This window comes from Nomia melanderi, chromosome 1 (genome assembly GCF_051020985.1).
Source record: "Nomia melanderi isolate GNS246 chromosome 1, iyNomMela1, whole genome shotgun sequence".
NCBI lineage: Eukaryota > Metazoa > Arthropoda > Insecta > Hymenoptera > Halictidae > Nomia > Nomia melanderi.
Genome location: NC_134999.1, coordinates 197,643 through 425,988, shown reverse-complemented (window position 1 = coordinate 425,988; position 228,346 = coordinate 197,643). Strand labels below are relative to the sequence as shown.

Below are 228,346 nucleotides of genomic sequence, written 5' to 3'. Positions count from 1 at the left end.
AACTCCATGAAAAGCGTTCTGCACTCGTCAATAGCAAAAACGTCATTCTTTTATACGACAATGTGCGACCACGTACAGCAAGGGTGACTCAAGAAAAAATTCTTCAGCTTGGATGATCTGTTTTACCACACCCACCTTACTCCTCGGACCTTGCCCTAACAGACTACCACCTTTTCTGTTCCTTACAAAACTTTTTGAATGGAAAAACCTTCAATTCTGAAGAGCAAGTCAGTCAAGCTGTCGAAAATTTCTTCCAATCAAAACCAACCACACTTTACAATAAAGGAATTGCTAAACTGCCAGGAAAATGGGGAAAGGTCATACATAACAAATTAATATAATTTTGTTATTTAATGAAAACAAAATAAATTTCTGATAAAAAAAAAACGGAAATTACTTATAACTCGACTTAATATAAAAATAAATCTTCACAAATCATGTATAAGACCCATTATATTATTAGATACGGGCATCAAACCTGGCCAGCCGTCACCAAGGTTCACCTCAACAAAATTCAAACCATACAAAATAAGTTCCTCGGGATCATCCTACAGAAAACAGAAGCAAAACAAAAATCCTTCACTAACAAGCAAACATCCCAATCATCAAGGAATATGTACATAACACAGTTCCTCTAAGGATACTATAACCATTAACATGACAACCACTTGTACATAACACCGGAAACTATACAATATATAGGACATATCACTCAAATAAAATATTAAGCTTTCAACGCACGCTTCAACTAACAATTAAGAAAAAACAGTAACGAACAACTCACTCAACTCATCAAAACATAGGAAATCACATCGGGAACAGGTTTTCTGAAAATTTTCCTGTAATGCACAACGGACCCTAAACATTAATCTTCAATCTATGAAACATCCTAATCTAAGAATATGTATATATGCAGGTTAAAAGGCCAACCCAGCCTCAGGTACTGCAAAAAAACACACACTGTATGCGCTAACAGCTCCGGTTCACAGAACCAGAAATTGCTACGCTACGATCGACGGGTCGACGCTTGTTCGCGAATTTACGTAGACCGTACGCGTGATGCCCGCCAAATTAATCTTGGGCACCTGGATCCGTCGGTGGAGCAGTGGTCGCGTCTTCGCGTTACGTTTTGTTGGAATCGAGATTTTCGTACGAGTCTTTCGTTTGATAGACTCGAAGGTAATACGTGAATTGAGTTTTTCGAATGTTGTACGTGAACTCTACTTGTCGAATGCGTGTCGTGAACTATTCGAATGCGTGTGTAATCGAGAACTATGTTTGTCGAATGCGTGTCGAGAACTGTTTGAATGCGTGTAGTTGACTATTCGAATGCGTGTCGAGAACTATGTTTGTCGAATGCGTGAATAGAACTCGGAAGTGAACAGTTCTTGTCGAATGCATGTGAAAAACTTTACTTCGTCGGAACTCTTGCACCCACAAGTAAACTTTCTTACCCCTCCTTCGGGTGTATGGAAGGGGATGCTGACGTAGTGGGAACAAGAGATCGACGAAGTTTCGAGTAAAAAATACATTTGGCAACAGCGAGAAAATACCGCTACCTTGACGAACGTGCAAGGGTGTACCCCGATGCGAGTACGCACCCTTGTCCGCAGGTAGTCCTCGCTGTTGCGCGTACATTCGGTGAGTCAACGAAGGAAAACCCGTTACGTGGGCCCATGTGTACGTGCCTACCTAAGTACGGGCACGTACCCATGGCCGCGGGTAATCCTCGTCGCTGCGCGAGAATTCGTCTGGTTTATGACAGGGGCGATTTTTGTACGGGACAGAAAATGCGAGGCTGACTTGCACAATGGCCGAAGCCGGGCGCCGGATCAACTGTCCCGGACGCTCGATCGTGTTTGCGCCTGTGTCATAAACCAGAACCGTGTATCGACGTGCCGCGGTCCTCGGTATCCTTAAGGGTCCCTTGTTCCGTGGTCCGCGACGGAACACACACAAAGGAACAAATAATAAAAAACAGGCTCGCGCACATTTTTATAATCACATTCGTACGAATGCAAAAATATACGTATGTATTGTAAATACTATTCAGTGGTGTCTCCTTAGCACACTATAGTATTTCTTACGTAATTCTCTTTCAGGAACTAAGGCCGTACGACGGTGACACGTACACTCTGCGACAAAATGATAGGGTATTATAAAAATCTTATAAGTTAATCTATAACTAATAATGTGTCCGCTTTCCCTTCTTTTCAATGACTTCTAACATACGTTTAAGTAAAAATCTCTATAAAGATTTTATAAATGTTTATGATATTATTTGCCATTCTTGTTCTGTCACTGTTTTTAACTCAATTATCGAATTAAATTGTCTCCCATGTCTAAATACATTTAGCAATAATTCTCCCGAAACATTTTCTATTATATTTAAATCCAGACATCTTGACGGTCATTGTAAAACATTTATGACAGCTGCATTTTCCTGTGGAAAAATGAATTTTTCGCCGGTAATACGGACAGCGGGCGTTTCAATTTCTTCATGTATAAGTTTTATATAAGCGGCACTATTGATCTTTTTATCAATCAACCTTATTATTGGTATTACCACGATATCCAATTCCTGACTATAACATAATGTCTCCTCCACCTAGATGTCGCCTTACTTAAACAACTTCAAGTTTTCTTAAATCGTGAAAGTAATAAGACCGAAAGTAATCCGGCCCATCGACAGTAAATCTCTTGTCATCAGTGAAGATGACATTTCGCCATCGCTCTCTCCATTTGATGTGTTCACGAGCGAAGTTCATTTTATCTTCTATACGCTGTGGTGTTAACGGCAGCTGTCTTCTGAAATTTTTTCTTTGAATGCGTTTTGATTTATTAAGTATTCGTTGTACATTTCTTACAGTATTTGTCGGTAAAGGTTGTTTTTCTGAAACACCGCTAATCGCAGAAGATTATTATCTCAGTTGGTATCAAACTCAAACACATAGTATGTACAAAGTCACAATATTTAATAGGTTCGCGGCCGCGGTTATATTCGAAATACCATCGCTGTGAACCGTCCTTTTTCTGCAATAATTTGAAATGAGCATGTTGACCGTCCATATTCCTTTATTCCCTACACTTAATTCAATACATCTTGAATTGTTTCAAATCGTTGTTTGTCACCAGCACGTGTTAGAATTGAAGCGAACACGAACGAACGTAACGTATTCGTGGTTAATCTGAAATACGTTATTCGGAATTTCACACTTAAAATGGCAGGCTACGATTGGAAATTCAAATCTGTTGATTACATTGTGGAACAAATTTTGACCTATGTTAGTTTTTGCAATAGCCACTATGTAATTCTTATGGAGTTCCTTACCCTAAATACGAATCCGAAAACCAAATTGCTGGATCAGGTCCAGTTTTCGAAAAAACTGGGATTATGTAAAAACGGTCGAATTTTTCAGAAAACCAAGTGTTACATGAAAACTAAAAACGGTAGGCAGTTAACATTTATCGCAAAAAATAAAGGAGACTTGCCCGATCATGTAGCTATAAAAATTTTGAATTTTGCATATCATTAAATGTTTGTAAATGATTATCAAAGTTTAAAAAAGGGTAGATGCGCGTACTTTGTATACACTTCTGTTACATTTCTACGAAAAGTGGGTTGGCTAGCATGAATTTGCTATGTGCCATTGGATTCTGCAGACATTTCTGAAGAGGAACACCCCGCGGGAAGCGTGAGATTGGTTTTTCTTTGGGACAGGATAAGGAAATGTCCGCGAGGAGCGTGTGACGCAGGCCTAGTCTAAACAACACCTACCGATAAGTACATTCCGCCGGGCTACCTGAAACTATAACACAGGCTTATCAAACGATAGCCACATCCTGCCAGACCACACAAGACACGAACGACGCATCAAGGGTCGCGTAGGCCCCTCTCCCGAGGTGTATAAAAGACCATCAGAACCTTAATAAAGTGCTCAGTCAATTAACGAACGTCACGGTTTGTCATTCTCCTCCTCAATAGATCATTCCACGGTCTGATCTTATTAGGGAAATAATATATTCGCAAGTGAAATACCTCCTGTTAAACATATACTGATTTATTTTATTAAACGCGATATCTCCCCCGTGACAAGCGCGTGGACGGAACTTTCGCGCCACACGGCCATCAAACAAACATTTTTACAAAAAAATCGAATTTCTGTTTAGATTGCCGAATAATCAGTGAAAAACTAATGGTTGAAACTTAGAATGAAAATGTTTTTTATAAATTTCTTATTAATAGATATTCAGCTTCAATACTAGTAAAAATGAAGTGTTTAAAAACCTAAAAATCTTCGTTTTATAAGCAAAAAAGTGGAAAATGAGAAATATCCGATTCATCCTGGAATTTGAAGGAGGGGGGGGGGGGGGGGGGGGAGAGCAATTGAATGTTTCTCACTTTTCATTTGTTGTTTATAAAACGAAGATTTTTAAGTTTGTCAACAATTTTTTTTGGTAATACTGAAGCTGAATATCTATTAATAGAGAAATTTATGAAGAAATATGTTGATTCCAAGTTCGGACTATTAGTTTTTCGCTGATAAATCTGAACCGATTCGATTCGCCTCGGTTTAATCTATATATATATATATTTACTTTTATGTAACGCTAGGATAGAGATAGAGCGCTAATGGAGCCTACCATGCGACACTCACATGAGTTGCTCAGAAGCCAATGCAGTTAAGTCTATGTTTTGATATCTTCCGATTTTTGTAAATTTCAATGGAATAAATAATATTATGTTTAACTGTTAAAGGATTTACTCGTTTCTTCGTTTTTTCTAGATATTAATTTTTGTCAATTTTTGTTTTCTGGACTTAACCATTGGTTAATTGGTCTCTGAGCGACTCATATATGACACATCAATTTGGAAAAAGTCAAGGAAATCCGTTAATAACAAACAAATACACAAAGTTTTTGAAAGAATTTATTCATTTTTTGTGTTACTTTTTAAAGCAAGTGTGTACACATACACCTACCGAACTTCCGTCGTGAGTTTCACAAATTTCACAAGAATACCACGTGGCAGTGCGTCGGTTTTGAATAGGACATACACGACGTTTACAATATTTGTACGTTTCGACGATTTGAAAAATTATGAAATTGTACCACACATTAGTAAACTAAGGAGAAGATTAACTGCTATTAAAAGTCAAATAACAAAAGCTCAAACCAAACCAAGCATGTCTTCTGCTTCTTCATTCTTTGACAAAGTAACAGGTGAAGATCGAAACGAATTTCAAATATCAATATTGCCATAACAACAAATAACCGGCAATGTCACACATATGTGACGCGTAGCCACTAACGTGTTAAATTAAAATTTACTGAACTAATGGTTTCTAATACAAACATGAATTAATACATTTTCTATAGAAAATGACCCAGTAAACCAATTAATGCATTGAAAATGATACAGTTCTGTTTAAAACAGAGAAAATTTGCTTTGAAATCTTTTCCACTATTTGGCCTGTAGAAAATGATTGACGCTAGATTATGTCCTCCTTTGGAGTAAATAACTTGTATTAAAACATTTCTGTGATGACTTTTGTACGGTATTCTATTGTTTTCACTTCAGCGAAATACAATACATCTGCAGAAATTTGAATACTTACAAATGTATCATGAAAGTATTTTTTGAAGATTCAATTAATCCTTACGTTAATAATCGGATACCCGGCTACCCATATTCACATTGACGTAAAAAATTTATTATATTCTAGTTAGAATATTTAAAAAGTTTTTTAAACCCTTTTAACGAAAACTTCTTGCAAGAAATGAAAAGTAAGAAGCTTTAAACAAATTACATCTATGCTCTGTAGAGGTATGTCAAATGTTGATAAATAAACAAATTATTCATTTGCCAATTTAGATATTATTCATATACTTGATTTACTATAAATGAACTATTTATTATATAAATCACTGTTCTGGCACGGTCTATTTAGGTGCGACACAGCCATCGGTGCGAGTAGATTTATGGTATGGACAACTATGCTCGCTCATTTCTAATACAATATATAATAATTAAATTTTAGAAGCGTTTTATTGAAAGCTGCATTTTACCATCTGGTGTCATAACTGACCAGCAGTTGACATACCATAAAAAAACGGCAGCTCAACCACTTAAACCTCGAGCGCGCAGCCACCGGTACCCTTGCAGGTCAGAAGGGAAAACGTACCCCCTACCTTCAACACAAGTAATGTAGGCGTAGGCAAAAACACTGTCATCGGCAACACCCCGATTTGATACTAAGGACACTGCCCTACACCAATATTTTTATACATATAGAGTTACAAACTCACGATAAGAGCAGACAGGCATGTAGTCAACATAAGTTAATTACAAATCACGCTGCACTCACTGGACAAACACACACATCGACTTTGTACACACATACACGCTCCTTTCACACATTATCAATCAACAAATACAGTCCACTTTCAACCGAGAAAAGGAGGAGGCCTTTTTTCATCCCAAATATTTCACATAAAGTTAATTCGGCGTGAGAAAGTGTTACGCAACGTCCACTAACATTGCCTGCACAGCGTGCACGAATATCACATTTATTTATTATATTTATATCTGTTTATCTAAACAAAGTTCTCTAAATATTAAGCCTTAAATAAAAATTGTTTAAAAATGTCTTTAGAAATAAGCATCGATTGTTAGATCTCTGTTTATACTAATTATATTTGCCGTTTATATGGTGTAGGAAGTAAGGTAAGAAGTAAACATCCAATGTACCATAAAAAATGGTCACTGACCAACTATCGGTTCTTCTATGAGTTGTATATCTCCTTAACATCCAATTAATTGAATCGTTGTAAAATTCAATTATCTCGGCCTTTTTTCTTGAATTAGAAATAGCATTACCGTCGCGCATTGTTAATAACAACGTAATGGCTTTGTATTTCTTCGATACGTAGACATATATTATAATATTATTATACAAGACAAATAAAATTGAAAATTATTTTCGAAATGTTTCGAGTGCTATTCCTTATAGGATGTAAGATTTACTTTCTTTTTTAAATACCTTTTCTTAACAATTTCAGCGACAGAAATTCTTTAACTAAGAATGGTAACGTGAAAAAGTTACCGATTTTTTTATTTTTCAACTCTTTTAATAGCAATAGCGTTGTGAAATTGAAATCCGTGACTCCACAGGTACAACTCGTACCGACTTTCATCGATATCGAAAGATATCGGTAGACAAAAGTGAAATTATGCGAATGTATCTTTTTCTGTATAAGTCGATTTTTATATGGAAAATAATGTATGAATATACGCAACAAAATTCAATGATCGACTTCTACATTAAAATATTTTCTAGTTAGAAATCATGTTTTTTATATTCAAATTTACAAAATACTGCATAAAATCTGCTTAAGTCAAACGCTTAGAGTACTCGAATATATACCCAGTTATGAAATAACCTGATTACTTTGATTATTAACATACAGGTGGACATAAAGGTTAATTTGAATTGTAATCAAATAGTAATAAGCAAATCGTAAGAACTCATGAGAAAGTTGCAAGTAGTTGGAAACAATTAGGTTCAGCGCATTAAGAAAAGATTATTTATCTAACCAGAAAAATTAAACTACTCTCAGGCTTTTGGACAGTAATGTATCTGTTCCACCTTCTAAACTTACACTGCACGTACAAACTGTATGTCAAATCAATATTCCCCTCCGTTCTCTTCCCTTTTATGAACGCAGCGTCAGATAGTTGCGTGCACGCAGGGTGGCCCATATAAGGGTTTATAAATCATATCGTGAATCTTGTCTTATTGCAATTAGAACAAAGCTTTAGAGGAACAATAATGAATTATTTAGAAAATGCTCTATTCATAAAATGATACGTTTTTGTAATTGCAAGTATACCTGTACATTAAACGATTCCACTGTTGTTTTGGGAATACAATAAACTTTTCACATAGAACCCTAATCATTTTGTGCAAGAAGTTATTGTATTTAGTTAAAGAGGTTGAAAAATAATGAATCTATAAGATACTTTATAAAACGGAGTGCTCGAACACTCCCACATTGTATTTTAAACATTCCAGAAAAAAAGCAGCCCTTCGATATTTTTCATAGCGAATGAAAGTGATTTCTGAATGTGTTGCTCCACAAATGTTAAGTTTTAATAATATTTCATAAAAGGAATTAATGTCCTTAATGTCGTGTAACGTGATTAGACTTTGTCTCACCCGCAGTTTTCACAATAAACTAGAAAATATTCAAAATATCTAACGTGTAATTAACCCGTGCGAAACAGGTTAGACATAAGATAGTTTAAATGTTTATAATGTGATATGGGAGAATCTATATAATTAATTTCTGTGGCATTAATCGCTAGAGTGTAATAATTTGTCTACATCGAGGATTCGATGTTCTATATTCTCCAGCTCTAATAAAATATTTTATCGGATTTCCAGGAATCGCAACCCAGTAACTCGCTAAAAACGAAGGCATAAAGTTAAAGGTCCATACGAACGATTTGAAAATGAAAACAGATATTAAAATTCATCCCCTTCAAGTGCTCGCGAACATTCTAAAAGTTGCAGCAGGCTCAAAGGATGGAAAAGGGTCTTCCACGAAAGAAGCACGAGAGTTTTCAAAGGCAGAAGGGTAGTTTGTCAGGATACAAGACTGGCACCCTTCAAAGAAAGAAGGGAAACTCAACGATTGCTCGGTCCAATTAAGGTGGCGCCTAACGCTCGGCGATGAGTCGAGTAGTGCGTAGAAATAAAGCCACCAGCAGGAAACGAGACCGGCTAAAGGAAGGGGAATTGCAGGAGGGAAAGTGTGCAAGAGGTAAGATCAGCTCTCATTTCGCTCTTTTTTTTATATCTTTCTTTTTCGTCCTCTGGTCGAATAGCCCGCGTTGCCAGGCGACAGGAGCACAAGCATACTCTCGAAGATGTTATAGGGAGGGCATGCAAAGAGGACGAACTTTTGACCTTTTAAGAGTGTCTCCTTGAACCGCAGTTCTATGGCCTCTACACGATGATGATCCTACGGATCACTATCCCCGTCGGGTATATACATATATCCTTCGGGTTAATGTACCTTCGCGTAGCACAACATTTTCAAGACCTAAGTGGGATACCTAAAGTTTACATATTATTAACGGGCTACTTACAATATCACTCGCAACCAGTGTAAACAAGTGCAACAGAGACATCTTATCGACTAATTATCACAAAGATCCTCTTACCGGTCAATAGATATTCTTCAGTTATTTTCGTGGTTCCCTGTTCCAAGCATCCATTGATCTTTACACGTATTGATAAGGATGATCCGACGATGAACGAATCTAACTATAATTTTCTCTAATAACTTAAGTCGCGATCTCTCACAATCCTTATAATACCTGTAAAAAACGTTTCAATATTTTGGTAATTATGTACAAATAGTACTTATATGTATACTTGCACTCAACGATGTCAAAGATATTATTCCAAAGAAGTTTAATGTGCACATACTATCACTCAGCTTCTCTGTGAGAAATATATATAAAAATCTATTCAATATTACCCAAGTACTAGACACACTCTGTAAGCCGTGCTTAGTTTAGGTGGTAATTAGTGCAGTGAACAGAGTCGCTGGAAAGCGTATGGTAACTTATTATTAACAAATTGAATAAAGTTGTCAGGAAAAGTTACTTACAATCGTATCCTTCACAACATATACGTATACGTTAAAGTCAAAGTCAAACATAAATTAGTTAAAGACTTTACAATAAGATAACAGGAAGGAAGGAAGGAAGGAAAATCATGTAGCGCTTAACGGGTTAATATTATTAATATTTTTCACATTAATTTCATGATATTTATGATTCGACTTCAGTAACTCATTTATGTAATAGTGCGTTAAAACATTAGACGTAGATACATACTTATGTAGGTTATCATCTCAGGTGAGTGGAATTAAAAAATTAACATAAATTGAATTTTTCGTGTGCAAACAGCAGTCACAAATTACGATGCGATGCATTGATTGCAATTTTCAAAAACTATTTGGGAAAATTAAAGTTTTTTTAATTGTCAAAGAATTCTAATTCTTATGCAGGTACCCACAAGTAAAATTATGGTAATGAAATTCGATATATACTTTAAAAATATTCCCCAATGAATTATAGCTTTATAAAGGGGAAAATAATAAATGTTACATCAAAGGTTTCCGTTGAGATTAACTTTTGTATGCATACTTGAGATTTAACTAATTGAAAAAAACCTGTTTCCAAGTATTTTATCGGACAAAAGATTATCCGAGATTGTCGTCCACATTACGGGTAATTTTAAAGAAATTGAAAGGAAATATTAATGACAAATGATAAATATAGTCAAGCCTAGATAAGTTGACTTACAAGGAAAGGCAAAAAATCTTCGATTTTTAACATTTGAATTTTGAATGATCTTTCTATAAATCTAACACAGCTGATTAATTATAAATATACATTATTTTGCTTATGAAGGCTTGAATTTTCCTTATAACTGACTGTTTCGAAATTGGTGATACTGAAAACAAAAAGTATAACCGGCCTAATGATCTTAAAGTTTTAACACTTTTTTTACAAACTATTAACCATCGTCAGTGTCATTATTACATTTCTATTTTAATTCAATTTTATCGATTAGCAATCAGTAAAGACTTATTTTATTCTTCTGCTTCAGAAGAATGTATAAGTTGAAATCATTATCGACAGCTTTTCGTAAGTTCTTCTTCTAAGAATTAGTTTGTAAAAACATATACATTTGTAACTATTTCAATTAGAAATATTTTTCTCTATAAATAAAGAAAGTAATTCAATAAGAATTTTTGAAAAATATTGAAAAATTATTTATTGTTTTCACCGAAAGAGTATTTTAAATATTTGCTTTTACGATTGTGTTCTACGGATGATGACCTAGGATAAAGTAAAATATAATATAAACGATAATAAATTAACATATGAATATATATATGAAAAATTCTTACACCTAATCTTGAATTTTCAAATTCAGAGTAAAATTTTTGTATTGCATCCGATTTTAATCATCACTTCAGACAAGTTTTACACTTATTTTATTTAAATGGTTTCATTTTCATAGACAAATAGCCATTCTGTACTTTTGATATAATATTAGTTAATACCTCTATTAGAGAAATACTAATGCAGTCCACTAATGATGATACTCACACAATTAATATATAAATTAATAATAAAAAGGAGTTGCATGAATCGTGGGAGCCATACGGGCATAGGGAGCAGAAAATAAATATATATTATAATATTCAGCAAATGCTACGTGCTATTAATGAAGCAGTAAGAAATTATACTCTCGCACGCGAAATATACAGCAATTCAATGAAAAATAACGGTACACGATTATGTTCGGAAGAAATTCCCGATGGATGCGACCTTGAACCATTGGATAAACAATTTAGTGAAGAAAATTCATATTGCTGCATCCCAATACACATCGCGAAGAAATGCGACCCCCATGCACTGGAACAAAGAAAACCAATTATCGTTCATTTCACTAATGAGTTTGTGCACTTTGTATCGATTAATAGAAACCAGTCATGAGACAGTGCAGTGAATAATTCGCAGAGGGCGCCTCCGACCTTCAAAAAGTCGAGCTATACTGCAGAAATATATATTATGCACAGTGTACCATTTTAATCTATAAATATAATTATCTCCGGAAATATTCCTTATTTAAAAAAATGTCTCAAATGCCATCTTTTCGTTTTGAGAGAGCAGTAATTTCGGTGCACTTTCTTTGTTTCTAGGTAGATGCCAACCTCTAGACTAAAACTCATCAAACCAAAAAGAATTGCACTTGAGATATTTTTTAAATAACTGTTAGTTCCGGAAACAATTATATTTATAAATTAAAATGGTACACCTTGTATATTTGAGATTTCTGTCTATGTTTACCAAGGTTTCTAACTCAGTAAAGTGTGCTCCATTCAACATATAAATGTTGCAACTGTCAATGTATTTAAACATTAGGGTAGTCCTTATGTACATTTGGCGAAAATGAAATTAAATTTTCTTTTAGACGCTCCTTAATATTGTAGCACTAAGTGAAAAATACTCTACAATGCTACCAAAGCAGAATTTAAAATCATTTTAAAATATCAATCGTGACGTTCTCTGAAAAATTCGACCGTTTTTACAAAAACCCAGTTTTTTTCGAAAACTGGACGTGACCCAGCAATTTGGTTTTCAGGTTTGTATTTAGGGTAAGGAACTCTATAAGAATCACCTAGTGATTATTGCAAAACACAAAAAAAATTCAAATTTGTTCCACAGTGTATTTAAGAAACTTTTTTTTCTTTGACATTAATGCATCTTATAAAACAGTAGAACTGTCATCTAAGAAATTTTTGCGTCTGTTAACAAATAATAAAGGTATTCAAATTTCTTTCTTTACAGAGAAAGAGGGTTTTATTTAACAAAAAGGGCACTTTTAAAACTAAAAAAAGAAATATTTAAAAAAGTAAGAAATCGAGTATATTCGCGGACTTAAACTACATTTTTTTATTCATTAAAATGATTTATATCTTTTGTCTAATGATTGTTTTGTAATATTTGCATACTTTTTTCTATGTTCAAATATAATTTGTAAAATAAGCCGTTTTTTTTCCTAATTCCTGGACAGTAATTGATTGTAGTTAATATGAGTTTAACACCACACTGGGCATTGTCATTGATACCGTTTAATGATTGAGTGAACCTCGACCTGTATCGAAAATCGCACTCAATTTATAAGATTCATCTATACTTTCATTATTAATTGCATCAACCACTCGGAGTGTTGTGACTTTTCTTTTTTCTTTAACAAAGAACGTCGATGCTGCTGCTTTAGTAGATAAATGCTATGGATGATTACAAAATGTTTTTATAGTTTCACAATTTATTTTTTCGTTTATATGTTCCGATACTCGCACTGTTGATTAAAAATTGTAAATCTTGGCATGAAGATTTCACAATTAATACTGCTCAAATCCACGGTTTTAAGAAACTACTTGAAAAGAATATTTCAAATGCCGTTTTCTTAGATAATGGCATAGATAATATCTATATAAACTGATTTTTTAATATATTTTCATGCACTATATTGAAATTTTTGGTGGAAAACCACCCATAAATATCATTATTAACTATAAAATTTTTCTGTAACCTGCTCTTGGTTGTTGGCCTTTTTGTAACGTGAAAATTGAATAATGTCGTTTGCTGTGGTTTGCAACATTTCTTCCAGAAGATTGACAGTTTTTCTACAAACACAACAGGCAAAATATAAAAAACTTCTCCTCCTAATTTTTGTACAAGGAGAACAGAAACTCCATGATAACGTCCGGTATTTGTAGAAGTATCGTGGTATCACGGCAAAACGCTTGTACCTACTTTTTCAGATTGCCTATTCTTATCCTCATTCTTCCAATAAATCGCAAACCGAAAAAGCTTAGTCGCTTCCGCTCTTGAACGAAATTTTAGTAACTAGCCATCATTTTTCCACACTTTTGCAACTAATTAATACCTGTGATTTTTCCACTTTTTCTGTCCCCTTAAAATATTATCTCTCCCAATGTACTATAACTGCATCGAACTCGTGGTCATTAAGCGTTCCATAATTATTTTGCATGTTCATGGCCAATTTCTATTCGATGACGGCGAACGGGTGTTCCATCTATTACTAAATCGTTTAAATTGTTACCGATGCGAACATTATCATGATCACTTATTACGCTTTATACACACTTGTCAAGTATGGCAATTAGTTTCGGTCTTGAAAATTATTTCCGAGTTGCCTTAAATTATCGCCTTTGCTTCGGGTTACTTGGTCCAGATAAATTCACAGGATCATCAATTGCAATATTTCAAACATCACTAAATTACTTTTTATCCTCAGCAGAGGACGATGATACTTGGAATTCTGTTTCATCACCCTTAAAAAATATATGAAAATATTAACAGAAATAGTGAGAAAATAATAAAAGTAATACAAAAATAATATAATAACCAGTACGTTCTATGTACTTAATAAAAATTAAGTGCAGGTATAGAAAATATATTAGCTCATAGTAATAACCAGTGTTGCTGATTTGGTACTGCATTCGTTTGGATTCTTCTTATTTTTTTTTCAAATTGTTTACCTCTGTCCTTCATAAGTCAGGGACTCGAATTTTTACTACACTGTATCTTCTTTGTAGGAATTCATGGCTTTATCCAAACAATATCAGCTTCCTTCACAAATAAAAAAGCACTCGCGTGAACATTTAATTTTATTTTATTTAATGAAACATCTGCATTGTAAAATAAAACATTGAATTATTGGCGCCAAGTTACCATTTAACGATAAAGCATTAACGATAAAACGGTAATCACAAGAAAAAAATAATTTTTGCTCGATCATGCAGAAAGTCGAATTATTGGCGCCAAGTTACCATTTAACGATAAAGCATTAGACTTTCTGCATGATCGAGCAAAAATTATTTTTTTCTTGTGATTACCGTTTCTGATTAAAATTCTCACTTTACGAACTACAATGCTATTTCGCTGAATGTTTAGGATCTAGTAAGAAATTCGTGGAAATGGAAATTATCTGGGCTGAAACTACTTAACAAAAGTGATATTCGCCAAGATAAGAATTTTTCCAAGGTAGGGTAGGACCCAGGCGAATCGGATCAAAATAGGAACATTGATCATGATGATCTTGATAACAACAAGATTACAAAATCGTTAAAATCATTTACCTATTTGTCGGTAAAGGTTGTTTTCCTGAAATCAAACTCAAACACATAGTATGTACAAAGTCACAATATTTAATAGGTTCGTGGCCGCGGTTATATTGGAAATACCATCGCTGTGAACCGTCCTTTTTCTGTAATTATTTTACAGAATACGATACTCATACAACCTGTACTCATACGAAGCATAATAAATACACCAAATGAAACATTTTCAATAAGTATTAGGGTAGACCGAGGCAAATAAGATCGTGGCGCGAATCGAATGAAAATAAGAATATTGTCCATATTTGTTACGTTCTTATAGAAATGAGCATGCTAATCGTCCATATTTCTTCGTACATCTTCCCTACAGTTAAAGCAATACATCTTCAAATGTTTTGAAACGTTGTTTACCACGCAAAGCGAACGCGAACGAACGTAATGAATTCGTAGCTACTTTAAAATACGTTATTCAGAATTTCCCATTTAAAATGAAAAGCTTAGCTTGAAAATTCAAATGACAACAAAGAATGACAAAGAAGATTCACCATTTGTCGAATGATGAAAATCCCGGGATTTGGGGCGAATCGAATATTTCTCACTTCCAGTTTTTTGTTTATAAAACGCAGACTTTTAGGTTTTTAAATATTTCTTTTACTGATATTGAAGTTGAATGTCTATTAATAACAAATTTATGAAAAAAGATGTTGATTCTAAGTTTTAACTATTAGTTTTTTGCTGCTAAATCTGAACTGATCCGATTCGTCTCGATCTACCATACCATACTGGGAATAGCCTTAAATGAGACACGTGGGAAATTCCTCGTATCTTGAGCTTCATTAGCAGATAGTTAACTATATGAAGCATTTTGAATCGAACGGAACATACTGGGAACAAAGCAGTCAAAACAGAGAACTGCAAATCCTAGATAGTGGTCGAGTAAATATGAAATTTTAAATAAAAGGAAACATATTAAATAGTTTTATAAAGTTGTTCTTGCCAAACTAGTCAGAATTTCTTTGACATGTATTTAATACGTGCAAGGTACAAAAATGTAAAAGTTGGAAATTCTGACTTAGTTTATGACATAAAAAGAGCTCGAATACCGATAATATCTACAAACAGGCTTCCCAAAGTAAATTGTTGTATATCATAATATTACACATAAGGGGTAGGTATTAATTGTAAAAATTGATATTTATAAATGAATGAAAAAATTTGTTGTATAAAAGTTGTACCGTTTTATAAGATAAATATAATTTAAAAGGGGAACTATTTGTTTAAAGGTCAGTATTTCAGTAAAAAAACAAGTTTAACGATATATAACTTAACTTAATTATGCTTATGATATGCTTCAATAGGGGACAAACGAAACACATAAATAAGAAATTAATACTTAAAAACTCAGATAAAAGCTGAGAACTATTAAAACCAACAGTAATTAACAATATGTCTATGTCTCTAATTGAGCAGCAAAGCGAATTTCTCGATGTTTTTCAAGAAAACGTAAATAAATAAACGTCAAATATCTTCAAGATCGTAAAGTACTTCAAGGTATTTAATGGGTCTATTAGATTAACAACCAAATGAAGTTAATTTAAACAGTGATATAGGAAAGAAATTTTCATAGAAAATAGCAATGAATTCAAATTGTTTATCGTATGATATTATGGCCTTGCAGGAAAGCTGAACACGCAAACATTATTATTATCCGCTGCGTCAAAATGATAGCACATCCTCAAACTTTGCCTATTTCAGTTGGTACAAAGTCGTAAAACTGTTCGCACCAGCAACTATATAATACTCTGCGTATTTCAAAAGCGATATCTTGTAAAATTCTATAGTTCGTTATGCAATGGGTCGCGAAAAAGGATTGAATGCTTGTGAAATAGCAACAATTCAGAATTTTCGTAAAGAACATTCTTTTATTAGTAAAATTGCGAAAACGTTAAATCGTTATCGGTATGTTATTTACAATTTTTTTAAGAAATATGGAGAATTATGGACAAGAGTAAAGTACAGTTAGTCCAAAAGCAACCAATGGCCTGCAAGTTTAAGAACTGCATCAAATTCAGCATCGACTGCAAGAGAGATTGCAACAAAAGCTGGTGTGAATACTACTATACGTAATATAGAGCGTATTATAACAAATTATCAATACATAAAACGCCGGAAACTTATGCTTAAACCACCATCAACGAAGTTGCACAAATAAGATCGGACAACTCAACAACTCATTTTGAGATGAGCTGGAAATTTCCTGCATCTCAGTTCGAATTACCCTCACCGCATCTGACTTTTTAATATCATCATCCAATAATATTGTCTCAACACACTATTTAATTCTGGAAGTCGCCGCGAACCTACCCTTACGACATCTTCCCTCTGGGCGGACAGTTAGTCACCAGTCGCCATTCGATAGTCGTCATTCAGTCGCCAGCAAGTCGCTACTCAGTCGACAGTCACCAGTCGATAAGATTAGTATATGCTAAGAAATTAAAAAACTGAAAATGGACATATTAAGCAACAGAGTTGTTAAAAAGTTATTTAAATCTGTTCCAAGACATTTACTCTGTCAGTTATACAAACAAAAGGGAAAGCTATAAAATATTGAAATAATATTTTCTTTTACATATTAAGTAGTTTAAGAATAATGTACTATCTTTTTGACGCATTAATTTTTCGCTTCCCAGTACATATAGTAAAATAAATGTTTTTCTTTTTGTAATTAAACTGTTTAAATACATTAAAATAATTTGTTATTCTTATTAAAGAGTATAAATATCAGTATAGATAGTAATTCAATATATAGTTTTAAAAATTAAAAACATCCTATTTATATAGTGTGCTATCTTTTTGTCGCTGAGTGTAATAGCATTGCATACTTAGTTTCCACGTGTAAACCGTATCCTTAGAAACAATTTCCCGACGTTTCGCTAGCATTCCAACTGGCATCATCAGGCATCCAAGTCCTCACTGATGCTGGTTGGCCTTTAATTTTGGCCACTCAGATCGGGCAAATATCCCATGGCTGATGCTTAAAAGTGCACAGGGGCAAAGGGAGACGTCCACTCACGGTACTCGGTCTGATAGTTATGGTGTTTTGGTGAAAATGATGTTTTGAACAATTTTTCCTTATACGTACAAGTATCGCTAAAAACTCCTAGTAGCGTGGGTAATGGATTGAACGTCACAGCGATCCCAGAAGAAAACGCAAGTAAACAAACTCAGGCTCGATTCTTACCTTATGTCACTGCTTATTTCTTTCTACGCGTGTTCAAGAAAGAACTCAAATTATATAACTTGCTGATAATTATATAATCTAGATTAGTATGAGTGTGCCAGTGGATCATTTAATGTTAAATTAAAAAAAAAAATAACTTACTAAAATGTCGAACTCTCTTAGTGTTTATTAAAAACCATCGAATTCAAAGTGGAAGGATTTTTAGCATTTATAAAGTAAAAAGGTGGGTGGAAGAGAGGTTTCGCATCGTCTCTTTCTCTCTTCCTTTCTCCCTTCTTTTACAGGTTTCAGTATTCAGTGCTTACTTTATGTTCACGACGATAAGATTTTATTATTTCTGATTATATGAAATAACGCTATAAATTATTTTCTAAAATAAAGTCTAGATTGGCGACTTATAACTAGTAACGGTTGGATACATGAAATGGTTTTCCTTACATAAAAATCTGTTTCAAGCTGTTTAAATGTGTAAAACCCGATTTTGTGTAATTTTCATCTATACACTTAAGTACCGAAAATGTATTCATATGTGTATTAAGGGTGGACCTTAAGCAAAGAATCAATATACGTTGATTTGGAGATAAAAGGCGTTAATTCAGAATCGGCCAAAATTACCCAAGACCGATTTTCCTGAAACTTTGCATATTGGTAGCTCTTTGGGTCTAACATTGATTCCGCGCAAAAATTTTCTCCCTGGGCTTTAAGGTCGCGGGAGAAGAGGGTCAAAGTACGTATTTTGTGAAATCTATTATGTGTTGTAACTTTTAATAAAAACAGGATATCGACCCGAGACTGATACCAAAAAATCATTAAAAACTCAAGCTTTCCGACGGTGTATAGGTATATGTAATTTATTTATTGCTTACATAATTTTTTCACGTTTTCCGTGTTTGTCAAGGTGGAAAAAATTCAGAGAAATTGCAACTTCCAAAAAAAGTATCGCCTGAATTTAATAAAAAACGCTACATTAAAAGTACGTTTCATGCTGTTTCGAACGGTGTTTGTCAAAGCTTGAAGAAAGTATTCAGTTTTCAGTTATAAAGTAAAATGTGAGTAGAAGTTGAGGCGCGCGGTCAACTACTTGACCTAAATATTCGTTTCAAATGTGGAAAAAACGCTTCCTGTGATTATATGTACACTGTATGTAACACAGCTATGTTATTGTTATCAGTTTTTCAGTTTTGAAACAGTGAAACACATTGGTTATATTTTACAATAATTATATCAGCTTGCAGATATTGCTTATTTTATTTTATGCCTCATTATACACGTAACAGTTTTAATACTTCGATTTACATTCACGAAAATATTTAATCAATTGAAACGAAACATACACTATTTTAAGATTTTCCGAGACGTAACTATTGACCCCCCCCCCCCCCCCCCATTGATACGCAAAGTCGAAGGACTAAAAGAAACATTTTCTTGGGTCGAAGTCGCCTAGAACTTCGAGGGAGAATTTAAGTATTGACGAGATGTGTGATATTTTTATACAAGACCGGGTATTTTCCTGCCCAAGTCGTGAAATCATCGTGATAATGTTCCGATAATGGTTCAAAGTTTTTAATTTTTTTAACGAGACCTTTTGTTTGAACTGTTTCCCGTATTATATTGGGACGGTTTTAAGTTATTTAATATTGTGCAAGTTATTTCTGTATCATCGTTGTCGCTGTAAATACGTCTGTAATATACGTTATATAATATGCGTTACAAACGTAAATATTATTTAGGTTTTAGTACAGATGTGTTTTGTAAATGTTATGCTGATAACTAACAGTATCATCGGACTCTTCTGCGCTCAAACGGTTAATATTCATACTTAGGATTGTTGTGCAAAACCTGTTTTACTTAACTCGACTCCCATTAGGTGCAAAAATCCTCCAGCATCTTGTCATTATGAGCATAGACATGACTTCTTTATTTGGCGTCCAGACTAACAATAAGCCTATGTGGAATCCACCCATCTGGTTTTTAAATCAGTTTTACATTCAATATTATCTGCTTGGTCAAATGTCTAGCACTTTTATAATATTATAGTAATCCTACAATAAAGGACTTGAAAAATCTAAACTGACAGAAAAATATTCAAATTTAAAGTACAGTTCTGATTGATTCAATATTAATGCGCCAAATAATCTTCTGCACTTGCATAGTACGTTGTCGCTCGATAATTTGAAGTAATTCTCATCTTTCCCCTAACAACGAATCATCCCAAAATTATTGATTCTGTTGAAATTTTACACATAGATAGAACGCCAGTAAATAATTAATAGGTATTCTGAAACTTCATGCTAGAAAATTTATTCGATCTATAATCTTGAAAACTATTCGACTGAAAACTTAAATCGCAAAGTATATGTTTGTGGTTAATGAGTGCACTTACCAATAGTTTGGAAAATTCAGGAATGCTTTTTTCAAAAATATTTTTGAAAATGATATTGAAAGGAATTCAAAATACGTAATTAATCCGATATGTGACATCGATATTTATATATTAAAGCATTTAATATATATTGTAAGTGAATCTTTTCGTAGAACATAGAATACAATCAAGAGCATTTGTTTAGAAATATATAGACTGGAGGTTATATAATCACAAAAAATTATCGCTATTTCTTTTTGTAGAAATGATTCGAAAAGATTTATCTAATGTTTTCGATAAATCCCCTCTTTTTTAGTATTTTTTTCTTTTTGCTGAAAAGAATAAAATTTTCAATATTTCAATTCGTTGCGCGTTAACACGACAAAATCTACAGCAATATATGCTGCAAAGAAGAATTCTACAGATTCTCTAAAATAAAATTTTCTAAGGTGATATTACATTATAAGAGGTACATACTTAAACGTGTACAAAGACACATTTTTCGTCGCATGTTCTCAGTTAATTTTGAAAAATAAAGTTTGAGAGAAAATCTAACTACACCACACAATGGCGGATAATCGTCTTGTACAAAAGCCATCAAAGGGAAGTATAGCATAGAATTCGTCCAACGTTCCTCTGACAATGATTACACCGTTATCACATCCTGCATATACTCACATAATTGTATTAGCCTGCTTTAGTACTATATTCGTTTACAAATTATTCTATTTCACTTAAAAATGTTAATAGCCCAATTTTATTTGCACCGTAGTGTTGTTTATTTTTTACACACAATTTTCTTGTATCGTACGGTTTTACAACCTACAAGTAAACATTTAAAGTATCTATTCGAGTAAAAATGCATGCAAAAACACATTATTCTCTGATACACATTTGTAGTATCTAGAATTTTTAGCGTAGGTTAAGGTATTTTTAGGAAGAGTGAATGTAAGAATGAGTGTGAGTGAAGGACAGGCTGTAAAACGGTCGAGGGAAAGTGGCCTGCACAACGTCGCGGACCCAAGACGGCAGGGCCAGCTTTCCAGGGGTGCATCCGAGTGTTTATGATGAGTGCAAGTGAGAAAAATGCTTGTGGGGGAGAGAATGTCTATAAGAGAGTTGCGGAAGCAAGAGTCGTGTGTTGGCCTCCGTGGCATTGAGTTGTATTTTTTACGTGTTGTCCGTGTTGTTTCCATATTTTATTAAATACATATATTTATTCCTAGTTCTCGATTACTCAAGATTCACTCTTTCACTGTCTATAATATAGTAACCACTATACATTGAGTATGCTAATACTTTCCTGAGTTACTGTATAATCATTAAAAGTTTCGATATATTGTTATAACTATTGCATGTAGTTGTAAAGCCAAAATAATAGAACAAGCATTAATGGGACACGCCACCAATAGAATAATTTATACTCGAAAGAATATGATAGAGTAATGAAAAAGTATAAAATCTTAAATATTTTAATATTACATTTGTGATATTTTTATAACTTAAAAGGATGAACCACTGAGTCGTCTAAAAATAGATAAACTTTCAACATTTTTTCGTTGATAACTATTAACCAAAAAATTCTTATCTTCCTTAAATGTGTAAACGTGATCTTCAGCTTTATATTTATATTTTTTTTAACAAAAGTGTGAAAAGATAGCGAAGCTATTTGCTAGCTTCGGAATCTTTCTCGTAGAATATCAATTACTTGCGGACACCATTGTAAACAAATGAACCATCCGAAATGAACAATTTGTATGGATTTATAAATAGAAATGTATTACATACAATGTAGCGAACAGATTTTTAAAAATTTAATTATTATTTTAATTTATTTTCAATTAACTTCAAGTGTTTGTGAAAAATTAAATAATCGAGATATCGAAAGATTCTACAAAAAGGAATTTCTTCCGTATTTGGACGTGTAGCTTTGGAAATCCTCTGTTCGCAAGTATGAAAAGCGAAAATTTGTTGAAGTTGTACTTTCAGTCGACTATTCCAAGTCGGTTTACTAATTCTTCCAACTCGAAAAAATGATATGTAATAATTTTGTATTTTTCGCCAGTAAGTAGTTTCCGTGCTTTTTTCGATTGTCATTCACTTTTCCTACAATCGTCGTTCGTCTATATACGTTACTATAGCTTCACCGAGTGTTTACAGTTTGAAAAATCTCTTTGTCTAATGTTCTACATATTTAATAGTGTAAGAATAATTTTTAAAAAATTTGTTTTCTTAATTCATCCCGATGGTCTACTCCCATAAACTACTAAAGGTAACTGATTCCAATTAAACAAGATTTCGCCCGAGTATTGCGCTTTATATAGAATATTTATTCGATCTCCTCGAATGAACAGGTTTTTCACCGTAAATTTTTCACGGTATAAATGTTGAAGAACGCTTAAACCTCTGATATGTATACTAATTTGTTTTTTAATGAAATCTATGAAAACCATAATCCTGGCGTACTGTGTGAATTTCGTTCTGAATTTTACTTGAAAAGTTTTGCTTCTGTTTTATCATTTCTCCGATGATCACAGATCAGCTTTCCCAATGAAGCCTAGGGTTCTTTTGCGTGAAATGGCCTTTAACTTCTACCGTCTCGAGCATAAAACCCGAATATCCTTACTCGCAATACATTCTAATACCACCACCATTCTACCTGGGAAACTTTATACGGTTCACAGACGCACCGATACGTACACTTCAACGAAAGAACAGCTAGGTGCACCTACCGTGCGTTTGTATTCGTATTGGATGCCATTCTACCAACTGCAAGCTTTTACGACTTACGTGCTACGCTCCTCACTTTACGTGTACGCTCTATACGTAACGTTATGCCCTCGTAACTTCGTCCAAGCGTGTTGATTGCACCGTCGAAATATCCAGGTTTGAGATATCGACGATCTACAGGAAAAGCAGCTCACAACAACACACGAGAGAGAAGTAAAGGCGACCGAGGAGAATGGTTAAAGACAAAATGGCGTGTACACGGAAACTGATGGAAAGATTGCAATCACATTAAAGAAAACTACCAAAAACCAATATTTTCTAACCAAGATTACGCAGATGAAATTCGATCGATATTCGACATGATATCTTATTTCGCTAATTGAAAATTCACTTTTCAATAACTTCTGTAAGTAATAACGATACGATTTCTAACATGAAAAATTCTTTTAATATTACTAATTCAAAAGTTATAAAATCGTCTCCTGACCGTCCAACTGGGATGACAGCCCTTGTTTACGCAGGACATTTCAAAACAATTCTGAACAATTTTTATGAAAATTATTGAATAATCTACTCAATCCAGCTAACGTACTGAATCCATCGCTAAAGTTATGTTCGCATGTTTCGAAACAACCTGTATAGCAGAAAGAAAATATCGCAAAATCGAACGATATTAAATGTCTAAACGTTTTTAAAAATTCAATAATTTACTGCATTTATGTCGTGCTTTAACGTACTGTAAATCGTAAGTATGAGATTTTTGTAAATTCTTCTTATTCAAACCACGATTAAAGGTTGTTTCGCTTATTCCTTCAGATATGGAACAGTTAAGTTGCATTCTGTTAAGTCACATTTGTTACTCCTACGTACTTTGCGTTTGTCTTGTCTTTAGATTATGAATATGGAATCATCAATTTCGCAGATTCTTATCCTCATATTTTACACCACTAAACGAGGAGAAAAGTCCTTCCTATCTCTTTTTTACATTCTTCCGTTGATCTTTCCACTTGTTGGACTTTCTTCCTAAGGATCGTATTTTTTTTTTTCATTTATTGTAGTGCTGATTTATATTCTGGCTTCCCAATTATTGTTCTTTTTATAAGCATATATTAAAATGTATTTTTATTCTTCTAACCCATTATTGCAAAATATATCAAGAGTAAGGGAAGGGTCGAAATCCAAATAAGAAACTTCGATAGCAAGAATTACTATTTCAAAGGTCTCTACAAAAGACGTTCTAAATTGATTTTCATAGATAACCTAAACGTATTCCCAGCAACAGGAATCTCTTGAAACGAATACCGACTTCTCATGGAATGGTCAAACCAAGAAACAAGGTACATGTACAACAAAATTTAAGTACACGTACCTGTTGGCTAAATGACAAATCGTAGTACGGAATTGAGACACAGTGTAACGAATCTGCGACAAAAACAAAGAAGATTTAGTTTTTGTGTTCAGACTCGAAATGGTAACAGAATAATTCTATTTGTATAAAGATCTTTACTGCATATGCTTTTAGTTTATGTTTAACAGTAGTAAACCTTCGCTATTCCTCTATTATATTGTAATATTATATTGTGGGAATAGATGTATATGATAAACAAATGTGCAATAAATAAACAGCGTAACTGTACGTGTACTTACGTGTATTTTGCATAAATGTTCAAGGCATTGGAATATTCTGAACCAAATTCATTTTCTGTATTATTGATTTGCATATGTTAATGACGTTCGTGTTAAATGAATCGTACGTACGTGCGATTTGATTTCGATTCATTGTTTTATTGCAAGTCGTATAATAAAGCTATTGTTTCCACAAATACAATATTCTCTTTCTCCTACAATATAAGAGTTCATGAGCTCAAACGAGATAGTAATTTCCACATAATTGAAAGTATTATCATTGTTGCGATAGACTTCGCGACCATTCACAAAATTACTGTAACTTGCAGATCGCACTGATGTGCACCGAACAATTAAGTTATTTCACTTTGTTGAAAAAATCCAAAGTTTCGAAAATGTGTCCGATGACGCGACTTTATCTGAAAGTCGAGTAGAGTTGCCCGAGTCCGAATCCATCCTACCCGATCTGCTCGTTCTATTTTCGTGACGCTCTTACACCCTCTTAAAAACCCTAGGTTCGTCCCCCTCCAATATGTCTTTAGGTGGAAGTTATTCAAGATGTCATAGGGTGGAAGAAACCAATGAATTTATTGTAAGTTTTAATGTAAAATATTTCGAAAAATAATGGATTTTTAATAATAGTACCTTAACTTTTCTTACACAGAACAGCGCAAAAAAAAACTTTTTCTGAAAAAGAGACAAGAGTACAAAGTTTAAAAAAAGCGTTTCATTTAAAACATATATACCTGTCAAATAGTACAAAGATTCCTTGTACGAATATTTTCGTAACAACTTTGATCTGAAATATTTTTTCGCATCTTCAATAACTACGGAGATACTCGAGTGTACGCGAATAAAACAGACATATGTACTTTCGTAAATAATGATAGCATGTGTCTGCTATCTTTATTTTCTTAAGGATACTGCAAAAACTGTGAACCGTAAGAAATAGTACGTAGGTAATCATGACGCCTCTGCAAGAAGAAATTCGCTATCAGAATGAGATTTCCTCATTTACTTCCGTAGTACATAATGTAAACATGATTGTATCGAAGCCAAAATGACGCTACACCCAAGATTTATTATTATTTATTCAATTTATTTTGGAAACTGTTTAACAGCACGTGAAACCCCAAACTAATAACTGATGTGAATAACAAAATTTGACAAATTTCCAAAACTAATCTACGAAAAAGAAAACAAAAATTTGACGCCAGATGAGTGGTAGTGGTTTGTTAATACGGATTAAAGTGCAGGCTACAATGGTAAGACAGAAATACAATTTATTGAAAGAAAAATTAACAGATTGGGATGAAGGGTTAAAAATTAGGAAATTTTTCAACATGATAATGTTCGAGTTTATATGGCATACCATTTTTCAAAGATATTTTGTTGCAGAAAATATATTCGCTTTGTGATGGCCTGTACTTGCGTTCCCCAGACTTAAATATTATTGAAAATTGAATACGGGCATCTGACTGTCAGTTAAGTGAAACAATTTGTCACAAAAAAAAATAAAAAAGTTATTCAAACCGTTACTGAAACGTATGTATGTATGTATGTATGTACGTATATACATTATATACGTGTGTACATATATAATTATTTTTACTGTCCGTAGTATCCTTTTGTACAGTAATGTAGACATTATTTCTTGTTCTTTATAACAATGTTTGTTTGCACAAAAGCATCCTATAACACTGTTCAACAAATTTAAACTTTCTTTGTGTTTTTTAGTAGTCACTAGGTGATCCTTATAGAGCTCGTTACCTTAAATGCAAATCCGAAAACCAAATTGTTGTAAGTAAATTTAGTTTGTCTCTATCTTCGTCAATATTCAAGTTGATCAAAACTGTAAAAAGTTTCAACGAATAATTAGGCTTCCAATAAACTATTTGGTAAAATATCACTGCATATGCAACTACAATCCATAATTGCCCTTAAAGTCCCTTTTTCTAAATCTGATTCCGCGTTAAAAACAATAAGAGTGGTTTTTCTAGACTCTAGCCTGAAGACTTTAGACTCTAGACGAATGCCTGAACAAGAAGGGCTGATATTCTCAACCGTAATGGAATTCAAGAGAGAATATTTTCGAAATATTTGATAGTCGAATACAATCATATTAAAATGAAGAAAATGATCTTTTGTTTGCCGAATTATAGTCATTCGATTTTTTCGTTTATTCTTTTAGGGGATCCTTCTTCGGATTATTTTTGTCTACGTCTCACATTTCTCTATTTCTCGTATGGTAGTCGATGTACCAACAATGGATAACATTTTACCGACATGAATGACTTACACTTATTATGAAAATTTATAACACTTTCTTGTTCTTCTGGTGTCGTATTTTCACTCTTTTCGATCCATGGTAACTTCAAACGACAAATTACAACATTTATTTTCAACACAACAACCTCAAAGGATACCTTCGAGACAACTGATGCCTCGAATGTTTACATTTGATGTTCTCCATTGTAAATAAAGTACACAACAAATTATAACGTACTGGACATTGCACAAGAGTTCGTCTTTGGAAGAAATGTGAATGAATCTTTCTAAAGAAAGATCTAATTGGTCAGTTTTGATCTGTCCTGATCTCATTTTCAATTCTAATTTGTACGTATCCAGTCAAAATTGTAAATAAAACACAACGACAGATTCCTATTGTCCCACTGCTGTCTCAAAGATCATCTCGTGTACAACGAAAAGAAAAGTATTAACTGCACGAATTTGTATTGCTCATATATTTTCGCCATTTTACGAATATTAATTAATGTTTCAACCAAGGATACAGATATCGCGTTAATGTCTTTGTAATTATTCCAGGGACTTTTTATAATATTTATATATATTATATATATTTTCGTTTGTAAAAATTTGATTGATAAATCATGTTCTACAACAGCTTCGTTGAACTTATTTACAATACAAATACTTTTTATACTAATTTCGTATGGTAAAATACAACAGATAGTCTGTAAAATTACATTTTTAATTTTTCGGTTTAAGTCTTAATTTATTTAGACTGTAAACCTCGTAATAATAAGCTAGGAAAAATTGAAAAATCGCTAATATATGTACCTCAAAATGAATATATACACACTTCCATATTTCAAATAATTGAGAAGTCAAATTAAATGTGCCCTATATACCGAATACCTCATCAAAGTGCATACTAAACTTGCTTGCTCAAACGTAGTAATAGGTGCCTTATTATTATTTACACATAGATTTTTTGTTAAAAATTTCAATAGTAGTTATCAGTATGCCACTTTTCAAAGTAAAGTAATATAAAAAAAAAAAACTATATGTAATAATACTTTTATAATATGACAGCATTAAGGAACACTGTTAGGCTATCCATGGGTAAAAGAAATCCCTTCTAGACCTGAAGGTTCTGTCATCTCCATACTCCGTCTTTTACAAAAATTATTAAACATAAGACGTTCTTATTAATTTTCAGCAACTTAGAAATTTCAATACCTTGAATCCTTTGCAAAGTGATATACTGTACTGGGAAACATTCAAGGTTTCTTCAGTAATAATTCTACTAAAGTTCTACTTTCTATGGTCTATGCCGGCAAGCTACCCTTCAATCTGGCATCCACCCTCTATTCAGTTCCACAACCGCTACTACTACCGTCAGCCTTTGTGGTTTATTGAAGCCTGCGCTCTGCCATTCGATTCTCCTGGGATACCTTCAGCATGTGCTCCTGATATGTTACCGCCTATTCCTTTTCTTCACTCAATGATATCCTCAAAGGAATATATCCCATCTCTTTAAACCACGCACCGTGATGCGGGAGAATATAGTTGGTTGAGTATCCGTGATCGATATACATAGAAAGCGATTCGTCTGGCGATGAGTCGAAAAGGTCATTGGTAAATACGCGATGAATACGCACGTCTCATTCAACTCCATGGCTTTCAAAGTTGTAATTCAAGCGAAAAGCTACCATAAAAGTTTCAATCTGACAGAAATAATTTATCAATTAAGCAATATTTCAAATGTTTCAGTTCCATTTGCAAGTAATATTCTTTAGTAAATGAAATTACCCGAATTTACTTCAACTCTGAAGTAATGCCTCATCTCTAAGAATTGCATTTAAGTCTTGATCGTTATCATTCGTTTGATTTAGCAAAATGTTTAGACAATGTTATATTAAAACTTCGCCAACGCAGATCGAATGCTCTTAGTAACTTATTGTATTATAGAATATTGTGTTAGAAAAACTAAAGAGTTCAATAAAAATGCTTTGTGGATTACTGTTAAGCAAAATCCCTAAGTAATTGTTAAATTTTTAACCCCAAAAGTGAATTCAAATCATTACGTATTATTTCCTTTAATAAAACCTATATAAAATAATTTACGGATACGGTAGCATCCTTAAAATGATTGGTACTGCATTACCTAAGTGATCTACCACAATAGCTCCCGATGAAATATTCTGTTAGATTCATCATTGCTTTATATTGTATATTTAACTTACAATTAGTTAAGGTAATTAATTATTATATTTTGTCAAAAGAAAATTGATGTATTATAAATCTTTCTGTCATACGGTAATAGCCACGTTTTAACTAATGGATTAATATTTTACATTTACGTTAATATGTATTAAATAGTTAATGGACTGAAATCAATTTTTTTCGATCGAATGATTTTCTTTAGATACTTTACAAGCTATCTGTAGCCTCTACAGAATACTTCACCCATTGCAAAGGTAGAAAATAAAGTTCATTTCGGCAACAGGCTTTCCATCGTGTAAAACCTCCATCAAGCTTACTATCCTGTGAAATGGGCGCGTATTTCAGTATTACTCGCCTCGCCAGGAGTCTTCCACAAACACAGAGGATCCTAAAGCAATCAGAAGGATTTCGGTCCGTTCGTTGTGAGAGCACTTCAAATCTATTTCTGACCGCCTGATACCGCAGTCCCGGATTTTCGAACAGATTGACAGTTTTTCTTAGCGGACACATTCTTTCTTGGCTACTCAACCTAGAACGTGTTTCGACCATCAAATTATCTAACATTTGCAAATCACTAAATCGATAGAGTCTGTATGTGTCCCATAATGCGGTCACGTTTAGTAAATACCCATATAACATGGTAATCACATATATGTAATATAGTATTTATTCATTTGAAATTTCAAAAATCATTGCTTTCGCGGTCATCAATCTTAGATGTTCTCGTTTTTCTCCTTGTCGATTGAACTCAATTGTTATGTCAAAACTACTTTCATCGTTCTTCGTACGCCTACACATAAGCAGGAGTGCATACTAGGAGTAGAGTATACATTCGTATCTATGCCCTCCATGGGGAATAAGTTAACACCGACTAAAAATACACTTTTTCCGGCGCGTATAAACTATAGTTGAGAAAATGGCAAGAAATATTATTTTAAAGGTACTCTCACGATATAACGAAACACTAGATTACAAAGTTTTATCGAAATAGATTTATATTTAGTACTTGACAATTAATGTAACCAAATTATTGTAAGTACTTGTTTATACAAGAAAATTTGTTTCTCGTTTGTCTCTCTCACATACTTTGTATCCTCTATTATTAATATTGTATTGTATCATCCAGATTTTGATGTGAACAGTTAAATAAGGATAAATAATGGAATAAATAAATAGTGAAATACTATGTATAACTAGTTGACCCAGACCGATTTAGTAAGCCCAAGAAGCATTTGTTCGAATAGACATTTGTATCTAGTTTTTACTATGACCAGTTCACTAATTTAATCGTTATTGTATAGGTACATAATGCGCGAGTTTCCGTCATTGTGTCAGCTAGTTAGTATTTACTTATTTATTTATTTCATTATTTATCCATTATTTATCTATTCGTATGCATAAATTTGTGTTACTTGTGTCTACGATGTCTTTTAACCATATTATATGTTTCAACTGTTATTGTTACATGTATACTTTTACCATTTCTACGTATTGTAATTTACCTTATCCTACTTTACTGTATCTCCTTACCTGTCTTCTTTATTGTTTTATTAAAGCTTGATAAGAACTCAACAGTCCCAGTACCTATCTCAGAAACAAACATATTTTCAGAGAAACGTTAAATATAAAAATTTCATTATTTCGAGGGGAAAAATGACTGTCGTATCTACTTGGTTTTCATTCATTAAGCGCCTTCAAAGTTATTCGAGGGTTAACTACCTTCATTCAATTAGAAATGTATATTTTTCTTTACAGATTCTAATTTTACAGGGAATTTTCTATTGTAAAATTGATCAAAGTTAATTGATATAAACGAAACTCTTTTATTTTTTTTTTACTTCTCAAAATAATAATATAAAAACAAAGACAATTACATTTTTTATATAATTAATAACAGTGTTATTGCAGAATCGCTATAAGATTCAAATAACCAATATTAAAAGCTTTAAGCAGAGAACAATAAAAAGGTGAAAATTATTATAAATAATACTCTTAGAGAGTATGGATTTTGAAAACAGGTTGCACCATTTCCTGGTACATCGTCGAGAATATTTTGAAAATTATTATACAGCGTGTTTGTTTTATTTGTGTACACTCGAATATTTCCGTAATTATTGAAAATACGAAAATATATTTCAGATAAGAGTTGTTCGGTATAATGAAGGATATTTATTAAGTTGCTTCGATTGTTTTTTATATTGTTATTTAAGGAGATTTAAAGTCAGAGATTTAAAATCAAAACAAGTCAGATTTATTTCTGTACTGTCAAAGAGAATACGATCCGATTCGCCGGTCAGTCTACCCTCTATATTATAAAGATACTTCATAATATCTACGCAAGTAAAAAGCAGATAATAATTCTAATTACAGTAGCGAAAAAATTGTAGTAGATTTGAGAATTAGAGAGATTAGAAAATTAGAGCGCCAGTTTATTGAGAATAAAATCAGATGAAATCGGACAAGTTTCACTTCTGTTTCGTTAAGTAAATTCGGACGGATAAAATACCTTCGGAACTTAATCTAATTCTACTTCAGATGGTCGATCTGGATAATAATGCTGAAGGATTTGAATTTTTAACACATCCAATCAAGCCTAAACAGAAGGTTGACTGTACGCATCTATGTATGTAATAGCGAAGTGCGCAACTTGCTTCTCTGAAATAGAGTACTGGATCTCTAACAATTCGTTACGATGTTTCTTTTAATAACAATATTTATATCTATAACAGAAATATTTAAAACTATCCTGATATATTCGTTCAATTACAAAATACATAATCTTCAAGGAAAATTTTGTACAACAACTTCATTCAATTCAACATTAGAAAATAAGTTTTTACATTTAAAGTGATTGTTGAAGTTTTACATAATAAGTGATAACTTCTGCAAGCAAAATATAACACATCAACGCAATGCAATAAATATGTAGTTTCTGAAATAATAATTTTAAAGAGTTGCCTATCATTATGAAACTAGGTAAAAATTTCAAAATGTTTTCAGAATAAATTCAAAATGTACAAAATGTGTATTTAATCTTTAATTTCTCGTGCCGTTCTAATTTCAGATACATTACATCATATTTTATTTTGAGCAAGATCTTTAATATAAAAAAAAGTGATAGAATTGACGTGAAATAACCCTTCAGTATTATTCAGAATTCAATAAACAATATCTCAATTGCTTAAGTATATGCTCCGTGCGCATTTGTTGCCATCAAGTTACATTAAACACTAGTAGTAGAATGAAGTACAATAGAAAAAACTCTATTTCTACTAAGACGAATCGTGTATTATCGATAAGGTCGAGCACGACACTGAAAAGTAGGTGCACAGGGTTTACGAAGTAAGTAATAAGCATATCTCGTCTGCATCTGTAGTAAGTGTGTCGGTATTTCAGAACCACGAACGAAAAATTACATTGCATAGGACATCTCTACACACTTCAAGTCTATGGTTCATGAACTGTTATCAGTCGCATAAGTTTCTTCTAGATACCGACAGATGACACTACGAATTCAGTGTGAGGTTGGAAATCTTTTGACACGCCATTTTGAAGTGCACTGTCATCATTGCACGGTACAACGTAAATTAACTGTCTATCGAGGTTTAGTATATTTATCAAAACAGAACGCGTATACTTAAAAAATTGAACATGTCCGGTGGAGCGCTGTTTGGAAATAATGCATCTCGCGGTAATTCTAAAAATTTAGTCGAATTTAAAGCTGGAAAAATGACTATGAAAGGAAAAATGGTTTATCCAGATGCTCGGAAAGGTCTACTTTACGTTTATCAATCTGACGATTCATTAATGCATTTTTGTTGGAAGGATCGTACAACAGGTTTTGTTGAAGATGTAAGCACATTTTATCGTCATCAATTTTTATTAGAATATGGAAATTATTTAAAATTCTATTATTCGTTAAACTTACATATATTTTCCACATTTATAATTCTTATATATATTTATTCTTCCTATATAGGACCTAATTCTTTTTCCTGACGATTGTGAATTTAAACATGTTCCTCAATGCAAAACTGGAAGAGTATACCTTCTACGATTTAAGTCTAACAAGAAATTTTTCTTTTGGCTACAGGTAAGATGAATTTTATTATTTTATTAGCTACTAACATCATTTAAAGTAATAATAAAGGTTCAATAATTTGCAATAATTATGGAAGCAATGTTAACTTCACATTATTAAAATGTATTTTTTATCTTCTTTGATTTTTAAAATGTTAATATTGTACAATAATACTTTTGTATTATATAAAATAAATATTTTTTATTAATATTTTATTAATATACTTTATTAATATCTTTTCATGTTTATCTATGAAAAAAAATTAATAATAACACATACATGTAATAGATGTGCTTGGTTTTTGCGAGTAACATTTGATATTACTATTTATTTTTAATATTTCAAAGAATATCTATGATTAGGACAAGTGCCTTTAAATTTTAAACATAACTCTAAGCATTAAACATATTGTTACTTACTTTTATTAAAATGTGAAGAAATTCTGAATTTTTAATAACCAAGATGAATTTGTCAAGGAACATCAACATAATGATCAGGTTAAAATTTTTATGGAAATATATATTTATTGTGTGAAATTTTATTCTTCTTCTTATCTTATCCAATGAGTCAGTATATATTAAAAGAAGAAAAAGAGTTTATATAAATTATTTCATTTTGCTTTTATCCTACCTATTTTTATATAATATCAGTCATTCACCCACATACACAGTATTTCTTGAAATAGCTATCTTAGATTTAAATTCAAACTTCTAGATAAAAATTACCAAGTTTTACCCAATTTTCAATAGAATGGTGCTAGATCAATTAAAATGTAATATGTCACAGAACTATACTAGGTAATTCTATATGTATTAATGGTTGAAATTAATGGCTAAACTGATTTGGAAACATTATAAGACAGTGTTTATAAATAAACAGCAGATCTTTATGCAAAATAAAAATTTCCCAAAATAATACAAAAACATAAAGGTTATATAGAAACTAATTTCTTTTCTTCAAAGTCTTAACAAGTTAAAAATAAAGTAATATCTTTCTTAAATCTGCAGAACATTTGTCTACTTTGTATTCTATGTATTTTTATTTATCATAAATACATATCTGTTTATAAATGATTAAATGATGTGGTTAATTAATCAGAAGAATTATTGAAAGACAACAGTAGTTCTAACTTCGTAACAAGATTAGATAGGACAAATGTTTATTTGAATTTTTTTAAATGATATTAATGCTAAATCCTTTTTATGTTTACTCAGTGTATCGTACAAGCAGTATTAAGAGACAGAGTGCTTGTATTTAGAAACCAATATCGTTAAATTTGTAAATTTATTTATTAAGAAATGTAGATAATAGAATGCTTTCTCCTATGATGTATTTGTTTGTAAACATATTCATTGACTTTACTAAACTCGGAATATATGTAAATACATAATAATATAATTTCATAGTTACATAACAATAATGAGTATGATAAAATATTTTATTAATAAAAATATTATGATAATTTACTTACAATATGTACTTCCTTTACTTCAAGTTAGGTGAAATGTTTAAATTTGTAATAATTTAACAAAACTAATCATTGTAATTTTAATTAATAATTTTTGTAATTATGTTCTTTTCGTAATATTGCATTCCTTTTCAGAGTCTTAAAACAGACAAAGATGAAGAATATTGTAGAAAAATTAACGAAGTTCTTAATAATCCACCAACTCCTGGATCACAAAGAAGTGGCAATACAAACCTAGAAGGAGAACTCCAAAATTTATTAAATAACATGTCACAACAACAATTAATGCAGGTCTTTAGTGGTGTAAGTCACATTAGTGGTATAGGTAATTTATTGGGTACAATGAATATACCACAGGGTGTGCAGAGTACTAGAGCTTCAACTACAACTGCATCAACACAAGTTACAACAAATACTCCAAGACCTGCGACTCAAATATCTTCGCCATCATCGACTAATGAAACACCTAAACCTAATGGTGAGTAAATTTGCCATATGAATGAGATATGTTGTTACATAGAAATTTTGATCTAGGTGACAATAAACAATCAACAAAAACACCTGCCTCCTCGACACCAGGGACAACTACAAGTTCTAACAACAAAATACAACTTAGTGATCTACAAAACTTTCTATCGGATATTCCACCACCTGTGGGTGCAGAAATTGTTGTTCAGGTAATATCTTATATTCTACAAATATTTGTGTTTAGTATTCGTTATTCCTGGATTTTCAGCCAAACGATAACTTTATTAGTACATTACTCACAAATTATTACCTTTATTTTTGTATAATTAATTATTTTAGAAAAAATATCTCATACATTTTTTATTTATGCTTGACTTATTAGCTGAAATTTTAAACAAAAATAACAAAACGAATAGATCGAATAAGTTGTCAGTAATGACTTGTTAGTAATAGAGTTAGTTATATATTTTTCACTAAGTTTATGTAAACAATACACAAAAGTTTGTAATCTCATATGAATCTTGGTCTGTATTATCTAATGATTGTGGTTCTCACAGAATTTCTTGTTTCATATACAAATCCAGAAACAGAAATGTTTTATCGCTCTCAGATTTTGAAAAACATAAATTGTTTGTAAAAACACTATTTAGCGAAAATGAAGCATTACCTGAATACAAAAGGTGTTAGAAATTTCTGTGCAATCTGAAAGAATTGAGAAGAATTTGGAAAATGTATCAGTATATGTAGATATTATATTTTATGATTCTGAATTCTTGTAAATGGACATCAAAATTTAAAAAAGAAATTAATGTGAGTACTTTCTAAGCATTAGTTTTACATTTTTGTTGAACCTACATGATATTGACACGTATAGTAACATTTAATAATTACTTCATAAAATATAATATTTCATACGGAATTGAATCTATCAAAACAATGTTTTCTTAAATATCGTTTGATATCAGGGGGCACATTATGCAGTACAAACTATTTTTTTACAAATCGAGTAGTGGGCGGAATTCCAAAATAAAAGTCATTTATTTTTTACTAAAATCATGTATATTTTTATTTTAATATGATGGTAATTGTTCAGATGAATTCAACGATCTGCTATGTGCAATCATTTATTATTGTAAAATAGTAGAAAAATGTTAACATATAAGTATTTATTTAAAAAAATGTGTTTAAGTAGATTTATATCGCTTTTAAAAATTATAAAATAAGTGCCAAATGTTACCATATCTTAAAAAGTTGAACAGCTTATAAAATCGTAATAACAATAAAAAATCTTTATAAACAATTATGAATGGTTTTCAACAGGTATATGTTAATAAGTCATATGTATTCATTCAGTCAATGTTGAAATTATTTAAAAATGAGAGTAACCGTAGAAGCTTCTTAACAATTCCTTGATAATGATAAAATATATGTGAAACATATAAAATATTATTAAAACGAATATTTATTAGACGTTTACTATTGACGTTGAATTTACGTAGTTACGACATTAATAAATCGATATTTTTTAAGAAAATCATGTTAAGTGAAAAAAATTCTGTTGAAAATGCAGAAATGATGTGTAGAAAATACGCACATCAACTTTCTTAGAATTGATAATGATTTACAATTATTTAGAACCACAAAATTTATAACTATATTCTGATATATTTTTCATACACTTCACTCTTTTTTAAAATTAAATAAAACCTTCTAACATTTTAAGTTTTCACATAATATATCCTATTTGTTTAAAAGGCTTTAGAAAAATAATATGTATTTACTTTACATATAAAGTATAAAATTCTACAAGAATCGTTTAGTGGATATACTAGATCAATAAAATGATCTTAATTTATTAAATAGTGTTATAAATTATTTTCTTAATATTCTTAATAAATTCATGCACAAACTTATTTAAATCATATGTAATTAAAACATATTTATATAAGGCTGCATCTGGTTTTAATCTTCTTAGTGAATAACTCAGTTTTCATATTTGCTTTGTTATTGTTAATTACTCATGATCAGTCACTAATAAAGAAATGCTTTTTGCTTTACTTCTGTTTTACACAATTTGATATAATTCCATATAATTTTCTAATCAATGATAAACCAATGGACAAATGCAAATATATTATACATTATTGTGATATATTATAATGCATATATGATACATACTATTGATCTAAGACTATTGTGTTCAAAATTAAAATACAAATCTATTTCATATTATACACGTTTTAATATTATATGAAGAATGTTATTTATTATTTTTATGTCTACGTATTTGCATTATTTCTTTAATTTAATGCTATGTCTGAATTAGTGAGAAAAATTAGTTTTTAAATATCATTTTAGAGATCGCACAAAGAATTATAGTATTTAATAAGATTTTTTGTTTTTGACACTGCTAATAATGATATAGTATACCTAGTTTACATTCAGTTAATATCAGATTAGTTACCAAACTATATTTTATTCTTTTATATTTATATAAATATGCATGTATATTAACTGCATAAAAATTCTAATGTAGCACTTATTCGAATACACCTACTTGTTTTTAAATGACATTTAGTATATAATTTTACACATACACATAATACAGTTGAAAACATTAATGTCTGCCATTATTTTTTATTAAAAGATAAATTTTTATTTATCTCATTAAGAGAGAGGAGGAAAGCTACTAAAGTAGTTGCTGAATGGTATATCCATATAACACATGTGTTGTATTGCAACAGCCAAATATACTGACAAAAATTTTATTTATGCTCTTGATTGTCATTAACTGCATGAAGCTTACAAAATTTAATGCCAGAACATAAAAACCAACTCCTAATCAATCATACGTATACTTAACAAGTTTTCAAAATTACTTTTCTTGCGAACAGGGACTAAAACAAATAAACTTTATAACTTTTTTCTTATTTTACATAAATAGTTATTTCCTTTTTGGTTATAGTATGTCTGATACATACATGTATCTATACCTTCTGTACTTAACACTATATATATTCTAAAATTTACTGTAACAGCTATAAGTCTTAATGAAATACATTACTTTTTTATAGTCATTATCATTACCTGAATATAGTTTGTATTTTTGGGATAACAGTTACACTTATTCAGTACTGTGGTAACACCTATAAAAAAGTGTACAGAAAATCCTATTTTATAGATATTATTCTTCTTTCTGTTTGATAAGTGTAACAGAGGAAAGCATAATATAGATGAAGTTATCTTATATTATATGTTCATTATAATAATTATTACAAATTTCAACATTTAATATTTATAAATATTTCATTTGTTTTATCTATTAATCACTTTTCTGTAATAATCAATTAAAATTCTAATTAAAAACTTCTATTTATAGAAATACAAAATTATTTTTTAACAAAAATCATACAATTGTCTACATCAGTTTGTTACAGTAAATAATATATGTTATCATTATCTACATTACAAAATTTGTATTAAATTTATATTTGTTTAATTACAGTTTATACAATTTTCTAATTTAGTTCATTATTTTTCATTTTATATATTAATAGTTTTAAAAATATTAAATTTTAAAGTATAATCTTGTAATATTTTGTAAATTTGTTTTATGTCCCTAAATCTATATGGTATTATCTTTAGATATATAATAATATACATTATTGAAGTAATATTACAAAACCCATGGACAAAGGCTTGAATTTTATCGTTATTTAATACATTTTTCCACATTAACTTCTTCTGGCTGTCCGAGACTCTAGTTCTGCTGAGCAGTTGGGGAAGTTCCTCTGGGATTATTTGTTGTTTTCGGCCACCTACAGCACAGCTTATTGTCCGGCAGAGGGGCGTAGCAACCGAGTTGACCAATGCCATCCGAACGGCGATCTCTGCTTCGGAAAGCCTGGAGCGTGAAATGAGCCCGCACTTACCACCAGGGGATCAACTGTGTACCACGCTATTGTCTCCCCAGTTCTCCCAGGCGCTATCAATGTTCTGGTCTGCTTTGCAGTCAGGCCAGGCGGGACCTGTCATCCAACAATTTGGCTTGGGACCGGATGCCGTCAATGCTGCAGCCAGTGGAAATATCGAAGAATTCGTCACTGCTCTTGAGTCTGAAGCTAAGACTGGCCAAGAACAAACACAACAAGGACAAGAGGATACTAATACAAAACAAGCTTCACCAACAGCTAGTCCTGATAAGAAAAATGATGATGATGGAATGCCGTTAGATTAAGAACAAAATTTAATGAGTCTGATTTCATCTATACTTTTATTTGGAAGGTATACAGCATGTATTACATTATAATCACTTATGTGTAATAAATACTTCTTTCAAAAATAGTATATTTTATTAATATTTACAAAATACTTAAAATTATCCTTTAAACTGTAAATAAATATGTTTTGAAAATACCTAAGTATAAAATAAAATAAGTAAATATAAAATACCCAATCTGTATGATAAAAAAGATTGTACCTTTAATTGTTGTATGCTATAACAGTACAGTACAGTTGTTACTGATAGTTATTAAAATGAGAAACTTCAATAAAGAATAAAATTAAAATTACAATAGTAACTTACACTTCTTATGTATAACACCTTTCAAACAAGTGTACTATTAAACGTGATAAAACATAACATTTTAAACATTAAATGTACTTACATACTTAATACACATTATTTATAGTAAACATGTATAATAGATATATAAGAAATAATATAATAACAATAAAAATGAAAATCTTAATGAAAACAATAATTTAATGATATAAATCATATAAGATTTAAATTATCAATATTTTTATATTATATACTACGATATAAAATAAAAAGAATAAAAGATACAGGGAAACATATTTTTCTTTAATCAGTTTTCATTAAAACTTGACAAATATCAATTCTTTGAATTGCATATTTATGTCAGTATATAAGAAAAGTTCTTTCTATATTAATTCAAAATTTTTTATTCTGAATTTAGTACTGTATATCTATAAGTCTTAAAGTGTTACAGCATTATTTTAATAATTAACCATGTACAGGGAGTTTATGCGCTGCAATAACTCGCCATATTTTTCTTGAAAATGGTAGATACGAGAAAAAATGAAAGAAAAATAGATTGTATGGGAGTTATATTACTTATACTATTTATGGTAGCATTTATTTATTTAGTTTTTTACATTTGCTATATTTTTCAAGATATAAAAGTGACTGTTGATGTTTTAAATAAAAAATTACGTATTTTTTATGTTACACGAAAACTTGTATTAGGACGAATTCACCCATGTAGTAAATGAAGGTGCTGTGAGTTATATGAAATCAGAAATAAAGGAAATATCTAGAATACTGCACAGTAATGTGTTTAGAAGCATTTCTTATAGACGCAACTTATAATGTTAAGTGTGACTTTCTTTTTCTTATTATATACAACTAAAGTGTTTATTTCTCATTCTGTTATTTTAATACCATTTTAGTATTGGTTTAGCAATTACTCGGTAAAGTATGGAAATATAACGTTACTTGTTATAAAGAAGACAGATATGGTACCCATGTATTATCAATGCAATGGAAATAAAAGGTATAGTAAATTAAAATATTGAGAAAAATATTTGAATAGAGTACACCAAATGAAAATTAATCTATTCTGTCTGCACTTGAAGGAAGCAGGCTGTCTTGAAAATTACACTTGTCCTTGAATATCTCTTCTTTCATAACAAAAAATTAGAAGTTCTGCATTTCATAGAAAATCTAACTTCCGTACCAAAAGCTTCTATGTGTGATATTTCAGTGGGATCAATTAAAAGTCTCAAAACTTATTTTATACTGTATCTACATATATATTTTCAGATTACAATACTATTTTCTGTAAATTTAGTGATGTAATAGATATATAACTTTTTAACTGTTTATTTTTCCTGTTTTGTAACCATATTGTGTGTTTGAATCTAAATTTATATAGTTTTAGTTTGTTAGATTAAATATAATTTATTCACATTTCTTTAATTTCTATAATTTCTTATAATTCTTGTTTTGAAAGTTGATCCAACTTTTCAAACCAATTTATTTAAAATTTCATTTCTGTTCTCTAGTGTATTGTTTTGTAAATGTTATTATTTTAAAGACTTAAGTATATTAAAAGCTTGTAGTTTAATTATTAGAATTTAAAGTAAAAAAATATTAAGTACATGACACTGAAACATATTTCAAACTTTATCATTGAATGTACAAAAAAATTACAGTGTAGTTATATATATATATATTTTTTATAAACATTAATATTATAATTTAAAATGAGAAAAGTGTTTCGTATTTAGTTTCTGAAAACGTATATAGAGTAATAAATTTAGTTCATTGTGTTAGTAATTTATAAACTTTTATATCATATTTGATTAATTTCAGCATGAGAAGATACAACCTTCAGCATAAAGAAGTTTAATGATGTTTACAAATTTAATCATAATTATTTTCTTGTGTTTTACTTATATATATGTGTGTGTGTGTGTGTATTATATATGTATATAAAATATATTTTAATGTATTAATATAAATATTTTAATAACTTTATTAAGGGTTAGTTTCTAAGGGTATCATGATATGTGCATACAAATTTTTAATATAAAATATATATATGACCTTCATGTAATTACAATATGTTCAACTTACAAATTTCTATGCACATATTATGATTATTTTAATTTTTTGCAAGTTCATTACATTGAACAAAATCTTACTGTAAAAGATTACTATTTTGCAAAGGATAAAATAGCCCCATTTTATATGTAACTTTGTTAAGGAATCTGTTAAACGAATCAATACAATTTTCCTGGATTTTAATATAGGATTCATTGCAAGTTATAATTTGTATAAATATTAAATACTAAAAAAATGGTAATCTTTATACATTACTAATGCCTCCATTTACACAATATAAATAAGAAAAAATACTTTAAATTATTAGAAAGTAAGTAAAATATGATGAAAAAATGGATAAACTGTTTCAAAATTTAAGTGATGTTTCAGATATGCAAAGTTTTATTTTCATTATTTACTTATATTATAGGACAAACTTCTATATATTAATATTAAGGTGTTTCTGATATTGTCTATCATTTTTGACAGTAGATTACATTAAAATTTAAAGAAATTTTGTTGCTTCATTATGCATATATTTAAATAAAGTTATAAATATAATGACATACATGAATTTCCTCATTATTTATTAATATTTATTATATGATATCAAAAGCAGTTTCATCTATTGCGTATAATTTTCGAAATATTTGTATTAATATTGTACAATGAAAGACCCTGTATAAATATACATTTTCCAAATTATTAAACTAATATCTTAAAATGAGACAATTAAAAAAAAACAGTTTATATAGATAAATAAACCATTCACATCATTATTGAAAGAATACATATTTATTAAAACATATCGTTTTTGCATTAATCAAAATAAAAGTGTATTCTTATAATGATTTAAAAACTAGAGTTAGATCTTTTTATATACATATGTATGTAAATACATACTTTTGTTTGTAAACAAGTACCTTATCATATTTACTAGCTACAATCCTGGTCTGACGAGCATGCGCAGTCACTAACGAATCGAACAAGTAGGGGTAAGGGGGGACCTTTTTGCGGATGCCGATCACTGGTTTAGTGAATGTTAAAGATTGCCCGGTGAATTTTGTGGAAGAGTTATTGTATTCTCTATACATTAGATGTGAAAGTGTTTTGAAAAAATTAATAGCGAAACTTATTATATATAAGAATCAGTGTCATCATAAAATAAGCGCGGGTATCAAGATAATATTGTTGTGATAGCTATTAACAAGGGGTTTGTGTCATCAATTTGTCTTAATTTCCACGTAGATTGTATATATCATATACAAACATATACTATCACTCATATTTTCGCGATAAAAGTGTTTAGAACGTTGTATTTTTTACATGTACAACATTTATTTACGTACAACACGAAACCAAAAGAGTGACGCAGTGAAAGCGAATCTAAATATTCAGAATATTCGAGTTTAACTTCATGTAGTATATTCTCTTAGTTATTATTCAACTTTTACTACATCGGTAATATAATTTGTTACATTATGTTTAAGTATTAAAGAATTAGAAACAAATATAGAAATAAATATTTATAGGTGTACACTTATTCGCATTTTAAGCGAAATGTTAAATACAATATTTTCCCATCATTATTTATGAATCTAAATTAATACTTTTCTTATTCATCAGTCAAAAGCTACTAGAAGCATTGTTCCTATTTTAAATAAATTCAGATTACTTTGTTCAAAATATTTCTAGTAAAATCTTCACCTGTTTTCTTATGAGTAAATACGTTTGTTATTTGTATCCATATGGTTTGGGAGAAAAACAATTCGGACATGCAATTATACGGTAATAATATGTTTAAAAAACAATATACAAATTATAGAATTCAAAATTCAATTGGTTTCAACATAATTAAATGGTCATGGAGATAGATAAAAGTGTAAACAATGTAAATTAATTATATTTTCACCAGTTAAATAATGTTTACATCTTGTTTTTATTAAAATAGATAACTGGAATGTAAAATGTTATCGATAAATAACAATTCAACAATTTAATTAGTTATGTGAAGATACGTCGCATTAAAATATCTGACATAACCTACAAGGTAAAGTAACTGGTTTGGAATCCATTTTAAGTGTCATTTGAATAAATTACAAAACAAACACAACGTGTTTTTGTATACAATTCATATAAAATGCATATTTTAGAAAACAGCATATGCATTAATGTGCTTTTCTTAAGATACAGTCATAATATTTACGTGTGTCTAGTATAACGAAAACAATAATAAAGCCTTAATACATTTTCAGAAGAGGATTCTAGCGATATAATACTTTCAGTAAACGAACAAAAATATAATGCAATATAAATATTATTAATTTAAATCTTTTTAAATATTGTATAATACGTAAAAAATTTAGTAAATATTCTTGAAATATAAGAAATTATCACAGTAGTGTAAACGTAATTGACAATACTTGTATATTGTTTTTTTCTAATAGTTTAATAATTATTATTATTTCGTATTATGTTTAATACATATTAATAAAATATTTTTCTTTAAAAATAAATAATAAACTTTTTAAATGCGTTTAGTGAAAATTGCTGAATATGTATTCAATAAATGAACTGATGTACAATTAAAATTTACATAATTAATTTAATATGAAATACATGCGTCACTCTGTGGTTTTAATGCCGTTTATAAATAAATATTAAGCATATAATAAATTCAATAATAGAAATCCAATTTTCTTATATGATTGATATTAAAAAAGGTGGTTAAAACGTTTCATTACCAAAATTCTTCTGAGGGAAGATGCCGAGAAATTTAAAAATGGATTTAGGCACACTTATGTCTCCATCATAACTGCTTAGACATGTGAATGTAACGTCAATATTAACAATTTATGATCGCGTTTGCTAAATTAATCGTGATTTTAAGGTCTTGTCGGTGGTAAAAAGGTACAAAATATTTCGGGAAATTATCGAAAACGTCACGTTTGTTTTATGTAGTATTTTGTGGCTCATAATCACATACGTCATAAGTTTTGTTCATATTTGGAACTTTATTAATTAAGTTATATACATATATTCTCAACTGTAGAAAATACATAGTTATGGTTAAATAACAGCAAAAACCTCAGTAAGCACTAAAACAGTTATTTGTTGGATTATTATAGGAAGATTTGTGATAAAAAGGAAGTAAATTGTTATTATTTTTCTAAGTTCGACTTTCTTTAAAAAATCCTGAAGTTCAAAGTTAGCGACTTTTATTAATTTTTGGAAATACAGAACATAGAAATTAATCTCTGCCTTCGAAATTATGTCATACAGAGTTTAATTCCTTTCGACTTGTAATTTATTGATTGTTTTATCTAACTAAAATAAAATGTTAGTTTCCTAATTTAAATAGTTTGCAATACTTTGAATGTTAATATTTTGAAAAATTAAAGATATAAATGAACATATCAGTTTTCACTTTATTTAAAGTGAAATACTCTTTCTTTTTCAGTTTTTCACAACTGAAAATTATTTTTAATATTTTCAATTAGATTTATGAGTGTTAGTTTGTTGTAATATCTTTCTTCGTAGATTCTATTATAAAATAAGTTAGAAAAAATAGGCGGAATAAGGGAGCACACGAAAAAAAAGGAACCACATTCCCGAGGTGTTTATACTACAGTACACTACCCGAAGTCGCCTGCGTAACTACGGCCGCTGTACGGCAATGATGCGTTGGTCGTCTTTGTGTTCAGCCTTCGTAATTATTTTTCCGCCATTTTAACTCAGTTTGTATTAATTGCGAGCTAGGAATGAAAATAAGGAAATTTTATCTAATTATCTTCATTCAGCGTATAAGAAGTGTACTTCGGTAAATGCAAAAAATCTTATACTTTTTCATTTGAAAGGAAAGAACGTTGCATTGATACTACTTAAATTTAATGTACAAGTTAAATACAAAATAATTTTTGTTAAAGTAACTTATTTAAACATTTTGAATGTCAGTATACTTTATATGTATCACGTCTAATAATAAACATATTAGTATTTGATTTAGAAGGAAACGTACGGAAGGTATTAATCTTTTTTTTTAATTTAAGGTAAATAATAGAAGTTGATCATAAACTTATGAAAGTATGTTTTTAAAATAAAATTCAATCATTGTGTATGACTGGAAAATGATTCAAACATTTTTCATTGTTTGTATCATTCGAGACATTGAAATCAATTATGAAATATCATTTTTTTAAATGCTATTTTTAAAAAATCAATCGCAATAAATAAGTTAAGAGTTAAGTGGTTGATTGTAAGATATACCGTACTTACAAAATTATATAGATTTAAAAAAGAACTAATAAAAATAGTAAAATAATAAGAAATACGAAAAATATGTTCAATTTATGTGCCTTTAAAAGTTTTTGAACAGCTATGAAACAAAATTCTCGTATTACGGCTACTAACATTCGTTTGACTGTCAAGTTATAACATGTAGAGGAAGTGCAGTATATTTAAGATACCAGTCTGTTAAAGATAAATAAAAAATTGTAGGAATGGATGTAAAATAAATAACACTGCATCTTATTATAGAAAAACCAATAACCTTGTATATTTCGAATTGTGAATAGCAATGAAAAACAAGAAATTAGTGAAACCTTGCATTAGTTCAAAAGTGACAAATAAAGTAACAATTTCGTTACGGTGTAGGTAATTCGGAATATTGGTATTCCAACTTATTTTTGCCCTATAAAATTGAAAAATAAATGAAACAAAATAAAATATACAAAAATAAGATTGTGTTTTATAATTTAATGGAAAAAATTTTAGAAATTATTTAAAATCAAAAATACAAAAGTCCTATTTACTTAAAATTGTACATTTTTAATTATTTTATCAAAATGATTGCACATTGAACTCGAGCAAGAATCATAAGCTTCTGGATCGATACTAAACAATTACATCAACTTACAAAGATGCGAACATTAAGCCGTCCAAAAAAAGGTTACATTGCTAGAAACTACTCCAAATTACGTTCATCTTCGGTATTCCACATTAGTAACAGAATATTATAATTCGAAATTTCACGTTACATTTTATATATTTGAAATGACCATAACCGTAATACGAAACTATCGAATTAATATACAAATAAGTATATAATAAGTAGTTAGACAATTTACTCCTAAGTTCTGACAAATTTTAAACTATAATTGCAAGGATTTAATACGCAGTGAAGAAATTTAGGAACTTGGAAATTGTTACTCATTTGTAAATTAAGTCGAAAACATAAAAATTGAAATTTATAGATTATTCCACGGTGCTAAAGTGAGTCAGAGAGATAGTTTATTGACTGCTGATAGATATTCATTTATTAGCCTTTTGAAAGAACGTTATTCCACGTAGATATAGTGTATCATATTTGGTCATTTCCTTCTAATTCTTTTGTAATCTATATTATTAATTTCTAAAACTATATAGTTATTTTGAAAAAATGTACTTGTATATTAATCACAGAATACGTATTTTTTGATAACGTTGCCTTAACAGTGCTAGGGAGAATTTGATAAATACACTTTCCGCTATAGTATTATGAAAATAAAAACATTCACATACCTTTGGGTAGAATTTTTCCCTATAAAGTTATTGAAATAAGTAACAATACTCGAAATAAATGGGAAAAAGATTAATACGTTTACTATTTTTGCCAGCTGAGTCTCAAGAATATGATTCGATTATTTGAAATAGGACGTACCTGACGGTTAAAAAGATAAAAATTAATTTGTGTATTTTACTTTTTTAAAATTGACATAAAAACTGCAAACTTTAATGTCTGGCAGTGCCTGATACATACACGCGCGCGTGAGCACAGACATTATTTGTTGAATGGACACAAAAACGCAAAACTACTAAGAAACGAAATTAAACTTGAATGACGACTTAACTCGTCATTCTCAGCAAAAAGAATAGTATATATTCTAGTATAATCTAATATACATTATATTCAGGGATTGAAAAAGTTCCCAAAATAACTGTTTGAAACTGAGATATATATGAAAAAATCATAACTAACTATAAAATCATAACTGTTATTTGGTATATCGGTTTCGATTCCAATTCTACATTTCTTTCTTTCAGGACGAAAGTGCAAAGTGTGATCAATTAGATATATTATGACCTATAAATAATATACGATCTACGCTCCGCGACAAAATTATAAGACACTTGGGATTTTATCTAATATTTTATTAATACTAATTTTTTCATAAATGTTTTCGTTATTAATCCAAAGATTCAACTAAAGTACATATATTTCCATAGCGGCAATGTTGTTGAATTAGATTGAAAAAAGTTTCATTAAAATTTCAATTTTTTAATAAAACAAGGTGCGAAAAAACTATAAGACAATGTGTATTTTAGGTAAGAAAAAATGGGTGGAAATTAATGAAAAAAATTTGTTTTGCTTTATTAGTAATGTGTTGTGCCACCTTTATTTTTTATAGTTTCAATTAATCGCCATGGTATCGATTTATATGAATTTTTTATTTCATCTTGACTTAATTTGGCCCACTGTTCTTCAATACGAGCTTTCAACTCTTCCACCGACTCTTTCCCATTTCCATGTACAGCACGTGTTAAAATTTCACAGATGTTTTCTATTACATTTAAATCTGGAGACCTTGCAGGCCATGGTAAAATTTGTATATTACGGTCTTCAAAATATTTTTTTACACGTTTAGCTGTATGCGCAGCGGCATTATTATGTTGTAAAATATAATTTTCACATGCAATAGTGCTGGCATGTCGCGTTAATTGTTGTTCTAATATTTCTATATATTTAATTGCATTCATGCTGGTGTTAATACATTTTGTATTGGTTCTCCCGTGGTACCCTATTGCGGCCTATACCATGATACCGCCTCCAACCATTTGCCTCCTTGACAAATGCAATTCTTCCTTCCGCAAATCATGAAAATAATATGAAATACCATCCGGTCCATCTAGATTGAAACGTGTTTTATCTGAAAAAATAACTTTTCTTCACTTTTTTTTTCCACTGGAGATGTCTTTCCGCAAAATCTTCCCCGGCTGCTTTGTGTCGATTCGTAAATGGCGGTTTTTTCTCCAAGTTTCGTCTTTTTAAATGCTTGGCTCGTTTAATTATCCGTTGCACATTACGAGTATTGGTGTGAACGTCAGCTTCCGCTGCAATTTGCCATGCTGTCAAACTAGAATTCGACGCTACCCTCAGAATGGCTCGTCTTTGTCTCTCGGCCGTCGCTTTTGGACGCCCACCAGGATGTTTTCTTTCCATAATTCTCTCTACATTTTAAATAATTGGGCACGGCACATTGATTTCGTCCAATCGCTCTTGAAATTTCTGAAATAGAACTTTTCTTTTCTTTTAAATTTACGATCACTCTTATTTCACTGTCTGTCAGTTTTTTTCCACACGGCATTGTCTGATCATTGATTATGTAAAAACAAAATTCCAAATGTTTAATTTGAAGTACACAATTACTTCTAACACTGTGACTACAATTACAGCATAAGATCGACTGGCGAAAAGCTACTGTCTTATAGTTTTGTCGCGAAGAGAATGCATGTTTACATACATTTCCCAAGTTCTTGGAATTGTAGCCTTCGATATTCCGTAGAACTGTAGAATATACTTGTATATAATGCAAATAATAACACTATAAATGAAGGAAGATAAAACTCAAGACTTACATAGAATTTTCATCGAATATCGCACATGTCTTATAGTTTTATCGCAGAGTGTACATAAAATTTAGAATAATGAATAATCAGTCTCTTACGACAAACGATAATTGAAATAGTAAAAAATTTAGGCAATGCATGGTATGGTCCTTTACAAACTATGAAACATTTATTTAATAACAATCTTCATAAAGTACTGCTGCTTTCTTGATACTTACCTAAACACATGCAATAATTTTATTTATTTTCATTATACTTACATAAATTATCATAGAATTTAGAAAAACGTTGATATATGAAAGACTCGTAAGAATCTCGAAATCTATTAATTAAAAATTGAAATTAATAACGGCTAAATAACTGAATATACGTAATAAAATTTTTTCCTTATTTATGCATTCATTCTTCTATATTCAATTACCGTATCAGTACTTATTGGTATTTTTTATAGACATAAACCCCTATAGACCTTTGAAAAAATCAGCTATAATAAATAATGAGAGAGATGAAGTTCATGAACTTCAAAGCTGATATCAATAGACATAATTACTACTAATACGCGTAAAACATGCACCATAGAAGATGTATTACATTTCCATTTAAAGTGTTAAATATAAAATAACTGTTACGTGAAAAAGTACAAGCACTGCAGTGAAGTTTTTGTGCTAAGCTAAACGAAAAACGATGTTTATGTGAAAATAAGTACAGTGCAGTTGTCAATTTCTCATACTCTAACTTAGCAGCTCCAAAAAGCAGGTGAGTCGCTTTAATAATTACTATTTTATGTTTAATCCTTTTGACAGGTGAAGCCATTGTAATGACCGTTTATGAATATATCTGTAATCATGAAAATATTACATTATTTTGAACCAGAGATTCTCGAAATTGTTCTTGATCAATCCAACTTGCTTAAAATAAGACGGTACATTATGATGGCCACAAATAATAACGTTCACTAACAAAGTTATGTTTGAAAATCAATTATCACGACTGTGTGTTCTTATACTCAATACAATGTCAGGATTCATTTACTGTTGGCATTGTGATGTGTCATTATATAGCTTTAACCTTTTACATTTCATACCTTACTTTTTTCTTTCCATGGCTGAACAAACAACTTTGGCGTATTCCAAAGTTATTTTCCATAGAGAAGTTTTTGGGAAACAAAGCTTTTTATTTGAAAGATAAAGAAAAATGAAATTTGAAGTTCGCAATTTGAAATTTTTTCACAGCACAACACCCGTAGAAATAATCTCCCATGTATATTCCTGACTTATTCGGATAAATGTGCCAATCGTTTGCATAAGTCTGTCTATAACATTATTCTTTTTTCACTCTTTCTCGCTGCTTGAAGTGCATTTCTTTTCCGTTTTACCTTTTTTTTTAACAGGGGGTAGGGAAGCTTCTGCTCTCTCATGGCAAAATATTTCCTATCGATTGATCGACCAAAAGTTTCATGTATTTGACATGTTTCTATTACTGGCAGTCTCCTTGCTATCATGTTTCAGGATTTTGTAGAAAAGTTATGAATTTCTATCTCCTGAAAAGGTAATTCCCAATGCCATTCACAGCTTTCTTTCAGTTCAGATCTATGTCAGATTTTCATTTATCATCACCTCTGCACCTCCTTGCACAATTCGATAATTATTTACCTTAAGTGACACCATTATCAGTGATCATCACCTTCATATACAGTGTCCTATGTAATTTTCATAACGATTTTTAATTTGTCCATATTTCTTAAAAGATCGCACATAAACAATTTTGAACCATAAAATGATGTAATTTTGATTCAATTAATACAAAAAATTCAAGAGTTCAAAGTTGTTTCAAAATCACAGTTTAACAGGTCATTATATTCGTCTTGATATTGAATACAAGAATATACATTAAAAAATATACAATGCAATTTTAAAACAACCAAGTCACCTTGCTTTTCTAAAAACAAAAACTTTTTAGAAATTTTTTGTGTTTGTTATATTCCATTTAACATGGATCAACTTTTAGCCAAGACATTTTTTAATGATATTATTAAATGTAAATCTCTTGAAAATCGTGCTGACAATTACATAGGACACCCTACATGTTGCTCATCCCTTGCTTACAATATTGTGTCAGACTCGTACAAAAATTTCGAACATAATATAGCATATGTAAAGATCATTACATTTATTTCAGTTAAAATTAAATGTTATTTTTCTAATATTAGTTATTAACACTGAATGTACCCACACTTTGAAATCATAGAGTAAAGGATTACTGATATAATTTTGACTAACTTGCCCTAATATCTTAAGTGGTAACTTCTTACAATTTTTGAGATATTCATGAAGAACAGTTCCGTCAGTGATGCACTCTGAATGTAGTTATTTAATAATCTTAAAAATATAAATAATTAAAGTTTTGCCACTATGAGACAGTGTAAAATTTTATTGAGGTTACAATGTACATGTTGTTAGTCAATACTTGTCTTGCAAATAATAAAAAAAGGTACTGCAAATACTTAAAAAATACTTGTTTATTGTTGCGTCAGCACTGCATAATTTTCATATTATCTGATGAATAAACTTGATTTAAATTACAAAACATTTATTACAAATTTCATTTAAAGGCAGCACATTGTGCACGTTTGAGCATCCTTTAAAAAGTCAGTGCTTGTAATTGATAAGTGTGAACTATGTAGCTTAAATACAATGAAATCTATAATGTAAATGGTACTTATTTAGTAGAAACGGGGTTCCCTCGTCGATTTCAATGATTTTTGGAATTGTCGAGAACCTGATTTTAAGTAACTTTTTCCTAGTTTTTTTTTTATTTTCGAAATATTCACAAAAAACTGTTGGCACTACTGCATTGAATCGTGTTTATACGTATACACGATACATCCAAGGTGGCGTATGCGTCAACAAGAGGTAGCCTCTTATCTACTATTTTCTAAACACACCACGACGGACGAAATGCCATAGATATAATGGGTGAACCGTGTGAAACAAGAATTGCAGTATAATTTTCACAAAATTAATGTGTGTTGTAAAAATCGATGTTTTGAATAACTGTCTCCTTTGGTGAGGATTATGAAGATTACGGGCTGAAGGAGTATTACAGGCTGATTTTCTCAGTGAGAGTACAAAGGAGGAAGCCCCATGTTTACTTTATAATCGCCAAAAATATCATCATATTCAGACTAGAAGGATTTTTGACAATTATGATGTAGAAATGTGGGCGAAGTCACTTCCCCTGTACCCTCACCCCAAACAATCAGCTATACTAATATCAATCTCTATTATTTTTGTTACGAAAGAAAGTTGTTTAAAACATAGATTTTTATAATATATTAATTAATTTTATGAAAATCGGCGTTATCGCCCGAACATAGCAGTATTACCTTTTTTTAACATACACCCTATAAATAGTGTGGATTGTATCCTTAATGCGCCATCGACCAGTTAACAGTATAGTGGTATCGATTATTACAATGCAAAGAATTGTGTTCGCGTAGGTACATACATGTGTATATATTTGTATATGTAGAAACTTCTTGCGATTACCTCAGAAGTTAAGACTGAGTCGTGGTCACATATATAGGAAAAAGTTGCTTAAAATCAGATCCCCGACAACATTTCCAAAAAATCATCAAAACCTCTGAGTACAATCCTTTCCTAAATAATTATCATATTTTTAAATTTTTGGTACAATTATTGGACTTATTCAACAACCTATGAACTAAATTTTCTATTTCAAATTGTTAACGTTTAAAAGGAAATTTTAGGATGATATTAAGAAATACCATTTTTTTCATTTATTTATTTATTATTTGTGTTTCTATTGCAGAGAGGTATATGACAGTATTACTCTAAATTAAATAAAATGTAACCACAATGGAATAATAATATAAAAATATACTCGCGTGCAAAATACTACAATATTCTGATTGGGCTTATTTTAAAGCTTGACACTGTTACTTTCGTACTCCATTGTCCGTGTTTTCCCAAAATGTACGTCATGTACCGGGTGGGAAAGTAAACATACTTTTTAGTTTGAAACTTTCTCATATTCGGACATCACTATGAATGTTATAAATTTTTGTTCACAACGGAATCCACCATGAGTTTGACGATTTAACTTCCCCCTTTATAACAACACCTTAAAACTTGACGAACAATCTTATTCACCGTTATATTGATCTTCAAATAAAACCTGTGCTGCTGACATTGGAATACCGAAGGTACACCACAAAGAGGTTGCACGGTTGGACTTATTATCTCATGTGTGGTTTGTGCGGTTAGAGAGAGAGAAAGGGGGGGGGGGGGGGAGAGAGAGAGAGAGAGAGAGAGAGAGAGAGAGAGAGAGAGAGAGAGAGAGAGAGAGAGAGAGAGAGAGAGAGAGAGAGAGAGAGAGAGAGAGAGAGAGAGAGAGAGAGAGAGAGAGAGAGAGAGAGAGAGTGCGTACGCGCGCGCGTCTGTGTGTGTATATGCGTCTAATGCAGTGGTTCTCGAAGTTTTTTACTTATGGTGCAGTTTAGAAGAAGTAAAAATATTTTAGTTCTATGATTTAAATGCCAGGCCCATTTACTCTGTTGCAAATCTTTTCGTGAATTATGAATTCAAATGGAATCTCTATAACTAAAAGAACTCATTCCTTCATTCTTATTTTAGTAGTCTGTCACTTCTGTAGTTATTAGTTTATAGGTCGGTGTATATAAATATCGGATCCTTTTGCGACAGAAAGGAAACCTCATTTAATGATCTAAAAGACGTTTATTTAATTAAAATATGCTCTATTTGATTCGATACACTTTCTGCCAACAGATTTTTAATGAATGTATTCTTGTATGTATTAAAGACACCGTTATAAACTACTGTTTCGGGTTTAGCATATGACTCATTTTGCAAAGAAACATCATCGAAACGAAATTTTGCAAACCATTGCTGAATTTTTCTTTCATTCACAATTTTGCCCCTAAATACTTTGTTTATATTTTCAGCGGTTTTTAAAACATTATTTCCAAGTTTAAATCCATAAAATGAAATTACACGAACGTTACCGGTATCCATGCTTTCAAAAAATTATTCAAGAAATAGTTATTATGTACGATTCGGAAAAACTTTTTTATAAAAGGTTACTTTGATAGTAGATAATAAAACTGTTGAAGAGGTGGTTATAGGAAAAACAAATGAATAACACTAACAGGAGTACAAACATTTATGAGTAAGTAAAATCCGACATTTTATATGCACCAACCTAATAATATAATCTATATGAACTTCTTTACAAATTGCAGTTTGCGTTTTTCATATTTTTAAATCCCGCTTCACGGCATACCAGTGCGTCGCAGCGCATAGTTTCGGAACCACTGGTCTAACGAGCGAATTTATCGTGTGTAGTGCGCGTGTGTCATCCATGTATTTAGTTTATGCGTTTAATGCGTGTTTAGTGTATTCAGGGTTATTCCAATGTCGGCAGCACACTTTTCATTCAAATTACATCAATATTGTTCGAGTCATTCTAAAGGGGAGACTGCAGTTTTCCAATTCACGATGGATTCGTTGGAAATGAAAACATATGTTTACTTTCACACACGTTACATGATCTATAAACATGTGAAGACAAACTGAACAATGGATTGTAATAGTAGAAGATTCACATTTGGAAATGAGCCCAGCCAGAACACGTTGTATAATTTTGTTCACGATATTATAACAGTTTGAACATCGACAATTTTCAACTGCAGGTTTAGTGTTCCTTTAAATTTGCACGCAAATGTATTTCAGTGAGTGGTGTCTATTGGCAATAAAAAATGAACATTCGGATTACGAATGGTATTAACAACGCGACGCAACGTACGGCATTTCAGTCATTTTTACCCAATATAAACGTTTTATATTTGCACTCATTTTGCAAATTTCAATCTGAAACTTGTTGTTATTACATTTTTTGAAACACTAACTAGTGAACATGTGATATTATTATACAATCATTTTCTATATAAAATTATTTGTATATAATTATTTGATGAATATATAATAAAGAAATATAAGTAGTTTGTAATGAAGGTATGTACATAATAAACATACATCATTTATTATGCTTTATTAGAATTTTTACATATAACTGTCATATCTGTGTAATTTTTATAAATAAATCTTTTATACTTTATCTCATTCGTCTGACGTAACAATTTATACTATTTGTAATAGACTATTTGCACTATAAACATTCTCCGCTATTTTCACTACGGCGCGAGTCCGTTTACAGCAGGCGGGTCGAAATGACCCGGCAACCATAGTTCGAGGTTTAACCCTTTAAGTGCTGAATATTCCCAGCCGAAACGTGCCGTGTGGACGGAATACTTCTTCGCTTAGCTCACCGTCTGAAGATCGTTGGACTCTGTTCATTCATACAAAGCGTGATTATGTTGTAATTGTAATTGTAATTTCTCACTTTGACCAAGTTAAATAATGCTAACAAACACACATATTCGTCTCGTATATTTATAATTTGCGACCGTGGCATGTGTGAGATTAAAAAAATTGAAACCACATATGTGCGTGTATAATTCACAGACGGTGGTTTATGCCAGACATGCGTCCAGAGCACTCAAAGGGTTAAGAACGTTGTGTAAAAATGTAGCAAATGGATGGTGACAGTATGGCAGTGTGTTTCCAAGACTAAACAATCAATAAAATCTAATATAACAATTTTTGACAACTATATAAATACAGTATATCATACTGCTATTGGTTATTGTATAAGACTTGACTTTTTAACATTCATAGAAGTACGATAATACGAATGCAAGTGCTGATGTTTGTGCAACGTGTATTTGTTGCGTATCGCGACACCCTGCTGTCCTTGTCTTTGAAGCCCAGAGTATACAGTTAATTAGAATTTCATATGTAAAGATGTGCTCGCTTAATGTTCACATTTTACCCTTATATTTGTTAGAACTGGTATCGGGGAGTGTGACTTGGCGTTGCATAGCAAGATGCATACAGTTAGTCCACCACATCTGTGCTGACTACCAACATACTAAAAGTGCACAGGGGCAAAGGGACTGTTCCACTCGGGATGCTCGCGTTAGTAGTTGTAGAACAACAATGACGCTTGGGGTGTGACACAGTGTTGTTATTGACCGAGCCGCGTGATGAAGGAAGCAGGCGGAACCGAATGCAACGGAATGAGATGTAACAAACATTGACGATGAATTTCGTTTCTGTGCAGCGGTGACTTCTTATTTTTATTAATCCTTAGGGACACGGAAACTCGATTACTATGTTTTCAAGCAGGACAGAGGTGGAGCGTGCGGCTGAGTTCCCTTGCTCCCGTGCACTTTTAGCTTGTTGGATAGTCAGCATCAGTGAGGCCAGGAAAAGGCGAAACCACCTTTTTCCCCCACTCTGCCTAACCCTTTATATTATCCAATTCCTCCACTGTGGGCAGACTCCAACAACCCCCGTTAATACCGTAGACTGGCCGCGCGCGACTTGGGTGACGCTTGGCGGTGACTCAATTCGTGTTGCGTCCCCGTCGCGCACGTGTAACAAGTCATGTGACTAATCCCGTTATCAGGGGATGGGGCTGTATTTCCCTAAACTTCCCCGATCTGGCAACACTGGTGCCGGTCAGTGTGCGGGGAAGTTTAGGGGAACCCAGTTTACCCTCTCCCTGGCGTTACCGGTGGGTTCTGCGGTGGTTACGGAGGTTGTTAGAGGGTGCCCATTGATGAGAAATGAGGTAGTGGAAGGGTTAAAACGCAATGGGGCGAACACAATCATTTGGTCGCTTTCTGACTTCAGTGGCACATCGTCCAGCTTAGAGAATTACTATAGAGAATTTGTTTTGAAAGACTCCTCTTGTCCTTCTCGGAGGGGACAGATCTGGATTTCTTTCGTATTCTGCTCAGTACCTACATAATTTGAAAATAGACCTTGATCGATACTAGGAAGTTCACCTACTAATTTGTTGAATAATTGTTATTCTATATATCACTTGCACTCAGTGTTTTTGCTTTACCAGTCAATCCATTCAAAGTTGAGTTAGCTGGCGATGAATAATAATAAGTTAATAATTTCTAAAACTCTACCTCCTCGGATACTTGATACCTTTGCGATAAAATCTCAGACCAGGGAATACTAAGCGAGCACTACTGCTGTATGAATTAGGTTCCTCAACACATTCGCTACTAGCGTCACAGTTATAATGATTAAAGGTTATGTACTTTGTGCAAAAAGAAGTAAATTATTTTCTTGAGAGTTCTTATTTGGAATTGTAACGCATATAACATGCACTTAAGAAGTTGGCGAGATTTCCTTCTGAAATTTAAAACTAATCACAAATCTGAAATATATTGCTATTAATAAAATATTGTAACTATGTAGACTGCTGCTGAAACAAATGCTGGTAGTGATTGTGTTAAGCGGGTGTTCTGGTTTGTAGAAATTATTTTTCAACGGTTTTTGAATTGCGATTAAATTACGATGTAACGGTATGGACACATAGTTTACACACGCGCGCGCGCGCGCACGCACACACACTTTCTTGCATTGTTTGAAATAACAAAAATGTTTAAACGGGCAGAGTTCGTGAGACTCCCTCTCTCCCTCTCCTCTACCTTCCTCTCTCTCGGTTGGCTAGGTTTTGTTTGTATCTAGACGGAATACTACTAATACCGAACACTAGCGTTTACTAAAATACCAGACGCTTATTGGAAACACTCTGACTAAGAAAAGATTGAGGTATAGAATGAAAAATATTCTAACTTTGATATGTCCGAATATTGCAGAGTAACGAATTACATATAGCAATTCTCCCATTTTCCGTGTTACCACACTTTTCCAAATTTATAAAGGTGGTTTTGAACTGTAGATGACAATAGGCCAAACATTTCTGCAATCTCCTCAATTATCAAACTCGGATCTTTTTCAACTATAGGTCTCAATTCGTCGTCTTTAAGAAGAGACGGGGACTTACCGGTCTCTCATCGTTTTGCAGACTAAAGTCCCCGTTCCAGAATTTTATGACTCATTGTTGACATTTTCAGACACTTACGACTTTTGGATAAACACTATTAACATTGATTGTTGCAAGGTAGCATTGTTTTTTTTTTTGCGAAATTCATAAAACACACAATGTTGGATATGCTCACTTTATCTGAGAACTCATCCTTCTTAAACGATACTGAATGTGCCAGTGAAATTAAGCAGGTTATAAGGTCAGGATTTCACGTCAGATTCACACGAAGTTTGCAACATTGATTCAACCGAAAACGTTAGTCCGTACGACATTACTTATAAGTACCCCTAATATTATGAAACAAGATTAAGAAACAATTCGCCAATCTGACAATGAATGAGCTGCCTGTTTAGCTTTGTTCAGAAAGTAATGATAAAGATCGGATTCAATGTTCTAAATATCATAGATGAACTCATGAAGTTTGGGTAAATGTTCTCGAATATTTAGATAATTATATTTACAATCAATATCAACTATTTTAAATTGTCTGGTGATAGGGATCACTTTTTGTTTCCCGAAGATTATAGATATAAGTATTGAACGTTTCTGATAACACTGTGGAACAAATTTCGACCTGTGTTACTTTTTGCAATAACCACTATGTGATTCTTATAGAGTTCCTTACCCTAAATACGAATCCGAAAACCAAATTGCTGGGTCAGGTCCAGTTTTCGAAAAAACTGGGGTTTTGTAAAAACGGTCGAATTTTTCAGAAAACCAAGGGTTACGTGAAAAATAAAAACGATAGGCAGTTAAAATTTATCGCAAAAAATAAAGGAGACTTGCTCGAACACATAGCTATAAAAATTTTGAATTTTGCGTATCATTAAATGTTTGTAAACGATGATCAAAGTTTAAAAAAGGGTAGATGCGCGTACTTTGTATGCACTTCTGTTACATTTTTACGAAAAGTGGGTTGGCCAGCACGAATTTGCTGTGGACCAGTGGATTCTGCAGACATTTCTGAAGAGAAACCCCCCCGCGGGAAGTGTGAGAACGGCTTTTCTTTCGGACAGGTTAAGAAAATGTAAGTGAAGAGCACGAGCACGGAACTTTGGCGCCACACAACCATCGCTCGCCGGCCACAGCTATGCAGGGCCGTTACTACGCGCTGTATAGACCTAGACCCCGGTCACTTCTTATATATATATATATTAAACATCAAATTATTTAAAACAGAACGATCGTGAAAACTTTCTCATAACTCTTATGAAAATTTATAAAGCAATTAAACATTATACACACACACACACACACACACACACACACACACACACACACACACACACACACACACACACACACACACACACACACACACACACACACACACACACAATATAAGAAGTGACCGGGGTCTAGGTCTATACAGCGCGTAGTAACGGCCCTGCATAGCTGTGGCCGGCGAACGATGGTTGATATAACGTATAATTAAAGATATCGATAGAAAAGCTTAACTGTCCTAGGCTAGAGAGATTCATCATATATATTAATTAAATTGTTGAGATCGAAAGATTGTGCCGGTCATGTTGTATAATTGTCTAATATTTTAGTCAGGTAAAAATTATTGAACGACGCCTACAGTATACTCCATGCTGTTATCCTTTACAAATTAATCGTTGGTGTGTACCTTTTTGCATATGGTAGTAATGTAACTATTCACGATTCTCTATGTATAATGAATGTGACCCACACATTCATGGACATTGGACATTAGACCGCAAGCAAGCATCGATTCACTACCTAATCGTTAACTTTGTAGTATTTTCGGTATTCCTCTCCTATGCGACGTCTAACATAAATCTGTCCATTAGATCCGAATCTATTAAACTTAGTTTCGGCTGTGAAAAGTATTTTGAAATGTCCTTGTGCAAGAATAATTTTATTTTCATGATTTTCCTCCGAAATAAAGGGTTTCCTTCTTGCAATTCTTCCTTTCAATTCAAATTTATTTCATTGACAATTTGTTAAATTGTTCTCACTTCAATGTTTCTGTTAAGATTTGACAACATTTGTCTTTATGAATATTAACAGCTTTCTTAAATCTACTTGTTTCAAATTTTTCTAGGGTTTGCTTCCATGTTTTAATTTTCCATTATTTGCAATTCCATCATGCTTAATATATTACATTGTATCACAATACAGTAGTCTCTTATAAGTAGTCTTATATCTTCTATTTAGCTATCCCTTGAAATGCTATTTCAGCCTTACGAAGTAATTTCATTCGATGCTGTCAGTCTGATGTCACTTTCTTACCTTCACTTATCGTAATCACTCACAGTATATTTCTGTTACTACTACTACAATCTATGTGAATACTTGACTGTTTGTTCCAAAAACTGTTGTGCAATATAAAATATTTATAAGTTTGTTAAATTCTTAAAATAAATGAAAAATTTTCTAGCACACGAATAAAACAAGATTTATAAACATATAAATCACTGAAAAGAATGGAAAACAAATAATCGAAGTATTACAGTATGACTTTAGCGTAAGTAAATGTATGGCTGTCATTGTATTTGCTCAAAATTCTATGAGTAAATCGATAATTCGGCGTGTGCTAAAAAATAAAGACATGTTTTGTACCAGCATACCAAGTATATAATTGTAGGTAATACAAATAACAATGTCGACAGTGTAAACAAGTTCCAACACTGCATCGTTCATAAAAACAGTGATAAACAGATTCATTGATTTTCAAACGTAATTTTGTTATCATGGATTTTTGTTTCATTTTGAGCCATAGGATTTTATTTTCCCCAGTTGTACTAACGATAAGATTTACGGCCCACAGTGTACGAGATGTCCTATTTTAATCTCACCAGACAAATATCTTAAAAGATATAAAACACACAAAAAAAAAGTTCCGAACAAAACTTTCATAGTGTCAACGAGGATAGATTATGCTGTCATTTATTTCAGTTTGCAACCATTTTGGAAAAGCTTGCAGAGATCAATGGTGAATTTTTCAATTGAAACCTATACTTTTTACTATATGCTGTTACTGCTGACGTCGAGCTGTTTTCAAACCACCATACCTACGTGTACTTTTTGTGTTAGTCGTTCGTGAGATATAGGTACATTCTTAAAGTTGATATACCGTTAGTATTAAAGAGGTTATAAAGGGGTTACATAGGTACATCCAGGGGATATAACAGAAAAATCAACTATGATATTTTTTTGGAGGATGAAAATAACTTAACTTTAAAAAAGCATTTTATATATTTAAAAGTGTATACTTCTCACTATAAAATGTAAAATTTTCGAAGAAAAGTTCGAAGAAAGGAAGATTTTTGTAGACCGGTTTTACAAAAACAGCTTTTGCACTAATTAGAATATTTTGTTTCATTTCTATTTAAATCAAACGAAACAGAATTGTATTTAAAGGAAACAGCAATATCATAACTAGTACTTGTCATACTTAATTCCTTTCCTTTTTTAATTTTCCGCAAAATAGCAAACATTTGAACCTGACTATTGTATTTTTCACTAGAAATTTATTCCTTTTTAATTAAAAAAAAAAAATGAATCATAAGGTTGAACAAAATATTCTGTGAGAAAAACGCAATAACTATATCAAGTTTGCCTGTGATTGGAAATATGAAGCAGATAAGACCATTAGATTTTGAAATACAGTAGTTATCATTTGGAAATGCATTGAAAGCTTTGAATATCATATAGTAGATCGCCGACCGTCGGGTCCATATGCTATATTTTCATTATTTTCAGGAATTTTTCATTGATACCATCGGAGGGTATAAATAAAAGCTATCGAATGGACACGTTTCTGAAACATCGATGTTTTAATCCCACCAGAGTGTACTGATGTAGCTCTTTAATATAATAAATAAAACAGAAGTTGAATTTACACCATGTTCTTCAAACTTAACACCTCTTGATATTTTTTTTATATGGGATTATCTAAAAAGTGGTTCACTAAGTAGAGTCATCAATACCCCAGGACATGAAGCGTAAGATTGTTGAGTAGTGTCAAAATTTATCGACAACAACGTTATAAAAAATAAACGGTCGAAAATTTGAAAATTTATTCACTTAATACGTTCATCAATACTGTGATACACAAACAGCTGTTATCAGATATACAGTTTACGAATTTAGGCACAAAATATAGGTCATAAGAATGAGCTATGTGTACATAACATTTATGCAAATAGTATTTTGAAAACTAGTCGATGTCAACTATGATAATGTAGGTACAACGAAAAAGATGTATAAGTTTCAATTAAAAAATTCTTGTATCAGTATTGACATCATCAATACTGAAGTATTTCAGTTTTTGACAGACTTTTCCAAGATTATACTAAGGTCAAATAAATAGTAGCATGATTTGTCCCTATTAATATTATATAACTTTTATCCGAAATATTTTTTCATGTTTTGAATCTCCCGAGATACATTGCTTTGGTAGATTAATATGAATTTTTGTCATAATGGAAATGTTAAATCGTAGACTTATACCATTTTTATAATTATTCATATACTTTCCAACTTGAAAGCTTCATTTTTGTAAAGCAAAGCTACATTTTTTACTTGTAGTGTAAATGATCTGTTATTTTCGTAACAGGCTGACACGACTTTCAATTGTAAGGGTGTGTGAAAAATATATGTCACACCCCACAGCGTGATTTTACACCTTTCTTTTGATGAAAAAGAATGTAAGAAAATTCATACCGATTTTGAAGAAAAGAGTTCAAAGTTTTTATTGCTACATCGTGTTCGACTCATTGCGGAGATAAATAATCTGAAAGAAACCATAGGTCGGAAATGAATACTTTGCTTGTAAAGTGCTGTTGAACTCTCCTAAAAAAGAGTATACTTCGAGACATGTATTTTTCAGTCACCCTGCGCATACATATTTCTTTTTTGTACCTTCGATCTTTTTATTTCATCTTTAACTGTGCATACTTCTTTCTGCAGGTATTTCGCGTCTTTTTCTCTTTGCTTTTTCTTTCTTCTTCTTCTTCTTCTTCTTCTTCTTCTTCTTCTTCTTCTTTTTCATTTTCTTTTTCATTTATTCTTCATCCTTTATCTTTTCTCGCTCCTCTCTCTGAGTCCTTCTTTTCTCGTTCCATTTTTCCTCTTCTGTCCCGATTTCGTCTTTATCGAGTAATACTTTTCATTGTGAATATCTGTCTCTGGAACCTATCCTATGGCATTTCCCCTCGCTTTTATTCTTTCAGTCTTCCTCCTTTACTTCCTCTGCTACCTCTATCTCCTTACCGTATCATTACTTCGTATCCTATTACCTACTAATTGTTCATGTCAACAATTCTTTTTCTCTTTTATAACTCCCATGTCTATGTCTATGTCTATGTCTATGTCTATGTCTATGTCTATGTCTATGTCTATGTCTATGTCTATGTCTATGCTATGTCTATGTCTATGTCCATTTCCATTATTTATTTCGCTCTTCTGTTTTCTTTCCTTCATGTTACGCCCATTTTCTTTCCGTGTTCCATCCTTTGACCTTGAATTTGACTTATTTCGTATACAAGTCCGTCATTAATATTCTGAAGAGAAGCCAGCTTACTGGGGCGCCCCTCTCTCAACCCTCTCACCGGCCTCAACTTTTCACTGTTTTCTCCTATAATTCTCATTCTACTTTGTGTCTTTTTATATACTTCCCTTATTATTTTTGTAAGCTTTTACCATCCCTTTTTCCTGATTATCCCTTAGACCTCTTTCACCATCGACTCAAACACTGTATGCGCACTTCCAAAGAAAAAGATAGCACATGTGTGCTATCTTTAACTTCTTGTGTTATAATGGTATAGGAAAGGTGCAAATGATACATAAAGACTACCTCTTACTAATATCTAAACACTACCTATATTGGAATTTCTACAAGATATTTTCTTAGGAGGAATGTAAACAAAAGTAGACAGAGAGAAAATTATAGTACACTCAAGGTTCATTTTGATTTTCATCAATACGTCGCGAGGTTTAAGGAAGTTAAAGTGGTTAGTCAGTGTTCACTGTTTCTTGATATTGGTATCTGCTGCATTTCGTGATAGGTCGTGGTAAAAGATTGTCTGACAGTGAAATAAAGGCAATTCTTATTTTAAGAAAACGAAAAGTAACGATTACAGAAATTGGGAAAGAATTTAATCGAAGCAGGAAAGCTGTATACAACGTATTAAAAGATCTGGATAACTACGGTAAAAGAAAAAGCACTGGAAGGCCAGCAACCCTATCACACCGTGACACAACAGCAACACTTCGTGCTGCATCAAATTCTTATGCTACTGCAAGAGAAATTGCTTGCAAAGCTGGTGTACATACTAATATTCAAAATGTTCGACGTGTGCTGCAAATGAATAATATTACAAACCGATCAAAAATAAAAGCCATGCCACGAGTAACAAAGAACCATAAGGAAGCACGCCTTGAAGGAATGTAATCTTTACTGATAAAAAATTGTTTTGCCTGGATGGTCCAGATAGTAGTGCATACTATTATCATGACATTCGGAATGGACAATTAACAAAAATTAGACGACAAATAAAAGGAGGTGGAATAATGATTTAGGCCAGCATAGGTTACAAAGGGGAAACAGATATTAATTTTATACAAGGAAAATGAATAGTGCAAGTTGTTTGAGATTAATTAAAAACCAAATTGATAAGTATGCACAATGCATTGCAGGTACAAAATTTGTGTTCTAGCATGGTAATGCTGAATTGAATTGAATATTTTTCAAAGGAGAAAATTTCTGTTTTGGAATTGCCGGCGTGCTCCCCGGACTTCAATATAATTGAGAAATGTTGGGAATTATTATCAAAAGCTGTCTACGCAGAAGGTAGATAGTTTGAAAATTTCAATGATTTAAAAATCTGTGTTAAAGAGGAATGGAAAAATTTAGCACAATCTTCGATTAAAGTATTGTATAAATCCTTATCAAAAAGGATGATAGAAGTAATTGAGAACCACGAAGATCCCACATATTATTAAACACGGGTACTGTTATGTAACTTTCATATTTGTCGATTTTAAATTTATATAATATGGAATATTTTTCAGACGTGTTATCATTTTGTTTGTATTTATTTGGGGCATTTGTATTTTTATTAAGAGAATTCGTTAAAGAAAAGTCAATAAAAGTTATGTTTACATATTAGTAGCGGTAGTCTTTATGTATCCTTTGCAACTTCCCTATGCCATAATTATAACGCGAGAAATCAATTTTTCTCTGGGAGTGTGTATTCATAAAAAGTTCGCATCTCGATACCTTCATTACTCTCTACTTTACACATCTTCGCATTATGTATTTTATCGCATACAGCGACAGATATTGGCAGATATGTATTTTCTCGTTCTTATTTTTCTTCTGAGCCAGTATCGTCATACATATTTTGCCTGAGAAAACTGATCATTTCATTTCGTTTGTCTTCACAACTGGCACACAGTTAGTCTCCCTATTTTCATTCCCTTAATTATTCCTCTGTATTACCATGTTCTATTATCTACGCTATCAATTTCTCTTGTCTTGTTGTCCTTCATATACTTACAGGGCATCTCAGGTTTTTCCAGTTAAATATTGTCGATATACTTTCTTAGTCGTAATAAGAAAAAAATATTTATATGTATAAAATAATAATAGTTGACGCAAAATAACACACACAACACACTCTCACTAAATTAAATTTTAAAAGCAAATGGTACACACGTCCGTTATTGAGAAGTTTGATTATAATTACTCGTCGTCACGCTCGCACAACAACTCGACTTCAATATTTTAATACACGACTCGTCAAAATACACAATGCCCCAGAATTCAAGCCCCCCCCCCAATATACGATCACATACTAGTATCTCACTTGCACACCTCCCAGAACATTCTTCCGTTACCGTACATTAACTCTTCATGTATATTTCGAATATTCTACATTCATTAAAATGAATATCATTAGCGACGAGAAACCAATAATTTAAAAAATCAATATATTCTAGAATATTCTAAACACCATGAACATTCATGCGCACATAATCGCCGTTCATCTATTTCCACACATGCTCATCATCCATTCGTACATTCATTCCCACATATATAAACATATGTCATTAGAAAAATGTCGTTAAAAAGTTAAATAAATAATATAAATTATGATGACATGAATGGTAACGAATTTGCGCTCGTAACCTGTAAACTATATATAGACGAGTGATATTTACAAGTTCATTACTGTTCATTTTGTGTATAATTTGTTTTGTTATAACATACGTTTGTGTGACATCTTTTTCTTATTTTGACCTGTAGAATATGCTGACGGGATATGATTTACCGCCGAAAAAGTCTGAGGTATCCTGTGTATCCTGTGTATAGTAATATAATACACGAGACTATTGCCATTGATGATCACTGGCTATACGCCGTGTCTTCAAAAATGATTCTTTTTCTCAATTTCTGTTGCAGTTCTTTGTCTTCTTCGCTAATTTCCGCATGAACTGTGTTGGTGTCTGTTGCACCACGCGATGCGATGCGATTTATCTGCAATCATTTTTCTCTGTCCATATTTCCAACTTTCTATTTCTTCCCTATTTCCTTCCTTCCTTATTTCTTGCTAACTTTTTCCCTTGCCCCTTTCTTCCTCGAATTCCTGTTCTCCCTTTTCCTTTAAGCCAGTATTTAACCTCCTCGTCCTTTCTGCCCGCCCATTACTTTCCTTGCTCGCAGTTCATTCCGCGCTTTATCATTCACTCATTGTTTTCATCCACCGTTGTCTTCAAGGGAGAAGCCTCGTTCAATCCTCTCCTTTTCTTCGATCTTCCTTTTTTCTTTTTATCTTTTTTATCTTTTTTACTTCTGTGGCACCACCAATACCCTCCTGTTCTTTTCCATATGTTTACCTCTCCACCATCATTGTTACGTATATTTCAACTTTTATTCCTATTTCCTTTCATATATTCCTTCGCCGTCGATTCCTTTACTAACTCGTTTCTTCTTTCGTAATGACATTCTTCGTTTTAGTTTTTCTTTCTTCGTACTCCCATTTACATTCGAGATCTTCTCTTTCCGAGTACCTTATCGCCTTACCTCTTCTTTCAAATGGTCCTTCCTTCTTTAGAAATTTCTTCATTTTTTTCCTTTCTCTTCCTTTTCTGTTGTTCGTTTCCTTTCCATCTCTCGTATACTTGATTGCTTTTTCATTGTCTAGAGTAGCCTGTACAATTCTTATTCTCCCTCTCCGTAATATCGCCAAGCTCCCGTTTCCCCACTGTTTCCCTTCCTTCTTTTAACCTCTCTCAACACAAGAACTACAAGAACTAGCAGTCAAATGAACTTCTTGAAATTTTCCTAAGGAAACTCCAAGAGCGAATCCATTGAGACTTCAATTGATCTACAATCCAGTTTGCGGATTATTAAATCAAGTTCTTTAGTCATTTCTCAAAGAAGCATCTACTCATTTTTTAATAATTGCAAAAATAAGAAATCAGAAATGGATCATTTTGATCTAACTGGTGGTTCTAACGATAATTAAACCCGTACAAACCAATTTCAATCAAATTTATAGAATTGATCATATTTAAAAAAAATATTTTATATATAATATATATATATCTCAGGTATATAATAACAGGTAATTTCTACTTCACTTCATAATTCCATACACGAGTTTGCAAACAAAAATTATTAAAAACAAAATCTTGAAGTTTTAATTGTTATTTAAACGAGTGATTTTAAAAGAATTTTGAGAGAACCATTCTTTGAGAGAAGACAGTAGATTGAAAAGATGATTATTTTAGTGCATCAAATCCTTTTTTTAATTGAAATTTTTGTGAGAAAAACGCAGAAATTATTTTTATTATCTAAGAATTTCAAAAATATTCCGGAAAACATATTTCTGATTTTCGTAAAAAGTCTGTATTAAATATTATTTTATGAAATAATTGTTTGATTTGATAATCAGATAGTTATTATCGTCACCGCAGATTTAAAAAATCAGCCAATACTTGTACGTGTAAATATGCGAATGTTAACATTTGTATATGTACTACATGATGTGTATATAAGTACATCTGTAGGGTTTGGTATATTTCTTTGTTAGTTTCTACCCCCCCCCCCTTCCCCGCCCCCTCCCACTCTCTCTCTCTCCTGCTTCTATTTTGATTGCTTTTCTTTTTATTTTCTATGTATTTCCTCTACTTTCATAAGTACTTGCTTCTTCTACTGTTCACTCTGCACACGTTTACAGTGATGTTTTTTCTTCCACTAGAATGAAAAAACATTGATAAACGTTATTGGTTTCGTTGAAATAAGTTATCTTTCAGTTACCAAGTTGGAAAGTAATAAATGTTAGTCAGTAAATATGGGGTTTAAGAAAATTTACCCTACCAGTTACTTTGGTTTTGATATATTTTATTGTTTATTAAGGTATTATGTCGCTCCTTGTTTGTTTAAGTATTATGAGTTAATAAATTTAGGGTCTATAATTATCCTGTTCCATACGAGTTCGGATTGGGGTTGAGATTGTAGTTGATGTGAAAGTCACAAATTGAAAACTTTATTCAGTATTTATGTAATTATTCTAACGGCTTATACACGATATATTCAATATTTAATTATTCAAACTTATAACAGTTATGATCATGTTTTCAACTACTTTCTCAGAATTGTAGGGATGCTCGGTTCAATTTAAAAATGTCGGGGTCCAGCATTAAAATTCTCACGAGCAGGGCAATCTTTCACACCCTAAATTAACTCATGCACAGCCTGACAAAAACGGAGAATCAATATAGTGAGCTGAAAGACGATAGACATAGTTCATGAGCATCGAAGATCGAAACCCAGTATTTCAAAGCGATGCCGCACGTGTCAAACATAAACATGCAACGAAGAAAATTGCAATTGCAGTCACTTTAGCCTTACCTTTTCGTATGTAGTGCCGATGGACTGTTCACTTTTTTAAAATTAAAATAAGCCCAAACACGACGTAAATCGGACTAGTTTTAACGACCTAATGTGATTAACGAAATTAACGAAGTTAAAGGTTCATTTCCCCCAAATTGATAAAACTATACCGATTAACGTCGCGTTTAAATTTATTTTAATGAGAAGACTCTCAAAAACCCATCGGCACTACGTTTGAGAAGGTAAGATTAAGATGATTGCAAATGAAAGGGAATAGCAGGATAAGGGGGTCAAAAGTGCCCTTAAGCCGATTTTTCTCGAGAAAGTTTTCTTCGATAACGTACCCATAGAAAACATTGTACACCAATTTTCAGTTCTCTATCTCAACCAGGAGGGTAGTTACAAGGTAAATTCGACTGATCACTTTTTGTCCCATTTTTCCTATTTAATGGTGGTAAGTAAGCATTGTGAAAGACATTCGAGTAACAATTTTTGAATTTTTACAGTAGTAAACATATTGATATGATAGAAATTTTCAAATTTTTTCAGATTGTTTGGTCTGCTGTGCCATCGTTAGAACAATGAAAAACTAGCTATTAAGTGCATTTGAAATGACGAATATGAGTTATCTATCAAAATGTTATCCCTGGTTTTAACGATGTTTGACAAAGTGTTTAGGTTATCTGGCTGCGGAACAGCTGAAAGTTTTTCAGTCGTAGGTTCGCGCCTGGCATGGTACAGCTTGTGTTAATATAATAATATTTCTTTTTAGGATCACAATTTTCTACCACCCTTTTATTGTTTAAAACATTTTAGTACATTCTTAAGTAAATATCATTTAGTGTCATGTAATTAATACTTGAAAAAGAAAAAATTCTCTACATAATCTTTTTATTATTATTATTATCGTTTTCTTTTTTATTCTTTTAAAATATTCTAAAAATATTTTAGAATTTCTTATCGTTTATTAATTGAAAAAATGTATTATGAAAAAGTGGCCTTTTTGTATCTTGAGGGGCGCGAACTCGGGAGAGAAAAAACCTCTAGCGATTCCGCAGTCGGATAGCTTAAACGCTGTGCCAAACACATTGTTGAAGTAAAGTGATGCAATTTTGGTAAACAATGCATATTCATTTTCGATTAACTTCAATAATTTTATATTTTTTCATTTACGCGTTATTTTTAAAAATTCTAAAACACTAAAAGTCCCATAATATAAATGCTATACAAAGTACACTAGAAAAAGTAAGAGCATTAATTACGATTCCACCTGAAATGCGTCTAAATGTTGGTTTTTCACTTTTTTTAACGATGACGCAGCAGGCCAAAAAATCTTAAAAATATTAAGAATGTCTGTCATACCAATATGTCTACTACTGTAAAAAATAAAAAGTTGTCACTCGAATGCTTCATTGCGAATCTTATATTTTTTGGTTTTTGGAGGGAGTTTTCATTTTTCATGCCAAGTATTTTGAACGGAAAAATCCCAAAACATTCTCAGCCATGCACTGCTATGCCAAAAATGTCTTCGAATTTTTTCACAATTTTTATTTGCCATTAAGTAGGAAAAAAGTGACAAAAATTGATCATTCGAATTTACCCTATAACTACCCTCCTGGTTGAGATAGAGAACTGAAAATTGGTGTACAATGTTTTCTATGGGTACGTTATCGAAGAAAACTTTCTCGGGAAAAATCGGCTTAAGGGCACTTTTGACACCCTTATCCTGCTATATCCTTATTTTCATTGCATGTTTATACTTGACGCGTACGGCATTTCTTTGACCTCTGCCTGTCTCTCTTCCTCTCATTGTATTCATTTTCTGTTTCTGTCAACCGGGATCACGTTACACCGAGCTTGAGACAGTAAATAGTGGGAAAGAGTGAGAGTGGTTCGTTAAAATTTAACCGAACATCACTGTATGGAGTATGAGTGGGAGTGCAACGGAGAAGCGGAGCAACTCTTTCCCAGGAAATACTACCTTCCACTAATACATAACAATCTCGACTATCTAAATGAAACTCGTGTGTACATATTGTACAAAGCGACATTAATAAATGAAGGTGAAAGCGAAAGATTCGAAGGTGATGTGAAATTTGAATGTTTTATAACTTGTCAACCAATAGTCGCTATCGACAAATTTATAGTACTAGGTGCATAGTTTTTGTAAATAATTACAATAGTTTTTCGTATAAATTTATGCGAATGCTTGAGAACTAAACAGACCATTTGTTATATGTGTATCCATCTGTTAAAGGCTAGGAACAAATTATAAAGTACTAATTACTAACCTTCATTTAACCCTTTGCACTCCGAGCAATTTCTAATATGTCCTAGCAGTAACTCGGAGTCATTTCTACTATGGGCTAGCAGCTACTCCGGGAGTATTTAACAGTGGCGCGAGATCGTGTTTTATTATTAAAAAAACGTGTATAAATTTTAATTTTAAAACGTGATATATTTTATTAATACAACTAAAATACAGTCAAAATTGTTTCTAGATGCCGCCGTGCCGTACTAACTACGGGGAATGATTCGTAGAAAGTCTAATTCCTATCGGTACATATAAGTTTCTTTTAGGTGTAGGACTCGGGCAGTCTGTCCTCTCCGTTTTGGAAGGAACTAATGGATGAAATTTTCAACAGAATCTTTAATGGTACAAATTGCTAGCGGAGGGTCAATATAGACCACAATACAGTGTGTTTTTCGGTTTATCGATTTATCCATTTATCCGTTCGGTTTATACAGCAAAATATCTTGAAAGACATGAATCATTCCTGATAGTCTCTGTTTGACTCTGTAATAACTTTAACTTATTCACGCGGAATAATCATATTATATACAGTTCCGGACAAAATGATAGGATACCTATGCTATGTTTAATTTTTCGAAAACGAGTTGGAATCCTTCAAACGTTATAAAATGTACATTAATGTGACGTCACGCAAAAATGATATCTTTTCTTTCGTGAACGGCAACGTTATCATATTGGAATATGAAAGTTTTACATGAAAGGTTGACATATTTAATTAGATTCAAATGCTGTTCATTTTGCTATTCATTTTTCTGCTCATTTTATCTTGTATAAATCGTATATTAGTCTTGCCCTTACAGTCAATTCTACCCCAATTTATTATCTCACCACCATCCATTTGTCATTGCACGTTTAACAACTTTTTCTTTTTGAGGGTAGCGGTAATAATACACAAAATCATTATGACCGTCCATGTTAAACTTTTTTTCGTCCATAAACAACACTCGCTTCCACTTATTCTTCCAATTAAATCGATCCTTCACGAATAGTAATGATCGGGGATCCTTGTGCTGAGCAGTTAGGGTTGGTTTTTCTTCTATTTTCATTCCTTGAATGAATTCACATCTTTGAAAAACTCGAGGGACACTTTTAATATTTCCCCTAACATCTACCTTACGTGCAACATCGCGAGCTGTGGATGGCGTGTTTGAGGCGCAACCCATATAGGCACGCGTTATCTCGATCTGATAGAGAAGACGGTCTCCAGAACTTTCTTCTCGTAATGTACACAATTTCTAGTGGATTGTAAATAACTTTTCTGCTCAGATTAACCCTTTGCCGTATGATTTATTTCTCAATCATGCTCGATACAACTACTTTGCCATCAACAATTTATTTAGAAAAAAAAAGAATTATTCTAGGTGTATTCTGTGTCTACGTTTGCTTTGGAGTGTAATGGGAATAATTGATAAGAGAAGAATAATATTTAATTTGAATACAAAACAATTGAGTAATACTTATTTATGTTTGTTAAATTTTGTTTGAAATCTTCACCATCGTCGCAAGTCTGACATGTAATTATAAGGCAAAGGGTGAATAATTTTGTAAATTTTACTTCACTCGTCTTCTTTCCGCGACTCATATTGATATTTAATCAGTCCTACACAATTCTAGTCGTTGATCGTTTGCCAAATCGTGTAATGTATCGAATAAAGTGAATGAAAAGCATAAGGGGGTGTTATCGTTCTGCCCCTTCAGTATTTATTTAATTTCTCTGGGGGAGCATTCTACGAATATTAGTGATGCCGAGCTTATTTATTAGGTACCGGAAAAAGTTTGTGCGGATTCTCAAATCAAAATTTCAACGCAGAGAATGTTTTTGTAAAATAATTTAATTTTATTCGACACCGACGGTATAAACATAATTTGCTGCTAATACCAATTTCATTCATTAAACCAGTGAAATACTGATTGAAATCGGATCTCAATTCATTGCTAACAAGAAAACCGCATGAACTTTATCCGGTATTTAATACTGACAGGTTCCGTCCCTCTGAGGCGTTATATTCATGTACAGTTTACAACATCTGAAGGATTTCAACTCGTCTTCGAGAAATTCAATATAGCATATGTGTGTTATCATTTTGTTCGGGACTGTGGATCATACTCCTCGTTCCAAAGAATGTACGTTTCCAGGCACAGAAAGTGTACTGGCGAAGTTGTATATTTGGCAAAGTTGATAGCAATGCTTTATACATTGTAATGCGTCACGAGTCTAGCTCGTTACCAAACGACTGGGATAAAGTCGAGTGAAGGTTAGGTTAATATTTTTAAATGGAATCTCATATGTGTTATTACATATTCTTGTACCTGACATTCGAACTTGTTTAAAAGACTCAACGTGTGATGTATTCTCATAAACCGTATCGAGATATAAGCATCTAAAGGACCATATTCAAAAACCATATGTTTTCGTCCTACTTGAATTTCGTTAAAACTTTGCATATTCATAGACCTGTATGTGGTTTATCGATTCCTCACGTAATTTTCTTCAGCGCCCTGAGAGAGCGGAAGGAGAAGTGTTTATAACTTTTGACTGGAAATAGATATCGATTTGATTCTTGCGGTAAAGAATCACAAAAAATTCAACCTTTCAAACAGTGTACGATTTTTTATTTTTTATTTTTTATTTTTTATTTTTTATTTTTTATTTTTTATTTTTTATTTTTTATTTTTTAATTTTTAATTTTCTTAAAACTAATTTTTGCACATTTTTATGGTTACCGAGCTTATGAAAAATTTAATAAAATTACAATACCCAATAAGTGCTCTCTGATTTTAACAGAAAAACTTGTCAGTATAAGAAGTTCATTTTATGCCCCTTAAACGGTATAAGGGAAAACATCTTGAAGAAACTTTTCGTTTCAGCGCTATAACACAAAATTTAACTCAATATTGAATCCGTGGATGCAAAGATAGATGATTTAGTGGAACTTTCTAGAAGTTTCAAGTTCGGAAATTCATCGGGTTAGAAGTTATGCATATACAAAATTAATTAACAAATATGTATACACGATGACATAGGCAACGCCGATTTTTATGGTTATGATGATTTTAATGATTTTGAAATACAGATATGTTAGTAAGGTTATCATTTTGAACAACTCTTTGCTCCAAGAAAACCGGTTCATTCTTTTAGTTTTCGAAACAATAGAAGACCGTGATGATTCTACTATAAAAATCTATAAAGATTAATGTATGAAAAGTAGCGTAAAATTCACTTTGAACTTAAAAATGAAAGTAAACATTTTTGATTGTCACATTATATTATGTTAATTGTGAAAGTAAATAACCTGAAAGGAATCACAGATCAGAAATGATTCGTTCTCTTGGAAATCAATGTTAACAGAATGTTCGTAGACAGTGTCATTTTTATAGGATGCTGTTGTGAACACTTTTTAAAACTAAATTTCAACATTTTTTAGATGCGGACTAGAATCGGACTAGAACCTCGTTACTAATTTTACACTTAGGCGACAAGAGTGTATTCATATGAGGACAAAAAAGGATATTTCTTTCGTTGGCCCTGTTGCCTCATAGAATGCACTTCGATTATGAGACTCAACTATTGCAATTGTAGATAATGCTGCGTACGCAAAACAAGCCGAGAAGATTGCAAAACCAATAGTAAAAGCAAAGGTGATGATATGTCCAGTGTCCTTTTTTATTACACGTGTAGTATATATTTGTGTAGTCAGTATATTTTCAGAGCATTGAAATGTTTAAATTTGCTCGACACAATTTGTTCACGGATCTAAACGGACGACTCGATCAATAAACAATCTCATTGAATTTTTCCTAAAACAAGAAGTTCTGTTATGTGTCGAGTTCGTTAAAACTCGTCGTGTAACAGAAAAGGTCACTGCGCATCGTTTATTTTCGTCAATACATATACTGTAAAAGGAGCCATAGGTATGAAATGATTTCTTCTCTTGATGCTTAATGTTAAAGTCTTAATATAAAAGTAAAAACAGAATAAAAATAAAATGTAAAAGTAGAATAAATTTTGAGCTTCATTTTCAAGATGAAGGTGAGTTTTGCGACTACTTTCTTACGTTACTTTCTACCAATTCGTGTATTTAGAATCGTGTATTGATAAATTTTACCAACGATATTATATATAGTAGATTACTATTAGATATTGAAAATGTGGATCTTCAGTAAAAAGAGAATTAGGAAAACAATATATATTTAATAAGATAAAGAAACAATACGGACAACACGTAAAAATACAACACACGACTCTCTATCACGCACCAAAAATGTTCTCCTCCGCTGTCGCTCACCAAAATGTCCTCATGCACGCATTTCCACTCGCTTTTAACACACACCCCTATTCGCTCTGTCTTTCTCACCCTTGCACCCTTCTCACTCGCATCTTTCGTCCATAGTCAAAATTCACGCAGTCACGTACACGCTTTTCTCACGGTTCAGTCGCTCAGTTCCAGACACTCTTCCTCGCATTCTTTCAGCCACTCGAGATTGTCTAAACGCAGTCACACTATTTTCCAAACATCCCGCCGCCGGTCCGTCGCAATACGACCTGGTCGCCCTTACGCACGCACAACAAACCATTCATCCTACAATAAATATTCCGGATACTACAATATATAATACAATTTTGAAACGCTTTTTACTACTATCTATCGACGAATAGCACATTATTGCTGAAGGAACTATACTTTCATTTTGCACTAACTTAACTTTCATTTTGCTAATGAAAATAACATTTCTCTTTACTTTCTATATGGTTGTCATGTGACTGTTATCAAGGTCTCGTAAATAATTATGAAAATACGGTATAAACACATTTTTAAACGTAGTATGGGCACAACAAGTTGACTAGTGCTAGGAACAAGAGAGTTATCCTGTTCGGTCAGCTTGCCACCATCTTTGATACTTTTGTAGCCTTTCGTAGCGAGTCGTCGATTTGTAGATATAATCGTCTTGGCCAGTACCGAAAGTACCTCTGAAACAAGATAGGAGTCTCAAACACTTACAAGGGAACATACCGAAGTGTAAGTCACTGATTTTTACGAAATTTTAGTGTAACGTAATTTTTGTGAAAATATTTCGCCCGCATTTCTCTTTTTTACTGGCAATCGTTCACATTAAAACGGTGAAAATACCTCTCAAAGTTTGATTCGAAAATAACTATTATTGTATTATACGTACTTAGCAGTTGTGAAAACAACGTCTTTGGGTATTTTAGAAATTCGAAGATATGTTGACTAGAGTTAAGTTAAGTTTTATAGGTAATTCATCGATTACTGGGAAAGGAAATATTATATCGGGACAAATGCCGTTAGATATACTTCAAACAGACGCAATCACTCTATCCTACATCCCACTTTTTTTTACAATTGTCACCGACTTAATAGAAGTACTGCAAAAATAAATCATCTATTGGTTGTGCACCTCGCATTGTCCTGCATCGTTCGCCGAGCGTGGACCCATAAAAAATGTTCACTTTTTTTCTAATGCAACATTCAAAATTCCAGTTTCCCGTATTCTGTGTTCGAATGTAATAGTCTTCGTGAAAAAGTACGCAAGAGAAAATATTAACATTTAAGTAAAAAAAGATCGAAAATATGCTAATTTTCAAGATATTATTTAAACAAATGGTTTTATTGCAAAACTATTATAATATTGAATTTGTCACTAAAAAATATTTTAAGAATTTCGTCAATTTACACAATTACTTTATCTCTAATCCTTTCCGAGATATTTATCGAAATAAGTTTAGTAACAGTAACTTTGATGGCTGTTTTCACCCCTCTAACGTGGACAATTGCCGATAAAAAAATGTAGGTGAAATAGTTTTACGAAAACTACATTATAATGAAATTCCATGAAAATCGGTGATTTACACTTCGGTATGTTCCTCTATTATACAATTTCGACTCTTTTTCATAAATAATATCTTTGTTAACACGTGACTGCCACGGTGGTCATCGATGACTGGAGCTTCCAAATCACTTGCGAACAATTACAATAAGAAAATTAATGTTGAATAAAAATATTACAAATAAAAATTGTTAGATAACAGTGTAATATGGGTATTGTGATCCTAAATCATTAATAATTACTTCTGAAAACCATTTGTCTTCGTTATGAAAGTATGAGTATTATTACTACCCAAAACGCTCGAAATTCTCGTGGCAATCAACGTATTAAAATGAGAATAAAAAAGTAAGAAATATTCTGGATGAGTATGAATAATAAACTTTTCATATTCCGTACGGTAACGCTTTAAAACGGCAGATTTATGATGCAGATTGGCATTTTTGGTAAAATTTCGAATAAAATAGAAAGTTGTTAGTGCCGTTAATCTTAGGGGTCTCCTTGGCTCGGCCGGAAATTCGTGTCCCAGGTACATATATCGGGACCTCGGGCGAACTATCTCCTGTTCCGGGCAAAGTTGCACCGTTGTCTGATCAGCGCGGGAAAACCATCCTACCGACCACTCTAAGCGAAAACATGGCGGATAGACTAGAAGTGGAAGTAGAGCCCGTTGGTATTTAACGTCGCCGGTAAACGACAAGGGCTTTTTCTCCTTTTTCGGTGTTGACTTACTGACCCTTCGTTACGTTTTCTCATACTTTTTTCCGGGAAGCACACTTAGCCTCAATTCTTAAGGGTACACATAGCCTAATATTGTAAATGAATCAAGTATTATTGAACTTGTGGTCATTCATTTCGGGACTCGAGACATAAATTCCTGGATGTTCCTTCGACAGGTACATGGCAAGTGCAATACGCAGATTTGTTACTGATTACGAACCGCGTAATTGGTAGACTCGAGAAGTCTTCAGTTTCCCTAAGATTAACTACAATGTCATTTCACGCTAGGTTATAGTTCCTTTTTGAAGATTTTCGAAATTGCTAAAAGTGACACGCACAAATTAATTCACATCTTCTTTTCCTTTAGTTTCGTTACCAAAAAGATGAGTTTTTCAAACAATTATTTTGCTTTAACAGTTATTTTCAAAATATGAATGTAGCGTTCAAGTATTGTACTTTGAATATACGATTATGTATATGGAAACCACGAATATATGGTAATATTAAAGTAATATTTACAGGTTGTCTGAACAATGTCATTTTTTATTTCAAGTTTAATGGAGGTAAAGATCGATTTTAGATTTTCCGGTGTGTGACATTCTACCCATCTGCTTTGTTAGTAATAAGTATGTCGAATCTTAAATAAGGGAGGTTAAAAATTGTATGTAAAGTGTGAAATTACTTTACATTTGTATAATATTATGTTATACATTTATATATGTACGTATAAACATATAAATGTGACTAAGGAAGTATATGAATGAAATGTACTTAAATACATAATAAAGAGAAAGAATACTATAAACGTATCGCAATAACAATAACGTGTATATAGTGTATATATAGTGAAATCATAAATTAGCCATCGAATAATCGATCAAAGTGAATTCACTAATCCAAGTTAGATTTAAGTTGAAGCAGTTGCTACGAGAAGCTTTTACGAGCAGAAAAACCGAAATTTACAACTTTGCTATAGGTACTGCATCAAGTGTCAAGTGTCAGGTGTCTATGATTGTAGTGTCGAATATAAACTTACCCTACTCTAGCATTATTGATTATCTTACTTTGTATCCATTACTTACCTCGCTCTATTCTCATAGACACCACGCTATGAGTATGCGTCTGTTTATGTTACATACATATTATTCCCTGCGGAAAGTATACGATCCTGTTAGAATATTATTTATTTTAAGATTAACACGTATGTAATCAAATATTGCATTTTTTCAACCGTTTCGTACTTCATTTATTATTCTCTCTAATACATCATCTACGTTAGATAGAACTGGGTAGTTAAAACTTGTCTTCGGTTTGACGATCACAACTATATAATTGATCTGCACGTACTTTACATCAAACAAAAAATAAGTTTTAAATACTATCTTCTCGTAAAACATCTAGATAAAAATGTTCGCGTCATATTGTTTAACTTTCAATACACTTCTATACATTTAAGCTTGTGTTGTAATCATGTGTAAATGTATTTGTAAGTATCGAATGTTACAAGTGAGAGAATATTACAAAAGTATAACCAGGAAAGAGAGTTAAAAGTGCTCTTGAATTAAATTAAATTGGCAATACTCAACTCGATAAATTACCAAGAAGAAACATTTTCTGCCAGTATTTCAACACTTTACCCTGTTCAAGGGATTAAAAGGGATTAAATAAAGGAAAAATCAATTTATTGATTCCTTAATATATTTTTTCTATTTAGTATATTACTGCTGTCAAAATATAATACGTGTTAAGAAATCTTGCCTGTTTCTTATTGTTACTTGAAAATCGTACCAATAAACAATTAGAAGTATAATAAAGTTTAAGAACTTTTGTACACCTTTACGGTAATAATATAGTACGGGTACGTATTAATTCAAATTTTTTCGGATATTTCGACATTGTTTCTCTAAAAAATTCTTGTTCTTTCTTTATTCTGTGAGAGTATATGTGCATTTTGTGATACCAAAAATATTTCTATTCAAAAGTCCGATATTTCTTCATTATTATACATTGATCATATATTTTTACAGTTGCTAACAATATGACAAAAGACGGCATTTACGTAAATTTTTTGTATCATCTCCCCTGTTTTATAAGAGTTTGTGAGTCATTTGGGTTTTGATAAATGATCATCCACATTATTTTAACATTATCTTAACACTTAACGGACGGGTGGGTTTTTGTCTATTTTTCTCCAGTCCCGGGAATTTTCGAAGAAATCATATGAACCTCCAAGCATGTCTTTAAATTATTGCTGATTTATCAAATTAGTATCACTATTAATACAATTTTGAGAAATCACTTATTTGCATTTTTAGAACTTGTCACTAGTACGGTGTTTTACAAACCATTAAATTAACATGAAAATACGTAAATCTACGTGTCCCGTCCGTTAAGTATTAAATTGTATAAATAATCATTTATTTATCCATTTTCCTGTATACCTCCAATTGCTTTGAAGAAATGTAGTATACATTTACCGTTTTTCATCTTATCTGAATGCATTTTATTAGTATGTGCTGAATAGTTATCGTTGCACCAAAAAAATTCTTATTTTTCTGATTTTCTTCGATAATCCGACATTAGGTAAGCTTTGAATAGCCAATATGAATTGAAGTATGAGACAAAGAAACTTGTTCTTGTTTGTTAAGTGTTAAAAAAGTCGAGTTTTTTTTTCATTTTACGTTCATATTCAGTTTCACATTCAGTTTCACATTTAATCTCACTTCATGTTTAGGTACGTTTTCATTGCATAAAAACGTAACACGTTGAATGCTGTGAAGATCAGCAATGATCGATATTCGGCTTACTGAAGGCTCCATGAAAATTACCGGTGATTTCCAACCATAGTTGCCAGATGGGGTAAATGGAGGAGTATACAGTTACCCCCACTATCACTCCACTCTTCGCTGGCGGATTTCCCTATTGCTCACACTACTATCGTCAGATTAGTCACATGACTGATGGCGACGCCAGGATTCGTCATCGCGTCGCGTCACAACGTCACGTGAGACTAATCTCGAAGTGACAGTGGGGGTAACGGGGAATTCTTCGCAGGAGGGCAGAGTCGTAGTGGTGCACGAAGTCTTGATGTGGCATCACTGCTCCCAATCAAAATCAGTTATACTGATCTGCTGAATTAAAAGATGGATAACATTAGCAAACTATTCAGTTTAATAAATAATGTAATAAATAAACAGACAAGGTTGGCGAAGATAAATGTGAAAAATATAACAACACAACTCAATAAAATAATTTAGTATATTTCACCATTCGGAACGTATAGTTCCATGAATGAACATTTTAACGCCGTGGCACGTAGGTAAAGCATACAAAAGTTATCCAACATTTAACGTATTAATGGTAGCTCTTTTATTCTCATGGAATACATGGAAAGTTTATATTTTTATACTTTTATACGTGAGTTTTCGCCAGTAATCCCAATATATATATACTGTTATGTGAAAAATATACAGAGATTATTCTTTATTTTCTATATAATATTTACAGCAAAGTCGCACATTCCGATTTCGAGAATTCTTTAATATATTCTCAAGATTGTCACTCTGAATAGTATTGTGAGTGTTTTGGCAGCTATTATACATTGTTTTGTTAAAGCGAAAAATTAATGTACGACGTTAGAATACAATAATCTATTCTGCATTATACAGGGTGTCTGTTTCACCTGAATACAGTGAAATATCCTCCGAGAATGCAATATTATAGAAAAAAAAGTGTTGCGACGGAAATTGTTTGGTACAAAGGGCGACGTTATCTGTTGCAAATGCTTGTTTTGTACCTGATATCTGATAGACGCATTCATTTGAAAATTATATAACTGTGAAAAAAAAACAGAATTTTATCAACAGTGAAAGGTTGGTGAAACAGATCATTATCTACCACTACAAAGCAATTAATAAGTCCAAAAATCAAGATGGTAGTACTGATAAAATGTCATGAAAATAAAACAATATTTACGCACACAATGTAATTAATATTAATGGTAGCGCTAGAACAATACGTAACACGTCCCAAGAGGTAGGGATGCATGGCTACATGAAAATAAAAAAATCTTTACTAGCTAACGATAAGCCTCGTAAGAAGTTTAAACTGGAATTTTCCAGAACCTATAAAAATTTTACAGAAGTTGATTGAACCGAAGTACACCCAATTCTATTATATTTATAAACGATAGATACGATACGTGTAAAAAACTATATTCTAGGTATAGAAAAATAGAAATTGGTTTCAGACCTAAGGCAGTAGTGAAATAATAAAATAAATCATATGAACACGTACGTTAGAATTTGACTGGTTATGTTAAATCAACCCACATCGTGTAAAAAGAGAAAAGTAATTTGTATCAAATCAAAATCGTGTAAAAACAAAATTAGGTGTAATACGGTCTGATGGGGTCAAAATTGATTATTTTGGATCGAATGATCGAAAATGAACAGGGAAAAATACCGAACAACAACTGCAGCCATATCATGCTCGCCCAACTATAAAATTTCGAGGTGGTCACATAATAAATTGAAATTTTATGAGTAGCAAAGGTGTCTGGGTGCACAGATAAAGATTGGAGGAACGATAAGTTTTAAATCATTTGCAAAAATTGTAGTCTACCGCCCGGCTTAGAAGTGTTGTTGCAGCATCTAATGAAAACGAGAAGTCAGGACGGCAAAGGGACTCTTCCAGTCCTGATGCTCGAGCCGCCGCACAGTGGCCTATTTGGCCGTTTTAACGAAAACGAAAACTCTCAACTTTCAACAAAACACACGAGTTTATGAGTGAATGAATGAAGGAAAAACCAAATAGTACCTTATTTCTTACACATTCAATTATCTCAGGGAGCAAAAATTGCACGGCTTAGGGAAAATTTTTGAAATTGACTTTTGGCCGCCTAAAACGGCCAAATTGGTCACTATTCGCCATCATCTTTGGCGCATGTTCGGTGTTGCCGGGCGGCAACAACAAAAGACAGAAGCGAGACCGAGTGTGACGGAGTGAGACACGCTTGGTTAGTTTGTTTTCTATTGCTACACTCCCAGGGGGGCAAGGTATTAACCTTCTTCCTAGATTTGAAAGCTGCCTTTGATGAAGTTAATTGGGAACTCTTGTGGAAAATGATAAGCAAAAGGGGGGATATCAAAAGGACTAATAGAAAGAATTAAAGAAATTCATGAAGAAACCAATAATGTTGTAAGGATAAGAGACCAAGTAACAGAGGAGTTTTGGATGAGCGAGGGGGTACGACAGGAATGCCTGCTAAGCCCAACCTTATTTACCATATTCATTGCAGACATTTAATTAAGTAAATTCTGTGCACTAGTATATATGCAGACGATACCGTTGCAGCTGCTAACAAGGAAGAAGAAATGAAACAACTGATATAAAATGAAACTGACATTAAACGTAGAAAAATCTGAAATGATGACATTCAGAAATGGGAATAAATAGAATTAAGGAATTAAAGTAGTGAAGGAGTTTGTATATTTGGGAATGAGATTTCAAAGGAATGGTAAGTGAGGGAACCATGTAAGAGAAAACGGGAAAAAAGCACGAGCGGTAGTGCGACAGGTTTGGTGAATTAGCAAAAGTTTGTAAAAAATGTTTATGCTCGAGAAACTAATCACAGAAATGCTATTATATGGAGAAGAGGTATTTCGATAGTCAGAGTGACAAGACGTAGAGACTATATAAACGAAATACATAAAATGGTACCTACGATTGGAAAGAAATTCACCGAACTATTATATAGTACTAGAGGAAATAAAAAGGGGCAGATTAGCACTGAACCATAAACAGAGAGGACAAGAGATCCAAGGGCAAAAGCACTAGAACGGGATACTGAAACACCTGGTAGGAGAATGCAGGGAATTATCTAGATAGATGTAAATATAGATTAAAAGATATACAGGCAGGGGTAAAAGTAAGTGGGCAGATAATAAAAATGACTATTAATGATGTTTAATGAAAATAATTGTATTGTTATATATAACTAAATTTAATTGCCTACGTGTTTTCATTGTATATACACTGCCGCTCAAAAGTATCCGGACACTTGCGAAATATGTATTAACGTTGCATAAATTTTATGTAAGTGCCTAAAATAGTGACTAAAACCGATTTTTTATAAAATTTCTAATTTCTTATTAAATATCTAACGTTTTAAATTAAAAATTACGTCTGTGGAACTTACCAATACTACACTAAAATTAAATACGAGATTCATCGATGTATCCACCGCGGTTAGATATTACCGCTTGCACTAATCTTGGCAATCTTTCTACCAGTTTCTTCATTGTTTCTGTGGAAATCTCTTTCCACGTTTCTTGCAAACACTTCCATAAGTCCTTTTGCGATGTTGGGCACTTTTCACGCACTTTTCTGTCCAATTCATCCCATAATTTTTCAATGGGGTTGAGGTCCGGGGATTGTGGTGGCCATTGCATAATTTTTAGTAGTTTTTCTTTCTCTAATGTCTCTAAATAGTTTTTACACAATTTAGCTGTGTGTTTAGGATCATTGTCCTGCATAAATATAAAATTTGATCCTATTAACCTACTACCGGAGGGCACAGCGTGTTCAATTAAAATGTTTAAATATTGTTCCTTGCGTAATATGCCGTCTATTTTGACTATATCACCCGCCATATTTTTGCCAAAACAACCCCACACAATAATCGAACTACCCCCATGCTTCACCGTTGGCACTACACAATCGTCTAAGAGTTTTTCGTTGGGTTTTCTGCGAACGAACTGACGTCTTTTGCTGCCAAAAACTTCGAACTTGGACTCATCCGTCCATAACACGTTTTCCCAATTTGAGATTGTCCAATCTTTGTGTTCTTTTGCCCAATTGTATCGTTTTCTCTTAATTATTGGTCTTAAAAGTGGTTTTTTAACAGCCACACATCCACGGAGACCAACATTCACTAGCCGCCGTTTGACCGTCGCCACGCTGATGGGATCTTGCCTTGTCCTATTAACTTCCGCAGTGATTTCTGATGCAGTAAGACGTCTGTTACGTTTACTTATGGTTTCGATAAATCGGTCTTCGGATTTTGTAGTTTTTGCTGGTCGTCCTGTTCTTTTTTTTGACGAGCAATCTTTACTTGTTGCATACTTTTTAATAGTGTCATGTACTGTTGACTTCGCAATTTTCTGACGCAGTGCAATTTCTCTAACTGTATATCCTTCTTCTGCAAGTGTAAGGATACTGGCACGTTTCTGTATCGATAATTCTCGTTTCGAATTCATATCTTCATGGAAAAGAAGCTACAGACGAACTAAAGCGAAGCTGGCGAGTGCATAGCGTTACCTCCATTCTTACCTCTATCGAGAGAACATAAACATATCATCAACAGTTTACAGACACTTAATACGTATTGAAGAACTCTATGAACTCGTTCTGCGCCATAGAGATCAAAGAAAGTGGAACTTGAGTACCTTTTAAGCGTCGAGATCGTTCCATTAGATTTTGTATTTCTGTGCAGGAATTTTATTTCTGCATACTCATTATATAATTTGTACATAAAAATTAATTCTACTATGCTATGATACCTCAAAAAGGTTACAATAATAATTACAATTGATATAACCATTCTAAATACCTTTCGTACAAAGTTAAACTATGTTTTATAGAACAAAAGCAAGTGTCCGGATACTTTTGAGCGGTAGTGTACATTATTCAAGCAATAATGGATAGTAATATTTACAGTTCTGTATAAATAAATAACATTAATGAATAAGACAACCAAATGCGTGGAGACAAAAGTAAGTGGACACGTAATGCGGTAATAATAAACTACTACTCTCATCATAAATAATTAATAATTAATATTAAGTATTATTGCCCTTTGTTTTTACAATTGTCTCTAAACGGCGTGGCATACCATTTACTGAGTTTTCCATAGAATTTTTATTCATTTCTGCAAACGCGCTCTAGTGAAAGAGTCAGGAAACGTTTTTTTTATTATTACGACTATTTAATGGTACTTTAGAGTCTAGTACACTCCACAAATTTTCAATAGGATTCAAATCCGGGCTCCGTGCTGACCATTCGAGTAACTTAATGCCTGAATGTTGAAAAAATTGTTGAGCTTCTTCTGCGCTATGCCTTGGGTCGTTACCTTTCTGAAATATAAAATCTTCATCTAAGCCCGTTTTTACTACTGATATTCATTATACCATCTGATATGATGTCATTATACCATCAATGGGCACTAATGTTCCACTCCTATGATATGAAAAATACCCCCACACCATCAAAGATCCACCTCCAAATTTTACTGTTGGCATAATAAATTGTTTCTTATATGCTTTATTAGGTTTCCTCCACAGACGCTTCTGCCCTTTTAATTGCCGTAATTCAAATTTGCTTTCATCAGTCCAGATTACTTTTTTCCAAAAAGACATTGGCATATTAATGTATTTTTTTGCAAAAACGAAATGTTTCTTTCTGTTTCTTTCTTTCTTTCCGTTTCTTTCTTTATTTCCTTCTTTTTTTCCTTCTTTCTTTCTGTTTCTTTCTTTATTTCCTTCTTTTTTTCCTTCTTTCTTTCTGTTTCTTTCTTTATTTCCTTCTTTTTTTCCTTCTTTCTTTCTGTTTCTTTCTTTATTTTCTTCTTTCTTTCTGTTTCTTTCTTTATTTCCTTCTTTTTTTCCTTCTTTCTTTCTGTTTCTTTCTTTATTTCCTTCTTTCCTTCTTTCTTTCTTTCTTTCTTTCTTTCTTTCTTTCTTTCTTTCTTTCTGTTTCTTTCCTTCTTTCCTTCTTTTCTTTTTTCCTCCTTTCCTTCTTTCCTTCTTTCCTTCTTTCCTTCTTTCCTTCTTTCCTTCTTTCCTTCTTTCCTTCTTTCCTTCTTTCCTTCTTTCTTTCTTTCTTTCTTTGTGTTTCTTTCCTTCTTTCTTTCCTTCTTTCCTTCTTTCCTTCTTTCCTTCTTTCTTTCCTTCTTTCCTTCTTTCCTTCTTTCTTTCCTTCTTTCCTTCTTTCCTTCTTTCCTTCTTTCTTTCCTTCTTTCCTTCTTTCCTTCTTTCCTTTCTTACATCCAGCCCTACGATTCTGCAATCCACCTTCACGTAATCTTCATTTTATAGTTTTCGTCGATACATTAAATTTTAATGATTCCACTAGCTTTCAGGATGAAGTCATTGGATTTCGTCGACATTCGCGGACAATTCGTCGATCATCATGTACAGTAGTACATTCTTTCCGTTCACAACGTTTTAAATTACCTACAATACCGTGTATTAAAAATGTCTTGTTTATTTTGTGAACTGCACATTTCGACGCATGAAACTTCCCTGTTATCGTACTCACTCCTTTGCGGCAATCCAAAATAATCAAATTTCCAGTTTGCTACGGAAGTTTTCCGATTTTTGGCATTTTGATAATATTAGCAGACAATCCTATTGTCAGGAAGGCAAATTTTAAACTGCTAGATGTTTGTTTACAGTCTTTGTATCAGTCACAAGCACGCGACGTTAGTTTACATTTCTTGAATTCAAATAACACTGTAACATTTTACATGTCCACTTACTTTTGTCAAGAAAAGATAAACTATGATTTATGGTTTGCGTGGATGTCCTTATGTGTGTGTAGTTTAAGTAGCTAAATGTAAACCAAGTCCATTTCATGGCCGAGAAGGCTAAAATTAATAAAAATTAATAACTATTTGAAATCATTTTCATGAAAAAAATTCCAGTATTTTGAGCAGTATGTAATAAAAGAATGTAACAGTTGAAATTTTTGTTATTGCGTAACTGATCGCATGTTTATTATATATATTTTTTTTCTTTTACTCCATCACAGTTAACGGAGCATAATCGTTTTAAAAATTGTGCGAGTTGATTTTTTTACGTGTTTGATTAACATTTCAAAAGTATTATAAAGCAAGTCCGATATATTTTCTCGCTTGATCAAAACGTTAAATATATGTATTTCTCTGGAAACTATTTTCATTTAAAGAAAGACAGTGAAAGTGAAGCTTATTCTTTAAAAAGAGATACAGGTTGTTTCAATAAATTGCCATTTTTTCATTTGTATCTTTTTCAGTTTTTGATGTTGTCAAAGTTCAAGTATCAGATAACCATATTAGATCATTGATATAGTTAGATATTTTTCCACCTATTATGTAGCAAATCAAGTTTCAAAGAGCTTCATAAATACCATGTATTTCCTTAAATTCCAAGAATGTTTTAGGTCGAATCTTACTATTTAAACAGCTAATAATGATGTATTAGTGTAGTTTTAAGAAATTTGTATCAAGTCGTTGACTTCGTATCATTGCTGTTCATGCTATTCGTCTTTCGCGTTACGGCCGCCGGCCATAGGGTTAAAAGTGCACAGGGGCAAGGGAAGACGACTACTCGCGGTGCTCAGCCCGATAGTTATGGCGACTCAGTTTCGGCACATCTTTGTTATTGGTCGTCTGGTTTCTTCGTCCCTCGGCTTGACCAAGAACAAAGACGTGCCGAAACTGAGCAGCCATAAGTATCTTGCCCCTGTGTCCCATTAAGCCACAGGCTGGGGGCCGTAACGTCAGAGGCGAATAGTAAATAGAACTCCTTCCCCACTTCCGTACTAAATACTGTGTTTATTACCCACTTCGAAATCCTGTTGAAACGTGATTGCACATAACAAGCCGAAACATAAGGTTCCAATATAGTAATACGCTTACACACTATCGAAATAAAACAGTATGTTAAATTCCCCATACCTTTACTTCGTTGCATAGTGTATTTAATTCTTTTCTTAACTTTTCTTAACATAACAATGAAGAAAAAACCGTTAAGTTCCGATATAAAATAAATAGAAGTATCCCCTCTTTTTATATTACTCTAATTCTGCGCACGTCCCTAAAAATTACACTTTTTTTACAACAGAGTGTGTGTTCTTAACGTATGTAAAGAAATTATGCGCACAATCCGCATTTTTGTATTCGCAAGACACTTTGGTGTACCGTCGGGTGAGATCAACTGTACTAACGCCACACAACAGTGTAGAATGTCAAACAGAAGCGCTTTTACAAATTAAAGATCCGTAATTTAAGAATGATCAAGCGCTGATCTTTTTTAGATACGAATTTTTTGTTCAAAGTCCCTCAAAGAACTAAACAATAAAGAATAAAAACCATCAGCCCTTCCTGATCACTATGATCGATAGTGAGAGAGAGAGAGAGAGAGAGAGAGAGAGAGAGAGAGAGAGAGAGGGGGGGGGGGGGGGGCAACCATTCCAAGGCAACACTGCGAGCTTTCGAGAAGCTCTCTCTCTACTACAACCGAGCTAAGGGAGCACTTCTTATGGAAATCACTGGAGAGTGAATCCACCAATGAGAACGGATGAACATCGGCAGTGCAACTGGAGAGCACCAAGAAGAGATGCAGGAAATTGCTACTACAACGGCGAGGCGGGACATCTGAATCACGAAACTGCCCAGCAAAGGAGCGTAGCGTGTGACATTACCAATGTGAAAAACATGGATACATCCCATCAGGCTGTCCATAGCTATAAGCAACACGGGACGGCCGGAAACACGAATTCGGTAGCGTAGATTATAAGAATTAACAACTTCGATGAACAACCGGTTTACCAAAGAGCGCGACGGCTGGCACCGACGAGAAGGGCGCTAGTAAACAAAGAAATCGAGGAATGGGTGCAGAAGGGTATCGTACGGCCGCCACTGTCGGAATACCCAAATCCTATTGTTCTAGTAGATAAAAAAGACGATTCAAAACAACTGTGTGTAGACTATCGAAAAATAAATCAAAAAATCTTGAAAAGTAGATACTATCCGTTACCGATCGTAGAAGAGCAGCTCAATGCGTTGCAAGGCGTGAAAACATTTGGCACGCTCGACTTGAAAAACGGGTTTTTTCACGTGCCATTGAATAAAGGCAGCCGTAAATTCACATCGTTCGTCGTACCGGATGGCCAATACGAATTCTTGCGTGTACCGTCTGGTCTATGTAATTTGCTCGCCGTTTTCACGAGGTTTATCGATGCTGTATTTAGGAACTTAATTAACGAGAAAATTCTACTGACATATATAGGCGATTTAATTGCACCATCAATCGACCTTGAAATCGAGATACAAAAACTAGCACAAATACTTATAATGGCGAAAGAAATCGGTCTCGAGATAAATTGGAAGAAATGCGCGTTATTACAGAGCAGAGTAGGATTTTTGGGTCACATAATCGAAAATGGCACGATTCAACCTTCCGAGCAAAAAACACAGGTTGTGGTAAAATTTCCGAAATCGACGACGATTAAACAAGTACAAAATTTTTTGGAGTTAACTGGGTATTTCCGAAAATTTGTTTTCGGGTCCAAGGAAATGTCGGCGTTTGAAGAGTTAAAGTAAAAATTATGCGAGTCGCCGGTATTAAAATTGTATAGAGCAGAAGCACGCACCGAGCTTCACTCGCGTCTATGTACGGTTTCGGGGCGATATTAATGCAATATTGCGACGACGATGGCGACATGCATCCAGTATATTTCACGAGCGGAAAGACAACACCGGCGGAAGAAAAATACTTGAGCAATGAATTAGAGGTTCTCGCGATCGTAAAGGGCCTCAAAGTATTCAGGACGTATTTAATAGACATTGATTTGAAGATTCTAACAGACCGTAAAGCTTTCGCGCTGACGATGAAGGAACGAAACTTATGCGTTCACGTTGCGAGGTAGGCTCTACTATTGGAAGAATTGAATGACACTATAGAACACCAGCAGGGCAAAGCAATGACGCGTGTAGACGCGTTTAGCAGAAACATTCTGCCAGAATGTTTATTAATTCGCGAGGATGACGGAATTGCATTTAAGATGAGGCGAGCACAACAGAAAAACCATGAAACACTTGGTTAAGTCGGATTTTCGACTTAACCAAGACCGAGGAAGAGAAGATGAGCGATTACTTGCTGCGGTTTGCTTTTTAAAGTTGTCGACGGTGATGTCCCGCTGGTTGTACCGAAAGGATTACAGTCACAAGTAATACAGTAAGCAGACGGAAATGGTCCTTCTTTTGTGGCAACAAAAACAGAAAAATGACTGAGAAGGGATTGTTGGTTTTCGAGTATCAAATCAAAAACTGAGAAAATTATTGCAAATTGCATACAATTGCATCGAATGCATATTGGCAGAACGAAAGTTGGGGAAACAAGACGATTTTCTCACACCTATTGGTAAAGTGAGGTACCTCGTTAGATTCATACTGTGTAGACCATCCTGGACCTCTTCCGTCAACAAAGAAAAGTTATCGATACATTCTACTCGTTGTCGATGCTTTTACCAAGTTCGTCTGGTACCACGCGACGAAATCAACGAGCACTCGCGAGGTGTTGCAGCGGCTCGAAAAACAGGTGATCACGTTCGGAAACCCCTGTCGCATCATCTCTGATAGGGGGACTGCTTTTACGAGGACCGTTGGCAAATCTGGGGAAATGAATGTAACCGAAATTTGGAACTAGCGCAAAAATATTTTAATGCGAGACGTCGCATTGTAGTCTTAGTACGTCCTCATTTCAATTGTTCTTCGGAACAGGTATGCGTGCGAAGGATAACCCACAGATACGAGAGGTATTGGAGGAAGAATGGACCGTCAACTTCGAGGAAAACCGAAATCGAACGAAAGGAACACGAGAAGGACTTCGATAAAAGGCGGAAGAAAGCACCGGGCTACCATATAGATGAGCTAGTAGCCATTAAAAAGACGCAAATGGGCCCGGAATTAAAGTTAGGGTTACTGCGACACGACCAGTACATCATCGAAAAAGTCGGAAGCCATGAGCTTCCGTACGAAACATCCATAGCAGCAGATCCGATGAAACCGTGGACACGTGACGATTAAGATGTCAGTAGCGGAGACAGTAACGCGAGCGAATAAGAAACAACTGACGAATAAACAGGCGTGATAAAAACGGAATACCCGAAGCGGGTATCATTGCAGGATGGCCAAGTGTGAGAATGGGTGTACGGATGAACGTGTGTGCAGTAGATGAACAGCGGTTGTGCGTGTGCGTGTGAATGTTCATGATGTGTGGAATATTCTAGAATATATTGATTCATTTTAATGAATCTAGAATATTCCAAATATACGTGAACATTAATGCATGGTGACGAAAGTATGTTCTAGAAGGTGTGAATGAGATGGAACCAGTTGTTATGGCATTATATTGTGAGTCGTGTTATTAAAAATATTATTTAATAAACAAAATACCCCCCTTTGTCGCATTTTCGTGTATGTAAGACGCTGCGTACACTATTTCCAAGTTGATTCCCACAATAATACTTATTTTTTCATAACAGAGCCAAGTGGTATTAGAAATAATTATTAATGACTTGGTATTACAGTACTTATATTACACTATTATCTAGCTGTTTGTGTTACTAAATATTTCTATTGGACATCAATGTTTTTTATTGTCATTGTTCTCAAGCGATTTGAAAGCTCTGATCAGTGATGGTAGTAAACCATGGTAGTCAACGTGTTAAAAGTTGAACTCGTATTCTGAGCACTGGGACAACAGAAGTTAACAGAAATATGAAATGAAGGATCTCGGATTTCACACTGAGAACACTTATGGTACATATACATATTTTGTATAAATGTCAATAAAGCTTTAAACAAAGATTGATGGATATATCTTTGTTCTAAAATTTGTGTAGATAGATGTAAATATTAAACTCCTTATGATGTACTTATAAATAAAGTTTGTATTGCATTTTAATTTCCAATGATTCAAACATTGAAAGTTGCTGTATGAATTCCAGAATAAACAGCTGATAGTAGAAGTCAACTATAGATTCTCTTTACACACAAAAAAGGTGATACTTGTAGCAATATTGTAAAATATAAATTTCATTTACTCTTATAACCAGCAGTTATAATGTCGAAATTTTTTAAATAATAATCGAATTCCTAATTCTAGTGAATAATTATATGCCAACTTATCAACAAGTATCACTATTAAATAATAAAGTGAACAAGGAAACATGTCTGATAAACGAAAACTGTTTTAAATTAAAAAATCCAACTTTCAGTGATTAACACAAACGTAAGATCCATAGACCACACCTTAAGGGGAAACCCCACCTAAAGACGTCCTAAACATAGGTAAACTTTAGGAATGTTTTTATTATTATATAGATAATTAATTTTAAATAAATATATTTCAAATGAATACCCATGTTATTAAAACATAGAATAAGTTTTCATCAGTAAATGTTTTTGTAGACTTAATATTGTCACTATTATAATGCACGAGTTCTTACTGAATATAATAAAAGTACAAGTATTACTACATGCATAAATTAATTAAAATATTAGTTTGTGTACGTATAAACTTCAAATTTCATTATAACTGTATTGTATATAGTAATGAATTAAAATTAATAACACAAAATTTACTGTGTACTAAAATAACATTTAATTAATATGTTATTACTTATAAATACAACTATAGTTATATCTGTAAACATTCAGTATTCTGAATTGAAAGTAATAAAACATCATTTGATTTTATAATGACAATGTATTATACACTACCACAATTTTTCCATTTATTATTTATTTATTATGAAGTCTTATATAATTTTGATTACATTAAAGGTATAAATTCTGTAATTCTTATGAAAACAGTGTAAATATAATGAATTACAAAGGGTTTATGATCAGTTTGTAATATAAAGACCAATTCGATTTCCACAATTTCATAGTATAAATAATTTTGGTATGTACAGTTTTAACATTAAATACTGTTGGAAATAGTGTAACAAAGTGTTTAAGACACTTAAAACTATTTCAAAGCAGTGTTCATATGTACATGTACACATATTTTTCTATTGAAATTATTACCAGAAATAACTAAGGTGTGCAAAGAAATCTTATCAGTACAATGTATTATTATTTAATGTAATGCACTAAATATAAATAATGGTATATGTATATGAATGTAACACACATTTTTTTGAATATATTTTATACCTATTCCACAGGTGTTAATGTTATAAATCTTGAAAGAATAAACGTAATTAAAAATGTACCTGCTACAAAGCAGGCAACAAAAATATACCATGTTTCTTCATCAAAGACATCTGTAAATGCTGGAACCTGATTGTACAGAGTATCAATAAGTTTCATATTGTAGTTTTTACTATTTGTAGTATGGCTAGCCATTTTATAAACAAAACTCCTTTTATACTTAAGTTAAAATTCTCTATCCTCTAGTGTATTAAAAGTAAAGAAGAATAATTAAACAATTAAATTTTATTATGAAAGGAAAAAGTCAATTCTTCATAGAAAAATGCAAATGCAATAAAACGTAGGTAATGAGAAATATAAAAATAATTTGATATACTCGTGAATTTTCTTTCTTCCTCCTACTTTATATTTGAATATTGCTGACAATCAAAATGTACTTTTCAGTGAACATATTAATTACTAAACCTCTCTTATGAATTGACAATGTACATTTAATTTTCTGTGATATTCTATAAATGAAGAAGAAAAAAGAAAATTGGATTTTTACGTTTCAAATGAACGATAAAGTTGATTTTTTCTCTAAAAATATTTTATTCTACAACCTATATTTATATTTGTATCCAATTATGCTTTAATCTTTAAAAAGTTACTAGCATACACACAAATTAGCACATTGCCAATATAAACTTATAAAAATACTGGTCTATTTTTGGATTCACGTTTATATTTCATTCTTTTCTTTCGTTTCTTCTTTTCCTCCTTGTCTGCTGCTGTTCTTTCACTTCCAGTTTCAGGTTCAGATGGAGCTAATGGTGTGATGTGTTTGTTGTAAAGTTCCAAAATATTCAGAGACGTCAAGTTTGCACTTTTGACTACCACATTATCACCTGATACTGGAAGATAGAAACGCAAGAATATATCATTTTCTCTTATCAAAATTTTATCAATAAAACTTTTAAATAATCTAACTTAATGTAAAATAATTATTTCTTTCATTTCTCTTTGAATTATACTTATCATACTACTTATTTTATTATTAAAAGCTTCTTTTAGCATTTTTATATGTAAAAAATATAATAATACTGAAATATTAATTAATACAGAAATATTTTTAAATAAAATAGTGTAATACTTACATAATTTGAATGTAACTACAGGCTCAGACAGATCCGAAACTATTTGTGGTTTCACGGTGCAATTTGGATTTGTTGCGAAAATCTTTGGAGTTGTAATATGAAAGAAAAAATCTCTGCAAACATAAACCATATATATATTTTATATATATGTATTTATATTTTTATAATACATAACAATGATATAATATATACAACATATACTAATTTTTCAACTAATTTTAATTTTTTTACATGAAAAATATTTATTTCATTATATTAACAAATTATTTAATAATTTATATATAATTATGTACTATTTATATTGTTTCAGACAAAATGGCGCAAATGGAACAACAATTACCGCTTCAAATGCCAGATTTAAGTACTCTTCGGATAAGTACAGCTGTGTCCATGTTGGGTAAAGCATATGGATGTGGACAGTGTAATGGTAAGTTCAAATGTATTTTTATATTGGAGTAACATATTAAAATTACTAAAATATTAAATAAGTTTTTTCAATGATCATTTTGCATTATTTGTAATAATCCCTCTTAATCCTTAAGGAAAGAGTACTTTTTAATATAGACATTGCTTTCTAGGTAATTGTATAATTTTTTGTACAAAAATAAAATATTATTATATAATTATTTTTATAATTACATACAAAATTAGTGAAAAAAAAAACAAATATGTGAAATATTTTAGAAATGTAGTAAAGTATATCAAAGATAATAGATGAGCGCAAATAGGAAAGAAAATATGTTATGATATTAACTCTGCTTTTAAAACATTTAGCCTATTTACACTACATTAATGCTTACAGCATTTTTTAATTTTACGAATTTATTATTTGTTATCAAATGTAAGAAATTCCAAATGCTTATAAAAATTAACTAAGCTAATGTACGCATAATTACAATATAATTCAAAAGATTATGTCACATTTAAATATTTTAAATAATTCAGTAATTAATTTCAACTAGTACATAGTTTAAAACAAAGACATATTGAGTTTTAATTCAGTCATACACCTTGTGGAAAAACAATAACTTCACTCAGTGACAATCATATTTGTTCATTATAATTATAGACACATTGTCTGTTAAGATTATTGAGTTTCCAAAAACATATATTGTTTTTTCATCGAGTTGTAATATCTATACCAATGACCTATATGAAAATGTTCTATACTTTAACTGTACAGAAATATTACATTAAGATGAAAATAGTTTGGACATCTCTATGATCTTTCGAAATATTTTAATTTAAATAATGAGTAAAAATATTTTTTTTGTCACATACCATATAAAAATATTAAGTCACAACACTTTTAATTGCTTATTAACATAACTACAAACACTTTATAATTCATGCTAAATTATAAATAATCTTAAAAAATATACAATATACAACAATTATAATTCATAAAATAAGATATAGTAAATAAAACAAAATTAAAATCTACTAATACGTATAAAAAATGAACTATACCTTTTCAGTTGTTTATTATAAAAAAATTGTATTACACGAATGTCACAAATTATGGATGAACTAAATGATTTACTTATTCTGAATATTAATTTTTACTGTTACTATAATATTATAAACCAATATCACACGGTTCGTGAGTTGCTTCGTAACTTTCCTTATTCTCTCTTAGCATGTACAGGAATGTTAATACATGTCACATTATGTGTGTACATTGCAACAGACACAATATAACACATAGAACGAGATAAAGCCGCGCGTAAAGGGCTCCACCCATGAACAATGCTGGTTTAAACGATTGAAAAGCTTCTAAAAATACGAATATGCACTTCGTCTGCTAGCTACTGAAAACTTCGTAATGCACATGCGCGTAGTATTGACGTCATTGGATGGTAACCTCTTGGAACACTAATTGTTACTTTAAGAATATACACAACATTATAATCACAATTTCATTTTTCAAAATAACATTTATGATTTTTATACTACGATATAGTACCAATGAATTGGTTTTTCTAAAATCATTCAAATACCATTCAAGTCAATTTTTCTCCACAGAAAATTTATATCTAAGTATAAATCTTTAACCAACAGTAAATTGTATATTATACAATATACATTAAAAAAATTGAAACCAAAATTGGTTAACTATGTTTAATTAAATTTATTAAAATTAAAATCTAAGAAATTGATCATATAAATTAAAGTTTCAAAAAACTAACCTCGTTTGCAAAGCATTATAATCGAAGGGATCAAACTTTACGTTGATAGATTTTACCGGTTTTAAAGTTAAACTCCTTAAATGTTTTGCAATTGCACTAATGATTCCTCCAGAACGTGATCGACTTCCACTAAGAGGAATCGACATTTCGGAAATCTAACACGCAATCGCGTGTCGTATATATCGCCACAGTTATAATTCTAGGAAAAATTGCGATCGCAGTGCCACCCCAATGAGAAAATTCTTTACCATTATATTATTTAATAATTATATAAGAATTTTAACTTTAATACAATTAAACATACAGAAAGAAATATTCCACATTCGTTTCAGCGTTTTGTATTTTCTGAAATTTTTATATATTGTGAAAACTTAACTTTAAGTAATATTGTTTCATAATGAACAATTATTGTACATAACGTATAAAATAATTACTATTGGTATATTTTTTATTATATAATTTAATGAATATCTTTTAAAAATTTTCAAATTTTTATAATTTTTAATAACATCATAGCGCCAAATATCACTAGCTATAGTTCTATTATTCGTGCGCTGATTGGTTGTCTTAAGACCAATTGGAACAAAGCTGGTAGCAGCCATTGCAGAAGATAGTCTCGTTTGCAGGGTGTCGTGTGGTCAGTGGGTTTTGTGTTAAATTTTTTACTTATTTATTAGTGGTTATCTGGTATTTTTCATCGTCAACAGTAAAAATGCATCCCGTAGGACGACGTGAGTATTATAATTTGATTATTATTTTTGTGTAAGGTCTAAATATATTACAAAATTTAATCTCATGTATTTGTCTAAGCAAGAAAAGATATCCTTCCTTAAGCAGCTCTAGTCCTTTGTTCTTATTTGATTACTACAAAGTAATCAGAATTAATTCAAACTATAAATCTATAAATAACTGCTATATCTAACAAAGTGAAGATAAGAAAATTAAAAAGAAATTTTAAAGTCCTGAAAGAATCTCGTTCGATAGGTTCAGTGTGTCGTCACTTTTGATCCGTCAGAACATGGATAACGTGTAATTTAAAATTAACTAAGTATTAGAAAATTAAAGCTGAGTCAAGTATTGAAATTTAAAAACTAGTTTGTATAAATTTGTTACCTTTAGATCAAATTGACAAGAGAATTTAATTCATTTCTGATTAATTTATGTAGGGTTATAATTCCCGAACAACTTGACTGCTAATTGTAAATTAGCTACTTTTAGATGGCATAAATTTTACATAATGTTTTCTTCCTCCATTATAGCAATTTATCGGATCTGATATTTGTCGTTCCTCAATTTTTGTACATATTTATGCAGTGTTACATTAGAAATTAATAAAATAATTTAAATACTGACAAGTAATTTTTGTTATTTGTTAAGAAATTGTTCTCCATTCGAGATGTTTCAACGAATGAAACTTGTTTGAATTATTCAATTCTTTTAGAAATAATTATCTGCTAAAAATTCAACTTTTAATTTTGAAATATATTAAACTGATTCGAATTATAGGAACCATAACTTTTTGTCAGTTTTTGGCTCTATAAAACTCGATAGAATAATTTTTTCGATTTGAAATTTGTGCAGGTTTGCTTATTAATGACTTTTGTGCATGTGAAGTTACTTTCACATTTTCCATGTTATTTAAGATAAACGTATATAATAAATATATACACAAATGATGCTTGTTAAATATATAGGTCTTGACTGCATTCTGTTAATTTGTTTTATGGATATAAATAAGAAAAAAAAAACATTACATACACATGGATTGTTTGAAATTTTCTTACAACAATTCAATTCTCTTTTTAATTTAAAATTGAACATTTTTTTAAAAATACAACTTTTTTGATTGAAAATTCATCATATAAAATGTTAAAAATATTTTCTAAAAATGAATAGTATTTTAAATAAATTTTACGTTCCCAAAATTTGTTCACTTTTTAATGACTACAGATGTATTTTAATCGAAGAAAAGTATACACAGAATGTTGAAAATAGGATTTAAGACTTTATGGATTAGTAGTACTTAATGAATCAAAGGGAAATAAAACGTTATACCAATAAAGGTTTTAAAATCAATTCTAACATTTTTAGTATTTCATTTTCATTTCACATTTATAAGAAGTATTCTATGTTCTTTCATTTTCTTCGTTTGAATATAAATTAACTTTTCCAAAACATAGATCAGTGTGTATTTTGGTATGCATGTGTTGTTAATGTAAGTCTAAGTATATTTATTATTGAAAAGTGCAGTAAGGTTAAATCAGTCTTTTCGCTTGCTTCCAATGCGAGTTTAAACCCCAAAACAAGCACAGCGTAATATCTGCTAGATTATTATATTATCCAAATGTCATTATTTTGTCTTTTATTCAAATTACATCAAACTAATATATAATGAATTTCAAAGAAATGTGCATCAAAAAGAAAAACACAATTATTATTTATAAAATAGTATGAAATTTTAATAAGAGGGTGTAGTTCATTGTTAGTATGCAAACATCAAAATTGTTTTAATGATTTATTATACTAGTAAATACATAACTATTAACCTTAGAATGCTTACGTGTCTTAAAATTACATGGTTGGCCACATAGGGTCTGTCAGAGTTCATATGAAGAACATCTATAATCTACATTATTATTATTATTTTTATTTTTATTTTTATTGTAAAAGCAAAACAGAGAGTAAAAGAATATTTTCTCAGTAACAATATTTAAAATCAGTTACAAACCACTATAGTGTATATGTAATCTAAACTGTATAAAAATCAAATGTTACATAATTGAGATAATAACGTTTTATATGAATGATTTTGAATTAATAGAAATTGCAACTAACGAATTAATAATTTTATTAATGCATTCTCATCTCATAATTTGTTACTCTGTTAACTAGTTAACTGCGTTTGACAAGTAATACATGTCATCTTAAAACTCTAAATGGTGCTAACTTTTTCAATGATAAGACTACTTATTTTTTTAGAAAAATATGTAATTCTTCTTTGTTTCACAAAAATTTTTGACACTTTGATTATCATGTTACATATGTAGGCTGTTTCATTTAACTGGGTACAGTAAAGGATTTCACAAGAGATAAAAGTTATTAGAAAAATGTTTTTACAAAAGTGGTTTGTGTTTGATGGGGAACGTCATACGCGTAAATTTTTTTTTACAGACAGATTAGTGGATGCGATTTTAAGGTCAATTTCGTTTTTCTTTTAATAAAATTATATAATTTTAAATGTACCAATCTATTTATTTGAGCATTACGTATAAGAAAGTGTTAACCTATTTATGTGTAAAAATTGCTGGATTAAGAGATATTTTAATTTAAATATTACAATTTCGTACTGTTAGAATCTGAAGGTAAAGAAGATGATCTGAAGCTGTTGATTAATATAGTGACCCAAAGTTTAAATAGATAGTTACGCACACACCATTCGATTGCTGTCAAAATCACACAGATTTTTTTATATAGATCGAAAATATGTCACAGAAATCACAAAAATGTAAATTAACAATGCTACTACGAGTTGGTCTGATCTTGACAGATTAACGAAAGCAGCTAGAAAGAAAGAAAAAAAAGAAAGAAAGAAAGAAAGAAAGAAAGAAAGTAAGTAAGTAAGTAAGTAAGTAAGTAAGTAAGTAAGTAAGTAAGTAAGAATGGCGTGTAAAGGCATAAATATATTATTAATAATGATAAACAGTTATCTAAAAAAAAAAAAGTTATTCATAACAAACAATTCTAAATGATAATACTGATGATCTACTTTTGTTGATCAGGGGGTTTAAAATAATGATTGGAATAATAATTATTTTCATGAATATTCTTTCCTTTAGAGTAAGTTGGAAAGAGATGGTCCACTTTCTTTAAAGGCACTATTACATCATAAATATTCATCGATACCCAACAAGACAAAATATATTTATGAAAGTAAATTACATTAATGAAGAATAGTTTAACAGGCTTCTGTGCAAGATTCAGTATACTATTGAAAACAATTGAAAATTTAGATACTTGACAAATTAAATGAGATCGGGTCATCTTACGTCTTAAGCAAAAGGATAACCTAAATATTTATGATTTGATAGCGTTTTAAAACTGTATCTTTCAGCTGAAAATTGATAATGTTTTAAGAATACAATTTTGATAATAATATAACGTTGTTGCAATGAAATATTATGCCCATTAAAACGATACGTTTTAATCAACCGTTCTTTTTAAAGTTATTAGTGAAAAGAAAAGAAAATTATTTTCATTGGCATACTATTATATAATATATGTATGCATTTATAGTAAAGACATTTTCTTTGTTTGACAGTTTTGTCACTCTCTTTTTTCCACCTTTCTTCTTCCTTCCTTCCTTCCTTTTTTTTTGTTGCCCCTGTTAATCTCTTAAGGTCAGACCAGCATGTGATGGCATTCTTAATTTACATTTTCGTGGTGTTTTTGTATTTTCCATTTGTGGTAAACATTCTGTGCGATTTTGACATCAATTGAATAGTGTTTTTAATTTTCGAATTTTCGATTCTTTTGACATTTCCGAAAGCTGTATTATAAAATTTGGCGGTGGTTTTCTAGAGAAATTCTAAACACTTTCAAGAACTTGAACTCGCATATCTCTACCACTCACAGCTGATTTTCATTTTTCGCTCTTTCGAATTCTCATATGTTGTGTAAAATGACAATATTTGGATAATTATAGATTAGCAACTTCTTGCCGATTTTAACGATCTTAAAACATATTATCAAGATCATTATTTTAAACAACTTTTATCTATTGTATTAATTAGGGTGAGCCTTATTTTTCAACCATCGTATTTTTTTCAGAATTCTTCTTAGATTTGCAACACTGGATGAAAGAATAATCTGTGTAAGATTTAAAATTGATCGGTCAACAGAAAATAGCGTTGCATCGCGTTTGACATTTATTTATTTGTGTACTGTGTTTTTTCGCTATTAGGTCATATCATTAGCAGACAAAACAGCGAACAAAATTATATATCGCTGAACTCGATAAACAAAACATAAAGTCATCATACAAATAGTCGTGACCTTGAAATCTACTGAAATACTGACCTCCAAAACATTTATTTTTTCAAAATCTTGAAAATTCTATCTTTCATGTTTCTAATGAGACAATTTCACATTATTTTCTGCAAATTACTGTCGATGTTAAACATTAATGTGAACCAATGCGTTATCTTGTATAAAATGTAATTAGACTTTTCCCGTTAATTATAGTGTAAGATGGTAATAATGTGTGCGAAAATGGAATGCAAGGAACGTTTTTCATTTTATTCGAAATAAAAGTAGATAACTGATTTCTATGGTCTGAGAACGGTGTCAAATCATCACAGATCCGCTGACAAAATTTTATTTAGAGAAGTCTTTTTTTTGCTTTCTTAAATTACTCTAACAAAAATGGATTTACTTGATCCTCCAAAGTTAAAGGTTTTTTCGTCCTTGATTGAGTACATGAAAAAAGTAGAAATGGCATAAAATAACATTTTTAAATGAGAGACGCTTTAATTGTTATCTAAACAGTTTTGATTATCAATAGTACGCTCAAAAGAGTATTAAAAGTGCGTCACGAAATAAGGGAAGTGCAATGGCTTGGACAGTCATTGACTGCAACATACAGACTGACATCGTATTCGTTGAAGGCCGAATGAATAATCCAACTTACCACGATATAATACGAGAACCAGTACCTATGGCATCTATATTGCTAGCGTTAACTTTATTTCTCAACGGGATAATACACCATCGTTTAATATCGCTGCGTTCCTCAATTTATCTATGTATTTGAAATGTTATTTAAAGATGTAGGAACACATAGGCTAGTAACAAATTTTTTATAATATTTCCAAATTCAAATTATCTGAGACAAAGTGAAGATGTCATTAACTTGTAGAAAATTAAACAAAATGGCGCTAAAACGGTGAGATAATGATGTCAAGTAGACCTGATAAATGAGCATATATAAGTAACTATATAAGTACAAAGTTGCTGAAAAATATTTTTCACCCAAGAGTATTTTACGTTTAAACTATCCAATACACTGCAGCAGATTGAATTATTATTAGCTGATGTTGAAAATACCTCGTCGAAGATGTTTATATAGATTAAAACCAATTTCAGAATATTACGGAATTTAAAGACTTTTCTTTATCAATGTAGGATGAAGATTATTTCTCTTGTAAAAAATAGATGTTTTTATGTGAGGCTTCATTTTTGAGAAAATCAAGTGTGACACATCACGTATAATGTATTAGTTAAAAATGTGTAATGTATAATAATCAAGAACCCAGTGATTTCTTGTTGGAAGGTTAAAACATACAAATGTTGGGGTCGGACTATTTTCAAAACGTATTACACTTCATATAATGTAATTCTTTGAGAGGTTCAAGAGAAATCATCAAATTTTGACATGGTATATTTCATCTGTCAAACGATATAAATTTTTATTTCTTTTTGCATATTTTCCATGAAATTAAAAACAACTTATCAATGATAGAATATTAAGTGGAAAGTATTATAGAAATAAATAAATAAATAAATAAATAAATATATATATATATATAGATAGAAATACTATCTGGTACCGTGATGACCATGATTGCAGAAATATTGTAGACACCTGAAACAAAAAAATCAAAAGGATTTTTAAGTTGCATAAATGTGACTATTGTTTAGATGTGACCACAATAAGAAGAAACGTTGAAAAAGATAGAAAAAGAAATATTTCAAGGGAAATATTGAATTTTTTCAAGCAAAAACGTTAATTTTTCAAGTTGCGAGACCTTAATCTTGCAAATATTTTAATAATTCTGATAGCAACGAAGCTAGGACATCTAATGAACTTATTCGCTTTTCGACTGGATCGAATGACTGGTTTCTGAGATATCGCGAGGACAAGTTTTAAAAGCGCTGTTTTAAGAAAAATGCGTTTCAAATTTCACGTACTTTTTTAAGTTGAATAGAATATAATAAATCGTACTTATAGTTAATCAATGATTCTAGGGTTATAACGCACCACCTTCCTATTCGTTGTAGAATTCTTGCAATGTAACGCGTTGGTCTTCCTACTTGAGATTTAGCTCTCACATTTCTCTGCCAAATATTCTTCTATAGATTCAATAACTATTCCCATGGTACCCAGATTTTCAAAATAGAATAATACAGTTTGTATACCACAGAATGTGTTTTTGGGGGCTACACGTCACAGTAACGCGTTAAAACTTCCATTATTGTTTCAACTGTTTATATCTATGTAACATTTATGTAATGCTTTAATAACTTATTGGTTGATGAGTTTGTGTAAATAGATGTTTCACATTTTACAGTAAATGTGACTCGGAAGTTTCGTGTGAAAGGGTGTGAACTGATACCGCTACCTTTCGAATTTTCTAACTTTAACAGCTTTCCGAGTTCGATTAAATCCTTGGGGATTGTGTTTCCAAGGTGGTAAACTATGGAAAGCCGAAAAGGAATGTTGAAGTGTCTTGGTCGGTTACCCTAGGGACACCTCTTAACGGCTCGCACTAAATGTTTCGAGTTGCGTTTACTTTTCAGTGACATTTCTAAGCGATCCATATAATTCCACGTTAATTGTGTTTCAATTTATTTATGGTTTAATTCTGCGTTTTGTTGAAATTCTTGATATTTTTGTTTCAAATTCCATTCGCATGTCAGTGGCTAATATTTTCTGCTGTTTCTATTAAATATCCTACTTGATTGTGTGTTTTACCAATGTGATTCTATATGATCCAAGTATGTACACAAATTTAAAGGAGATGACTGTAAGGAAGATATTGCAAAATTCATTTTGACCTTGAAAAAGAAAGGTCAAACTTTGTTATCATTGAATTGTATTGCATTTTACTTGTCGCAAAGATTCGCAAAGATTCAATTGAATTGAGATCAAACGAGTACGCGGGTCATTTCATTAACTGAATATTTAAAGCATCTTTTAAAAGATGCAGAATTCAGTTTTTTTAATGTATAATCGTAGCCCAAATCATTAAGGATTCACCGTCGAAATTTCTGGAGCAATAAAAATGAAGAAAAGCAATCTCTTGTTCCTTCCTACTTATTATTACCCGATAAAATTTCAGATTATCTGGTCCGTCAAGGTTAACTTTTTCCGCCTTTTCTCTCCCGCTTTTTATAGAAACAATTATATTTTTTACACTCCGTTCTAAATCATACGATTTTTCGCAAATGTGGGTTCTGCTCGTTTATAGTGCTGCATTAAGAGCGGTTTTGATATTTTCTCCTTCCTTACGAAGCGATTACCATTATGTAAAGTTTGTTCCATGTGCCCTTTGTTTGGCGGGAACATTTAAATTTGATTGTATCGGAGCTGCTGTTAAGTACGATTCCCTTCGTGACAGTGTCAATTTTATGAGCTGTGTCGACGCATAAGCTTTTTATTGTGTCGCTCTTTAGATCATTTTTATTTTAGAAATTGTCTAATTTAATGAAACTGTTATATACTGATTTCGATTGAGACAATTATGGTGAACCGAAATCGAGTCATAACTGTTATTACAGATGTAGATGATATCGGTTTCGTTTCCTATTTTGAGTCTTCGAAATTATATGGGTTCTAAAACTGTTATTTTTCACAGTTCTGTATTTCGGTTCTACATTTCTTTTAGAACTCAAAAGTAATAATTATAGAACCGATACAAAATCGGTATAGGGGAGAGTCGGGTAATGACAGTCACGTAAGGGGGGATTGTCTTTCTTTTTTGGTCAAAAAATCGATTTTTAGTTTTTTTACAGAATCTTGTAGTTTAACTCTTTAAGAATGTCTCTGCAAAATTTTAAGTTAAAATTCTTAATGTTTTCAAAGTTATGGACTTTTGAAGCAAGGTATGTACTTGGCGGCAAAGTGATCGAGCGATTGAGGCTCCCAGAATCCATGGCACTGTTGTAAAACGTTTATGTTATTGGAGTCGTAGTTTTCTGATAGTAAAGTTCAAATTTATTTGCAGTCACATTAGCATAATTAGATTTTATATTCAAGGGAAAAGAATGTGTAGGCCATGTAGAAAAACATGTGGGAACATCGCGACTAAGGAACATAAAGAAGACCAAGAAACTCAGAAGGAAAAAATTAACTGATAAATTAATTAAACAATTAACATTGTACTGTGGTTTTGCTGTCAGAGGACATTCATATTCTATTACGTATTATCATATTGTCTGATAGTTGGTGTAAGTACGTAAAGCTGAAGCTGAGAGTGTTCTTAAAGATTTTAACCACCTGCCACCATTTCATGAAGACATTGCAAAATAAGTAAAATCACTTTGTGAAGATTTATCTTCAATACAATTATTAAAATGTTGTTTGGGTAGTGAAACTCAAAATAACATTGAGAGTCTCACTTCGACTCTCTGACGACTTGCTCCCAAACACTTTCATTGTCCACTGAAAACGATTGAGATTTCATTATTTATTGCAGCAGGCATTTTTAATGAAGGCTGCAATATAATTTTACAAATTGTGGACGATATTGGTATCGTTATTGGAGAACAATGTAAGAGTTTCGCCACGACTAGTGATGAATGGCGATTACAAAGATCGACGAGGCGAAGCCTTGAAGCAACAGAAAAAGGCCCGTACAGAGGCCAGAATAGAAAATTTATAAAAAAAATCAGTTCGACGAGCAAGAGGAAGGAATAATATACGGACCTGAAATAGCTGATTAGTTGCAAATATCTGATATTTGTTCAGTAACTGTACTACAAGTTTTAAACACGTTTTTCTCGAAACCACTTTTTCCTAGCTGGTTCACATGATTTAGAAAAAGCATTGGATCAGTCAACTTGAAATTTTAACTGTATGTTAAGAAAGGATCCCTTTATCGTTTGATGTACAGGCAAGGCGATAGGATGTATATTTTTTTTTAATTGCCAAAGGTTCGGGTAATTTTTTACAAAAAACCGAACATCTAAGTTTAAACTGTTACCATTTCACGAAAAATAATTTTCTTTTCATTCATTGTAGATCAAACGATATCTATATGTGTATAAAATAAAATCTCATTAGAATTTTTGAATTCTTCTTGAACTGGAGGGCAGATATCATGTCAACCGTTACTGAAGCAATTACGCCGAGCGTCCTACTTCGTGGGCAGTTCAAATTGTATTTTTAAGAGAACTGAATTGAAAAAATTCATGTAACATAATGAAAGTACAACAAACACGTATACGCTCCACGCTGAACTTTCCGTTCAAACCATTTGGTATTATCATCGTAAAATGAAGAATTTTTTAAAAATTCCTTATGCAATCAATTATGGGCATCTTAATACTATTGCTGACGCGCTCATTTGATCGTGGGGCGTGTACGCCCCACGCGGCGTAGTAGACAATTTTTTTTACTGCGATTTGTTTTAACGTTAAAAAATGCGGTTCCCAATCGGCAAGAAACTGTACTGTAAAAGTTGCAACATTCTGGAATAATTGTGTGGATAAACCACATTTATGTTTGCCATGTTTTAACAAAGTTCACCGTAATATCCCTTCCTGATTATATACAAACTTGTCACATAAATATAATAAATATATTTCAACTAAAATGTTTTATTTCAAACTAATGTAGACATCATAAAAAAATATTATGTGCGAGGATGCGACTCGCTCGGTAGAGTAATGTTCAGCCAGGTACTTCTTAAACTAATTCCTACAAAAATTAATTTATTGGTTTGTTCTGTTATGCATCTTAAACTATAAACCCTTTCCTTGATAATTATGATTTTTGCACTATTTTAATGATTGTAAGGCATACTCCAGAAATAAAACAATACAGTTGTAAAATGTCCCACGCGGTCTGAACGGAAAGTCTTCAAAAAACGGTCTGGCAGGGAACGTGTTATTCAACGTTACACTTTTGCTAATAAAAAATCCTAAAGTATTGCTACTTTTGACCAAGAGAGGACAATCCCCTCTTAACTAGCAGTTGTAATAAAATGAAAATATGAGGTGAAACATGCATTTAACACATTCCGTGCCATCGGAAATTTCAGTCGTATTTTGCTTATGAAGTGCACTGATCTTTTAAATGAAACATTAAGTTACACTCAAGTTTTGGTGACTGTTATATATATATTTTGATATTACAGGTAACCCTTCTATAACACGGTAGATAGGTTCATAAAAAATGTCGCGTCGTGTGAAACCGTGTTATATGAGACTCAAAGCCAGTGTGTACAGAAAGGGGGGTGATGATCCGAAAACTAAGTACAGTCTTATACAAAGGTTTTCGCAATTTTCGTATCGTGTTAGAGTACAACCATGTTGTAAGAGGACTCGTTGCTTCGCAACGTGTACCGTTATCCTTTGCCGCATGTCTTACAAAAAATGTTTCCTTACAAAAATTGCGCGTCTACCATGAATGGTACACGTGACACGTGAATGGATCGTATTAAATGAGTACTTCATGTACCTAAATTGTTTATCTATTAGTACAATACAAAACGAAATAGTTTTACATTCATTTAAATAACAAAATTTGTAAAAATAAAAACGACGATTCTGACCATTATTGCCCATACCTGCGGGCATAACGGTCACTCTGTAAACAATGATAACACTGTGGAACAGGATTTTTGTTCTGCAATAGCCACTAGGTTGTCCTTATAGAGTTCCTTACCCTAAATACGAATTCGAAAACCAAATTGCTGGGTCACGTCCACTTTCCGAAAAAACTGGGTTTTTGTAAAAACGATCGTATTTTTCAGAGAACCAAGTGGTTACGTGAAAACGGAAAACGATAGGTAGTTAAAATTTGTTGCAGAAAATAGATGGGACTTGCCCGAATATGTAGCTATAAAAATATTTTGAATTTTGCGTATCATTAAATGTTTGTAAATGATGATCAAAGTTTAAAAAAGGGTAGATGCACGCGTACTTTGTAAGCACTTCTGTTACATTTCTACGAAAAGTGGGTTGGCTAGAATGAATTTACTATGCACCATTGGATTCTGCAGACATTTCTTTTGAGAAACCCTCCTCCGCGGGAAGTGTCAGAACGGCTTTTCTTTCGGACAGGTTAAGAAAATGTAAGTGAAGAGCACGAGCACGGAACTTTGGCGCCACACAACCATCGCTCGCCGGCCACAGCTATGCAGGGCCGTTACTACGCGCTGTATAGACCTAGACCCCGGTCACTTCTTTTATATATATATATATATATAATTTAAATGGTACATCTAATATATATATATATATATATATATATATATATATATATATATATATAATTTAAATGGTACATCTAATATATATATATATATATATATATATATATATATATATATATATATATAATTTAAATGGTACATCTAATATATATATATATATATATATATATATATATATATATATATATATATATATATATATATATATATAGACCCACAAAATTATTGCCACACGCAGGGAGCTTAAAAGAACAACAATATTATCACTTATAGTTATGAAAAAACGAAATGTTACAACCTCATACGCTAAACTAGGTTACAAAATTATTGGCACACGTAACGTATTCTATGAAAAACAATTGTACTATGCCCCCCCCCCCCCCATTCCGATCGTCTTATGTTTTTCTTTACTATCCAGAGACTCAGTATAAGACATTATAACGTTCGATTAACATCGGAATAAACAGTTTGTAGAATTTAATAAAACAATATACAAAGCAGAGTGCTACTGTAGTTGGAAAAGGACAAGAAACTACTTTAGAAATAAGAAATGTAGTCATTTTTCATTGGAAAAATGGAAAATCATCTAGACAGATTGGGAATATCGTAAATAAAAGTTTTACAACTCTAAGAAATATTATTAACAGATTTGTAGACAAAGGCAGAATAGAGAATAAGACTGGTCGAGGAAGGAAGAAGTTGTTAAATTCACGTGAAGAACGATTTGTTATTCGAAAAGTCAAAGAGGATCCGAAAATAAGTGGACAGAAAATGAATGCTCTTCTTTAAAATTTTTTTGATAAAACTGTTTCCAATAAAACAGTCCGGACAGTACTACGACAAAATTCGTATAATGGTCGCGTAGCCAGAAAAAACCATATGCGAATGCCATAAACCGAAGAAAACGTCTAGAATTCGCCAAAAAGTATATTTCTGAGCCTACAGAATTTTAGAGAAACGTAATATCTTGCGACGAAAGCAAATTCAATATTTGGGAATCAGATGGTTATCAAAAAGTGTGGAGAAAATCAAACGAAGAGATGCACCCTAAGAATCTTCGTACAGGAAAATTAGAATTTATCATTGAAACAACGAACAAGATGATATATTTAAACGTTTTAAAAAATAATTTAAAAGATAGTGCTGAAAAATCGGCATTTTGAACATGTTTCAGTTTTATCAAGATAACGGCCCAGAACACAAATCAAAGAATGGTTATTATATAATTGCCAAAAAGTTGTAAACACACCACCTCAGTCACCGGACTTAAATTCGATCGAGATGGTGTGGAATAGACTTGACGACAAAATAAGAATACATTCGATTACTACTAAAAGTGATTTGTAAAATAAGCTTGTAGAAGAATGGTACAACATCAAAGAAGATTATTTTAAAAAATTAATAGAATCAATGCCGAAAAGACTTCCAAATGTAATAAAACAAAAAAGGTACCTTACAAAATATTAATCGCAATAAAATTCTAAAGTTTCTCAATTGTTTTTCGTAGAATACGTTACGTGTGTCAATAATTTTGTTACCTACTAACGAAATTGTAACGCACAAAATTGTTAACATTGTTATTTTTTTAAATAGTGTTATTAGTTCAAAGTGTAAATATAATGGTTTTTTTTTCTTTTTTTTTTTTATTAAAAGGTATTGAAAGTTCTTTTATTATCTTTTTGTTTTTCATACTTCCGTTAACTCCCTACGTCTGCCAATAATTTTATGGCTCACTGTACACATAAGAGTGACCGGCGTCCAGGTCTATACAGCGCGTAGTCACGGCTCTGACTAGCCGTAGCCGGCGAGCGATGGCCCTGTGGCGCCAAAGCTCTGTGCACGCGGCTCTTGACGGAGATTTTCTTAACCTGTCCGAAAGGAAAACCGTTCTCACGCTTTCTGCGAGGGGGTTCCTCTTCAGAAACGTTTGCAGACTCCAATGGTGCATAGCAAATTCGTGCTAGCCAACCCACTTTTCATAGAAATATAACAGTAGCGCGTACAATGTAAAATTTGCTATTTTAAAACTTTTAAAACTTTGATCATCATTTACAAGCATTTAATGATACGCAATATTCAAAATTTTAATAGCTACATATTCGGGTAAGTCTCCTCTATTTTTTACGACAAACTTTAATTACCTATCGCTTTTAGTTTTCACGTGACCAGCAGTTTGGTTTTCGAATTCGTATTTAAGACAAGGAAATCTGTAAGCATCACCTGGTTGTAATTGTAAGACAAAAATCGTGTTCCAGTGTTATACAAACAAAAGGAAGCGCTAGAAAATGTTAAAATAATATTTTCTTTTACATATTAAGTAGTTTAAGAAGAATGTGCTATCTTTTTGACGCACTAATTGTTTGTTTTCCAGTACATATTGTAAAATAAATGTTTTTCATTTTGTAAATAAGTTGTTTAAATACACAAAAATAATTTATTATTCTTATTAAACAGTATAAATATCAGTATAAATAGTAATTCAATTTTTAGTTTTAAAAGTTAAAAACATCTTATTTAATTAGTGTGCTATCTTTTTGTCACTGAGTATAAATGAAAATTAAAAGAAGAAAGAACAATTTTATAAGCACAGCAGAGTGGGAGATAACACCGATTTTCCTAAAATTAACGTATGTTCTAGATATGCACGTTTGGAATAGTTAATTTCTCTGATAAAAATTCCGTCTTCGAGAAAATGTCGAAAAACTATTTATACCAGGCTTGTCCAATCCACAGTTTTTTTTCTTTTAGTGTTTAAGAATTCGATACATTACTCAGTTTTTTATAAAAAGAAATAGATAGTAAAAGTTTAACACGAAAGTTTCGACCGCAAGGAGTTAATAGAAGATTGTCGACCGTTAAGAGTTAATTGACGTGCGATCCATAACAGCCTGTCCTTTTCGAGTGATGTCCAGGGAAGCTAAAAGGTTAGACACCTCTGGTCTGTGTATAAAATATACTATTACATTAAATTCTATCTGTACAAATGCGTGTGCGGCATAGCCACAACTAAATACGTAATATGTATAGCCTCACATTCGTTATTTCGATGGTGATTTATTTATGAACTTTCTTATTGAGATAATAGAGAGATCGGTAATACTGCGAATGGCTTTTTTGGGGCAGGAGCGCATGCTTTCAATCTATAATTATCAAATGAAACCTTAACAAGTTCAAATAATGTCAACATATTTAGACATATTTAGAATAAACATTCTTCAACCATTTTTTCGCTTTATTTATAAAACCGTTCATTTCTACGAAAGAAGATTCATAATTTTCGTTTCCAGTGACCTAAAATATCTCCGAAATGAGACAAAGAAAATGATTTTCTGTCTTGATATTACAGTATATTTATGAAAATATTCATTTTTAATATAATTTCGAATAGATTAATTACCTTTATGATTTTAGTAATTGTAAAATAGAAACTACACTAGTCATTTTGAAAGGTGTGATAGTTGGAGTCTGCAGCAGTGAAGTCTGCCATTATAATCATTCTCGTTACACGCATAAAAGTATGAGCAAGCTAAAATGTATCGCATTAACTATTAGTATGACCTTCCAAAGAGGAGAATAATAAATGAAGAGTGCAATTGGTACGAATTCGATTGAATTGAAAAAGCTGAAATCTTTTGAAAGTTCAACGGCACAGTAATTAATTTAAATATGTACTGTGGTTAGAATTATGCGGTGTGTAATCAGTGACAACACTTACACGATCTGTCTCACCCTTCTAGATATGAACGGTTAATCCAATTTGATGATTGAACCTAAACTACTTCTTTTATTAAACTTTTAAATATCAATTTCTATCTGATTTCGTGTCGGACATGGAGTGACGCAACTAAGTCCCAGAAATACGGACATTATAATATTACACACACACGCGCGCGCTCGCGCACACATATTCTGACATCCATAGTGCATTCTGCATGTCTTATGTTCTTGAGAATTTCATTTCATCAAATTCAATCGAACGCTATTCGAACTTTCACTTGTAATAATTTTTTGATTGTACAACAAGGCATTGAAGTCTGAGATATCGCTAATATTTTATTCTTCAATTTGGAGACTCGGACAGAGGTAATAATTCAAAATCTAATTGAACTTTTCCTGTATCAGCCATGAATATTTCACCTATCTCAATACGGAATTTCTTTATGTTTTCGCTATAATAAGATCTGAAAGGAACCTGCTTTCAAAATTATTTACAGTTAGCAATCAATGTCATCTGTACAGACTATGGACCATAGAGGATGAGGTATAATGACGAATACAGTGATTTGGAGATTAAACTTTTGCGCTGGTAACGAATTCGGAGATTTGACAAATTCTTGTGCGAAGAATTTTCTTTTTATCTATTTTATGTGGATATCTACACTAATTTTGTTTATCAATTACTTTCTATAGAGTGATAATTTTTCATTTTAAAAGAATTTAGTATGTGTAGTGTAACAAGATGATCGATGTGTGTAAAACGTCATTGACAATTTTAGAAGAAAAATATCTCGACGTGCGTGACACGTTTTTCCAACGCAAGAGGTTAAACGTAGATGATCGGTACGTGAAGGATAGCCGGAAGGATACTATAATACATAAATTGTACATTATTGGTCTAGTCATTCGTATATCACAGTTTTGTTCGCTATTTGAATAAATTTACATAATTGAGGTTTCACGCGTCGTTTGAGAGCTCAAGCGTAAACGGCCGACTTTTATAATGTTACGTTAATCGATACGTGCATGAAAGATTCTATCATTTGTGAAGGCAAAATTCGAAAAATCTTATATAACGTTCTTTCGTGACTAGACATGCTAGGGAAATACAAAGATTGATGTTACTTGTCCTGACAATAGCGTTCTAATCATTGCTACCACGCGTCATGATAATTCTTACATAACTCCAAACCGTTGTTTTCTGTAAACGGATAGTAACATTTTATATTTTGTCCTTTTAAATTAGAATGTAAACTGAAGATATTTTTGTTTCGATTCTTAGAAAGATTCCTATTTCGCATAACCAATGACACATAAACGATACAGTCAGAAAATGGGCGTAAAAAATGCCTTTGAAAGACGAAACATGTGTGACAGATGAAACATTATGTTTTGTTATGTTTTTCTCATTCAATCGTATATAAACACTTTAAAAAAATGTAGCGTTTTACAACTATATCACATCCTTGAACAAAAAGTGTTGGTGCTTTGGTAGATGAGACATTAATTTTTTGATTAATTGGATAAATTAATTCTTTTCATTTACACATTATTATTTCGAATGCAGAAGTATTCAAAATCCAATAATGTGCACAAATGAAGTTATAATGAAAATGTAGAAATTGAAAGTATTGATTATTACGGTATAAGTACTGATTCTTTTTTTTATCTGAAATACATGGAAAAATTTAGTTCTAGAGTTTTTAACGCAGCCGCTCAAAAAATGTAAAAAAAATTTGAAATAAAATTTGCTACACTAATAATTCGCTACTGTAAAAATAAGAAAAGTCGCTTTAAAGCTTCATCGCGGAAACTACACTTTTCAGTACTTCGGACGTTTTCAGTTTTTTACTCTAGGGATTTGCAATGAAAACACCTAAAAACCTTTCCAGTACAAATTGTCATTCCAGCAGAGTTTTTCAGAATTTTTGTGTACTACTGAGCACGGAAAATACAATAAAAACTGATAATTCGAAGTTACCCTTTTGAAATAGAGAACTGAAAATTCATGCACAATATTTTCTACCGGACGGCACTTCATGGAATAAAATCAGTTTAAGAACATTTTTCATCCAACAGGATGAAAAATCCTACTATATCTTTTCCAACTTTACAAGGATTAGTGTGCGATTTTTTGTCCCGTGGCAGTGGTGTTTGCCTATTCGAAAAACCGTTGAGAACTGCAGAGAATTTTCTTTTTTCTCCCGATGTTTCCGTTTCCGTTTCCGTTTCCGTTTCCGTTTCCGTTTCCGTTTCCGTTTCCGTTTTCGTTTTCGTTTTCGTTTTCGTTTTCGTTTTCGTTTCCTTTCATCATCCTTGTATCCAAATGAGAATAAGTTTGCATCTCTATTTTATGCCATTGTCATTAATCACAAATAAAAGTGATCTGGATCATTAATTGAAAATATGAACTAACATGTGAAGGTCATAATAACATATATACGTTGTTTTGTTTAGGCCTAATCTTAGTTATCCGATCAGGATGTAACGAAAATTTATAGCCTAATAAAAAAAAAAAACAATTTATATGTCCTTGCATCTTTTCTGCTTGTCACCACGTTTGCAATTTCGAACCAAATATGTTTTTTCCTTTGACATTTTTTCATATCATGATAAATAAGTACATCCTATAGAAGCATTCAATAATATGTAATCTAGTTCATGATTACAAAGTTTTATCGATTGTGTAATCGCGTCCGAGTCATTTCGATGGATTTAACTTGTATGCAATACCTTCGATTTTATTGATTGTACATTTTTTAGGAGAGAGTTAGGTTGTAGTAATTCTTAAAGATACACATTTGTTTGACTTTCCCCTTCTAATGTTGTTTGTTTAGAGCAGGGATGGGCGCGCATCAGGTCAATGACAGCCACACGTCGAGTTTTCATGTATAGTAAATAGCCATACTGTATTATTTAAGTATACAACAATAAATACATACTATATAATTTTATTTACCTTAATTAATATGATAACATGTTTTACGCAAGTTTTAACCCTTTCGTTTCTACGCGAGATCCGTGAAGATATATACTTATATACGACGCACAGTGGCCGATTTGATCGTTTTAGCCGGTCAGAATTAAAAACTCCTATATATTGAATTTTCTCGACAATGTATAAATATGAAAATGAATTTCATTTACAAATTAACCATTAACCATTATTCTATATCGACAAAGCTACATGCATAAAGATGTCATTAGGGAAAATGTCCCTTATTGGGCCTTATTACCCCGTACGGAAGTCTCGTTCATATCGTTTCTTCATTTAAAATTAGAAAACTTTTTGCATTTGATTTCATTTTTTCGAAGAAGGTACTGTAAAAGAAAAGACAAAAAGAACGGACGGTATTAAATCGTTAGATATGATGGAACAAGCAGCAAAAAATTAATAGGGTGCAAAATGAAATTGTGCAGAGTAGCTAGAGAATACGGCACTTACAGGAATTCTTTAAACAGATTTATACTGGTGAATAAGATTATAAGACACCGCGTTATTTTCTATGGACGAGTAGTATCTCCCGAACTCTAACACAATATAAACAAACGCAGAGCGTCGAAGCACTTCCAAGAAATATAATGTTTAGATTTTTGGGTAGGACAAAATTATAAGACACTAATGTTAGTCGACTACAGACAGCCGTTCTATCTAAATGCGTTCGTATGTTTCGTACTGTAAATACTCTGTTGTAGTGATTTCGTTAATATAGAACAGCAAAGCGTTAGTAAAAACATTAAAACTGAATGTATGCCACGTGACAAATCTTTAACTGTGGATGAAAAAATAGAAATCCTTCAACAGAAGAGCGGAAGGAGAGAATTTAATACAAATTTCACTAAAACTGAAAGGAAGTGGATGTGTAGTTCGTGATTTTTTAAACAATCTAAAAAATTACGGAAAACGGAAGAGATCTGGAAGACGATCATCCCTTACATCAAGAGATAGAAGAGCAGTTTTAGGATGTGCATCAAATTCAGCTCTTACACCTAGGCTATTTTAGCAACATGTGGTTTGAGCGTATCTGTAAATACTGTAAAAAGAGTTATAAAAAAAGCACGACACCTGAAACGGAAGAAATTTACTGTTAAACCATCTCTTTGTCGGTAGTACACAAGCAGTGTTGACTGGATTTTGCTATTAATCATCGACAGTGGTAGGAAAAGTGACAGAAACTGCTCTTCACTGATGAAAAGAAAATGAATTTAGATAGACCTGATGATTGGAAATATTATTTTCACGATCTACGAAAGGAAACAAAAATTTTAAGTCGCCGTCAGTGTGATGGACGATCTGTCATGTGTGGGTAGGTGTTGCGTATATAATGGGAAGACCAACATCAAGTTTATTAATGGTAGACTGAAGAGTATAAGTTACTCAAAACTGATACAAAAGCAAAAATGTGCGGGATCAACCGAATAGAAGAGTATACGAAGGTGGCAAACAATATAATGACTTAGTGACTTGAAGGTAGCAATTCTGAAAGGTTGGGCAGATTTAGATCAAAAGTACATAAAAAAGTTACATAGAAGTCTGCCAAAACGAACGATCGAAACAGTTCATAATTCACAGTATACAATTATATTACCATCTATTTGTGACCCCCTCAAAATATCGAACAATACTGAAGAATATATTACAAGAGACGACAGTGAAAAATAGAAGAGAATTATGATTCAAATGATTCAACGAATAGTGTGTACGAATCTGGTACGTTATCATCGGACTGTGAAGAAGACATGGTAAATATTATAAATAACGGATTAGTTTGACGGTAAAATATAAATAGAAGACGGCTTAAAATATTAAGTACGTCTTCAGAAGAGGAAGATTCAAATATAGTTGACAATATGGAAAACGGTAATGAGACTGAAGTATTATTGTGGTTAAGAGAGAATTTGACGCCGAAACGACATTTCTTTTCCGAAGAAGATTCAGGTATAAAAACTCATCTAAATCCATAGTCAGCACCGTTAGATGGTTTTCAAATCTTCTTCTCGGAGGAATTAGTCTCTGCAATTACCGAGCAGACGAACAATTATGCCAAATACGTACGAGAACAGTCAATATATAAAAGAACTTCCCGTTTGAACAATTGGAGGGATGCTCTAATCTGTGAAATGTACAGATTTTTAGGCGTTACAAGCTAATGCCTCGGATGAAGAAACTCTCTTTGAGAGAATATTAGTCTACGGATGAAATGCTGAAAACCAGTATTTTCCGCAAAATGATGTTACCAGATCAGTACATGCTACTATTACAAATGTTACATTTCAGTGACAGTAATATAGCAAGCGATGAAGAGCACGAGCACGGAACTTTGGCGCCACACAGCCATCGCTCGCCGGCCACAGCTATGTAGGGCCGTTACTACGCGCTGTATAGACCTGGACCCCGGTCACTTCTTATATGTATATATATATAATGTTTAATTGTTTTATAAATTTTCATAAGAGTTATGAGAAAATTTTCACGATCGTTCTGTTTTAAATAATGGCTGTGTGGCGCCAAAGTTCCGTGCTCGTGCTCTTCACGGACATTTTCTTAACCTGTCCGAAAAAAAAGCCGTTCTCACACTTCCTGCGGGGGGGGGGGGGGGGGTCCTCTTCAGAATTGTCTGCAGAATCCAATGGTGCACAGCAAATTCGTGCTGGCCAACCCACTTTTCGTAGAAATGTAACAGAAGTGCATACAAAGTACGCGCATCTACCCTTTTTTAAACTTTGATCATCGTTTACAAACATTTAATGATACGCAAAATTCAAAATTTTTATAGCTACTTAATCGGGCAAGTCTCCTTTATTTTTTGCGACAAATTTTAACTGCCTATCGTTTTTACTTTTCACGTAACACTTGGTTTTCTGAAAAATTCGACCGTTTTTACAAAACCCCAGTTTTTTCGAAAACTGGACCTGACCCAGCAATTTGGTTTCCGGATTCGTATTTAGGGTAAGGAACTCTATAAGAATCACATAGTGGTTATTGCGAAAACTAACATAGGTCAAAATTTGTTCCACAGTGTAATTGGTATACGTGTCCACGCTTATAAACTTTACTGTACAAACACAAAACCAACTAATTTGGGACTGTTCGCAAAAACAAAGTTGGAATGCCCCGTATGGAAGAAAACCTCAAGAGAGGAGAAATTGCTACGGGTCAACAAGCAATTTATTGGCAATCAAATGGCCTGACAAGAAGGACGTTTGGATGTTGTCTTCTATACACGCAGCTGTATTGGTGGAAACAAAGAAGAAAGACTACCGTACGGGGCTATTTAAGCAGAAACCATCCTGCATTCAGGATTATAATTTTAACATGGGTGCTGTCGACAAAGTGGACATGATTTTAAGCACTCTTAATTCCGCAAGGAAAATTATAAAATGGTATATAAAGTTTTTCTTCCATTTATTGGATTTAGCCATTTACAATGTGTATATTCTGTATACAAATTCTACTGGATCAAGACAGAAGTTTCACGAATTCTATTTAGCTCTTATAAAAGCTATTTTACGGAAATATCCACAAGATAGAAACCCAGCAAGAGGAAGAAAAAGAAAATCCAAAGACTCACCGTTTCGGTTAACCGGGAAGCATTTTTTATTAAAATGTCCAAATGAAGCAGGCAAAGTACAACCAACAAGAAGGAAATGCGTTGTTTGTACGAAACATGAAAGGTGTGACACGCGATATCAATGCAGAAAATGCGACGTCAGCTTGTGCATTGATGATTGTTTTGAAATCTATCATACACAAATAAACAATTAATTTTTGTTATATTTCTTGCGCTTGGTTTTTATTCCTTATTTTCAAGTTAATTTATATTGTAAATTTTACTATTTCTAATAGGTGTAATTGATGTTTGAAAATAACGTTCTTTCATTATTTAATCTGGTGCAAAAGAAGTACAATAATAACTTGTTATTTGCGCCTTGGACAGTTAATCAACAAAGCTGACGCGAGCGAAAAGTAGTCCGTCCACACCGATCGCCAGCGCTAAACGTGCGCAGTCTCTCCGGGGCGCATCGGCAGAGAATCGTCTGTACGCAAAAGGTTAATACGAAATATGTGCAAAATATTTTAATAATAGGTAATAAGAATAATAAGTGAGTTTCGGTTCCTGAACATCCTTCCAATAAATCTTTCAAGGATACATTTTCATAAGTGGATTTAATTAACTATTTATCAGCCACTATTTTTTTGTTAAGAGCTGTCCTATCGAGAGCAGCTAATTTTTATAAACTGCGGGCAAGTGTTGTACTTTTAATATATGCAAGAGGAAAGTCGATTTTTCCGGGCTGTTACATTGGAATGCCTTTTCAACTCCTATTCGCCTCTCACGTTAGCTCCATCGACCATCAAGCTATAAAAGTGGAGAGGGGCAAGGGGACTTTTTCACTTACGATGCTCGAGCCGCCTCGGCTTCCGACGCATTGGCGCGCGGCAATAACAAAGAACGTTATGCCTCACTCCGTTGTATTCAGTTTCTAACTTGTTGTATTATATAAAATAACTGTGTTGTTAAGGTGACATTTTTGGCAACATTTTATGCTTACCTCAAACTATATATTTTTCATTGCTATTTATGACAGTTTCCCATCTCTGTGATAATTGGATTATTTATTTTTTATAAAAATCTCTGTTACGACCTGGACAGAGTCACGATCGCGACATGAACGATCCATTCGTGTTGCTCGGACGCTGTCGTGATTTGATTTCTCTTTTTTCCTCGGCTGCCTCGTTGAAGGTAACACGTCTAGGTTTGTCTTTTGGGGAAAATGTCTTTTGATTGGTTGTTCCTCTCGATGCGCTGCACCACCGACAACAGCGTGGGGGTGAACAGTTATCTTGCCCTCGACTGCCTACCAGGGTGCTGTTTTCTGTCATGGGAAAGGCCCAAGGCCGGCACAGATTCGGAGTCCCGGGCACCGCTGGCCAAGTGGATAGAACTTTCTCCACACTTAGCTTGCAGATGCTCAAGAACTCCGGTTTATTGCCGACCGGGCGCTGAACGGCCGCTCGAGGTTTGATTCTGCTTGTATTTTATGGAGGCCATTGTGCATCCATTTCGTGTTGTGACGCGACAATCTTTAAATTTATTGCTAAAACATAATTGTATTGTTGTACTGATTTGATTTTAGTTCCGATATTTTTGTTTATGTTGCCACAGCCACGTGTGATTTCTCCAAAAACCGCAACCGACATAAAAACATGAAAGCTAACCCAAACAAATGCAATCATGTAACATTTACACTCTGCAAACAAGAAATACCTGACATCAAGCTAAACGACACAGTTATCTCACAAGCCAAACAAGTGAAATACCTGGGCCTATGACTAAACTCAAAACTTACATGGTGAAAGGAAACAAGTGCACTGGCTAACGAGCAGGAATGCCAAACTCGTCCCTGAAAACAAACTTCAAATGTACAAAACAATAATAAAGCCAATCTAGACCTATCTGTTTATTATGTTGCCAGAACTCACGAAAGGACTACTTTGAAAAAAGAGGGATCTTGTTCAGATCCTGAAGACAACCAAGGTTGCTTAGGTTTTGTGTTTTATTGAGTTACACGATAGCGAGTCCAAATTGGAAAAACGCGATAGAGGTTTTAATTTGATGTTGACGGTTACGTGGTTAAGATAATTCTGCTCTTCCTCTCGGTTGATGGGATTTAGAAATACTCGGGAAAGGGAGAACTTTTGATAGTAGAGAGAGGGAAACATTTAGGCCTTAATGATTCGCGTTGGGGGTCAGAGTGACTACATATCTGGACGCCAGACTGCTGGCTGTGTTTACACTTGGTTGGATTTACAATGTGTTCACAGAGTAGTTACATAGGTTATTTTATTTTTAGATAGGGATGATGATGAACACGTTTTCAGATGGACGCAGGTCGGTGATATCAATAATAATAGTGGTGGTAGTGGTGGTGGTGGTGGTGGTGGTGGTGGTGGTGGTGGTGGTGGTGGTGGTGGTGGTAGTAGTAACAATAATAGTAATAGTAATAATAGTTACTATGAATATACAGGGTACTTAGTGGGGTAGGATGTAATACCGTAGATACTGTAAAAGAAGAAATAATAACATAAATAAAAAAACTGACTGAAAAAAATCCACAACCACTCCAACCTTCTCATCAAGGAAACATTCAGAACTACACTCGGAAGGAGGATAAAAAGGAAGCACCCTAACGATCTTCCAAACGAAACACAAATTTGGCAAATGTCCAAAAGGACAAATTGTAAAGGACAATTGAAAGTAGAATAAAAAGAACACGTGTAGTCTTACGTCATCGTGGAGGTGTCTTAAAAAACTTAAATTTAAAGTTAAATTTTTTACTTTATTTAAACTTAAATTCTAAATACCAAATTCAAAAATTAATCCGACCATTATACTTTCTATTCTACCATAGGCTCTAATACCATTATTTATATTAAAGATACGTAGGGACGGTAAGAGGAGAGCAGATCGTTTATACGAACGAGAAGATGAACAAAACTCGCACAGAAAGCTAATATTTTGTAATCGTTTACCTCTCTGCCTTAGGTTTTCTTCTTTACTCTTGTGAGCTTTGACGTTTTCTTTTTTACTCTTTTTTCTTTCTTGAGAATTGATAAGTTGGTAGGAAATCCTCTTTCATCAGTATCACAGAATGTTGATGAAATCGCATACTTTTCTGCAGACGCAAAAAGTTACAGAAGCTAGGTTGGAATGCCTATCCTCATCCTCCGTACACCCCTGACTTTGCCCTCTTTTATTACCGTCTGTTTCGATTGCTCTAAAATTCCGTGAACGGAAATACTTTGATTCCGCAAAGGAGACAAAGGAGTGCCTAGATATCACTTTCTTGTAGGCGGTGTGATGGATTTTTCAAAATACAGTATTATGAAGCTTCCGAAAAAATGGGAGAAAGTAGTGTCAATCAAAACGGAAAATATTATTCGGTAAAGATATTTTTCTTCGTTTTTTCTCTCTTTTCTAAAGTACTGCAATTACTTTCATTTTAATAATGTTTGACATAAAATTATAATCGTAGATAAAGAGGTAGTCAACGGTTCGTAGAAGAAAATATGTTAAAATCGCAGACCGAACGCCTTCGAATTCAACATGTAGTAGACTTAGAATGAGTATCAGGATGAATTAAAAGTACGCGTTCGGCGGTTGGTGCGAGACTGTCTTTCCCCTCCTCGTGGTCGACGCCCAGCGGAAAGTCGGCCTTCGTTTGTTTCTCGAGGAGACGCTTACGACGTGACGCTCCTCAAAACAATCGATACTACAAATCGATACAGTTAAACTCGGCCTGTCCTGACCGGCGATTGTCTTCAATCGTCCCGCATGTACTAAGTCCAATAATCTTACGACTAAACGAAGAACACTAATTTATAACTAACGTTGAACGTACACCTACATACACAAGAATATTACACATTATATAAAATATGAATACCTATTAAAACGAACATTTTTCGTTTACCTAAACTAATTTTACTCCACGAACCAATGCTACTCTTATTTTATCCATTTTATACATTTTCTTTTACCCATAATTGCATATTTTCCGGAGAACAAATACCTTCAAACGGCAATTGTGTTAATTGTGCCAATTGTTGTCCTTCCGGATCGCATATAACGTAACGGTTTGTGTCTTTACTGAAGGCTATAGAAATTTCGTATAGTCCTTTAAATGTAGGTAATAATTTCTTATTTATGCCAGAAGTAACATCTATATTCTTATTTACAACGTAATCGTCTATCGAATATTGCGTTGGTTATTTGTGTCGCTTATCATAGAAATGTTTATTATATTCATTACACATTTGTATTTTAGTTTGTGTTTATATTACGCATATGTATTATTAAAAGGTTTTCAAAAATGAGAAACTAATCCTAAAAAACTTTACAATTCTCGGCAATTGCGAGGGTATCGGGTATTCAACGACAGCTTGAATATTGTTTTTATTCAAGTTGAATATCCTGCTGAATTTATACAATATCCTAAATAAATCATTTATTTTTTTTCAAGTGAGAAAGCGCATTTTCCAAATTTTAATTCTAAACGGTTTTCAGTCAAATCTTCGAAGACTTTCTTCAATATTTCCACATTTTCATCGATAATTTTCGTATCACTGCGATATTAATATATCGCCCAAATAAATGAAAATTTCCCGTTCATGTAATAGTTCTGTGAAAGCAGCATTAATAAAACCCATGAAAAATGATAATCCGTTTGACAATCCAAATAGCATACGCGTATAATATTCAAATTGACCTACGAAGATAATAAATGACGTAGGTAGACGAAGGCGAATCAGTTCAGATTTAACAGCGAAAAACTAATACTTGAAATTCAAAATCAACATTTTTTTTCATTTTTGCTATAGAAGCTAAATGTCCATTATAATATAACCATTAGTTTTTCACCCCAGAATTTGAAGTAAATCCAACGCTTTCATGTTTCAGCTTTTTGCTTATAAAACGAAGATTTTTCAATTATTTTAACATTTTTATGTGTATTAATAGCAAATTCATTCCAAGTTTTAACTATCAGTTTGTCGTTGATCCTTCGTGAATCTAAAAAGTAATTCAATTTTCTGTAAAAATTTCTTGTTTGATTCAAAATTGTACAATTTAATGATAATAAAAACAGTTACTGACACATTGGTCGCAGATATGTACTACCTTTTAACACTACATTTATCAGCATAGTTTTCGTGACACGACTCTTCGCAAAGATTGCATTGGACCCAATCTTTTGATGGTGGCTGGATACATTTTCCATTGTAATAAATGCAATATTATTCCCTGGAAGATGCTATATTTATGTTATTAATTCATTGATTCTTATTAGTCTTCATACTTATTTCAATAGTGTTCTCCATTGGTCTAGTCTTTTATTTCTTTTTGTTGATTTTTTAACAAGTATCATTTTATTGACAGATGATGTCAAATGTAAAATTGGTTTTTTTAATTATTCGCCAAGTAAGTCTTCTTTGTAGAGTTGTACAAAGTATGCGATAATTTCCAGAGCCTGACGTATGGTCAGTAGTTCGTTCCAGTTAACTCTTATTATTGTTTCGTTTATTGTTTCTGCGCTCCGTGATCCCTGATTTGTGTCTTTTTGCACGTACAATAAATAATCATGATATTTGAAAATGAGAGAAATCCAAGATTCGATTCGTCCCGCACGGTTTACTCGCATGGTAAATACTGAATTCAGGCAGCTTAGAGACTAATAATAATCAACACATTTGAATTTCCAAGCCAAGCTTGCCATTTTAAATATGAAATTTCGAATAACGTATTTTGGAATAGCTACAAATTCGTTATGTTCGCGCACGATCGCACACGCGTCCGCTTCGATTTATGAATCAGAAACCGAAGAACAAGATGTTCCACAATCTGAAAAAAAAAATTGCAACGAATTTATACCGGCCATTCCATTTGTGGACATCTGTAAAAATACACAATTTTGATGAAAAAGATTCTGGATGCAAAGCAGCCCTGGACAACATGTCAAAACCGTTGGGCTATTTCCAATTATTTTTCCCAGAATTTTTAGTAAATTTCAATATAAAAGAGACAAATAACCACGAAGACAAGTAACAGCGAATAAAATATACTAAAATATATAATTATCCATTATTATTGGAGGACTTCACAAATATGTATTTCTCGAAATGACATAAAAATCAGTTTCGACCTCGCAGTCTCAACCGAAAAGTGTTTTGGTCGCAACCGATCTAATATTTTCATTCCGTTCCGGCTAACACCTTTAAACTGAACGGTATTGTTATGTGGACCAATAATTATACGAGATGGAATCTATTAGAAATAGGTGACGAAATAATAAAACAGTATATATATATATATATATATCCACCCAAAAGTAAGTTAAGGTCCGCTTTCCTTTACAAGACCGTCTATGGCCTTGCCTGGAGAAAAGTCTCTTAACTTCGCGTGACAAAATCCAGATACATCTGGTTGACTTTCTATCTCCTCCGTTTATGGCATTGCCTGGAGAAAAGTCTCTTAACTTCGCGTGACAAAATCCAGATACATCTGGTTGACTTTCTATCGCCTTTGTTTGGACTAAAGATATATGAACGTTGGACATTCTTGCTGTTGCTAGCTTAGCATTAGTAATAATTCAACAGAATTAGTGTTTTGCTCAAGAACCACACCGGACTTTCTTTATCTAATGTGCCATAATGGGCATGATTTCTTTTACATATTTGTTAATTATTAGCGCGACTACACAGCTTTAAAAAAGACATTCTCAAAAAGATTAAAAACTAAAATAATCAATTGCAACCTTACTGCTTTTATAATTTACATAATTCCGAGCATCATTAAATGTACTATGCATGTGTTTACATATTACCAAATTCCATGTCGATATCATAAACATTTTTGTAATTATACGTTATTTAACATTTTTCATGTTTACCTTCAATTTCAAAAATATTAGTTTAGTAGAGTTCAGTGCTCTGTTTAGTATCATTGGAAAAGGCAAAGTCTAACCTTTAACCCTTCGCACTCGAAAGTTTTCCACTTGAAATATTCAATACTTTTCAATTAGTTGTAGACAAGATCCTTTAAAATTTATTTATCAAGAAATCACAGATAAATTAGGGAACAAAGCTATTTTCTTTCAATATTTCACGTATTCATACAGTATACAAAGGTTAACGGTAAATACAAAAGTTTATAATTTTACTGTATCAAATCATTTGGCGATTGGGAATCGCCTCTCGAGTGCAAAGGGTTAATAAAAAACACTAATATGGTGTGCTACTGTGGTGTATTACTGAGACAGTTATAGCAATTTTTATTTAAAATGACGTTCGCAAAGCGTCAAGCGCTATTTGTATGGGTACAGAATATTTTCATTTTAAGACTTACACTCTGCGACAGAACTATGAGACACTTGGGATTTTATCTAATATTTTATTAATACTAATTTTTTCATAAATGTTTTCGTTATTAATCCAAAGGATCAACTAAAGTACATACGCATTTCCATAGCGGCAATGTTGTTGAATTAGATTGAAAAAAGTTTCATTGAAATTTCTAATTTTTGATAAAATAAGGTGCGACAAAACTATAAGACAATGTATATTTTAGGTAAGAAAAAATGGGTGAAAATTAACGAACAAATTTTTGTTTGATTTATTAGTAATGTGTTGTGCCACCTTTCTTTTTTATAGTTTCAATTAATTGTCGTGGTATCGATTTATATAAATTTTTTATTTCATCTTGACTTAATTTGGCCCACTGTTCTTCAATACGAGCTTTCAACTCTTCCACCGACAAATACTCTTCTCCATTTCCATATTCAGCACGTGCTAAAATTCCTCAGATGTTTTCTATTATATTTAAATCCGGAGACTGCTCGCAGGTCATGATAAGATTTGTATATTACGGTCTTCAAAATATTTGTTTACACGTTTTGCTGTATGCACAGCGACATTATCACGTTGTAAAATATATTTTTCACATGAAATAGTGTTGGCATGTCGCGTTAATTGTTCTTTTAATATTTCTATATATTTAACTGCATTCATGCCAGTGTTAATAAATTTGATATTGGTTTTCCCGTAGTATCCTATTGCGGTCCATACTGTGATGCTGTCTCCGCCCATTTGCCTTCTTGACAAATGCAATTTTCCCTTTTACAAATTATGAAAATAATATGATGTACCATCTGGTCCATCTAAATTGAAACGTTTTTCATCTGAAAAGATAACTTTTCGCCACTTTTTTTTCCACTGGAGATGTTTTCCCGGAAAATCTTCCCTGGCTGCTTTGTGTCGATTCGTAAGTGGCGGTTTTTTCTGTAATTTTCGTCTCTTTGAATGCGTGGCTCGTTGAATTATCCGTTGCACGTTACAAGTATTGGTGTGAACGTCAGCTTCCGCTGCAATTTGCCATACTGTCAAACTAGAATTCGACGCTACCCTCAGAATGGCTTGTCGTTGTCGCTCGGCCGTCGCTTTTGGACGCCCACCAGGATGTTTTTTTCCACAATTCTCTCTACATTTTTAAATAATTGTGCATGGCTCATCGATTTCGCCCAATCGCTCTTAAAATTTCTGAAATAGAAGTACTCTTTTCTTTTAACACGTTGAACGCCGCACGATTTCATAGAGCAAAATACACAAAATGGAAAAAGTACAATATTAAATCATTTGACTGAGTTGTGTTGTTAACGTATACGCCCCACGCTTTACAACTGTATTGTTTTATTTCTGGAGTATGCCTTATAATCATAATTATCAAGGAAAGGGTCTATAGTTTAAGATGCATAACAGAACAAACCAATAAATTAATTTTTCTAGGAATTAGTTTAACAAGTACCTGGCTGAACATTACTCTACTGAGCAAGTCGCATTCTCGCACATAATATTTTTTTATGATGTCTATATTAGTTTAAAATAAAACATTTTAGTTGGAATATATTTAATATTATATTTATGTGACAAGTTTGTATATAATCAGGAAGGGATATTACGGTGAACTTTGTTAAAGCATGGCAAACATAAATGTGGTTTATCCACACAATTATTCCAGAATGTTGCAACTTTTACAGTACAGTTTTACAGTACACGCCCCACGATCAAATGAGCGCATCAGCAATAGTATTAAGATGCCCATAATTGACTGCATAAGGAATTTTTAAAAAATTCTTCATTTTACGATGATAATACCAAATGGCTTGAACGGAAAGTTCAGCGTGGGGCGTATACGCCACACGCGGCAGGGAACGTGTTAAATGCCTCCCTCTGTATGTATCATAGAATGGCCACTACTAAATACCATTGCAACTAGAACTGCAATTAACTTCAGTTTCAATTATATCGCCATTGGTCTCCGGCATTATTTTTGCGATTATTTCTCTTTGCAACAAAACAAATCTTTTGACTGTATGAACTAATGAATTTCTTAATGGAACTTTCGCAGTTTTTTCTGTAACAGTAATATTAGACGATACGTACTTTTTTCGGGTAGTTTCTTCAACTACAAAATCATACTTTGGGTATATGTTGCGATTTATGGCTTTACCTTTTAATCTAATATTTATGTATTGTTTTTTACTGACATTGTTTTTGTCCCACGTAAACAAGCCACTGCTTCATCTGGAGTAAAGGCAGTTAACTCTTTTTTAGGCGAAAATAATACTCATCGCAGTTTATGTAAGTCTATTGGAACTTTTAGTTGTTTCATTTAATATTTTCGACATATCTTTATTTTCCTGTTTTCATAGATGTAGCCTGAACAATTAAATTTAATTGCTCATCCTTACCTACAGCTAGTGCCAATGCTTCTCGCCTTTGACTTCGATCTGATTTTTCTTCGTATGATAATCGTGGACTAGAAAAATGGTTTTCCAGTCAATGCTGATGTTTAGTTTTAAATGTTAGTATTGTCCGCTGACAATTCTTCTATTTTGTGCACAAATTGGTACAAAACTTTCGAACTTTTTCCTCAGTTAATTGTTTGTATTGTTCAGAAGCATCATTTTCCTTTAACGTGTTAAAGATAGAAGAACAAACAGCAATTGTGTTTTTCTTTGGATTACTTCCAGTGTACCACGAATTAAGGAGCTCCCTTCATTTTTGAAGTAGCACTCGTCTAAAAAGTAAGGATACTTAACCGTTTGATACATGCAATGAGAAAAATGAGAGACATACCTGAAGTTCGTCCAAAAATTATTCTGTAAAATCTTAAAAATAATTAAAATAGTTTTTTTCGATCTGAGGCAGGTTGACGCACAACGCACAAATTTAGAATGCCTTGATAAAGAGGTTAACCAAACTCGCAAAACTTACGATTAACAAAAACGGTAGTTTATTAATAAAATAACAAAGGGACTATCGCAGGGGAATCACGCTGTCACCCTGCCGCTCAGTCACCGTTCGCTTGCTGACTCTCACGAAAAATAGCCCCGCCGATGCATTTTCACTCGCTTATAACTCCTACCCCCATTTATTCTTTATTCCTTAAACTTATATCTTTCTCACTTGTATTCCTGTCACTTGTACTCTGACTTTTCCATTCATAATTCAGATTCAGGCGGTCACGTGCACACTGGATTTTTACGTCGCAGTCTTGCGGTTTTGTCACCTAGTTCCAAACACTCTTCTTTCGCATCCTACAGGCACTCGAGTGATCGAAAACACAATTACCCTATTTTCTAAATACATCGGCACCACCTAGTTGCAAGGCGATATCGACCATTCATACCTACGTTAGTGAGGAATTGAGACAACACAGTGGTACACTTTAATATTAACGAAATGTTTATTAAATTGTATTATATAATGTCATATAATGTTCGTTGAAGATTCACCCAAGACTACGTTTACACTCTCTTAGATTCTTCTCGATTTCGTTTATACAGGTAGTAGCCCTCCTACAGCACGGAATTCTACAATACGGTTTCGCTCTAACACGATAAGATAAATTACGAAACTCTCGTATAACACTGTACACGGCTTCACGCAGAACACAGTATTTTCTAGGGACCTATCTACCGTGTTATAGGAGGGTTACCTGACTATCCGCTGAACTCGCATGCACTTTTATCAGTCATCCCCGATCACTCTTTTCTCTTCTTCACAAGCATCTCTTCTTACTTGCACCCTGTCCCTTGAATCCATATCTAACACTCTCGCAGTCATGTATACGCTTTACTAAGTACGCCATTTTCACGGTGTGGTCGCTCGGTTCCAAACATTCTTCTTTCACACAGCTCTTCAGCCACTCAAGATCGTCCTGTTTGCAGTCATAATTTCTCTAAACATACCAACATCACCCCGTCACAAGACGACACCAGCCACGCGCCCAAACAGTCGTTCATTTGTACCTTAAGAAATTAAACGTTACAATTCAATATTTCGACCTATCGACAGACCCTTTTAACAGCGCGTGGTTATGAAATTTAAAACTAACAGGAAAAAAGGTGTTCCAATGCCAGCATCGGAAATATTGTAGTTGATTTCGAACGAGATGTCTCTTTCGGCCGAGCGCGAGCGGTACCTACGCATTGAGTGCGCGGTCGCTCCCGTACATCCATTCCTTAAAATTTGTATAAAAATGAAAGCAGCAGGTATGGCCGTCTCAAATTTATATATTCTTTTTCTGTAATGTTTATATTTTCATATAAAAGTATCTTCATATCTAGCGATCGCAAGCGTTTTCTTCACCTTTTCCAAAGTTTAAATTGTTATAAACATTGCGTAGTTTTACCATAAATTAATAAATGCTTACGATGACATTAAATAATCAATATACAACTATTATCACGCATATAGATGTTCTCGAAACCTATCATTTGATGATTTATACTGAATATTTGGAATCAAATCATTGTTACTTCCCATTTCAGAATTTTCACTTTAACGCGTTATACTCGATTACACAATCGTTTAAAACGAACTTGAATATTTTGGATTTCTGAATTTTAGAGTACCCTTACCTGATAGAGAAACAAATTTTGTCAAACCGTTGAACTTAAAAAATTGAATTTTGGTCAAAGAAAACGGGTTTCCGAACCACTATGCGGCGAGCGGCATCCTCTGACAACCTGCGCAACCACCATAATTATCGCAGTCACCACAGAACCCTACGGTAACACCAGGGAGAGAGTACATTGTGTTCCCCTCAATTTCCCCGTTTCCTTCTTGGTTTTCGGCACGCGCTGTAATAAATGGTCCGTCCCATTGCAATTGAAGTATCTCGTTGTCGGTTTCGGGTCTCCAAACAGAAACGATGATTTGCTAAGTGGCTGCTTTTCTTCCTTCATCGGGATCGACATCGGCACTTGTTTCTTCGCGGCAGGACAACTTAAATTACAAACTAGCTTGTAAATTTTTTATTTATTTTCAACTTCGTCAAGTGTTCTGTCTTCGTATAATTGAGATTTTCGACATGGGTCATCTGCATGCCGTCCACAATATACTGCACTAATGCTTCGATTTAGATGCATCTTCTAGCCATAATCTCACTCATCACTAACAAATATTCCTGCACAGACTCGTCCCATTGCGATTTTCGGGATGATCTTGAGGAAATGAATCTTCAATTTTGGTAATTACATTAAGTCGGTAAAACTAGTCCAATTGACATTGTGTTTCGACTTATTTTAATCACAATAATCTCAACAATTCACTGGCACTACGTTTGAGAAAATAAGATTGAGATTACTGAAATTGATATTTCCTTTATTGCATTTATATTTGACGATGCTCGGAGAACTGTGCCTGTCTCACTTTTTCTCATTATACTCGTTCTCCGACTTTGTCGAACTGTGCTCGAAGAGAAGTGACGAAGGACGCAAATGACGCAGTATCATTCTCCCAATGACGCGTCGACTCCGTATTTGAATCCGATTTCGTCGTATTCTGTTTCATTTGGATCTTCGTTTACGCGAATCAGCCGACAATGAAAACGGCCGCGAGTGGCCGTGTTCTTTTGTCGCACTTCCCCCTTCAGTTCGAGATGAACCCCTATCACACGCGACTATACTATCCACTATGGCTTGCCATACTCCACTACTACATCAGAGTATAGCACAGGATGTTAATAAAGAAAACAGGAATTCGAAGATTAAATTATTCTTTTCCTGCGTAACATGTACGGTATTAACACACTATCGGCGGGTAACATCATGAGCTTGACTCACACGTATAGCGGGCGAAAATGAGTGAAGTATGAAAAAATGCACTTTTTAGAAAACATGTAATATCTTCACATCTAATAGTAGGATTTCAATGAAATTTGTAAAATAGGTATCACATAGTATTTCGAAGATGTAGATGAAATTAAAAAAAAATTCAATTTTTAATTTAGTTTTCTATTACTTCATTTAATGTATAACATGGACCAAACAATAATTGTTAATTTTTTAAAGTTTTAAAAGTTCATGTAGTAAGAGAAAAGCGTAATAATGTTTAGGAATATTTTATTATTCAGTTTCTTATATAGTAATTTCATTCACTTTGTAAGTACAAAACTTGCAGTGTCAAAATAGCACATTTCATAAAATTATTAGTTTTCCTTAAAAATTAATAAATTTAGGACTAAACACTGGTCAGGCTTTACGAAAAACAACCAAAAACATCATTCCTGTCCAAAAATTAGTGACAATGAAAAAAAACAAGCATTGGTAAGTGTTTTACTAACACTTAGTGTACGTTCTGCATAAAAGGTATTAATACCCGACCCGCCGATAGTGTGTTAATAGAAATAATTGTTTTATTTTTAAAAAACATAGGAATAGTTAATAGAATAAGATACAAATAAATAGAAACGATATAGCTTGCAGTGGTACGGGTCTTTTCTGTTCCAAAGCCAACGCGACCCTCTAAAAACTCTCGCCGTCGCACTTAAAAATCATTCTCTTCCACACAAGCATTCTTCTCACTCGCACTTCCAACCAACTCTCAACCACACCCCACTCTCACCATCGCGCATTCGTCATCCTCGCTTACGCATCGCTCGGAAAACTCGCCAACCCTTGGGCCTGGTCTTCATCAGTCCCTTTCTCTTTTATGGCCGTCTTCCTGTCTTTCAGAGTACTGTTCCACTGTCGACTCTTTTACAAAATTATAAATAAAACAATACCCAGCGAAAAAATCTTCTTTTCTTTGTGCCGACCCACTAGTATTCTCATCAGAAACGCATAGTATCATGACAATTCTTACTTGTTTGTCTATTAAATGAATTATTGGAACTATTATAACCCTATTGAGTTTTCAAGAAATACTTCTATCGTATATGATATATTGATACTATTATTTGAAAACTCTTATAATCCATGATTATCTTATTACTTTTCTAATGATCCAAATGGGAGTAGATTTTCGTTTAATTGTTATAATTACACTACCGACCAAAAGTTTGGAATTACTTGCTGATTTCCGTCGTAATTGAATACATCGATTAAGTTTGAAATGATCGTTTGTTGTTACATAAGATATTAATACGCTGCATTATGATTTTAGAGATTTCAGCTGATTCTTATGTCCATAACGCTCTTATATAGATAATACACCCAGTTTACGGCAATCCTCGGAATGAACTTTCCTACTACCGAGAAAGATGTTTTGTTGTCGGCATATACAGGAACCCGTGATTCTTTTGTTCTGTAATAAGCGTTGAGCGTTACATATAGGAAAGATAGAAAATTAGAAACATGAAATCTAGTCCAAATGGTACGTGCCCACTAATCATTTTTGTAATCTTCGTTATGCGTTGTCGCTTCTTAAATATCTATTTTGCTCTAATTCTTACATTCAGCATATATCGCGTAAGAATCGTTGAAGAACCATACTAAAAATAATAGGTCCCCACGCAACGGTAGTATTTTAAGGACCGACGAAAATGCAAGTGATTTATTATAATTGCGAAACCAACGGTACTGTCCGGACACAGTATGTATTCTTCGTCAGCGCCGGTGCCCGCTAATGCTTCTTTCTAAACCCTTGACACTGATGATCCTGTGAAAGTGGAGGATCGATATTCGAAGGATCAATTCTCCCAAAAAAGCTGGTTGATGGAGCATATCGTGTAATTTCTTACAGCAGTAAAACATAGTCAGGCTTTAGTCTACGCGTATCGACTTAAAGACCATTTTCATTGTGAATCATGAGATAATGTGTGATGTCGAAATAGTTTTTAAGCTCTTAATACATTGCCAGCCGCTGTCACGCTCGCGTGACTTATTTTCTTAATGCCTTCTTTAATAATTATTATATTGCAACTGACTATGTTGCGAACAATTGCGTAAATATCACCGTTAGCGAGTAGTAGAACCTGCGTGAATCTCGCCGGCGACAGCGTAATGGCGATCCGAGAAATGACAGCGCTTATTCTCTGAAAGTTTGCATCCCTATGCTTATGACGAACTAATTTTCTAACGCTATGCCTATGACGTACAAAATACTCTATTCAATGAATATGACGTACATATATATACGCATGCGGCGGGAAGAAGTCAGCGCTGTGGAGTGCACTTTGTATTCATGCGTGGAGCGGTAAAGAGGTTAAACAAGGCTTACTTATCTCACGTAAAAGTAACAATCATTTTTTTACTTATAATTAATATTATAAGTAATTATATAGTTATAATTACCCATATTGGTTACATAAGAATAATGTTAAATTAAGAAGTATTTGGAGGGACCTTCGTTCGTCCGCCACGTGGTCGGGAGATTATGCTCCCTCCATTAGGATGCAAAAAAATGAGCAGTTGGACTGTTTCACCAAAAAGAATAAACACAATTCTTTATTCCGTTTTTATAACGTTTTCACACTTTTTACCGCAATACTGAATTAATACCTATTTTGTAACCGCGATTATGCGCGTCGTAACGTGCGTCCTCTTCGTTGTATAATCTCCGTCTCTCTTGTGTCCGCGCCAATCTTTTGTTTTTCCCCTTTTTTTGTTTTTACCCGTCGGTAACTTACCGTTACATCATTCCCCCACCAGTAACTAAGTTACGTTCTATCAAGTTACAGCGCAAATCATATAACTATTTTTACTATCCTAAACCTAGCCTACTTACTCTATTTCGTGGACAATGTTAAACTTTGCATGTGAAGACAATAACAATGAGTAAAACAACGTAAACTATACAATTCTAACACTTAATTTCTAAACTATTATATATCTGTTACGCTTATACTATCGCTAAAACATACTAGCCGTCTTATCAGTCTTCCTGATCGAGATACCTGTGATCTTTCACTTGGCATTTTTTTCTTTGGTTTGTTTTCGTTTGCCGCTTTAGGGGTGTGGTTTGCTGTTGGATGTTCGGTGCTAATAAATATGCTGGCTTTAGTCTATCAATTGAGACGTGTACTGGTTTCCCTTTGACTTGTACTAGAAAATACTTTTCCCTTTTGTTCAGTACTTCGAACATTCCTTCGTAAGCCGGTTCGAGCGGTTTCTTCACTTTATCTGTCCTTACAAATACGTGGGTGCATGTTTTCAATTCCTTGTTTACAAATATTTTTACGTTCATTCCGTGTCTCGTAACGCTGGGTTTGATTGTTTCTATGTATCTCTGCAACCTTTTTGGTATGAATGGTCTGATGTTCTCCGTCGATGTATCGCACCATAACTCCTTTCCGGATGGAAGTGAATAACTTTTCAAAGGACAATGACTTGTTTTTTCTCGTAACTCCTTCAGCTCGTCGTCGTTCTTCTGCTCCTCCGCTATTAGGTCGTAATCAATTACTGCGATTGTCGCTTCTGCTACCCCAGACAGGTTATCTGCAACCATATTTTCCTGTTCTTTAATGTGACATAAGATAGTCGTGAACTGCGATATATATACTGTGTAATTGTCTGAGTTGGCGAGGGGATGCTTTTTCATTTCGTTGCTTGAATGCGAAGGTCAGCGGTTTGTGATCTGTAAGGATCTTAAATTTACGTCCTTCTAATAAGTGCTTCTAATAAATGCTTCATTGCGAGGTAGATGCCCAGCAGTTCCCGGTCGTAAGTGTTATAGCTTCTTTGGGTGTCACTCAATTTTTTTTAATAGAAAGCTACTGGTTTCCAAGCTCGGTTCTCATATTGCTGTAATACTGCACCCACTGCCCAATCAGAGGCGTCTGTGCAAAGTGCTAACGGGGATTCCGTGTCGGGATACGTGAGTAATGCTACATCAGCCAGCTCTTTCTTGCACTTTTCAAATTTTTCCATTGCCTCGTTGGACCAATGGATTTTCCTCTTGTCCCTTTTCTTACAGCCTTTTAAATATTCGTGCAACACAGCCTGGTTATCTGCAGATTTTTTAGAAATGGACGATACAAATTTATCATACCCAGAAATGTTCAGAGTTCCCGGATCGTCGTTAGCAATTTGTAATTTAACCTTTTAGGTACTGCGCGCTCGTCCGCAAGTGGGTACCCCTGGGGACAGCAAATGAATAAATTATAATTTCTTTATATATTTTCCAAATTGGTGTGATCCACGAAAGCCACTATAGTGACGTTCCGTAAAAATAGAGGATCTCAACTGAAGACCACTATAGTGGCGTACCGTTCCAATTGATGCCATCCGCGAAAGCCACTATAGTGGCGTACCGTATCTAAAAGGTTAATATCGCTTCCACACGTTCCGCTAATGGTCGGATTCCTTCTGGTGTAATGTGATATCTCAGAAAGTTTAATTCCTTTACTCCCATTATTGATTTTGGTAGGTTTATTCTGACACCCCATATTCGTTTAATCTTCTAAACAGTAAATCTAGGTGCTCTCCGTGCTCCGTTTCCGACGCCGATGTTACCAAAATATGATCCAGGTACGAAGAAACGCTGGGTAACCCTTGGAGCACTTGGCGCGTGAACCGCTGCTGGAAGCTCGAGGGTGCATTTCTTAGACTGCTAAAAAATCCAACAATTAAACTAAAATTGAAAATCCATTTAACCTGTTAACTGCGGAATTTAGTTTTAAAACTCCCGGGGAAGGCAAAGTTGAAATTGAAAACCAATGACGAGTACAGATGTCAAATGCAGAGTAAACGACATCACCTATGATATATTGTTATAAAGAAATAAAGCGAAAAATGAAAAAGTGTTACATATTTATTTGAAAAAAAATATATATATATATATATATATATATATATATATATATATTGTTGAAAAAATTAGTGTTATTTTGGGTCCAAAAGTGACATTAACAATAACAATAACAGTAACAGCACGTCAAGCACAATTAATTGATTAAAAGCTCATCTACAAGGATCATTGGAAACTTTTAAATCGCTATTATGTTATTATTATGTAATATTAAATTTATTACATTTCCAATTTCTTGACGATCGCCTTTCATATTATTAAACTTATTATTCAACTATTGAATCAACTGTTACGTGCATATCTGGGCTACATTTGCAACTTTGTAATAAACCGTTTATGAACAAACCTCAGATAACATTCCTTTCTTATTCTTACTTGTAGAAGTGAAAGATTGCACTGCTGTAATGTTGTCGAGAAAGTAAGAAATTAGTGTATTCATTAGAAAAATCTAGTCGAATATATGGAAATTCTTTTGGTACGGTTTATATATGTACGTACACCAATGAACTTTGTTCAAATATTTTTGTATTTTCAGCTCCCCCACCTGGATCTTCAGCAAGTGCCTCGGTTGGCGGAGGACCCGAAGCAGCTGGGAACAATGTGGTGACTCCCAGTTCCTTAGGACTTGTTCCGATACAACAGACACACACGCCTCCTCAACCTCCTGAACTGCCAAGTCAGTATTTTCAGATTTATACATTACTTCCGTATATGTATGTTTATGACTACGGAACGTTATCTAACGTTTAACAGTAATAGTTGCGGTTTTCATCCTATAATTTCTTGTGACGCTCTTATTTATGTATTATGTATTCCATCATTTCATATTTCTGTGCACATGTGGATAGACATACGTTTACCATCTTGACCCTATGTCGCTCATCAAAGACTAAGAGTAAATTTTCTATAGTACATCAAGTAGGGATTGATTGTGCAGCGCAAGTGATGTAAGCAAAATTGCTTCATCATTTAACATCCATGTATACCCGCTAGGGGCTGTAGGCTGCACCAACACACATTAACACATAAGCATTGATCGTCGTAATAATGTTCGTACCGTTATCGTTTACCTCTAGATTATATATTTGTCTTCATTCTCAGTTTACATCGTTTACACCTGAAGATGATTGCATTTTTCGATCAATTTAGATTATAAGTAGAAGACGTCGTACGTAATACTGTACCAAAGTACGAATTAGTTCGTTCGTATCTATTCATCAAGTAGAAATATTACTACGAACCTGCTTGGAACCATATGAGTAAATGTACAACAATGTACAAAAATGCAAGATCGATTTAAAGATGGATTGGAGTTGAAAGTCGAAAGCTAAATTAAAACGACAAAAAAGAAAAGAAGAAAACTGTCTGTTGGCGTCACATGTTCGATATAGGTACTATTCACCTCTCACGTTAGTGCCATCGGCTTCTGGCTTAAAAGTGCACAGGGACAAGGGGATTTTTCCACTCATTACGTTCGGCTGTCAACACATTGTCATTATTGGTGCGCGTCGGGGTCCCAGCATCGTGAGTTAAAGAGTCCCCTTACCCCTATGCATTTTTACGGCCGACGGCACTAACACGAGAGGCGAATATAATATTTGTCTTTAAAAATAGTTTTGAAGTTTATCGTATATATATATTATATCTGTAGAGGTACGATAGAGTATAATAAAGTACAGTATATAATATTATGGTTATTTATTTACAATGTTTTGAATTCCTACTACTTCTAAATAACAATTAAGGTAAAAGCATCAGTAGTTGATCGGTTAAGACAAATTCTCTGCGTGGATAATAGTAAACGCTTGCTCCTTTATTAATTAAAGAGATTCTATGCGTAAAAATACTATTTGAACTTCTTACATTATGTAACAAAGTGAACTTTTTTCAAATAGTTATATTATCTAAATTTTACAGACATTTCTGAAAATTCAATACTAGCATCAGAAGTTTTCTCGGAAATGAGAAAACTTTATAGTAACTGACCATATGTGTATGCTAGTGAATAATTTACCACTCATAGTAAAACCAAAAACTGTAAGGATGATTATTTTAATATCGTTTATTTGCAATGATTATGACAAATTACAAGTAAAGGAACAAATACAAATGAAAAGAAGTTAATTCCATACAAAATCTAATTCAGGAACAGAGTAAACGTTTTGAATTTTGCTTGGTCTGGTAGACTCATCAGTATGAGGAACTATATTTTCCCGTTCGTAATCCAGTACACCAAGAGTCTTTGGTTATTTTCATAATCGTCCATGCTTTTACACACATGATATAATTGCTATAAAGAAGTCCTTGTTAGGAGGCATCTCTAACTCAGTAATTTAATAATCTGTAAAATAAGTGCCTAAATAAATGTACTTTAATATTTCGTTGATTTTAACAATATCACGTAAGTAGTTATTTAACAAATTTAAACTCCATTAAATTGAGTCAATAATTGACGGTAGTTTCAGTCAATAGTTGACTGAATAGTAAACCTCTAAAATGCATTATATTTCGAAATCGAGAGTTCTGACTAGAGAGACCTAACCAAGATTACTGACGAAATTTTATGTAAAATGGATATACTGTAATTAGTTATCAAATTTGATTAATTTACGTCTGTAACTGACCGAACCTGTCAACTCCTAGAAATAACAAGAATGACAAGATTCAGTAGTTAACCTTACTGTTAAGTGTGCTTCCTTAAGGTTCGGATAACGAAAACATGACATTCATTAAATATAGAACTATAACAATTGAAGTAATGAAAGATTAAGTCGTAAAATGTTAAAAGCTTAGAAATTTCTTAAAGTTAATTATACACTGTTTCTTAAAAAGGAGGTTATGGAAATTACAATACGGAGGCATACATACAATCGACGTCAATGAAATAAATCGTTGGTTTTTACAATAAACAATTTAATCTAGGTAAAAAAGTGTTTCGGAGTTGAGTCGGTGGAAGCCACAGCATATTTATCGCGCCTTTATTGAAAGATGATTACTTTGGAAAATCATATTTTTTACGTTTTCCTGAAAAACGGTCAACTTGTGATACCAGGTGAATTACTGGTGCCCCTTTACCTTCAAAGTAACAATACTCGACTGAATGAACAACTGTGTCCCCACCTCTGAAACCTTCTATCTGGTGTGCACTGCGCCTTTGGGCCTTTTTGTCCAAGTCTGATCCCTTTTCAAATTATTATCATTTTAACTTCGTAATTGAGTTAGTCAATGAACATAGTAAAAGAAGTGAAAATCGAAAAACAGAATTTCTTTATAGTCGGTGGTATATTGTAGCGATGCGTGTCATACGCACACCAACTGTACCATACAGAAAGGAAAGCGGAATTCTACGTCATACCCGATATATATTGTTGCGCTGGGCGAGTCCTGGGGTGCTCGCCCGCGACATGTTTATTTACAATGTTCTTATTTACACTAATATTTACAATTTCATACAAATATTACAGAATGTAGTCTATAGCTCAACACGTCTATTCACGTCAACGTTCGCTCAAAGACTACTCGTTTGTCTTCGTTTACTCTGACCAACTCCTTAGCGACCAGTTTATTTCAACCCCCTTCAGATCCTAAGGGTTGGTACAGCCGTGCGTGCTAGAGGGACGAGTTCGATACATCGCAACCTCGTTAATTCGATGTATCGCAACATTGCCCTCCTCCTTCGTTGAGCGGTCGTCCCGACCGCGTCAAACTTCACTGTCGGCAATTTCAGTCCGACGACTGTGAACGTCTTCAGTCCGATAACGCTAACCTCTGTCGCTTCCTTCTGTCAGTGAAGCCGGCCTGCAACCACGTGGTACCTCTGCCTGAAGAGTAGGTAAAACCAAATTAATTCCTTTACCTAGGTGGTCTCTCAGACAGTAACGTCCTGACATTCGTCCTCCGTCTCAGGGGAAAACCACCAAAAACCCTGAGCAAGACGCCGGTACTCGATCCTCCGAAGAATTCTTCTCCGGGTAATCCTGGATCACTCATTCCTCGCCCTTCCACATTGAGTCCTTCTTTCTTGTATTTATAGTCTTCTTTCCTCCAGGCTTCTCGGGTGAATTTCCCCTAGCCGTCGAGAAACCTTCCCTCGGATGTTCCCCCAAGGAAACCTTCTCCTGAACCCTTTATTTGGGGCTCCCGAACACCACTCTTTCGCGAACCGACTCCTGGCGCTGCACGCCGCTATTGAAATGCAGCCTCAGAAGATGAGGGGACACCCTCCTAAGAGAATGTCACTTCCTCATACCAACCTTGGCCGGTTCGGCCGCAAACGAAGGAAAGCCTCCGCTGCCAGAAGGAAAATTCTTTCCCTAGTCTTCAGCGACGACAAGTCCTCTTCTTGGGCGAAGAATGTCGATCATTGTCCTTTGATTTCTTCAAATTCGTTGTTCTTGAATCGAAGCGAGCAAGCCGATTGACATGTACAATCCGCAGTTTCTTTCTAGGGGAACGGACAATCCTATAGATTAGGTCATTCAATCGTTGAACAACCTCGTATGGTCCTTCCCAGTCAAATTGCAACTTGGGACATTTCCCTTTTGTTCTTTTCGGATTGTACAACCAGACCTTCTCTCCTTGGGCAAATGAGATCGGCCGTGCACGGGAATCGTACCATGATTTTGCTTTGTTGCTACATATCCGCAACCTCTCTCGTACAAAGTTGTGAGTTTCAGCAAGTCTTGCTCGGTATTCTTCGACGTATGTCTTCTCATCCGTTAAAGCACTTGGTGAAGTCCCTCTCAACAGGTCTAACGGAAGACGCAGCTCTCTGCCCATGAAAACCATAGATGGAGTCAATCCTGTGGTTTTATGTCTGGAGGTCCGGTATGCAAGAAGAAACGTTGGAATCCATTCGTCCCAATCTTTCTGATGTTCTGAAACAAACTGGGACAGATACTGCAGCAAAGTTCTAATCATCCGCTCTACGAGTCCATCCGACTGAGGGTGTAAGGGAGTTGTCCTCGTCTTCTTTATCCCCAGCATCTTCATCAGTTCCTTGAAGATGGAAGATTCGAAACTCCGACCCTGATCAGAGTGCAACTCTAGCGGCACTCCATACCGGCTGATCACCTGTTCCAACAACGCTCTTGCAATCGTTGTCGCCTGCTGGTTTGGTAGCGCAATCACCTCCGGCCACTTCGAAAAATAATCTACCACAACCAGCGCGTACCTGTTTCCGGCCGAAGACCTGGGCAAGGGACCCACAATGTCGAGCGCGATCCTCTCAAATGGTGCCCCGACATTGTAAACCTTCATGGCCCCCATTCCCCTCTCTTTGGGGCCCTTCTTCGCCGAACAAGTATAACATCGTCGACACCACTCGTCGACGGCTTTCCGGTGATCCAACCAGAAGAATCTTTGACGAACTTTGGCCAGCGTCTTCTTGATTCCAAAATGGCCACCTGATGGTGCGTCGTGGCATTGCTTCAAAACCTCTTCAACCTTGCTCTTCGGCACAACCAGAAGCCAAGAAACTTGTTTCCCATCGGCAGATTCCCATTTCCTGCACAAGAGACCTTCCTTGATTTCCAGGGAATCCCAAATTGCCCACAAGTATTTCGTTTCCGGCGAGGAAGACAAAAGTTCCGACCAGCTTGGTTTCGTTCCTTCTTGTTTCTTCAAGAATACCAAGCCAATTTCATCGTCTTCCTCTTGAGCTTTTCTCCACTCGTCTAACTGCTCGTTTCTATATGTGGTCCTGAGGAGACAGTGTTCGTTTGCACTCTCTTTTTCTTCCAAACGGGAGCAACGCTTACACTGTTCCCCACATGGTCTTCTTGAAAGGCTATCCGCATTTCCATGTATATTTCCTGCTCTGTATTTAATTTCAAATTGGTACTCCTGTAATCGTTCGATCCAACGCGCCGTTTGACCTTCTGGATTCTTGAAATTCAGAAGCCAGGTCAGAGCTGCATGATCTGTGCGGATAAGGAATTTTCGTCCATAAAGATAGTGATGGAAATGCTCTATGGACTTGACTATGGCCAAGAGTTCCTTTCGGGTCACACAATAATTTCTCTCTGCTTTCCCCAGCGTCTTGAAGAAATACGCGATGACCCTCTCCTCTCCGTTTTGTATTTGTGACAGGACTGCTCCGATGGCAAAATTCGAGGCATCGGTATCCAAAACGAAGTCCGCGTCCATCCGAGGGTACGCCAGAACAGGTGTCTCTTCTAATGTCCTCTTCAGCGCTTCGAACGCCTCTTGACACTCTTCCGTCCATACGAAGTCCATCTTCTCTTCCGTCAGTCGGTGTAGCGGTCGTGCGATACGCGAAAAGCCCTGCACGAATTTTCTGTAGTACGTGCAGAGTCCAAGAAAGCTTCGTAGTTCAGTCTTGTTCTTGGGAATCGGCCATTCACGTACCGCAGAAATCTTCTCCGGATCCGTTTTAACTCCTTGACTGGATACGACATGTCCCAGGTATGCCACTTCGTTGCGGAAGAAGCTAAATTTCTTCGGGTTCATCAAAAGCTTTACTTCGCGCAGGCGGGTGAACACCTCTTTTAAGCGTTGTACTTCCTCTTCGAAGGTTCGTCCATAGACAATTATATCGTCCAAGTACACTAGACAAATCTTCCAAGTCAGATCAGCGAGAACAGTTTCCATGAGTCTTTCGAAGGTAGCTGGAGCATTACACAGTCCAAATGGCATCACTTTGAATTGCCACAATCCAGAGCCTGTGCAAAATGCGGTCTTCTCACGATCCCTTTTATCGACAGGAATCTGCCAATATCCACTTTGGAGATCAATTGTTGAGAACCAAGAAGATCCAGAAAGGGCGTCCAAGGTGTCTTCGATCCTGGGCAGCGGATAGGAGTCCTTCTTGGAGATTTCATTAAGTCGGCGGTAATCGACACAAAAACGGGTAATTCCATCCTTTTTCTTTACAAGGACAATTGGCGAAGACCAGGGGCTTTTCGACTCTTCTATCACCCCTTGCTTCTGCATCTTCGCCAATAATTCGTCAACTTCGGCACGGCGACAGAACGGTAAACGTCGTGGTGCCTGCTTGATCGGAGCGTGATCTCCCGTGTTGATCCTGTGCCGCACGACCTCACACTTTCCCACTTGCTCGGGGTTTTCGGCAAAAACGTCTTGAAATTCTTGTAATAGTCGGCGAAACCTCTTCCTTTCTTCTTCAGTAAGTTGTCCGGAACAACGGGAGTACAAGTCCTGCAGATGTACAGGTACGACCGCCTCCTCTTGTGATTTTTCTTGCAGGAACAGCTCCTCTCCATTAATAGATAGCGTACCCGAGGCGAAGTCAATTTTACTCGCATGCTTTTGGAGGAAGTTGCTTCCCAAAATGCATTCTTCTTTCATGTGTATAAGTAAAAATTCTTCTTCCGTCTGGAAGTTTCCAATTTTCAGAGGGAATCGCTCTTTTCCGAAAATTTTCAGATTTTCTCCCGAAACCGAGAAGACTCTCACGCTTCCTACACCCGCCGCGTTAAGTGTTTCCCTGGGACCGAACTTGTTTGCTGATAACAGATTTACATAGGATCCGGTATCAATGATGATCTTGCATTTTCTTCCATTGATGAATCCCTCGATGCTCATCTTCTCCTGAGGGTTCACTCTTCGGACGACGGGGGTAGGAGAACTTGAAGTCGGAGGCTCCCCCATTACTCCGACCTTTTCCCGTTTCCCTTCTTCGGTTTCTCTGTTTTTCCCATCCGGCAATCCCGTTGAAAGTGTCCGCTCTTCCCGCAGACCCAGCACTCCTTCTGTTTCTCGGGCCTCTTCGAGGAACCTTGCCACCTGGTCCGACTTCTGTACGTCATGTCCGGTCGATCATCCTGCGAGGTACCTTCTCGAGCCGCATTGCACTCAAAAACACGGGGCACAGATTTTAGTACCCGCACTTCATCAGCGGTGACCTCTGAAGTGCTCTCAACGGCTTCGATCTCCAGGGCACGAATAACGGCAGCCCTGAGAGATGCAAACCCGCCGAGTCTTAACGCTCTTTTCATGTCTTCATTGGCCAGAGCTGACACGAACTGGGAGGCCGCCAGTTTGTCCCTGATCTCGGCAGGGCATTCACAAAAGGCGGCCTGCGCCAACCTTTCTATCTCCCTGGCCAAATCGGAAATGGACTCTCCTTTCCGCTGTTTGTAATTTTGGAATAAAACGAAATTTAAATTCGTTAAATTTTTCGTTCCATAACGGAACTCCAGTGCCGAAACGATCGCGGTGTAATTCTGTAAACTACCAGCGGGAAGGGAAGTGAGTACACTACGAGCCGAACCCTCCAGCGATGAAACCAAGGCCAACGCCTTCCTTGGTTCATCCCACCTGTTCGCTGCAGCCACAGCCTCAAATTGAAGGTGTTACTCATTCCACCCATTTCTTCCATCGAAAACGGGTGGTCTCACGACATATCCCAGATCCGGTATGCCGCGAGGCCCGTTGTTGCCTTCGACAGGAGGAGTCGACTGCACAGCTGGCTGAGACGGAGCCGCGAGTCCGAACGGGTCAGCCGTTACGGAGTCGCGACTTACAGACGAGGTCACCGTTATGATCCTCTGTGCTAAAGTCTCTAAATTGGAAGTGATAACCTGTTGGTTCGCTTCCATCGCTGCGATCCTTCCTTCTAAGGCGGCTTCACGGGCTACTAGGGCCGTCCTACAAGAAGCTTCCCTCTCTTCAGATAGGACCCGCCATTTCTCCATCTGATCTGCGAAGGATCGCTGTTGGTTGTTAAGTTGTTCGCTTAAACTTCGTTGGAGAGCTTCAAACATATTCTCCAATGACGAAGGAACATCTTCCGTGGGACTCGGGCGGCTGCGAATCCCACTTCTGACACCAGTGTTGCGCTGGGCGGGTCCTGGGGTGCTCGCCCGCGACATGTTTATTTACAATGTTCTTATTTACACTAATATTTACAATTTCATACAAATATTACAGAATGTAGTCTATAGCTCAACACGTCTATTCACGTCAACGTTCGCTCAAAGACTACTCGTTTGTCTTCGTTTACTCTGACCAACTCCTTAGCGACCAGTTTATTTCAACCCCCTTCAGATCCTAAGGGTTGGTTCAGCCGTGCGTGCTAGAGGGACGAGTTCGATACATCGCAACCTCGTTAATTCGATGTATCGCAACAATATTATTAATGCTTTAACGCGCTGATTGCTGCCGGGTCACCAATGACCGACACTTGAATTGTCACTAGTGCTGCACAGAGACAGACGCTGTCATTAGCGACCGGCAACAATAGTAGTTGATTCAACCAAACGAGAATGTTCGTCGAACTACCATGTAATAATGTTTCTCAAATCACTGTTGATTTAATAAAAACCGGTGATATTCAGGAAAGATCCATTTCCACCATTATATTTTCCCATTTACACCGTTTATGTATTATAGAAATGGTGTGGCCAAAGTTTCTCTTCTCTTTGAAATATTTGAGAATTACTTAATAGTACCCATGAGGTATTATGAAGTATCCACTAATTAAGGGGGGAGTTCCTTTCTTTTTTAGTAAAAAATCGATTTTTTGTTTTTACAGAATTTTATAGTTTAACCTTGAGGGAATGTCTCTACAAAATCTTAAGTTAAAATTCATAGAATTGTCAAAGTTATAAAACGTTTATGTTATTGGAGTCGTAATTTTCTGACAGCCAAGTTCAAATTTATTTGCAGTGACATTAGAATAATTTGATTTTGTATCGAAGAAAAAAGAATGTCTGGGTCATGTAGAAAAACGTATGGAATCGCGGCTAAGAAATATAAAGGAGACCAAGAAAAAGAAAATTACGAAACTTTAAAAACTAGCGACGTTATTTCCCAAAACACTATTTCAAACTATACCTATATCTCAAAAACTAATCGACCGATTTGAAGGATTTCCTTTTAATCGAAAACCATACTTTTCCACAGGTACTAAATCTCCAGTATCTTGAGGTTTACTACATTCACTAATTTTTAAACGAGGTAACATTGTGAAAAAATGATTAAAAGATAATTTTTCTTACATTTTTAACACTAAATGTACAATACTTCCTATATACCTATTATTCTTACTGTAGCCAGACAAATAAGTGAGTATAAAATGAAGGTAAACAAGTTGGACGATAAACTTTTATTGAAAACAAAAAGAGAAGGAAAACAAAAATTGAAAACCTACCTATTCGGACCATATAGCAATCAGTATGAAGTTAAATGATCGAAAGAGAACGCAGAATTTTAAACGAAACTTTAAAACCGATTAATTGACTAGTCGCGGTATGTTTAATGTCAAGTTCAGTGCCGCGGGAATTTCATGCACGTTAAAAATATATTAATTTTTTTTTCTTCTACAGATTTACAGTTAAACTGCTAGAAACTTCACCGTTTTAGGTGAATATTTTTAGGATCATCAATATTTGACTATAATGTGATATTAAATAATATTCTATTCGTTCAAAATGTACGTAATCGAATGCTGAAAAACCCCAGGTAATCATCTTCTTTGGTTTACCAGAAAAAAATCCTAAAGGATTACCTTTTTTGAGCTCTTTAGACTGGAATTACCGTTTAAGGATACGATTCTGAATAACATTTCGTAGTAACTTAATCGGCGATATTTTCCTCCTTAAGAATTTTATAAAATTTGAACTAACACTAAATACTAAATATACTAAATACTAAATACAGCTTTCGTTACATTAATCGACGTGATCTTACAAAATTCCAAAAAAGTTCTTGTTGTAAAATTAAAGAAATCAAAATAATATTTATTGAAAATATATGTAGTATGCGACTGTGTGGGAATCGTAATAACTCGCGTGTTTACCAAATACGGGAGAACAGTTGTTTGAAATTAAATGGCTAATAGTAAAAGAAGATATTTCGATAGGTCGCTCGCACTAACCCCTCGCTTATACCCTCTTCGCTTATCCGGTCGTACTCTCTTCTGTCATACTATATTACTGCTGCCCTGCCGCTGAACTTCCATACACTTTTAACGTTCGCCTCAATCACTCTTTCTTTCTTCCACATGTCCCTTGCATCCAAAGATAGCATTCTCGAAGTCACGTATACACTTTCCAAATCATGTCGTTCTCACGGCCCAGTCGCTCGGTTCTAAACATTTTTTCCTTGCACGTCTTCATCCACTCAAGATCACCCTGTCTACAATCACGCTTTCCACAAACATATCGGTGCTACCCCACCGTAAAACGACACTAGCTACACTCACAACCAGTCGTCCATTCGTACCTTGAGAACTAAACGATAACATTCTGTCTCGACCGATCGACAGATCCTTAAATTGCGGGCGGTCGTGGCCTGTGTCGCAGCACGTTTCCATTCCTACATACGTATAAATGTTTAATTAACAGTTATTCAGCACAAGTTAATTTCATCATACTGTGACCGACTATAGTTACTTGGTTCCGAGTACTTTTGTATTTGGATTAATCTAATGAATTGTGATATATTACACTGTGGAACAAATTTGAACTTGTTTTGCGTCTCGCAATAACTACTATGTGATTCTTATAAAGTTCCTTATCCTAAATACGAATCCGAAAACCAAATTGCTGGGTCAGTCTATATAAATTTTGAATATTGCGTATCATTAAATGATGCTTGTAAATGATGATCAAAGTATGCACTTCTGTCATATTTCTACGAAAAGTGGGTTGGTTAGTACAAATATATATATACATATATAACTACACGGCGTTCTTCTCTATTCTATTGTACTAATCGATAATCACAGTAAAAGTAAAACACAATCGTTTATTTCATTTTACACGAGAGTTTCCGCTTTAGTTTACGGTGTAGTCCAACCATAATTATCAAGACTAGCCGTGGGATTTCAGTTTCTTTACATGTTACAGAGATCTTTCCTTTATGATTGCGCGCGCAGTGGTCTAAAATGCCGAAATCCTGGCTAAAAGTCATATCTTTAAATTTAACCGAAATTTTTGAAATAATATGAATTGTAATAATATGACTTTAAAATGATAATAATATACCTTCTTAATACAATATTAAATGTTGAGCATAAAAATAATTTTTATTATGTATAACAATTATAGTATTTATTTATAAAAATAAACATATATTCTACACTATATTTATCAGTTTATTGATATTTATTTACAATCCTAATTATCGCAGGAAGAGACTATCATTAATGAATAAACATGACCTGATAATTCATAAATGAAGTGCAAAATTTAAGTGTTTAAATTACGAAAAAATTTGGAGTACATTAACGCCCTCTGACGACACCGCGTCCTACCTTCACCATGTTCTATTATACCTACTAGCTCCTAGTTCTTACAAGCTTAATACATCGTGGAGCATAACTATAGCACTACCCTTACGTATATATATTGTAACATAATCAGAAAAATATTTGCTATTGGTGCAAAACTATAGCACCACCTTCAGTTCTTAATGCCTTCCATGATTTTCTGTTGTGAAACTATAACTAACCGTAAAGTGCTTTTTTTTCTTTTTTCTTCATTTAATTCACATCATGCCACGCGGAAAATACCTATCTTAATGAGCAAAAACAAGGTACAATTTTAGTGTATAGAGATGTTGAAATTGGAATTCGAGAAATCGCACGCAGATTCGGGCGATCTCGAATTTTTTAAACGGTCGCACCAAATACGGACAAAATAAGACTACTATTTAAGTAGTCATAGTTTAAAAGATTTATCGTTAGTATCCCACTGGTGCTATAGATGTGCACCCGTGGAGAATCATATTTATTAAAATATTTACTTCTGTATAAATGTTATATGTTTACTTGTTTCATTAAATACATATTTTTAACGTAGTTTGTTTGTGATATTATTAACACAATTTTACAATTCAGTCGGGTCTCATTACATTCACGAAATATACATTTCCGTATTAGAACGATTTCTAATACAGAGCCTGAGAACAATGGTTCTGTGATTCGGGCAATTTGTTGTTCTTTCAACACGACCATACAACTTGTCAGCTGTCCAACTAAAAAAAAAAACTTGGAAACAGCTTACAATGAAAAGACTTGCGAACTATAAAATAGCCCGCACATAAACCTGATTTGCAACACTAACCGTACTAGCACTTCGTATATAATTACCCCTACCATAATCAGTTAAATAATTGACCACAAAATAAAGGTAAACAAGTTCGATGATAAATTTTTCTTGCTGGAAACAAAAGGGAAAACAAAAATTGAAAACTGATTAATCGAGTAATATAGGAATTGATATAAAATAAACTGACCGAAAGGAAACACAGAGTTTCTAATCAGATTTAGAGACTGGTCATTTCACAACCCCAGTTTTTTCGAAAATTGGACCTGACCCAGCAATTTGATTTTCGAATTCGTATTTAGGGTAAGGAACACTATAAGAATCACATAGTGGATATTGCGAAAACTAACATAGGTCAAAATTTGTTCCACAGTGTTGTCTTTTCAAACGTGGTTGTGTCTGTCGAAAGTAAAGCGACAACCTGCTGATGTATTCTTATTAGTTTTAGATGTGTGTTCTCGGAAATATTTGGGGTTACCGAAAATTCGGAACTGCACCTGAGTCTTAGAATGTAGTTTTGGAAAACATTTAAAGAATCAAGCATTCGATGCCACGATTATAGCTTACAAATCTCTACAGCGTATAGATCACAATCTTACAGAAGCAGGTTACGAAAAGAGACCTCGAAACTTTCGGGTACTTCAAAAATCTCTAATTCTTTCTGTTTGCGACAGGTTTAAAATGTATTAGAGAAATTCTTAACTTTTTATGCGGCACAAGATTATGAAAATTTTTAAAAATCGGAGATTAATTTAACAAATATTTTTTTACAGTGTTTTCATGTCCTCGGAGACCAGATATAGGACGTGAAGGCAGACCAATCAATTTAAGGGCCAATCACTTCCAAATTACTATGCCACGTGGTTACGTACATCATTACGATATTAATATTCAACCTGATAAATGTCCTCGTAAAGTTAATAGAGAAATTATAGAAACAATGGTTCATGCAAATAGTAAACTATTTGGAACTCTTAAGCCTGTGTTTGATGGGAGAAATAATTTATATACAAGAGATCCCATACTTATTGGTAATGACAAAGTAGAATTAGAGGTATTTATAACATTTGAAGAAATTTCTCTATTTAATGATTTATCAATATTCATTTCCTAATAAATATTATTTTTACAGGTTACACTACCTGGCGAGGGTAAAGACAGAGTTTTTAAAGTATTTATAAAATGGCTGGCTCAAGTTTCATTATTTGCTTTGGAAGAAGCTCTAGAAGGGCGTACAAGACAAATTCCATACGATGCTATCCTTGCTTTAGATGTTGTAATGAGGCATTTACCATCTATGACGTATACTCCAGTAGGTAGATCATTTTTCAGTACACCAGATGGTTATTATCATCCACTAGGAGGTGGTAGAGAAGTCTGGTTTGGTTTCCATCAGTCTGTTAGACCATCACAATGGAAAATGATGCTGAATATTGATGGTATATATGTATTATTTTACGTGAAATATTTTATTTGTATGTCTACTACTCGATATTATACTACTATGTTAAATGCTTTTCTTACGCATCATTTATATTCTAGTATCTGCAACTGCATTTTACAAAGCACAACCAGTCATAGAATTTATGTGTGAAGTATTAGATATTCGAGACATAAACGAACAAAAAAAGCCTCTTACGGATTCCCAACGAGTTAAATTCACGAAAGAAATTAAAGGACTTAAAATTGAAATTACACACTGTGGAACAATGAGACGGAAATACCGAGTGTGTAATGTCACGCGCAAACCTGCACAAATGCAGTCGTAAGTATATACATATACATATTACATTTACATATAGACATACATACACACATACACATACGCACACGCATACGCATACGCACACGCATACGCATACGCATACGCATACGCATACGCATACGCATACGCATACGCATACGCATACGCATACGCATACGCATACGCATACGCATACGCATACGCATACGCATACGCATACGCATACGCATACGCATACGCATACGCATACGCATACGCATACGCATACGCATACGCATACGCATACGCATACGCATACGCATACGCATACGCATACGCATACGCATACGCATACGCATACGCATACGCATACGCATACGCATACACATACACATACACATACACATACATATTCATATTCATATGTATATGCGCGCGCGTGTGTAAAGATTATTTTAATAATGTGCATAAAACGTATGATGTTACTTACAAATTTTAGATTTCCTCTACAATTGGAAAATGGACAAACAGTTGAATGTACTGTTGCAAAATACTTTTTAGACAAGTACAAAATAAAATTACGCTACCCGCATCTTCCTTGTCTACAAGTCGGACAAGAACATAAACACACATACCTACCACTTGAGGTTTGTTGAATATATACCTTTTTTACCAGTGATTAAGGGGTCATATCAAGTTGAACATTTAAAGAAATCTGTACTATCTTATTAGTTAATAAGGATCGTTTTCCACTAAAATTCATAATCTGGTTTCTCAAACTTTTACTTTTGAAGAATGATTACAAGAAATATTACCATAATAAATTAAAGAGTTAATGGTATAGTGTGCCTAAAGATGGTAGACAAGTAGTTATGAATTTACTACTAATGAGCCTTAAGACCAGGGGTGACGAACTGTCGCAGGCCACACCTGCCCAGTATCCCTATTTGTTTCACCCTTAAAGCGACCCCTTCCATATTTATTTGATTTCTACACTTTATAACATAAATTGTCGAAACTCCATAATTTATACCCACAGTTTCATTTCCTACATTTCCCTGATCCTGAACATAACTGAGGCCAACTACTCACGGTGGGTGAATAGGCTGACTGAGTTAGCAGTTTATGCGGTCCACGACGAGGAAGAAGTTCGTCACCACTGCTTAAGACAATCACGAAGACCGTGTCGTTTGAGATATGGTGAAACTTAGCAATTAACTTAACACTTTTAGTGAACAAAAATGTGATGCTATCAGAATTTCCTTTTAATTCTTTCTATTGAGGGGGTATTCTAGCGTGACAGGTGTCTTCTTACGCTTTCTTACGAATTACTTATATAAACATTCGGTAAAAGTTATTAACGTACGCTTAACGTCATTATATTCACGTATCTTTGAAGACTGATTATACATATTTTCGTCAAATAATATTTAAAAATTACTGCCACACAGCACGTCAAGGTTCGGTGTAATAAAGAAGAGTAAGGAAAGGAAAGATTCTTCAACAATATATAAAGGTGGATATCGCAGCTACCAAAAAGAAAGAAATATGTTGAAAAGTAAAAAAATGGAAAAAATCGAGAAAATCGTCATTTTTTAGCAGTGCTTTGAACTTAAAGTTTCGTTTCCTGTGTTCTTTTTTAACTCTAAATAGTTGTAGAAATCAGAAAAATATAAAAATAAATTCGTGAAAAGTGTAGTTGCGGGGAAAATGTGTTTTTCGTAAAGTCTTGAGTGTTTCTGATAGATTATGACTGCACCATATAAAAGGATTTCTAACATCGTAATTTCCCTGAATATCAGTACGAAATTTTCAAAACAGATTTTTAAAAAGTTATATTTTCGATATATCAAATAAGAAAAAAAATGAACCTTCTTTTTCACCAGTCACATTAGAATATTACCTCAAAAATACCACGTTTCATTTTCTTCTTCTGCCCGCGGAAGAATCTTGGAAGAAATATAAGGACATAATAATACTAAATAATGGCCATTTTAAACAAAAACAAACTTTAGAAATAAAGAACGTTCGTTTTATCTTAAAAATGTTGTTTGTGTAGAAAAAAATGAACTTCTTAAAAATAATTTCTTATAATTATATTATATACATATTTTTATTTTATCTGGTATATCCTGTTACAATGATATGTAAACAGAGGAACCTTAATATTTATTGTTCCTGAGTAAGTATGCATATAATATTTAACTATGAATGTATTAGGTCTGTAACATTGTTGCTGGACAACGTTGCATCAAGAAATTGACCGATATGCAGACGTCTACTATGATAAAAGCGACAGCCCGTTCTGCCCCTGATCGTGAACGAGAAATAAATAATTTGGTTAAAAGAGCTGACTTCAATAATGATGCATACGTTCAAGAATTTGGTCTAGCGATATCAAACAGTATGGTGGAAGTCAGAGGCCGCATTTTAGCCCCGCCCAAGCTACAGTATGGAGGGCGCGTAAGTTCCCTCAGTGGACAGGTGAGAGACTTCCAACTGAATCAGTCAGGTCTAGCCAAATCCCACATTTGCAGAGGCTTTTGTATTATTTTTGGAAGGGATATGTTTCTTTTCGATATCTCACTATATATTACTGTGATAACAGAATTTGATTTATGTCATTTTAACTTTTAGACCATTCTGTCGTTTTTATCAATATTTCTTGTATTTTTTGGGACAAATTCTATAATGTCTCGTTCGGATACTTTATTGTTAGAAAACTTTAAATAGTATCAATCTTAAGCGACTTTATAGCTTAAATTCAATAATTTTATTCGGCTGATTTTAATTAATTTCCTAAATTAATAAAAACATAAAAACACTTTCATAGTTGACTTTCTTCAGAAGCATCGTTTTGAAACTGGAAAACACAACGAAACCATCATATGTCTATATTTATCTACTGTATTCATTCATTTACTTATTTTGACAGTTCAACAACTGAATTTAGGTCATGATAAGGTCAGAGGTTTGACTAAATACTGTAACAGTAAGTGTTTAATTTCATTATAGATGTCAAGAAAGATTGACCGTGTTGATTGATTTCGTAATTTCCGATTGAGAAAATACAAAAGAAATTAAATCTTAGTAACATCTAAAAAATATCATAATAGTTCGAACCAAACAATAAAATCAGTGTCTATTGTTTCAAGGAATTTCTCATGGAAATAATAGCGATATGGAGTAATGTGGATGAAACAAGGAACAAACAGATCTTTAAAAAAGTAAAACGTAATCGAACCAATTAATGTAATGTAATATAAATATACCACATATTAAGACATTGTGGCTTATCTATAACTTCCACAGTTGACTGATTGCACATGTATACATTCCATTTAGGATTATTAAATACACATGGACTGTATTTAGATTGATAAGTAATCTATTTAGATCAAGACATTTTAGAAATCACTATTGGCCTTTCTGTAAACAAATTATTGCTCACTAAGTTACAGAAGCATGAATTAATGGATATCAATTTTGGATATATAATTGCACAAATGTCTAAAATTTTATGCTTTAACAAATTATTATTTGTATCTCCTTTTACCATGAATTTAGTTAAAAATATAACAAGAAGAATTTATATATCTATGCTTGAATGGGTTGTGTAATAAAACACGGTTAAATTTACATAATTAGTGCGATTTACGCCATATTTGGACTCATTTTAATCAGAAGAATTTTAACTATCCGTTTATATTAGAATTATAAAAGTAAGACAAAAATTACCATAAGAATTTTCATTATCGCATGTTTAATTTTTTCAGTTGTGGGATCCTATTGATGTGTGTCTGTTTTTTTTTCTTTTCATTGTACAATTCATTTTCTATCCTTGCCTATTGAGATAAGGCGTCGTTGAATAATGGAAGAAGAAAGTATGTAGATGAGTCTTGGAAAAACCATGCTCTACTGTACTACTCTTCTAAACTTACTCTGGATGCACCGTGTCCGATTATCTGTAGTACGTCCTTTAAAGTGTGATTCTATAAGATAAAATAAGATGAAAATCAAAACGGTCGAAATTACGGTTTCGGCTTCAGTTGCAAATTATTAACGATCAAAAATTTCGCTTAACCTATCGAAAAGCTATCTGCTTATCGATTTGTATGATTTTGAGATACGTTGTAGAAATTTGGAACAACTTTTTTCTAAGTATATTGAGACAAATCAGAATGGCTGAAAATCTGAAAGCATGCTAAGACCGATATTTAATAGTACTGCCAAATATAGCCTCAATATCTATAAGATGTTCCACTTAAAATCAGTTTTTTTTAGAAAGCATAGAAGCGAATTTCGTTCAGATAGTTGCGATTGGTATTAGTGGAGCCTGTGTTGGATGGGGGGGGGGGGGGGGGGGCTCTGTTGCCCACTCTATTAATTCATAAACATGAGGCCTGAACACAAATATAACATTAATGTAACATATGTACCAATTTATATAGAATATTATACATTTATATTTACATAACGTTAACTGGCTAACTACCAATAACTATTGGTACATTTACCTTATTACTACAGACGGAAAATTCTTTGCGATACAATCGACCTGTTTTCGTAAATATCTAAAAAACTGAGCGTGGCCGCTAGTTATACGTATTGGAAAAAGTTGTTCAAAATGTTGATTTCTACAACATATCCACAAATTATCCAAATCGGCGAGGGCGTAGTTGTTTTGGTAACTTCAATAAAGTTTCATTGCTTGAATAGTGACGCACCTTACAATAATATAACACAAATCTGAAAATGAAACCGAAATCATAGTTTCGGCACTCCAAATTTTCATCTTATTTTTGTTTGTAGAATCTCTCGTTAAAATGTCTGCTACACATAGTTCATCAGCTTATATAATAACAATATCTAAATTATTCTCTCTCCGTACATATTTTTCTTTTCTATAACGGAAAACAATATGTCATTAGAGATTGTTTATAATATTGTATATACTAAATATTGAAAATCTACAATGTTGTTTGAAATATCACAGTCAGAAATCAATATGTATGTTAGTGCAATGTCAGTACTACTTAGAAAATAGCATAATTAAAGAAGATAAATATAATTAAGAACAAAGGAAAAAACACTCAAAAGTCAAGACATACAAAATATTGCTATTCTTTCTTTACATGATGGACATAATTTCTTGAATAAGGAGAACACTACTTCCATAGTAAATACAACGAATGGACATGTAATGGTTTGTCCTGAAGATTGATATCTGGAGCTTTCCTTAGCAGAAGTCTACATGATACCATGCTCAAGTGGATAAGTATGCATTTACTGAAACCATGAAAAGTGTTTGCAAAATATTTCTTTAGACAAGAAAAATATGAAACTTGAATGTAGTTTCTTAAAAAGAAATATAAGTCCTGTATTTTCGTATATTTGATTCAATCTAACATAAAAATTAACTTACATTTTTTTTATCCAAAAATAAGATTTTTAAAAACATAAAATAGAATGGAAATACTGCAATCTTTCCCAAAACAATAATACATTTGACCTTAACTTTTTATATTTGAAATGCGCTCAAAGAAATCTGTAAAGTATAAAGTTACCAAATGAATGTATGGGTTCTAGACCTGGTTGATTTTGATATTTGGACTGTTAATGTAATGAACATTTAACTTACTTTTTTTAAGTTAAATTAATAAATGAACTAATGTATGGCAGTTACCTATGAGTAAAAATTAAAAAAGAAAAGATTAGAATTCTCATTAACCCTCAGATGGCATAATATAATTTCGTTTGAACACATCCTAAAATATACTAACACAGGGTGTAAAGTTAAATGTATTATAATTTACTATCCATAAAATGAAATAAGGTACAAAAATTCTGCTGACTTTTGAATTTATATGATTTAGTGAAGACAAATTTTTAATAACATTTCACTTTTATTTACAAATTTATGTAGGTAATACGAAGGTTATTTAGATTACTTGTATGCAAAACCACATACTCATTTTTAATGGATTAAGTGTGAGTGTATGTTTGTTAGCAAATATAACAACTTTGAACACTTTTAAGAGAGGAATAAAAGATATAAATTTCATTGCATATTCGTGTCGTTTAATATTGATTTTCAAGAAATGTATATATTATTGAAATAATTTATATACCAGTTTATCATGCAGTAGATAGGATAAAATATATAAAGTACTATTATTTTTTTATTTCAATTGATGGTTCATTATACTTTCTCTGGATTAGAATGAGAACGAAATTTTATATGTTAGTAAAAAACAGTGGACAAGTAACCAAATTTTAAAGATGAGAAAAGTACAAAAGTTTTTCGTAACATGTTGCTTAAAAATTGCATCATGTCTTAACACTGCAGTTTTTCAACGTTATTTTGGTAATAATTTTAATTTTTTAATGTGGATGAAATTAAAACATATTAATCCCTGCAATCTCGACGGTTCAGCAATCTTGCAGAGCTCCATGAAGAGTCATGTTTGATCCATACGTATTCTTTTTTTATTAGTTTATCATTTATGTGATTCTTTTATTTGTAATAATTGATATTTTAACTCTTAACTGCTATAAACGTTCAAACATGAGCAACTTCCACAGAAGGTCTCATAAATCTCCAATTCTTATTGCAATTATTTACTTACTTTAATAATTGAACATTAAATTCTGATAGAGTCGCATGGTATGAGTGAAGAAATTCTAAACTTTTCTCAACAAAATGTAAATAAACAACTTTTATTTTGTGCATTACATATATCATATATATTTGTAGAATATGTTTTAAATATATATTTCTTGACAATTGATAATTAATTGTTACGTTTGAATTCATGATTTATTATAGTATCCTGAGGGTTAACATACACAACTATTTCGATTAATTTCCTTGTAATCCTGCAACTTTGTGAACTTCTCAAAATATCAGAAGAGATACAAAGGATATTTTGAATATCCTACATGTAACAAATTTGCTCTTTCTAACTTACTTAATTTTGTAGAAATTAGACTGTAACATACTTGTTCTGTATATTAGTATTTAATTGTGTCATATCAGAGTATTTTACTTTTCTTAAAAGAGCAGTAATAATATATTGGAATTAAAGAATATGTACATTTACAAGTTGCAAGTATATATCTTTCATATGTTTTTAAACAAAATATAATCATTGATTCTCATGGAATTAATTATAACTTAAATATTTCACGCATAAGCCATTCTGTACTACATCTACAGGATGTAATAGTAAATATGTTATAGTATAATATAATCAAAATTAAATGAGATGCAATATATTCCTGGAAATGTATGTCTGTAGTTTATATCTTTGTAATTATAACGATCATGATCACTTTGAGTGAAGTGAAAATGATTATACTGAAACATATAATAGATTTACATTTAAAATTTAACTCTAATAATATTGTGCATGACTGATAGTTAAACCACATTTAATAACCCAGATTTAAGTCTGGATTATATTAGTTATTGGTTTTCATAATATTCTATAACACAGTAAATTCTTATTAAAATATTGTTCAGTATATAAAATACATTTTTACATACAGAAATATGTTATTCAAAATTGAATTTGTGTATAGCAAATAAAATTTAACATTACACCTTCTGTATAAGTATATTGAACATATGATGGTAAAAGATAACGTGAACAATAATTCTCATAAGTGGAAGATTGAATTCTTTTTCCTTTTTTTCTTACTTACAATTTATAAACATAAAATATAAAAAATATTTAAGATCGTAACAGGTGAAATTAAATAAAATGTATAATTTAACAGTATATTTTATAAAAGAGTTTTAGAAAAAATCTGAAAATTCTACATTCACCATTGAATATGCAAAACAGTATTTGAAATATTGTTGCTCTAATCCCACGTAATAAGAATATCCACTTCTACATATAATCATTATTTTCAGTATATACGATCGTATATGTACCGGTAAATTTTCATAATATATTAATAAGATTCCTCTCACAATCATCTTATACAGTGTCAAACTGCATTGATAAACATGTGTAGTTCGTTGGGATAGGTTCAAATGGAGTCAGTGTTTTCTGGACGAGGGTTAATACAATTTGCATTACTTTCACAGTCCAATATCGCCTGCTATTCCCTGACGATGCCAGTTCATTCCATGCAGTAATAAAATTTATTCAATTATCTTAAGTTGCATTTACTATCATAATTGTCATAAAAATTCGACTTATTTTGTTTTATTAAAAATATTTTCGTTGCTTCTATAAAACAAATAAGGAAGCGGTGATTGCATGGATTGTGTAAAACACTGGTGCATCTACCTTGTTTATTTATTCAACTTTAAACAATACTGTGGTAGTTAGTGACGTGTGTGTATGTGTATATGTGTGGGTCTGTGTGTGTATACATATATACACAGGGTGAGTTACGTAAAACAGAACGACTAAATATTAACGTTAGTATCGAAAATAGAGAAAAAGCATCAAACAGAAAAGTTATTAGCGTTTACGAAGTCAAATATGTTTATGTAAATAAATTTGCTGGTTAATGTCATTTTGAAAATCTGGTAATTGTTATACATAATTTCTTAAATAGTCCTACATAAATATTGACTTCATGACATAATATCAGCTTTTAAAACAAATTCAATAATATAGGACGAACTTCTCGTCATTCATTACGGGTCGGCATTGTTACCAACAGTACATAACACATTATTAAAAAGTCGTTTATCAGTTTTAATCTTCGTTTAGACTGTACTCATAGAAATTTACTTATTCTTCATAATCTGTTTCACGAAGCTCTCGACGAAGGGACAAGTAATAAGGATACAATTTCTGTGCATATATAATATTCATATAATACCTGACTGGCTAATGCCATTTTCTCGAGCAGGCTGTTTAATACTGTTGGGAGGATTCATATTTATTGCATTAAGAGCATTAACTAAATTTGTTGTATATGCCACAATTTTTGTCTCATGTATTTTATATTAATTTTGACTAAGTAAAATCGGACTGACAATTACGATTGAGAAACCAGTCTTGATATAAACGGACAACCACACTCAGTGTCACCGATGACTTTCATAATAGACAGAAATCCAATCGATTTTTTCTTCTTATAGGTAACTCATTATTGACCGAAGTCCGATCGATTTCAAGTATCAAACTATATTATCACTAAATACATCTTCAAAACAAGCGAATGCTATGATTCGGGTTTTAGAGTAAGAACGCATTCATTCGAAGATAGTGACAGACAATACTATATGTAATTTGTGAATAATCATATATGTCTCAATGACATAAAGAAAACCTAATGGACTAGAACTCTAAATTTTGTATTACTACTTGGCTCGCAGATCACAATTTTCAGCCGGAACATTATTTCAAGATCATATTATCCTATGCCATTGAATTCATCTGAGAAGTATAGATTATGCTGCGGTGTAAAAGAATATGTAGTACTGTTTAAAACATAATAGATGACCTTTAAAAGGCCTTCAAGATAACATCGCTCAGCAGATTTGTTTACATCATTATGTTTAACTCCTTAAACAATATAATTTTTCTCTTTGTCATTTTTTTTTCTACTTTCAATACTAATGGAAACATTTAGGTGTTTCGCTTTACGTAACTCACCCTGTATGTATGTGTGCGTATATAGTATATATACACATATACACACACACATATATATGTGTATATATATATATGTTTGTTGATATGTGTGTATGTATGTTCTTGTATGTATATGTATATATATGTATATATATGTATATATATGTTTATTTGTTTGCTAAAGACAAAACAGCAGGCTTTACCAGCTCAAGGTGTTTGGGACATGCGTGGTAAGCAATTCTTCACGGGTGTCGAGATCAGAGTTTGGGCGATTGCTTGCTTTGCTCCACAAAGAACTGTACGCGAGGACGCATTACGAATGTTCATAGGACAGTTGCAAAGAATAAGTAATGATGCTGGGATGCCAATCATTGGGCAACCATGTTTCTGTAAATACGCTACTGGACCAGATCAAGTGGAGCCCATGTTCAAATATTTAAAAATGACGTTTGCATCATTGCAACTCGTATGTGTTATACTGCCTGGGAAAACTCCCGTATATGGTAATTATCCAAGTGTTTTCATGTTACGAAAAAGATCAGTAATTCTATATGCTTCTGATGATTACAAGTGACGATTACATTTTATTTCCAGCCGAAGTGAAAAGGGTAGGAGATACATTGCTGGGTATGGCAACACAATGCGTACAGGCAAAAAACGTTAATAAAACGTCACCGCAAACGTTATCTAATTTATGCCTGAAGATTAATGTAAAATTAGGTGGTATTAATAATATTTTAGTACCAAGTATCAGACCAAAAGTATTCGACGAACCCGTCATATTCTTTGGAGCTGATGTAACTCATCCTCCTGCCGGAGATAACAAGAAACCTAGCATAGCTGCAGTAGTTGCTAGTATGGATGGTCATCCATCTCGATATGCAGCTACGGTTAGAGTTCAACAGCACAGGCAAGAGATCATTCAAGAACTGAGTTCAATGGTGAAGTAAGTAAATTAATGTATTTATATATAACAGTAATTAAATTATGCTTATACAGGGTGATAAAAACAATGTCACTACATCCATGGAAGATAGCACTCGTCAAATACTGTAAAAAAGTTCTAATGAATACAGCCAAACAAGTTAATATACCCGAAGTTATAAACATCTTTTTGTTCCTATTGAAACAATCGATTTTCTCCCTTCGCGAACTATCACACTGGCATAACAGATTTTCTTATTATTTCTTTTTTTTTTTTTTATTCTAACAATATTATAATAATCATGATCTTGTGCTATGTTACAAGCATAGAAGAAGAGACTGATAATCCACTATTTTCATACGGTGCGATAGTTCTGAAACGAGACAATTAATTTCTGTGAGCGAAACAAAAATGTTTTTATAATCTCAAAAACATTAATTTTTCGATCCATGTTTGTTAGAACTTTGTTACAGCACTTGACGAATACTCCACAAGTGATATTTTTTGTATCACCCCGTATAAGGGAAGTACTGGCACATTTTTATGTGGTATTGGTCAATTATAATTATATGTTAAATTATAATAAGAATAGGAAAGCCGCAATTCTCTTCGTACAAATATAAAACAAAATTCTAAAATGATTCTCTTTATTTTGATGTGAATTTAAAGTTGACTAAATCGCAAAATAACCTTGTTTTAAATAGTAAAACTGAATATAAAAGAAAGTAACGTTTTAGATCTTTTAAATATCTTTCGTCATTTGTGCTTGTAAAAACAGAAATTTCAATTAATTTTATTTTTTAATCAAATAAATTATAATCTGTAAAACGGCACGTGAGAATGTTTTTTGTGTATAATGCATAAAGTATTTTCGTACCTTAAAACGGAGTCTATATAATATTTTACAGTTCTCTCTTTGAAAGCATCAGGAGTTTCATTCCATTACATTAATCGAACACTTATAAATAAGAATATCCCTCGTATCTGTATTTGTTTGTACATAATGGATTTATCCTTGCAAAAATTTGATTAATAAAGCACTTTATTTTAATAAAAATGCAGAAATTGTAAAGAATAATTATAACTATTGAAATTCGGTGTTTCTTTTAATAAATATATGCAATCTCTTGCAATTAATCTATTAACAGATTTTGCACTGTACAAACTATGATAGCTTTATGTTAATTATTTTGAATAATACAGTACTTGCTATCCATGACTAAATAAGAATCCGAAAACCAAATTATTGGGTCACCCTCAGATTTAAAAAAGAACATGTGTTTTTCTAAGAACAATCGAATTTTTTAAAGGAACACAAGTATTACGTGAAAACTAGAAACGATAGGCAGTTCATATTAGTCGTAAAAGATAGAGTTGTCCGAATATGCAAGTATAAAAATGTTGAATATTTCGTATTATTAAATACTCGTAAATGATGTTCAAAGTTTAAACGTGCATTTACATATTAAACACTAAACTATTTATAGAAGAACGATTGTGAGAAGCTTTATCATAGTTATCATGAATATTTATAAGAAAATTAAATATTATTCTCACAAATGATAAGGCGTGTAAAACTCGCTAAACTGAGTAGGAAAACCCCAGTGAACATGGGTCAAAAACTCAATAGTTTCGGAGATAAAAATAGATTTAGTTTGACATAAAATGTATGGAGACCGAATCAGGAAGACTGAGTTATCGCGAAAAATATCAGTGAACTCGATTCGAACAAATGTGTCAAACAAAACTTACAGGGTATGAAATACTATATGTCACGGCGGGAGGTAATTGACTGTGGCGTGACTTTGGAACGTACTGCAAAGGTCACGTCACAATTCTTAATTTGAGAAGCAGAACGCCATATTTTCTATTCCATATTTCTTAAGCTGATATTCAGACGTTTTCAAGCTATAGACGTGAAATTCTTCTGTAAACCGTTATCAAGGTATCACCATCCAAAGTTGTTGTGACATGTAGTATTTCATACCCTGTAACTTTTGTTTGACATATTTGTTCGTATCATTGATATCTTTCGAGATAACTCGGTGTTGTTCTTGAGTTTTCAACCGATGTTCACTGCGGTATTTTTACTCAGTTTAGTGAGTTCTACACGCCCTATCGTTTATACGCAATAAACCCCGTACGTATATGTAAGAAGTGACCGGGGTCCAGATCTATACACCGCGTAGTCACGGACCTGATGCGCCGTAACTGGCGAGCGATGGTCGTCTAGTACCAAACCTCTGTACGTGTGTTTTCGACGGAGACTTTCTTAACCTGTCCGAAAGATATGTAAACTATTCTCACGCTTACTGCGGGGATTTACTCTTCAGAAATGTCTGCAGAATCCAATGCTGCATTGCAAATTCGTGCTAACCAACCCACTTTTTGTAAAAATCTAACAGAAGTGCGTAAAAAGTACGCGCATCTACCCTTTTCTAAACTTTGATCATTGTTTACAAGTATTTAATGATATGAAATATTCAAAACTTTTATAGCTACATACTTGGGCAACTCTTTCCTATTTTTACGACTAATTTGAACTGCCTATCGTTTTTAGCTTTCACGTAACACTTGTTTCCTTCAAAAATTCGATCGTTTTTACAAAAGCCCATGTTCTTCGACAACTAAGGGTGATCCAGCAATTTGGTTTTCGTGGCTAGTGGTTATTGCAAAATACAAAAGAAATTCAAATTTGTTGATTAACAATAAATTATTAAAAATTTGTAAAGTTGTAAATTATTAACAACCATTATGATATCTGTTGAGAAGTAGTTATCCACTGGTGAAAATAAATCGACGCGGCTTCCACCCGATAGCTTCAAACAATATTCAACATAAAATTTCTCACATTTTAATCTGTGAATGATATAAATACAAACACTATTTTCTTAACAGTTGAGGTGCTTTTACTTAACACTATGCCGTCCGGCGACACCACAGTGGTGTTGTACACATAGTATCGCCCAGTGGCCGGCGACAGCACTTTAGTATCGTTTGCATTCTGTTGGTGTTTTGTTTAGGTAACAATAAGTTACACACGTCAACAAATTTTTGTTGACGACAAGTGAAGTAATCCGAATTAGTGCTGTTGGCGCCAAGCGAATAAATTTTTACGAGACGTGCGGACGGCAAAGTGTTAAGTTATCAAAAACTTTGCAAACGAATAGATGTGTATTTGAGCTATGATCGTGATGTATTCAGAATCTCAGAATCTTTGACTGTATTTAAATTAAAATTCGTCAAATCAGATTTTTTAATACATTACTTGTTACTAACGAATTACTTTTCTCAACTGAATTTCTATAAAATACAGTAATTTTTGAAAATTTTATGCAATTTAAATTTATTTTCTTCATTCTCTAATATTAAATCGCTTTCTATTGTATTAATGAAAAATAGAACATGGTAAATAAGAAGGTTTACAGTTCAAGTTCTGCCACTTGTACTGTCGTTACTATTAACATTCTATATGCTTCTATTATTAAGGGTGTAGAACATTAAGAAGGAAATAACGAATTTGTTCCAACTGATTCTTATAATGGAGTCAAAAGTGCTCTCATACCAATTTTTTTCGTAAACGTTTCTTTTGGTAGTCGACAAATAGAAGACGTTGTACACTAATTTTCAGCCTATTATCTCAACCAGAAGGATAATTGTAGGGTAAATTCGAATTATCAGTTTTTGTTCTATTTTCCAAATTTAATGGCACATAAAAATTGTGTTAAAATTCTGAAACATTTTTGGCATAGCAGTGTATAGCTGAGAATTTTTGGAGATTATTCCGTTCCAAATTCTTCGCGTGAAAAAAGAAAACTCCAAACAAGTAGAAGAGCGTAGATTTCGCATTGAAGCTATCGCGTGGCAGTTCTTTAATTTTTACATTAGCGGACATATTAGACAACTAACTTTTAGATGCATTTTAAGCAGAATCGTAATGAATATTTTTACCTTTTGGAACGAAAATATCTCCAAAAATTCTCAATCGTACACTGCTATGCCAAAAATGTTTCAGAATTTTATCACAATTTTTACGTACCATTAAATAGAGAAAATAGAACAAAAACTGATCATTCGAATTTACCTTATAACTACCTTTTTGGTTCAGATAGAGGGCCGAACATTGGTGTACAATGTTTTCCATTGGTAAGCTATGGAAGAAAACTTCCTTAAGAAAAATCTGTGTAAGGGTACTTTTGGCCTCCTTATCCTGCTATATCCTTTACGTAGAAGACAATTCTCAGAACTATTTCTGGTTAAGGATTAAAACTACATTTATCAGAGTATTTCAGAAACCAAAAGGTATCGGACAAATTATTTTTACATTGCGTTCTTTTAAATCAGGATTCCGATTACAACAAATAAAGCAATGAAATGATTTATTTAAACAATACTATTAAAAGTATCAATCGTTTTAGGACTTTTCGTGCTAAATATTAAGATGTTTTTTATATCTTTGTTTCTATATAATATTGATCTTATATAATAATTATTCTTTGTTTTATACCGTTTGCCGAGTGCAGAGGAATTGTAGAAGCAAGAATTGAACAAAATCACCCTTTTGCCTGTGACTTTACTCTTCTTTAGAAATACTTCTGTATTTAAAACATGTGAACATACTTATTTTTTTAAATGCAACTGTACTTTTTTTAAGCTAAATAGATTCTCTTGAAGGTTTTCATTTATTAACATTGACGTGTATAAGTTTCATATGTTCCCTTCTAATTCAATCATTATCCGTTTCAAATGGACTTATTTTCTGTGCTAAATCCGACGTTACAATAATATTAAAATTTAATATTATGCACATAACCTTAGAAAGTAGTAGAATTTTAATGTAGGTAGATTCTTTCCAATTTTCATAAATACAAGCTGTACGAATTCATATTTAACACTAGTACCTATAAAATGAGTCGCAATGACCCATTCCTTCATTTTTCTTTTACAATTATTAAAAACATAACAGATCCTTCTTTGAGAAATTATCAAAGAAATTGATCTAATGAGACGCAAACTGAATCTGAATTTTCTTATAGAAAAATTTAAAAAGGTCAACTTCACTGCTCGGTAGTGAATTTAATTTGGATCGGAAGTTAATTTGAATTCTATTATTGTCGCACAGTTATTTCCTCTTGTAAGAAAATCCACTTTCCATGCAAGGTTTTGCTTAAGTAATGCTTGCGATATGAAAATCGGACACACATTTATAATGTATTTACCTTTCTTTTCAAGGGAACTCCTTGTTAGATTTTATAAAAGCACTGGAGGGTATAAGCCTCACAGAATAATCCTTTATCGAGATGGTGTCTCGGAAGGCCAGTTTCTGCATGTATTGCAGCATGAGTTAACTGCCATTCGCGAAGCTTGTATGAAACTTGAAGATGATTATAAACCTGGTGTAACATTCATTGTAGTACAAAAAAGGCACCATACTCGTTTATTTTGCGCAGAAAAAAGAGAACAAAGTGGAAGAAGTGGAAATATTCCCGCAGGTACAACAGTTGATATTTGTATTACACATCCAACTGAATTTGACTTCTATTTGTGTAGTCATCAGGGAATTCAGGTAAACTTTTAATAATAGTTTGAATTGTATTGTATCTTATATGGTGTAAATGTTAAATTATTTTTGGCATAGGGAACTTCACGACCATCGCATTATCACGTTCTTTGGGACGATAATCACTTTGAAAGTGACGAGTTACAATCTCTTACTTATCAATTGTGTCATACATATGTTAGGTGTACAAGGTCTGTCAGTATACCTGCACCAGCATATTATGCTCATCTTGTAGCATTCCGAGCCAGATATCATTTGGTAGAAAAAGAACATGATAGGTAAGTAAAACTTTCAGATAGCACACGATTTTGTAATTATAATATAAGTATTAATTCATTATTCACACGCATATACGAGAAAAATTATTGAAATATTGTAGTCTTTAGGAACAGTATACAAATAGAGCTCTTCACATTGATTTTTAAAAGCTATGTGTGTCGAAAATCATTAACTGATAATTACTGCATTATAAGATGCAATAAAAGATATTTTAGAATCATAAAAAGCGTATTCTACTTTTACTTCTGTGATGAAAAGGTGTTACAATTATATTATATACAAACATACGCCCGAAAATGCTTCTTTTTTTTCTTTTTTTTTTTTTTTTTATACATAGATACAAATAGTTCTTTCTATTTGCATACTTTGTCAAAATGGCTAAAAATTATTTTCTTCAAAATATACGTATATATTACGCATCGGTTTTTTCCAATTTGCAATATTGATTTTACGGATATGAATTGTATATGAAGAAAAATCCACATCCAGAATGAGTTTTCCAGTTTTTCTTTTCATTGCCTTTGCTTATGTCTTTGTTTTCATGACTTCTTGATCGTTCAAAATCAGATCTGAGCATATGCCAATCATATTATTTAAAGGACGATTACAAGCTTATATACATTGATCGATAACTTCTTGGAATCAATTGTCAACAAATATTAAGCATTTAAGGAGAACAGTTCCTAATCATAAAAAATATAAAGCGACATGTTCGTCATTTTTCTTCAGAAAACGTACGTCCAAACTGACCAGAGCATAGTGAAAGTTTAAACTGTAATATTTTTCATTATATATTCCTGAACATGTTACGATAAATTTAATGAGGTTTTGCTATTGGAAATAAATCCAAACATACTTATTCATTCAAGTTTTTAATTATAAATAAATTACAGCAAATTATACACATACATACTAGACGTTCTTGTCGATTTTCGTTTAGAACATTAATTGCTTAATAGTTAACAGCGAATATGTACTCTTTACTCATTACTAAACCGCAGATTTTTATGGATTTATGGGAAAGTTGACACAACAAAATTACACAAAATGCACATGATACGAAAACATATATAAGATATTCAAAGTACTGTGTTTCATGTAATACTTATTAGGAAAAATCTTTTTCTACTGTAATTCTATTTCTCTGATTATATTCTTAAACATTTGAATTTACATGAAGATCCGCAGTCTATTCATCACATTTTAATTCATATTTAGTGTTCAGTTTTATTGAAAATATTTTCATTGTTTCTATTTTAGTGGAGAAGGTTCTCACCAATCAGGCTGCAGTGAAGATAGAACACCAGGTGCAATGGCAAGAGCTATCACAGTTCATGCAAATACAAAACGGGTTATGTACTTTGCATAATTTTTTTTTTAATTTTCCTCGCACACATGCAACGTATATCATAAGGGTTTAATCATCATATCTTGCATGTGGATATTTCTAGACTGCTTAAATCCTAGAGAATCTTCTTACGTGACCAATTTTTATATACATTTAAATAAGTCTGCTCAATACCTAAATTACACCGAACGATTTTACATTGAGCTTTGTTCGCTTATTTCGTTAATGTTTTGTTTAAGATAATCACGATTGGGTCTTGGACAGACTTTTTACATTTAATATTTTATGGAGTAAGTTTAAAAAGAGGTGCTTTTAGTTAATCATGTTTCGAATTAGATTAAGACCTACGCAACCTGACTGGTAGATTATTTCGCCGTGGAAACTATAAACGGACATTCAAACACATAAATCAGCTGCCGTGCATATTACGCTTATTTTTCTTAAAAAATGAATTTTTAGGAAACGAGTAACATTTTAGCATTTTTAGAATACAAAAAAAAAATAGCACGAATTCATAATTGTGTAAATCGCTTTTCAGGAGACTGTTATCTGATTTATATGTAGAGTTATCATAACCTGTGGAATTCGTTTCTTTCTTTTATGAAAAAATGTGGAGATTTATAAATCGTGCGTCAAGAAAGGATTGATATGGGTGTATTGATAAGGCTACATAAAATTGATGGTCTGGTTTCATAGAATATATTTACACCTCTGAATCTGTAAATTTGTAAAAACAGAAAATTTCTGTAGAATTGTTTTTAAACGTGAAAAATTATTATTTATAACTCTACTCAATCAAATCGTTTCTATTTTATTAAAGTATACCTCTCAAACCATTTGTTTGCGAATTTGGTTTTTCTTCTTTGTATCTTTTCTTCTCCAGGCGAATTAAATGCATGGGCATAAAAACATTTAATATTGATTTTGAATGTTATAAAGAATTAAGCAAGCTTTTGTTCATAAAATTTCAATGATTCATAGATATAGATTTGACCTTTGAAGTTACGACCATTAATTTCGTACACACTGTACAGGGTGTATACAAGTAATGTGTAAAGAGCATGGTAACGTGATTCTACACCTCTGAACTTTGGTGTAGATTTGATTAAAAATATATCGGTGCATAATTAACCTTGAACTTGAATTTCAAGGTCAATTTTTCTGATTGCAATGTTGTACATTCTACTCGTTTCGAAGAAAAAAATCTCAAAGGAACCAAAGGTCAAAACTCAATCGTTTTCCTGGAGAAAGACGTTAAATCCAAAAACAAGGTCAAATTTACACGGTCATTTCTTTAATCAAATCTTTATTGATCTAAAGGTGTAGAATCATGTTACCCCTTTACTCATAATTTGTATACATCCTACATAATCGTCATGTCTAAGCACATTTACCTTTATGCTCATACAATTTTACATAAATATATTTATCGCATCTATTATATTTATTCTAAGATTGTAAAAATTGGTCACGTCAAGTAATTAAGTATCAGGGAGATGCAAATAAATAAATGATTTTGAAATTGTTATTATCAAGGTCTCCAAGCCAATAGCCAAAATAAGATAGGAATTTATCGTAATAAAATTCAAAGTCGTGGCAAGTCGAAGAGACACAGTGTTATAAAATATTTTGAAAGTTTTAAAAAAGAATGTGCCACATTAGTAAGTCATATTTGTTCCTTATGAATTTAATATAAATCTTTGGAATTTCTTAAAGTAATTATAATATTCATTTCAGAAGGAATCTTCATGAATTGTTTGCATAATTGTAAATCATTAAAACTGAAATGTATAACGTTGCATCGTTCTCAGAAATAGTACGTCACTGAATTATTATTATTTTGTAAAAATTTAACAGCTTACATTTAACCCTTTGCAGATGAATGTCGCCAAATAAGTAGTGTCAGGTTTTATGTATAGAATAGTGAGCTGTTGTTTAAAAGTAACATTAAAATGATACATACTTTTCTCTGTTCTTTATATTTATGTGCACATTATACAACCCTGTTCCATATGGAAAATATCGTCAATATTCTACCTTTTTATCCGCAACGGGTTAAATAATTGTATATTATTAAAGTATGGAGGTAATGTAGTTTCTAGGTTTCATTTTAATTTCATTGACAACATTTTTCGTATGTAGCACGGAAGTCATTGTGTACAAGTATGTGTACAATGTTATAATGCAGCTTGAACTGTGGTAACACTTTATTCATATCAACTATATATTCATTTAAGAACTTCAAGAAAGCTGAAAAGTACCTAGTATACGGTATTTAAGATCATGCGATTTTATCCGATTAGATAAAGAAAGAGCTATCTTGAAGTTAAATCTACATAACATTAAATCTGGACTAATTTTAAAACGCCATCAATGCAAAAAATGATTTGAGTAATACTAGAGTAAGGATGATTTAGTGAAAGGGGAATAAAGAGTAATGGTAAAATCAGAAGTATATTACGGAATTAAAAGATAAGCTATGTTTATCGTGTAATGTATATTTTAAAGACATCAAATTTTTATTCTAATGAATTCTTTATACATGATTGTGTGAAAATGAAATTTAAATAGAACAATAACCTTAATGAACACAATTATTGTATTAAGAGCCTTAAAAGCAACTACAATAGATAGGGTAATGAAGTGTATAAACATGTATTGAATGCTGTGCGCCACAAATTGTTTATTGTATGTTGTTAAAATCATTAATACACCAATGAAAATATCAAATAATATTCGTTATTTCGAACACGGTAGATTCTCTAAGGCAGTTTGTACGATGGTCGTTTATAAATCAGTATTAATAAAGGATAATTATGTCACTGCATGGTAGAAATCATAAAGCAGCAAAAGCGTCAATGATAAATATATACACCAGTAAAGGATTTATAAATTTCTCTTAAACACTTTAAAATGCTGTATTCACAACAAAAATTCTGAAAGTACAGGAATTTTGTATCGAAACATTGATGTATTACAATTTTAAAGATCACTGATTTATAACAATTGAAACTTGTAGAATTTTGTGTATTAATGATTCTAACTCTTTAGTACTTATAAATCTGAAATGTTAATATTATCTTGGAAAGTACGAAAAGGTCCTTGATCTACCAATACTTATTATTTATTCTAGTTGTACATTTAAGCCTGTAATCTAGAGTATCACATACAGTTGTAACGATTAATATCTAGTTTATGACTTCGTAATAAAAGTAGGTAATTTGCTAAATAGTACTTGAATCTGGGTAAATTTCGGAGTATAATTTTTGGACGTTCGCAATATCTCTGCGGTCGAATCAGTTTCACGTAACAGAAGGCAGCAGATATGTGAATATAAACATTGAAAGTGGTATAGAAAAGTAAGAAACAGCAAATTACGATCAATGTGGAAGTGACGGAGTTTACTGTTTGTATTGTTGAAGTCGGCAAAAAAACTAAAATGTCCGAACGCGGAGAGTTTACTTATTAGTAATCTGAATTGCAATGATGCCCTACAGATCTATTAGATTTTAAGTGAATCGGTATACTAAAAACAGCTGGAGTATATATGCATATACAATCGGAGCGCGAGTGAATGCCAAAAGCGGAAAAATACTGAAAAACGAAAACCTTTGTACTTTTGTCGTTAAAATTGAGGAAACTGATATTTTCCTGCGCCCGATCAAGGAATTAGCCTCCATTTGTAAATATACCTCAGTGATTTATCTACGAAACATTTTCCCATTCAGTAATCATCAACTTAATGGACAAAACATGAATTGCTTACAAAGATTTTTGTAACTTTTAATGTAACGTATTGAATTAAAGTGTTAGTTGTATGTTGTTTACCGATTTTTCCAATCTAATGCAACACAGTGTATTAAAAGAAATCGGTTGAATAATTGTGTATTATTTACAGAATACACATAATACTAGACTTGTACCTAATCTGTTTAAGAAAAAGAAACGATGAAACAATTTAAACCTTCGAGAAAATGGGTTTACGAAATGAACTTAGCGTGTAATAAAATGACCGGGTCTATTTACAAAACAGAAGCGTTTACTTCTTACCACGTGTCCCAGACATTTTTAAAATAAGACAAATAATTTATATTTGTATATCGTATATTATATATATGTGAAAATTCACTGTATTGCATTTGTTTTTAACAAATGCTGCGTGCAAATGATAAAAATGAGTTACACAATAATTCCACGATTAAGATGGCAATAAATGCCTTTGTATTTCGAAGAGCTTTTAGGTTACATTTTGATTAATTATATTTGCATGTGATCGATTTACATAATTAGTAAGTTATCTTATTTCTTTAAAAAAATTGTCATATTCCCGAGAAAGCTTTATGATCGTCAGTGTTTTTAAGTGGCGTATACATTGATACGCTGATTTTGAAGGTCATTTAAACGAAGGTTCGTTAAATGGATGGATTGTTAACGGATTATTAATAATAGCATTAATGCTATCAAATATTTTGAATGATTTCACAGTATTAGTATTAATGCATCATTTATTTCATTGTAATCTCACATCTGCACAAAATTTTGTCGAAAAATACGATCCTTTTTGTAGTATCTGTAAGGAATTCACCAAGCGCCACCAAAGACCTTGACGGTGCGATGTTATAATTTTTTAAATTTACAATGAATGGACAAACATGCGTTAACGAGACTATTAGAATATTTTAATGTCAAAGGATAGTGGTCGAATTCTGGGAAGTGTAAATAACTGTAATGAAAATGCAACGAGGTTCATTGAAAACTAACGAGAACATTTCACAGTTGCGTACAATATATCAAAGAGTGAGCCATAATATTTTTGGAATATCTATTTGCTTTTCTTAAGAAATTTCAACCATTATCCATTGTCTTTTTGTATAAGTATAAGAAGCGAAGTCCATACTAAGAGCATGGTAAACTTGAATTGTATTAGTGTAAACTTATTTCATTTAAACAATGAAGCATATGTGAATGCGTTTCGGGAGATAGATGTAACGAATGTCAACTCGAACATGATCAATGATGGCGTTCCCAATGAATATTGATTAATCCAAGCCACATGATATAATAATATCGTAGCTTTATAATTGTCTAGGTATTTCTTGTTTCTAAATGTGAATGTGTCGTACCTACCAATTAATGTTGCACCAATAGGTATATTATTGAGTACAGGTGATTATTAGTAATGATAGTAATTAATCAATTATAAAAGTATCACACTTTATGGCTGAACCAACTGGTTTCTTCATTAGAAGCGCTTCTTTATTAATGATCTCATAGAAAGCTAGCGCATCTTTCTGTTATGTTGGTATGTATTAAAGCATGGGCTCTCTCAATCATTTGTATTAACGGGCTCGAGCGTTTCATGATTGTAAAAAAGATTTATGCAAGTTTGTAGTATCGAAATTCTAAATTTCTACCCAATAATGATTGCTGTTAGTAGGGAAATTCTCGGACGACGCTTATCGTACCGGTAGTATAATTTGTAATTACATTAGCAATCGACACTTCAAATTGATTGTACTGATTCTTTATTAACCCTCGGTATCTGCATGCTCGGTCATTTTGACCGATTTAACGTAATGGTCGGCTGTTGTGAAATTGATTCACCTGAATTTGACATTAATGATGATGTGCCTATTCAAAAATATAATAAAAAAAGGTTCAATATAAAATCTTTTTTTCAAAATAATAATAATAATAATAATATATATATATTGAAATATATATTATTGAAATGTTTACTATGAGTCAAAATGACCTTACACTTGGTAATTATAATGTACTACACAGCCATCTCGTATTCGAGGGTTAATGCAAAAGTGATGCGAATTTCTTTAAAAAATATTGAACGTTTTTCTACCAGGTTTCATTTATCTATTTACTTTGATTGTATGATCAATCCTAAAGCAATAAGAAAGTACAGTACTTACCAACAGTTGCGTTTGATCATGTTCAACCAGTGGCATCAAATAATTTTTATGTTTAATTAATTATTTGTTAATGAATTAAATAAAGTTGACCAACTGTTTCAAATTTTGAAATTAAATTTTTTCAATATGATCAAACGAACCATATTACTGATTGACAAAAATAGAAATAGCATTTACTTTTGTATCATCAATTCAATCCAGTGATATATTGTAATTTGTAAGTGTTTAATGGGTGACTTTTTTAATGAAAATATGATAGTGTAAGCCCCCGAGAAGAGTGTACGTGGAAAAGAGTGTTTTGAGTGCATAGAAAGTATGCAGTAATAAAATCGTAAATCACAAATGAATAATTGAAAGACTGTTAAAAATATAACGTTGAAATGCGTTTAAATAATGGTTTGTTTTGTCAACGAGCTGCTACCGATGAATTCAAATGAACAAAATGACTAGTGTATAGCCGGCAAAATTTGAATCATCAAGGGTCATTGAGCGGGTTGGTCGCAGTACAGATTTAGTGGCAGATGTACAATTTAGAAAAAATTGAAGTTTTAAGCGAAATAATCGATGTTTGCGAACATTTAAACTCTGTTTAAATATTTGTCGTTTCACATTGCACGTATGCTATTTTAATTTCGAGCTTTTTTTGTAAGAATCTGAAAGGAAAACGCAGTAGGACACTACTCTATCCGATGAATTTAAAACAAAAATACAAATCCAAAAAAAGTCGCAACACGAATATGTCGAATGATCATGTATACGTATAATACGTATATCATCTATGATATGTTTCTTTTCGATATGTCATTTTAAATTGTATATTCAAATTATTCTGATTTAAATTATTTACGAGTAAAATTAATCCGTTGAGTAACAATTTTGTATACTTCTGTGTCGTTTCTATGTTTCAATTGTATAAAATCAATACTATCAATGCGATGTTTATGAAAGTTTCGATTAAGATTTAAGTCAGTGTTAAAGAACTTTTCAATACACTAGTATTTCTTTTTCTATTTTTCGCAACATAACGCTCAATAAACTTGCAAAACAATGAAATGTTACTTGCGGTGTGAATAAAAATATTACGTCATAAAAATATAACATCTATATGATCGCTAAGTGCATATTTATTTGTTAATAAAAGGTGCAAAATACAATTATTTATTTATTTTACGCTATCAAAACAATATCGTTTGTCCTGTCGCGTATGTAAATTGTACATATATCCGCCCCTTATATCAACTAGAGTTTAATGTTTGTCCGTGTACACTTGACGTAACATGTAGTAAATTTGAATTTACTATTGAAATAAAGATTTTCCTAAATATAAAGTGAGAAAATATGTAGGAAGAGAAGTGTAAAGATGAATATGGAATATGGAAAGGCAAGAGATATACTTGCCTTACAGAAAATATGTAAAAATAATTCCACTTTATGAATCTTGTAGTTAGGCACCTAGCTTTTTCGTATAATAACATTCAGACTATGTACAGTATAATTATTATAAACTCGAATTTCTGAATAACTCATGTGTAACGTATTATTATTCTATACTACAATATTACATGTCATGTTTTTTCATTAATCCCAAAGATATAATGCCTTTCCTCTATGTCAAAGAGAGAATTTCTTTACCTAAATGTTTAACGGGTGATTACGATCTAGAACAGGGGTGTCGACCTGTCTACACTCAATGTCTGATACTCTGTGTACGTAAGCAACCTCTATGTAGCATTTTTTAATAGGCTAATACATGGAAGTACATAGGTATGGGGAGAGGGTAACTCTGAAGACAGATCTTAGAAAGAGAGAGCTTCCAATTCGACATCCTTGGTTTAGAATTTACAGAAGAAAAAACTTGTTCAGACTACTGAAATAAATATCGAAAACTAATCGATTGATTTGAATGATTTTTTTTTAATTAAACCATATACTTTTCCACGAGTACGGAACTTCGAATATATTGAGATTTACCACACTTATTGATTATTACACCATATAAAATAGCGAGAAAACCTCTAAAAACATGATTTTTAGCATTGAAAGTGTTGGAAAAGTCTGAACAAAACCTTATCTTAAAATTAGTGTTTTGCACATTTTATACATTTCAAGAATAGAAGATCTATCCCTGGATTTACAGGTAAAATCGGCTCTTCAGAATATTTTCTGCATATATCGAAATTTTGGTTTTTCTATGTAAAACCATGTAAAGTGAAAACAAACTAAAATATGCAAAATTTAGTCAGTTACACTGACTAAAGCTACAAAAGGTACATCATTTTCTATATAGAAACGAGAAATATAAAATCTATAAAAAATGAAACCGAAAGTTGAACAAGAAATCAAGCCTATACAATTTTAAGTAAATTATAAAAATGCTACAAAAACTATAACTGCTTATTACAAGATTCTCTGGCGTTGCGTCGTGCAGTGTCGTGTCGTGTCGTGTCGTGTAAGCATATACTATGCCTTTAATAGTTCATTACCTTTTTACCATGAATCTTTATGTAAATGTTCACATTTTAACATAACTGATACATTATCGATATTTCATACAGTTGTATTTACAACTGCACGAATGATTTTATCATAAATCAAAATGCATTCTGGCATTCTTTCGAGCACTGTTGTATTTAGTAAGGTTTTGAGATTCTGATAAAAAATAAACTCATCCGCGTGTGTCCGCCGTTTTGTTCTAGAGCATTTTGTTTACCGCGGCGCGCCGCAAATCTATGTAGCTACCGCGTGCCACGCGTCGCGATCTGTAGTGTTTCGAAAACCCACTTACTAAGGTCATTAAGTTTAATATAGCTTAATTATTACATTGTTTTATATAGTTTTATATACACCTGATCCTCGATTTACGCGGACTTTTTTCACGCGAGCCTCTTTTTTACACGGTCAATTGGAACACTACGCGGCAGTTTTTGCGTGCGATCTCAATTTACGCGATCTGAATTTAGTAACAGCGAATAAAGTATACTTTTCTTTCCTAAAATGTCATTATTATTATTTCTTTTGTTAAGCTATGTGAAATAAATATGTATTTCGAAAATTTATACCAGCTTTTCTCTTCAATATTTTGTTTTCTCCTGTACTCACAGGCTCTATTTACGCGATTCTCATTCGCGTAAATCGAGGGTCAGGTGTACTTCGAAACAAATTCTTTTCTAAGAAAATATCATTTTCAATTTCAGCAATTTTTCAACCGGAATTTTCTAACCCTTTAATTTTGCTCAGTAATATAGAAAATTCATAGGAAATGAATAAATTAAACAATTATATATTATTTATGATCTATTATTCTGTATTCTGTATTATATTATTGTATATTACATAATGTAGTATATGATATATAAATATATGAAATTATATGTAGGATTAATTTATTAAAAATCCCACGTGTTGCCGTGATAGGGAATGAAAAAACAAAAGATACACTTACTAAGTAACAATAACAAAAATGTGAAGAACACTTTATTTCAATATAACTTGCTGACTCGCTAAGGGTTACTTACCAACTCTCTCTCAAAATGTCTCTCATCGAATGTCGCTTTTAATGCACACGCTTTTCTCACGGTCCAGTCGCTCGGTTCCATGACACTCTTCCTCGCATTCTATCAGCCACTCAAGATTTTCCAAACGCAGTCATACTATTTACCAAACATCGCGGCGCCGATCCGACGCAGTATGACCTATCGCCCGCACGCACGCACAAGAAACCATTCATCCCACACTCAGTCACTCATCTGGAAAAACCCTACATATATACATATGCCACATGATTGCCTATTATTATAGTATATTATTATATTACATTCCATATTTTCTTGTGAAAAGTCGATATAAACATATCTTTAAATTTGGCCACCCAAATCGAGCAAATACTCTACTGTGCAACGTGAATCGCAATTTTGTAATCATATGACACAGGCCTAACGAATGGCGGGCAGATGATAAGTCGTTGACGAATTTGGACATCTTTTCGCTAAGAGTGAAAGGAAACTTAAATATAATGTTACAGAAACATGTTTAAAGATGATCACGGAGATTCTTCCAATTTTTATCTCAACAAACGGGTACATAAGGGCTTCATAAAATTCAATGTTCAAAAGTATATGATTTCATGAATTTATATTAAAACATTTAATTTTAAATATTGGAAAAATCAACTTTTACGCGTATCTCTCATAATATCACACTTGCCTGCAAAATTAAATATTTTTTAAAGTTTGGACCTCCGAAAAAAATCACATCACGAGGTCGAGAAAATTAGTTGCTTAAAAGAGGAACGGGTGAGTTGAGTTTGTACGGGCATTGTCAAACAAACGTTGCATTATTCATTGCGATAATGAAACCTTGTTTCGAAGAAAGCAAACGGAACATAATGCGACAGAGTGAGATGCGACGATACATTAGCGTTGAATTTCGTTTGTTGCAGTTTTCAATATTTACGGAAATTCGGTGATACAGGAATCTGACTAACCAATTTGTTTCCTAGAAAAACCAAGATGAAGCATGCGGTCAATTCTCCTTGCCCTGTGACTTTTTACCTTGTGTGTAATCGGCACAGTCCCAAGACCCAGACTATATGTACATTGTATACACATCCTGTATACAAAAGTAAATACATGAAGTTTAGTGTGTTACAAAATGTTACCACTATGTGGCGTCATTTTTCTCGTTGCTAAAGCTAGTACATTACAAAATTTAATAAGAAGCCCATATAATATTATTGTACTTATCCACCGGCTTCTTCCAAAAATTTGAATATGGATATGATTATTGAATATTGCAAATATGCAAAATATTTGCTTCTCTTTTACAGCGAAGCAATATAAATTTTCGTTTGATTAGAACGTGCGGTTCTAATCACGGGACTGAATTTGATATTTAGTCCCACAAAAAATTATTTCATGATAGTTAGTTTATGTTTATAAAGCATTATTCAGACAAAGCGTATCTTCTGCTCGGATTGTTCTCTTTTTCACGCTATTATAGTTAAAATATTACGGACTGTTAACCTTTGCATCTATCAAAGTGCCCCCCCCCCCCCAAACCTTTCCAAAAACACAATCAAAAGTATTCTCATAATACAAATCATAAAGTTCTTTTTATAATAGCATCTTATTTATTGAAATATGTTGGTGATCTTCTTTGTTCTAATAAGAGAGCTCAATCCTTGGCGACGTTCAGATAATAGAGTTTGTTTACAAACACAGCAGACTCCCGTATAACGCGGTTAATACGTCACGCGTTGTATATAATAACATGTTTCGAACGTGTATTACCATGTCAACTTATATTTTCTATAATGTATGAAAAATAAAAGAATTAGGAAATAGGAGGAATTGATGACAGCGAAGAAAACAATTGTAATGCTCAAATAACCGTAACTCATCTTTAAATGCGAAAAATTCCTGAACTTTGTTATATATCGCATTATACGAAAATATGAAAATAGTAGTTACATGAAAATAGTAGTCGCAAAATCTCCGGCGCGATGCACAGTTGCCGATTTGGCCATTTTAGGCGGCCAAAATTAAAAACACCAATATATCGAATTTGTTCGACAAAATATGATAACATAATATAATAATAATCAGTTATAAAGTATATAATAAATGAATAAATATTAAATATTGTTAATTATATATACTTATATAAAAAAATTCATATTTACATGGAATGGGTTACATTATGTAACCCATGGGTTACATAATAAATAATAATAGCTCAATAGGTAATATTATATGATTGGAATCAATTATATGTAGGTTGGCCGAGTGTATATGCGTTGTGTGTATGAATGTGTGAGTGTGCTGTGTAACCTCGTGCCTGCTGAAGTGTTTGGGACGATGCGTCGGACGAATGTTTTAGTTTTAAGAATCGGGCGAAGAACCCTAGTACATATATATTTTACATTAAATACGTTATATGTTTGATAAGTTCTTCACGATTAACTACTGCTACTCACAGTACCCATCCTACATATATAATATACAATAGCTTAATAAATATTAATTATATGCGAGCGTACGGCCACGGCCGGGCGTTCGAGCGCTTCGTGTTGCGCTTCAGGAAAAATGCTCTAAAACCAAAAAGTACATATTTAAAGTATGTAGAAGAAAGAGAATTTTATTTGAAACAGTATAATTATTTCATAACAACTCACAATAAAATAATCCACAAATCAAACAACGCACACACTATTTATACACTCTGATGCTCTTGTCTTACTCGCACAATTTCTAGAACATTCTTTCATTGCCATGCATTAACTTCACGTATATTTGGAATATTCTAAATTAATAGAAAACGAACATTATTAACATAAAAATCAATATAGAGAAAATAAATTTAGTCTAGAATATTCCAATGCTTTGAACATTTATTCAAAACGCGCTCACACACGCACACAGTCGCATTATTCATCTATTGCACACACATTCATCACTCATCAATATATCTCTTCTCACACTCAAATACATCCATTCCCACAAACATGTATATGCAAAACTTTTTTTATGCATAATAAACATATAGTTTTACCGAATATAATAGTGCTTGAAAGAATGCCGCACCTCACAGGACAATATAATAAAATCATATATGAAGTATTACAGTTCTAAGAAATATTATTGATTATAAATCACGCTTAAATATAAATAATGACACAAAGATACATGATAAGTATACACAATGTCTTTGAAACAGACGAAAATGTTTCGAAGAATTGAAAGAGCAAATCGTGTGCAACGAAAACTCCCAACTTTCAATGAAGCACACGAGTTTATGAGTGCACGAATGAAAAAAAGACAATTGATACCTTATTCCTCGCATATTCAAGTATCTCGGGAGCAAAAAGTTTATAGCTTAGGCATTTAGAAATTTTTGAAATTGACTTTCGGCCGCCAAAAAAGGCCAAATCGGCCAATCTTCCTGTTCTTAACCGTTTCAACATTCGGGGCCAAGTCTTTTGTCTCAAAAACGCCGTTGTGACACTGATTTCAGGAGCAAAATTATTTGTATTCATAGCAATGTGTTTATAATTTATTTAGGAACGTATTTTTGTTATTGTTTCTATTGTCTTAACTTTCGGCTCCATTTTTGTGGTGGGTAACTGATAGAACCTCATTTAATCTCACAAGGAGGCGTTACAGTGAGTACCACATCGATTTTGATAAAATTTTGCTTAATGAATCCAGAACACAAATAAGCCGATCCGTATTTGGTAATTTTCATCAATATTTAATATGTAAAAAGATATTTTCCATGTAATTTTTTCGGTTTCGAGAGATACTTAAATACTTTACTACTGTACCAACAATTCAAATTCGTCCGGAATCAATTTTTTTTCGTTCTGTTTCAATAGATAAATATTTTCCTATTATTTCTATGCTTTACCATTTTTAATTAATTTTATCTGTTTTTCCTTTTTCTATTTTATTCTCAATTAGTCTTTGTCACTTCTATTATTATTTACAATGTTTGGAATGGTACATTTCGTAGAAGAATGAAAAACATGAATATGTAGGATGGAGCGTGATGAAGGGCAAGCGTGGTGAATGGCTTAGGAATTACTAAACGTTATGTTGTATTCAATTTACTGGTATTGGGAGTCTCGGGAGCACTGTTTCAGGCGATCGTTCACGAAGGCGACAAATCGGCAACCCTTTTAGTCGTGGAAAATATCGACCCTCGCGCTCTAAAACAGCGGGCCCTTTCTTCTACATTTTCCATTAAGGCTCCAACAGTTTTGCCCTTTACGCAGGCACCGTAGTTTATGACCTGGTCTTGCGTTGAAGTGCCAACGTAGGTGGTCACGCAAAGGTCGCCCAATTGACTACGCGCACTCCGCTCTTTCTCTTTTCCCCCTTTTCACAAAATGCCTTCAAATACTTTTTACGACGAAATATTTAATAAATATCATAGCTGTAAGAAAACTTGGCCTACGTGACGATGTCACGAAAGAAAACACACGCGCCGGGGTGCATGATCCGGATGTGTCGTGGTAGGCATCACCACATACCCCTTTTATCTCATTTGGGGATTGTCAAGTGGAGGTCTTTTCCGAGGTTGCATTCCAATCTTCCGCCTTTTTTCCGAACCTAAAACAACCTTCTGTCTATGCACCTATTATGTATCCTGAAAATCCCCTTTTCCTTTTAACTGTCCAGTTTTCCTTTTAGATACCAAATTTATGCATCCGGTGACAAAATTCACCTTTTCCAAAAATTCAGGGACTGCCGCGATGGAATTCCAAGATTATAAAGCCACGTTCCCAAAAAAACGCTGCAGCCCTCAGTTCTCCCAAATTCCCTTTCCCACACTCCTTTACATAATCCTTTAAATACGGAGGAAAAACGGAAAAGAGGAGGCAGTTTTTCTTTAGACGAGCAACATTACGACGTTTGTACTCAAATATTATACTCAGCTCAACTAAATAAAAACTCGTGCTCCAAAACCAGCGAGACTTCCTCCCTTGAAACACACTCTCAGAGTTACCTCGACAACAGATGTAACCTGACGCCGGAAGATCGGGTCAACTCCGATCAACGGAATAATGCGTCACAGCCCTTGAAGGCGATAAAGATGCCGTCGATGCAGGGTTGAAATCGAGTCGAGGATCACGTCCTTAAGAGCCTTGATTCCGAGCCGAGTAATCGCATGCTTCGCGCCTTTTTCAACGAGACATTTTAACGTAGCCTTTAAGCATGGTCCTAAAATCGTGCGTCTTGTAGATATATATATATATATATATATATATTATTACGGTCGATATGGTTCTGTTCGTTTTTATTTACACAGCATTACATGAATACTTTCCCTTGCCGATGCTGTCTGGAAAACATACAGTGGGACCCCGAATTACGTCCTCTAATTTTACATCGTTTTGCAGTTATGTGTGTGGTCCCACGCAATGCGATAGTCAATTGTTTTTAACGAATATTTCTCGCTCCACGTGGTTAGTTTTAACCCTCGGAGTAGCGGCGCACTGCAGACCGTGCCAGAATTATTTCCGATCCAGCACCGGTTTTCGCTAATGCATCGACTGTTGCTCGAGCTCCCCACCAAAGTAACGATCGCTCGACTCCGAAATCCTCACGGACATAACTTGTGCATGGAAGTTGATTTCGAGTTATATACATATATTTAGGATTCTTATTTTGCATGTGTTGAAGGAAAAACGCACAAACACATCAAATCGTTTAGCGAACAAAAGTTTCAGACGAAAAGAACAAAAAAAGAGATTATTGATTTCTTATAAAACACGTGTAGGGCTACTAAAATAAAAACTAAGTTCGTAGTCAGGTTAAATATATTTATTACGCGATGTGGCTGTAACGAGGAACGGCGACTAACTGCTTTTCCTCAACTGCTTTTCTAAAAAGGAAAACTCTTCAGACGAGGGCGTACGTAACCCAGGTCATGGTGGTCCCCTTGGTCATAAATTTGTCAATGAGCCTGGACTATCTCTCAGGCTCCCAAGTATCGACACGCAAAAGGGCGAACCGTTTACACACGTAAATACAATGTTCTTTTTTTATTGCAACCAATTAATCATTTGTTTACATCTTTACAAACAAATGTGTACTTTGTTTCTGAACATATTAGGCAGAATATAAAAAAAAGAAAGTGAATCTGCGTCTTCTTTCCATTGACAAAAGTTTAAGACTGTAGAATAATGTTGTAAGACCAACTCATCGACAACAGCAACATCTCATCACTCCATAAACACATAGAATCATCCGGCAACAAACATCCTAATCACACTATTCAAACGCCTGCTCATCTAGTCTCCTGTACCTACTGACTCATCCTGTCCTCTGCACTCTGCCCTTACACTAGGCTTTGTATTTCCATTACTCACCCCCTGACTCGATATATATATATAAAGATGCATCTTGCCACAAGGCATAGAGAACGACATTACTTGTACTTGCGTGCGGAACTGATCATCACATAATAAAGTCTCCGAGTTTATCTTAAAAGTGTTGTAATAATTCTCTCAACCCGGAATTCAACAATGATAGTAAAAAATAAATACAAGGAGAGAGATTTTAATGAAAATATTTAGTATTCCGTCCAAAATCTATCATTTTTTATAAACTCTGCCGAATCTTTTTGGCATGGAATCTATTCATTTTTCACGTTACTTTACTGTAATATTACGGCTTGGAAGCCGTCTCTATTGTAGAGTACGAGTCGTTCAAATTTGTTGGTTTATAATTGCGTATTGCTCTCTTTACTCCACAAGTTCTCAATGGGATTTAGATCGGGTGACTGCGCGGTGACGGTAGAAGAGTAATATTCTCTTCTTGAACAAAATTTTTCACAATATCTTTCTCACAATATATATATATATATATGTTTCGGATCGTTGTCTTATTCCGACGCGTCGAACCATTTTCGGCGTCGTTTTACGAAGTCTACCACTCCTTGGTCGATCGGAATACGTAACAAATTTTAAAAACTTATACCATGCTTGCAAGCAGTCGGACACTGAACTGTTTGATCAATTTCAGTTTTTGAAAAACACGAAAACAGGTTTAGAATGATGTGGGAACGGATGGCGATAGAGTTAAAAACTGGGGAGTAAGATGCACTATTATCATCCGACCACCTTTTTTGGGGGATACTCCCTACAATTATCAGACTGAATAAAAAAATAATCTGCATAAGATTTGAAATTGATCGGACAACAGAAAATAGTACCGCATCACGTTTGAAAATTTCTTACTTTTGCTCTTCGTTTTCCTTCATTAGAGTTCATCGTTAGCATTAAAAATTTTTTTCTCTTGGACATTATGTTTGTTGAATTATTACTAATGCTAAGCTAGCAAAAGCAAAAATGCCCAACGTTCATATATTGTATCTTTAGCCTAAACAAAGGCGATAGAAAGGCAACCAGATGTGTCTGGATTTTTTCACGCGAAGTCAAGATACTTTTCTCCTGGCAAGGCCAAACACGATCTTGTAAAGAAAAGCGAACCCCACCTTACTTTTGAGTGTTCCGTATCATTCGCATTCGGGAACTTGAAAGAGCTAGACGTGTTTTTCAAAGTCGTTATAATAAAGTCACACTGTAAAATATATATAGATATATGTATATACTGTTTCATTATTTAGTAAAAAAATTACGGACTCAAAAGATGTTTTTTCATTATTTTATCAGTCCCACAAAAATTGTTAAAATTTTCGACCGAGAAAGTGTAAGGCCCCCTTAAGCTAGATCTTGTAAATACTGAGGAAAATCTGCAATGGCGAACAGTGTTTTTAAACAAGTGATATTTACGCGACCCTTTGTCAGTTTGCGTAGCAAGTTTTGTACACTAAAGTTTAAGTGAAATCAATTCTCTGAAGTTTCTTTTCTTCGCAACGCTCGACCAGAGTCGCTTCGCCTACGATAGATACAGGCGCCAATATATGCGTCTGTCCGTGATCATTACTAAAAAGGCGTCCGCCCAATAGCACCATACACCGTATGCAGTAATCGGGTCGACCATCTCGATGAATGTCGACATTGTCCTGCACCTAAACCTCGGGTTGCATCGTGTTTTCACATGGAAATTTGTTATGACGGACTTCTCAAAATCGATTAAGGGCGTGGACTTTCCGCGGAAGTACGGTTTACTGATCGATATAAAAAATAAACGGCTCATAGATAATTCAACGGCAGTCTGAAAAATGCACTCAATCGGTATACGGCATATTGCCGGAAAAAATAATATCATAGCAGGCGGTGCCCTGTCACGCGTAGAAGATTTTCCTAACGCAACATGTGTTGACATCACAAAAATTGCGAAAGTACAGCAGACAGACCAAGAACTTCAATGTCTCTTGCTATCTAACACTTTCTTAAAATTAAAAAAGATGCACTATCCAACACCTACAACAGAAGTAGAACTGTATTGCGATACCTCCACGAATACCATTCGACTATATATATTTCAGACAAATTTAGGCGTATAGTTTTTAATAGTTAAGCAACAAAAAAACTTGTTACCGACCATTTCATTTAGCCATCTATAAACAAAGATTGTTTAAAATGATCAAAAGAATGCATCTAGTATCAAAGGAACGTTGAAGATAGAATTAACAAAAGCGATAGCAATAGAAATAATCGTGATAAATAATCGTGCAAACAACAGTAACAACGATAACAATGATAACAACGATAACAACGATAACAACGATAACAACGATAACAACGATAACAACGATAACAACGATAACAACGATAACAACGATAACAACGATAACAACGATAACAACGATAACAACGATAAAACTATGAAAGGGATAAACGGATCAAACTATTACTAATATCTCATTAACTATCAGGCTTAGGACGTATGAAGGTCGACACTTTTATACTCAGAATTTGATACTCTATCGATCTATTATATAAAAAGTAGGTCATTCCATAAAAAAAAATCAAGGTGACCCTGAAATCTTTAAAACACGTCCACCCACAAAAAAGCACGCACCTTGTAAGGTGTGCTCTCTGATGCTATTTAAGTCCCACGCTTCAACGTTTTCATAAACTGTAATTTTAAGTAATTATTCGAGGTGATCGCGATAGATGCCTCACCCTGTATACTGAACAAATTGAAGATCACGATATTACTTTCTTTTAGCAAACGAGATAAATCAACTTACACCATATGAACGTGTAGAACATCGTTGAAATTAAGAAAAGATAAATCCCATATATCGCTGCGATATGAATTTATTTTTGTAAATCTAGAATAACTGTTAAACATAGAATTAAAAAGTTGAAATTGTCCGAAATACGTTTAATAACAATAGATTATATTTTTGTATCGATATATTTTTTAACATTTGAATCATTTTAACCCGACTGTTTTAAACAGGATCTAGAGTAACGAAGTAAGCTGTAATATAATTTATAAAAGTTACAGAAGTATAACTAATACATTATAGTTTCTAGGATTTTAACGTAGTTTAAGATATTTTTAGCTGAGTGTGGTCGAAGGGCCATAAAGGAGGAAGGCAGTAACTTTCGAGGGAAATTAGCTTGCGCAATGTCGCAGGTCTAAGGTTTCCACTTGAATCTTGATGAGATGTGTTTCAGAGTTTCTTGAGAGGGCGAGTTAGAAGAATGATTCTAGGGAAAGAATGATTTATGAGTGCGAACGTTGAAAAGAGAGTTTAACAGAGTGAGTCATACGTTGGCCTTCGTTAGTTGTCTACTAAGTTGTACAGTTGTATGCTGCTTTTACCTAGTTCTTTTTATTTAAACATTACCTGTTCTAGTATTAATAAACATAGTCATTTATTAGTTTTCTTATATTCTCGGGTGTTACTCCTGATTCATATACATACACCATGATATGTTAAAATTAGAATAAACACAATAAATGATGTAGACGGATTCCTCGTAACGCCGAACAGCACCTAACATTGGACATAATAAAAAGTATTCTGGTTTTGACAAGTCTCAGTATTGAACGAATTAGTAGAGAAAAACATTCTTTGTCGCGCACAATGAAAACGCACTGCGTTACATAATTTGAAAAGTATTATAGATTAATATATATTATGTTTTTGTAATGAATATATTTATAAAATGATTTTCATATAGTTTGGTAAATGCTATTTTAAGATTGCTTCGACGGAACTATACGCATATACACAATAATTGTTCAACAATTTTAATTATTTTTGGCTTGTTCTATCCCTGAACTCTGGACACATCTGTTTTCCCCATTCCTGGACAGTGGTACATCATATGAAACACTATATGTCATAAAAAAGAGGATATGAATAAAACATTTAATTAAACTGGCAAAATGTGCAAAGTGTCAATAAACTGTTCGCCAATCTGTCACTGAAGAAATTACATGTATAATTTTGTTTAAAATGTAATCATAAGGACTGGATTCAATGTTTCAAACATTACAAATTAGTTCATGAAATTGGTTAAATATTTCTCAATATTTAGATAATTGTATTTACGAAAACTGTCAATTATTTTAAACTGTCCGACGATAGAGGCCACTTTTTGTTTTGCGAAGATATTAGGTGCAAGTTTATTGCACATTTTTTATAGTAAATATATTGATTGTGACTATTTCATTTCTTCCATTGTAATATTCAAGGTTTCTTATACACATTAATGCACAAAAATAATTTAAAAGACATGTATAATTATAAACATCTTTAAGAAAACCTTAAGTGTCCATGGCTAGGGTTATTCTTTGTACGTTTATTATGTATGTTTGATTAGCTCCGTAACACATGCCTCGTGATTTGTGGCTTTACGTATTGCACTTGTGCATTTCTCAAAGGACCACTCAAGAATTTATGAGTTAATTTAGTAATATTTGGTTTATTTACAAATAAGGCTATGTATTGTCTCATGGAATTCAAGTTAAATTTGTTTTCCCATAATTGAAGCAATGTACGTAGCAAAGTGTCAGTAAGTTAGTATAAAAAACAGCAAAAAAAGCCCTTCTTCTCATTACAGATGGACCTTACTCCCACTCCTACTTTATCTGCAACTTTTTCGCTTGGAGTGAATAATAGTGTGGCTTTCCTGTACTGACCCAACAACAACACAATTTGCCCTGGAGTTGGTGACCACTCACCAAATGGTTCAATACGTAGAGCACAAATTTCCAACCACACCAAGGAAATTTACAAAATTCATGATTCCAAGGGACAATTTTCTCTTCCACTAGAAATTTTATCAAAAGACCCTGGCTGCCAACTATGAGACAATTTAAGAATCACCTAATACGTCTGTGTAGCAAGGTAATATAGAATGTAAATTGCAGAAATTGCGAAGGGAATCATCCTGCAAGTTACAAGAGCAGTATAATAAGAAAGGAGTTACCACGAAAACTGTTTCTTACTCTGAGGGAAAGGACAGAAAAATCCTCAGCCGCAAGAAATAAAAATCACCTACCACACATTGCAGTATTCAGTTCAACACTAACTCCCTCCTATAATCACAATCAGTTTCAGTATATAAGCAACAGGTCCTATACACAGGAAACTGCTAAATGCAATACACAATAACCACATCAAACATCCGGCACTTACTCAAATACCCAGTTCAAAAAATACAGAACTCATAACCAACATGCTAACAACACAAATTCAACAAAGAATTTTCATGATGGAACTTTTCACAATAATTCAATCAAAATAGCAGTATGGAACAGCAATAGATTTCGGATACACCAAACAAAGACAATAACTACTCACTGTAGGAGGCAACGAAAAGATTAAGAAAACTAATAGTACCGACACTAGCAATAAGAAAACTTCTTTCGAACAAGCTTTAACATTTGCAGAAAACCTTCATCAAACATTCCAACCAAACAGTGTAACAATGAAAGTAACAACAATAATGACAACAAATTATAACACTGATAACGAGGGACAAAACAATACAATACTCAACACTACAAGCAGAAAAATAAAACAAATGATCTCAACAATAACAATTAATAATACTCCGGGATTTGACTTAATCAATGGAAGAATCATTAAAGAACTTAGAACATTAGAATAATAACAATAATTTACAACACCATACTCAGAGTGCAGTGCTTCCCAACGAGTCTTCCTCGTGCAGACCCATCTCTCTTCTGCTAATATTATTTAATATGTTTGAAAAAATATTTACATTACTTAAATCAGAATTATGGAAATAATCAACAGTAAATAACTAATACCAGACCACTACTTTGAGTTCAGAGAAAAGCACGCCGCAACAGAGCAGGTATACAGGCTAATTAATAAAATTATGTCTGCTCTTGACAGTCAGAAATACTGCATGTTACATTGCCACAACTTACGGAAAGGTTCTTGTCCCGATCGAAGGAAGATGACAAGGCGAGAGATAATGACTATTACTTTATTTTATACAAATTGAACTTTGTTGGTACAAATACTGATGGAATGATTGGATCTTTAACGTTTAGTCGTCTCGTAGCGTTCTGCTGGTCCTCGTCGCGTTTCAGTTTATGTAACCTCGGGTTTTTTCGTATTAGTCAGTTGCAGTTTTACGTGGAGAAAAGCTGTATTTTGTTATTGGTCATGGGTGTGTTTATTTTACTTCTTGAGGTGGGAAATTGTCGAAGTCTAGTTTCGTCTTGTCTCGTCGTTGTAGTGATTTATGATGGTAAGTCGCAAGTAGCTGTTGCGTCGCATGCGGTCACCGGGTGTTTTATGACCCAGGTATGGAGGCCGTAAAAATTAAGGAGATTTCGGGAAACGTCCCCCCCCTCTCTCTCTCACTCTCTCTCTCTGTGCTAGCTGCGTGATTGTAAATTATACTTTAGGACGCATCTTCGTCGCCTGTTTATTTACGAATACGCCCCGAGTGTAACACTGCACATGTTTTTTTTCTGGCGTAGAGAAAGCGTTCGGTAATGTTTGGCACGACAGTTATTAAAAATAATAGAATAGCAATTTCCAGACGCATTTTACCAATTATTAAAATCCTACCTTAATAATAGAACATTTTACGTAAAAATAAAAGATTAGAACTTAAATGTTCAAGCAATAAAGACTGGAGTACCACAAGAAAGTGTATTGAGTCCAGTGCTTTACACTTTATACACAGCAGATATCCCAACAATACCAAATACCACACATACATTCGCAGCAACACCAGAATATTAGCAACATGCGAAGGTCCACAAGTAGTAGTTGAAATATTAAAAGATCACATAAGCTTGATGGAAAAATGGCTGGTAGATCGAAGAATTAAGATCAACTACAACAAATACAATCACATTACTTTCACTTTTCATGAAGGAATCATCCCAAAAATCATACTCTACTGCAACAGAAGAATACGATTCAGAACGTACTGTGAAGAAAAATCAAGCAATCTTTGAAGGATTCGAAGGAGAGATGAAGTCCCAACTTCAACCCCATTGAGAATTTATGAGATTTATTAGATGTGAGGGTTTCACTGAATAAATAGAACAATAAAACAGTTTTTTCAGATGCTTACATGTAACGTTCAAAAGCGTCAATGAAAAATAGATCGAAAAATTAATATATAACTTGAACTGAACTTAATAAAATATTAATCTTACTACTTATTTAATTTCTAACAAATGTTAGTATGATTCCACGTATTTTTGTCCATCGACAAACTGTTGATTTTTGTGTTTAGTATCGTTTACTTCTACAAAAATGTAAATATTATTTTGAATTTTGCACTAAATAATCTGTGTACTATGAGTATATACATATAATAAATGAAACTTGAAGATGTTCCACTAATATGAATTTGTTTAAGTTGCATTGATACCTCTTATCATCACGTGTCCATATACAGGGTGTTTCTAAATTATTGCGCACAAATGATAGGGCGTATACAACTCACTAAACTGAGTTACAAGGTATGAAATACTACATGTCAGGAGGGGGAAGGTATAAACCGTTGTCAAGGTACTAGCATCCAAAGTTAGTTTGTCAATAGTGTAAGAAGGCAGGTGTGAACGTGGCATAATGCCAAGAATGCTAGTGCGAACGTGGTGTGAAATCAGCTGAAAAGAAGAGTAGAATTATCCTAACCACGCAACCGTCAACATCAAATTTAAACCTCTATCATGTTTTTCCACCTTCGACTCGCTATCGTCTACCTCAATACAACACAAAATTTAGACAACTTTGGTTTTCCTCTGGATCCGAAGAAGATTCCACCCTCTTTTTCGGCAGTATTCCTCCCGCGTGTTGTGACAACATAACATTATGCAACAATAAAAAATCATATTTCTTAATATATTTCGTTTTATTTATTTGATGCTACAATAAAATTTGTCTGCAATATGTTATTCCCATTCTCTTTAAACTCAAGTACATACATGATTTTTATACATTCTTAATTGAAGGTTTGGAACACTTAAAAATATAGTTGGTACTAAAACTATGCACAAACTAGAAAGATAAATATAGTATTCAGATTAAAAAATGTAAAAATGGAAACTAATGAAAGCATCAAAATATTTCTGACCGTAACCAGAACCACAGCCATATAAAAATGCATTGTTGGATCATGTTAAAAAGAAATTGGATACCATGTGGTGCACAAAATAAATTCCCGACCAGAAAAGATTATAAGTCTTAAAAAAGCAGAAAAATATATGATATGAGAAGCACAAACAAATTCTATTGGAAGGAAAAAGTAGTATAAGATAGAAAAAAAGTGACAGAACACAGAATAAGACAAATGCCTGACAAGATCGAAAAGCATGTAAAACACTACAGGGAAATAATAGGAAATGCAATAGGAATAAAATCAGCTTTATATGTCAAAGAACTAACGACTTGGTGAAACAATGCTTTTATAAGAGAAATAAACGTAATCAATTAGGATTAGGAGGATATCACCAATTACAAAGCAACTTTAAAAATGAAGAGTCATAAAGGTGGGCAGGCAAGTATGGCAATCAAAAATAAAGTTTAATATTCATTTAATGTATACCAGATAAAAGAGAAAGGCATAGAAAGTATTAGTTACATATGAATTATGAATTAATATTCGTGGACATGTCAGATGATTCATCACATCAATATTTTGATAGATGAAAAAATTTGATGGAGAATAATAGATAATTTTGATGAGAAACAAAATGTAATATCAAGTTGAAAGTCAAAATGATAGAAGAAAATAGAAATGTAGGTATTTTCAATGTTTTTTTACATACCACCTGTGTCAGCAAATTTTATCTTGGTAAAATAATTAATTAATTCTGGGATAATATTTAATATGGATGGACTAAATATAAAAATTGTATGACAGCGGTAGTGAAAGTAGAGGAACTAGGCATTAAAAAATCATTGAAAATAAAATACAGTATACACAAGGAGATAAAATGGTTGACCATAAACGGTTGGATTACATTTCCGAGGAATATATGAATATAATGAACAAATACAAAATGGTAAGCAACTTCATTTATAAACAAGAAAAACTAATTTTCAAGCATGTACGAGGTATGTTAAAAAAGTCAGAGGACCTTTTTTATAATTATTTTATTCTAAGTTTTATAAACATCTATATGGAATCCTCTTTAAAGCACTCTTTTTCAGATTGTATATAATTCTGGAATCTTTATCTTCAGTTTTCAAGCCGTCTGAAGATGTTACAATAAAATTAAGAAAGGCCAATTGTAATAAAGAACATTGGAATTCTTATTATTTAACCGTAATGTAGTAATAGAAAATTGCATATGGATAAAGGTGAATGGTTACTCTGTACATGTTTATAGAATAAAGAATTAATATTTTGTATTATAGTTTTTAGTATTTTTGTATAAAAACTAAACATTTTGGCATATGCACTTTATTAATGTGCTGTATGTGTCTAGCAAAACAACTTTTTAAATCCGTTTCGTACCATCTGCACCTTACAGTCTCTAGAGACAATAGATATAAAACAGTCGATATTTTATTTTGATTAAACAAATTGAATAGAACAATAAATAACAAGAGTGACAATGATAGAGAGTTAACAAGTAACAATTTTTAGTAGCTGTTCAAACAAAAAAGAGTAAATTGCGAAAGGCCTGTGCCATATAACTCTGAAAACAATGAAGTTACAAAGTATACCAATTACACATACTTACCAATATTTACAGGGTAGAAAGAGAACATATCCGAAAGTATGGAAATGACAACAAGAGCATACCAGTATATACAAATGCTACTTGAAATTTTCCACATAAAGCAAAGTCATGTACAAAATACAAACAACTCTTTGAGATAGGAAAATGGTGAACGGATTAAGGTTAAACGTTAAAGGTTAAACAAAAGAAATTTTAATTAAATTAGTATTATCTTTTAATATTTGTGCTACGCCATTACTACTACCAATAATAAAACCAATTTTACTTTGTTGATAAGCTTGATTTTTACTAATCATTTGTGATAATTGTTCGCTGCTTACTAATTGCCCTGATAAATCTAGTAAAAATCATTGATAATCATTATTTTTTAATATATATTCATTAATTTTATTAGTTTCAATTTTAATATTAGTAGAAATTGAACTTAATTTAGATTCCATAATATTTTTTGTTTCAATATTGGTTCGTTTTTTAATTCGTTCTAAATAATCTTTGGCGGCTAATTTTCAATATATTTGTGACAATTGACCAATACAAACAATTTTAATATTTATCATTATAATTCTGAAAAAATCATGTTATTTATTCTTTCATGAATTACCTTTTCTGGATGACGAAAATCAACATCACCCAAAGCTTTAGAAATAGTACTTGTATCAATAACAACTATTTCCTTTTTATTTTTATCAACATATAAACTAAAATTTACATCAATTTGAATATTAAAATCAATTTTAAAAATCTTATTTAACTTTGAATCCTTCATTGTAAGGAATAAATGAGTTCAACCTTTTTTAGTAATGGGTTTATTTTTATTATTTTTAAAATCAGTAATTTTTGGTGAAACAATACTAGTTTTATCATCTTTTGAAGGATTTTCCGCTTTTGTTGCTGTTTCATAGGTAATATATCAATAACCATAATATTGTTGTTTAGATATATCATTATCAGTTAAACCAAAAACTAAAAGACTTCCCCCTGCATCTTCAAAACTAAATGGTTCATTAATTACCTTGCCTGTGTTATCATTAATATTATAATTAATACTCTCATAATTACCTGATTTATATGCATCACTATTATAAAAATCCTTAGCAGCATCTGTATTTTCTAATTCATTACGATCAATTCTAATTTTATCTGACGCTAATTGCATAAATGCAGTAAGTGGTTGGTATAAAAGTTTAGTGTCATATTGATAGTATTTATTAGAAACATAATCAACTAAAGGATCACCATCTTTTTCTGATGGTTTGTTTCCAAAGTTAATTTGAATTTTTGCACCATCTCCAGTACCACAAGCCACAATAGTACTTGAAAATAAAGTTATCAATTTACGCATTTGATTGTAATTCTCCTTAAACTAAATAATAATTAAATATTCACTAAAGATTGTAACTTATTTTTTTATAAAAAGCAAAAGGAAATTTATATAAGTAGAATTACACTTTTTGAAATTAATATATTAATGTCTACTTTAATATTTTAATATTTTAATAAAAATTATTCTTTTCAAAAGAGTAATTAAAAATGATATATTTTTACCACTGATTATCGTTTTGCAAATCTACTTCTTTAAATTAGTTTGTTTTAAATTGTATTTGCTACTTCTGTTTTTGCTTCTGAAGATAATTGAGATTCTATTACATTCATATTACTTCATTTTTGTTTACTTACATCTTTTGACTCTTCTGATGAGGGCTGTTGTAACTCTGGAATTTCAGTACTTATTAATTTCCATATTTCATTTAAAACTGTTAATTTTATTTCTTCTTCATTTAATTTATTTTGAATTTTTTGTTCTTCTTTTTTTGAGTTTTTTTTATTTAAATCATCTTTTAACTTATCACAGTTTTCAATACTTTTTTTATTTTCCACTGTAAAAAAAATTTTAACATTTTCTAATACTGTAGATAAATCTTTTACTTCATCTTCATGTATTTCTTTTATTGAAATTCATTTTTTTTCTAAATCATTCATTTGAAATTCTAATTTTTCAATAGTTTTCTTTTGTTCTTCAATTTTTTGTTCTTGTCAACTAGGCTTCTCATTTTCTTGATTCATTTCTGTTTGTGTTTCTCTATTTACCAATTTTGATTGGTTAATTAGTCTTAAAGATTCTTGAAATTTTTCTTTCTTTGCTTCAATTGCGTTTTTTATTATTTCTTCCTCTTTTAATTTAAAATCATTTTCTAAAATTTTGAAATCATCTTTAAATTTATCTTCTATTTCTTTATTTCCTTCTTTTATATTTTGTAAATTATTTTCAACATTAAAATCTTTATTAAGTTTCTTAATACTATCTTTTTCTTTTTTTCAAATATTTTCAATATTTTTAATAAATTCTATATTTTCTAATTTGTTAATTTCTTTTAAAAAATTAATAAAATTTTTTTGATCTTTACTAATATTATCAATTCATTTTTTTTCTTATTTTTTTAAGTTTAGACATCATCATATATTTATTTTGTTCAAAAGATATTTTAAGTTTATTAATTTTTTCTTCTATTTTTTAAAATTTTTTATTATTAATTTTTAACTCAGTATCATCTCTTGCAATATTATCTTCTAACTCTGAAATATCATTACTCTTTTTATTAATTTCACTATTATTTTTTTTAATCATTGCGTCCATTTCATTTAAGTATTGTTTTTTTATTCCTTTATCATCTAAAGTATTTTTATTAAAAAATATTTGATTTTCAAGATTATTTTTATTTTCTTCTAAATCCTGCAAATAGGTAATTTTTTTACTTTTTATACTTTTCTTTCGTTTTTCTAAATTTGCAACTTGCTTTCTTTTTTCCTCTATTTCTTTTTGACATCTTATAATTTCTTTCTTTTGTTCTTCTAATTTATTTTTAACTAATTTTATACTTTCTTTCACTTCATCTTTAGTTTTAATGATTTTTTCTTGTTCATGTATCAACTCTTTTTCTCCATCATTATATTTTTGAAATATATCATTGTATATTTTTTCTTCGTTTTTAATAATTTTATTAATATATCTTATATATATGTCACCTATTAATGAAAAAGCTTTATCAAATTTATTTTCTGCAATTTTATCCTCTAAATTATTCATATTATATCTATTTTCATTATTTTTCATTCTGTATGCTCAAAAAGCTAAAATTAATTTAGTCATAATGTCTTCTTTAAAAAGTTTTTCAAAAATTTTCTCATTTTTATTTTCTAATTCTTCATTTTTTTGATATAGTCTGCGAATTTCTTTATCAATTTTTATTTTTAATTCTCGTGTTTCTCTTAAAAAGTTTTTTTTATTTTCAAAAATATTTAAATTTATTTTTTTAAAAAAATAATATCGTTACTTACCGTTTCACTTAAAAAATAAAAAAAAATAGAATAATCTTTGATATCAGTAACTACACTACTATTTTGATTAATTTCCTTAATTTTATTTTGTTCAATTAATGATTTATTTTTTTCCAAAGATAATAATTTTTCATTTTGTTCTCTAATTTTATTATCCATTTCTATTAAGAAGAAATTTAATTCTTTAATTAATTTTAAATTGTCGTTTTTTTCTCAAAAATCAGAAAAAAAATTATATTTTAAATCATTTACTAGATCATCAATTAATTTATCTAAATCGTTTTTTTTATTTTGTTTTAATTGAATTAGTTCTGCTGATGTGGTTGGACTTTCAAAATCAATATCTTCTGAATTAGAAAAAAAATTATCTTTTTCATCATGTTGTTTGTAATCTTTAAAAAATTTCTCAAAAGTTGCAACAACTTCATCTAAATTCTCATCATTAAGAGGGTAATCTCTAAATTTTTTTATTAATTCATTAAATCAAGGCATAAATCTTATTCTCCTAAATTTAAAAAAAAACAATGGGTTTAAAAACTTATATTTTTACTCTTTTATGTTTATAACACTAAAACAATCCTTATTCTAAAGGAATATTTTTATTATAACTAATTAATTAATATAGTATTTAAAAAAGATAAATTACTATTATATGTTTACATAATAGTAATTTATCAAAAAAAATATTTTTCAGTTCTAGGTTTCATATGCGGAAATAATAATACATCTTTAATACTATTTTGACCAGTTATTAACATAACTAGACGATCAATACCAATTCCTAATCCACCTGTTGGTGGCATACCATATTCCAACGCTTCAACAAAGTCTAAATCCATAATTGCAGCTTCATCATTACCTTCATTTTTTTCTTTTACTTGTTCTTCAAAACGGTTATATTGTTGTAAAGAATCATTTAACTCTGAATATGCATTTGCATATTCTCTACCAGCAATAAATAATTCAAAACGATCAGTAAATTCTTTACTATTTTTATTTAATTTGGCAAGTGGTGAAATTTCAATTGGATAATCCAAAATAAAAGTAGGTCGAATTAAAGTTTCTTCAACAAAAGATTCAAAAAATAAATTAATAATATGACCAGTACTATTATAATGATCTGGAATATGAAGTTTATAACTTTTTGCAAGTTTTAATATAAGTTTAAATACTTTATTTTTCTCAATATTTCTAATATTATCATCTTCAATATTATGATATTTTAAAATCATATCACTAATTTCTTGGAAAACTTTAGTAAATTCTTTATCTTTCATCATAGCTTTTTTGATTGAATCAATCATACTAATTTTTGTTCATGATTTTTCAAAATTTAATATATTTTCTTCATATTCTAATGTTAATTTATTATGCACTGTAGTAATTAAATGTTTTATACAAGATTCTGTTAACTCCATCATATATTTCATATCTTGATAGGCAACATAAATTTCAATAGTTGTAAATTCAGGATTATGCTTTTTACTCATACCTTCATTACAAAATAATCTACCAATTTCATAAACTTTTTCAAAGCCACCAACTATTAATCTTTTTAAATGTAATTCAGTAGCAATTCGTAAATATAAATCAGTTTTTAATGTATTATGATGAGTAATAAAAGGTTTAGCAGCAGCAGCACCATAGACTTCTTGTAAAATAGGTGTTTCAACCACTAAATAACCTTTATTATTTAAAAAATTTCTTAATTCATTAATAATTTGTGTATGCTGTAAAAAAGTTTTTTTAGTTTCTTGATTCATAATTAAATCTACATATCTTTGTCGATAACGTTCTTCAATGTCTGTTAAACCATGAAATTTATCTGGTAGAGGTCTAAGTGCTTTCGATAACATTACAATATCATAAACTTGAACTGTTAATTCTCCTTTATTGGTTCTCATAACTTTACCTTTAATACTAAAAAAATCTCCTAAATCTGCATATTCTACAAATAATTCAAATTTTTTTTGACTAACATATTCTGGCTTTAAGTAAATTTGAAATTTACCTGTCTGATCTTGTAAATGAGCAAAGATTGATCCCTTTCCCATTTCTCTCTTTGTCATTAATCTGCCCGCCATTTTAATTTGTTCATTAGATAAACTAACAACAAATTTTGCTAACTCTTCTTTATTTTTATTTTTAAAATCGCTATTTAAAGTTTCACAATTATAATTTCTATCTCAATTACGCCCATAAATATCATAATTTTGTTTATGTAAATCTTGTATTTTCTGATATCTTAATGCTTCTTGTTCTGTTAAAATACGCCCATTAATTTCAAGTTTAGTTTCTTTCATTGTTTTCATCCTTTGTATTTAAAATAAGTATTTAAAATAAAAAATTAAATTAAATAAAATTGTTTAGGTTTATACATAATGATATCAATTTTCAATACCAAATTCTACTGTGAACAATTAATTTTGAATTTTATAATAAAACCCTTATATTTATAAGGGTTAAAAATTAATTTAAATATTTATACTAATACACATTTAACAAAATAATAATTAATTTATTAAATATTTTTCTTTCTAAATATTACTTTTACTTATCTTTAGATGATAAAATTTTTTTCATACCTATTCATTTCATTACATTTTCTGACTTAGTATTTGATAAAAGTCAAATCCATTGTTATTTAAGTTATTTTTGCTATTAACAAGTTTGTTAATTTAGTAACTAAATTAATGATATTAACTTCAATTTATTTCATTTGGTTTCATTGGTTTTTCATTATTCTTTATACTAATAATTTTACCATTTTTAACATTAATAACAGTATTTGCAACATATTGGAAGTAGGGATTATGAGTAACCATAATAATTGATGTTTTATATTCACGATTAACATCTAACAAAATTTCTAATACCTTACGTCCCATTTCTTCATCAAGTGCTCCTGTTGGTTCATCACAAAATAAAATTGTAGGATTTTTTGCTAGTGCTCTACCAATTGAAACTCTTTGTTGTTGACCACCAGATAATTGACTTGGAAACTTATTCATATCTTCATCCATTTTAATAACTTGAAAAATATCATCAATACTCATATTTTTATTTTTATTTTTAGCAAGATTTTCACCAACTTCAGCATTTTCACGAGCAGTTAAATTAGTTAATAAATTGTATTGTTGAAAAATAAAACCAACATTATCTTGTCTAAATTTAGTTAAATGACTATCCTTTAATAAAGATAAATTATATCCTGCCACAAAAACATCACCAGTATTAGGTTTACCTAATCCTGAAATAATATTTAATAATGTTGTCTTACCACTTCCCGATGGTCCTAATATAACAACAAAATCACCTAATTTAATTTTTAAATTAACTCCTTTTAATACTTCATATTCTAAATCTCCAGTTAAATAAGATTTTTTAACATCAAATAATTCAATAACATTACTTTTAGTATCAGGTGTATTATTAGTCATTGATATAATTTTACCTGCTAAAATTTCTTTTGAATGAGTTTTTGTTAATTTTTTAATTGCTTTTTGATTTTCTTTAAAAGCTTGTAGTTTCGCCTTATTAGCTTCTATTTCTTCCTTTGATTCTGGTTTATCATGAGATTTATGAATTACTGGTGGTGTTTTTGTATTTTCACTTTTAGATACTGATTTCTTTGAAAAACTAGATTTTAATTTATTTTTGGTTACTTGTTCACTTCCAATATCTTTATCATCTTTTTTAATTTCATTATTATCTTTTTTCATAATCATTTCTCCTTTTAATTCCATACTTTTATAAATAACACATTCATTTTATCAATTACTTCACCTTATTTATACATAAATGCTTAAAAAAATATTTTAACTTCCTTGTAATAAAGCCATTACTGGTTTATATTTAATTAAATATAAACCAACACCATAACCAATAACCATTATTAAAAATACCATTCCAAAGCAAGACAAAATTGTAACTAGATTAGCAGCCACATTAAAAACAACACCCGCTTTAGTTGCAATAATTAAAGTAATAATATTTCACACAACATAAGAAATAATAGTTCCTAAAATAAAAGCAAGTAATAAAGCAACAATATAGGAGCCAATAATCAGTCTGTTAATTTCATTTACACGATAACCCAAAGATTTCATCATTGCAATAATTAATAAATTATTATCTAAAATCATATTAACAATAATTACTAATACAAAAGCTACAGCAAATAATATTAAAACTTTTGTAATATTTATAATTGTTCTAATTCCATCAAATATTTCAATTAATAATCTTTTAACTAAATCATTAATAAAAGGTATTTTATTAATAAGTTCTAAATTTTTTGCTGATATTTGTTCTTTGCTATATTCTGCAGATCGTTGTAAAATATTTATATAGTTTAATGGAAAAATATTGCTTTCCTTAGATAATCAATGATTAAAAGAATCTGATATTGGTCAATGTCTAGTTGTATCAACTAATCCAATAGATGTTCGTAAATCATCAAGATTAGTATAAACATTCGAATTATCCAAATTATTTTCAATTATTCCTTTAACTTGATAAATTACTGGAATTGTATAATTATATCAACTTGCTAACATTAAAAAGTGATCATTAATTTTATAATCATTTAAAATTGATAATGTTTTTGAAATAACTGCTGGTAAAATATAAGCTGTAGTTGTTACACTTTGACCTTGATTATCAGTATAAGTAACATTTAAACTGGACAGTTTCGTTTTATATATAGATAGGTACATGTATTATAATATCCTTTACTGTCTGAAATATTACACATATACAACTACAATAACTATTCTGACATGATTATCCAATTAAATGGAACTGCCACTTAAATAAATAATTATACCATAATTTTACACATGAATACTCAGCGAAAAATATATAACACATCCTTCTTAAATTAGTTAATGTATAAAAAAAAGTATTATTTCAATATTTTGCAGCGTTTGTTTATGTAACTGACATTAAACGTCTTGGAACAGAATAAGGGTTATACTGTAGATATATTGTTTTATACATATAACATACTTGATAGATAAAGTTACAGTCATAATAGTAAAGCAAAATACATTTTATAATATTTATTTGAATATGTATTTACAGGGAAATTTGAAAAATCAATGTAGACTATTGCATTATTTTACCTTACTTTTTGTATCGAGTAGAAACTGAATACAGCTAACGAGTGATACATATAAATCTTTTGAACCGTATTACTTATGATATAATAAATATTGTCTACATCCAATTCTTTTTAATTCTTACCTATCTTAAAGATGTAGTGAACATTGTCTTTTTTTTGACAACCAGTCAATGTATTGATATTTTATATTTCACAACACCAGCTTCTAAAATAAATAAATACAGAAAAATCAATATTTGCAGAAACAATACACTGTTTACTAATGTAGGAACGACGGTCAAATAAAATAAAGAATTATTAAGTAAATAATAAGACATAAAATCATTGTCGTAAGGTTAGGTCAAAAATTGAAAGAAGTAAACCGTATAACACACGTTTTGTTTACTGTTACATCAATCATTTACAGAAGGTGCACTTTTTATTTGGTTAAAAATGAAATTATTAAACACACGATGAATGTCTCGTACAATACGGTTAGTGTACGGCCGCCATTCGTCAAGGCTACCGACCACATTGCTGCCATACTGTGACCGCCAGATGTCCAAATCGAAAGCGGTTTTCTCGCTAGTCAATTTTATACACTGAATCGTTATAAAGCGTTTAGATTTTAACAACACCATCGCTTCTCGGCCTTATGGCTAAGATCAAAGTGTAGTATCTGTTCTTATCAGCTTAATATCTGATACACTCCGCATCGCGGAGTCAGAATATTAACCTGATTTTTGGAGTCAGGCGGATCGCTGGGGCTCGCTCCACTTCCGCCGCGAGTCGGTCCGGCACTGCAGTGCCGCCGGAAACGGCTCAATTTGCGCTGCAATTGAGCTCCCTACCTTTTCTAATAGCCGGATCGGCTCGCTGGACTCCAAAAATAGTCCCTGTTACTATTCTGACTCCGCGAAGTACCCGAAATCGCGGTAAAATCACCCGCCGCGGTACTGCGCAACAGTGCGGGCCGAGTTGCGATCGGGCGTGTGCGCGGCAAGGTCTGTACACGATCAGTGCTCGAGGTGTTGTGCGGTGAAGTGTGTAAAAGTGCCTTCGCCGCGGGACCGGATCGAGCCTGCGCGGGAGTACACCTGCGCCGCCCACCTGCGCGGGAGGACCACCGGCGCACCTCCACCTGCGCCATCCACGCATCCTGCTTCCGAGGACAGCCGAGGGAGAGGACGACCAGGGTCTACCGAGGGTCCAGGACTTCACCCAGGACCAACCACCATCCCTGGCCTGCCTGGACACCCTGGTCTTCCTCTACGTGGGTCACCCAACACCGCAACGACCCACCAGGACTTGGCCATCGGCAACCCCGACGGGAAGGACGGCTCGCCTGATCCACCTCTACCACCGCTGGATCAGGAATCAGGAGCGAGGTGTTATTCCCCTCGGAGAGCGCTCCTGCATCGCTGGACTCCTGCGCCGAGTGAGTCTCTCTTTTCTTTCTATCCCCCCGGCAGTGAGGAGGGTAACGCAGCCGGTCTCCAGCCGTCTGCGGTGCTCGAATCATCGTCGGTAGTCCTCTACCTTACCCCTACGCGTCCACCCGCTCCTCCGATCGCTCCCATCCGTTGAGGTGTGTCAACGGACAGGGACGCGTGAGGTCCGAGTCGAGTGGCGCCTCCAACTCCTTCTTCTCCCTTCAGTCACCGCCCGCGTGGAGGCTGACTCCACTCACCCGTTAGTGAGTGGACGTCAGGTCGGCCCGCCTGCGGTGCAACCCCCGTGCAGTCCTCGGTGGAGTGGGCGATTCCGTCGCTCTTCCTCCATCGAGATCGCTGCACTCCTCCGCAACCGTCATCCGTTAGTCTCCCTACCGACTGCCACGTCGGAGGCTGTCATTTTTCCAGGCAGTCTTCGACACCGGACTTAGCGCCGGCGGAGTCAGTAGGGTGTTAGCGCGTGGCGGTATTCCTTCTGTCGCTTTTAACTTAGTTTTCTCTTCTCATCCTCTGTCATTCCCACTTAGTCTATCTTCCCCGTTTCGCCTCGCTGTGGCACTTAGAAATACTTGCCACAGCCACTCTGTCTCTTTCTTCTTTCGACTCACTCGTAGCGTAGGACTTAGTCTTAAGAGCGATGCAGGACCGCGGTGATAGTGCGACGATCACCTCCTGCACTACCGAGGGGAGTAACAATCTTGCCCTGGTGATAGAGTTTCCCTTCCCGGCGGAGTTCCGATGCCCTGCCTGCTTCGGTGTCCCCGGGATCAGGATCAGTGGCGTGTACAGGTCCCACTCGGACTTGACGAAGCACGCCCGGAAGTATCATCCGGGCGTTGTAGTGACATACAAGTGCCGTGAGTGCAGCTTCACCGGTGACGGGAAGTACCCTCTCAAGGTGGTGAAGCTGCACCACGGCCATATACATAGTTCCGCCCACCAGAACAGTCCGAGTGGGACTTGTGCACCTCCCGTGACAGGTGCGACCGGTCCAAGCAACACCTCGCGTCGGGGGAGTTCCGCGACATCCGCCCCCGCAGAACCGCGCGCTGCTGCGTTAGCTGCTGCCAATTTGGCGGCCCAGTCCCCGCCCCCGCAAACGACGTGCGCCGCGACGTCGCCGCCCCCGCCCCCGCCCACCCACACCCCTTCATCGGCGAGGGATTCTACGGGGACGGCCATCACCACCTGCGCGATGCGGCGCACAAGGGCGGCAGCGGCAATAACAGCAGCAACAACAACGGGGACAACAACGAGGACGACGACGAAGACGACGACCACGAGACCGGTGGCGCCGGGGGGCAAGGCGCGGGCCCCTAAACAAACTACGTTGCGTGGGGTGCTGGTAACGGCGGCGGCGACGGCTATGACGACGTCGTATCGCACGCCGCCGTCCGGCACTCCCACGTTAACAATAACGATTGGGCCCACCACCAGCGCCCGGCCCGCGCCCCCGCCCCCCCACCAACCAACCTACCCCAGACCTAAGGGGACGCCACCGGTCCAGAAGAGCGGCAGCCCGCCGCGGCGATCGGGGTCGGCTGCCCCAAGGACATCGCCGCCGGCTGCAAGGGCGCCTGCTACGAGAAGAGGCTCCGGTCCCTTAGCCGCTACCGCAACGAGGCCCACCCCACCGGGCAGAAGAGCGGCCCCCGCTACCAGGGGGTCGACTGGCACCCCTCCCGCAAGAACCCCGCCCGTTAGGACCCCGCCCACCACCACCCAAAGGCGGGTGACACGGGGCATGAGGGGTGCCAAAGTCCCGGTGGAGGTGGGCAGAAGAACTGCCACCACCACCACCCGGAGGACGGTAGCGGCTCCGACCGGAGCCAGAAGAACGCCCCCGAGAGTAGGAGGGACTCCCACCGCCCACACACCATCACCAAGGGCGGTGGTACAGGGAAAGAGTCCCTCCAGCGGCCCCACACCACCTCGGGCCGCCCAACGGAAACCCTCGGGGGTAAGGACGGCGGCCTCACCATCCTACGCCGCCGTCACAGCAGGCGCCCCGTCATTTACGTCACCTCCCTCGCCGATTGACGTCGTACCGGAAAGGGGGCTGCGTCCAGCATCCCGGGCCACCACTTCACCACCCGGGCCTACACCACCAAGACGCAGCCCCCCACCGAGGAAGCACCGGAGCCCCAGGACGCCGCCGACCATCCGCGGCGAGCAGGGGGCTCCGTCTCCGGTAACATCGGCGAGCATGGTGACGTTATGCACTTCCACCGTTACCACCACCTGCAGCGGGGGGCCGATAATGACCCCCCTGCCTATTGTGGGAGGAGCGATGGTGGCCAGGCCGCTACCACCACCTCCAGCGGCCCCGCTCCTCCCACCCATCGAAGAGGTGGAGGTGCCGCAGCCGGCCGGGGCAGCCGTTAGCCCCGATTCTTCACCGGAGCCGTGGCGAATCGCCGCTGGATCCCGCCGACGCCACCACCGCGGGATCCCGTCGTCCAGCTCGTCGTCCGACGAGGAGGCGCAGCCGCTGCCGCCAGCGAAGAGGACGACGCCTCCGCCCGCCCAACCACCGCGGGAAAAGTCCCCCGCCCGGCCGCCACCGGGCAGCAGCAGCAGCAGCAACAATAACAACAGCGTTGCGCACAACAGTGCGCATCGGCCTGGAGCAGGGTGCTCCGGGGAAGCCTCGGTGAGTAGCGTAACACCTGCTAGCCCCACGCGACTCCCGAGCGTCCCCCGTAGTGCCCCCGGCTCCATTTCTACCTTGCGGGAAGGGGTAGTTTTGAATCGCGCGGGGAGGGATAATCGGAGGCCCGTCCCCGTGGATGCAACCGTGAGGGGTGCTCCTGCCTCCGCGACGGAGGCGACCGCACCTGCGAGAAGTCGCAGACCGACCGCACCCTCGCGTGCCTCGGTACCTCGTGAGCCCAGGCGTCCTGCGGCATCCGGGCAGCCCTCTCGAAGAAGGGACGCCATCCGGCCTTTGGTCGGGGAAGCGTTTCCTTCGGAGAGAGAGTTGTTGATCGGAATGGCGCAGAACGCTGGCTCCCTGGAGCAGCTGGAGGATGTTGCGAGGGAAATCGCAGCATACCTTCAGGGCTTCAGAGTCGAGGGACCGACCACGAGAGGGGGCGGGACGGATAGGCCCCAACAGCGTGCGAGAGCTAGGGAAGTGTCGGGCGGCCAAGCGGCTCGCGGTTCGAACGGTCACCGCGATCGTCCTGTGTTGGCAAGTGGACCAACGCGGGGGGACCAGGTAAGGGAGGCTACGCGTATACAACGGCTCTTCAGGCAGAACCGTCGGCGTGCTGTTCAGGAGGTGCTCATGGGCCCGTCCTTGCACTGCAAAGTGCCAAAGGACAGGGTACACGAGTACTTCCTCAACATGTACTCACCGGCGGGGAACCTGGGAGCTAGGCCTCCCCCGCCTTCCATCGAGGCTCCAGACGAGGCCAGCAATGTGGCCTTGGTGAAGCTCTTCGAAGTGAGTGAGGTAGATCGTCGGATCAGGCGTATGACAAACTCTGCGCCCGGTCCCGACGGTCTAACTTACAATGATCTGAAAAGGGCAGATCCGGGGTCACATCTGCTGACCTCTTTGTTTAATCTATGTCTTCGTCTGGAGTCGGTCCCCTCGTGTTGGAAAACTTCCAACACTGTGCTCGTGCACAAAAAGGGCGATCGGGATGACCTGTCGAACTGGCGACCGCTGGCCATGTCCGATACGACCCCGAAGCTCTTCGCCGCTGTTCTGGCTGACCGTCTCGTCGCGTGGTCGGTCAAAAATAAGCGCCTAAGTCCCGCGCAAAAGGGCTTCCTGCCGTACGAGGGGTGTTACGAACATAACTTCGTGCTGCAGGGAGCCCTTACAGACGCTCGCAGGTGGGGGCGTCAGGTGGTGGTGGCGTGGCTGGACCTGTCGAACGCGTTCGGCTCGGTCCCCCACACTTCCATCTACCAATCCTTCGTGGAGGCCGGGGTTCCCTCTACTCTTCAGAATATTCTGAAGAGTATGTACCACGGTTGCACCACGCGGGTGCGGACCGCCGACGGGTTTACCGACCCCGTTCCCATCCTCTCCGGGGTGCGCCAGGGCTGTCCGATGAGCCCTGTGGCGTTTAACCTCGCCCTGGAACCGGTGCTGCGCGCAGCTACCGGAACCTCGGCGGGTTACACGCTGCACGGCCATCGGCACAGTGTCCTGGCGTACGCGGACGATCTCGCGTTGATCGCCGACACCCCGGAGGGCATGGAAACGCTGCTAAAGGCAGTGGATGCTGCGGCGAGTGGCATCGGATTGCGGTTTAATCCCGCAAAATGCGCGACCCTCCACCATCGTGGCAGGGGGCCGCGCGGGATCCGTGCCACTCGCTTCACCATCCAGGGTCAGCAAATGCGCGCCCTGATAGCCGGTGAGCCCTATGAACACCTGGGCGTTCCCACCGGGTTTCAGGTCCGTCAAACCCCACTGCTGACGATCGACGAGCTGGTTCAGGACCTGCAGGCCGTCGACCGTTCCCTCTTGGCCCCGTGGCAGAAGGCCGAGACCGTGGCAGCTTTTATACTGCCACGCCTCGACTTCTACCTGCGGGGAGCCCACGTGGAGAAACGTCCCTTAGTCGAAGTCGACAAGCGAGTGCGACGTATGGCCAAATCCTGGCTCAACCTCCCGCAGCGGGCCAGCGCGGAGGTAGTCTACCTCCCACCCAGTAGGGGGGGATGTGGACTGCTTCCGCTTGCTGACATGGCCGACGTCCTGACCATCGCTCATGCGTTCCGTCTTTTGACGACGGATGATGCGGTGGTCAGGGAGTTGGCCTGGAACTCGCTGCGCGAGGCTGTAGCCAGGAAAATCGGCCATACCAACCCGTCGAACAATGACCTGGCCGAGTACCTCTCTGGTTCGCTGGAGGGGTACTTCGCCAGGGACGGGGGGGACGTTTCCTCACTGTGGTCGAGGGCACGGAACGCGGCACGCAGGAGTCGGGACCTGCTCGGATTGCGTTGGCAGTGGAGCGAGGCGAGATCTGAGCTCTCGGTTACGCTCAGGGGTTCTCGCGATCGGGAGACCATAGTTCCGCCCGTGGCGAGGGGCCAGATTATCCGCCGATTGCGGATGGCGGTGGTAGAATACTACCATCAACGCCTTCAGCGTAAGAAGGACCAGGGGAAGGTATTCGGGGTGTCGTCGCGGAGTGGTGCTTCAAACCACTTCCTCCGCGGCGGCAACTTCACCCGCTTCGCCGATTGGCGCTTCATACACCGAGCTCGCCTCGACGTCTTGCCTCTTAATGGGGCAAGACGCTGGGGTGAGGGTGATAAGCGTTGCCGGCGATGCGGGGCGGAGCTCGAATCCCTTCCCCACGTCCTTTGCCACTGCCGTCCGCACTCGGCGGCCTGGCAACTTCGCCACGATGCGGTGGTTTCCCGCATCGCTAAGGCCTGCCGACTCCCAGGGGAGTTAAGGGTTAACCGGACGGTCGAGGGCATCGACGGGGATCTGGGGGCTCTTAGGCCTGACATTGTTGTTAGGCACGAGCCCTCAAGGAGTATCGTCATCGTCGATGTTACCGTGCCCTTCGAGAACGAATATATTTCGTTCGAGGAGGCCAGGGCGCGAAAGATATATAAGTATAAGCCCCTGGCCGACGTTCTTGGAGGGCGCGGATATCGGGTGGCGGTCTCCGCGATCGTCGTCGGTGCCCTCGGCTCGTGGGATCCGGCCAATGAGTCGGTGCTGAAGATTCTGCGTATTGGTAATCGATACGCTTCTCTGATGCGCCGGCTCATTGTGTCGGAGACTGTCCGGTGGAGCCGGGATATCTACGTGGAGCACGTATCGGGAGTTCGCCAGTATCGCGAGGCACTCGCCGAGGATGTCCCGGCCCCTGATTCAGGCCGACCCATCTAGAAACTGCGGGGGTCAACTCCCCCGACATAGGTAGAGAAGCAGCAGACGGAGGCAGCGACAGGGTAAGTACAAAAGTTGATACCTAGCCATTAACCAAGTGCCTGTGCGCTATATTCTATTATTTTAACAACTATGGAATTTTAACTAACAACCTTTGCTTATGCACTTTTTAATGTCTTCAACTATCCCTCTTAATCTTTTAACTATCTATTTTAATTCTTGCCTCGCTCTTTTTTTTTTTTTTTTTTTTTTTTTTTTTTTTTTTTTTTTTTTTTTTTTTTTTTTTTTTTTTTTATGCTATCTATTATTATTTGTTTTAATTAAATTACCACTTTTCTTTTGTTTTATTTATGGACTTCTGACGTTACTTAATCGCTTTTTATCAATCTTTAGTTTTCTTATTTTAATAGTGATGGGACACTGGTTCTTTTTAATCTATCAACTTTCGTACTCTTTCCATTCATTTCATACTATGGCACAGTTATCTTTTCACAGCCGTAGCAGCCAGGTGTTTGCCAATTTATTTATCCATTTATTATTATTTATCTATTTATTGTTTTAACTACGTACATATTTATTTATCCACCTATTTGTCCATTGTTTTAACTATTTATATATTTCTTTATTTATGTATTCATTTGTCTATTTATTTAACTATCTATTTATCTATTTATTTATTTATTTATTTATTTATTTACTTAATTATTTATCTATTTATTTGCTCATCTATTTATTTATTTATGTAATACTTATATATTTTGGTTTTAAACCTGGCTCACTCCTATCGCCTGCTGCAACACGCTGCTTACCATCTACCTGAACCTGCACTAACGCGCATGCGCCCCAATTTAACTATAATATTGCCACTAATAGTTAGCGAATTGTATATATTTATTTGCGTTTTATAATTTATTTTGCGACTATTTAATTTATGTATTAATTCTTTTATTCTTATTTCTGTCTCGTTTTTATATTATTTCTTTAAGTTATATTACTCTGCTTTGCGTTAGTTTCTACGGCGAAGGCTCGGGCATCCTAATGACCCGAAAGCGACTAAGCAATTATGATTTAGGTACATACTCAACCATAATTGTATATACCTATCCCTCGATTTTATCTATTTATCATTATTTGTTGTTCTTTTTATTTATTTATTTATTTATTTATTTATTTATTTATTTATTTATTTATGTTATTTCTATTGCATTCGCTAATCTTAATCTAAATGTATCTATTTATTTATTTATCATTTTAACGTACTCCTTTATTTTTATATTTATTTGCCTATTTATCTATATACGCTATAGCCAAGGCCGCAACTAGGCGGTTCTAGATAACCCTTATTATAACTAAAATTAATATTTTAATTAGCCTTCGCCATAAAGGCGTAATGTTATTGTATCTACCCCCGGCCGAACTTTGTAAGGTCGGGGGAACATGTTTTGAAATAAACGCCTTTTTATCTGTTCTTATCAGCTTAATATCTGATACACTCCGCATCGCGGAGTCAGAATATTAACCTGATTTTTGGAGTCAGGCGGATCGCTGGGGCTCGCTCCACTTCCGCCGCGAGTCGGTCCGGCACTGCAGTGCCGCCGGAAACGGCTCAATTTGCGCTGCAATTGAGCTCCCTACCTTTTCTAATAGCCGGATCGGCTCGCTGGACTCCAAAAATAGTCCCTGTTGGTATTCTGACTCCGCGATAAGTACCCGACGCCGCGGTAGTTTTATAACTTCACGGGTCGCGATACTGCGCAACAGTGCGGGCCGAGTTGCGATCGGGCGTGTGCGCGGCAAGGTCTGTACACGATCAGTGCTCGAGGTGTTGTGCGGTGAAGTGTAATAAGTGCCTTCGCCGCGGGACCGGATCGAGCCTGCGCGGGAGTACACCTGCGCCACCCACCTGCGCGGGAGGACCACCGGCGCACCACCACCTGCGCACCACCACGCATCCTGCTTCCGAGGACAGCCGAGGGAGAGGACGACCAGGGTCTACCGAGGGTCCAGGACTTCACCCAGGACCAACCACCATCCCTGGCCTGCCTGGACAACCCTGGTCTTCCTCTACGTGGGTCACCCAACACCGCAACGACCCACCAGGCTTGGCCATCGGCAACCCCGACGGGAAGGACGGCTCGCCTGATCCACCTCTACCACCGCTGGATCAGGAATCAGGAGCGAGGTGTTATTCCCCTCGGAGAGCGCTCCTGCATCGCTGGACTCCTGCGCCGAGTGAGTCTCTCTTTTCTCTCTATCCCCCCGGCAGTGAGGAGGGTAACGCAGCCGGTCTCCAGCCGTCTGCGGTGCTCGAATCATCGTCGGTAGTCCTCTACCTTACCCCTACGCGTCCACCCGCTCCTCCGATCGCTCCCATCCGTTGAGGTGTGTCAACGGACCGGGACGCGTGAGGTCCGAGTCGAGTGGCGCCTCCACCTCCTTCTTCTCCCTTCAGTCACCGCCCGCGTGGAGGCTGACTCCACTCACCCGTTAGTGAGTGGACGTCAGGTCGGCCCGCCTGCGGTGCAACCCCCGTGCAGTCCTCGGTGGAGTGGGCGATTCCGTCGCTCTTCCTCCATCGAGATCGCTGCACTCCTCCGCAACCGTCATCCGTTAGTCTCCCTACCGACTGCCACGTCGGAGGCTGTCATTTTTCCAGGCAGTCTTCGACACCGGACTTAGCGCCGGCGGAGTCAGTAGGGTGTTAGCGCGTGGCGGTATTCCTACTATCGCTTTTAACTTAGTTTTCTCTTCTCTTCCTCTGTCATTCCCACTTAGTCTATCTTCCCCGTTTCGCCTCGCTGTGGCACTTAGAAATATTTGCCACAGCAACTCTGTCTCTCTTTCTTCTTTCGACTCACTCGTAGCGTAGGACTTAGTCTTAAGAGTGATGCAGGACCGCGGTGATAGTGCGACAGTCACCTCCTGCACTACCGAGGGGAGTAACAATCTTGCCCTGACAATCGAGTTTCCCTTCCCGGCGGAGTTCCGATGCCCTGCCTGCTTCGGTGTCCCCGGAATCAGGATCAGTGGCGTGTACAGGTCCCACTCGGACTTGACGAAGCACGCCCGGAAGTATCATCCGGGCGTTGTAGTGACATACAAGTGCCGTGAGTGCAGCTTCACCGGTGACGGGAAGTACCCTCTCAAGGTGGTGAAGCTGCACCACGGCCATATACATAGTTCCGCCCACCAGAACAGTCCGAGTGGGACTTGTGCACCTCCCGTGACGGGCGCGACCGGTCCAAGCAACACCTCGCGTCGGGGGAGTTCCGCGACATCCGCCCCCGCAGAACCGCGCGCTGCTGCGTTAGCTGCTGCCAATTTGGCGGCCCAGTCCCCGCCCCCGCAACCGACGTGCGCCGCGACGTCGCCGCCCCCGCCCCCGCCCACCCACACCCCTTCATCGGCGCGGGATCCAACGGGGACGGCCATCACCACCTGCGCGATGCGGCGCACAAGGGCGGCAGCGGCAACAACAACAGCAACAACAACGGGGACAACAACGAGGACGACGACGAAGACGACGACAACGAGACCGGTGGCGACGGGGGGCAAGACGCGGGCCCCTAAACAAACTACGTTGCGTGGGGTGCTGGTAACGGCGGCGGCGACGGCTATGACGACGTCGTATCGCACGCCGCCGTCCGGCACTTCCACGCTAACGATCACGATCGGGCCCACCACCAGTGCCCGGCCCGCGCCCCCGCCCCCCACCCAACCAACCTACCCCAGACCTAAGGGGACGCCACCGGTCCAGAAGAGCGGCAGCCCGCCGCGGCGATCGGGGTCGGCTGCCCCAAGGACATCGCCGCCGGCTGCAAGGGCGCCTGCTACGAGGAGAGGCTCCGGTCCTTTAGCCGCTACCGCAACGAGGCCCACCCCACCGGGCAGAAGAGCGGCCCCCGCTACCAGGGGGTCGACTGGCACCCCTCCCGCAAGAACCCCGCCTGTTAGGAGCCCGCCTATCACCACCCAAAGGCGGGTGACACGGAGTATGAGGGGTGCCAAAGTCTCGGTGGAGGTGGGCAGAAGAACTGTCACCACCACCACCCGGAGGACGGTAGCGGCTCTGACTGGAGCCAGAAGAACGCCCCCGAGAATTGGAGGGACTCCCACCGCCCACACACCATCGCCAAGGGCGGTGGTACAGGGAAAGAGTCCCTCCAGCGGCCCCACACCACCTCGGGCCGCTCAACGGAAACCCTCGGGGGTAAGGACGGCGGCCTCACCATCTTATGCCGCCGTCACAGCAGGCGCCCCTGCCCACACGTCACCTCCCTCGCCGATTGACGTCATACCGGAAAGGGGGCTGCGTCCAGGAACCCGGGCCATCCCTACAACGCCCGGGCCCACACCACCCAAGCGCAGCCCCCCACCGAGGAAGCACCGGAGCCCCAGGACGCCGCCGACCATCCGCGGCGAGCAGGGGGCGCCGTTACCGGTAACATCGGCGAGCATGGTGACGTTATGCACCTCCACCGTTACCACCACCTGCAGCGGGGGGCCGATTATGACCCCCCTGCCTATCGTGGGAGGAGCGATGGTGGCCAGGCCGCTACCACCATCTCCAGCGGCCCCGCTCCTCCCACCCATCGAAGAGGTGGAGGTGCCGCAGCCGGCTGGGGCAGCCGTTAGCCCCGATTCCTCACCGGAGCCGTGGCGAATCGCCGCTGGATCCCGCCGACGCCACCACCGCGGGATCCCGTCGTCCAGCTCGTCGTCCGACGAGGAGGCGCAGCCGCTGCCGCCAGCGAAGAGGACGACGCCTCCGCCCGCCCAACCACCGCGGGAAAAGTCCCCCGCCCGGCCGCCACCGGGCAGCAGCAGCAGCAGCAACAATAACAACAGCGTTGCGCACAACAGTGCGCATCGGCCTGGAGCAGGGTGCCCGGGAGAATCCTCGGTGAGTAGCGTAACACCTGCTAGCCCCACGCGACTCCCGAGCGTCCCCCGTAGTGCCCCTGGCTCCATTTCTACCTTGCGGGAAGGGGTAGTTTTAAATCGCGCGGGGAGGGATAATCGGAGGCCCGTCCCCGTTGATGCAACCGTGAGGGGTGCTCCTGCCTCCGCGACGGAGGCGACCGCACCTGCGAGAAGTCGCAGACCGACCACACCCTCGCGTGCCTCGGGACCTCGTGAGCCCAGGCGTCCTGCGGCATCCGGGCAGCCCTCTCGAAGAAGGGGCGGCATCCGGCCTTTGGTCGGGGAAGCGCTTCCTTCCGAGAGAGAGTTGTTGATCGGAATGGCGCAGAACGCTGGCTCCCTGGAGCAGCTGGAGGATGTTGCGAGGGAAATCGCAGCATACCTCCAGGGCTTCAGAGTCGAGGGACCGACCACGAGAGGGGGCGGGACGGATAGGCCCCAACAGCGTGCGAGAGCGAGGGGCGTGTCGGGCGACCAAGCGGCTCGCGGTTCGAACGGTCACCGCGATCGTCCTGCGTTGGCAGGTGGACCAACGCGGGGGGACCAGGTAAGGGAGGCTACGCGTATACAACGGCTCTTCAGGCAGAACCGTCGGCGTGCTGTTCAGGAGGTGCTCATGGGCCCGTCCTTGCACTGCAAAGTGCCAAAGGACAGGGTACATGAGTACTTCCTCAACATGTACTCACCGGCGGGGAACCTGGGAGCTAGGCCTCCCCCGCCTTCCATCGAGGCTCCAGACGAGGCCAGCAATGTGGCCTTGGTGAAGCTCTTCGAAGTGAGTGAGGTGGATCGTCGGATCAGGCGTATGACAAACTCTGCGCCCGGTCCCGACGGTCTAACTTACAATGATCTGAAAAGGGCAGATCCGGGGTCACATCTGCTGACCTCTTTGTTTAATCTATGTCTTCGTCTGGAGTCGGTCCCCTCGTGTTGGAAAACTTCCAACACTGTGCTCGTGCACAAAAAGGGCGATTGCGACGACCTGTCGAACTGGCGACCGCTGGCCATGTCCGATACGACCCCGAAGCTCTTCGCCGCTGTTCTGGCTGACCGTCTCGTCGCGTGGTCGGTCAAAAATAAGCGCCTAAGTCCCGCGCAAAAGGGCTTCCTGCCGTACGAGGGGTGCTACGAACATAACTTCGTGCTGCAGGGAGCCCTTACAGACGCTCGCAGGTGGGGGCGTCAGGTGGTGGTGGCGTGGCTGGACCTGTCGAACGCGTTCGGCTCGGTCCCCCACGCTTCCATCTACCAATCCTTCGTGGAGGCCGGGGTTCCCTCTACTCTTCAGAATATTCTGAAGAGTATGTACCACGGTTGCACCACACGGGTGCGGACCGCCGATGGGTTTACCGACCCCGTTCCCATCCTCTCCGGGGTGCGCCAGGGCTGTCCGATGAGCCCTGTGGCGTTTAACCTCGCCCTGGAACCGGTGCTGCGCGCAGCTACCGGAACCTCGGCGGGTTACACGTTGCACGGCCATCGGCACAGTGTCCTGGCGTACGCGGACGATCTCGCGTTGATCGCCGACACCCCGGAGGGCATGGAAACGCTGCTAAAGGCAGTGGATGCTGCGGCGAGTGGCATCGGATTGCGGTTTAATCCCGCAAAATGCGCGACCCTCCACCATCGTGGCAGGGGGCCGCGCGGGATCCGTGCCACTCGCTTCACCATCCAGGGTCAGCAAATGCGCGCCCTGGCAGCCGGTGAGCCCTATGAACACCTGGGCGTTCCCACCGGGTTTCAGGTCCGTCAAACCCCACTGCTGACGATCGACGAGCTGGTCCAGGACCTGCAGGCCGTCGACCGTTCCCTCTTGGCCCCGTGGCAGAAGGCCGAGACCGTGGCAGCTTTTATACTGCCACGCCTCGACTTCTACCTGCGGGGAGCCCACGTGGAGAAACGTCCCTTAGTCGAAGTCGACAAACAAGTGCGACGTATGGCCAAATCCTGGCTCAACCTCCCGCAGCGGGCCAGCGCGGAGGTAGTCTACCTCCCACCCAGTAGGGGGGGATGTGGACTGCTTCCGCTTGCTGACATGGCTGACGTCCTGACCATCGCTCATGCGTTCCGTCTTTTGACGGCGGATGATGCGGTGGTCAGGGAGTTGGCCTGGAACTCGCTGCGCGAGGCTGTAGCCAGGAAAATTGGCCATACCAACCCGTCGAACAATGACCTGGCCGAGTACCTCTCTGGTTCGCTGGAGGGGTACTTCGCCAGGGACGGGGGGGACATTTCCTCGCTGTGGTCGAGGGCACGGAACGCGGCACGCAGGAGTCGGGACCTGCTCGGATTGCGTTGGCAGTGGAGCGAGGCGAGATCTGAGCTCTCGGTTACGCTCAGGAGTTCTCGCGATCGGGAGACCATAGTTCCGCCCGTGGCGAGGGGCCAGATTATCCGCCGATTGCGGATGGCAGTGGTAGAATACTATCATCAGCGCCTTCAGCGCAAGAAGGACCAGGGGAAGGTATTCGGGGTGTCGTCGCGGAGTGGTGCTTCAAACCACTTCCTCCGCGGCGGCAACTTCACCCGCTTCGCCGATTGGCGCTTCATTCACCGAGCCCGCCTCGACGTCTTGCCTCTTAACGGGGCAAGACGCTGGGGTGAGGGTGATAAGCGTTGCCGGCGATGCGGGGCGGAGCTCGAATCCCTTCCCCACGTCCTTTGCCACTGCCGCCCGCACTCGGCGGCCTGGCAACTCCGCCACGATGCGGTGGTTTCCCGCATCGCTAAGGCCTGCCGGCTCCCAGGGGAATTAAGGGTTAACCGGACGGTCGAGGGCATCGACGGGGATCTGGGGGCTCTTAGGCCTGATATCGTCGTCAGGCACGAGCCCTCAAGGAGCATCGTCATCGTCGATGTTACCGTGCCCTTCGAGAACGAGTATATTTCGTTCGAGGAGGCCAGGGCGCGAAAGATACATAAGTATAAGCCCCTGGCCGACGTTCTCGGAGGGCGCGGTTATCGGGTGGCGGTCTCCGCGATCGTCGTCGGTGCTCTCGGCTCGTGGGATCCGGCCAATGAGTCGGTGCTGAAGATTCTGCGTATTGGTAATCGATACGCTTCTCTGATGCGCCGGCTCATTGTGTCGGAGACTGTCCGGTGGAGCCGGGATATCTACGTGGAGCACGTATCGGGAGTTCGCCAGTATCGCGAGGCACTCGCCGAGGATGTCCCGGCCCCTGATCCGGGCCGACGTATTGAAAATCTGCGGGGGCTAACTCCCCCGACTTAAGCGGCAGAAACACCAGGGGTCCGCGGCTGTGTAAGTACGAATATAATCTTTTATTAAAAACTGAGTGACCCTAGTCAATTAATCTAGTCTATTTATATACCTTTTCTCTTTCGCTCCTTCTCTTAGTTAGTTATGGGCCATAGTGTATTTTATTTTATTTTATTTTATCTATTTGATTTACTGACATATTTATTTAATTATTTAACTACTTATTCATCTAGTCACCTAATTAGCTGTTCTTCTTTCTCTCTTTTACTTATTTATATATTTTACTTATTTATTTTTCTTTTCTTTTATTTGTCTACCCCGACTTGTAACATTTTAACTATTAACTACATTTTAACTATTAACATCTTTATCTTTATTCACCTCCACATTGACTAGATTTTAACCGTACTAACTAATATTATAATAATGACTAGATACATGACTAATACAGTACATAAAGGGACACTGGTTTTACCTATCAACATCTTTTATCACAGACTTTTATTGATTATACCTTATTTTAGCTTAATTTGTATTATATTAACTAAATTGACTAGCTTCTAATTTACCATTATGATTTTTATTTTTCTTATACTTTTAACTTACTTTATTTTACTCTACTATATTTTTCTTTCTTTCTTTTTATGTTATCTTAATATTCTCTATGAGTACTTACACTATTTTCCACTAACCCAACTTCTGCCTATGCCGCCCCCCCCTGCCTCTCGCATGCTGCTTCACTGTACCTGACCACGCGCACGCGCCCATTTTATGCAATATTAACCTCTACCTATCGCTATATTTATAACATATTTATTTATTTATTTGTTTGTAATTTATTTGTACTTATATATTTATTTATTTATTTATTTATTATTTATTTATATATTTATTATTTATTTACTTATATATTTATTTATTCATTTATTTATTATTTATTTATATATTTATTTATTATTTATTTACTTATTTATTTATTTATTATTCATTTATTATTTGTTTTAATCAAATAGTTAATTATTTATTTATCTATCTGCATGTTCTATCTAGTCTATTGTTTTTTTTTTTCTTCTTTTGTTATTTATTTTATTATAATGGCGAAGGCCTAGGAATCAGAATCCGGGTTCCAGCCACGATTAATTATGTATCGGCTTGCCCACCTTCTAATACGCATCGTTATTTGTATATTACTTAATACTACAAAACAGCCACAAACGAATAACCAGTTGATACGTATACGAGCTATATGATAAACTATAAGATATTGCCCTCGCCATAAAGGCGCTCCTGTACACTTACCCCCAGCCAAACCATGTAAGGCTGGGGGAACATTTGTTGAAAAATAAAGCGCTTTTATCTGTTCTTATCAGCTTAATATCTGATACACTCCGCATCGCGGAGTCAGAATATTAACCTGATTTTTGGAGTCAGGCGGATCGCTGGGGCTCGCTCCACTTCCGCCGCGAGTCGGTCCGGCACTGCAGTGCCGCCGGAAACGGCTCAATTTGCGCTGCAATTGAGCTCCCTACCTTTTCTAATAGCCGGATCGGCTCGCTGGACTCCAAAAATAGTCCCTGTTGGTATTCTGACTCCGCGATAAGTACCCGACGCCGCGGTAGTTTTATAACTTCACGGGTCGCGATACTGCGCAACAGTGCGGGCCGAGTTGCGATCGGGCGTGTGCGCGGCAAGGTCTGTACACGATCAGTGCTCGAGGTGTTGTGCGGTGAAGTGTAATAAGTGCCTTCGCCGCGGGACCGGATCGAGCCTGCGCGGGAGTACACCTGCGCCACCCACCTGCGCGGGAGGACCACCGGCGCACCACCACCTGCGCACCACCACGCATCCTGCTTCCGAGGACAGCCGAGGGAGAGGACGACCAGGGTCTACCGAGGGTCCAGGACTTCACCCAGGACCAACCACCATCCCTGGCCTGCCTGGACAACCCTGGTCTTCCTCTACGTGGGTCACCCAACACCGCAACGACCCACCAGGCTTGGCCATCGGCAACCCCGACGGGAAGGACGGCTCGCCTGATCCACCTCTACCACCGCTGGATCAGGAATCAGGAGCGAGGTGTTATTCCCCTCGGAGAGCGCTCCTGCATCGCTGGACTCCTGCGCCGAGTGAGTCTCTCTTTTCTCTCTATCCCCCCGGCAGTGAGGAGGGTAACGCAGCCGGTCTCCAGCCGTCTGCGGTGCTCGAATCATCGTCGGTAGTCCTCTACCTTACCCCTACGCGTCCACCCGCTCCTCCGATCGCTCCCATCCGTTGAGGTGTGTCAACGGACCGGGACGCGTGAGGTCCGAGTCGAGTGGCGCCTCCACCTCCTTCTTCTCCCTTCAGTCACCGCCCGCGTGGAGGCTGACTCCACTCACCCGTTAGTGAGTGGACGTCAGGTCGGCCCGCCTGCGGTGCAACCCCCGTGCAGTCCTCGGTGGAGTGGGCGATTCCGTCGCTCTTCCTCCATCGAGATCGCTGCACTCCTCCGCAACCGTCATCCGTTAGTCTCCCTACCGACTGCCACGTCGGAGGCTGTCATTTTTCCAGGCAGTCTTCGACACCGGACTTAGCGCCGGCGGAGTCAGTAGGGTGTTAGCGCGTGGCGGTATTCCTACTATCGCTTTTAACTTAGTTTTCTCTTCTCTTCCTCTGTCATTCCCACTTAGTCTATCTTCCCCGTTTCGCCTCGCTGTGGCACTTAGAAATATTTGCCACAGCAACTCTGTCTCTCTTTCTTCTTTCGACTCACTCGTAGCGTAGGACTTAGTCTTAAGAGTGATGCAGGACCGCGGTGATAGTGCGACAGTCACCTCCTGCACTACCGAGGGGAGTAACAATCTTGCCCTGACAATCGAGTTTCCCTTCCCGGCGGAGTTCCGATGCCCTGCCTGCTTCGGTGTCCCCGGAATCAGGATCAGTGGCGTGTACAGGTCCCACTCGGACTTGACGAAGCACGCCCGGAAGTATCATCCGGGCGTTGTAGTGACATACAAGTGCCGTGAGTGCAGCTTCACCGGTGACGGGAAGTACCCTCTCAAGGTGGTGAAGCTGCACCACGGCCATATACATAGTTCCGCCCACCAGAACAGTCCGAGTGGGACTTGTGCACCTCCCGTGACGGGCGCGACCGGTCCAAGCAACACCTCGCGTCGGGGGAGTTCCGCGACATCCGCCCCCGCAGAACCGCGCGCTGCTGCGTTAGCTGCTGCCAATTTGGCGGCCCAGTCCCCGCCCCCGCAACCGACGTGCGCCGCGACGTCGCCGCCCCCGCCCCCGCCCACCCACACCCCTTCATCGGCGCGGGATCCAACGGGGACGGCCATCACCACCTGCGCGATGCGGCGCACAAGGGCGGCAGCGGCAACAACAACAGCAACAACAACGGGGACAACAACGAGGACGACGACGAAGACGACGACAACGAGACCGGTGGCGACGGGGGGCAAGACGCGGGCCCCTAAACAAACTACGTTGCGTGGGGTGCTGGTAACGGCGGCGGCGACGGCTATGACGACGTCGTATCGCACGCCGCCGTCCGGCACTTCCACGCTAACGATCACGATCGGGCCCACCACCAGTGCCCGGCCCGCGCCCCCGCCCCCCACCCAACCAACCTACCCCAGACCTAAGGGGACGCCACCGGTCCAGAAGAGCGGCAGCCCGCCGCGGCGATCGGGGTCGGCTGCCCCAAGGACATCGCCGCCGGCTGCAAGGGCGCCTGCTACGAGGAGAGGCTCCGGTCCTTTAGCCGCTACCGCAACGAGGCCCACCCCACCGGGCAGAAGAGCGGCCCCCGCTACCAGGGGGTCGACTGGCACCCCTCCCGCAAGAACCCCGCCTGTTAGGAGCCCGCCTATCACCACCCAAAGGCGGGTGACACGGAGTATGAGGGGTGCCAAAGTCTCGGTGGAGGTGGGCAGAAGAACTGTCACCACCACCACCCGGAGGACGGTAGCGGCTCTGACTGGAGCCAGAAGAACGCCCCCGAGAATTGGAGGGACTCCCACCGCCCACACACCATCGCCAAGGGCGGTGGTACAGGGAAAGAGTCCCTCCAGCGGCCCCACACCACCTCGGGCCGCTCAACGGAAACCCTCGGGGGTAAGGACGGCGGCCTCACCATCTTATGCCGCCGTCACAGCAGGCGCCCCTGCCCACACGTCACCTCCCTCGCCGATTGACGTCATACCGGAAAGGGGGCTGCGTCCAGGAACCCGGGCCATCCCTACAACGCCCGGGCCCACACCACCCAAGCGCAGCCCCCCACCGAGGAAGCACCGGAGCCCCAGGACGCCGCCGACCATCCGCGGCGAGCAGGGGGCGCCGTTACCGGTAACATCGGCGAGCATGGTGACGTTATGCACCTCCACCGTTACCACCACCTGCAGCGGGGGGCCGATTATGACCCCCCTGCCTATCGTGGGAGGAGCGATGGTGGCCAGGCCGCTACCACCATCTCCAGCGGCCCCGCTCCTCCCACCCATCGAAGAGGTGGAGGTGCCGCAGCCGGCTGGGGCAGCCGTTAGCCCCGATTCCTCACCGGAGCCGTGGCGAATCGCCGCTGGATCCCGCCGACGCCACCACCGCGGGATCCCGTCGTCCAGCTCGTCGTCCGACGAGGAGGCGCAGCCGCTGCCGCCAGCGAAGAGGACGACGCCTCCGCCCGCCCAACCACCGCGGGAAAAGTCCCCCGCCCGGCCGCCACCGGGCAGCAGCAGCAGCAGCAACAATAACAACAGCGTTGCGCACAACAGTGCGCATCGGCCTGGAGCAGGGTGCCCGGGAGAATCCTCGGTGAGTAGCGTAACACCTGCTAGCCCCACGCGACTCCCGAGCGTCCCCCGTAGTGCCCCTGGCTCCATTTCTACCTTGCGGGAAGGGGTAGTTTTAAATCGCGCGGGGAGGGATAATCGGAGGCCCGTCCCCGTTGATGCAACCGTGAGGGGTGCTCCTGCCTCCGCGACGGAGGCGACCGCACCTGCGAGAAGTCGCAGACCGACCACACCCTCGCGTGCCTCGGGACCTCGTGAGCCCAGGCGTCCTGCGGCATCCGGGCAGCCCTCTCGAAGAAGGGGCGGCATCCGGCCTTTGGTCGGGGAAGCGCTTCCTTCCGAGAGAGAGTTGTTGATCGGAATGGCGCAGAACGCTGGCTCCCTGGAGCAGCTGGAGGATGTTGCGAGGGAAATCGCAGCATACCTCCAGGGCTTCAGAGTCGAGGGACCGACCACGAGAGGGGGCGGGACGGATAGGCCCCAACAGCGTGCGAGAGCGAGGGGCGTGTCGGGCGACCAAGCGGCTCGCGGTTCGAACGGTCACCGCGATCGTCCTGCGTTGGCAGGTGGACCAACGCGGGGGGACCAGGTAAGGGAGGCTACGCGTATACAACGGCTCTTCAGGCAGAACCGTCGGCGTGCTGTTCAGGAGGTGCTCATGGGCCCGTCCTTGCACTGCAAAGTGCCAAAGGACAGGGTACATGAGTACTTCCTCAACATGTACTCACCGGCGGGGAACCTGGGAGCTAGGCCTCCCCCGCCTTCCATCGAGGCTCCAGACGAGGCCAGCAATGTGGCCTTGGTGAAGCTCTTCGAAGTGAGTGAGGTGGATCGTCGGATCAGGCGTATGACAAACTCTGCGCCCGGTCCCGACGGTCTAACTTACAATGATCTGAAAAGGGCAGATCCGGGGTCACATCTGCTGACCTCTTTGTTTAATCTATGTCTTCGTCTGGAGTCGGTCCCCTCGTGTTGGAAAACTTCCAACACTGTGCTCGTGCACAAAAAGGGCGATTGCGACGACCTGTCGAACTGGCGACCGCTGGCCATGTCCGATACGACCCCGAAGCTCTTCGCCGCTGTTCTGGCTGACCGTCTCGTCGCGTGGTCGGTCAAAAATAAGCGCCTAAGTCCCGCGCAAAAGGGCTTCCTGCCGTACGAGGGGTGCTACGAACATAACTTCGTGCTGCAGGGAGCCCTTACAGACGCTCGCAGGTGGGGGCGTCAGGTGGTGGTGGCGTGGCTGGACCTGTCGAACGCGTTCGGCTCGGTCCCCCACGCTTCCATCTACCAATCCTTCGTGGAGGCCGGGGTTCCCTCTACTCTTCAGAATATTCTGAAGAGTATGTACCACGGTTGCACCACACGGGTGCGGACCGCCGATGGGTTTACCGACCCCGTTCCCATCCTCTCCGGGGTGCGCCAGGGCTGTCCGATGAGCCCTGTGGCGTTTAACCTCGCCCTGGAACCGGTGCTGCGCGCAGCTACCGGAACCTCGGCGGGTTACACGTTGCACGGCCATCGGCACAGTGTCCTGGCGTACGCGGACGATCTCGCGTTGATCGCCGACACCCCGGAGGGCATGGAAACGCTGCTAAAGGCAGTGGATGCTGCGGCGAGTGGCATCGGATTGCGGTTTAATCCCGCAAAATGCGCGACCCTCCACCATCGTGGCAGGGGGCCGCGCGGGATCCGTGCCACTCGCTTCACCATCCAGGGTCAGCAAATGCGCGCCCTGGCAGCCGGTGAGCCCTATGAACACCTGGGCGTTCCCACCGGGTTTCAGGTCCGTCAAACCCCACTGCTGACGATCGACGAGCTGGTCCAGGACCTGCAGGCCGTCGACCGTTCCCTCTTGGCCCCGTGGCAGAAGGCCGAGACCGTGGCAGCTTTTATACTGCCACGCCTCGACTTCTACCTGCGGGGAGCCCACGTGGAGAAACGTCCCTTAGTCGAAGTCGACAAACAAGTGCGACGTATGGCCAAATCCTGGCTCAACCTCCCGCAGCGGGCCAGCGCGGAGGTAGTCTACCTCCCACCCAGTAGGGGGGGATGTGGACTGCTTCCGCTTGCTGACATGGCTGACGTCCTGACCATCGCTCATGCGTTCCGTCTTTTGACGGCGGATGATGCGGTGGTCAGGGAGTTGGCCTGGAACTCGCTGCGCGAGGCTGTAGCCAGGAAAATTGGCCATACCAACCCGTCGAACAATGACCTGGCCGAGTACCTCTCTGGTTCGCTGGAGGGGTACTTCGCCAGGGACGGGGGGGACATTTCCTCGCTGTGGTCGAGGGCACGGAACGCGGCACGCAGGAGTCGGGACCTGCTCGGATTGCGTTGGCAGTGGAGCGAGGCGAGATCTGAGCTCTCGGTTACGCTCAGGAGTTCTCGCGATCGGGAGACCATAGTTCCGCCCGTGGCGAGGGGCCAGATTATCCGCCGATTGCGGATGGCAGTGGTAGAATACTATCATCAGCGCCTTCAGCGCAAGAAGGACCAGGGGAAGGTATTCGGGGTGTCGTCGCGGAGTGGTGCTTCAAACCACTTCCTCCGCGGCGGCAACTTCACCCGCTTCGCCGATTGGCGCTTCATTCACCGAGCCCGCCTCGACGTCTTGCCTCTTAACGGGGCAAGACGCTGGGGTGAGGGTGATAAGCGTTGCCGGCGATGCGGGGCGGAGCTCGAATCCCTTCCCCACGTCCTTTGCCACTGCCGCCCGCACTCGGCGGCCTGGCAACTCCGCCACGATGCGGTGGTTTCCCGCATCGCTAAGGCCTGCCGGCTCCCAGGGGAATTAAGGGTTAACCGGACGGTCGAGGGCATCGACGGGGATCTGGGGGCTCTTAGGCCTGATATCATCGTCAGGCACGAGCCCTCAAGGAGCATCGTCATCGTCGATGTTACCGTGCCCTTCGAGAACGAGTATATTTCGTTCGAGGAGGCCAGGGCGCGAAAGATACATAAGTATAAGCCCCTGGCCGACGTTCTCGGAGGGCGCGGTTATCGGGTGGCGGTCTCCGCGATCGTCGTCGGTGCTCTCGGCTCGTGGGATCCGGCCAATGAGTCGGTGCTGAAGATTCTGCGTATTGGTAATCGATACGCTTCTCTGATGCGCCGGCTCATTGTGTCGGAGACTGTCCGGTGGAGCCGGGATATCTACGTGGAGCACGTATCGGGAGTTCGCCAGTATCGCGAGGCACTCGCCGAGGATGTCCCGGCCCCTGATCCGGGCCGACGTATTGAAAATCTGCGGGGGCTAACTCCCCCGACTTAAGCGGCAGAAACACCAGGGGTCCGCGGCTGTGTAAGTACGAATATAATCTTTTATTAAAAACTGAGTGACCCTAGTCAATTAATCTAGTCTATTTATATACCTTTTCTCTTTCGCTCCTTCTCTTAGTTAGTTATGGGCCATAGTGTATTTTATTTTATTTTATTTTATCTATTTGATTTACTGACATATTTATTTAATTATTTAACTACTTATTCATCTAGTCACCTAATTAGCTGTTCTTCTTTCTCTCTTTTACTTATTTATATATTTTACTTATTTATTTTTCTTTT

The 228,346-nt window shown here is 35.1% G+C and overlaps 8 protein-coding genes, 3 long non-coding RNA genes, 1 other non-coding gene and 2 pseudogenes across 38 annotated transcripts; 7 read left to right on the top strand and 7 right to left on the bottom strand.

The window, feature by feature from the left end:
• The first annotated feature begins 8,384 nt into the window (after positions 1-8,384).
• Positions 8,385-27,887, top strand: LOC116431931 (uncharacterized). 6 transcript variants are annotated; one of them, XR_004236034.2, is made up of 5 exons: positions 8,385-8,826; positions 23,027-23,817; positions 24,328-25,290; positions 25,363-25,963; positions 26,097-27,887. It is a non-coding gene; the product is annotated as an uncharacterized LOC116431931 (long non-coding RNA). The 6 variants fall into 6 exon arrangements; XR_012999903.1 differs by having other exon boundaries at positions 23,027-25,290; positions 25,363-25,649; positions 25,725-25,963; positions 26,097-27,886; XR_012999902.1 differs by having other exon boundaries at positions 23,027-25,290; positions 25,363-25,732; positions 25,820-25,963; positions 26,097-27,886.
• Positions 10,887-19,353, bottom strand: LOC116431932 (uncharacterized). Of its 3 annotated transcripts, none has more exons than XR_004236039.2 (5): positions 14,097-14,416; positions 13,766-13,953; positions 13,412-13,700; positions 13,188-13,281; positions 10,887-11,503 (listed from the first exon to the last, which is right to left on the bottom strand). It is a non-coding gene; the product is annotated as an uncharacterized LOC116431932 (long non-coding RNA). The 3 variants fall into 3 exon arrangements; XR_012999898.1 differs by lacking the exon at positions 10,887-11,503 and adding an exon at positions 17,104-19,353 and having other exon boundaries at positions 11,933-13,281; positions 14,097-14,251; XR_012999897.1 differs by lacking the exon at positions 10,887-11,503 and having other exon boundaries at positions 11,933-13,281; positions 14,028-14,416.
• A 4,793-nt stretch (positions 27,888-32,680) lies between the features above and the next one.
• Positions 32,681-39,530, top strand: Rpn13 (regulatory particle non-ATPase 13). Of its 2 annotated transcripts, none has more exons than XM_076366635.1 (5): positions 32,681-33,020; positions 33,148-33,261; positions 34,853-35,195; positions 35,252-35,394; positions 39,030-39,530. In XM_076366635.1, exons 1-5 carry the CDS (start codon positions 32,820-32,822, stop codon positions 39,420-39,422), a joined length of 1,194 nt encoding a protein of 397 aa, XP_076222750.1. In that variant the 5' UTR covers positions 32,681-32,819; the 3' UTR covers positions 39,423-39,530. The 2 variants fall into 2 exon arrangements, with proteins under 2 accessions (XP_076222750.1, XP_076222751.1); XM_076366636.1 differs by having other exon boundaries at positions 32,683-33,020; positions 39,198-39,530.
• Positions 39,531-42,795: 3,265 nt separating this feature from the next.
• Positions 42,796-177,589, top strand: AGO1 (protein argonaute-1). Of its 6 annotated transcripts, none has more exons than XM_076368526.1 (14): positions 42,796-42,990; positions 50,087-50,237; positions 95,670-95,786; positions 138,608-138,748; positions 151,880-152,160; positions 152,239-152,545; positions 152,649-152,871; positions 153,329-153,476; positions 155,050-155,313; positions 162,619-162,937; positions 163,029-163,380; positions 168,592-168,925; positions 168,998-169,197; positions 170,459-177,589. In XM_076368526.1, exons 3-14 carry the CDS (start codon positions 95,675-95,677, stop codon positions 170,565-170,567), a joined length of 2,790 nt encoding a protein of 929 aa, XP_076224641.1. In that variant the 5' UTR covers positions 42,796-42,990; positions 50,087-50,237; positions 95,670-95,674; the 3' UTR covers positions 170,568-177,589. The 6 variants fall into 6 exon arrangements, with proteins under 6 accessions (XP_076224641.1, XP_076224636.1, XP_076224635.1 ...); XM_076368521.1 differs by having other exon boundaries at positions 50,061-50,237; XM_076368520.1 differs by having other exon boundaries at positions 42,796-43,029.
• LOC143175209 (uncharacterized) lies at positions 86,180-88,754 on the bottom strand. Its single transcript, XM_076373175.1, has 3 exons — positions 88,609-88,754; positions 86,454-87,010; positions 86,180-86,376 (listed from the first exon to the last, which is right to left on the bottom strand). The coding sequence occupies exons 1-3, from the start codon at positions 88,752-88,754 to the stop codon at positions 86,369-86,371; spliced, it is 711 nt and encodes a 236-aa protein (XP_076229290.1). The 3' UTR covers positions 86,180-86,368.
• On the bottom strand, positions 94,127-94,632 carry LOC116434233 (uncharacterized). Its single transcript, XM_031992949.2, has one exon. It carries the CDS (start codon positions 94,416-94,418, stop codon positions 94,227-94,229), a length of 192 nt encoding a protein of 63 aa, XP_031848809.1. The 5' UTR covers positions 94,419-94,632; the 3' UTR covers positions 94,127-94,226.
• On the bottom strand, positions 94,795-97,764 carry mRpL53 (mitochondrial ribosomal protein L53). Its single transcript, XM_031992948.2, has 3 exons — positions 97,549-97,764; positions 95,360-95,472; positions 94,795-95,116 (listed from the first exon to the last, which is right to left on the bottom strand). Exons 1-3 carry the CDS (start codon positions 97,692-97,694, stop codon positions 94,911-94,913), a joined length of 465 nt encoding a protein of 154 aa, XP_031848808.1. The 5' UTR covers positions 97,695-97,764; the 3' UTR covers positions 94,795-94,910.
• Positions 135,769-193,788, bottom strand: LOC143174630 (uncharacterized). 4 transcript variants are annotated; one of them, XM_076368595.1, is made up of 4 exons: positions 165,112-165,893; positions 163,209-163,319; positions 137,532-137,871; positions 135,769-137,401 (listed from the first exon to the last, which is right to left on the bottom strand). In XM_076368595.1, the coding sequence occupies exon 4, from the start codon at positions 136,861-136,863 to the stop codon at positions 136,198-136,200; it is 666 nt and encodes a 221-aa protein (XP_076224710.1). In that variant the 5' UTR covers positions 136,864-137,401; positions 137,532-137,871; positions 163,209-163,319; positions 165,112-165,893; the 3' UTR covers positions 135,769-136,197. The 4 variants fall into 4 exon arrangements, with proteins under 4 accessions (XP_076224710.1, XP_076224716.1, XP_076224721.1 ...); XM_076368601.1 differs by lacking the exons at positions 163,209-163,319; positions 165,112-165,893 and adding exons at positions 138,419-138,471; positions 138,571-138,946 and having other exon boundaries at positions 137,532-137,874; XM_076368606.1 differs by lacking the exons at positions 163,209-163,319; positions 165,112-165,893 and adding an exon at positions 193,776-193,788 and having other exon boundaries at positions 137,532-137,874.
• A 21-nt stretch (positions 193,789-193,809) lies between these two features.
• On the top strand, positions 193,810-196,251 carry LOC143174632 (uncharacterized). Of its 4 annotated transcripts, none has more exons than XR_012998836.1 (4): positions 193,810-193,915; positions 194,359-194,903; positions 195,052-195,411; positions 195,560-195,765. It is a non-coding gene; the product is annotated as an uncharacterized LOC143174632 (long non-coding RNA). The 4 variants fall into 4 exon arrangements; XR_012998839.1 differs by having other exon boundaries at positions 193,852-193,866; XR_012998832.1 differs by lacking the exon at positions 193,810-193,915 and adding an exon at positions 196,108-196,251 and having other exon boundaries at positions 194,754-194,903; positions 195,560-195,709.
• Positions 196,252-196,399: 148 nt separating this feature from the next.
• Positions 196,400-213,678, bottom strand: LOC143174629 (lysine--tRNA ligase-like). Of its 8 annotated transcripts, XM_076368558.1 has the most exons (4): positions 204,679-205,534; positions 202,308-202,462; positions 197,155-197,408; positions 196,400-197,087 (listed from the first exon to the last, which is right to left on the bottom strand). In XM_076368558.1, exons 2-4 carry the CDS (start codon positions 202,346-202,348, stop codon positions 197,059-197,061), a joined length of 324 nt encoding a protein of 107 aa, XP_076224673.1. In that variant the 5' UTR covers positions 202,349-202,462; positions 204,679-205,534; the 3' UTR covers positions 196,400-197,058. The 8 variants fall into 8 exon arrangements, with proteins under 8 accessions (XP_076224673.1, XP_076224668.1, XP_076224694.1 ...); XM_076368553.1 differs by having other exon boundaries at positions 196,400-197,408; positions 204,679-205,535; XM_076368579.1 differs by having other exon boundaries at positions 196,400-198,287; positions 204,679-205,529.
• Positions 200,106-200,744, bottom strand: LOC143174631 (lysine--tRNA ligase-like). The gene has a single exon (XM_076368611.1). It carries the CDS (start codon positions 200,733-200,735, stop codon positions 200,106-200,108), a length of 630 nt encoding a protein of 209 aa, XP_076224726.1. The 5' UTR covers positions 200,736-200,744.
• Positions 205,175-205,366, top strand: LOC143176110 (U2 spliceosomal RNA). The gene has a single exon (XR_013000710.1). It is a non-coding gene; the product is annotated as a U2 spliceosomal RNA (small nuclear RNA).
• Positions 213,300-213,479, top strand: LOC143176057 (U2 spliceosomal RNA; annotated as a pseudogene).
• A 7,657-nt stretch (positions 213,679-221,335) lies between the features above and the next one.
• On the top strand, positions 221,336-221,516 carry LOC143175994 (U2 spliceosomal RNA; annotated as a pseudogene).
• The last annotated feature ends 6,830 nt before the right edge of the window (positions 221,517-228,346 follow it).

Coding starts and splice junctions, on each gene's coding strand:
- Rpn13 (XM_076366635.1), top strand. CDS start 32,820: ATGTCCGGTGGAGCGCTGTTTGGAAATAATGCATCTCGCGGTAATTCT. Junction 33,021..33,147: donor CAACAGGTTTTGTTGAAGAT/GTAAGCACATTT, acceptor CTTCCTATATAG/GACCTAATTCTTTTTCCTGA. Junction 35,196..35,251: donor TGAAACACCTAAACCTAATG/GTGAGTAAATTT, acceptor ATTTTGATCTAG/GTGACAATAAACAATCAACA.
- LOC143175209 (XM_076373175.1), bottom strand. CDS start 88,754: ATGGGACACAGGGGCAAGATACTTATGGCTGCTCAGTTTCGGCACGTC. Junction 87,011..88,608: donor TATCGGGCTGAGCACCGCGA/GTAGTCGTCTTC, acceptor AAAGAAAAGAAG/GAAAGAAGGAAAGAAACAGA.
- LOC116434233 (XM_031992949.2), bottom strand. CDS start 94,418: ATGGCTAGCCATACTACAAATAGTAAAAACTACAATATGAAACTTATT.
- AGO1 (XM_076368526.1), top strand. CDS start 95,675: ATGGCGCAAATGGAACAACAATTACCGCTTCAAATGCCAGATTTAAGT. Junction 152,161..152,238: donor ATGACAAAGTAGAATTAGAG/GTATTTATAACA, acceptor TTATTTTTACAG/GTTACACTACCTGGCGAGGG. Junction 152,872..153,328: donor AAACCTGCACAAATGCAGTC/GTAAGTATATAC, acceptor TACAAATTTTAG/ATTTCCTCTACAATTGGAAA.
- mRpL53 (XM_031992948.2), bottom strand. CDS start 97,694: ATGTCGATTCCTCTTAGTGGAAGTCGATCACGTTCTGGAGGAATCATT. Junction 95,473..97,548: donor TATAATGCTTTGCAAACGAG/GTTAGTTTTTTG, acceptor TTATGTTTGCAG/AGATTTTTTCTTTCATATTA. Junction 95,117..95,359: donor TGTAGTTACATTCAAATTAT/GTAAGTATTACA, acceptor TCTATCTTCCAG/TATCAGGTGATAATGTGGTA.
- LOC143174630 (XM_076368606.1), bottom strand. CDS start 136,863: ATGAAAAAGCATCCCCTCGCCAACTCAGACAATTACACAGTATATATA.
- LOC143174631 (XM_076368611.1), bottom strand. CDS start 200,735: ATGATTGATTCAATCAAAAAAGCTATGATGAAAGATAAAGAATTTACT.
- LOC143174629 (XM_076368549.1), bottom strand. CDS start 201,515: ATGGCGGGCAGATTAATGACAAAGAGAGAAATGGGAAAGGGATCAATC.